The sequence below is a fragment of the Schistocerca piceifrons genome, chromosome 4 (genome assembly GCF_021461385.2).
Source record: "Schistocerca piceifrons isolate TAMUIC-IGC-003096 chromosome 4, iqSchPice1.1, whole genome shotgun sequence".
NCBI classification, from domain to species: domain Eukaryota; kingdom Metazoa; phylum Arthropoda; class Insecta; order Orthoptera; family Acrididae; genus Schistocerca; species Schistocerca piceifrons.
This window is the reverse complement of record NC_060141.1, coordinates 598,772,212-599,060,569: the sequence shown is the minus strand read 5'-3', so window position 1 is coordinate 599,060,569 and position 288,358 is coordinate 598,772,212. Positions and strand designations below refer to the sequence as shown.

The window sequence follows — 288,358 nt, the reverse complement described above, 5'->3', positions numbered from 1 at the left end:
AGGGAAACCTTTCAACTTGGACTAAATACTTGGGGCCTATCACTCAACTTTTTCTTTTCTTTTGTCTGCTTGAAACTTGTTGAAAATGACACCTGCTTAATAGTTCACACCCTTCTGCGCAATGCTTAAGAAAGCATTAGCCAAGTGTGTATCATTTCCCCATCTACTGTGCAATGAACTAATGCTGTAGTTTCTTCTGAATAAGTTGGTATTGTCAATGACAGATTCAGTGATGGAATGTATGTACTGGGATGGCAGAATTAAATTTCCGAAACAACTTAACGTCCTACATGAAGTTTGCAGTTAGTATGACCACTCTTCTCTGGGCTAAGAATATTCTTGGTGAATACACAGAGGCATCCCAAAATATAAAACCATGCCCGATAATAGAGCAAAAATAAGTCAATGAACTAGGTTTCCCGTTTAACCGTCTGACAAAGGACATCATTCTTATAGTGAAGACACCGAGATTCATTTTCTCCACAGCATCTTGTACGTGATACATAAGGCCGTCCATCAACCCTCAGTTCTAAGAATTTAGGATGGTCGATTTCAGTGACTGTCTGACTAGCTTAGGGTATCAAAAATGCGCTTTTACACTAGGCAGATGTCAGAACCTATGCATTTCGTTTTGCTGAAGTTACGCCTTAACTTGTTCTCTGAAAGCCACCTCCTGATTTAACTAACCACACTATTAGCAGATCATTTGTATTATTCTATTGTTTAAATGATTATATAGTGCCTGCATCTGTGTTGTACGACGGTCGTTCAATAAGTAATGCTGTACATTTTTTCCTGAAAGCAAGCTGGTTATATTCAGGATTCCAATTCGCCATATTAATCCCCACTCCTTTGGCTACCAAACCCTATTTTTCAACATAATACCTGTTCAATGCGACGGCCTTACGCCATCTTACCGGGAGGGCTTACGTGCCTCATGCTGCCACTCTAGAGGACGACGTCGGAGCCAGCGTCATGCTTTATCAATAATCTCCCTATCAACATCCACTTGATGATTGAAGGTAAGTGCTTCCTTCATTTGACAAAATAGATGGAAAACGAAAGGTGCGTGATCTGGGCTGTAGGGTGGTTGAGGAAGATCAGTCTAATGAAGTAGTGCGAGCTCCTCTTGGGTGCCCAGACTTGCGTGAGGCATTTTGCTGTCATGGAAAAGGAGACGTTTTTAGCATTTCTGTGGCGACAATTACGTTCAAGTCCTTTCTTCGATTTCCTGAGGGTAGGAAATCTGTGTGCGGCCGGCCGGCACCCGGAAGATAGGACAGGTTTGTGTGATCTTGTTTCGATAATGACAGACACCTCACCCAACGACTCACTGTCCTTTTGTTCACTGCCAGGTCTCCGTAGACATTCTGCAAGCACCTATGAACATCGACAATGCAATGGTTTTCCGCAACAAGAAACTCTGTGACAGCTCTGTGCTTGGAACGCACCTATCTTAAAAACGTCAGTTTGAAGGCTACGTGTAGGGTCGCCACCTCACGGAACTTCAGAACACTTTTGTGACTGAAGCGGGAATATCCCACGATGTCCCACAACAAATTCCGCGTTTTTTCAACCGAAAGTGGCCGAGAAAAAAAGGTGCTGCACCACTTACTCAACGTCCCTTGTAGTGTCGTGCAATATCATTTGACCATTTTCGAGTACTCTGATAAATGGAAACAACAGTAATTCGGTGTATTAATAATCAATTAATAATACACACACTAACAAATGAAATCATAAGCAGTGCTAGAATTAATTAAAACTTACTGCACAAATATTCCTACCGATGGTGCGTTACGTCACACTAGTCTCTGCTCATCTTGCATTTTGAAGTCGTCCACTGTCATTGTACTTGTGACTGTAAATGCCGCAGTCGTCATAAAACCATCAACACTAGTGTTATAACTTCATTTGTACACTGTGTGGTTCTTTTGCGGATACAAGAGTGAGGAACAGATGCCGTTCATTTAGAATTCAGATATTAATTTATTCTACATCTAATATCAAATAATAAAAATAATACATAACATTGTTCCCGTAGCTGTAGCGTCAGTTGCTAGCAGTAGATTTGAATGTAGAAATATATACTGATACGAAAGATTTGTAAATATGTTACCTTTCAATACAATGTCTATTCAAAAGATGTCAAGCCCTTGCTCGTACGAAAGTCTGTAAAAGTTTTTGAAGTGGCAAATACAAAAAAAAGGGCACTGAGCATGAATTTTCGAACTTAAGTGTACCCGCCACTGTAGCTCCGGAGAGCAGATGCTTGCATCTCATTGGCAGCGGAGTAATCGTTCTTGGCAGGGCCCTCGTGCCGCTGTAGCGTCTGTACGAAACGCAGAGGCGTAACTGGCGGCGAGCGTACTTGGAACTGCGGCTGACCGGATAGCGGACAATGCACCCAGAATCCTTAATAGGAGTGCACGTCATGAATTTAAAATTCTACGTATTTTCGTGTACTGTCACACTAGACTCACACGTTGTGATTGCACAGAGGTCATTGTTGGCATGCCTCTATGGAAAATGTTGCTACAAAGAGCTTCTCCCAAACGACACAGCAAATACACAGAGATAATGTAGGCCTACTAGACTTACAGAGATGAAGTGCAAAGATGTCATGAACAGTTTTTATTGTTACTTGACAATTTTTTCAAAACTTTCCCGTAAACAGAATACAAAAACCCTTTAAAACAAAATAATTAATCAACACTGAGATGTGAAATGCGTTTTAGTACCAGTCACTAGTTAACTATCTTCATTTACTTTTTCATCTGAATTTGCGTGGTATATACAGGATGTAAATTTTCAGTTGACAAACCAGAATAACTCTAAAAATAAGCTTCACACGAAAAAATGTGTAGAATCCGAAGTTGATTATTTACGACTGGGACCCAAATATTAATTTTTTCCGCAGATTCGGATAAGTTTTGTTTGTTTCGGGGTCAACATTTGTAAGACTCTAATTCCTCTCCCCCAAGCGTCACCATATGGGGAGAGGGGGAGAGTTTTAGTTCTAGCGAATCAAAATTTACGAAGTAAATAAGTATTTTTTGTTTATCCGTAACCATTTTCCATGGGACTTTACATCTACGGTCATCAGTCCCCTAGAACTTAACAACTACTTAAACCTAACTAACTTAAGGACATCACACAACACCCAGTCATCGCGAGGCAGAGAAAATCCCTGACCCCGCCGGGAATCGAACCCGGGAACCCGGGCGCGATTTCTTAGTCCGCCAAACCTCTCCTTATGCGCATCCTGAACAGCACCGTCGGCTTCATATTTATCCAGAATACGATAAATTGTTGAACTGTTGGTGGCTGAATTCCGTACACCTTACGCAATTGGCGTTCTAGCTGCATGAATGTTTCGTACTTCCAATTCCACTTCAATACGGCCTTGCGTTCCTCAGACGACATCTTACTTCATTCGTTGCTGCACTGTCATCTGGGAAAAACACGCGCCAAGATCTGTTGTGGAAACAACTGACTACCCTACAGCGCAAAACTACAATGATATGCCATTTTGCTCCGAAGGCATTAACTATAAAAGAGTGACTACATTTTTTTTATCCCTCTGACAGTATGAAGAAATTTGAGCGCACTCGGACGAGCTGCCAGTCCTCAAGCGTGCAAAGAACCTCTGTAGCCGACAGAGTGACAGATTGGCCTCAGGTCAGTGCCACTCAGTTGACCAGACTTTCATTTAGGGGCCGGCCGGAGTGGCCGAGCGGTTCTAGGCGCTACAGTCTGGAACCGCGCGACCGCTACGGTCGCAGGTTCGAGTCCTGCCTCGGGCATGGATGTGTGTGACGTCTTTAGGTTGTTAGGTTTAAGTAGTTCTAAGTTCTAGGGGACTGATGACCTCAACAGTTAAGTCCCATAAAGCTCAGAGTCATTTGAATCTTTTTTTTTTCATTTAGAGCTGCCGCAACTGGACTCTAGCCACCTCAACAAGCAGCATGCACAAGACCTCCTGTGGCACGAGTTCTCCCCGACTCGAAGGTGGAAAGAGGTGAAATGCTGTTTTTAGGAAAGTCCAGGAAACGCACTGTTGCGCTCAAAACGTAGGAGGCCATGAGTCGTTCAACTTTTGGCTTTCGATTCTTCGAAAGATGAAACCGTACGCCTTAGAGCAGCTCGCCCGTCTCCGCACGCATGAAAAGTGATTAAGAATAATAGTACACAGCAAACCGGCATCGAACCGGTGACTTCTACGAGAAGTACATGTCGTTACAGAACAGAAACACCTGTAACACGGTCGCCAGCACCCCAAAGCCACCAGGTTGCAACACGTGCTAGTGGAATAATGTGTTCTTGTTACGTAATAAAGTAACTTATTTGTTTCGGATCAACACCAGAAAGGATAGTCAAAGAAGAAATGAGGATAGAACCGGACCAAAAAAAAAAAAAAAATTGCTCTGAGCACTATGGGAGTTAACATTTGTGGTCATCAGTCCCCTAGAACTTAGAACTACTTAAACCTAACTAACCTAATGACAACACACACATTCATGCCATAGGCACGATTCGAACCTGCGACCGTAGCAGTCGCGCGGTTCCGGACTGAGCGCCTAGAACCGCTAGACCACCGCGGCCGGCGATAGAACCGGACAGTGAATGCCTGAAGAAACAGGCTAGAAGATTGGCAACCGACGGTGTAGAAATAGGATACGCCAATCGCAGTTTGTGTTTCAAAAGGACCACTCTACTGAGTCAGCTATTTAGACATTGCACAACACAATTAAAGGATTTTTTTTTCGAAACCCCGTAATCCCCACCCACTGCTACGCCTAAGTTTGAAATTTTGCTCAGAAGTACGCACAAACTTCCTCTGCAATGGTGTAAGAGCGTGACACCCTGCTACTTCACGCTCTTGCTCGACGAAGCTTCAAACAGCAAGGTGTCGACACAGCTCAAAATTTCATCCCAATCCTGCCCAATACCACCATGGACGTGTCACACGTTGGCACACGTTGGGAAGGTCGTCACATTTCCTCTTACCCACATATCATCCCTTATTTTGACACCTCTGCGATGCAGGTTAGATCCGCGACGCCCAACTTTGAAATCACGCGGTTTCTTATGAATGGCCGAAGAAAAGATTCCAGGCACTCCGCCGCTATGAATCAGCACGAAAAAGCTGCAGGGGATGGCCTAAAGTGCTTAATTAAAACCACCTTTCCTCTGCTGCCTTGATACCCACATACTTCGTGGTCGAAAACGAGCAATAGAGAAACATTGTTCGCAACCTTTGACACTGTTGACACCTTCGAACGTTTCGACCCTTCTCCAAGGACTTGGTGGGGCTGCATCCCCATCGGAAGTGATCACACCAGCCTGGAGCGCAGCTGCGTCAGTCATAAGGAAAACACTTGATTTCAAAACTGAACGTCTGATCTACATTGCAGACGCGTCAAAAGAAGGGGTGTAATGTGAGCCGTAGGGGGCGTGACATGAGAATAATGTGACACATCCACCGTGATTTGATTGGGTTGATAATAATATTGTATTGGAATTCTTGAGTTTTTATGAATAATGTAGTTCAATTATAAGAAAGGACACCACATCATTTCCATGGGAAAAATTACAATGGTATTCCAATTCTATTTGAATCAGGGGGCAGAATTATACCTGTTTCAAATGATACAGTGTTGCGAAGGTGAGCAAAGTATCTACAACAGAGAGAATAGTAAAAGGTTTTATTGTGAACGTTAGTGACTGGTTTTGTACATATGCACTAGTTTTAAACTTTGAAAAAACTGCCTTCCAGTTTTGTACTGTCAAAAATCTCACTTCCTATTAATCTAACACACCAACAAGAAATAATAAATGGTAGTAAGTTCAGAGTCCTTAAGTGTGCATTTTGATGAAAAATTAAACTGGAAGAATCGTAAAGCGGACCCACTAATACGTATAGGCTCGTCTGTTTCTTTCTAAGAATCATACGCATACACAATTCGTTATCATATTTTGCATACTTTCATTAACTGATGTGCGGTAAAATCTATTCTGGTAGCCGGCCGGAGTGGCCGAGCGGTTCTAGGCGCTTCAGTCTGGAACCGCGCGACCGCTACTGGCGCAGGTTCGAATCCTGCCTCGGGCATGGATGTGTGTGATGTCCTTATGTTAGTTAGCTTTTAGTAGTTCTAAGTTCTAGGGGACTGATGACCTTAGAAGTTAAGTCCCATAGTGCTCAGAGCCAATTGAACCATCTGGTGTGGTAACTTGTCTCTTGGTTAGATAGCATTCATTGCACAAAAGAAAGTAATCAGGATTACTTGAGGGGTTCACAGACGAAGATTATGCGGGTATCTCTCTAAGTGCCTGGTAAGATTAACCACAGCCTCACAGTACGTTTATACGCGTATTAAATTTGTGATCAGCAATCCATCCGAGTTTCAGAGTAGAGGACATATCTCCAACACTAGACTAATCTGCGTTACCCATTATAGACTCTAGCTTTGGCACAGCAAGAAGTGAAATATGCAGCTATAAAACTCTTTGACAACCTAGACATGAAAATAATATGCCTGAGAGGCAGCATAAGTGTTTTAAAATGTAAATTAAAGATATCTCTCTCCACCAACCATTTTTGTAGCATAGAGGAATCCTTTAACTGAAATAGAGATTTAGAGATTAAACAAGACAATGTCAATGCTCGGCTCTCAGAAATATAAGTACTTCTTTTATCTTTCTCGTAGGTATCTGTATGTATATGTTCTACGTTTACGTATTCCACAACGTAACATTTACCGTGAATATGACATAGGTTACAAGTAGTTAACTAACTAATTAGCCTCCACCGAAGATGGGGAGAATAGAAATTAGCGCTCAGATCAGCACGAAATACGATGACGTTCTGCTGCCAAAATATTGCGTACGTCTGCCACGGTACTCCGGATGTTAGGTCCGAGAACTGTTTATCCAACTAAAAGTTGGTCAGGTGGGATAACAGCTGATCCTTTCGAATGTCAAATGGCTGTAGAACTAGCTAAATTAGTAAATCAACAAACTGATTGAAAGCCTCGGTTGTAGGGATGGCGGTTACCGCACTTAGAACTTGTTTTCGATTACATCGTATTCTTTTTTTCGCGCCAGTTTAACCTCAGTATTAAAACCGCTCAAAATAACCTGTTTCTGAAATAACCAATTTTCGATTTTTTCATTTCTGTAATTTCTTGTAATAAACGAAGATGTCGAGGAAGGATTGAAAAATCTTTACTCCATGAGTTTCAAGGTACATAGAATCAAAATATTAAGGTAAATTGGCGAATGATGGATAACTTAATCAGTCCACCGATTGCTTCTTTTCTCGAAAAGTGATACGTATGCAATACTAGAAAATAATCATCACGATTCTCCTACTGACTTATTTTTTGCTCAAAAATCTTATTGTAATTGGAGATCTTACCAGTATTTGGGCATTACGAAAAGTCAGTGCTAAGAGGAGAAAACCGAGGTTGAAAAACTCAGTCTTTCGTGTTCATTTTTCCGTTTTCAAGTGCTACAATCAGACAGGGCGTATTACGTAGACAAAGTCAGCTAATCCGCTACTTGCTATTTTAATTTTATTCTATGAACGAATTATACAACGGGAGATCCCCACTTCGTCCACACCAGCAACGCGGTAAAGTTCCCGCTCCTTCCGCCTCAAGTGATCAATCGGAACAACGACCTTTTAAAGTTGTGACGTAACGTCTTGCTCAGTGAACAGCAATAACAAAACACAAGCGCCTCCACACAGGTACGTCAAGCGTAACAGTAGACACGGAAGGATGCCACTGCAACCGTGGCAGAAACGTTGGTTTGTTAACTACTGTTCTTTTTTACATTAAGACGCGGTACGATACTCAAAAAACTTTTGTGCCAATTGACTCTGACAGCGGAAACCTACGCAATCATATGAATGAATTGTTTTTTTTTATTTTCTTAATGTTACCATAATTTTCTTTCTCTTTTATTATCCCATAGAAATGGAAGACAAATCTTTAATCTTTGAAGCAAATGAAGCTTTGCGCTCCAAGTCACTTCGCAAAAACATTTCCAGCCAACGGTTGGTGCCATTCTGCAATACTACGGATGTTCAGCTACGACAGCGGAAACTACTGTATATAGCAGCTGGGAGGGAAAGTGCCGGCCACGGTGGCCGTGCAGTTCTGGCGCTGCAGTCCGGAACCGCGAGGCTGCTACGGTCGCAGGTTCGAATCCTGCCTCGGGCATGGGTGTGTGTGATGTCCTTAGGTTAGTTAGGTTTAAGTAGTTCTAAGTTCTAGGGGACTTAATGACCTAAGATGTATAGTCCCATAGTGCTCAGAGTCATTTGAACCATTTTTTGGAGGGAAAGTCTTGAATAGCGTACGTACGCGTGTACCTCAAACCACGACACACGACAACAAGAATGCTACTGTCTGAGCAATGTGGTCCCAACTAGCACTGATAGCTTATCCCATTTTCAATAATAATGCAATATTTAAAAAATGGCTCTGAGCACTATGGGACTCAACTGCTGTGGTTATCAGTCCCCTAGAACTTAGAACTACTTAAACCTAACTAACCTAAGGACATCACACACATCCATGCCCGAGGCAGGATTCGAACCTGCGACCGTAGCAGTCCCACGGTTCCGGACTGCGCGCCTAGAACCGCGAGACCACCGCGGCCGGCAATGCAATATTTAAAACCAATGCAAATTTTACTTATAAAAATTTCCCTTTTGTTAAATATGTTTACTTCAAAACGAAAAATTTTCGCACTACTGCTATGGCTAATTGATATTTCGGATTTTTTTACTCGGTTATTAGCAAAAAATAGAAAACACCCCTTATAACCGAGAAAAAAGAAATACCGAAAAATACCAGTTACTTGGAAATATTTTCCCATCCGTATTGTGTGGAGACGTCATTTGGCTCCCCACCATCAGGGCGACGATGAGACCAGTAGTCTCTGGTCTGTCTACCAGGTGTTCGGACAGAAGTCGAGAGGCGGCTTCTGCTGGCTACCAGACTCCCCCCCCCGAACCGCGCCTCCCTGACCAGTTGACGCAGGCAGCTCACGTCGTGTCGGCTAATCAGGGGGACCTTCGATCCACTGTCAGATCCAATTACCTCACACTCCATCATCCACAGGCGGACCGCTGGTTTGCCGATAAACCGTAATGAAAGATGGATAGGGGGAGAGAGGCGCTGTCCTTTCAATTCTGCAGTAACCCCGGAAAAGGATCACTGGACTGAATGTGTGTGTGTGTGTGTGTGTGTTTGTGAGTGTGTCGGAGGATGTGGGAGGAGGCGCTTAGGGGAAAGGAACCCGTGGGACTGTCGTGGTGAAGCACACGTCTCCTGCCCCTCCCCCTCTCCCCCCCTCTACTTGTTCGGTCGGTCCTCAAAGGCTGCTTTCTCACGTACTGTTTCCTGCACTCTTCCATTTTTTAAATGTTGTAGCACTTGAGCAGTAAGTCATCAGTTTATTTAGCTCACGTTCCAAGACCGAATTTATTAGAAACCCTAACAAAGGCCATCTGCACCTGTACTCGATAATTCTACTCAGATCTCAATCAATTACAGTCAGTTACATGTGGGAGTTATAACGTAGTATAAAGAGCATTACAGAATATAGGAAAGTAGTGAGCTGCCATGAGAAAAATCACCCGGAGAACGACGTTGCGCTCAATTTTGAATTCTTTTTTCGAAATTGCATGCCTGTGGAGCATAAGAAGAAGGAGCGATATTAGTGAGAAGGGAAGGCAAGCCGATGGATTTATGCACAATGTAAGATGCTAGGTATGGAACAAGAATATAGCACCAAAGAGCAAGCAGATGTACCGAGTGTGTAATGCTCCAGTACTGACGTATGCCCCAGAAGCGTGGGCAGCGTAGAAAAGGCCGCATACAAGCTAGCGAGAAGAAATTTCAGGGAAGCACAATAGGACTTACTGGAACAGAGGGAGTAAAGAATGAGACGCTGAAAGAAACTCATACAAGAGAACAGACAATATTAAGGTGGTTTGCGCATGTTAAAAGAATGAGAGTTATCAGGATGTCGAGAGAGATTCAAGTGAGAAAAGGAGGCAAGAGACCTAGAGGAAGACTGAGAGACTGATGGGTCGCCTGAGTGAAGGGATGTGTAAAGCAGAGGGGAGAAAATTTGCACAGAGTGGAGGGGGGAGGCGTAGTGGGAGGACAGGAAAAGATGGAGGGGTTTATGTTCTAAGCAGACCCAGGTAAAAACTGACAACAGTGAAACATGGTGATGAGGTTGACGGTGATGATGATAACGACGTATACATGAATGAGATAGGAAAAATAAAACAAGCATAATGTTAGTAGATCAACTTTAAATCAAGCATTCTCGAGCCATAAATAGTGTTTCTTTCGGACTGCCATGTAAGTAATATACTAGAATAATGTTTTTACCCTTTTCCCTTGCTATCTATCAATGGGAATGCCTCTTGTTCTGAGCGCAGGAAGTTCATATTCCTCATGTCGCATGACGACGCTATCTTAAGAAACTTTTATCTCTTTTGTGATACCGAGCAAGGCGGCGCCGTGGTTAGCACACTTGACTCGCTATCGGGGGAGGGGGGAGACGATGGTTCAAATCCCCGTTGTGCAATCCATATTTAAATTTTCCTAGCCTGCCCCATCCTTTCGTAATCCAAGTTTGTGCTCCTCCAATGACAGTGCTGTCGACGAGACGATAAACTCTAATCTTCTTTTTCTTCCTTCTTTCCTGACATGTATACACCATTAATACAGCCACAGATGACTGCCGAACATTATCGCTATTTTGTTTGTTCTCTCAGTATGTAGTACAGAAAATATTTCTCAGTATTATTTGATCTAATGAGACGCGTATATCGCTTTATAGGATGTTTAGAGTAAGCAATGTAGCGTGATTACGGCCTTATTTGCGTAGTTCACAGGTGTCATTGGTGCCTTTCATTACTACCATGGGCCCCATGGCAGCAGCGGTGCACGTTTCCCACAGTATAAAACTACGCCCAGCAGTTTTGCGTCTTAGCCGTGGTGGAAGTTGCAACAACCGTTTGCGTGGATGACGGGTTATTCGGACACACTGAAAATACCTCTCTAATTATTTTTATTAAACACTGACCCACCGAAATTTCCCTTCAAAGACAACTCAGACTTAACGTATTCGTTTATTACCTACAATATACAAGCCCAAAGCAATCTGATTGCTATACATTGACAATATGACTTTCAATAATTATCACAAAAGAAAGCAAAAAATACTAACAACAATAAAAATCCAAAAAATATGAAATTAAAGAAATATGAAACTACCTCCAACTCTTGTTAATTGCCTAAACTCATATCAATCACGAATCTCAACAGTGCTAATCCCATTCTTTTTAATAAGTCACTTACAGAAAATCTTCATAACACGAAGTAAGACAATTACAGCAAGTGGCAACTACAGCCAGCCAAATAAAAATATACTATCTACTACAGACTCTAACTACTAGGAGCCACATGGTTAGAGAAAGAATAATTTTGTTGAAGAGCGAACAATGTATTTAGAAAATTTTACCTTATTCATTTGACATTCAGTTCCAAAAATTATATAGTTGCCGATAATTCCACTGCCCAAACATTATCAACCAAAGATCCATCATCATTCATTTCCTTGCGTATTTTCTTATAAAAGTATCATTTCATCTCACTTTAAAATGCATGTCCTACCAACGCAGAGTCTCCACTAAGGATATCATGTCCATACACTTCCCTATCGACTCGCTAACTGCCTGTCGGTCCAACCACAGAATCTTTTGCCGAGGGCGTAGAGTGCTGTCAGCGATAGTAAGACAGTCTATAGCGCTGCGCCATTAAAGTTGCTACAGCACGAATATGACGTGCTACAAACGCGAAATTTAACCGACAGGAAGAAGATGCTGTGATACGCAAATGATCAGCTTTCCAGAGCATTCACACAAGGTTGGCGCCGGTGGCGACACCTACAACGTGCTGACATGAGGAAAGTTTCCAGTCGATTTCTCATACACACACAGAACAGTTGACTGGCGATGCCTGGTGAAACGTTGTTGTGATGCCTCGTGTAAGGAGGACAAATGCGTACCATCACGTTTCCGACTTTGATAAAGGTCGGATTGTAGCCTTTCGCGACTGCGGTTTATAGTATCGTGACATTGCTGCTCGCGTTGGTCGAGATCCAATGACTGTTTGCAGAATATGGAATCTGTGGGTTCAGGAGGGTAATACGGAATGCCGTGCTAGATCCCAACGGCCTCATATCACTAACAGTCGAGATGACAGGCATCTTATCCGCATGGCTGTAACGGATCGTGCAGCCACGTCTCGGTCGCTGAGTCAACAGATGGGGACGTTTGCAAGACAACAACCATCTGCACGAACAGTTCGACGACGTCTGCAGCAGCATGGACTATCAGCTCGGATACCATGGCAGCGGTTACCCTAGACGCTGCATCACAGACAGGAGCGCCTGCGATGGTGTACTCAACAACGAACCTGGTTGCACGAATGGCAGAACGTCATTTTTTTTCGGATGAATCCAGGTTCTGTTTACAGCATTATGATGGTGGCATCCGTGTTTGGCGACATCGCGGTGAGTGCACATTGGAAGCGTGTATTCGTCATCGCCATACTGGCGTATCACCCGGCCTGATGGTATGCGTGCCATTGGTTACACGTCTCGGTCAACTCTTGTTCACATTGACGGCACTTTGAAAAGTGGACGTTACATTTCAGATGTTTTACGACCCGTGGCTATACCCTTCATTCGATCCCTGCGAAACCCTGCATTTCACCGGATAATGCACGACCGCATGTTGCAGGTCCTGTACGGCCTTTCTGGATACAGAAAATGTTCGACTGCTGCCCTGGCCAGCACATTCTCCCGATCTCTCAGCAATTGAAAACGTCTGGTTAATGGTGGCCGATCAACTGGATCGTCAAAATACACCAGTCATTACTCTTGCTGAATTGTGGTATCGTGTTGAAGCTGCATGGGCTGCTGTACCTGTACACGCCATCCAAGCTCTGTTTCACTCAATGCCCAGGCGTATCAAGGCCGTTATTACCGCCAGAGGTGGTTGTTCTGGGTCTATGCAACCAAATTGCGTGAAAATGTAATCACATGTCAGTTCTAGTACAATATCTTTGTCCAATAAATACCCGTTTATCATCAGCATTTATTCTTGGTGTAGCAATTTTAACGGCCAGTAGTGTACAAACAGGCTACTTACAACGCGAAGGACCATTGACCTGGTGTTAGGAGAAACGTGATTGATCCGACCAGGCCACATGGTTCCATTGACCCACTGTCCAGCCTCGATCATCCAATGCTCACTGCAGCCGTTATGGACGATGTCACTGTGTCAACACGGGAACTGTTAGCGGGAACCGGTAGCGGTCATCGGCTACGGAGGTCCATGTTCAGCAGTGTAAGCTGGACGCTGGTTTCCTAAAGGCTTTTGCCTGCTCTAGCACCGTCCTTGGATTTGCTACATATCGTTCGCTCTGCTGCTTCACACACCTTGTTTCTTCCGTGAAGCTACACCCTTAGGGGCAGCAGGAGGTGTACCCACATTTGAGGCCTTTGTGGGGATCCGTCTCTGCTTCTCTTATAAGCTTTCCTTGCTACGTCAGCTGCCTACAACGTCAACAGACAACCTTCTATCTCACCATGGACACGCGCAACAGTTTTTTAGTGCGTTAATGAACTTGCCAACTTCTGTACATGCAGGTGTCACTGTACGATTTCGTTTCAGAATTATACTAGGTGAATAGTCCGTCCTACCAGCAGAGTAATGCTTATGTGGAGCGAAATGTCTTACTTGGTTTCTGCGGCACCTTACAGTTGCAATGTGTGGACAAACTTATTGAAACTGATTTGAACGAGTTTGATTTCCCAGATTACCCTCCAGAAAAACTGTACATTCAACGAGACAACATGTCTCATTTTGGCTCCGAATCGTTTTAAAGTAGCTCGATTAATACAGCATGAACGTAAAGGTGTTTGTGATACTCACTTAAAACCCAGTGAGCTCATTTGGTAATTTGAAGGTAGAGAAATTTAGCATTTTGAGCCTTCTTTCGTGGCCCTCCGTCAATTGTGAACCTTTGACAAGCATAATATACAAAAATCTTTTGTGCTTTAGAGCCAACGGATAGATGTCACTGGGATATACTACCAGGCTGCTATATACAGGATGATCCGAAAAGATGTTACTATTTTCATGGGATTACCTTGTTTTTATTGTTATTTTTTCATTTTATTCTTGTTTTATTATTTTATTCTTCCTTTAGTTATCTTAATATAAAAACACACACTATGTACGTATGTCCAAATGAAGCTAGTGCACTTCTTCGACCTGTACATCTTGGTTCTCAACACACGTGCAAAGTCCTTCGCCACAAAGTCGACAGCTCGTTCTCATATTTCTGCAGGTGTATTGGAGACAACTTGTGTTATGATTTCCTTGAAGTCATTGGTATCAGCTGGTCTTGTATCATATAAGCGTTATTTCATCATTTGCCATAGTCTGAACTGAAATTCAGTCTAATCGGGTGACCGAGGTGGCCGAGCCGAAGGCCCACCTCTTGCAGTTCAGTATCTACCAAATGTTTCATCCAGGTAACGTGGAGCCTTTAAGGAGCACCTTGCTGCAAGTAGCCTGATGTTACGATACGAAGTACAATATTTTCAACCACAAAACTCTGCAACATATCTGGGTAAGAATTTTCCTTTATAGTCTGATAATTAACAAATTGTGGATAAACTACTCCACACTTTTAATTACCGCACCATATGCTAATTTTCTGAGAACATTGAGAGTGCTATCTCAGTCTGCGGGGGTTGTCTGTTCTCCTAACGATACAGTTGTGCTTATTCACGTTGCCACTGATATGAAATGTGGCTTCATCCAATATAACGAACACAACACTACGTTCTGTGCGAGTCGTTTCTAATAACACTTCTGCAGCTCGTACACCAGTAGTTTTATAAGCGTCAGACTGGATCAGTGCCATTGCTTGTGATATGGCTTTATTCCCAGATCGAGGTGGAGAATTCTTAAGACACTCGTCCGAGCGATTCCGGTTTCCAATGCTAGTCTAGTATCTGAATTTCCTGGCCTCCTGATCATTGTGCTTTGAACATTTACGGTGTTATCTTCCGTTCGAGTACATCTTAGACGTTCATCGTTTCCTTTACAGTCATTGGTCACAGACCTGGTGCGTACAGATGCAGTCGACATGTATTTAAACATATATTTATCCCAGGTTCGAATCCCGGTCGGGGCACACATATTCACCTGTCCTCGTTATATATCAACGCACGTCAGCATCTGAAGGTATTAATATATAATTCTAATTTCGCTCTAGACGGCTGCAGGTCATCAGTGGTGTATATTCCATTGGACATGTCCGAAACAACAGACACCATATCCATATAAGTATATAGTTCTGGCAATACCGCCCGTGACCTTCCTCTTCTGTGCGGATGCACACATATTACCCGAACTCTTACGGGACTTGGTAAGAATGTTTTCCATGAGCAATGTGTGTGTTGGATAGGGACACTACCAATGTAGTGTGTGGACATATAATGTGGGTGTTGCGGGAGGCGTGCGCGAGATAGTCCCTGCAGTCACACTGTCCTCTGTGCCCTCTGTGTCTCAGATGGACGCCGGGCACGGTAGCTCAGCGTGTTCGGTCAGAGGGTTTAGTTACGCTATGTAATTAAAAAAAACTGAGGGAACATCTTGAACGGGTGTCAACGGAGGTCTGCCACAAACAAATTCAACGAACAATATAGAACAAAAGGAAATCAACAACAAACATGATGGATAGAGCGTTGCCATGTAATCAGGAGATCCCGGGTTCGAGTCCTGATCGGAGCACACATTTTCAACTTTCCCGTTGATATACATATATCAACGCCCGTCATCAGCTGAAGTTATTGATATATAATTCTATATTTAAACACCTTGGAGGATCCTTATGAACCAGTGTTGAAATTCTTTTCTTACTATTGAAGGTGATCCAAACACTTCCGCCCAAGCTGGTAACTTCATCTGTTTCAAAATAAGTTAGTTGAAAATATCAATTCTGGAACAAAAGAAAATTTAAAATTACTTAGTACCATATGAGTCTTAACTTTTTTGAGCAGCCCTGTATAAATCAGACTCAGGCAGAAGTAGATCTTTCGGGATGACAAAAAGATTTTTTGTAATGTGTTTTCTGATTTCATGAAAAGAAGATCATCATGATGCCGTCAGCTAAACAATTTTTTTCATTTGTTGCATATTATCCACAGATCTCTTCTGCATAGTGAACGGAGATTTATTTTCATTAACATGTACACATCTTCTCAACATGCAAGCATTCTTTCATTTTCCAGTTTTGTTGTGTAAAATATTCTGTATGTGGTTAACGCATGGCTTACGATAAACTATAGATCCGTATTTTGTTTTTCACATTTGTAAACTATTGTCTAGGTCAGAGGTCGTCAAACAGCGACGATTTGCTCGCTTTCAGCCGAATCAGATATTCGTGCGGCCCGCTATCCTCAGTCTAACAAGAAACAGCCAAACCCGAAAACGTTAACAAACATTAAGAGGTTCTTAAAGAGTGTTGTTTTCTCGGTAACATACAAAAATAGTTACAGAGGCGTTAATATTTTAAGATGTGCTTAAAGTTAATTGACGTTTCTGAATTATGCCTTGAGCTAAGAATAGTTGGCCGCTTACTTCACGGGCAGATGAACAAATAGCGCACACTGTGAAGGGTTAGAGGATATGAGGAGTAGGAAGGGGGTGGAATGTTTTATTATTTGTCTCCCGGTATTGACAACTCCTGCGCGAATCGTCCGATTACCTGCTATGATATCACTTTGACACAGAAGGTACACGAATTCATGAATGCACATTACAGAGACGGTCATCTTCAAATGGGGTGCATATGAGGTCCGTTAAAAAATACCGGAACATTCGTAATTGGTTCAAATGGCTCTGAGCACTATGGGACTTAGCATTTGAGGTCATCAGTCCCCTAGAACTTAGAACTACTTAAACCGAAATAACATAAGAACATCACACAGATCCATGCCCGAGGCAGGATTCGAACCTGCGACCGCAACGGTCGCGCGGTTCCAAACTGTAGCGCCTAGAACCGCTTGGCCACACCGACCGGCCATTCGTAATAGCGTGCCATTAATGTGTTGCAGCGAAATGCGGTTGGCACCCCTGCACACGCCTGTGTCTAATGTGTAACTGCCGGAAGTTTCATTGTTGTATGTCTGTTCGTTAATGTTCAGTGCTGTATTGAGTAGAACTTTGTGTAGCACAGTTTGCGAATTTCTAGACAGCAGAGATAGAGAAGCAACGAGTATGCATTAAATTTTGCGTGAAACTCAAGAGAACCTAACAGACACACCAAACGATGCAGGAAGCCTACGGTGATGAGCGCTTAAGCCGTACCCGGTGTTAAATATGGTTCACACGGTTTAAAAATGGCTGGACAAAAGTTAAAGATGAAGTTAAAGATGACTATCGATCAGGGTACACTTCGATGTCAACCCACAACGCTCATATCGGAACGTCAACACAATTGTGCATACCAGTCGAAGACTGACTGTCCGAGAGAGCAGAACAATGTACCATTAAATCCTGACACAGCATCTCGGAATGCATCGTGTTGCCGCCAAGTTAGTCTCCCGATTCATGAGTTAAGACCAGAAAGACCATTGCTTCGTAATCTGTGAAGAGCTTTTGGATAGCGTAAATGAGGACGAGATGTTCCTTAAGAGAATCTTACCTGGTGGTCAGACGTGGGCCTACCGTTGTGATGGTGAGACCAAGGTTCAATCTTCACAATGGGTCAGAAGAGGTCCTCCAAGGCCAAAAAACGCTCGTCAGGTCGGGTCAAATGTTAAAGCCATGCTGACAATTTTCTCTGACTCCGATGAATTAGTTCATCATGAATTCATGCCACAGGGACAAACGGTTAATCGATGGTACTATCGGGGCGTGTTGTAACGCCAGCGAGAAAATGTGAGAAGGAAATGGCCAGGAATGTCACGATACAATTCATGGTTGTTGCTCCACGATTACGCACAAGCACATTCATCCCCGTTGGTGTGTGATTGTTGCACAAAAAAACGAAACTACTGTGCTGCTTCATTCTCCATACTCTTCAGTTTTGGCCCCATGCGGACATTTTTTTTTTTTAATTTCCAAACGTGAAAACGCCGTTGAAGGGACGAAGATTTGCAACGATAGACGAGATTAAAGGAAATTAACAGACGGCGATCTAGCACGAGTCTTACCAAGACTGCTTTCGGAAGTGGAATCGGTGTGGGGAGCTGTGTATCAGTTGTGGGGGAGAGTTCGAAGAAGACCATGTAGAATAAGTAAAAGATAACCGTAGAAAAATTTTTGGACAAAGTTCCGGAATTTTTTGAACAGACCACGTGTTTGTAGCAAGGACCATTCAATTAATTAAGGTTGTTCTTATATAACGCAGTAGATAGAAGAAAACTGTCATTCAAGACGTTTAGTAAACATATGTAGTCGAGACTCATATTGCATAATCCATTTAAATATAAATAAAATTACCGTCATTAATTCAATGTTACCAAGACTGCTTTCGGAAGTGAAATCGGCGTGGGGAGCTGTGTATCAATTGTGGAGGAGAGTTCGAAGTAGACAATGTAGAACAAGTAAAAGGTAAGCACAGAAACACTTGTTCAGGCAACAACACAGTCACTGTTTTGGGGCCGCTGAGGATGACAGCGGTCTAACACTGAAAACAGTCGACACGAGGTGTTCTGAGTGGTGCAGACTTTCAACGATCAGTACTGGAGAGGGCCGGCTTCCAACTTATGACGCCTAGTCAATTGAGGGCGCACTTATTTAAATTGCGAAATAACACTAAGATCGGTGCTTATGTGGCTCCAGGTGCCATCCCGGATCCGTGTTAACTCGTGAACAAATACGTTTCATGCCCAATGGTGTAGATGGTAACATTAATATCTTCTAAAATTATTATGCTGCATGTAAGGTAATGCGATGGCACAGTTAGAGGTATATTTTAATATGTGAAAATGCTCTCAAGATTGAAGAGATTTCGTTGTTGTTGAAACAAGAAATGTGAGTGGTTTTGAGAAATGGACGGATGCGAATGTTGGAGACGCGCTGTGTGTACATTTTGAGTTGATTGCGTGACAGTTTGATGATTTCAGCTTTGACAGTGACTACACTACTGGCCATTAAAATTGCTACACCAATAATAAATGCAGATGATAAACGGATATTCTTTGGACAAATATATTACTAGAACTGACATGTGATTACCTTTTCACGCAATTTGGGTGCATAGATCCTGAGAAATCAGTACCCAGAACAACCGCCTCTGGCCGTAATAACGGCTTTGATACGCCTGGACATTGAGTCAAACAGAGCTTGGATGGTGTGTACAGGTACAGCTGCCCATGCAGCTTCAACACGATACCACAGTTCATCAAGAGTAGTGACTGGCGTATTGTGACGAGCCAGTTGCTCGGCCACCATTGACCAGACGTTTTCAGTTGGTGAGAGATCTGGAGAATGTGCTGACCAGGGCAGCAGTCGAACATTTTCTGTATCCAGAAAGGCCGTACAGGACCTGCAACATGCGGTCGTGCATTACCCTGTGAAATATAGGGTTTCGCAGGGATCGAATGAAGGGTAGAGCCACGGGTCGTAATTCATCTGAAATGTAACGTCCACTGTTAAAAGTGCCGTCAATGCGAACAAGAGGTGGAAGAGTCGTGTAACCAATGGCACCCCATACCATCAGGCCGGGTGATACGCCATTATGGCGATGACGAACACACGCTTCCAATGTGCGTACACCGCGATGTCGCCAAACACGGATGCCACCATCATAATGCTGTAAACAGAACCTGGATTCATCCGAAAAAATGACATTTTGCCATTCGTGCACCCAGGTTCGTCGTTGAGTGCAGCATCGCAGGCGCTCCTGTCTGTGATGCAGCGTCAAGGATAACCGCAGCCGTGGTCTCCGAGCTGATAGTGCATGCTACTGCAAACGTCGTCGAACTGTTCCTGCAGATGGTTGTTCTCTTGCAAACGTCCCCATCTGTTGACTCGGGGATCGAGACGTGGCTGCACGATCCGTTACAGCCATTCGGATAAGATGCCTGTCATCTCGACTGCTAGTGATACGAGGCCGTTGGGATCCAGCACGGCGTTCCGTATTATCCTCCTGAACAAACCCATTCCATATTCTGCTAACAGTCAATGGATCTCGAGCAACGCGAGCAGCAATGTCACGATACGATAAACCGCAATCTCGAAAGGCTACAATCCGACCTTTATCAAAGTCGTAAACGTGATAATACGCATTTCTCCTCCTTACACGAGGCATCACAACAACGTTTCACCAGGCAACGCCGGTCAACTGCTGTTTGTGTATGGGAAATCGGTTTTTCCACATGTCAGTACGTTGTAGGTGTCACCATCGGCGCCAACCTTGTGTGAATGCTCTGAAAAGTTAATCATTTGCGTATCACAGCATCTTCTTCCTGTCGGCTAAATTTCGCGTTTGTAGCACGCCATCTTCGTGGTGTAGCAATTTTAATGTGCAGTAGTGTAGTTTAGGAAGCGGTTCCCCAGAGTTTGTTTAAATGATCGCACAGCGCCTCTCCCAGACTTACGATTGTCCTCCTCCCGACACCGCCACTCACATTCTGTGCTTTCAGCAACAAAATCTCAATCCTGACATTTTACGCAGATAAAATATATCCGTTTTACCTATATTCACTTCCAGTCCAACTTCGAAGTTGCACTTTCGAGTGCTGTATAATTATCCCTCAAAGCTCTCATGTTCCTTGCAATTAATACTACATCATCAGCGTATGACATCATATAGACCTGCGTTAGTTGACATTTGCCGAATTACCTTCTACAGAGCAGGCCATGCTGACCGAGCGGTTCTAGGCGTTTCAGTCCGCAACAGCGCGACAGCTACGTCGCAGCTTCGAATCCTCCTCGGGCATGGATGTGTGTGATGTCCTTAGGTTAGTTAGGTTTAAGTAGTTCTAAGTTCTAGGGAACTGATGACCTCAGATGTTAAGTCCCATAGTGCTCAGAGCCATTTGAACCTTCTCCAATGCTAAGTTAAAGGGTAGTACGGAGATCACAGGTCCCTGCCGCAGCTCCCTCCACACATGGAACTCTCCTGACAACTCTTTCTCTATTATGACGGTGCAAAATGCTGTTTTATTGTCTTCCGATCAGCCTCGCTAATTTTAGCCGGAGTATAAAGTCCTTCACAATATGGAGAGTCTTATCCCTGTCTAGCTTCATGTATGCGTGTTTAAAATCAACGTACAACTTATACAGTTTCTCCTAATATTCAAAAAATTTTTGAAGTACTTGTGTGATTGGAAAAAATCTGGTTCATTTTTGGTGTATTTCTCCTAAATCAATCCTGATAACGTGAACCTTTTCCAACCGACATTCTAGCTGAGAGGGGGAAGTCTTACTAAATACCTCATACAATTTATCTAAGTCAGTAATCACGAGGTATTTGCTCCATTCTGCCTTTCTGCCTTTCATCTCTAGTTGGCAGATTATTTCTGTGGTGTCATCGCCAGACACTACACTTGCTAGGTGGTAGCCTTTAAATCGGCCGCGGTCCGTTAGTATACGTCGGACCCGCGTGTCGCCACTATCAGTGATTACAGACCGAGCGCCGCCACACGGCAGGTCTAGAGACACTTCCTAGCACTCGCCCCAGTTGTACAGCCGACTTTGCTAGCGATGGTTCACTGACAACGTACGCTCCCATTCGCCGAGACGATAGTTAGCATAGCCTCCAGCTACGTCATTTGCTGCGACCTAGCAAGGCGCCATTACCAGTTACTATTGATATTATGAATAATGTACCGCCAAGAGCGACGTTCACCATTTATGGATTAAAGCTAAGTATTCCACCAGCTACGTCCGTTTTTTCTAAATTCTAATTTCCTGGTCCTGTTCCAGACCTCACGCCAGCCTGCGTGAGCTAAAACGCGTGCCTTTCGGCTTCCTCTTGTAACCCGGTGTTGGCTCTCCTGCCAACCCACAACAATTTCCATGCTCAAAATCTTATGTATTTTTCCCTTTAACCGTATTTCCTTTATTAATTCATTAACAGCCGTCGCTACACTTGCATCGATACCCCACAGTCCACATCATGGCGCGGCGTGGAAAGTAACCTTTAGCACTGCTTGCCATTTCCCGACCTGTTCCACTCACAAATAGAAAGAGGGAAACCGAATGTCTATATGCCTCCTCGTGAGGCCTATCTTATCTTCGTGGTCCTCACGCGCAATGTATGTTGCAGGCAACGGAACCATTCTACAGTCAGCTTCAAATGCCGGTTCTCTAAATTTTCTCAGTGTTGTTCATCGTAAAGAATGTCATCTTCCCTCGAGGAATTCCCATTTGAGTTCCAGAAGTACCCACACAACACTTTCGAATTGTTTGAACCTACCCGTAACGAATCTAGCAACCCGCTTCTGAACTGCTTCGATGTCTTCCTTTAATCCAACCTGGTATGGCCCCCAAAGACTCCAGAAATGTTCAAGAATACGTCACACTAGCGTCCTATATGAGGTCTCCTTTGAGGATGAATCACACCTTCCTACTATTTTCCCGATAAACCGGAGTTGAAAATTCGCCTTTCCTACAACAGTCCTCATATACTCGTTCCACTTCATATCGCTCTGCAATGTTACGCCGAGATATTTAAAAGACGTGACTGTGTCATGCGGGACACTACTAATGCTGTATCCGAATATTATGGATTTTTTTCCCACTCACCAGCATTAACTTTTATTTTTCTATATTTAGCACTAGATGCCATTCGTCACACCAACTATAAACCTTGTCTGCGTTATCTTGTATCCTTCTACAGTCACTCAACTTCGACCCTTACTGTACACGACATCGTCATCAGCAGACAACCGCAAACAGCTGCTATCCCTGCCATCCAAATTATTTATCTATACTGAGAGTAACAGCGGTCGTATCACACTTCCCTGGGGAGCTCCTCACGATACCATTATCTCTGACGAACACTCGTCGCAGACAACACACCACGTTCTATAACTGAATAAGTCTTCGGGCTACTTACATACCTGTGAATCTATTCCATATAGTCGTGTCTTCTCTAACAGCCAGGAATGGGACACCGTGTCAAACGCTCTCCGGAGATACAGGACCATGGAATCTGCCTATCACGCTTCATCCACAGTTCACAGTACATTATGTGACAAAAAGACAAGCTGAGTTCACAGGAACGCTGCTTTCTAAAACCATGCTCACGCGTGGACATAGCTTTCTCGGTCTTAAGAAAACTTATCACTTTCTAGCTTAAAATATGTTCAACGATTCTGCAGCAGACAGACTTAGGAATATTGGTCTGTAATTATGCGGGTACGCTCTTTTTGCCGTTATTATACACAGGAGATGACTCCTTTATTGAGTGTGTTCGATGGTCAAACGGTGGTATATTTGTACGATTCTCCTTCGTGAACCATTTCTTGAACGTGAACTGTAAGACTTCCGCTTTCGTTTTGCTATATTCAGCTGCCACACCAGACTAGTCAACAAGTGACTGGGTGGAAGCGTCAGACCCATTCAGTGATTTTATACAGGACAAAAATTTTCTCGTATTCTCTGACAGATCTTTTGTTAAGGTATGGCGATGGCAGTAGTTGTATACTTCGCGCATAAAACTTTTCACAGACGGCCGAATCTCTACTAAATTTTGCTCGTTGTCGTTTGTACTTTCTCTTTGGCACCGAGAGTGCAACAGCCTCTACTTCCTTAGTATTTTCAGAATCTCGTTATTAAACCGTGGTGGATCTGTTCCGTATTTAATCCAGTTACTAAGCACAAAATTCTCCAGATCGCGATTTACAATCTGTTTAAGCTTAGTCCATAATTCCTCTTTCTCCATCTGGAACTAAGTATGTCATTTCTTTGTCTAACTGAGATTCGAACAACTGCTTATCTGCTCTCCTAGCTTTCTTGACTGATTTATTAACTTTCGTAACAATAGTTGCTGTAATGACATCATGATCGCATATCCCCATTTCTGTACTGACATTGTCGATTAAATCCAGTCTGTTTGTAGCTACAAGGTCTACGAGTATTTCACTGCATCTGGGGTGCCGAACTAGCTTCTCAAGACGGTCTTCAGAAAAAGTGTTCAAAAATACTTCGCATGACTGTATGTCTGCACTCCCTGCAATGTATCCGTAGACATCCCTATTTATACTTAGTAGGTTGAAGTCTCCTTAAATTTCTAATGAACGATTTGGGTATTTACGCATTACTGACGACAGACATTCTTTGAATTACTCTAGAATTATCACAGCAGAATCGGCTGGCCGGTAAAACCACCAAACAATTACCTTGGTTTCGCCTAAACCTATTACATGCGACCAGATAGCTTCACTGTCACACTCAACTTCGACCACAACAGAGACGGTAATTTGTCAGATTCAATGAACAGTCACGGCCTTTAATCTCTCTTTCCGATATGCGTTCCATGACTCACTGAATATCACAGCCAGCTCTCGGTGCCGATGATAATTTGAGTACGAGAACTTCCATGGAGGGCTGTAAATTCGGAAGCTTTGTTGCGAATACTTCGACAGTTTACTGATAAAATGTTGACAGTAGAGTTGTCTTCACTCCGAACGCGGTCTACCTTACCTTGCTAAGTATCGACAGGCGAGTGTTCATCTGAGTCCTAAAAACCTCCCATGAGCACTCCACAAGTTGCTACCCAAGCAGCTGCTTCCCTTGTGTAGTGTATCCCAGCCGTATCAAGGAGAGTCAATCCCCAACCGATAACGCACATCTAGAAATCTGCAACCAAGACCGTCACAGGGTTAAGAAAGCCTTCGATTAAGACTCTCCACTTGGCACCAAATCAAAGGACGGTGTTCAACTCTAGGAACAATGCTGTAAATTGTGGACTGTACTTGCGGCCCGTGCGCGAGGCCAGCAGCCTTCACCACTTCCACCAGTCACCTGTATGAACTGATCATGGTCTGAGAACCCATGCGACAGGCGTTGTTGGGGCCGATGTGAGCCACAACTCGCCGACGACTGCACCCTGCACGCCAAGACCGCCGGATGACGTCCCCCGGCATACATACCGAGTCTACATTGGATTTCTTCCCTGCCCTAAACGCTGTCTGCTAAAAAGGTTCCATCAGCGCCTAATGTTGGAGCTCTTGATAACTAGAGAACCCTTTCCTTCGTGTGCTTGCTCGGACCCTGCTGAAGGAGCGGCTACAGCGTGAATTGGTGAGACCAGACGACCAGTCTCCACATCGACCCTCCACCTCGGGCAACTCGAACGCGTTATCACCCGCCACTCTCTTTGCAGTGAGGGCTCATCCACAACATCGGGTACACGTGGAGGTACCTCGCCAGCAAAGCCAGTGAGTGAAAAAAACGACACCTGGAGTGTCCTATGTGTTAAGCCAGATTCTCCGCCACCGCTACACTCGGAGGCAGCAGCCTGAAGTTGACTGACCATAGCCAAAAGCGCATTCAGCTGTTCGCTAACTGCGCCAAACTCCTCCTGTATACGCACACAGCATGCACATATCATACTCATTCTAGAAAGACTAAAAAAGTAACTAAACTATAAAAGCAGCGACTTGCTACCCCTATGATGTGTCAGCAATGGACGCTGGTACCTCGGTGAGCTATGTAGCTGGCTGTTCAGAAGAGATGAGAACTATCATACAGACTGCACGAATCCACATTTACAAAAATACGAGATTAGACTTCTTAAACAGGAAAACACGAACGAAATTTAATAAAAACACAATGACGAAAGGTCAGGAAAGGATAAACAATTAATTTGCCTCTCCGTAGCTCTGTATAGGGCGAGAGCGTCTTCCAAGAATAAACGTGGTGGTTGCATAGGCTTGCAGCTAGCATAAATCGCAAGGATATCAGGGCTTTGAAGGATAATTATGCTGCGTAGGAAAGAGTAGCACGGAAGGTAGGACTGGAACTGAATATAGGTAAAACAAAATATATGATTGTGAGAGATGCTGGGGGGCAGAGGAGAGACGTCATCAAAAATAAATGGGATAGAGTATCAAAGAGCAGAAAAGTTTAAATACCTGGCCTCAATAATACAGATGTTAATAGCACGGCTGTGGCAACTCAGGGAAGGACATCAAGTGGAAAACGATGTTACTGTTCTGTGCAGAAAGTTATCAAGTCCAGATATGTAAGAATAAACTTAAAGATCCAAATATGTTTGACTGTATTAAGCCTTATAGTAATGAATGGATCAGAAGGATGGGTTGTGACCACAAAGGAGGAAGGCTGCTTATTGTAACGGGAAGTGAAGGGTGTGACAAATATATTTGGGGCAGTGAGAGAGAAAGGAAGCTGGAGAAAGAGAACAAACGCAGAACTACTGACACTTTTGGGAGAGATGAATATTAATGTTTTGAACATGGCTGTGATCAACAACCGCCGGCCGCGGTGGCCGTGCTGTTCTAGGCGCTCCAGTCCGGAGCCGCGCTGCTGCTACGGTCGCAGGTTCGAATCCTGCCTCGGGCATGGGTGTGTGTGATGTCCTTAGGTTAGTTAGGTTTAAGTAGGTCTAAGTTCTAGGGGACTGATGCCCACAGCAGTTGAGTCCCATAGTGCTCAGAGCCATTTGAACCATCAGCAACCGTAATTAATAACAATATCACAAAATTCCAGCCAACTTGAGGCAAATAGAATATTAAATTCTTTAACTAGTTTCCAACGCCAAATAGGGGCGCCTTCTTCAGAAGAAACTGCCAAAAAGAATTTTGAGCGACAACGCTCTAGTCAAAAGTTTAAAACCACAAATGAAACATTTTCCATCTGACTAGAGCGAGGTCGCTCAAATTTCCTTTTAAGCACGTGTAAGGTAACAGTTTCTTCTGAAGAAGGCGCCCCTAGTTGGCGCTGAAAACTAGTTAAAGAATTTTATATTCTATTTGCTACTGGTTGGCTAGAATTTTGTGACATTGTGACAGATGAATATTTTAGTGAGAATCAAGCAAGGAAGAATTAGGTGAGTTGAACATGTACACAGAATGCCAGAAACTCGAAATAATAAGAAAGTGTTTGTAGGAAAGTCCGAAGGGAGAAGAAGAGGAAGACGAAGGTAAAGGCGGCACAAAGATATGGAGAAGCACCTCAAAGCAATGGCAATCGGGAATTGGAGAAGGAAAGTGATAGACATAGAGCAACGGAGCCAGGCGACAAAGGAAACCAATATTCCAGAAGGACTGTAGCGTCGACTACTAAGTAAGTACGTGAAAATCAAGCAAGGCTAAGTGGAGGCGACGAGAAGCTGTGGAACAGCAATTTTTACGCCGCATTGCTACGCTAATCCATTCGTTACTGTACGGCTTAATATAATAATACATATTTGTACTTTTGCGTTTTTAATTACTTTTCTGGACTCGTTAAAATCAAACATTATTAAAATATTGCACCCGAGGTTTTGAACTGCATGGGACGTGGATGTTTAATAAGTAAAATTCGTGATAAGATTTGTGGAACGTGATAAGCAGGTACAGAAACGTACTGAACTGCTGAACTGCCGTTTGTTCTTCAGGGCTAGAGAGAATTGAAGCAGCCGATTTAGACTGCCCAGCAAAGTGGACTTTAAACAGACGGAAGCAGCCGTTTGTGCATGCTATTTGTGTGTTTACCTGTTGTGGGTGTCGCCTAAATGGTCGTGTACTTTTGACTATATAAACCGTGGTTTGTACTTATTGGATAACATACACGTACCCTAACATCCATCCGTGGTTGTTGAAGCTCCGCATGTCGCAAACCGTCGAACAGTGGTCTCCCAGCGCAAAATTCCATCACGCTGTATTTTAGTCTGCTATTTGCGGATATTAAACGTTTCAGGTACGCCATTATCAAGTTCTTCCATTTTGTCTTGGTGCAGCGGCGGTCGCAGAATTTCTTGCACCATCAGCGAGGCCGTCGTTCTAAGTTATGTCTTCTCTGACATCTCTCTCGTCTTTATTGAAACACAGTGGTAACAAGAACAGAAGATGCAGCCACTGAGAACCTTGTACGTCAAACTTTATTTACGGTAATGAACTTTACAGGTATTAAAGTATAAGTAGTATTACAGTTAGTAAAACTGTAAAGAGATTATCACTTTCGAGAAAGAATTTATATCTGTTTATAATAATTCAAGACGACACAATCGTTTAATAACTGCAACGCTGTCATGACAGTTTCAGCAGTTTATTGCAATCTTCGGAAGTGAACAATCGACTTATACCTTCGTTACGATAAAAATTTAAGTTAATGTACCTTGAAATTTTACCGCGGTGAGGCTGGTAGTTCTTTAATCACATCTGAAGATGAAAATAAACTGCACAATGGCAAAACTTCCTATTTTCACCAACTCAGTATTGCATATATCTTCACAAAAAGCTATTACAGACCACTTCCGCGTAGAGCAACTTACCTTTAAACGTGGCAGCACAGTACACTGCTAGCCCCAGTGCAAAACTTGTCCTGGTGTGGGATAGGCTGGAACAGAGGTACAATACTTTTTACGTACTTCAGTCATAACAGTTCACCACGTTGATATCTGTCCCACATTTCAGGCGCAACATAATGATTTTCGCAGTCGCATCTCTTTACTTTTCTTTTGTAAGACACTGTGCCAAAGCGCAGATAAGTTTCACTTTGAAAACTGCTTTACAACTTCCCTAAACTCGTGGATGGAAAGATGGTATTTGTAAAATAGTTGTTTAACTGTCATTGAATATACTCCGCAGCATCTGCAGTTCCGACTTAATTTTTTGGTATACTGAGACCTAAATTAGAGAAGGACATAGCTCTCAAGTACACAGTCTAGCAAAGAATGTAACTGATTGTGATTGAGAGCAACAACACTATGTAATTCTCCGAACGCGTCCCCGAATGTAATTCGAGGTAGGAATCTTAAACCAAATACGTATTTTAGAAACTTTCACATTTCTGACTGAGGACTGGTACACTAAGAGCGAAGTCCAAATTCGAAAATGTTTCGATACCATTCCTGACTTAAGTGAAAACTACAGCCCTTATTGTTAGCGCTTGAAAGCACTTTCTTTGGAACCACACTAGCAGCATCTTCAAACTCCAATGTTTCTGGGTGAAAAATTTTAGAGCACATAATAAGAATACCGTCCAACACGCATTGGTATGCTGATACAGCTATTGATAACGGAAAATGTTTCGATACCATTCCTGACTTAAGTGAAAACTACAGCCCTTATTGTTAGCGCTTGAAAACACTTTCTTTGGCACCACACTAGCAGCATCTTCAAAATCCAATGTTTCTGGGTGAAAAATTTTAGAGCACATACTAAGAATACCGTCCAACACGCATTGGTATGCAGATACAGCTTTTGATAACGTTAAACAAAAAGCAACCCGGATATACTCCAAGGCAGTGCATGTATGTAACTAGTAAAGTTGATGAAAGTGTTCTGGTGAAACGGAAAATTTCCCTTCCGCTAATTCAGTAAGCACACTATTATACATAAATGTCAGACTTTGTCACAAGTGAAAAATACTGTACTATATTCTGGGTCTATGAGGCGGAACCTTTCATCTCGATTTGTTAAAATATGTAAATTGTCGAAATACTCTAGTACTTCCTTCGCAGAACGAGAATGAATGGGCATCTATCTGTTTCCTTAGCGCACAGTGCAATGAAAAACAAAAATCAGTTGTCTCTTTTTCCTGTATTTCACAGCTAGTTAGCCTAGATAATTCTCCACGTATAATTTTCTTTGGCTGTGAAGTTAGTTGTTCAGAAGCTGGTATAACTGGTAATTCTATCACCCTAGAGCTTTGTTTCCATGATCATGGGATTCTTTTAACTCTAGATTACTAGACCCTCGTAAAATTTACGATTGCAATCGGTATCAGTTCACAGTTCCCGCCAGTCTAGTATTGTCATTATAGGACGTAAAACAGAACATGTTGCAATTATTTTGTATTTGGCATGCCACTGGAGAGCATGTAATTACAATTAACTACTGCATGAACCCTAAATTATGACTTCCTTCATACAAAATTTGGAGTAGTAAAATTTGGGGAATGTAATATTCCCCCCCTCCCCTTTAATGTCCTAGGATTACATACACTATTTCATTCATTTCTGAATATGGTTGTAAAGCTGCGACAAAATTCATCTCCGTGCACCTTAACGAAATCTCACACATCCTGAACTTTATGAAGCTTTCCATATTAAATAATAAATAATATATTGAATAATAATCCACATCACGATTTGTATCAGTTTTTATGAAGTCCAATAGTTAAACCCTTAAAGTGACAGGAATCAGATAAATGCACTTCTGTGTCTCTGTCGAGCCTTCGTTCTCAGTAACTACGCAAAAGAGTAGCTTCCGATTGTGTAAAAGAAGATACCCAACACACCATCGAGCACAACATACAGCGGTCAATAAAATTCTTCTGGGCTGCTGACCGCATTGTCAATATATAAAACTGTCCGACGTTTCGGCCACTTTTGCAAATGCCCTTCCTCAGGGCTTTACGCTGAGCTGACGGTGACATGGGCCGTGGAAGCCTACGCTTACACACAACTTAAGCCTTCTGCTTTGTGGAGCCCTATCTACTGTAAAATTTGCCAGTGGCCATAGAGTCAGCAGAGAACCCTCGATCTAGCGCCAGTATGGTATAGAATATGCACGGCGTTGCAGGACTGACGTAGTATGTAATTACGAACAGAATTTCTGTATAAATTATTATTTCACACGGACAGCTAAACAAAACAGAAAAGAGTTCATGTTTGTGGAGTAGTTTCGAAGTGCCATTTATTGAATGTCATACAGAATTACTTCCCACACTCGTGTATTATCACGAGTCATTATACAAGCAAGAGCCTCAGTTACATTTTAGTTGATCAATAGCTTACATCGCTGATCTTTATTTGTGTCTTACTGTGAGATGTTGTTTCAATACTTTATCGTATACTATGACTAAGCGAAATTATGTGTTCTCTCTCTCTATCTCTCTCTGTCTGTCTCTGTCTCTGTGTGCGTGTGTGTGTAATGTACCCTTATTTGTAACAGAGAGGAAATTAAGCCATCATTTTGGTAGAAACTCGATTGTTGGTAGCAACAGGGTTTCTGCCAAATATACTGCTCAGGACGATTCAATTTTTAAAAGAACAGGTTAGTTTGCATAGGCTTATTTTAACTGGATAGTATAGCAGGTATATTTGCAGCAGGAACAAAAAGCAGAGCTGTAGTACTCTTTAATGCGCTCAGGCTATAAAACCAGTAGCCTCGATTCAGATTAATTGCCTGACCCATCTCCTCTGAGAATATCAAGACTTCTCACAAAGTAAGATGATGCTAATTTCCTTTCATATTTTATTTACCTGACTGCTAGTTTTATCTCATATTTCTTTCACTCAACTAACTCCAACCTACATGTCATTCCAGAAAGAGCGAGTATACTACATTCTCGCAGCACACTTCAATGAAAGGTAATTCATTTACGTCAATGCAAAAAAAGGGACAAAAGCTGTTTAAGGGCGTTGCACTGATTAAGAGCGTTTATACTTCACAGGAAAACCGTGTACACGGGTTTGTTTCTGCTTGGTTCCTGCGTTAATTGCTAGAACGTAAACATTTGTTCCATTCGGATACAAAACGGCACGGAAGCTGGCCTTTAAGGATGTCTCTCAATATTTACAACGTCAGTCGCTTCTCTAATTATTTTTTTTTCCTAGCAACCCGACGTGAGATAAAAGAGCTACGTTAGAACTTTGCTCACGCTGTTTCATCACCTATATCCATCGCAACAGGCAGCAGTAAACGTGCGTCAGCTAACTTCATTGTAGCCTCTTACACCCTGTGATCATCTAGACGGGTGACAAAACACTGCGTTTAAGTGCTATTTTACTTTCACAAAAGCTTACGTTCAGTCAGTTCCTTAACGAAGGTCACTCACTGCCCGGTGGAAATGGCCAGTACTAAAAGTACTGGTAGCTAGTTAGGCTTTTGCCTCTGATTGACGAAAGCAAGGTTGTGTGCACGTTCTGTTTACACTATTTTTGAAGGTCTCTGTAGATTACAGCCTGAAGTTCAGGGTATTATTGGAAGTGTTCCAGCGGATACTGCTGTTCCTTGCACAATACTTTAAGTATTTGGAAATGATATTTCTATCTGCTTTTTCCTACAGCATAACTGAAATAATATTATAGTTAATTAATATGAATTCTAAATGAAAATTACTGTAATTTAGGCCAATAAGTCAATGAAACCATTAATTTACACTTATCACAGCAAAACCTTACAAATAAGTTTTTTTGTTGTTTTGTTTTTGTGTGGATCCACAGCCTATTAATAACTAGACCAATAAGATATACATGATCCCTGTACGTAACCTAACTTTATTTCAATCGTGTTCAACAACTGTAAAAATGAACGTGGAGGAGTTACATATTGTCGGCGTATTTCTCCTTACATCGCCATGTTAAATAACACATTACATAACTCTCAATTTCATACTCCTTTACCAAGCAATACATTTACTTACACGTGTGAGATTATGTATTACGTGTTTCAATTATCAAATTATTTTTCTTTGCATACAAAGTAGACCTCATATTCTATCATTACACCGGGAATGGATCCACATCACAAACGTTACAACCTCAAATGTGTAAGTAGGCTGTTTAGGTTTTCTTATTGGTAACGCCACGTAGCGCTCTGTATGAAAATCACTGGCTGTGCTGTGTGCAGTCTGTGGCTAGTTTGCATTGTTGTCTGCCATTGTAGCGTTGGGCAGCGGCAGCTGGATGTGAACAGCGCGTAGCGTTGCGCAGTTGGAGGTGAGCCGCCAGCAGTGGTGGATGTGGGGAGAGAGATGGCGGAGTTCTGAAATTTGTCATGAACTGTTATATATATATATATATAATGACTATTAAGGTAAATACATTGTTTGTTCTCTATTAAAATCTTTCATTTGCTAACTATGCCTATCAGTAGTTAGTGCCTTCCGTAGTTTGAATCTTTCATTTAGCTGGCAGTAGTGGCGCTCGCTGTATTGCAGTAGCTTGAGTAACGAAGATTTTTGTGAGGTACGTGATTTGTGAAAGATACAGGTTAATGTTAGTAAGGGCCATTCTTTTGTAGGGATTTCTGAAAGTCAGATTGCGTTGCGCTAAAAAAAATAAAATATTGTGTGTCAGTTTAAGCACAGTCATGTATAACTGTTCAAAGGGGACGTTTCAAATGTCATATTGGTAATTGTGATCTAAGTACTACAGCTTGACACCTATCTGAAGCTATTATAATGTTGTCAAAGATACACATATATCCAAACGCTGCAGATTTATAGTTAGCAAATGTAAGAAGACTTAGCTGATCAACTGTATATCGGGCGATCAAAGATGTATGCGTCCAGTAAGGTGTACCCGCAAATGAATGTCGATTACATTTACAGAATTTTTCGTTTTGTTACCTAGTATCACTACTTACCCATTTTGGCGAAATACGAGGCGAACATATTGATGTACATCTGCATGACGATCCTTGAAGTAAGTGATACAGAGACTTGTGCAGTTCAGTATGAAACGAAAATTGAAACACTGGCAGCTGTCTCATTTGCATTTAATTTATTTATTCAACCAATGTAGGTGTTCCATTACACCATTGTCAGGACCAATGACCAACATAAATTGGGAGGATGCAATCTCGGTTGCAAACATACCAGGAGACAGTATTAATTAACCATTGTTCGTAGATCTCTGGTTTGCACGGAATTATCTCTTCATTTGTCGTCCAGCTCGACAGCATCATGTAAACCTGAGATCTACGAATCTGTGCATCTTACATTTGCTATCGATAGTTCTGCAGTGTTTACGTGCATATGAATCTTTGGCAACATTGTAAGAGCTGTTGTTTGTTGTTAAGCTGTAGTACTTATAGCATAGTTACCAATATGTAATAGTGTGGCTGTAACGCTTGTGATGTGGATCAGTTCCCTATGTAGTTATGGAATATGACGTCTATTTTTTGTATGTAAAGAAAAATAATTTGATAATTACAATACTTAAGATGTAATATCAAACATGTAAGTAGAAAGACTGCATGGTAAGGGGGTATTCTATTGGACGTTGTCAGATGCGTTATTTACTCTCAGCGATGTACAGAGATGTACGCAGACAATGTCATCATCTTCCACGTTTGTTTTACAGGTGCTTGAAAATCACAAACTATCGAAATCAGCTAATTGCACGAGTTACGTAAAGACTGTCTACATTATAGCTGCTATGGGCCGTGTTTTCGTTCATTAATTTTTATTTTATTTTATTTTATTATCTGCTTAAAGAGACTATTTTAGATTTTTTCTGGTCTTTGCTTCCCTTGGGAGGGACATCATCTACATTATTTCAGACACATTTTGGTTTCTTGCAATTATATCATTATTCTGCGCTATATTTAATGAGGTAATAGGGAGGCAGAAACGTATTTGGAACAGAAAGTTATTTTGACATTTCGTGACACCATAATCCACATAGCATGGAGATGAACGACTGCACCGTTAGTGACAGCAAGCTATTGTAACATAACATAGCGTCAATACATTGTCGTCACGAGTTGATTGCTCAGTGTGGAGAGTGAAACCCCACACATAAAGCCACAACGATTAATTAACTAAAATAATGCGTTTTCCTACCGACTATATGATGCGTTTCACTGTTAACGACAGTGACTCAGGAGAACTTTTGTTTTATGTGATACCACAGTAACAACTTTGCCACACAAGCAAGTTATCCAGCAGTTTAGGCGGTTGTTAAATAATTTTTTGTACTTACGAGCTGCGAGAACCACCCACACAAAATATAGTTCAGAGCTAGCTTCTAGTGCAGCAAAGCTCTGCCCTTATGTAACATACGTCCAGTTTTATTTGTAAATATTTCTAATTGCTGTATCGGTGGCTTGGACGTGGCATGTGGTTTCGATTTTTTTTTTCCAGCAACTTGCGGTATCTCAAGAGGTTTCTTGAGACCACCAATGTAAAAAGCACAACTAAACATTTTATTAACACAAAGTGAAGTACGCAGTCAAGCACTATTTCCTAGAGAACAGCCATCAAGTGCAAATCCAACCACAGTTTCAGACCTCGTCCATTTCAAGCCCAAATTCATGATGATTTTTGTCATTTCCGTGCACTATCACAATTATGATAATATCCGAGTGACAAAGAAACAAGATCAATTTATCCAATTCAGAGACTAAATAAGACACCACATGACCTATCGAGCTAGTAGAAAGTAATTAGCAACATATCTAACTGGTTGTACGGTCTCTGCAGCTTCCTTTTCAGCTTAACTGCTAATCACGTGGCCTCCAGATTGCTGGGGAGTATGACATACTGCCACATTCTTTGCACTGGAGACATTAGAAGATGACAACTGGCAAATTCGATGTATACCCCTTATTCCGTCAATAGTATACTATAGTTATTATTTCTTAATACAGTGAAATATAGTATCACCTACCTGATCTAAATGATAACGAACATTTTTTAAAATAAGAAATAGATGTAGTAATCCATCTATCTGGTATATTATATCTGATATATTATATACTAGTGTAAATAACTAATTCTGTAATTTAAAATAAACAGAATGTTACACATTCCCACAGTATTTTTCGTTAACTGTTCCTCTACTATCATTTACTTATTTCTACCCATAACAATGTGGGTTGAATTTTTTTAAATTATCTCTCTAGCAATCTGTAGTGTATAGGAGACCAGAGGTAGCTGCAACAATTTTTTGGAATAATTTTTGTGCAAGAAAGTTTTGAGCTATGTTCCTTGTAACCAATCACTGTTATAGATTCAGCACATGTTTGTTCGTTATGCTCAGCTAGCAGGAATATCACTGATTTGACACTATTCAGTTGTGCACATTTCAAGAATTTACCTGCAGTGAGGAATGGTGTTACAGTAGGAGTGGGAGGTTGTTATGCATGGTGTATCCCACTAAACATTAAAAAAATATTACAGTTTTACATTATTAGTTGTTTTTCTCTTACATGTAATTTGTTATGAATATGATAGAAAAATCTATTTAACTTTTACTAATAGCTGATAATTTAACATTACTTCCTTTCCCACTTCGTTATATGTTACTTCTGGCTTGTGCCTCTGTTTGTCTCGTTTTTGTAATTTCTTACTTCGCCTTCACAAGTTAAATACACAATAAGAAAACACATGTGACCCAACGTAATTGCAACAGATTGCCCCATGCGTCACCATTTCATGTTCGGTTAGCGGTAAGAATCAATTATCAGCTGAAGTGAAAGTTTAAAGTATTTATCACTCATCTGTAGCTAGGATTTCCACATGATTCAGTATTTGCTTTCATATAAAGACGCTACGTTGCTAGGTATGCTGCTAAGTTTGTTACTGGTTAGTAACTACACGCGAGTATTACATGGATGTTTTGTGAACTCAAATTTGATGCCCTAGAGGGAAGACGACGTTTTCTTAGGGAAACACTGTTGAAAGTATTGGAAGTGTGGTGTTAGGTCGAAGTGTATTCCTAAAACACCGAAAATCGGAGTTCCTGCGTACACAAGCCAACCAAGTGAAGTAGTAGTGGTACAGGATACGCTCCGCCGTGCACCTTAGGGTGGCTTGAGGTGTATGGACGGTCAGGATCACAGATCATAAGTAGAACCTAATAGTAATTTAACCTTACAAAACTCGCGTTACAAAATTTCTTTCCCACCTGACAACAAGAGAATAACAAAAAACTGTAATGTAGTAACAAATCCGTAATTCTTATATAACACAATTATTACATTCATAAAGAAATATTTATTATAGATCACTGAAAATGCTTCAGAAATAAAAAAAAGCGAAACGCGTTGCACAATACCACAGCCATTCATTTAATTGTCTTAAACGGATCATATACCCAAGAAACATTTACAGAACCGGAATTTGTGACTGACTGCAGATCAGTTCTGCTGTCGCCAACGTACATTTCACTCCATTTGCAAGTGGAACAGAAAATGGAGTGGCTAGCAGTAATACAAGGTACCCTCCGCCATGCACCGTACGATGGCTTAATGTGTATACATGTAGAAGTAGGTATGTAGATGTAGATACTTGTTCCAAAGTTTTATACTGTCTTGTAGTGACGGTATAAATTCATCCCTCGTTTGAATATGTTCGTAACATAGTACTTAACACAGTGAAAAACTATTCCTATTCGCTATCAGTCTTTTTGCGAAGCTTTGAAAGAAGCTTTAAGTGCACAATGAATTTTTATCTAAAGATCTCTTAACTATTCAGTTGCCACAGTTGAAGCGCGACGCTGGATGCGATTTCCACAGCCTGTCTCACCAAAGAGTCGTCAAACGCATTTTCTCTGGTGTTTCAGCAGGTTTTTGAGATTTCATTTTTGCATTGTGTAACTGGAATGAGCCCAAGCAAATAGTGCTCGTCCCGTCTTTCACACGACTCCCAGTGCCGACGAAAAGCGACAGTTTGTTTCCCTTTACAAATAAAATGATTTTTGAAGCGGAATTTTACACGAACATTCCTTAGAGCGGTCGCAGATTAGTCTAGCGCGGTGTATGCTTTATCAACATATATTAAGAGAGACGGTAAAGCACGAAGAATAACCAGTACTCCCGCCCTGAACGCTACTGCTGATTTGCTGCTGGATTAGCTGTTTACTCTTTGTATTTTACCGTCCCTGTTAACATACATTGATAAAACGGATATCGCACTAGACTAATTTGGGAACGCTCTATCAAATGGGCTTGTAAAATTCGGATTTAAAAATAATTTTGTTTGTAATGGCGAACACACCGATGCTTTCTGTTGACACTGGGCGCCGCATGAATCGTTTGGACTCCGCTACACAATGCGAAGTCAGAAATACAAACACAGGGTGATCCAAAAGCATGATAGAAAGCATGTTAGGTCCCTAACTTCGCATGTATTGACATATATTGACATATATTGAAATTTCAGGTGAATACCTGATTACCGGAAATAAAGAAGAGGATAAATGGAATCCCTGACCTCGGAAGAACGATTACTTACCGGACGAAAATTTATGCGAATAACCGTAGTAATCTCACTGTTGGACGGGCAGGTCTGTCAGAGTTCGGAAAGAAAAGGACACCTCGTGAAGTGCTTCTTACGCGGTAAGTTACGGCTCGAAAGTCGCAGTGATTTTGAAGCCATCAGACAGTCGACTTACTGGTCCTCATCTCACATTGATGTTCGTTGGTGACACATTGAGGGCCAGATTTGAATTTATCGGGAGTGTTTGGGTTGCAAGAAGCAAGGCGTCGGGACGAAAATCCACAGTTTTTACCGATTGCAACAGTGAGTGTGTCCGCACATTCTTTGAGGCTCAGGCAACTTCATCCACTGGATAGGCTGGTTCTGGTTCAACTGGCTCTGAGCACTATGCGACTTAACTTCTGAGGTCATCAGTCGCCTAGAACTGAGAACTAATTAAACCTAACTAACCTAAGGACATCACACACACCCATGCGCGAGGCAGGATTCGAACCTGCGACCGTAGCGGTCACTCGGTTCCAGACTGTAGCGCCTAGAACCGCACGGCCACTCTGGCCGGCAAACTGGATAGGCGTCCCAACAATCAAGCATATCAAAACATCATTACAAAGACTCACGGAAGCGGAGGAATTGGGTCCCTACCAGGTCCAAAGACGCCAGCTACTCAGTGAGGGGCTGTGCCCTCCTGTGATGTTTTGTGGCTCTTGACTGGATGAGGAGAGGGTGGTATGATAGATGGGTGGCCGGTTTCCTCTCATTACAACACAAAATGTACGTGTAGTTAAAATACGCTTTATTACCGGAACCAATTGAATACTTAACTTCAATGAACTAATTCTTGAATCTTGTCCATGTTCATCTCACAACTATATACAAAGAGTAACGTTCCTACACAGCTAGCTAAGGTAACAGGTGACGAGAATCAGTGTGGAAGACTAGAACACAGTGCGACGTATTGAGCTGCAATGAGAACTGAGTCCCGAGGCGACGGACTGAGGTACTGGGAGAGACTGAGACAGTTCGGTCGACGCTGGCGCTCTAAATGCACGCTGCTTAGTGGGCGTTATCGACGCGTAGCCTGCGGCTGTATCTTGGTCTTCTCTCCCATTGTAGCGTTTAGTTCAGCGACTGCTATGCAATGCTTCCTAGTGCCGACCGGTATTCCGGCGAAGGCATATGCCTGCACAGGGGACAATGTGTGGCGGAAATATTTCGCAAACTACATGATCCATGATCTTGAAAATGGCGCCATCAGTGAACACAAGATCTGGTTCAATGATGAGGCCCATTTTCAGTTGAATGGTTAGGCGAACAAACAAAACTGGCGGCTTTCGGGTACGGAAAATCCTCATCTCAGTGTCGTGTCACCACTGCATCCAAAAATGGTGACGGTGGGGTCTACCATATCGACGAAGTGGATGATTGATGCGATATTCATTAACGATATGGTCACAGGAATGAAGTATCTGGGCACTTTGGCCCAGAAGAGGGCCGTCTCAACATGACTAGCCGGTACTCTTTCATGCAGGAAGCACCTCATCCTCATAGAACTTCTGATGTCTTCGCGCGGCTTGAAATGACGCTCGGTGAGTTTTTAATTGCTTTGGATGCAGAGAAATTCAAGGGGCATGGATAGAGTGGCCCTCATACTGTCCGGACCTCAGTCAATGTGACTTCTTCACGTGGGGTTACATCAAGGATAGAATCTGTAGATATCCCCTAAGTCAATGGAGGACCTGAAATCGGCCATCAGGAGTAAGACTGATACACTTGTCCATCACTCTCCAGCTAATTATGACAGAGTTTCGGAACCGGCTGTGTACCACTGTAGTCGGGGACGGTAGACATTTCGAGCATCTTCTAGATTAAAAGTCATTCATGGTTCAAATGGCTCTGAGCACTATGGAACTTAAATTCTGAGGTCATCAGCCCCCTAGAACTTAGAACTACTTAAACCTAACTAACCTAAGGACATCACACACATCCATGCCAGAGGCAGGATTCGAAACTGCGACCTAGTGGTCGCGCCGTTCGCGACTGTAGCGCCTAGTACCGCTCGCCCACCCCGGCCGGCAAATGCCATTCATATGTGTATTCAATAAAATAGGGTTCATGTTCTTGAAGGTTGTCTTTTTTCGACAACATCCGCTTACTTTCCATCATGTTTTTCGACCATCCCGTATCTGCTGAAAGACGGGGGAAAACGCGCCTGGCTACTTTTAAGAGAGACACATGGTCTAAGCGCATATACGCGAAGTAAGTCTCAAAATGTCTTTAAGCTGAGCTGTTTAAAAAATAAATTGTAAATCTGCATCGTAAAAGCGATTTTGTTGTGTTACGTGACAAATGAATGCCTAAGCATCCTGAGAGGATGCAGCTAGCTAAGATGCAAATTGAATAAGTTGTTGTATACGTGACACCTCCAGATTTCGCGGGAAACCTGCGAGGGAGCGTAATACCTTGTAACGAATTACTGTAGGCGGCCAGCAAGGTGAAATCAGATACGAGATTTAATATCGGAAAGCGGCGGTATTTGCGGTCGCATTCAAATGTCGACTGCAGCTAATTCGAAAGCGCGTGCTAATTAACAGTTACAGAGCCAAAGCCGCGGGCAGTGAAAGAGAAAAATAATAACGAAAGGAAAAGGGCGAACCGGCGACCGCGCGTGGACCGCCAGGGTAGCTGGCTGGCTGCAGCCCCACTCACACACACACACACACGTGCTGTCTGGAGCAGCCGGCGCGGCTCGCTGCAGCCACATTTAATTACGGGCTCCGCTGGCCGCCCGGCTCTGTACACGTGTGGCCCGCCCCTGAATTAGTAACCGTGACTAGCCCACCTTCCCCTGCACTCCCTTACCGCGGAGCTGTGTGGTCGCAGCGGCCGCGGAGGGTAGTGGCGGTGGTGGTCACTCGCTTCCCCTACTGTGGCGTTTCGTTAAACTGATCCATTCGTAAAGTGTACGCAAGGTAATTGAGAATCGCTTCGATGACGATCAGTCTGCCTTTCGGAAAGGTACGGACACCAGGGAGACAGTTCTCAAGCTCTTGACAACGGAAGAAAAACACGATAAATCAACACACGTTTGTCGACTTAAAAAAAAAAGTGGGACGTACAATGGTGCAAGATGTTCGAAAACCAAGAAAAATAGGAGTAAGCTATAGAAAAAGACGGGTAATATACGCACACCCTTTTATTCCTAAACTGATGGCACCCAAAGAATAAAAATTACAATGCAGCCAAAAGTCACACACATAACTTTTCTTTGCCGGCCGGGGTCGCCGAGCGGTTCTAGGCGCTACAGTCTGGAACCGCGTGACCACTACGGTAGCAGGTTCGAATCCTGCCTCGGGCATGGATGTGTGTGATGTCCTTAGGTTGGTTAGGTTTAAGTAGTTGTAAGTTCTAGGAGACTGATGACCTCAGATGTTAAGTCCCGTAGTGCTCAGAGCCATTTGAACCATAAGTTTTGTTTGCTTTGACGACACGATCATCTTCAGTAATTAGGTAGCTGAGAAGCAAACCCTGGAAGTATCAGGCTGTCATACTGTGGTGTGCGTACGGTAAGACCTTCGGTACACACACCATCAGATTATTTGACTTGTCGCTCTAACGAAGTAGAGAAGTGGTCTTATCGTGGCGTGTTTATCTTCTGCCGTTAGGTCAGACGATAGAAATGCAACTTGCACTCTTAGAGTAGTAGATTGACGGTGACCAACTTTAAACAGAACTTGATTAATTTTCACACACATTTATTAAAGTAATAAAAATCATAGAAATTACTGAACTTGATTCTGGATGCTTATTACAATTGACAATCTGAAGTTCCTTTGGTCTTGGTACGTTAATCTTATTCTCACTATCTCTGATACTTGACAAAGTGGCTATACATTTCTCTTCATGGCTATGTACAGGAATATGATAATCTTATTAGGGCAGACTGAAACTTGACTACAGACTAATGCAGACTAATGCAGACTGACTAATCGGAGGTCTGTACAGTCGTTATAATACTTCGCGCGTTCAGGTATCACTGCGCGAGTGCGATCCGCGAGGAGAAAAGTATCTACGTTAGCAGCAATCTCATTGGCTGCATTACATATTAATACGCGGATCGGCGGAAGCAGAATTTGGTCCGTCTTTATGGCAGAGCCATCTCGTAGTGCGGAGACGGACGAGCGCTGCGCCTGCGTTGTTGTGCTTAGTGGGGCGCGCTGTAGTGGGAAAGTTGTGTACGTGCTGACTACGCGGAACTATCTACACAACACATACATAAAGTGATATTCACAATCTGGAACATGTCTGTTAGCGGCAACAGTGTGTAACACATCCAATCAGTTGCCCGTTTTTATTTACTTTTAGTCTTGATCCAGATTTCGAGACCACTAAGGGTAACTTCTTCAGAGGAAGAAGTAGTAAAAATACTGTTTTAACTACAAAAATTGCTCCCAGTTGTGAGGAGTAAACTACAATTCCTAAACGTACAATAAAATCTGTTATCTCCTTGGATTACATTAGGTAAAAAAACGTTACCTCCATCGTGAGCTGAAGCGCTCGAGTCACGTATGGACAATTAAATTCAAATCCATTAAAAATGCAGAGACTTGTACTGTAGGAAGCAAGGAAGAGGACGCTGCTATGAGTAGCCAATATCCTCTTTCTACAACACAAATGCACACGTAGATTGATATGGTTCTTTACTTACATGAATCTGCTACTTAACTTGCATAGAGTCCATATCCGTCGTACAAGCTCATCAGTACTGGTCCTCTTACAGACCATATCGATAATCTTGCTATGACAAACTTTAGTCTCAGTGCTGGTCCTGCTGTGGTCACTAATCTGGACCCTATGCACTGTTATGGGCTAAGCCCGCTCTGCAACTGAACTGACAGACGCCAAACGGGAAGTGTCTGTCAGTCAGTCATTCAGTGAGGCCTTCCGGTCAGTAGCGGTGGCCTAAATACTTGCTGTCGAGAGGGCGTTGGTGGCCTGTTTCTTGTGGTGTGTATCTGGCCTCTCCGGTGATTTACGCACTTGATCCAGCGCTTACTAATCGAACTTCGCATCATCTTTGCCAGGAGGTGTGCTGGCGACAGCTTACGCCAGCACAAAAACACAACAATTAAAGACATATTTGGCTGTTGAACACACAAACGCATGCTGTAACTAGCTGCAGCACTTACGTAGACTGGCAAGGAGCGCACCACAAGTTGCTGGCTTATGTCGTAATATCACTCAGTTATATGATATTTAGCTTTTCTTGCAGCGACGTATCATCGTAAGATACTATATGGTGATCTAAGCTGCTACCAAAATGAAACAGTGTAAAAGCAATGGAGTAAAATCAGATAAAAGTGAAAGGAGTGGTAAGTATTACATAATCTCAAATTGGGCAACCTCACACATTTTATAGCATACAGGAATCAGGGAGAAAACAGTATTAACATATTAACATGAAGGTATTAGTAGCCTGCTTCCTACAGTAAAATGTTGATAAAAATATTTGTAAGCTTTCGTTACAGGAAGTAATTAGTAGTCACTCTCTTGATGAACTAGGTTGTTGTTGTTGTGGTCTTCAGTCCTGAGACTGGTTTGATGCAGCTCTCCATGCTACTCTATCCTGTGCAAGCTTCCATATCCACTGCAACCTACATCCTTCTGAATCTGTTTAGTGTATTCATCTCTTGGTCTCCCTCTACGATTTTTACCCTCCACGCTGCCCTCCAATACTAAATTGGTGATCCCTTGATGCCTCAGAACATGTCCTACCAACCGATCCCTTCTTCTAGTCAAGTTGTGCCACAAACTTCTCTTCTCCCCAATCCTATTCAATACTTCCTCATTAGTTATGTGTTCTACCCATCTAATCCTCAGCATTCTACTGTAGCACCACATTTCGAAAGCTTCTAATCTCTTCTTGTCCAAACTCGTTATCGTCCATGTTTCACTTCCATACATGGCTACACTCCATACAAATACTTCCACAAACGACTTCCTGACACTTAAATCTACGCTCGATGTTAACAAATTTCTCTTCTTGAGAAACGCTTTCCTTGCCATTGCCAGTCTACATTTTATATCCTCTCTACTTCGACCATCATCAGTTATTTTGCTCCCCAAATAGAAAAATTCCTTTACTACTTTAAGTGTCTCATTTCTTAATCTAATACCCTTAGCATTACCCGACTTAATTCGACTACATTACATTATCCTCGTTTTGCTTTTGTTGATGTTCATCTTATATCCTCCTTTCAAGACACTATCCATTCCGTTCAACTGCTCTTCTAAGTCCTTTGCTGTCTCTGACAGAATTACAATGTCATCGGCGAACCTCAAAGTTTTTATTTCTTCTCCGTGGATTTTAATACCTACTCCGAATTTTCCTTTTGTTTCCTTCACTGCTTGCTCACTCCCTTCCCAACCACTGCTTCCCTTTCATGCCCCTCAACCCTTATAACTGCCATCTGGTTTCTGTACAAATTGTAAATAGCCTTCGCTCCATGTATTTTACCCCTGCCACCTTCAGAATTTGAAAGAGAGTATTCCAGTCAACATTGTCAAAAGCTTTCTCTAAGTCTACAAATGTTAGAAACATGTTCCAATATTTCTACATAATCCAAACTGATCTTCCCCGAGGTGGGCTTCTACCCCTTTTTCCATTCGTCTGCAAAGAATTCGCGTTAGTAGTTTGCATCCGTGACTTATTAAACTGATAGTTCGGTAATTTTAACATCTTCTTGAAGTCTGAGAGTATTTCGTCTGTCTCATACATCTTGCTCTCCAGATGGTAGAGTTGTGTCATTACTGGCTGTCCCAAGGCCGTCAGTAGTTCTAATGGAATGTTGTCTACTCCCGGGACCTTGTTTCGACTCAGGTCTTTCAGTGCTCTGTCAAACTCTTCACGCAGTATCGTGTCTCCCATTTCATCTTCATCTACATCCTCTTCCATTTCCATAATATTGTCCTCAAGTACATCGCCCTTGTATAGACCCTCTATATACTCCTTCCCCCTTTCTGCTTTCCCTTCTTTGCTTATAACTGGGCTTCCATCTGAGCTCTTGATATTCGTACAAGTGGTTCTCTTTTCTCCAAAGGTCTCTTTAATTTTCCTGTAGGCAGAATCTATCTTACCCCTACTGAGATAAGCCTCTACATCCTTACATTTGTCCTCTAGCCATGCCTGCTTAGCCATTTTGCACTTCCTGTCGATCTCATTTTTGTGACGTTTGTATTCCTTTTTGCCTGCTTCATTTACTGCATTTTTGTATTTTCTCCTTTCATCAGTTAAATTCAATATTTCTTCTGTTACCCAAGGATTTCCACTCGCCCTCGTTTTTTTACCTACTACATCCTCTGCTGCCTTCACTACTTCATCTCTCAAAGCTACCCATTCTTCTTGTACTGTATTTCTTTCCCCCATTCCTGTAATTGTTCCCTTATGCTCTTCCTGAAACTCTGTACAACCTCTGGTTTAGTCTGTTTATCCAGTTCCCATCTCCCTAAATTCTCACCTTTTTGCAGTTTCTTCAGTTTTAATCTACAGTTCATAATCAATAGACTGTGTTCAGGGTCCACATCTGGAAATGTCTTACAATTTAAAACCTGGTTTTTGTGGACCGGCAAGACAGCCAATCCACGAGGACGGGAGGCCGAAGGGCACGCGCTTAAGCTCACGCAGGATGGCGTGAGGTCTGGAAAATGACAAGGTCTTGTACGTAGCTTCTGGAATACTTAACTTTAATCCATAATTGGTGAACATCGGTCTGACGGTACATGCATCACAAGATAAACAGCAGTTGATAATGACGCCTTGCTAGGTCGTAGCAAATGTCGTAGCTGAAGGCTATGCTAACTATCGTCTCGGCAAATGAGAGCGTAATTTGTCAGTGAACCATCGCTAGCAAAGTCGGCTGTACAACTGGGGAGAGTGCTAGGAAGTCTCTCTAGACCTGCCGTGTGGCGGCGCTCGGTCTGCAATCACTGATAGTGGCGACACGCGGGTCCGACGTATACTAACGGACCGCGGCCGATTTAAAGGCTACCACCTAGCAAGTGTGGTGACTGGCGGTGACACCACACTGGTTCCTAAATCTCTGTCTTACTATTATATAATCTATCTGAAACCTGTCAGTACTCAAGGCTTCTTCCATGTATACAACTTTCTTTTATGATTCTTGAACCAAGTGTTAGCTATGATGAAGTTGTACTCTGTGCAAAATTCTATCAGGCGGCTTCCTCTTTCATTTCTTAGCCCCAATCCATATTCACCTACTACGTTTCCATATCTCCCTTTTCCTACTACCGAATTCCAGTCACCCATGACTATTAAATTTTCGTCCCCTTTCACTATCTGAATAATTTTTTTTTTTTTATTTCATCATACATTTCTTCAATTTCTTCGTCTTCTGCAGAGCTAGTTGGCATATAAACTTGTACTACTGTAGTGGGCGTGGGCTTCGTGTCTATCTTGGCCACAATTATGCGTTCACTATGCTGTTTGTAGTAGCTTAACCGCACTCCTATTTATTTATTCATTATTTAACCGACTCGTGCATTACCCCTATTTGATTTTGTATTTATAGCCCTGTATTCGCCTGACCAAAAGTCTTGTTCCTCCTGCCACCGAACTTCACTAATTCCTACTATATCTAACTTTAACCTATCCATTTCCATCTTTAAATTTTCTAACCTACCTGCTCGATTAAGGGATCTGACATTCCACGCTCCGATCTGTAGAACGCCAGTTTTCTTTCTCCTGATAACGACGTCCTCCTGAGTAGTCCCCGCCCGGAGATCCGAATGGGGGACTATTTTACCTCCGGAATATTTTACCCAAGAGGACGCCATAATCATTTTACCATACAGTGAAGCTGCATGCCCACAGGAAAAATTACGGCTGTAGTTTCCCCTTGCTTTCAGCCGTTCGCAGTACCAGCACAGCAAGGCCGTTTTGGTTAGTGTTACAAGGCCAGATTAGTCAATCATCAAGACTGTTGCCCCTGCAACTACTGAAAAGGCTGCTGCCCCTCTTCATGAACCACACGTTTGTCTGGCCTCTCAACAGATACCCCTCCGTTGTGGTTGCACCTACGGTACGGCTATCTGTATCGTTGAGGCACGCAAGCCCCCCACCAACGGCAAGGTCCATGGTTCTTGGTTGGGGGTGGGGGGGGGGGGGGGGAGATGGACTAGGTATCTAAGGAAAAGGTCCATGGCTTGAATATAAAAGAAAGGTTACGAATGGCGCCTGAGGGAAACAAACTTTTCGAAAACGAAGTTATGCTGATAAACAAAATACCGAGCAGTGAGCAACTCGACAGTAAATGGTCGTTCATGAGAAGTTTATTTTTCATAAAAATCCCTAGATCCTCCAGTATATCCAACCTCCACCCTTTCTTGTTTTTAAGCAACATTTCGAATACCTCTATTCGTTTCGGGTTATGATATGTTGCTAACGAGCGTTCTGCGACCGTAGAATTATGGATGTTGGTACTTTTTTATTCAGCAGGTGATCTTTGTGTTTAAGACAGGAAGCCCTCCCCGTTTATCCGATATGAAATTCTAGAAATGCATCGCATGCAATTTTGCAGACACCTGAACTGCATTAGGTGTCGTTAGTGGTTTTAATATTATGGACTAAATTTTTAAGTTTATCTGTAGGTTGTTGTCAGTAGAGTATGCTACTTCGCAGCTATATTTATTAACCAGCAAACATCTTATCCTGAGGTATTACGTGTGAAGATATTGAAATATACTTTTTCACTTTCATTTTCTGCGTTTTAACAGTCTCAAACGGTAGTTGCTCTCTCGAAATACTGTCCTTACTGTAAATGAATCTTATTCGTTATTACAAGCTACAGTTCTTCCTCTATTGTTTTCGAGAGATATTGCACGATGTATGGCTGAATGAAAAAAGGCCATCTTGTGGGAGTATGTGGGGGGAGGGGGGGGCGGGGGGCGGTTGCGTCGTTGAGTCATATGATATAATTTGATCCGTTAGTAGAAAATATCGAGACCCATCATTTGTAATCGCGAGTTTTGACATCTAAAAAAACTACTTTGCAATTTTCATTTTTCAACACACAGTTTTCATGAGGACTGCTGAGCGTCACAAAGAGTTAATCTAGTTAGCATTCCGACCCATTACGTACAATTAAAATATCATCCTAGTTTTATAGGTGAGTGACTTTAAAAAAACTTGGTTTCTACCGTGTTTATGAAAATGGTTCAAATAACCATTGCATCGCCATCCGACTGCTCATGCAGCTTTCCATTAAATTCAAAATAATTTTACCTTACGAAAACTTTTGACAACCGCGTTAGTTCTGTAATCTGTTGATCAGTTACTTCTTTTTTATTAGCTCCCAGGTTGTTCTCTACTACTTCTAAAGTAGTTGGAACTGGCACATTGGCGCAAAGGTTAGTAATATCAAAATAATGTACGAATAGTTTAGTCTCATGGCTATGTTTCAGTTATTTTAAATTGCTTACCAAGTTCTAGCTGTTAGATACTGAAAAATTATTCTGAAAAAGGTTAGAGATTTTAATCTCCTCGTGCAAAAAACTAATAAGTTCATGGTATCAACTGCTTATACTGTTAACCACAAGACATATTGAGGTCTCTTTCATGTGCTTTAAAGTGGAATCGTGGCTTAGGAGCTTGTGGTTTCCTATAAATCAGGGTTAGTTGAATGCAAAATTTCAAAGTGTTTCAAGACATTCCTGGTAGCGGTTTACTGAAATATGCAACGTAGTTATTAGTTCGGCCACGAGGTAGCAGCACTTGGCAGGCTCTGGCACACTCCAGGTAATTCCACGAATTTCTGCTAGTCTGATGGAGAGTAATGGTATGGCTGGTGTATTGTTTATCTCATGTTACAACTTCTTTGTCCAATGTGCAAAGAATCAGTCAGACAGCAGTAGCCGACCGAAACAGACCCAGCAACAGGCAAGTAACCGCATTTGTCATTTACGAATTCCTAACAAGGAGTTAATTTCATTATATCATCTGTGTGCTTTAATAGTTCAGTTTCTTGAGTTTCTGCTTGTAAATTTAATATCTAATAGCCACGGTTGTCGCGTATTTCGTTTGCGTCGGATAGTAAACCGATTTTGCGAGATATTACAAGTTCCCAATCAGGGTCAAATTAGTTTCACTTGAGTGCTTCGGTAGTTAGGGTTCTGAATATCTGCGTATTACTAGACACAGTTCGTGCGTTTTCATCAGGTTCTACAGTGGAGTTACGCAGCAAGTTCCGATAGGCCGTTAATCTGCATATTTTAGTTTTCCACGGTCTTTAGTATGGACAGGGACTGCGACTGTTGTGTGCGGATGCGAGCCGAGTTGGTGACACTTCGCTCTCAGCTTCAGGCTGTGGTGGCTTCGGTTACACAGCTTGGGCACCACTGTTGTCGGCCGGCCTTGGGGATCCAACGGACGTGCCGCGCGGGATTAGCTGAGCGGTCTCAGGCGCTGCCGTCATGGACTGTGCGGCTGGTCCCGACGGAGGTTCGAGTCCTCCCTCGGACGTGCCGCGCGGGATTAGCTGAGCGGTCTCAGGCGCTGCCGTCATGGACTGTGCGGCTGGTCCCGACGGAGGTTCGAGTCCTCCCTCGGACGTGCCGCGCGGGATTAGCTGAGCGGTCTCAGGCGCTGCCGTCATGGACTGTGCGGCTGGTCCCGACGGAGGTTCGAGTCCTCCCTCGGACATGGGTGTGTGTGTTTGTCCTTAGGATAATTTAGGTTAAGTAGTGTGTAAGCTTAAGTACTGATGACCTTAGCAGTTCAGTCCCATAAGATTTCACACACATTTGAAATTTTTTTTCCAAAAGACGTCCAGCACGTCAGAGTCCTCCGATCGGTCCTCACCGGTGGCCAACACAGTTACTGCTCGCACTGAGGCTGACCCCTCACCTGTGGTCGAGTGGGAGGTCGCCCCTGGGCAAAGCAGCAGCGAAAACTTCCCAGGCGGCCGCACGTAAGGCCTCCCCGGTTTGTCTGACAAACAGGTTTCAGGTGCTGTCTGTGGATGACACTGTCACTGAGCCAGATGCTGTCACCTGTCCTGTTTCAGAGGAAACACGCGGCCTGCAAGATCCAGGCAATCGCAGAGGGTGGGATTATTGGTAGTTGGGAGCTCCAACGTTAGGCGCGTTATGGAGCCCCTTAGGGACTTGGCTGACAAGAAGAGTAAGAAATAGAATGTACACTCCGTGAGCATGCCGGGTGGAGTGATTTCATATGTGGAAAGGGTCCTCCCGGATGCCATGAAGAGCACAGGGTGCAGCCTACTGCAGGTGGTGGCCCAAGTCGGTACCCATGATGTGTGTCACTTTGGATCAGAAGAGATTCTCTCTGGTTTCGAGCGGCTAACAGAAGTGGTAAAGGCTGCCAGTCTTGCTTGCAAGATGAAAGCAGAGCTGACCATTGGCAGCATAGTTTGACAGGACCGATTCCGGACCTCTGGTATAGAGCCGAGTGGAGGGTCTGAATCAGAGGCTCAGACGGTTCTGCGACCGTGTAGGCTGCAGATTCCTCGACTTGCGCCAAAGGGTGGTTGGGTTTCGGGTTCCGCTGAATAGGTCAGGTGTCCACTATAAGCAGGAGGCGGCTACACGGGTAGCAGGGGCTGTGTGGCGTGGACTGGGCGGTTTTTTAGGTTAGAGGGTCTCGGGAAAACACAAGATGGGCTTCAGTCACAAAGGGTGCAGGCTGAACACAGGAAGAACATAGACACAGGAACCATTGGTATAAAATTTGTAAATTGTCGTAGCTGTGTTGGGAAAGTACCAGAGCTAGAAGCGCAAATAGAAAGGACTGAAGCTCAAATAGTTATAGGCACTGAAAGTTGGCTAAAGCCGGATATAAGCTCAGCCGAAATTTTTGCGAAGAACCTAACGGTGTTCCGAAAGGATAGGTTAAACACGGTTGGCGGTGGCGTGTTTGTTTCTGTCAGAAGTAGTTTAACTTGTCACGAAATTGAAGTAGATACGTCCTGTGAGTTAGTATGGACAGAGGTCATTGATGGCAACCGGAATAAAATAATAATTGGATCCTTTTACCGACCTCTCAATTCAGATGATACAGTTGCTGAAAGGTCCAAAGAAAACTTGAGTTTGAATTGAAACACGTACCTGATTCATGCGGTAATAGTTGATGGTGACTTTAATTTACCCTCGATATGTTGGCGAAAATACATGTTTAATTCCGGAGGTACGCATAAAATATCATCCGAAATTGTGCTAAACGCATTCTCTGAAAATTATTTCGAGCAGTTAGTTCAAGAACCCACGCGAATAGTAAACGGTTGTGAAAACATACTTGACCTCTTAGCAACAATTAATCCTGAGTTAATAACAAGCATCACAACCGATTCAGGGATTAGTGATCACAGGGCTGTCGTAGCAAGATTGAATATTGTAATCCCCAAATTCTCGAAAAATAAGCGAAAAATATACCTATTAAAAACAGATAAAAATTCGCTTGACGCCATCCTGAGGGACAATCTCCACTCATTCCAAATTAATAATATAAGTGCAGACCAGATGCGGCTTAAATTCAAAGAATTAGTATCGGCAGCAATGGAGGGATTTATACCAAATAAATTAACAAACGACGGAGCTGATCCTCCTTGGTACACAAAAGGGGTTAGAACACTGTTGCCGAAACAACGAAACAAACATGCCAAATTTAAACAGACCCAAAATCCCCAGGATTGGCAATCTTTTGGAGAAGCTCGAAATTTAGCGCGACCTTCAATGCGAGATGCTTATAACAGTTTCCACAACGGAACTTTGTCTCGAAACTTGGCAGAAAATCCAAGGAGATTCTGGTCGTATGTGAAGTATGTTAGCGGCATGAAACAATCAATGCCTTCTCTGCACGATAGCAAAGGAGATACTTTCGAGGACAGCGCTGCCAAAGCAGTGTTACTAAACACAGCCTTCCGAAATGCCTTCAAAAAAGAAGACGAAGTAAGTATTCCAGGGTTCAAGTCGAGAACAGCTGCCAACATGAGTAACGTAGAAGGAAATATAATCGGAGTAGTGAAGCAACTTAAATCACTTAATAAAAGCAAGTCTTCTGGTCCAGGCTGTATACCAATTAGGTTCCTTTCGGAGTATGCTGATGCATTAGCTCCATACTTAACTATCATATACAACTGTTCGCTCGACGGAAGATCCTTACCCAAATACTGGGAAGTTGCACAGGTCACACCAATATTCTAGAAAGGTAGTAGGAGTAATCCACTAAATTACAGGCCCATACCGTTAACGTCGATATGCAGCAGGATTTTAGAACATATATTGTGTTCGAGCATAATGAATTACCTCGAAGAAAACGGTCTATTGATACACAATCCACATGAGTTAAGAAAACATCGTTCATGTGAAACACAACTAACTTTTTATTCACATGAAGTGCTGAGTGCTATTGACAAGGGATTTCAGATCGATTCCGTATTTCTGGACTTCCGGAAGGCTATTGACACTGTACCACACAAGCGACTCTTAGTGAAATTGCGTGCTTATGGCATATCGTCTCAGTTATGTGGCTGGATCTGTGATTTCCTGTCAGAGAGGTCTCAGTTCGTAGTAATTGACGGAAAGTCGTCGAGTAAAACATAAGTGATTTCAGGCGTTCCTCAAGGTAGTGTTATAGGCCTTTGCTGTTCCTTACATATATAAATGAGTTGGGAGACAATCTGAGCAGCCGTCTTCAGCTGTTTGCAAATGCCGCTGTCGTTTATCGACTAATAAAGTCATCAGAAGATCAAAACAAACTGCAAAACGATTTATAAGAAATATTGGAACGGTGCAAAAAGTGGCAGTTGAACTTAAATAACGAAAAGTGTGAGGTCAGCCACATGAGTGCTAAAAGGAACTCGTAAAGTTCGGTTACACGATAAATCAGTCTAATCTAAAAGCCGTAAATTCAACTAAATACATAGGTATTACAATTACGAACAACTTAAATTGGAAGGAACACACAGAATATGTTGTGGGGAAGGCTAACCAAAGACTGCCTTTTATTGGAAAATGTAACAGACCTACTAATGAGACTGCCTACACTACGCTTGTCCGTCCTCTTTTAGAATACTGCTGCACGGTGTGTTATCCTTACCAGATAGGATTGACGGAGTACATCGAAAAAGTTCAAAGAAAGGCATAATGTTTTGTATTGTTATTTCATTGCTACGGAATCTTCCAATCATCAACTTTCTCCTCCGTATGGAAAATATTTTGTTGATACCGACTTACATAGGGAGGAACGATCAAATAAGGGAAATCAGAGCTTGTACGGAAATATATAGGCGTTCATTCTTTCGGCGCGCGATACGAGATTGGAATAATAAAGAACTGTGAAGGTGGTTTGATGAACCCTCTTCCAGGCACTTAAATGTGATTTGCAGAGTATCCATGTAGCTGTAGATGTAGAATCGACATTTTGAAAACCGGAAGTGTGTAGTTTTATGCAGAGTTTTATTCCTTGAGCAGCACTTCATGTAATTTCTGTGTATATGTTTAACTATAAATGACGTTTAAAATGTTAAACATCAAAGTGTATGCTAGTATACTGATAACCAAAAACAAGGGCTACTTGGACCCACTACACGCTTGAGTTGATGTACGACTTAGGTGCGTATATTCTTCATTTAGATCAAAATAAAATACCGTTGCAGATTGTAGCAAGTTATTGTCCATTTTTACCTAACCAAAAAAGGTTTTAAACTATTTAGGATTTTTCTCTACAGGTTTAAGTCTCATTATGCCGTCTGAATACAGAAGATTGGCTGGGAGTCGTACGTACAATGACTTTGCTGAAGAAAAACGGCAAATGCTTGAAAGCTATTAGGTGAGGTGCAGTACATCGCATGTACTGCCGATAATTAAGAAACAAGAAGATTCAAAAGTCATTATCGGGAACAACTTCAACTCTCATGTTCTGAAATTTTGTGAAGTTAACCTCAAATATCTTGTGCTTGCTTCCAAATTCCAGCCACGTGACACATCTTCTAGAGGTCGGCTATTTTAGAGCCCATAAGCCCAAATGATGTTCTTACTAGATGGAAGGAATCTGATGCTGCTCAAACAGAACCACCAATCCCGAAAGTCCTGTTTCAATTTTTGCTGAAAACAGCACTGCTAAAGCAGATTCATTCACCTCACATCTAGAATACAAGCGATAAGGCCTTTTCAAAACTCGGCCAACTAAAAATAGAAAACTGCGAATTTCAGATGAAAAAGAATTTGTGCTGATGATATTGGTGAAGTAGAGTAGGCTAAAACGTTAAAAATGTCAAAACATCCGCAGACAAAAGAAAGAAGGGAACGAACAAACCATAAAAACAAGTCGATACTGAGTCCACATCAGAAGATGCTGATGATTTCATCCTCTAATCATCAGGAGAAAGTTATTATATTTTGTATAGTAGTGAGGATGTAGCGCGTGACCTGAGGGACCCATGTTAGCCTTCTCCCAGTAGACCTATAGAAGAACGAGCTAAGATGAGCTGAGTAAAAACGGGAAGAAAAATGAAGACACTGGTTCAAAACAGTGTAGTCTTAAACAGACATTGGAAGAAAGCAAATTTTGAATCGTTCTATGGGAGAAGATTGAATTTCCTGGCATTATGTCAAGTGTAGACGACAATGGAGCTGTCGTCGAGTATATGCTGCAAACAAAAGAATTCAGAATGTTGCCTGGACAAAAAGACATTCTACATTACATATGGTGTGATATTAACGAGAAGATTAATCGTCCAGAACTAATCAAAATGTCTTATTTTCTATTCCATCAATCAAACAAAATGTTTAGAGTCGGTTAAGGTACTGTAATTCGTTTCATAACTCTACGTTTTCCATTATTTTATCGTGTTGCTAAAAGAATTTTCATAACAAAATTATTTTCTAAATGCACATACTACCTACTTGAGGCCAGCACATTTTCCAACGAATCCGCTTAGGAAAACGGAATATGGGTTCAAGTAATCCAACCTAACGGCTACAAGAACTCGAATTCGTTTTATTTTTTTCAAATCGTAAAATGCAAACATAGGTAACAACTGTTACAAATAGTAAGCATATAAGCTGTAGATCAACAACAATACAATTACCTGTACAAGTCTTCTACAACTATGGTCTTACAGAAACATATATCAGGAATACGTACAAACTTCGTCCAATTAACCTTGGGTTTTGGTATTTTCTTGAAAGGACTTAACCAAATGCCTTGGCTACCCTATTTCGTTTTCCAATGGACTGGTCGGATCCTCCTCCTATTCGGAGGAGACAGCTGTAAAATGCGAAGTTCGTCGCCGTCGTCGTCTTACATACATGGATTAGGCATATGCCTGTTACATCATCAGAAACTTTGTCCATCGTTTCCTTGGTCAAGCTAAGTTGCTCCTGCCTTTCGAGTTGTAGTTCAGGATTTTCCCGGCTAGTATTTCATCTTATATTCTATTCACATGTATCCACCTGTCTCTGTATTCAGTTTCCTCATTTATAATATGTTCATTCAACTTATTTCAAACAACTTTATTAAATCAACTTATGTGCAGCCCCTTATTCTCCCCAGAATCTCATCTCCGCTGCTTGTGTTTTATAATTACTTTTCTTTTTATTTATCCTGCTCTTCCTTCCAGTCAACAGTAGTGGTATCGCCACACTTTTATAAAATTTCTTATTTTTCTTCTTCTGCTGACCATAGCGCCTGGTCCCCAGCACGAATTCGCCCGGCGGATTTGTGTAGAGGTCCGGTGAACCGGCCAGTCTGTGGATGGTTTTCAGGCGGTTTTCCATCTGCCTCGGCGAATGCGGGCTGGTTCCCCTTATTCCGCCTCAGTTACACTATGTCGGCGATTGCTGCGCAAACAAGTTCTACACGTACGCGTACACCACCATTACTCTACCTCGCAAACATAGGGGCTACACTCGTCTGGTGTGAGACGTTTCCTGGGTGGTCCACCGGGGGCCGAACCGCACAATAACCCTGGGTTTGGTGTGGGGCGGTGGAGGGGTGAAGTGGACTGCGGTAGTCGTCGTGGGGTTGTGGACCACTGCGGCTGCGGCGGGGACGAAGCCTCTCCGTCGTTTCTAGGTCCCCGGTTAACATACAATACAATGGTTGCCCCTGTTTGTCTGCCTCGTTCTGGGGACCAACTGTTTGTTGTCACATCTCTTGGGTGGTCGTCCGTAGAGTCATTATCCTTGCGGTCATACACATTTATAAACTTAGTCTAGCCCTAAAGGGTCCATCCTTTCTACATCACCTTTCGAATTTTTTTTTCTTCTTCTATTTAGTTACATCTTGTATTCCACACCGTTCTCTTATCGACATTTCTTCTTTTGTCCCACTACGTTACTTCTTACAGTCTTAGTTTCTTCATTTCCATTGCTATTAACTTTTGTTTTATATTTTCGTTTCTGCTCTGGTTTCTGCTGCATATGTCGAATCAAGACGCACCATCGTCATATATACTTTGTTTTCCCCTCAGTTGTCGTAAGTTTGTTTCTCCACGCAGAGTTTTGCAGGCAACTACCGTGATTGGCTTTTTGACTCGATTTCTCTTCATAGCTGGTGACAATAGTCCCTAGATAACCTAACCTTCTCACTTGTTCAACTGACAGGCCATCTACTTCTAATATACATCGAGTAAGTGCTTTTGATATTACCATACTCTTAGGTTTCTTTGGATGGTATTTCCATGTTACATTAATTAGTTGTTGTGTTAAATTGGTGAAGTAACATTTTTAAATTATCCGAGTTACTTGATATCCGTACAGCATCATCAGAATAACGTACAATATTTATCACTTTATTTCCTATTTTATAGCTTAGTTTCTTTCTTACGTCATCAGTTACGTGGTCCACTATCAAGTCGAACAGGATTGGGCTTAATGAGCCTCCTCCTCTTAATTTCTTCACCTAGTATACTTTCTTCAGCAAATCGTTCGTGTGTTTTAATTCTTGTCTATTTATCTGTTTACATTTCTTCTACGATTTTCACTGAGCCCATTGGTACTCTTTTGTCGATTTAGATTATATCCTTTTTCTAATCCTATCAAAGGTTTTTGACAAGTCAATGAAGCATAGGTAGGCTGGGTTATTAAATTCTATGGATTTGTCCATAATCTGGCTTAAAGCGAAAACAGTATCTATTGTACTCCTGTTTTCCTAAATCCTTGCTGTACTTCTGCTATTTATATATAATTCTACATTCTGTCTCTAATTACTGATTTAAACAATAATTCCCCCGTAATTATCGAATACTTGCTTGTCTCCTTTTTTTTATAAGCTGGAACTGTAACACTTTCGTTCCATTCTCTTTATACCCTGCCTTCCGTAACGACACCAAAATACATAGTATGAAGCTGTACATATAATGCATGTGTCCCCCCCCCCACCTATCTTTATTTTAACCCATTATACAGGCCATCTGACCCAGGAGATTTTCTAAGTCTTTTTATTGCAGTGTGTATTTCTTCCAATGTGACATCTATTTGGTTATCATTTCTGTGCTTTGGCGACTACTTACAGTTCCCAACTTTGCTGCGTCCTTATACTATAATTTACTTATTTACATTATGTATTTGCATGTGTTCAGTAATATACTTTTGCTTTTGGAGCATCCACCGTACGTTCTTTTGGGATCCATAAAGGTCTCGTTGCGTACTTTTTGTGTACCGCTCCCAATAATCCTCTTTTTCCGAATATACGAATTCATCGTATTACGAATGATCTTATTCTCCGTATAATCGCGTTGACTTTGACTGATTTTATCCTTTAGGAATGCATTCTTCTCTTGAGTAGCTAATTCTTTAACATCTTGGTAAAAACTAGGTGTTCTGTATGTATTTCTACCTCCTATCACATTTACCTTTTGCACACCTAAACTTTCTCACGCTGCCTCTTGTATATTCGATCTGAGAGTAATCCCTACAGATTCTACAAAATTAAGTTTTTATATATTTTCTGGTGTTCTAGTTAAACCTCTCTATTGTTCTACACAGTGTTTGAAATTTATGCACCTTTTCTTCGGTATCACTATCGTAATCACATATAATGTAACAGGCTACCTACACTGATCAGCCAGAACATTACGATCACCGACCTACTATCGAAATGATAGGCGACAGCAACGTCACCTGGCGAGTATTGGCTGCTAGTTACACACACGCACGGTGCATGTAGTATCAGTGGGCGTGCTGTCGGTGTGCAGAATGGGGAAAGCGTGCGATATATTTGAGTTTGTCTGAGGGTAAATTGTGATGACATTTCGGAAACTACGTGAGTTGTCGAGTGTTCAAGGAGTGCAGTGGTGAGTGTTTCCAACACGTAGCGAAACCACGTCCAGACGTGGTGGGGTTGGACCGCCAGCTCTCATGTCGGATGTCGTAGGCTGGGCACTCTGGTAAAACATGAAGGCGGCGAACTGTGGCGGAAGTAACAACAGACTTTAATGCTGGGCAGAGTGCAAGTGTGTATGAAACACAGTACACCGTGCATGCCGGCCGCTGTAGCCAAGCGCTTCTAAGCGCTTCAGTCCGGAACCGCGCTGCTGCTACGGTCGCAGGTTCGAATCCTGTCTCGGGCATGGATGTGTGCATGTCCTTGCGTTAGTTATGTTTAGGTAGTTCTAAGTCTAGGAGACTGATGATCTCAGATGTTAAATCCCATAGTGCTTAGAGCCATTTTTTTTACGCTGTACATTCCCAACGAGGGATCTCCCCAGCCGGCGATTCATCCATGTAACAATGTTAACGCGAAGACATCGGCAACTACGACTGAAATTGGCACGTGGACATCGGCACTGGATGTGAGCGCTGATGAATCCCTGTATCTTGTATTGCCGGACGGAGACAAGTTGGCGGTGGCTCCATTATGCTCTGGGGAACATTTATGTGGTCATTCAGGGGTTCAGTGAAGCTCGACCAAGCCGCCACCACCACGACCACGATCTAGGAGTATCGTACATTGGTTGCAGAGCAGCTGCACCCACTGCGTGACCATCATGTTTTCCGACAGCAGTGGTATTTTCAACGGGATAAGTGCGGCTGGCCCTGGCGGAGGTTCGAGTCCTCCCTCGGACATGGGTGTGTGTTTGTCCTTACGATAATTTAGGTTAAGTAGTGTGTAAGCTTAGGGAGTGATGACCTTAGCAGATAAGTCCCATAAGATTTCACACGCATTTGAACAAGATAATGCCCCATGTCACAAGACCGAGAGTGTGACGGAGTGGTTCGAGGAATATCCAATTGTTATGCTGACCTCCCAACTTTCCAGATCTGTACCCCAGATGTGACTGGACATAGCGTAAGAGCTCATCGCACCCCTCCCTGGAATTTGTGGAAGTTACGTGTGTGCAGATATGGTGCGAACTCCCTCCAGCAACCTACCAAAGCCTCACTGCTTCCATACCACGACACGTCGCTGCTGTTATGCGTGCCAAAGGTGGACATACGTGTTATTAGGTAGGTGGTCACAATGTTCCGACTAATCAGTGCATATGGAAAGTGACAAGTGTTCATTTATTTTCATCTTAACTACTGTGTCGACAGTACAGGGTACTTACCTTGAAAAGTTATTACTTTCTGTTTATGCAGCGATGTTTTTAGTTTGCTTGCTGCACATACACAGTATAGTACTGACCGGAGGTCATCTTTACTTCATTGCATTATTTTTTTGTCATATGACTAGTGTGTTTTAGTTCTTTGATAATTATCTGCTTTGCAGTTTTTGAGGACATTGACGTGATAAATCCTAAACAGAGTGGACGAAAGGGAGCACTACTGTCTCACTTCTTGATTGATTTCTATCTCGTTTGTCCTTTTCTGTCCCGTATTTATTACAAACTTGGTTCTTTGATATATGCTTCTGGATGCCTTATGTGTTTAGTGGGTAGCCACTGTTATCCGTAATTGCCTATAATTTATTTCAGTCAACTCCATCTAAAGCTTTTCAGAATCTATGAATCTTTTTATTTCAAAAATATTGTCGCAATACGAACGTCATTATTCTAAATTCACTTTGATCTTCTTCGAGAAGAGGTCTGCTAGAACTGTTACCCTAATGTTGAAGAATTTTTAATACATCTTGTGCGGTGCAGTTAAAAGACTGATACCTCCGATGTTTCCACAATCGCTTCATTTGCCCTTTTTGAACTGCGTGGTAACTTCAACCGTGTTCCATGAACTTGAGATTTAGCACCTTTGCCACTCGAGGCGTCAATTCCGAGAATATCTCAAGCCGCTAACGATAGCCTCGATAGCAGAGTCAGGCTCTAAGATTGACCTAACTCCTGAGTACGAGGCAAAGGACTGCCGTCAACAGCGTGGGATGTTATCTGAATCTGATAGGGCAGATTAACTGACAACCATATTTATTCAGCGTTATTTTAATTTACTGCAAAGTACAGGATAAATATCACGTCCACGCCTCTGGATTTTCATTTTCTTTTTCGATAGGTAAAATTTTAGATTCTGAGTTGAGAAATCCCTTTTTTCCTTCATGAGAAGGTTCTTCATCTTGTGAAAGTGAACTGCGGTGCGCAATTTCAGTGATGGGCATACTTTTTTTTCCTTACAGGAATAACACTGTGCTACACCTAAAGAGATACTACGTTAAACGCATTCTCCTGTCAAAAAAGGCAAAGCGAGAAGTCTTCATTGGCTCCTGCAGCAGAACCTTCTCGGAAGATTTCTCGCAAAACCCAAACTTAGCGTCCAGATACACATTCTCAAGACAGAAACTGAATGCAGTGAGCCAAAAGCAGAATGCTGAACTCTGCATCCCTAATGCTCCATTACACAGGAAGATACAGGAATCCTGCCCCAGTTCAATTCCTGAACAACTGCACAATGGCAAAGATAATGGATGAAGATGTTACTGTGACTTTCATTGAGAAACAGCTTAATACGCCGAAACTGGAGAAGACGTAGGACCGGATGGAACTTTACCAGATTCCAAACAGTTTTTGGCTGTGTTAGATCCTCTTTTAACCATAATTTAAACAATATCTCTCTGATACCAGAATCTTAAACATGGCTGCGAAACAGCAACTTTGTTAATCTGAAGAGGTTGAAAAAACTGCTAACCAGTTGCAAAACAAAGGTTTATTAACCCTTGACCTAGGTTTCGATATTTCTAAAAATATCTTCTTCAGAAGGATTGGGCCGTGTTACATGACATGATGGTGCATTAGATTCGATGAAGCCGGGCGGTTCTTGTCATATATAAAATTGCCAAAACCAGAACTATCCCAAGCCATGGATTCAGATAGCAGTCAGATTACGTATGTCGTACTTCAGAATGGATGCTCACTAGTAAATGCCCAGAGATAGAGGCTCTTGTAAACATAAAATTGTAGCCGTAGTCACAGCATAAAACACTTGCATCAGGCTAGAGACTAAGGCCACCTGTCTGGGCAATGAGACCTCCAGAAAGATGGAAAGGAAGTAGGAATTCCTGGAAGCAGAAATTGCTGAAGCCACTCTGAAAAGACAGTTGACACGAAATGCTTTTAAGATAAATAGATATGGAATTTTGGGCACAGTAGACAGGCGGCGACGCCGAAAGACAACTAATGCAATAACAACGAAATCTGTCCGGTTGCAAGGCCACGAAACGCTCACATAGAGAAAAAAAAAGTATTATTTCAATCAGCCACAGTCCAACTTGTGGCGATTGACTACTTTAGGTACCAGATTTAAACACTCGCTAAAATCCGTGATTAGAAAAGCAGGTAAATCATTGTTACACAATAGGAAATTAGTTGAAATAAATCAACAACATTCATAATGCACAGTCCTGGATCAGCAAGATTAATAGGCTGAAAGAAGGAAGAAACCAAATATTTCTTTTATTCGTTTTAATAGTTCTAATTTATATAATATGTACAATTTTTTACACATACGAGGCCTGGTAACAATTATTATTTCTAATACATTTAGATTTCTCGTATACTCATTCACATTCATTCCATACAGTACTTTCTCACACCAGTAGGAACTTACCATCAATACAGTAAATGCTGCATGATTTCAGTCTTTTTAATATATGAAACATCAAGTGATTCACCTATTGTGTTTACATTTCTATCCCTAGCTACATGTGAAACAGGACCATCATTGAACAGAAGAGCTACCCTAGAACTCTTGCCTGAAGCTCCCTAAATGCTATTTTTCAGATGTTTCTATAGCCTAAGACGGTGCCAACATGAAAATACCCTGTATTATTTTGGTAGTTTTATTTTTTCAGGTGATCAGCTTAAATTACGGTTTTTGTGCAGTACAAATGTTCGTGAAGCACTTTAGCGAATTTAGTACAGTAATTATGAGCGAAATTTGGTAATCGCCAAGCATTCGATACAGTGCACTGTTGTTTCAGTCGTCCATACAACAGCAGAAAATCTTCAAAAGTAAAACAGAGCGGAGTACTTTTGGACGCTGTACATTGCACATTTCCAGTTTTCCGCAAGAGTAGTAATGTTCACAGGGAAATATTACTTATTTTCTTACTGAAAGGTCTTGTATTGAAAGGAGGAAAGTTTTCTCCATTGTAAACTTATTGTATAACTGAGAGCAGCAGGCATAAATTTGTTTATTCATATAATATTTTAACATACACAAATACTCCATACGTCTCTGTGCAAGCAGCGAAGCGTTTTCTGTATTGGAGTACACCACTCCAATTTTTTCGAAAGAGAATTCTACGGTAACGAATATTTTTATGGTCCTCAGGCAGACGAAAATGTTTTTGTTCAGCCTATACAAATTTAGAAATGTTTGTCTTTCATAACTGTTTCTGAGTCTACGTTATGAACTTTCATTAATTTCTTAGCGGAAAGGCACCTTGTAATTCGAAATCTGTCCAGTTTACTTGGCTTCTTGGCGATCTGTTTTTAATCAAACTTGCACGAAGAAGTGACCTTACAAAAGAACTTCCTGCGATGAATAGTTCGTTTCTGCATGTGGAAACTGAGACTGCCAGACTGTGCCGAGGTAGGTTCATATGACGGGAACATTGTAGACTTGTGCGGCAGTTCTTATCGACATGGAGATAGGAGAGCCGTATAATTCAGTTCCTGAAAGCTGCTACACCCAACTAATGCCTTGTTCAGTTTTTATTCGAATGGAAGTTGTATTATTCTGAAATAAGAGGTACGCCAAGATCGCTTGTAAATCTTTCTATAGATTACCGGTTTCGACAGATCTGTCCTGTCGTCGTCGGATCTTTTAACACATTAACAGAAATTCATGATCTTTACAAACGTGCAAGTCACATAGTAATGTTGCTTCATTTTACAAGACAAGGAAGCACGGAACATAAGCACAATACGATGTATGTTTTACAATTGTGGTATTTTATGTAAGCTACGATGATGTTCCTAGCTACCCATTATTCTAAAACGACCCCAACATGACTATGTGACTCGCAAGTTTGTAAAGATCATGAACTTTTGTTAATGTGCCAGATGATGGCAGCAAAGATCTGTGGAAAATGATAATGAAAAGATTTACATGCGATCTTGACGTGCCTGATATTTCACAATAATATAATATTTCAGATCGCCCCCAGCAGTTGACACAATATCTAACATATATCACGAAATTCACCCACAGATGTTAGGTTGTGGAACTAGTTATGAAGTACAAGGAAAATATATTTTCCTCCGTCTCGTTTTCAGGCATTAATATTAAAAAAAGTTGCTCTTTTCCGACTGAGTCAATGGAGTCTGAAGTCGAGCTGCTGTATCCTGACTAGTTTCCACACAATGGTAAATCGATTTTTTTCTTTGACGAACTAGTAGCGTTAATGAAGGGACAAGGTATTACAAATAATTTTATTAGGAATAAGCAGACAAAGACAATGTTGTCCAAGCTAGATAAACACTTCGGTCGAATTATGATCGAACATCCACTATGCAAGTTTGTTGAATATGCTATCTTAATTTTCAGTATACAACATATTTGACGTGAACGGAAATTTATACAAGAATTACAAGTTTTGAGTTATTAGGCATCCGTCCCCAAAGTACTAAAACCTCCTTATTGGATTAACTCGTCTAGTGTAACATAAGGACAGAACGGGACATTTGCTTCTGATACATTTGACGAGTTACTCAGTATAACGAGATTTAAGTGATTTGACGGTGATTGCCTGATCAGTCGAAATTGATCATTCTTCTATAAATACGCGATCAAGACAAATTTTACATCGGTTTGGAATCTTTTATTTTTGCTTACGGTGAATGTCCATACTTATTTATGTAAATACGAATTCAGTTTTGTAGTTTATGTAGTTTATCTCACTGAAAGGGGAGAAGCAGAGAGGGAGATAGAGAAGCAATAAACGCTCTAGGATTCGATTTTGAGGGATTCGTGGTCCGTCCACAAGGCGAGTCACTATGGTACAAGATCTTTGGTGTGTAGAGATAACTGGTCCCACCGGGCCAGAGACTGCTTCGCCGCACTTCCAGCGAAAGGGCCGCTCTAGGACGGCAGAGTGGAGCCTTCACCAGGAGGGCGGTAGGTCTCTGTTCCGCTGCCGCCGGCCCGCAGTGGCTAGGTGCGCCGCGTGCGGCGGCTGTCGGCGGCGGTCGGAGGGCCTCCTGTGGGTGGCGAAGGCGGCGGGCTGCGGGGGCGGTGGGGACAGCGGCGGGCCCAGAGGCGGGCTGCGCGGCGCGGAGGCGGCGGCCGCCGCGTAGCTGGGCAGCGGCACGCACGCGTAGGCGGCGGGGGCGGCGGGCGGCCAGCCGGCGTCTCGCTGCGGCGGCGGCAGCGGCCTCCGCGGCAGCGTCCGGTACGGCGGAGGCGGCTCCCCCGGGGGCGGCGACCATGGGCGCGGGGGCGGCGGGGGAGGAACGCCGCCAGGCCAGTGGCGGCACAGGTCAGGCGTGGGTGGCCTCGGCTCGCCACTAAGACCTGCCACCCTCTCGTCGGCCAAGCAGGGCGGCTCTCCGTAGCTGGGCCCCCCACTCAGGCCTGCACAACAACATAGTGTATGTTACCTCCTGACAGAACACAATTCATGTGCAGTTTACACATTGCGCAACAGAACTATGGGATTACTCTTTCGTAACCCCATAAGTGTCTTCCGCTGTTACGAAAGTTTGGCTCTAAGGCGCCTCTGTAATAGAGCAAAAGCATGACGCCCTGAAACATCGCCCATGGGCTTGACAATCCTTCAAAAAGGTCAACACATGCGGAAAAAAAACCAGCCATGTGCGAGTAGGATTAGCGCAATGAGGGTCCCTACAAACTGGATTACGTACAGGGTGTATCAAAAAGACTCGTCCGGTTTTAAAAAAAAAAACATAACTATTATGTTATTTGAGACATGTACGTGAACAATATACTGTTGGAAAGAGAAAACTCTCGAGTTTTACTTGGTTCCAGCTAGGTAGCAGCAGTGTGCGCCCGCTTTGTTCTAGTAAAAATGGGGTCGGGGCAACAGAAAGCGTTTTGTGATCTACGTTTTGCGCAGTGCAGGTCCGTAATATCTCTTCAGCGCACTTTCGCACTAGGTATAGAGCGGATCCTTCTACAGCACAGTGCATTAGGCGATGACATGAGCAATTCCGAAAAAACATTGTCAGTGTAAGGCAACTCGCCGGGGTGCCCCCGAATGTTGACACAGACATTGCACGTATTCGCCATAGTTTCACAAGGAGTCCGCAGAAATCCGTCCTCCGTGCGGCTCGACAGCTCAACATCACCCCCATGTTCGCCTGGCGTGTGTTGCGTCGACGTTTGCACATGAAGTCATACAAAATCCAACTACTGCAAGCTCTTCTTAAAGGTGGTAGATAACAACGTGTGCCCTTCTGTAATTGGCATAGTGGAAGATTACAGTTTTCTTCCACGCTTAAGTGTTTAGTGACGATGTAACATTCCATTTAAATGGAAGGGCGAACGATCATAATGTGAGTATGTGGGTACTGAACAACCACATGAAGTTGTTCAACATGAGAGGGACTCTTCAAATTTAATGTTTTTTGTTGAGATTCGCGAGTAAAGGTGTATGAATCATTTTTTTATAAAATTTGAAGACATCGCCTTGGAGATGGCTCCAGTTAAGCCAAGTTGCTTTTATCGTTACGTCGGTGACACTTATCATCTGGCCCCATGGTCGCGATAAACTGGAAGAATTTTTAGAACACCTGAACAGCATTCACGGCCACATCAAGTCTACGATGGAAGTCGAGACAGATGGTGCATTGCCCTTCCTTGACATCCTCGTTCGACCGAAAACCAATGGGTACCTCAGCAACAGTGACTACAGGAAACCGACACACACAGATCGGTATCCGCACGCTCTCAGCCACCACCATCCGGCACAAAAACGTGGCATTCTGAATAACTTCGTCCATAGTGCTAAAGTCGTCTCAGACGCTGAAAGTCTGCCACTAGAACTGAGCCACCTCCGAAAAGTCTTCCAGGAAAACGCGTACAGCCACGGACAGGTGTCACAGGCTATATCTGGTGTGACACGCAAGAAACACACCAACAGACAAGAGAACACCACCAAAGAAGAAAGCAAGAAACTTGTGTTTTTGCCTTTCTGTGGTACAGTGTCTGGAAAGATTAGCCGGCTCCTGAAGAGATAACATTTCATCGGTGTTCAGGCCCCCAGTAAAAATTTATCAACTCGTGAGGCCTGTGAAGGACGATCTACGGCTTAGATCGCCTGGAGTGTACAAGATACCATGTCAGTGTGGCTGTTACTACGTCAGCCAAACAGTAAGCGCGGTGGAGCAACGCCGGACGCAACACGAGAGGTGCTTACGCCTACGCTATCCAGAAAAATCAGCCGTGGCAGAACGCGCCTTAGAACATGGACACCGAATTCTATGAATTCTATTCGACGAAACATCTGTCGTTATGAAGACGAACGAATTTTGGGACAGCGTCATAAAAGCAGCTATTGAAATAAAAACCTCTGAAAACACCATCAACAAGGACGGAGGTTTACAGCTCAGCCCAGCCTGGGACCCGTCTATCGCGATGTTAAAACGGGCGCGATGGACACGGAATGAAAACATTACCATATATGGCGAAGAAAAGAGCACCAGTGACGTCACAGCCAGCAGTGCGGCTATATAACGACGCAGCCACGGTGACACAGCAGTCACTCTTACCACTTGACAATGACCGGGGAGAGCTCGGTCGAAAGCTCGTGGGATTTTAACCACCTGACGCGGCTGGAAGCCAGAGAAAATTTTATTAATCGCCGCGAAACCATGCATTCATACATGAATCATTTTTCTTTTCGAAGAGCACTGTTACAGGAAGCACATATCGCGATATACTTGAGAACTTTTTTTTCCCACAGTAGGAGACTGATTCGAACGATTTTATTTACAAGTAGGGTGGGGCACCGACACACCGCCATCTGGAAGTGCGGAAATTTTTAAGTCAACGGAATTACTGAACAATGGATCGGTTGCACTGGATCAAATGAGTCCGCTTTACATTACTGGCCTCCAAGGTAACCGGACTTGACTGTATGTGATTATTTATTGTGGGGGTTCATAAAAGACTGCTTATGTGCCTCTGTTACCGAAAACAATGAATGAACTGAGACGTAGCATAACAGCACCTGTGGAAGCTGTAACTCAAGACATGATCGCTGCGGTATTTTAACACCGCATTTACATATGCCGTCCATCTCTTGGAGGGCATACTGAACACCTATGAAACGGTATGAAAAGGAAACTTTTTGAGTTTCCCGTTTATCGGAAAACAAAATCCATTGCCTATATTTATTAGTTTCAGAAATATAGACGTGCCAAATCGGATGATTCTTTTTGATACACACTCTACACAGACCGTATAACAACTCAGGGAATCGGGGACTCTGACGATGTTTGCCTGTTATCGACATGTATAATGGCAAGATACCAGTCCCAGAAATTCGGAGGACTTAAGAGATGATTTTAATTCCAAGTCTGAATTCGGACAACAAATGACAAAATAATTCGAAATTTTCCCTTTACTTGTACTGTAATACCTACCTTCTCGCCAAATTTCATGATTCTCGGTCAACGGCAAGTACCCTGTAGATGTCGGTAAGTGAATCTCCGAATATCGAAGTACGTGACATGAGTGACTATATCTTTTGATTGAATTGCTTAAAATTTTTACATCGCCAAGGGAACATAGACCTTAATATGTAACATAAATTTTACTTCTTCCTGAGGAAAAGGGTCCTCAATACTTGGACTGACAGGCAGACAGAAGGACAACAAAGCGATCCTGTAATGGATTCTTGTTTTACAGACTGAGGCACGCAACCCAAAAGGTTCAAATGGCTCTGAGCACTATGGGACTCAACTGCAGAGGTCGTTAGTCCCCTAGAACTTAGAACTAGTTAAACCTAACTAACCCAAGGACATCAGACACATCCATGCCCGAGGCAGGATTCTAACCTGCGACGTAGCGGTCCCGCGGTTCCAGACTGCAGCGCCTAGAACCGCACGGCCACTTCGGCCGGCCCCCAACCCAAAAAGGCTGGAGTTAATGTTGCCGCAATTCTGCCCAACGTCAGCGTGATAGTGACACATAATTTCATCCATTCTTTTGACGCCTCTGTGATGGAGGTCGGAATCGCGACGGCCAGCGCTGAAATCATGCTGTTTTCTTATGAGTGGCTGAGGAAAACATTTCGTACACCCCACCGCACAGAACTGACGCGGTGAAGCCTCGGGGCTGGCATAAAGGGCGTCAACGAAACCACACTTTCCTTTAGGCGTTGACTGCCACACATTTCGCTTTAGAAAACGACAGTGTGCATTGCAGTGAGCAACACGACGGCATTCTTGACAACCTATGACATTGTTGACATCCTGCACACACGCAACCCCGTGACATTCAACAGGTACAAGTCGCCTGCCTGCAGGCGACTGAACTACCTGACAGTTTGTCTCTGTATAAGTTATTTTTAAAATGGTTAACTAACTTGGGTTGATGCCACCGAGGGTTTTGCCGAGGGGGGCATAGCAAACGGACCCTTTTGCGTTTTCCGGTTTATTCACCCACCCAAGCTTCAGTGTCGGCTCGACTCCCCCATGTGATAACGCACAGGCAAAGGAGGGCTAAAAAAGGCATAAGCGCCCTTTCCACCTCAGATCACTTTCAAACTTCGTCGTATCGTTTTGGAGGGAGAAAAAATAGCGGTCGCACGCCACTCCAAAGTGGTCCCATCACTTTCAGGGAGGATGCAGCACCAGAAGAGAAGGGGTGAAATGTCCGAGGGTGTGAGAATGTTAAAGGTTGTCAACAACGTTGTCTTCATCAAACTGTGAATTTCCGTTTTCGAGTCGAAAACATGTGAGAATCAACAGCCCAAGGAAAGGCATGATTTCACTGGCACCCTCGATGCCACCGCCGAGGATTTTCGTGTCGATTCTGTGCGGCAGTGTGTCTGAAATATATTCCTATCCCACACATACGGATCACCACGCTGTTTTAACAGCTATCATACAGGCGTCAAAAGAAAGAGTGAAATGTGGCTGAGAGGGGCTGCGGCTGGTCCAGATGGCGCAGTGCAGAATTGCGGTGAAATTTGGTGCCAACGCACACTATTAACCCATCTTATTAAGTCACGTCAACCTCTCAGCTCTGGCCTTTGTTTCGCATGTGTGGACACATTACTGTTTGAGCCTGAGAGTGACGTCTTAGGGCGCCAGGCATTTGCACCGTTATAGAGGAAGGTTGCAGGCATTTTGACCGAAATCACAGGTATCTGCTTCTCAATGGAAAACAGTTAAGGGGTTTCGAAAGTGTGATCCTTCAATTCAATGCACAGAAATTCATTATATTACAACGTGATCGCCGCCGCAGTTGAGAAGTTCCGGAGTGACATTAGACATTTAATCACAAGAATTGCTTTCGAATATTCCAGATGAAAAAATACAATTGTTAGTTGGTGGCTACGCCGAATCTAATATGAACACTAACTGTGTCAGTTATGGTTTCTAGATTAGTTACACTTCGCGGATGCTTGTGCTCCGTCTGATTCTTTTAAGTGTCGTAGTTTTCACTGTAGCATTTGCTTTGACTATTACGATTCTCATCCATAATTCGTGTAACCTCTTTTTTCTTTACTTCGTGAAAGGCTCACCATCGGTTAACCAAGAGCAGAGAGACAGTAGGATACTTACCCAATAGAACGAAAGTGATTATGGGCGGCCATTTTTGTTACTCTGGTATTCTAAAAGACTGTTCCTGGTCTACTGTTTAGCCTGGAAAGTTATTACAGAAGGCACGTAACTGGACATTTAATAGGGAATTTTGAATGGATGTGTTGGTTCCCCTACAGTAGTTAGCACAGTTCTACAGATACTGTTTCCTATAAATCCATACATATTATAAAAGTGGATATAGGTGTGTTCCACATCTCCTCCTCAACTTCTGAATCGTTTACAACCTGACTTAGTACACATGTCAAGAACCACTGTAGCTGTAAGAACCATCTCGATATAAAAGGGATGGGAGTAATTATCGTAGTTGACGTCGCACAAATAGCCAGACTGCGAATGTGTTCATCCAGTGTTTGAGAATGATGGCACTTAGTTATTTATAACAAATTTTACAGATAATTTCAAACTTTGTCTCCCCCACAAAATGATGAAAGGGAAAAGTTCATTGCTTACTACATTTCAGTTTTCATTCAGTAAAACAGGTATGATGCTCTACTTTATTGTTTTTTCATCACTATTCGCAAGACAGTTTGTAGACAACATTGACATTTACTACTGAATGTACATGCAAAAATATATGATTGCACGACACATTTTTTGAGCAGATGTGACGTGATAAACACAGAGAAGTGTGAAGAAGTGCCGCGTCACGCATGACGTTTCATTTTACTCGTATTACTTCTTCACTGCTAACGCTCTTCGTAACACATTTACTAGTAGATGTACATTTCAAACCATACCATTTTGCGACGCAAAACTCAGGAGTTACGATGTCATAAACGGTGAGCTGGATGCAAACGGAAGGGCTGGGCGAGATTCGCTAGAGACACAAGTGAAGTATGTGGAGATAAATGAGTGAAACATGTTAAATATATATGGCAAGTACATAGGGAGGGAAAGCTGCAAGTAAAAAGCTTCTCCTAAACCCATGGATCTATTTCAGACAAATATGGTACGAATATTACTACCTGGAATGGGGTACTGTAAGGATAGGAATCAGCCGACTCCTACTGCTGTGGGGGTAATGATTTTGAGTTAGATGGGCGAGGAGGAGTTAGGTAGGTAGAGAGTGTGAGGAAGGACAAGGAAAGGGAGAATAGGTTATGGGAAGAGGAGGAGATAGAAAGAAGGGGAGGAGCAGAGGGATGGAGAGGCGAAAGGTGACATACTGAGTAAGGATGGAGAAGGAGATGGACGGAGAGGGAGGAGGACACAGAGACGGGGAGCAGGGGATGGACTAAGAGGGGGTGAGAAGGAGATGGTCAGAGGGGGAAGAACCAGATTCACAGAGGTGGAGTAAGAGATCAAAAGTATCACCCTTATTCAATACGAAATTGGCTACTAGATGTCACAAGGGGGCGGCCTGCCAGCCTAGAAGGATCTGTGTTATCAGTAGAAAAACAGTAATAGCGCAATGGTCATGGTCATGGCTCTGAGCACTATGGGACTTCACATCTATGGTCATCAGTCCCCTAGAACTTAGAACTACTTAAACCTAACTAACTTAAGGACAGCACACACATCCATGCCCGAGGCAGGATTCGAACCTGCGACCGTAGCGGTCACGCGGTTCCAGACCGACGCGCCAGAACCGCACGGCCACACCGGCCGGCAACAGCGCAATAGTGCGTTGGTCAGGAGAGCCCTGTGCTCATACGTGGACTAGTCACTGGATGTCTCCTGAGGAACAAATCCAGCAGATATATTTCAAATCCTCCAGAGCTGCGCGAGTCGAGTGTTCGCAATGAGATTTTGAAGCGGAAGCTCAAAGGAGCAACCATAGCTAAACCAAGAACAGGCATACGTCATGTCTTTGACGGGCAGGGCCTAACGAGCACTGCGGAGTGTGGTTGTAAAAGATCGTATGAAATCATCGGAAGGAATCACTGATCAGTTCCGAAGTGCTACTACCAGCAGCCCAGCTAACATAAAAACTGTGTGTTTGTGGGAATGAAGGACACACCTTCGCACACCGCGATCGCATTGCAGAGACTTTATTGTTCCAAGACGAATACTGCCATCATCTGATCTCTTCATAAAATTACTATGTTATAACAAGTTCCACAAGATTAGATGTTGGCAGCATTAGACTATGGAGACCGATCATCTTGGGAAAATTGTCTACACTACTGTCAATGTGTATAAAGTGTGTTCTTCATTTCCAACCATACAGATCGCCCCTCAGCGCAGCTTGTACACTTTACAAAATAGTTTGCGGAGAGTAACATTCCCTGCCCCGACCTGAAAGCTGTGGAACACCTTTAGGGTAAGTCAAGAAGTGGAGTTCGCTCCGCGTCTCAACGTCTAACACCAACTGTCCTGCTTTTGGAGCTTTAAGAGCCAAGCGTCCAAAACATCAGCTTCTCTGCTTTTGGATCTTGATGAAGAAACTTCCTGGCAGATTAAAACTGTGTGCCGGACCGAGATTCGAACTCGGGATCTTTGCCTTTCGCGGGCTAGTGCTCTACCCAAGCACGATTCACGCCCCCCTCCTCACAGCTTTACTTCTGCCAGTACCTCGGCTCCTACCTTTCAAACTTTACAGAAGCTCTCCTGCGAACCTTGCAGAAGTAGCACTTCTGAAGGAAAGGATATTTCGGAGACATGGCTTAGCCACAGCCTGAGGGATGTTTCCAAAATTACATTTTCACTCTGCAGCGGAGTGTGCGCTGTATGAAACTTCCTGGCAGATTAAAACTGTGTGCCGGATCGATAATCCAACTCGGGACCTGTGAGGACGGGGCGTGAGTCGTGCTTGGGTAGCTCAGATGGTAGAGCACTTGCCCGCGAAAGGTAAAGGTCGCGATTTCGAGTCTCGGCCCGGCACAAAGTTTTAATCTGCCAGGAAGTTTCGTATCAGCACACACTCCGCTGCAGAGTGAAAATTTCATTCTTGATGAAGAATTTGCTCCATTTCCTCCAGAGACATTAAGAAACCTCACTGAATGTGTCCTCAGCAGACAACAAGCCACAGGGTGGGCTCGCCCTATATTATTATTCACCAACAGGTGTTCGGTTACTTTCCGTCAGCTGGTGCATGACTCGTCGTTTCATTCTGTCCCATACATTCGTTGAGATACAGAGGATCATGGAGTCAAAACACCGCTTTCCCACCCGTTGTCGACTTTTCAGATCTTATAGCTTCTACTTGCATTCAAGTAGGAGCTCAACTGGCCCCACGAGGCCAAGTGCGCCCTCTCAAAACGGAAAAATCAGTAGCAGTCTCGGGAACCTTACCCCGTTCCTCCGTATGACGGTCAGACGCGCTGAGCACGCAGCTACGGAAGCGTACGCTTACGTTTTGTACTGAACCTAATCTCAGAATTATTGGAAAGCTTGTGATTACTTACCGTGACCAATTTCTTGGTAAACGTGACCGTAGCCATCGCGGGACAAGGAGCAGACGAACGAGTGTGGCTCTTCCTCGTCTCTTCTCAGTTTCGTCCTGCTTCCGGTTGCCTTTACCTGGAAAAGAACAAAGAATGATAAAATAAATGAAGCTAGTGGAACTGGAAAAACGTTTCTGCTGTATGAAGCTACTGTTGTGATTAGTTCAGCAGATAAAATTCATCACATCCCTCTGAGTGAAGCCAGTGGTAATTAATTAGCGGAATATGAACTGGTTAAGGGAACAATGAATACAATGTTGATCGATTTTTACACTATATCGGAGGTGCTTATAAATCATATTTAGGGTGTATTACTTCGCCCACCCATTATGGGAGCTACATTAAATTACACCGCTTATTATGCATCGTCCCCCCCCATGAACCATGGACCTTGCCGTTGGTGGGGAGGCTTGCGTGCCTCAGCGATACAGATAGCCGTACCGTAGGTGCAACCACAACGGAGGGGTATCTGTTGAGAGGCCAGACAAACGTGTGGTTCCTGAAGAGGGGCAGCAGCCTTTTCAGTAGTTGCAAGGGCAACAGTCTGGTTGATTGACTGATCTGGCCTTGTAACAATAACCAAAACGGCCTTGCCGTGCCGGTACTGCGAATGGCTGAAAGCAAGGGGAAACTACAGCCGTAATTTTTCCCGAGGGCATGCAGCTTTACTGTATGGCATGGAGAGCTGCATCAAACCAGTCTCAGGACTGAAGACCACAACAACAACATTATGCATCGTCAGTTTCCTTTCTACCACTGTGACACTGACTGATCCTCATCTAAAAACAGCTACTGAAACACAAGAATAGTTCCAGCGCTCCTATTAACTTGAAGCCTGACACTATCAGCGTGGGGACGGTGGTCTTAATGTGGTTTACCACATAACAAAAAGTTAAGTAAAACTTACGCCTAGACCGTAATTACCATCATCCTGAGAAGTAACAGGTAATGTTTTTAAACTACTTTCTGTCACTGTCTTGGTATTTACAAATGCGTCATTGCATGACTACAGCTATTGATTCCTTTCGGTGTATATTCACCGCTTTTTTGCACATTTTGAAAGACATAAGGATCTTTGGAGATATTATCAGAAACTAGTTATCGTACTTCAGTTGTAATAAGGAAATAACGGGCTAGGCATTACCTTTAAATTTTTTTTATTTATTGTGTTCTATTAACATTTGCTATAAGATAAGTATATGGCGAACAGGAATTCAAATCTACCTTTCTGCCTTTGCTGGACAGCGTCAGTATTGAGAGAAAAGAACAATAAATCCATGGCATCGGTTTGTTGCAGAATTCTACAGCATATTCTGAGATTAAATGCAATTAATTTCCAAGTGAACGAAAAGTTCTTGTCCACGAATCAGTACGGCCTTAGGAAGCATCGCTCGCGTGAAACTCAGCTTTCTCTTTTCTCACATGATACACGGCGGACTGTGGATAAAGGCCAACAAGCAGATCCCATATCTCTGGATTTCCGAAAAGTATTCGAGACGGTACCCCAAAGCAGACTTAACGAAGGTACCTGCATACGGAATACGCCCCCAGATACGTGACTTGCTCGAATACTTCTTAAGTAACAAAATCGAGTATGTTGTCCCCGACGGCGAGTCTACATCAGAGACTGGGGTAACACCAAGACTGCCCCAGGGAGGTGTGATAGTACCGTTGCTATTTTATGTATACGTAAATGATCTGGCAGACAGGGTGGGCAGCAATCTGCACTTGTTCGCTGATGATGCTAATGGTGTACAGGAACGTGTGTAAGTTAAGTGATTGCAGGTTGATACAAGATGATGTAGACACAATTTCTAGTTGGTTTGATTAATGGCAGCTGCCTCTTAATGTAGAAAAGTATAACTTAATTTGGGTGAATAGGAAAAACGAACCCGAAATGTTCGGTTAGGCATTAGCAGCGTCGTGCTTCACAAAGTCACGACGTTGTAACATCTGCGCGTAACGTTGCGAAGTGATATGAAATGGAACGAGCTTATGAGGATTGTGGTAGGGAAGGCAGATGGTCAACTTCGGTTTACTGGAGATTTTTAGGAAAGTGTAGCCTGTAAAAATGACGCTAGTGCGACCTTGTCTCTAGCACTGCTCGAGTGTTGGGATCCGCCCCATCTCGGATTGGAAGAAGACATCGAAGCATTTCAGAGGCGAGCTGCTAGTTTTGTTACCGGTAGGTTCGATCAGCACGCAAGTGTTAGGGATATACTTCGGGAGCTCAAGTGGTAATCTCTGGAGGGAAGAAGACATTCATTTCGAAAACACAATACTGTTTAGAGAGCCAGCAGTTGAAGCTAGCTGCAGAAAGTATCCTACTGCCGCCAACATAAATCTCGCATAAGGGCCTTGAAGATACGAGAAATTATCGTTGATTCGGGATTATATAAATAGTCGAGTAGAACAGACAAGGAAACAACTAGTTGTGGTAAAGGGTACCCGCGCCACGCACCGTACGGTGGCTTGTCGAGTATGTATATAGACTACTGGCCATTAAAATTGCTACACCACGAAGATGACGTGCTACAGATGCGAAATTTAACCGACAGGAAGAAGATGCTGTGCTATGCAAATGATTAGCTTTTCAGAGCATTCACACTGGGTTGGCGCCGGTGGTGACACCTAGAACGTGCTGACATGAGAAAAGTTTCCAACCGATTTCTCATACACAAACAGCAGTTGACCGTCGTTGCCTGGTGAAACGTTGTTGTGATGCCTCGTGTTAGGAAGAGAAATGCGTACCATCACGTTTTCGACTTTGATAAAGGTCGGATTGTAGCCTATGGCGATTACGGTTTATCGTATTGCGACATTGCTGCTCCCGTTGGTCGAGATCCAATGACTGTTAGCAGAATATGGAATCGGTGGGTTCAGGAGGGTAATACGGAACGCCGTGCTGGATCCCAACGGCCTCTTATCACTACCAGTCGAGATGACAGGCATCTTATCCGCATGGCTGTAACGGATCGTGCAGCCACGTCTCGATCCCAGAGTCAACAGATGGGGACGTTTGCAAGACAACAACCATCTGCACGAACAGTTCGACGACGTCTGCTGCAGCATGGACTATCAGCTCGGATACCATGGCTGCGGTTACCCTAGACGCTGCATCACAGACAGGAGCGCCTGCGATGGTGTACTCAACGACGAACCTCGGTGCACGAATGGTGAAACATTTTTTCGGATGAATCCAGGTTCTGCTTACAGCACCATGATGGTTGCATCCATGTTTGGGGACATCGCGGTGAACGCACATTGGAAGCGTGTATTCGTCATTGCCATACTGGCGTATCACCCGGCGTCATGGTATGGAGTGGCATTGTTATATGTCTTGGTCACCTCGTGTTCGCACTGACGGCACTTTGAACCGTGAACGTTACATTTTAGATGTGTTACGACCCGTGCTACCCTTCATTCGATCCCTGCGAAACCCTACATTTCAAGAGGATAATCACGATCGCATGTTGCAGGTCCTGTACGGGCCTTTCTGGATACAGAAAATGTTCGACTGCTGCCCTGGCCAGCACATTCTCCAGATCTCTCACCAACTGAAAACGTCTGGTCAATGGTGGCCGAGCAACTGGCCCGTCACAATACGCCAGTCACTAATCTTAATGAACTGTGGTATCGTGTTGAAGCTGCATGGGCAGCTATACCTGTACACACCATCCAGGCTCTGTTTGACTCAATGCCCAGGCGTATCAAGGCCGTTATTACGGCCAGAGGTGGTTGTTCTCTGATATCTCAGGATCTATGCACCCAAATTGCGGGAAAATGTGATCACATGTCAGTTCTAGTATAGTATATTTGTCCAATGAATACACATTTATCATCTGCATTTCTTCTTGGTGTAGCAATTTTAATGGCCAGTAGTGTAAGAGGGCTGATCGGAAAGTAAGGTCCGATCGGTCACAAAGTTGAAGTCACTGTGAAAATCAAAAATGATTTTTTTGCAACAGTTAGCTACACCTTCCAGCCAATTCTCTACACTGTCGCCAATCCGACTTAATTGTCGCAGTGTTGTACCAACTTCCCAATACCTTCGTCATAGAAGGCAGCCGCCTTTGCTTTCAGCCAATTGTCTATGCTGGTCTTCAGCTCGTTCTGTGTGCCAGATATTGTGTTCATAGCCAGCGGATCAGAGGTAGCAGTGCCAGGTCTGTATAGTGTACGATCAACCACTTCCGACTGAAAGCGTTGCAGGAGCGTCTCCGTCGCACGTGCAGTTGCTGCCGAGAATTGTCACGAAGAAGGAACTGCGTGACATGTGGGCTGCATAAAATCAGGCGAAGTCTCTCGGCAGGCACGAATACTTGACGGGAGACACAATTTTCTAGGGCGTCTTTACGTGCGCGCTCTGGGCTCAGAACTGTTTTGAGCGACGTGACACGATCGGTGGACATACTAGAACAAATGCCGATACATCTGTGCAAAGCTTCACCGGGATTCTTACAATGGTTTCCATTTCGCGCCCGATCGGGACTTTCTGTGAAGTGCGAGAGTCTAAACAGAATATGGAAAAAAGGGAAAGAAACTTAACAAAATCTCAATGTAGCATCGTATTGACAGCTGTTAGAGACTATTTTTTTCCTTCACATTACAAACAGTGTCGGTCTTTCGGACCATCTTTCGTTCCATAATGTTTTCCAAGAGTCAAATTTCCTTGAAATATCATATGGACAAGAACCCTACACTTAAGGAATGTACTGAGCTTTTGGCACAGACTGACTTGTTCCCACATCATCCTGACGACTTCGTAACACTTTAGTGACGTTTCTGCACCTGAAGACTAGTCTAAAGATCGGTTGCAAAATCGCCAATGAGAGCCAGTGTGTCTACTCATTATAGCGATTTGAAACTTTATTTATCACATGACGAACTCCACGCAGCTAAAGTTAAGGAGAAATGGAACGATTTCCCTGTGTCGAACAGGTTCTAGAAACCGGAACACTTTCCCATCCAAAGGTTTAACTTGTCACAAATGTTATTAACATACAGTATGACTTTTTGGAAGCCTCAAAGGACAAGCCACCTAAAATCCACATAGATGCTGTAGAGGCCCGGTTCACTTCCGTGTCTCGCTAGCTGACGTTTACCGCGTGGCGCTGTACGAGATATGCGGTGCAACACTTGGTTATTAATCACCAGACGTAAGCCGGACGCAAAATGAAGCCGTACAACCGGAGGCGTGCCTTTCCTTTATGACTTGGTACAGAACACGTAGCATATTGAATCCTCAGGACTGCATCCCGGCATCAAATAACTATCAGTTTGCCGCTTAGTACTTTTTCCGCTTCCGCCATACGATGCGCTGTCCCTAAAACGGACGACTGCGTGCATTATCAGTTTAAATCACGGCAGCGCCATCGACACAGGCCACTAAAAAATCCAGCGGCATCGTTCGGTCGTCAGTCGCGAAAAACACACACACACACACACACACACACACACACACACACAGGTATTCCTACAAAAAAAAAGTTAATCCAGAAAGTGGCGGAATACATCAAAAGCCTCGTAAACTGCCGCTCTGCGCACTCGGTGCGAGGAGAACCTGTTCGGCATTCGCATGGTTAAACTTATGGTACGTGTAATTCATGGGTTATTAATTCCACTATTAAATCTGGCAACCAAATAACACGGCGTCCAACGGGCAGTCGAAAACCCCGGCCGCTTTCATGCGAGCGCTTACGCCGTTTTTTTTGTTTTTTTTTTTGTTTTGGCGGGGCTTGGCGATCCGCGCTTGGTGATGGAAGGAGCGTTCGGCGTGCGTCATTTAAGCGATGATACCGGATGCTGCTTTCCCATGGTTTATGGAACACAATCAAATTAACAGTTATTTATGGACTAAATATGCTAATGTAATATTCGCTAAGAGCAAATTTACAGCGCGGAAATTATTCGCGAAACTAATTCGGTGGGCGCGTTCCGCAGCGCCATTCAGGCAAGGCAGCTTTATTTTAACGATGGCCGTGCAAACGACAACACGTGAAATATGATTAACGTAATACCGTAAACAAACAGGAGCGTACGTGAAAGTGGCGGTAAATGGTGCCAAAACTGAGTGCACGTTACCTATTTTTAATTTTTTTTTCTCCGCCCTTGCCTATAAACATCCACAGAATTTACTAAACGTTTTAGTAACAGCACCGAAATATTGCACAGCTAGGGAACGTAACACCAAAGACATTACCTGCAGTCAGTGGTTACCGTAAATTTAGAAAAATTATGTGGTCGGAAAAATAGAGCCGACAGTAAAACGACTGAAATGAGGCGCAGAGGTTAATCAACTGTTCGTTTCAGTGGGGTAACTCGAAGCGAGATATTGATCGCTATGTTGATCCGTGATAAATCCTTGGCCCTCCACGATTTCGACCTTGGTTATAAATTACCAATACAGCAGAACATTTGTGTTAACCAGTAACGTGACGAATGATCTACGTCCACAATGTGACGGCGTCAAAGAAGCTTTGAATGTTAAAGCCTGATACATAATTTGAAAAGACACCGTGCACGCACAAGAGTAATGAAAAAAAGGTTCAAATGGCTCTGAGCACTATGGGACTTAACATCTATGGTCATCAGTCCCCTAGAACTTAGAACTACTTAAACCTAACTAACCTAAGGACATCACACAACACCCAGTCATCACGAGGCAGAGAAAATCCTTGACCCCGCCGGGAATCGAATCCGGGAAACCGGGCCCGGGAAGCGAGAACGCTACCGCACGACCACGAGCTGCGGACCAAGAGTAATGAATGAAATTCGTATCGATCATGTGTGGTAGAAATATTCTAACACTGGGTATACAAGGTGAGTCACATTCCGATTGTATTATAGGAGCTGGGAAGTCTGTGGGACAAAAGTTGTATGGGACAACAGGGGCCATAATATGACGAAGGTTTTCTGTTGCTAGGTGGGGTCGCTTCAGAGATATGAAGGTCACCTTTGTTTTTTTTTTTTAAATGGGGTTTTATAGTTTGGAACTCATTTTGAAATAGCGGCTATCGAAACGAATCCAATGATGTGTAACAGTAAGGTCTTAGGTCAACAAAGGTCACAAAGGCGTCATGAGCATGCATTTACGGAAGGCGTTCGAAGTGATGACCATTGGTATCAATGCTGAGCTGCAATCTTCTTATCATGGAATGAGTAGTATTCGTTGTCACATCGGCTCTTATTGAAGCACATGTTCTGACAATTCTCTCTCGCACATCTTCAGGTGTAGTTGGAACGTCTTTATAAACAATGTCTTTTACGAATCGTCACAATAAAAAATCCAGAGGCGTAAAGTCTGGCGAACGAGCCAGCCACGGCACATCTCCTCCGCGTCCATTCCAACGATTTGGGAACTGTCTCTGCAACTCATTTCTAGCCATCAGCGAAAAATTTGTCGGACACCCATCCTGTTGATAGCACATTCTGCTCCTTGTTCCTAAAGGTATTTTTTTCATAACAGACCTAATCTGTCTTGCAGGAATGTGTACTTCCTACCATTAAGATTTCCTTCTATGAATTTTTTTTGTCATCAGTCTACTGACTGGTTTGATGCGGCCCGCCACGAATTCCATTCCTGTGCTAACCTCTTCATCTCAGAGTAGCACTTGCAACCTACGTCCTCAATTACTTGCTTGACGTATTCCAATCTCTGTCTTCCTCTACAGTTTTTGCCCTCTACAGCTCCCTCTAGTACCATGGAAGTCATTCCCTCATGTCTTAGCAGATTTCCTATCATCCTGTCCCTTCACCTTATTAGTGTTTTCCACATATTCCTTTCCTCTCTGATTCTGCGTAGAACCTCCTCATTCCTTACCTTATCAGTCCACCTAATTTTCAACATTTGTCTATAGCACCACATCTCAAATGCTTCGATTCTCTTCTGTTCCGGTTTTCCCACAGTCCATATTTCACTACCATAAAATGCTGTACTCCAGACGTACATCCTCAGAAATTTCTTCCTCAAATTAAGGCCGGTATTTGATATTAGCAGACTTCTCTTGGCCAGAAATGCCTTTTTTTGCCATAGCGAGTCTGCTTTTGATGTCCTCCTTGCTCCGTCCGTCATTGGTTACTTTACTGCCTAGGTAGCAGAATTCCTTAACTTCATTGACTTCGTGACCGTCAATTCTGATGTTAAGTTTCTCGCTGTTCTCATTTCTACTACTTCTCATTACCTTCGTCTTTCTCCGATTTACTCTCAAACCATACTGTGTACTCATTAGACTGTTCATTCCGTTCAGCAGATCATTTAATTCTTCTTCACTTTCACTCAGGATAGCAATGTCATCAGCGAATCGTATCATTGAGATCCTTTTACCTTGTATTTTAATTCCACTCCTGAACCTTTCTTTTATTTCCATCATTGCTTCCTCGATGTACAGATTGAAGAGTAGGGGCGAAAGGATATAGCCTTGTCTTACACCCTTCTTAATACGAGTACTTCGTTCGTGATCGTCCACTCTTTATTCCCTCTTGGTTGTTGTACATATTGTATATGACCCGTCTCTCCCTACAGCTTACCCCTACCTTTTTCAGAATCTCGAACAGCTTGCACCATTTTATATTGTCGAACGCTTTTTCCAGGTCGACAAATCCTATGAAAGTGTCTTGATTTTTCTTTAGCCTTGCTTCCATTATTAGCCATAACGTCAGAATTGCCTCTCTCGTCCATTTACTTTTCCTAAAGCCATAGTGATCGTCACCTAGCGCATTCTCGATTTTCCTTGCCATTCTTCTAAATATTATTCTTGTAAGCAGCTTCGATGCATGAGCTGTTAAGCTGATTTTGCGATAATTCTCGCACTTGTCAGCTCTTGCCGTTTTCGTAACTGTGTGGATGATGCTTTTCCGAAAGTCAGATGGTATATCGCCAGACTCATATTCTGCACACCAACGTGAATAGTCGTTTTGTTGCCACTTCCCCCAATGATTTTAGAAATTCTGATGGAACGTTATCAATCCCTTCTGCCTTATTTGACGGTAAGTCCTCCAAAGCTCTTTCAAATTCCGATTCTAATACTGTATCCCCTATCTCTTCTAAATCGACTCCTGTTTCTTCTTCCATCACATCAGACAAATCTTCACCATCATAGAGGCTTTCAATGTATTCTTTCCGCCTATCTGCTCTCTCCTCCGCATTTAACAGTGGAATTCCCGTTGCACTCTTAATGTTACCACCGTTGCTTTTAATGTCACCAAAGGTTGTTTTGACTTTCCTGTATGCTGAGTCTGTCCTTCCGACAATCGTATCTTTTTCGATGTCTTCACATTTTTCCTGCAGCCATTTCGTCTTAGCTTCCCTGCACTTCTTATTTATTCGATGAGATATGGACCTATAATTCTGTCCTCCAGAATCTCACACCATGCATTCACCGACCACGGTTTTTGGTGTGCAACTTCCCGCTACCAACTTGGATTTTCAGTTGCTCAGTAACGCATGTTTTGCAAATTAACATTTCCATGGTTCGTGAATGTGGCCTCGTCAGTAAACAAAATCAAATTAATAAATGGTCATCCCTCTGAGTCTGAAGTTGAGCCCATCGGCAGAATTCAATGCGGTGCATACAACCCGTATCAATTAATTCTTGGTGGAGACTGATATGGTAAGGACGTTATATACGACGACGCAGGACACGAACAACAATACTCTGGCTCATGCCAGATTCTCTTGCGATTTGACATGAATTAATACAAGTATCTCGAACCACAGTGGCAAGAGTGCCAATTTCCGTTTCCTCGTTAGTAACTTTGCTTTGCCGGATATGTTTCCGATGCGATAAAGATCCAATTGTTCTCCGTTTATCATACAATTATTTAAATTTACGACGTGTAGGGTGAGTACGTTGAGGATATCTTTCAGCTTATAAGTCTCTAGCTCTCACTGAATTTCGTTGGCATTCTCTGTAAATAAGAATCATATCGACTTGTTCTTCGAAACAATACATCATTCACATTCGCTTGATTCGGCGATACTAGTCCTACCGTTCCTATTAGTGTTGTATTGCGAAATCGTCGAAAGGTGTTCACGTGTCAATTGCACGTTAGATGGATACGCCGTATTGGGCGAATATTTACCGTTTGCCAGATATACGAGAGGGAATTATCAGAGCAAGTTCTTCGATAAGTGCCGAAGTAATCAGGACTACCACTCAATCCACAAGAAGAACGTAGAATCACCGCATTGATACCAATGGTCATCACTTCGAACACCTTCTGCAAATGAATACTGATGCCACCTTTGTGACCTTCGTTGACCTTCAAATACCTTACTGTTACAAATCATTGGATTCATCTCGATAGCCGCTAATAGAAAATGAGTACCAAACTATAGCATCCCATTTAAAAAAAGAAAGCTGACCTTCATCCTTCATATCTTTGAAGTGACCATATCTAGCAACAAAAACCAATGTCATATTAAGGCCCCCGTTGTCCCATGCAACCATGCAAAATTTGTCCCACAAACTTTTCAGCTACTATCATACTTTCGGAGCTATTCTTGGTGGCAACAGTTAGTGACTCATCGTGTATAAGATGGGTGCTCATTAAGTAACGCAATGTTTTTCTAAAAGTAGGTTGGTTTTATTCAGGTTTCCAATACACCATATTACTTCTGACTCTGTTGCCTACAAAACTCTATTTTCTACATCAATTTCATTCATTGCAACAGCTTTATACCAACTTACTAGGAGGACCTGTGTGTCCATATGGCCCCACACTATTGACGTACGTCGTATCCAACGTACAGATGTGTCAATAACCTCACCATTATCGACTTACTGCTTCTGAGTGTTGGATCCTTCATTGGGCCAAACAGGTGGACTTCGGAAGGTGCGAAGTCTGGGCTGCAGAGTGGATGAGGAAAAGCAGTCCCCAAGATTCGTGAGGTCCTCTCGTATGTGTCAGCATCACCAATAAGGACGTCCAGTTGAGCAACAAGGTATCTGATTGTGATCCGGCGACCACCTCGAATGGGAGTACCCTCAGGTTCCAGGTTCCAACACCGCGGGAGTCAAAGCTGGGGGGGGGGGGGGGGGGGGGGGCGCCGGCTGGAGGCTGGAACACGGGAGATCGGACAGGTTTGCGCGAACTTGTTGCAATGATGAGAGACGCCTCGCCCAACGATTTACTGTGCTTTTGTTCACTGTCAGGTCTCTGCATACATTCAGCAAACACCTATGAATATTAAAGATGCTCCGCTTTTCCGCCTAAAGAAACTCTCTGACAGCTCTCTGCTTGGAACACTCCTCTATTACAGACACCATTTTGAGGGCTACGTGCAGCACCGTCACCTATCTGAACTTCACTATAGGAGCTGGAGCAGAATTACCCCACGATAACCCACAACAGACTCCGCCTTTCTTTTTCAATCAAAACTGGCCGAGAAAAAAATGTGTTGCATTACTTATTGAACGTCCGTCGAACAAAAACTATTACCAGGCAGCTTAATCGACTAATTAGTGGTGACTGATGATTCTGTTGTTTAATCTGTCCTCCTCAGAGTACTGCAATAAAAAAGAGCGATAATCTCCTTTCTGCAGTGAGCCGCAATTCACCGTGCGTCGATATAACATCTTTACAATTCAATTACATTATTGAGGGTGGAACATAAGTAGTATGAATTAAATGCTTTACGGAGAAAGACTGCCTCCTTAGATCAGTGGTCAGCGTCTCTGGATGCCCTGTGTGGAAGACGCGGGTTCGCTTCCCGGTATTGCCAGGGATTTTTCCTCGCAGGGGGACTGGAATTGTGTGCACGCTTCCTCGTAATAGCAAAGGAGGAACTCTTTGAGTGAGAAGTAGCGGTTCCAAAGACTAGAAAGCTGACAAGGGCTTGGGAAACGCTGTGCCGACTCCACATATCTCTATATTGTATCCACATCCAAATGATATCACTGTCCATCCAAATGACAGCACTATTTAGGATGACATGGCGGTGGGTCGGTCCCGATTGGCCCGTCTTCTGTCCTCTCATTTTAGATTCACACAACACTACATTCTACGTCTACGATACGTCTACATGTCACAGACAGGATGAAAAAGTGCTGCAAACCATCTTGCTAAAAGTGGCGTGGTGCATTTAGTTCTACACCCAGAGATCTCCAGATGATTTATCGGTTACTGTATGGGGTCAGGAATTTTCAGATACACTTGTGCGGAGAATGGAACCGGTTGGAGGAGAACTGGCATTACTTTGTACTCTTAGCGCGAGCGCAGGATTCCAGTGCGAATCACATAATCCTTATTTAAAGGTAGTGGGAATAGCGCGAAGTACTGTTGTCGAAAATAGGTCTGAGTCATTCAACACTGTCGTGGACGAGTACCTCGGTCAGCCTGAACGATAAAGACATTTTGGTATAACGTTATTGCAACCTGGAGTACTTTTACCTGAACAGATCTCAAATTGAACAGAAAACGGAAGTGAATGGGAAAAACACTTTCTTTCGATGGGGAGTTTCAGCATTTTGAAAAAAAAATTCAAATGTGTGTGAAATCTTATGGGACATAACTAAGGTCTTCAGTCCCTAAGTTTACACACTACTTAACCTAAATGAGGACAAACACACCCATGCCTGAGGGAGGACTCGAACCTCCGCCGGGACCAGCCACACAGTCCATGACTGCAGCGCCTGAGACCGCTCGGCTAATCCCGCGCGGCTCAGCATTTTGAGTTCAGAGTATCTTTGGTAGGAAGGAAATTCAGGGTTGTGGACCATTCATGTCACGTACTGTCAAGTCGACGAAAAATTGTTCGACACGGATCACGAGTGATCTGTGGGTATCAAGCGACACATAGTTCTGAATGGCCGCACACGGATTTGAATCGTCGTCCTGAAAGTGAAACGAAATTTACTGCTCCATATTGCGCAGACCTAATAAGCACAGTTAAATTTATTATACTTTTCTCACTTCTCTTGACTTTATCTAATTCATATATGCGTGGGGAGTAGTAGGGTGAGAGGATGAAAATCGATACGACTTATGACGCAATGTCATTCCCTTTTCTCATTTGAACGACTTTCTAACACTGTCTATTCGACGCAATTGATTGTCACCGTGAGGAGTAAGAAAATATGACGCTGTAGAGCGAAAAAGATTTCTGGAAACAAAAAGCAAAGCGATTCGTCGATTTGTATCACCAGAGCTCTGTTTTTTATTACTAGGGCGTGCTGAAGAGTGATGCCTCCGTATATTTTTTTTGAAAATTCTTAACTCTTTCTAACTGAACAAAAGTTTTTAACAATCTACATCTTTATCCTTTATGTCTACATGTTTGCAGCCTTCTGCTGGTAGAGGACTCATGCAGCGTGTAACATTTCGGTGTGTAACTCAACTATATCGATGCGTGAGGAACAGCGTCTTGCAATCGAGTTTCTAAGTCGAAGAGTTCTTTCACACATGGGACACACACTCTTTCAACGTGACAACACCAGACCCCACACGGGCGCTGTGATATCTGCAACATGTAACGCCTTGGGTTCTCTGTCATCGATCATCCCCCATACAGTTCCGACTTGACTCCATCCGATTTTCATCAGTTTCCAGAACATCAAGAATCCCTTCGACGACTTCACTTTGAGGCTGATGAAGCGGTAGAAGCAAAGGTGAGATTGTGGTTCCGCCAACATATACAAACAGTCTACATTGACGGAATCAGAAAACTGGTATCTCTTTGAGCGAAATGTGTTCGTGGCCAGGATACGTTGAGAAATAAATATGTAGACGTGAAGAATAAGACGGATAATGTTAATAAGGTTTGTTTTATTTTAGAAGAAACTTCAGGAATTTTCACTCATAAAATTCGGAGGCATTCCTTTTCAGCACGGCCTCGTAGAACAGATATTGAAAAAAAATATCTGCTTTGAAAACTTGCCCTGCTTTCCAAAAAACGATGTAAACTGATCAACCACTGAGATATGAGCTCCCAGCGACAATTCAGGCTAGACGTTCCCTTTTATACATCGGGGTCGGTCTTGTAGTATGATATTCTGGGCACTGAGAGCTTTCTATTACACCCACGTCTCATCTACATCTACATGGATACTCTGCAAATCACATTTAAGTGCCTGGCAGAAGGTTCATCGAACCACCTCCACAATTCTCTATTATTCCAATCTCGTATAGCAAGCGGAAAGAATGAACATCAAAATCTTTCCGTACGAGCTCTGATTTTCCTTATTAAATCGTGGTGATCGTTCCTCCCTATGTACGTCGCTGTCAACAAAATATTTTCGTATTCGGAGGAGAAAGTTGGTGACTGGAATTTCGTGAGAAGATTCCGTCGCAACGAAAAATGCCTTTCTTTTAGTGATTTACAGCCCAAATCCTGTATTATTTCTGTGACACTTTCGCGATAATACAGAACGTGCTGCCTTTCTTTGAAACTTTTTCGATGTACTCCGTTAGTCCTTTCTGGTAAGGATCCCACACCGCGCAGCAGTATTCTAAAAGAGGACGGACAAGAGCTGGATTTACAGTTTCTAGATTAGACTGATTTATCGTGTAAACGAAGTTTAACGAGTTCCTTTTAGCACTCATGTGGATTACCTCACACTTTTCGTTATTTAGGGTTAACTGCCACTTTGCGCACCAGTCTGATATTTTTTCTAAATCGTTTTGCTGTTTGTTTTGATCTTCTGATGACTTTATTAGTCGATAAACCGGAGCGTCATCTACAAACAACTTAAGACGGCAAAGGGCCTATAACATTACCCTGGGGAACGCCTGAAATCACTTCTGTTTTACGCGACGAATTTCCGTCAATTACTACGAACTGTGACCTTTCTCACAGGAAATCGCAAATCCAGTCACATAACTGAGACGATATTCCACTACGAGCCGCTTTTGTGGTACAGTATCCTGCAAATCCAGGAACACGGAATCGGTCTGAAATCCCTTGTCAATAGCACTCAGCACTTCATTTGAATAACGAGCTATTTGTGTTTCACAGGAACGATGTTTTCTAAACCCACATTGACTGTGTGTCAATAGACCGTTTCCTTCGAGATAATTCATAATATTCGAACACAATATATGTTCTAAAATCCGGCTACATATCGACGTTAACGATATGGGCCAGTAATTTAGTGTATTACTCCTACTACCTTTCTTGAATATTGGTGTGAACTGTGCAACTTTCCAGTCTTTAGGTACGGATCTGCCTTTGGTACACGTGACACTGAAAAAAACTGCGCAAAAAGCTGCGGATTGCCACCTAAACTACTGCGTTCTAAAATAATGTTATATATTCTTCCGTCCCTCCTTACTGTATGGAAAAATTTAGGCGATTAAGTTTTTTGCACCACTGAGTTCACCAAACTAAGGGCCAGCAGGCTAGAGTAGGTAGCTTCACAGCGAGTCTGCGAAGACGACCAAGACAGGTGGGTTGTCAACACTTGGAGGAAACAAAATAAACACTTCCACGAATAAAAAGGTCGTGCAGCGGAAAGACGTCCTTCAGACACGAGAGACGGAAAAAGCTGGGCGGTGACGTGTTGATGAGAACCGAAGAGCAGAGAGGCAGGGAGGAAGTAGCTGTATCAACGGCGTGGGTGGCGGACGTTTATCTGCTGTCACCGCTTCCTTCCGCCAGTACGACCTGGCCGCGAAGACAACACTTCGAACAAATTTGAGGTAGTGATTCTCTCTCTCTCTCTCTCTCTCTCTCTCTCTCTCACACACACACACACACACACACACACACACACACACACACACACACACGAACACAGAAGTAAAGACGAGGTACCGCTAACAGAATGGTATGTTCCTCTTGACGGGACATCCACAACTATTGATAATCACCGTCAATGAATCAATGATAAGATCGGCTACAGTTGTAATTTGTTTTTTATTTCCTAAAAGGACAGCAAACGCACTTTCGGGACCTTTGTCCTGTCCTGTCTTCAGGTTCATATAAAGTGTGAGACCCCCCCCCCCCCCCCCCCACCACCCCGTTATTCGACTTTTATGAATTCACACTTTTTATACACCTGAAGCTTACACACAGGTCCCGCAACTGGGCCGTGCTTTCCTTTTAGGAAGCAAAAAGCTTTAGAACTGTAGGTGATCTGATCAGTGTTGACAGAGGTGCGTACCCATTCATCATAAAAAACAATGATGTCCGAAAACAACCAAACTACTACTTACTCTCTCTCGCACCATTTTATGGTAATCTCCACATATAACAGTAAATGTCTTGACTGGTTCACTTATTCTTCAACGCCCAGCCCAATCCACTAAGGACAGAAACTTGAAATTGGCCGAGGCAATTGATCTTATACCCGCAGGCATCAGTTAAGAAAGGATTTTTCTAAATTCCACTTATGAGGGGGTAAAATACGGGAAGATACGTTTTTCCGAAAATGTGCCGCTATTAAGGGAATTTTAAGCTAGAATGACGAAAACTGTTATGTTTCAGCATTTTTATGGAACTTCAACTCCTAAGGGAGTGAAGTAGCGGCTGAAATTTATTTTTTAAAATAACTGATTATAGAAGAACTACTCAAATATTTTTAAATCTGCATCTATGAAATTTACCATTTTATTTCTCTGTTAGAAACACAAAAAGTGTTTCAGTTTTTTTTTTTTAATTCGACACCTAATGGGCTGAAATAGAGAATAAAAAGTTCTATGAAACTGTTTCATTATGAAAGCATTTTTAAAGCGAAGTATATAAAATATTGTTTATGTCTTCCCAGCTGCAAATAACAAAATATTTGGTTCAGTGTTTTTGGAAATTGAGCCCCTAAGGAGGTAAAATAAGGGATGAAAAGTCTTACATTTCACTATGAAAGCAGAATATCATTGTAATCAAGATTAGTTTCGGAAAAGAATACGCTTCTAGGAGACATTTATTACCTTGATAAGTTTAGAAGGTGCTGTAATTTTTGAACAAGTCAAAGAAATATATTTAACAGTCACCACGACAAATTAGCTTTGTCAGAACTGCATTTTTTCAAGAGCCTTAATATATGTTTATACATTTACTTTTACTGTAATTACTATGCAAGATAATAATTAATGATGACAACATAGATTCCACATTTAAATGCAATTCGATGTACAGGTATACCCTTTTGACGTGAGAGAATGCAGTACCAGTTGTAAGACTGGTGGCAGTAACTACAGAACCACTTACCTGATCTGTCTTTTTCTTTTCTTAACTCTATATATGGAATGAAATTAAACCCTTTGGAACACTGTAATAGTGCAGGGACTTACAGCCATGTAATGAGTGGCAAATTCATGTATAGTGCTTAGATTTACACACAGCAATGGGCACAACAATATATGAATTAGATTGAAGGAAAACAAAATAGTCTTTGCAGGCCACATAGTATACGTGAGTGAGGAACCAAGTGCTGAATTAGGTTTAGTATATACACAATCAGCCAAAGAGGCAAAGGCGGCGTAGCTTCCATTTCTTTCGACCAAGATGCGGAATTTTCCAACATGCCTCATCCACTTCCACATCCCCTGTCTGCACGTAATTCTATCCCTAGTACATACAGTCTGCACAGGTTACTGTGGTCAATGCGCAGTGACCAGTTTTCGTCCAAGGCGCTGGGCGAATTCGTTCGTTTATTTGGAAGGGAAGGCCGACAGTGGCATTTTGGCCAGTCGTCGATGACATAACCGAGCGAAACGCCCTGCAGTCTTTCTCAAACTATTTTACAGAAATTACTGAGTAAAAAAACATTTTTTGTTTAACTTGTAGCTATATATGTCAAGTCCATTATGATGGGCCCATTATTTCCTTAATGGTAATAGTTATTGTGATATTTATGTGGAAGTAAGGCACTGCGACAAATTCGAAACAGTTTGCAATGAAATTAGGGGTCGCTATGATTTTGGGGTTGATGGATATTACATAACATGTTTCTGCGTATGAAATTTACCTAACATATTGAATGTTTCTTTAAACTTGGGTGGAGGTCTCTATCTGTCATAAATGTTGATAAAACTCATCTGACGTAACACACTCTTTTGCGATCGCGTCGCGCCAGCGATAAGGCCAGAATGAAATATCCACAACATTTCTCATATTTTATAAACGATTTGATACATCGAAATGAGATTTTGGCAAATGATAGCACACAAAGAGGACTATGGTTTCCATGCAAAACTTAATTATCAACCGTATTAGTCAATTAACTACAGACTACTTCGATGAAAGAGTGCAATTTTTAGCGGTCATGGATAGCTGGTGAAACAAGGAATGCTGTTGGTCTCCGAACAACGTAATTGAAGATATTAAACGTTTACTTTGTACTGAGGATGTGCTTTTTCATAAGATAGTGACTTAACTTTTCTTTTGTTCTTCGATTAATAAGCTTAACTAACCACTGATTCAGAATTCTCTCGCAACTGTGTCTGTTCAATATGTTAGCGAGATGACATTGTGTAAACTTCGCTGCGTTTTGGCAAAAGAAGCAAATTTTAACAGGGCAACAAGTGAAATGTGTAGATTTTGCTCAAATTTCGCAATTTCGGACACTTCTCTGAAACTAACAAATGATTAACAAGCGAGCTGAAAATAATTCCCTACATTTTCGGCAGAATTCCTTTTAGAAGCTAACCAAAACAGAGGTGACATCTTTTACAACAGTCATAATGCAACTGTGGGCACGGAGGCGCCCGCTTAATATTTACTAAAAATGTGTGTGTTGGCTTCAGTTTAGAATGGCACTTCCCCTCCAGCGCTCGGCATTTCCCCAACAGCGCCTGCGACAGCCCCCACCACTACCTGTTGCCCCAAGTGTATCCTGCCGTTTGTGTATCTAACGTGAACATTATTCCGCATGGACCGTACCTCAGTGCACCCTGCTGGGCATCTGCATCAGGTGATGCAGAGTGTTCCTCAATAAACACTTAATGTCTAAGATATCAAATGCGTATTTAGTGTTGTGACCGCATATACGAGTGACCAAATTAACTTGAGTATCAGGACGTGTGCCACCCATATGCTTCTCAGAAAATTATATAATTTCTCTGTACCGATTGTGGGGCGTGAAGGAGAAGATGGAGAAGGAAGAGGAAGAGCGAGTCATTAGTGAGCGCACTCACATAATTGGGTATGGGTTTGGGAGTCTTATAATGAAACACACAGCAGCACTCATTTGACGACAGAGGTGATAGACGAAATTGTGCTGATGACAACGGCTTCTGAGATGCACTTAGGCTATCATTTCGTTGTCGTTACTTTGAACATGTTACGTTATTCTTGTTTTCATGGTTTTTGTTACTATAAACGCATATATTGCGCTGGAGCCACTTCTTTTGCCTATGTCGTACAACACGATAATATCGACGTTATCAGAATGGTTAGTCAGTACACGAGTTGAATATTAAATGAAATCCATTTTATTGTTACATTACAAGCGAATTTTAAACCATTTCGTAATTGCAAGAATTTAAAATTACATACCAGGTGAGTAGTCGACAGAGGTATAATAGTTATTTTATTTTATTTGTTCATTTAACCTGATCTGTTTAGGGATATGAGGCTCTTTCTTGCAATGGACCATTGTTTCAAACACGCAGTACAGTTTTTACGTGCTAGTGACCTAAGAAATAACAATTTAATATAATAAATTGAATTAAGATGGTTTGTAGAGTGCCTTCAGAGACAATATGAGTAAATAACAGTGACTATGAACTAATAAAGTGAATACTGGCAGCACTTCTAAATTCTGCTGCTACCACTAGGAATAATAATAATTATTATTATTATGAAAGTGACAGATATAAAGAGAGTTTATGTACATAATAGATGTTTTCTGGTATACGGAGTTCTGGAATGAAATTTAAGGAGACTGCACCAGCTAAGAATATCGACAAATGAAGATCTGTTTGGAAAGAAGACTTCACAGGGGTAAAGAGTGTGTACACTGACAATGGTAGTCTATATTGTTGCTTCAGTAAATATGTCATAGATAACATTCTGAAGCTGGAGTTGTTTTTAGTTCCCTAATTTAATGCGGAAAGCTATTCCAGACTCGGGTTACTGATGCTGATAAGGGCTTCGAGAAAGTGGCTGAACGACGGAATGGGACAGAAGCGATTTTGCCATGTTGTTCAGATAAGAGCATTAAGGTCGCGGAAAGAGATGGAGGCCAGCGCTCGTTGATAAGACAGTAGAGAAGACCAGAGGGTGTGGAAATCTATGTGCCTGTCATCACGCAGCCAGGATAGCTGTGCGTATGATGGTGAAATAGGATCTAAGAGTCGAGCATCATACATAATTACACAAGCAGTTCCAAGCGCCATGAGCTTTCCTAAGAAATAATAAACAGGATAATACTGCTATAATCAACAGCTGGAAAAAAAGTGCTTTATAAGTTTCTTTATCAGGCCAAGAGGGAAGAGCTTTTTATAATTTTGTAAGGCATGGAGAGATGCTGACGCCTTCTTGCACACTGCACTTACGTACTCAGTCCAATTTGGACTTTTATCTATTATTGCAACTCTCTGTTTAAGTAGAGAAGTTCATATTTGTACCGCTTAGGATTAAGGATGGTATTCGGTCTAAGGAGCCTAGAATGACCACTCAGTACCGCTTTGGTTTTGGGTGGTTCGAGCTATAATTCTCAACCCTGCGCCCATTATGACAATGTATACAGGTTGGTGTTGAAATCATCGATAGCAGTCTTCAGGTTGGTTGGTTTTGCAGTTAGATGCAATTGGAGGTCACCAGCGTACATGTGGTATTTGGAGCAGGACAAATTGATGACGCTTCATTGACATGAGTGTAGGACCTAATACCGCACGCTGGGGAACGCCTGATACATCGGTATCAGTGTAATTTGGAGGGACAAGGCCTCCAAGTCGTCAGACTGCTTGAACAGGTACTGTAACTGTAGAGGACAATAGGTACTGTACCTGTAGAGGTTCGGCGTACTGGTGCAGGCGGGACGCCCGGTGGTCCCTGGTATAGTGGTTGGAGGGAGCGCGGCGCAGGCGCATCTGGATGACGTCCTCGTAGGCTGCGCCGTCGGCGTCGAGCGCCTCGTCATCCAGGCCGACGCTGTCCTTGGGCCGAGGTCGCGTCTGCTCCGGGACGCCCTCACGCGCTGCGCGTGCCTTCTTCCTCTTGTACCTGCAGGTCGAGACACGGGACTCAGCATCCACTGCACACTGCACAGTACTTCTGTCGTTTGGAGTGATCGTGCCTTTTCATCCCACCACTTCTTATACGCTACGGGTCAAGTTACATCGATTCTGTGACTAGTAGAAAATAAAAGGGCAACATCCTTATTGATAAAAAAGAAATAAATAGCTATTACACATCATTTGATTTCAAGAAGTTTACTCTCAACAACCCGAAATTAAATACATCATAAGTACTTCATGAGTTTACCGCTGTATTTTGTCTATGAGTGTATTAAGTGCTCGCTGTGCGTGCAGTCTCACAGCATGACATTTACCGCTGAGATAGACACTGTTGTGTAAATAAATGATTGCGACTATCGGACTGACATCATCACACTACTGCAGGGTTGTGTCATTATCGCTAGTCTCTTTAACATGTAGTCATACAATAAACGATACAGACTCCACCATACCATGTCAGATATCTAAAGGTATTGAGAGGCGTGTGATGGCTTTATAGACGACGTCAACACATTAGTTTGACAAACTGTGAACAAAGCATTTTGGCCGGCCGGCCGGGGTGGCCGAGCGGTTCTAGGTGCTACAGTCTGGAACCGCGCGACCGCTACGTCGCAGGTTCGAATCCTACCTCAGGCATGGATGTGTGTGATGTCCTTAGGTTAGTTAGGTTTAAGTAGTTCTAAGTTCTAGGGGACTGATGACCTCAGAAGTTAAGTCCCATAGTGCTTAGAGCTATTGGAACATTTTTGAACAAAGCATTTTTACTATTATTACTTGCATCTGGACTTCACTGTACTACGCCGTGTACAACAAAAGACATTTTCACAGGTTCCTTTCAGCTTTCCTTTGTGAATGGATTACTTTTACTTTCTTAGAATGACCTCTTTTCCGCTCGTTGAATTAACTTTCCGGTGTTGTTGATTTTTTCCGCATAGCCTACTGTCCAGTCACGAATTTACTATCTGCAATTATCTCCGTCAACCACATAGAGTTCCGTTATTGCTGCTTCCTTTGGGCCTTCTTTTATTCCTCCACTTTTTATTTCAGTTTTAGCTGTAATGAAAATCTCCAAATATTTCACAACCTGTCAATAGTTAACTTGGTTGCTTGCAACCCTTAACGTGCCCACAAAATTTTAGCCCCTTTTTTCATATTTCAATAAATGTTATCATACGTTTAAATTTCTTTGTTTTCCCTCAGTCTCTATATTCCTTCTTTAACAAAGTTGATACATAAAATTTTCCTGATTACATTTCGGTTGAATTTTCTCATGCTGAGAAATAAGAAGGAGCTATCTATTTTACTTGTTAAAAACCTCTCTATAGCCAAGATCGCACAAATACTTCATACTTCTTTATTTTCGACAGACTATGCTGTCATCTTTTAGAACAGTGATAATGCAACTGTGGGCATGGAGGGGCCCGCTTAATATTTACTAAAAATGTGTGTGTTGGCTTCAGTTTAGAATGGCACTTCCTTAGAATGGCACTTCCCCTCCAGCACTCGGCATTTCCCCAACAGCGCCTGCCACAGCCCCCACTACTACCTGTTGCCCCAAGTGTATCCTGCTGTTTGTGCATCTAACGTGAACATTATTCCACATGGACTGTACCTCAATGCACCCTGCTGGGCATCTGCATCAAATGATGCAGAGTGTTCCTCAATAAACACTTAATGTCTAAGATATCAAAGAAGATGACCGCAAAGTCTGTCGACACCGGTTGTCGAAAAGTCGAAAATAAGTAAGTATTTATGCGATCTTAGCTAGAGAAGGTTTCTTTTACCATGATTACTTTTCGTTTTTCAATATCTCTTAGTGTATTAACAGAGTGCTTCAGACTCTTAAAGACAACCTTATGGTGTGGCAAACCGGTAGTTCCAAGTGCAAAGGGAAACTCTTTTACAAACAGTATAATTTGGTTGGTAGGTGATTTAGTTATGCCAGTTGTTCTCCACGGCGAGTGTTGGTTAGAGATTGCAAGTGTGACACGACCGATATTATTCAGATGGACAGGGTGAGTAGCAATCTGCGACTGTTTGTTGATGTGGTGGTGTACGGAAGATGGCGTCGTTGAGTGACTGTAGGAGGATACAATGCGATTTTGACCAAACTTCTAGTTTGTATGATAAATAACAGAATGTCGTAAATGCAGAAAAAATTTAATGCGTAGAAAAACAATCCCGTAATGTTCGAATACGGCATGAAGGTGAATTATTGTCGACTCGTTGTTTTTCATACATAAAGGATACCACATAGACAACCAGTGCGACCCATTATTGAGTGACCGATCGAGGTGGCGCAGTGGTTAGCACACTGGAGTCGCATTCGCGAGGACGACGGTTCAATCCCACGTCCAGGCATCCTGATTTAGGTTTTCCGTGATTTTCCTAAACCGCTTCAGGCAAATGCCGGGATGGTTCCTTTCAAAGCGCACGGCCAACTTCCTTCCCCGTCCTTCCTTAATCCGATGAGACCGATGATCTCGCTGTCTAGTCTCCTCCCCCAAACAACCCAACCCACTATTGAGTGTTAGAGATCCTCATCACGTCGGATTGAAGGAAGACTTCGAAATAAATTCAGAAGCGTGCTACTAGATTTTTTACCGGTAGATTCGATCAGCACCCGACTGTCGCAGAGAAGTTTCGAGGACTCTAATGGGAATCCCTGGAGGAAAGGCAACGTTCTTTCCGCGGAAAGTTATTCAGAAAATTTAGAGAACAGACATCTGAAGCTGACTGCCGAACGATTTTAATGCCACCAACGTCCATTTCGCCTGAGGAGACGAAGATAGCTTAAGGGGCATTAGGGCTCGTACTGAGCCATATAGGCAGCAATTTATTCGTCAGTGGTACAGAAAAGGAAATGAGTAGTTTTATACGAGGTACTCTCTGCTTGTGGATTAGGTAAGTAGATGTAACAGTTCTTGAAGGCCCAACTATAGCGAACTACCGCCGTATCATCCTCAGCCCATATGAGGCAGTGGATGCGGATATGGAGTGGCCTGGTCAACATAGCGCTTTCCGCGTAGTTGTCGGTTTTCATGAGCGGAGCCGCAACTTGCCAGCTAAATAGCTTCTCAATTAGCCTCACAAGGGCTGAATGCACCCCGCTGGCAAACAGCGCTCGGCTGACTCAGACAGTCACCCATCCAAGTGTTAGCCAAGCCCGATAGCACTTACCTTCGGTGACCTGACGGGAACCGGGTTAGCAATGCGCGAAGGCCGTTGGCCATGTAAGTGGTGTAGGTGTAGTTTATTAATAAATACCTGACATTGTCGGCTGGAGGGCGATCAGTGAAGTCAATGTAAGAAAGCTTCAGACATGAAGTTACTCGTTTCCTGCCATCTTCACATCCATAGTGTACAGGTTATGAAATCATGCTGTGGCATAAACCGTACCTTTGTTGTCGTTCCGTTACTATGGTAAGAAAACAGACGTGCGATTTATTGCGCGCCTTTATTTCATAACCTGTACAATGTGAATCCGAAGATGAGAGCTTAGTCCGGTCGAAAATAGCAATCCAATGTACCTATAAGCCTTCAAGGCTATAAAAAATTAATATCTAAGCTGTCTTTACATAGTAATTAAATAACGCAGAATTGCAATTTGAAGTTCAAATGGCTCTGAGCACTACGGGTCTTAACATCGGAGGTCATCAGTCCGCTAGAACTTAGAACTACTTAAACCTAACCAACATAAGGACATCACACACATCCATGCCCGAGGCAGGATTCGAACCTGCGACGTAGCGGCCGTGCGTTTCAAGACTGAAGCGCCTACAACCGCTAGTCCGCAGCAATTTTATGTGTATGATGAACTCCGTATGCTATGGCTTTTCCTTTGAAGCACATAATTCTTTATTTTTTTCCTTCAGAAAATGTATGCGTGTGCAAAAAAAAAATGCCAATCTTTCTATTACCTACTCCAAAGTGCTACTTCATTCGAAGCACAATACTGTTGAAGTAGCCATTGTACTGGTAGTCGTTGTTAAGCGTTACGCCACAGAAGTCTTGTTGTTTACAAAAATAGGGACACCTTTCGCTTCAATGGGGCTCTGTCGTGACTCAGCTGCAGGTTCCAGTGAAGCAACAAAGCCAAAGCCGCCGACGGTGGGCATCTTGCGGCGTTCGGCGGTGCCCCTCTGTCCTCGCAGAGCCCATTCTGGCGCAGAGGCCGCGGAATGCACTGCCCATTGTGCGTGGCACAGTCAAGCAAACACAATAGCGCGCCGACGGCCATCCAGAATCTCAACGCCCGCTACCGCTCCCGATTCGGGCTGGGAACTTCCCTGCCGCTGCTGCATTCCTGTAATCTGCTGTGGCTGAGTAGGTTAGGTCCCAGCCGGAACTCTAGGACCTTCATCAGGCGGTACAGTTAACAGCGGACAGAGATAGGGACAGAGGCGTGACGCAGAGGCACGAACGCGGGTCATCAGATTGCCAGAGTACCACTGCATCCGGCGTAAGTCGTTGTAGCGGTTTTTGGGAGCACTTCCTCCGATAATAGAAGAGGGTCAGTAAGACCACATAGGGAAAGAACTGCTTTCCAGATCACTACAATGAAGATTCGGCTGAGAATGATGTTTATGTAGATAACACAATGTCTTTGGAAACAGTGCGAAGGAAATAGGAAAACATGGGGGTGATGCTATCGAAAAACCTCTTGTGCACCAGATGAATGCCGTAAAGTAAGGCAAGAAGGGCATAAGCTGCACTACGAGCCAATAGTAACAGGCGATGTGCAACGAATCCACTGTACGTAATTCATCACCAAAGGCCGTATATACGTGGAGAGAACGGCAGGAGAAGTGTACTGTGTAAATAGTTTTCTTCAAAGAATCAAGTGCGGCACTAATTCTGTAATAATTTGGTCGGTTTCTGCGAACCCTAATCGTCAGAGTGCAAGACAAGGTAGCAAGTAAGATGAATGAAATAGTTTAAGGGCGATAATTTTAGTTCTGTGGAGGAAGTGTTGCTCTCAACAGAGGCTCTGCATACTCGAATATGATAACACCCGCGGACATGTAGAGGGACGGTGTCACAAGCATCTTAAATGATCATTCCCAAAGACCATAAAAAGCTGCATTTTTGTTAACACCGATTTACTGTTGTTTGAATTATGCAGTTCACTTCTGGTCCATTCTTCCCTCACCACATGTGAACGAATTATCTCGCTGAACATCATTCACTCATTCGTTTCAGACCATAAATTCCAAGGCGGGTGCAAGCTATATAAGACATCACAGGTTATGCAACCACTGTATCTACCACTGGTTTCGTACATAGCCACCTCCTTTCCTAAGATATCCTTCATTGTAGGCTTGTAATCAGAACCGGCTGGTGGCGATTTTATGCTAAATTATTTGTGAAATTCCAATATGTTACTATGCAGGTCATCACGAAATGTTTCCGAACGAACGTTTCAGTCATTTCGACTGATTCCTTAGTATCTTTCTGGCACTCTTCCCTTCGAGTTCAGTAGTAAAAGTTCCCATGATATAAACAGAAAATACGCATCCTCCCACCAAGCATTGATCGACCACCATCACTCTGATGGTCAGTATCTACTTACTACCTGGAAGAAAATTACTGTGCTCTAGAGGAAGCGAATATGGGAAGGTGGTGACGACAAACATGATTAACGAAATTCTAATGACATTGGTCTCCACATTTAGACAGAACAAGTAGAGCTCTGAAACATCTTCTCGATGTTTTAGAAACGAAAAGTATTTTCGATAGCCTACTGTAAGTAACAAAATGCGCTAAACTTCATTGTCGCATGCCTTTATCTCACGAGGAATCACTCACCGTTTAAGACTCACGTTCCACATCTGGAACAATTATAGACTAGGGAAGAATCGAGGGAGTGTGTGTGGGACAGATATGCTGAGCTCGTATATTACGATGTATGTTTGAAGACAATAAAACGCAGACATTCCGATGAGTATTCACTGTAACTATAATGAACTGCTATCATGGTCAGCAAGTCTCAAGAGCTGCCTATTTGTTCCGCCAAACTGATTTCAAATTTCTGCTTATCTCCCAAACACCTCATGGTGCTTGCTCAATAGTGGGTTCCATTTAGTCTTGCGCTTGAGGGAAAACGAATAATATTGTTTGTAAATGAATTTTGTTTCAGGGCGAATGTATAAAAACAGAATAATATTAAATACGAAACACTTTCCGTACAATTTGGCAGAAAATCAGTAAGATATTTTCTGTTTAATATTCTTGTCAGGTTCTATCAAGTATCGACGGATAATTCGGATAAAAATTATCCTGAAAAATTTGTATACTGTACTTAAATTTTTACAACTCGTAAATACAATTACTTTCACAATGTAGAGAGATTTTATTCTTTTTCCATTTAATAGAATACAGGAATTAACAGGTAACTGGACGATGCCTTGTAATAAGTTATTTGAATACAGGGAGAAGTACGCGTCGATTTGCATACTAAAGTCCACCAGTGATCGAAGTACTTACACAGTTTGTGAAATATTCCATGAGATTTCGAGATTGTGTGGCACGACGTCTACATCTTGATACGATATTTCGACTGGCAACCATGCAGTCATCTTGAGACGAGTTTAACGTTGGTGTAATAAACGAGACTACTCACAAGACGGAGATGCTCCAGGTGTAGGGCATTCCTAACATACGTGGATAATATTTCGTCTAGAACAGCCAGAATCCTAACCAAACGTAATGTCAAACAGATCTTCCTGCCACCTAGGAAGACCTGTGGCCTTCACAGCTCGGTAAACAACGACCTAGGTTTGTGGAAGGCTGAAGTCACAAAATATCAGGTCAATGTGGAAAATCCTACATCAGTCGGACCACATGAACAATACAGGGAAGGTGCGTTGAATGTCGTCGCCACACTTGTCTTTCGCAGCTCAGTAAGTCAGCCATAGCCGCACATTTTCAACTCCATGGAACACTATTTGGACTGCTATTCCACAAAAACGTTGGCCATAATGAGATTCTTTTGGGATTCAGTTATCGAGGATTCCATGGAAATGTTGGGAGAAGATAGTACTAATACTGACCGCGGTTGTCAACTTCATAAGACAATGGGTCTCATGATAACTACAGAAAGACATCACTTTAAGCCTAATGACACATAACGACCGTTTCTTATACTATACTTTTAACCTAAGAAATGTAACTCCGCGTGCAAGCAATTCGGTGAAGGGCGTACATGCAGTATTACCGTTATGTATGCACCTGCTCTTGTCAGAAAGACCAATATTCGAGATGAATAATGCTGAACTCAACGGAGCTCTGTCATACGTTGTTAATCTCAGCGGCAAACCACACATCTCCAGTGCAAAATCCACCTGAAGAAGACTGAATGGTTGACAATCGAAATAATGGGATAGGATATCGATATCATGCGACTGCAGTCCTGAACTTTCTGGAATACACATTACGTCGGGAAAACTGCAAGAGCCCCAGTTATCTAAATATTACAACTAATTACGTAGGGTACCTTGAAGATACCACGTAGGGTCTATGTGAGCTGCTTGCAACAGAAGAGACGCTATGCACTCGATTTTTCACTGTAGCAAAGATATTCGTCTAGTGAGAAACAGCAACAATGTTGATATTTAATTCTCATTTACGCGTTTTTAACTAGGTTACATGTTTCGATCACTCAGGATCATTTTCAGGTACAAATAGTAGCGTCAGCAACCAGTCTTTACTACTGGAAACCAGACATCAGAGTACTCTGATATGTGGTTCTGAGTAGACAGAACGGGTAGCTGACGAAACAGTTTAGCTATGTATATGATCGTGAGTGATCGAAACATGTAATCTAATTAAAAATGTGCAACTCAGACGGAACAATCGACTTTATTACTAACTAGACAGTTGACGTAATACCATCGTTGAAGTAACTTCGTCTACAAAACACATAGGAATTCGGATGGAGACGTGTTTGAACATCATAAACATGACTAGAGGTACTAGCGTGGGAGACGGCAAAGGAAGCCAAAGAAGACAGTCGTCTAGAAGGGGTTCTACGAAGGTCAGGAGCAGCAGCAAAAAACTTTACAGCTTCGCAGTTTGAGAAGATGTGTTTGAGTTCTTGCCTCAACTATAGGACGTCTTTCCGAATCTCGAATGAGAGGGCAGCAGAGACGCATACAAGCATTATAATAAAATTTTGTTTGATTATACGAAATACGTCGACAGGTCGTTACGCTTCTTGCTCCCCTACATGGCTTGGCAGTTAACAACGGGCTATTGTTTGAGCTCCACAGAAGCGTTCGCGTTGGCGCAATGCGCTCTCACCGCACCACTCTCTAAATAACGGAGTTTATCGCCGAGCACCCGTAAGCAAATAAATTAAGGCCGCGCGACAAACAACGCCATAGTCCCGCGGAGGAGGGGAGCTTTGTATTCTTCACACGGACATAAAACGCCTGCCAGAGTAAACGCTAGACCGTAAGTGTATCTAGCCGGCAGCGCCGCGCAGTAAATTACACGCCAGGCGGCGCCGGGGTCTGGGCGGTAGGCTGTCGTCTAGACGACTCCAGCTGTCGCCAAGGTACTGGCGGCGCAGGCGCTGGAATCCGTGGCGCCAGTGGCCGCTGATTCCCATGGATACTCCGACGCAGGGTGCACTGATTGCAATGAAGCTCTGAGGACGCTACCGATGTCGACAAATACACTACCTGACAACTGCTGATCAGCTGTTCATGCAGAGCATTGGTAAGTAGCGGTACATCAGGAGTGGCCAAGAATGATATCTCCATCTGTCCCAACCAGATACAGCGTTATCAAAATAGACATTGTCTGTATCTGCACCAGTACTCCGGAAGCGACTTTACCGTACTCCTCCGGTATCACTACCATTTTTTACCTTGTGGTGCTCGATGTTTTCGCGACGGACTCGTTGTAAATATGGTTCTCTATTCCACACCTGAAATGAGTTTTTGATGAACGACTATCGCTAAACTTCCGCATAACACGTTTGTGGGACGAGGTAGTAAGTTGCCCAGCCGGCCGAAGTGGCCGTGTGGTTCTAGGCGCTGCAGTCTGGAACCGCGAGGCCGCTACGGTCGCAGGTTCGAATCCTGCCTCGGGTATGGATGTGTGTGGTGTCCTTAGGTTAGTTAGGTTTAACTAGTTCTAAGTTCTAGGGGACTAATGACCTCAGAAGTTGAGTCCCATAGTGCTCAGAACCATATGAACCATTTGAACCATTAGTAAGTTGCCCAAATATTTTTTGGAAGTACACTCGTGGAATTTCAACAGTAATACAAGATCATGTCACAATGTGACCACCGCCTGTGTTCGACGTCCACAAGCAGTAATCACTTCTAGACTGCAGTTGTCAGCGCTAGCATTGGAGGGTACATAAAGAGCGTCGCGGGATGTGGAAAACAGTGCAATCGTTGTCGTAATGCGAACATGTAGATATTTATCTGACATCCAAAGGGGCATCATCACTGGCTTTCGGGTCAAGGTTGGAATCATTCCCGAAACTGCTAAGTTTGTAAACTGATAGCGTTCCGCTGCGGTTAAAGTACATCGTGCATCCAAAATGGTGGTATCCTAAACTGGCTCCGTGGCAACTGCGTCGCTACAAGGCCCATAGACTACAGGTATGGACGACGAATGCGGAGATGTGAACGGGCGAATACACGTGCAACTATTGATCGCCCAGATGAACCAAGTGGTTACCAACAGTGTCTTTAACAACCGTTCAGCGAACGTTGTGGCGTAAGGGCCTCTGCAGCAGGCACCTGGTTTATGCGACCATGCTAACTGCTGTTCATCGGCGTCGAAGGCTGGAATTTACACGCCAGTACCGCAAATGCACGTTCGCTGAATGGCAACAAGTAGCCTTTTCAGATGGACAGATGGCCGTTCACGCATACGGCGTGGTAAGTCTGAAAGCGAACACCATGGAACTACGTGGCTGTTTTGTTCTGAGGAATGTTTTCGTGGCTTCCCCTAGGTGATCTCGTCATTCTGGAATGCAAGATGTATCAACGAAAGCACGAATATTAATCTGTATATCCACTCCTAAATGCTGTTAGTTTGCCATGAAATGGCATTTTCTAGGAGGACAATGCAACGTCTCACACAGTTTGCAGTGTACGTGCGTGGTCCGAGGAGCATCAGGAGCAGTTTACTCCCAAGGTTTAAACCCAATCAGAAACTGTGGGGCCACATCGATCTGACGGTTCGTGGCATTCCTCAATCGAAGAAACTACCGTGCGCGGCCCTGGTGTCGGCTTGGCTCCGTGTCTCAATCGGTACCTTCCAGAGCCTCCCTGACTCTCATTCAGCACGCGTCGTAGCGGTCCACGCTCCAAAATGTGGATATTCAGCCTTTTCGAAACGTGACCACATTAATGTGATTCAACATTGTGTGTTCCGAGATACATACCACCTCTCGTGAAGCGACTGCTACCGAAGTTTTAGCACTTTCAACAATAATACATGAAGTCGTGATGGTAAGAGCCTCTCTTTGTCGTATCTTCTCGCACTCTTCTGCTAATTCTAGCTGATAAGGGCCGCAGTATATCGAACAATATTGTTTTACGTTACCATTCCACTATAGGTCGCGCAGTAAGGTTACTTCTAGGCATTTTACGGTTGTTGATGTTTCCAGCGATTTGTCGGAAATAACGTGATCGGGCGGTAACGAATCTCTTCACATATTTACAAGCAATACGTTCTATTTATTTGTGTCCAGCTTCAACTGCCAGTCTCTAACACTATCATGGTTCCTCTGCAGGTCACTCTGCATTTCGCTACAGTTGTCTCGCATTGCACTATTCCTATAGACAACAGCATCGTCTGCAAAAATCTCGAGAACAACCGACTTTATCCGTTAGAGCGTTTATGTACAGCGTAAGCAGTAATTTCCTTATGATGGTACTCCAGAAATTACATCTTTAGATTTCATCCCGCTGACAATAGGTATGGAGTTGCGTCTTTTATAAAGTTCCTAATCCTGACTCGAATCTGGTTCAGTACTCTTCAAGTTCGTATCCTGTCTAGTGCGGAACTGTATACTGTAGAAAGCGCTCCGTGAGTCAAGGAACACGGCATCCACGTGGGTGCCTTTACAGTGACCTGGATTTCAAGGACTGACAGAGCAAGCTGCGTTTCGCAGATCCCTATTTACGGAATCTATGTTCGTTTCGATAAGTACGAGAGCGAAAGGTGTCCATGCCGACGTAGCTGCCGCAATTGTAAAGTCTTACACCTCTCATCGTCTGGTCACAGAATCACTACTTGTAGCAAGACCAGGGAATATTTATTTCCTCTGTGATGCGGAAGTTATTTGGACGGTGCAAAATGCCGATGTTGCTGATGTATCAGTGTTCCTTGGCGGGACAAATCGATTGGAACCTGCTATGCGTGAAGTAGCGGGAACGGTCGTTCCACGAATTTCTTTCACTCTACCACGGTCAAGGTTAAGACATAAAAGATATATTACCTGTGGGCTACGGCTGTCTAAAGGCGTATTATCTTTATACAATTGTTCCTTTTTTGTTATCAAATACCTTGTATGTATATTAACGTGTGCCTCATGACGTAGTCATTGAGATCATGTATAGTTGAACGGCTTGAGTAAATTGATCTTGTAAGTAAATGCCCGGGTTTCTTGGACATTTCCTTTAGATTGCATCCACCTCCAAGCTTCCCCCCTAGCCCCTCCCCATTACCTCGCGCCCCTTCCCCCCCCCCCCCCCATCCTGCTCGTTGTGACGTTAAAAGTTTTGTTCAAGGCAAAGACTGAGTAACATCGGACGACTTGTGACATTAAATTTTAATAGGTCCATGTATTACAATTTTTATTAGACAATTATTTGACAACTTTTTAATTTTTAAATAAATGATAAATTATATGGAGAGAGAAAGCAAAGTTTCTAACGTGACCATTAGTTACTGTGGTATTTCTGTATTGGATTTCAGACAGATAACCATTATTGAACAGTACTTCCATGAATGTGGCTGCCGGACGTTACAAAAGCTATTTCATTTGAAACATCCATGTTGTCTGCTTACTGCGCTCTGAAGGATTACTAAAAACCGTTCCGGCGTGTGAAACGGTACAAGGAAAGACCAAACCAAGTGTGCCGTCCTAGTCGGTTTATTGACTTCCTCAGGCAGAAAATTGAAGACACAGTCTGAGAAGACTGGCAACGACACATAACGCTCAAATAGCCCGATTTTGTGAGTCTTTATGAATACAACGAAGTGCGGTTTAAATTAGTTGGCTGGACTGCTCCCTCTAGCAACACTACAGTGGAAGAACTGCTGCTAGCGGCCTGTCTTTCGGTCGCTGCATCACTTCTGCGATGCGAGCGCCGCCTGGGAGTGGTTGCGTAGTGCTGGGCCCGGAGCGGGCGAGGCCAGTTGGCGTGAGCTCGCGAACAAGTACTGACTCGGGGACGCCGTTACCATCACCGGTTTCTTACCTCCTCCGACGGATATGTCTAGTAGTGTACCCCGAGATGAACATTGCTGGGAGCCCATGGCGGCATTCGAATTCTGATTAACGGTCAGCTTGAAGGGACGGCATTTGTTGGAGGAAAACAAAGTTGAATGCTGAACTGCCAAGAGGACATACGATTGTTCTTACTTAAACAGTATACCTAAAATTAAGCTTAACAGTATGTCGCTTCTCACTGAAGCGATATGAATAAAATCAGGCTGGTTGGGGCGTGCAGTACCTTACAGGTCTGATGTTTCATACTAACTCTTGATGTTACGTCCGAAGTGGTGCGGCTCGTAAAACTAGAATTTAGTCCTCAGCTCATGGACACCGACTTAAATTAGCCGTTCTAGTGTTAAGTTTACCAGAGAGTTGGTTCTGCAGCAAGCAAATGGCACTGTGGCGGCATTTGGTACTAATGGTGTCTCCCATATGTGTATGTATGGCACCGTTACATTAGTAAGCTTACTGCATATTGCTGTTGCTACTTGAGTATTCTGTCCTGTACTTGTGGTCAGTGACAGTACCGTAAGTGGTTATATGTTACCCTTACGCTACAGGTTCTAGTATAGTTTTAATTATATAGGTTTTGATCCTGACAACGTTTTAATGTTTGCCCGGTTCACTGGAAGCCTTGTATATATCTCAGTTATCTTGTGAGAACAGTTTTCACAGTTATTGTTTTAGTTATTGTTTAGTCAAAATATTTTACATTGAGCACTGGGTTCTAATCAGAGTTTTGTTATAAGGAGTGCGCGCCACGCTGTAAAGAGGACCTTGTACATTTAGGTTTTCATTTTATCGAAGGTTGTTGGGGAACTTACTTCAATCTTAACGTTAAAGTTCCGTGACCATAGAGTAAAGAAGTGGAGGGCACTTAAACGAAAGTGTTAACGGTGCATGATTTTGTGCACGAACTGACCCCTCGATTATGTCCCATAAATGTTTGATGGGATTTATGTCAGGCGATCTGGGTGGCTAAATCATTGTCTCGGATTGTTTGGGAACGTGAAGTCCGTGAATTGCTGCAAATGGTGTCCAAGAAGCCGAACCTAATGGGTTTCAGTCAGTGATCGCTTCAGCTGAGCCAGATAACTCATTCCATTCCATGTAAACGCAGCCCACACCATTATGGAGCCACCAACAGCTTGCACAGTGCCTTATTGACAACTTAGACCAATGACTTCGTGGGCTGTGCGCCACACTCGAACCCTACCATCAACACTCGCGTCGGTCGCCTGCGTCACAGCCCGTTTACGCCAAATTTCGCCGCACTGTCCAAACGGATACGTTCGTCGTACGTGCCACATTGATATCTGCAGTTACTTCGCACGGTGTTTCTTGACTGACAGCGATGCTATCGATCGTTAGGTGAAAGCAGTCGACCACTAGTTTGTCCGTGGTGAGAGGTAATACCTGAAGTTTGGTATTCTCGGAACTCTTGACACTGTGGATCTCTTAGTATTGAATTCCCATTTCTGAAATGGAATTTCCCACGCGTCTAGCTCGAACTACACCTCCGCGTTCAAAGTCTGTTAATTCCTATTGTGCGGCCATAATCACTTCGGAAACCTTTTCACATGAATCATCTGACTACAAATAACAGCTCCGCCAGTTCTCTGCCCTTTTGTACCTTGTGTACGCGATACTACCACCATCTGTAAATGTGCATATCGTTATCCCACGACTTCTGTCAGTTCAGTGTATACTGGATGGCCTAGTAGAACTTTCGGTGGCGTCTTATCAGCAGACTACACGCTCATTTAGTGAAAATAAATTTTATTTAAATGTATGACTGTTTAATGTAATTTATTTATTGGTTTCTAGCATAGAAGTATTATTTTACTGTTTTACTTTTCAACTGTTGTATGAAGCTAATTAATAAGTACTTAAAAGTGTCACCCTGCACTCATTTGTCCCAGTACTCGCTCAATATCGTCCTATGGTAACAACTATACCCGCACTGTCTGCTCCCAGTGTTTCGGCACTTCCACTGAGCAAAGCCAACGCCTTTCACTTCACTGCCAGTCGCTGTGGGAGATTCTCGTAATACTTGGTTCGACGTGTCTTACGATTGCCGGCCGGTGTGACCGAGCGGTTCTAAGCGCTTCAGTTTGGAACCGCCCGACTGCTACGGTTGCTGGTTCGTATCCTGCCTCGGGCATGGATGTGTGTTATGTCCTTAGGTTAGTTAGGTTTAAGTAGATCTAAGTTCTAGGGGACTGATGACTTCAGATGTTAAGTCCCATAGTGCTCAGAGCCATTTGAACCTTTTGTCTTACGATCTGCATTGAAAGTAGGCCCTTCTCGAAAGAGGAGTATACGAAAGAATCTATAGGCATCTATACCACATGTGAATTTTATGATTATTACGTTTCTTGCAGTATTGACACTGCCCAGTTGCCGGTGTTGTCTTCCGACACATTTCAGTGCTCCGCTCGTCGTCTCAGTGAATGATACATGATTATCTAGAAATGATCGAAACCGATTAACATTGACACATGGTTCTTAATTTGTAATAAACATTTCGGTCAGGACCGTTACTATTACAGACTGTAAGTTGTTGATTGGCGAATCCATGTTGTCTTGTGCACTACAACCAGATAACAGGTATACTTGAAAAAAGAGACAGCATTGGTCGTATATTTTTTACTATTGCAAGATCGATTTTCTGTCACTGAGTGACCATCTTCAGTGCTATATTCAATAACTTAAATTGGGATGCACTGTTGTCACTAAGCTTACGGCAATCACATAGACTGAGCCAGTCTATGTGATTGCCGTAAGCTTAGTGACAACAGTGCATCCCAATTTAAGTTATAGAATATAGCACTGAAGATGGTCACTCAGTGACAGAAAATCGATTTTGCAATAGTAAAAAATTTACGACCAATGCTGTCTCATTTTTCAAGTATAGACTAAGTTATTGTGCGAACAATAAACTGCAGTGACATTAGCAGATCTAATCGATCCAGAGACAGTCGCCGTCTCGGTGTGTTTCTTAATTTGCGAGTATTGTCCTTCGCCGAAACCGCGTGCTGCCCCTTTGTGGGAGAGGTTTGAGGACGGGGGCGTGGCGGCGACGGCTGGCTGGGCGGCAACTTTACACGGTGAGCAAGTCGCCGGCAGCTCATCGAGTTACCGACCGCGGCCCGCCAAGCCTTTGATCCCTGCAATGTGATCAGCCGGCGGAGACGTCTTCCAGTAGGACCGCCCCACCAGCTCCGGGGTTAGGTGGCCGGCCTTTCAAAGGTGGTGCGGGGAGGGCGGCGGTGGGGGGAGCGGAAGGGGCGGCCGCAGCCCCAACAGCCAGCCAGTCCCGATATTGGATACTAGCTCCCCTTTCCGCCCCTTACGCAGAACGACTGTGTCGAGAGCTCCTCGCCGGGGCTGCTTATTAAATTCTGCTTGCCTGGTGCCGTTGCCGAGCCGCTGTTAGTGTTTAGACCACAAAGATGAACAGCTCAAATGCAGTACTCTCGCAGTTGGTTGATGAAGACGGCATTAACAGCAGTATATCTGCTAGAGACTGCTGGAAAAAAAAATCCTAAAATAATCAAATCTGGCTAAGACATATGGTTGGCTCTGAGCACTATGGGACTTAACTGCTGAGGTCATCAGCCCCCTAGAACTTAAAACTACTTAAACCTAAATAACCTAAGGACATCACACACATTCATGCCCGAGGCAGGATTCGAACCTGCGACTGTAGCGGTCGCGCAGTTCCGGACTGAAGCGCCTAGAACCGCTCGGCCACCACGGCCGGCATAAGACATATAGGCTGAGGTCTAAAAACACGTCGTACCCATAACGAGAAAACCTATGTGGATGCAGATCAACATATTATGTAGAACTTCACATCACCACTACTATCAACAACTTCACCATCAACATCAAAACCATAAGTTTCACATCATCATTATTATTATCAGCTTAGTCTTCATCGTCCGCTGCTCGTGGTCTCGCTTCCCGAGCACGGGGTCCCGGGTTCGATTCCCTGCGGGGCCAGGGATTTTTCCTGCCTCGAGATGACTGGGTGTTGTTGTGTAGTCTTCATCATTACACTCATCCCCATCCCGGTCGGAAGAAGGCAATGGCAAACCACCTCCACTAGGACCTCGCCTAGTAAAGCGGTGCGGGTCTCCCGCATCGTTCCCCTACGCACTGCAAAGAAGGAAGAGGCTTCATTCCCATTTTTTTTTTTTGTCTTCATCAACACTATCACCAACATTAGCATAGCAGCAGTCATTTACAATTCGCAGTTATATTGAGACATCATTTAAATGGCTGCACACTTCCTTGTTCCCAACAATTCTCCATTCATTTCTGTTTTGTGTCCTTCGAGAGGTCTCCCGATACATTGTTGTCTTTTTATGAAAGGAATTTTACTCGTAATGACGCATATTGTTTGTGGGTTTCTGGGTGCAGAGACCGAACGACCATTCCATTGATCTGCACAGGTGGTAGACAGCTAACATTTTTTCAGGTGTAGCGAAAACTTTACACTGAGGTGACAAAAGTCGTGGGATACCTCCCAATATCGTGCGCATCTCTTTTTGCCCGGCGTAGTGCAGCAACTCGACGTGGTATGGACTCAACAAGTCTCTGTGTAACTCCCATGCTCAAATATTGAGCCAAGCAACCTCTATACCAGTCCATAATTGCGTATGTACTGCCGGTGCCGGATTTTGTGCAAGAACTTACCTCTCGACCATGTCCCACAAATGTTCCATGGGATTCATTTCGGGTGATCTGGGTTGGCAAATTATTCTCCTGAATTACTCAGAATATTCCTAAAACGAATTGCGAACAACTGTGGCCCAGCGACGTGGCGCACTGTGATCGATAAAAATTCCATCGCTGCAAATGGTCTCCAAGTAGCCGAACATACCGTTTCCAGTCAATGATCGCTTCAATTGAACCGGAGGGCCCAGTCTATTCCATGAAAACACAGTCCATACCATTATGAAGCCACCACCAGCTTGCACAGTGCCTTGTTGACAACTTGCGTCCAAGGCTTCGTGCGGACTGCGCAACGCTTGAACGCTACTATCATCTCTTATCAACTGAAATCGGATATCAGCTAAGCAGGCCACAGTTTTCCATTCGTCTAAGGACCAACCAACATGGTCATGAGCGCAGGAGAGGCGCTGCAGGCGATCTCGTACTGTCAGCAAAGGCACTTTCGCTGATCGTCTGTAGCTATAGCCCATCAATACTACATCACACCGCACTATCCTAACGGATATGTTGGTCGTACGTCCCACATTGATTTTTAAGGTTATTTCGCGCAGTGTTGCTTGTGTGCTAGCACTGACAAATCTACGCATACGCCGCCGCTCTCAGTCTTTAAGTGAAGACAGTCGACCACTTCCATCGTGAGAGTAATGCGTGAAATCTGGCACTTGTAGCACAATTGTAGATGTCGCAACAGGTCGCACCAACAACACGTGACACTAGCGCTACCGGCCAGTTACAGCGGCCCAGCGGCCAGCGTCCAACAGAACGAAAACGGGAGCCCGCGCCTCATGATCACCAGTCATGGCACAGAATACTAAAAGCAATGGACCACATTAGGTCCCCACTCCCTCCACCGAAGTAAACTATTACAGTAACCCTTTCAGACCTGAATTTCTTCTGAATTATAATTATATATTAAAACCTTCAGCTGCTGACAGGCGTTGATATATATCAACGGGGACAGGTCAAAATGTGTGCCCCGACCGGGACTCGACCCGGGATCTCCTACTTACACAGCAGACGCTCTATCCATCTGAGCCACCGAGGGCACAGAGGATAGTGCGACTGCAGGGATTATCTAGCGCGCGCCTCCGGCGAGACCCACATTCTCACCTTCTATGTCCACACTACATTCGTAGTGTCCCTACCCAACAGACTCATTACTCGTGGAAGACATTCTTACCAAGTCCCGTAAGAGTTGGGGTAATGTGTGTGCATACGCACATAAGAAGAAAAGAAGAAGAAGAAGAAGAAGAAGGTACTGCGAGAACTACCGGGTGATTAAAAAGTCAGTATAAATTTGAAAACTGAATAAATCACGGAATAATGTAGATAGAGAGGTACAAATTGATACACATGCTTGGAAGGACGTGGGGTTTTATTAGAACCAAAAAAATACAGATGGCGCTTCATCTGATCAGAATAGCAATAATTAGCATAAGTAAGACAAAGCAAAGATTATGTTCTTTACAGGAAATGCTCAATATGTCCACCATCATTCCTCAACAATAGATGTAGTCGAGGAATAATGTTGTGAAGAGCACTGTAAAGCATGTCCGGAGTTATGGAGAGGCATTGGCGCCGGATGTTGTCTTTCAGCATCCCTAGAGATGACTGTCGATCACGATACACTTGCGACTTCAGGTAACCCCAAAGAGAGTAATCGCACGGACTGAGGTCTGGGGACATGGGAGGCCAAGCATGACGAAAGTGGCGGCTGAGCACACGATCACCACCAAACGACGAGCGCAAGAGATCTTTCACCTGTCTAGCAATATGAGGTGGTTCTAATAAAACCCCATGTCATTTCAAGCATGTGTGTCAATTTTTACCCCTCCATCTACATTATTTCGTGGTTTATTCAGTTTTCAAATTTATACTGACTTTTTGATCACCTGGTATATAAGTCTATAGATATGGTGCCTGTTCTTCCGGACACGTCCGAAGGAACAGACACCTTATCCATAGATGATTTTTTTTTTGGGGGGGGGGGGGGGTAGAACAATTTTTATTTATATGCCAATGCGCTTAGCTGATTTTTTTAACGATTTTAGATGTACAATTTATTCAAAAATATTTACCCATTTTCAAAACATATTTCGTAGACTCAGCTTCAATTTATCAACATCTACATGGATACTCTGCGAATCACATTTAACTGCCTGGCAGAGGTTTCATCGAACCACCTTCACAATTCTAGAGTATTCCAATCTCGTATAGCGCGCGGGAAGAACGACCACCTATACCTTTCCGTACGAGCTCTGATTTCCCTTCTCTCATTATGGCGATAGTTTCTCCCTATGTAGGTCGGTGTCAACAAAATATTTTCGCATTTGGAGAAGGTTGATGACTGGAATTTCGTGACAAGATTGCGTCGCAATGAAAGACGCCTTTCTTTTAGTGATGTCCAGCCCAAATCCTACATCCTTTCAGTGACACACTCTCCCATATTTCGCGGTAATACAAAACGTGCTGCCCTTCTTTGAACTTTTTCGATGTACTCCGTCAGTTCTACCTGGTAAGGATCCCGCACCATGCAGCAGTATTCTAAAAGAGGATGGACAATTGTAGTGAAGGCAGTGTCCTTAGTACATGGGTTAAATTTCCTGTGTCCTACTAATAAAACGCAGTCGTTGGTTTGCCTTCCCCACAACATTTTCTATGTGTTCCTTCTAATGTAACTTGTTCGTCATTATAATTCCTAGGTATTAGTTGAATTTACGGCCTTTAGAGTTGAGTGATTTATCGTGTAACCGAAGTTTAACGAATTCCTTTTAGCACCCATGTGGATGACATCACACTTTTCGTTATTTTTGGACTAACACAACATGTAAGTAGGCTGTTTAGGTTTTTATGTTGGTAACGCACGTAGCCCTCTGTACGAAAATCACTGGCTGTGCTGTGTGAAGTCTGTGGCTGGTCTGCATTGTTGCAATATTGCTATTGTAGTGCTGGGCAGTGGATGTGAACAGCGCGTAGCATTGCGCAGTTGGAGGTGAGCCGCCAGCAGTGGTGGATGTGGGGAGAGAGATGGCAGAATTTTAAGAGCAGACGATCTGGACGTGTGTCCGCCAGAAAGAGTAAATTTGTAATACTGGATATCGTGAACTGATATATATATATATTATGGGTTTTGAACACATTGTTTATTCTCTATCAAAATCTTTCATTTGCTTAGTATGCCTATCAGTAGCTAGTGCCTTCAGTAGTTAGAATCTTTTATTTAGCTGGCAGTATTGGCGCTCGCTGTTTTGCAGTAGTTCGAGTAATGAAGATTTTTGTGAGGTAAGTGATTCATGAAAGGTATAGGTTATTGTTGGTCAGAGCCATTCTTTTGTAGGCATTATTGAATGTCAGGTTGCGTTGCGCTAAAAATATTGTGTGTTAGTTTAGTGTTGATCTGAATAAGTAAAGAGAGTAATGTCTGAGTACGTTCAGTTTTGCTCAGCTGTTTGAAAATCAAATAGCGTAGAGGTTTATCAGTACAGTAATTCATTAATTTTTCTAAGGAGACGTTCCAAACTAGCTAGGAAATATTCTCGTTTGTAATAAATAGCAAAATGATCATTCAAGAATTACAATGCAAAGACCAATAAAAATGTTCAATTATACAGTGGAACCAACCACATCCGTGTATTCTGATGGTCACGACTTGCTGAGCACTGTTACTTTGTCTTGCTCATATTTTCATAGTGATGCCCAACAGTTGGCATCTCTTGCACATGATGAAAAGATTGAGCATTCATTCACAAATGTGTACCTCAGGTTCCCATTGGAAAAAAAAAACTGCTGTTGCCGTTATGACACAGTAAAATTTAATGTACACAATTGTAACCAGATGGTCTGAAAGGGATGAAGTTCTCGCTCCTTCTGCCAAGATACCAATCACTGTAATGGACTTATAAAACTGTGACGTAATGCCATGCTCAGTGAGCTGTAATAACAAAATTTAAGTGACTTTGCTCAGCTAAAACATACCAGCATAACCAGAAGAAGGCCACTGCAACCGTGACCTAAACGTATCCAGTATACTTTTTTACAATATGACGCGGTACCACACTCAGAATGCTTTTATGTCAACTGACTCTGGCCGTGAAAGCCTTCCCTAAAATAATAAAACAGCGTTACAGTGTGGTCCCAGTCCTGCTAGGAACGACTGATTGTTACACAGATTATTTTCGCCGGATTCGTTAACAATTCTCGCGGCGTAGGAATCGTAACGTCATCCAATGACAACATCGGACCCGACAGAGACAGTACCATGTCATGATTTCTACACTCATACCCGGAACCTGGTAGGAGCTTCTATCTGTGCGTGCGACCTCGCAGGATATTAGCAGCTAAACAGCGGCTGAGTCGCTCTCAGCGGCAGGATTCGGTACAGTAATTGCGCGCCGTGGGGAGGTTCTGTCAGGCGCATGCGCAGTCGCGGCTGAGAGGCGAGGCGAGGCCACCTACTTCCAGAGGAGGATGGAGGCAGCGGTTGCCAAGGCGACCAGCAGCAGCGAGCAGGCAGCCACCGCCACGGCAGACAGCAGCGCTTCGTCGTCGTGCCAGCGCGCCTCCAGCACCTGCAACACCGACCTACTCTGCAACACTGCACCATCGCTCTGCGCTAGGTGTTAACACTACATAAACAAGCTACAAAACCACAGAAACGTAATAACGAATGTAAAACATTCGACATATGTGAGATAATACAAGATCTGACAAAACAGGAGATTTTACAATGCAGAACTTCATGTCCAGTTTCTGTAATTTTTATTACATTAGTTTCGTGAGTCTTAGACATGTTCCTTAATCTAACGTTTCATTTCCTACCACGGGAGACATTCTCGTAGTGGTGGCCGAGCGGTTCTAGGCGCTTCAGTTCGTAACCGCGCGACTGCTACGGTCGCAGGTTCGAATCCTGCCTCGGGCATGAATGTGTGTGATGTCCTTAGGTTAGTTAGGTTTAAGTCGTTCTAAGTTCTAGGGGACTGATGACCTCAGCTGTTAAGTCCCATAGTGCTCAGAGCCATTTGAACCATTTTTTGAACATTCTCAGAAACTATGACGATACAGTAACTTGTCTCCATTACCCATCATAGCTGATGTTGATAACACAGCTAAGTACAGCATAAATAATAAATCAAACACCCTCAAGTTGCAGTTACGGTTTCAAAATTTTTATTGCACGATCGATTTAGAGACTTCGTGTCGTATCTTCCTGTGCACATAATAAAAACTTTTTTCAAGATCATGTAGGTCAATATATATAAACTTAACATTATTTCTTGTAAAGTATACGTCTACACCTGTTCTAAGATTGTACAGAGGTCATGTGTTGAAATCATAATATATAGGAATAGTAATTAGTTATAGAAAATACTAAGTAAGTAGTATTCTCTGTCTTCAAATATATATATTACTACACATTGTTAAAACTCAGTTTATTGATATCAACATTTACACTAACCAGAATAAATATTAATTCGAGAAGAATACTAAGGTGTAATGAAAACTATTTATGCCCGTAGGCTACACATTCGAATAGTGAATATTAGTATGCACCACTGGAAACGGCATGAAATAAAGAAGGGGTTCATAAATTAACAGCCACTATCTTGTTTGATTCACACTGCCATTATTCATAGTCGTGCTTCCTTTACAACGTATACTTAACAAGTTATAATGTTACGTTGTATATGTATGGACCCATGTAATCTTGAAAACGTTTTTACTGTGAGTACAGATATATCTGAACACCATACGTGTGGTCTCCAAATCGATCATTCAATAAAAGCGTATACATGGAGGAGTAAGCTATTGTACTCACCACCGATGTTCAGTGTCAACGTACAATAACCACTCACAGATGGTAGTGGGGTGAGGTTGGGTGGTTTGTGGTTGGGGGGCGTGGTGCAGGGGGGGGGGGGGGGGGCAGGGGGAGGCGCAGAAAACAGTGCGGTCGTTGGTCGTTGTCGTACTGAGGAAACCGAACTATTTATCTGACGTCCAATAGGGTATGATCATTGGCTTTCAGGCTAAGGGTCGAAGCATTTCCGGAATGGCTAAGCTTGTAAACTGTTCATGTGCCGCCGTCGTTACAGAATACCGTGCAAGCCGGCCGCAGTGGCCGAGCGGTTCTAGGCGCTACAGTCTGGAGCCGCGCGACCGCTACGGTCGCAGGTTCGAATACTGCCTCGGGCATTTGAACCACCATTCCCCGTATTAGAAAACGAAATGCTGGGAGATTTCTTTTTTCGTTATGCTTCTTCTCATTACGACACTAATTAAAACAACAGTACGTTAGTTTCTTCTACTCCGAAAAAAACGCTATTGAAAGGTTTAACACGGAAAGAAATAATAATTAAAATTTATTTACTATCGTACTCGACTTAGGTGGAAGAAACTTAAGTGTCATTCGGTAAGCAGTGACATGCTGAACGGCGAAACCAATGGCAGTTCCGAATGGCTAATGACGACTAAGTTCATTTAGTGAACGTCTGCGTACAAACAGAGACCCAAAACAACAAGATCATCTGAAGCGTACAAAATAATTCCAGAATAAAATTCGAAAGAAGAAACGGAAAACAAGCAATCTTCAGTCATTATGTCATATCGAGCGGTTTGAAGGATTCAGCTGAAAACAGGCAAGGGGTAGGACGTAACCATACTTGCGTATCCCAGCACAGAATTCTGCCAGAGAGCGTACCCAGTGAAATCGTAAGCTGGTTCTGTCTGCGGACCCGTGAGGAACTATTAGTATGGTTGCTTCCTAGCCACAGCATTTAAGACGTTACATCAATATTACGACAGTAAGTCGCTGTCAAATAGAAAATATCAGTGTTGTAGAATCTAGTTTGGTGGTATCCCAGTGTCAATGCATAATCTACTACTGCTGATTACACACAGGGTTCTCCGGTACTAAACATTTTATTAAAGATCCCTTATTACCGTATTAGCGTAAACGTGAGACATTTCCACAGTCTTTCACACACACATGGAGAGGCCTCTGTGACTGTTGTCCAGACCTTACAAAGAAAGTGTACATAATTGTTGTTGATGTGGACTTCAGTCCAGAGACTGGTTTGATGCAGCTCCATGCTACTCTATCCTGTGCAAGCTTCTTCATCTCCCAGTACCTACTGCAACCTACATCCTTCTGAATCTGTTTAGTGTATTCATCTCTTGGTCTCCCTCTACGATTTTTACCCTCCACGCTGCCCTCCAATACTAAATTGGTGATCCCTCAATGTCTCAGAACATGTCCTACCAACCGATCCCTTCTCCTAGTCAAGTTGTGCCACAAACACCTCTTCTCCCCAATTCTATTCAGCACCTCCTCATTACCTATGTGATCAACTCATCTAATCTTCAGCATTCTTCTGTAGCACCACATCTCGAAAGCGTCTATTCTCTTCTTGTCCAACCGATTTATCGTCCATGTATCACTTCCATACATGGCTACACTCCATACAAATACTTTCAGAAACGACTTCCTGACACTTAAATCAATACTCGACGTTACAAATTTCTCTTCTTCAGAAACGTTTTCCTTGCCATTGCCAGTCCACATTTTATATCCTCTCTACTTCGACCATCATCAGTTATTTTGCTCCCCAAATAGCAAAACTTCTTTATTACTTTAAGCGTCTCATTTCCTAATCTAATTCCTCAGCGTCACCCGACTTAATTCGACTACATTCCATTATCCTCGTTTTGCTTTTGTTGATGTTCATCTTATATCATCCTTTCAAGACACTGTCCATTCCGTTCAACTGCTCTTCCAAGTCCTTTGCTGTCTCTGATAGAATTACAATGTCATCGGCGGACCTGGAAGTGTTTATTTCTTCTCCATGGATTTTAATGCCTACTCCGAACTTTTATTTTGTTTCCTTTACTGCTTGCTCAATATACAGATTGAATAATGTCGGGGACAGGCTACAACCCTGTCTCACTCCCTTCCCAACCACAGCTTCTCTTTCATGCCCCTCGACTCTTATAACTGCCATCTGGTTTATGTACAAATTGTAAATAGCCTTTCGCTCCCTGTATTTTACCCCTGCCACCTTTAGAATTTGAAAGAGTATTCCAGTCAACATTGTCAAAAACTTTCTCTAAGTCTACAATTGCTAGAAACGTAGGTTTGCCTTTCCTTAATCTTTCTTCTAAGGTAAGTCGTAATTTCAGTATTGCCTCACGTGTTCCTACATTTCTACGGAATCCAAACTGATCTTCCCCGAGGTCGGCTTCTTCCAGTTTTTTCATTCGTCTGTAAAGAATTCGCGGTAGTATTTTGCAGCTGTGACTTATTAAACTGATAGTTCGGTAATTTTCGCATCTGTCAACACCTGCTTTCTTTGGGATTGGAATTATTATATTCTTCTTGAAGTCTGAGGGTATTTCGCCTGTCTCATACATCTTGCTCACCAGATGGTAGAGTTTTGTCAGGATTGGCTCTCCCAAGGCCATCATTAGTTCCAATGGAATGTTGTCTACTCCGGGGGCCTTGTTTCGACCCAGGTCTTTCAGTGCTCTGTCAAACTCTTCACGCAGTATAGTATCTCCCATTTCATCTTCATCTACATCCTCTTCCATTTCCATAATATTGTCCTCAAGTACATCGCCCTTGTATAGACCCTCTATATACTCCTTCCACCTTTCTGCTTTCCCTTCTTTGCTTAGAACTGGGTTTCCATCTCAGCTCTTGATATTCATACAAGTCCCATAGTATTCAGAGCCATTTGAAACATTTTTTTTTTGTTAGAAACTTGAGCGACTTTTCCAGACCGATCCTTGGAGCACTGTCTAAGGCCTAGTTCTCCCTTGGTCTGATCAGACTGCAATGATTAAACCTACTCCTGCATTACCCCTATTTGATTTTGTATTTATAACCCTGTATTCACCTGACCAGAAGTCTTGTTCCTCCTGCCTTCACTAATCCCACTGCATCTAATTTTAACCTATCCATTTCCCTTTTTAAATTTTCTAACCTACCTGAACGATTAAGGGATCTGACATTCCACGCTCCGATCCGTAGAATGCCAGTTTTCTTTCTCCTGGTAACGACGTCCTCTTGAGTAGTTCCCGCCCGTAGATCCGAATGGGGGACTATTTTACCTCCGAAATATTTTACCCAAGAGGACGCCATCACCATTTAACCATACAGTAAAGCTACATGCCCTCGGGAACAATTACGGCTGTAGTTTCCCCTTGCTTTCAGCCGTTCGCAGTACCAGCACAGCAAGGCCGTTTTGGTTAGTGTTACAAGGCCAGATCAGTCAATCATCCAGACTGTTGCCCCTGCAACTACTGAAAAGGCTGCTGCCCCTCTTCAGGAACCACACGTTTGTCTGGCGTCTCAACAGATATCGCTCCGTTGTGGTTGCACCTACGGTACGGCCAAATGTGTCGCTGAGGCACGCAAGCCTCCCCACCAACGCCAAGGTCCATGGTTCATATGGGGGGAAGGTACATAATTACTCAATAATTCCAATCACGAACAATCAAGCACTGGATAAAATTACAGACCTGACGACACCAATCAAAGGCCGATTTCGTAGATTTTAAATAAGTCGGGAAACTAGATACGCAAATTTCCTATATAATTTCAATTTTCGGTGTATTCTGGATCCACGGATATGTCGTTGAGATACAGGCCATCAGGTGGTGAGGTTAACGTAGTTTTAACATCTGTCAATCACAGTGTCAAATAAGAACTTCGCAAGACGCCGTATGTCACTGAAGAAAAGAGCCGTTTCTTTCACACTGACGTTTGGCGTTGTAGAGACGCTACAGCGGAGGGTGAGTTCCCTTTGTGGAGGAGAACGACTGGCGCTGCCACAGAGCAGCCAACGTATCTGCCGGTCAGCTTTACCTCACAACTCCGCGTCAAGTGTCGCAGTAGTGGTTAGCGCTAACTCTCCACTGAAGTTGGCTGTGGGTGCTACTTTTTACCTGTGGAGACCACTGTGTCTCCACAGAGGCAATAAAACCACAACGTCACTCTACGAGCCTCATTCTGATCCGTATTCTCAACGTTGCCGTTTGGTTGTTCAATCGCTAGAAAGAATTGCTGCACAAAATGTCGCTAACTTTGCTCAACACGTACTGGCTCTCATTACTTTGGAATCAGTTTTGGATAGAATCATATCGGTAAGAAACCAGTCACGCTGCGAGGGTATGCAAAAGCTTCAAGAGATGGCAATAATTGCACATCTACGCCATTTCATCTGTGAGCTGACTGCACTCTAAACACCACTGCTGGTGGTAAGAGTAGCCAAGCTTGCCGTCTTCTGCTTTTATATCTTGTATCTATCACGGCCAACAGTATCTTAGCCGTCCGCTGTGGCCGAGAACCAAGCTGCTGTTACAGTCGCAGGTTCGAATCCTACCTCAGGCATGGATGTGTATGATGTCCTTATGTTAGTTAGGTTTAAATAGTTCTAAGTCTAGGGGACTGATGGCCTCAGATGTGAAGTCCCATAGTGCTTAGAGCAATTTGAACAATCTCTCAAATGTGATTCTCATTGTACAATTTAGGACTTTCTAGGGGCTAGACGAAGATTTATTCCTCGTAAAAAAATTCTGCTCTTGTCTTATTGTTGGCTTTTTGTACTTCCGTGGAGGGGCAATACAGTCAGTAATTCGAAACTGTGGGCTGAGTTCCTCCCATTCTGTGCAGGTCACCCCGCATTTTCTTGTATTTAATCGATCACTGTATTAATGTATAATTACATTTACGCCTTTTTGTTACGTGTTTGCGGCCCTCTCCCTGTCCCTTATTCTATAAATTCATGTGACAAACACCCGCTGTAGGTTGGATCTCCGATGCAACCACAGTCCAGTTGCCAGAAGATCTTCAGGAGAGACCGTGTTTAGCTGGAGATAGGAAGGCGATGACAGACGTTTCGGTAGGTTCAATTACTTTGTTATTCAATGAAATTATCTCTCTGAAGGCGTATGATTCTCACCATACATCATTTAATTTTCATTTATATTTTACGTAACATGATTACGTCGTCGCACTTGGATGTGCATAAATGCTATAGAAATACAAAAACACAACAATCAATTTAACAAGGGAAAGAAGGAGGACCGAATTTAGTCTCTCAGTGCTAAATGAGGCGAGCAGAGCAATCTTTCTACTGTAAAAGTTCCTTATCGCAAGCTGTTGCCACTTTGTGTCCCATTACAGCGATCGTATTTCGTCACAAATCGACCATTGTGTGGCTGCAAACTAACAGTCCTGCAGTTCCGGCTGGATAAAAAGGTTTTCCTTAGAAAATTAACTAACTGTGTCTCTATATCTCCTTAGGATGTCTCCCAGAGCAGGCACAACGTGAATGTCCTAACTCATCCCAAAGGTGTGTCTTTGGGTTCATGTCGGGACTCTAGGAACGCCAGTCGATTCCAGGAATATTGTTGCCCACAAACCGCTGCAACATAGATGCTGCTGTATAATCGTAACACAATCTTCACTGTTGGCACTACACGTGATTGCAGTTAAGGTTCTCCATACATATGCCAAACTCAGATCCTTTCATCGGGTTGCGACAAGGTGCAGCCTGATTCACCTCGTCACTCCAAATCTTTCCAATCATCCATTCTCCAGTGTCGTCGCTCTTTATTCCACCTCAGGTATCGCTCAGTGATGGCCAGAGACATGTTTGGATTATAAGGAACTGCTCTACCATCATCCCATATTTTTTAACGTCCTATGCACAGTCACGACAGCTGAACTACTGGTAGCACTTTTAAACTCACGGGCGATTCCTTCCGCTGATTCCATGCGATGTTTTACAACTATACTCTGCAGTGCTCGACAGTTACTCACCGTCAGCGCATGAGTTCTGCCTTAAAATGGTTCAAATGGCTCTAAGCACTATGGGACTCAACATCTGAGGTCATCAGTCCCCTATACTTAGAACTAATTAAACCTAACGAACCTAAGGACATCACAGACATCCATACCCGAGGCAGGATTCGAACGTGCGACCGTTCCGGATTGAAGCGCCTAGAACCGCTCGGCCGCGGCCGGCAGGTCTGCCCTACCTTGGGTTAGCTGTTGTTCCTTCGCGTCCCATGTTCACAATCACATCATCAGCATTCATCGACTTTGGCAGCTTTAGACGGGTTGAAATGTTCCTGATAAATATGTTACTTGAGTAACATCCAATCACAGTCGACGCTCATATTCACTGACATGGCTTGATTGACGCAATCTGCTGTTACTACTTCTCTACCGACAACAGTATACTCCCTGCCTTCTCTTATACTGTCCAACTGGACAACTACGCATTAAATAGGGCTGTCCGGATAGTTTTCAGCAAACAGCATGCGTTGGAATGTAGCAGTTTATTGCTCGCAGTTCCCTGCTCTCCACTGTCAGGGTTGCCCGTGTCCTCAGCACCATTAAATTTTTTTGTAACAAGTCATTTTAAGCATCTATCTCTATACCTCGAAAGCCACCTTATGGTGAGTGGTGGATGGTACTTTGTATACCACAGTAACTTACACCCTTCAATACTCTGGTAGCGAAGACGTGGAAAGAGTAGGAATCAACTGAATTTCACTCTCAATGCTTTCAGTCTGGATTTTCGTAGGAGAAAGCAAAACACTATATGACTATTCTAGCAATATATTCTCCCGGAATTTTAACAGTAAACCACATTGTGATGCACAATTCCTAACTCTGCCACTGGACTTCGATAAACATCTGCGATCTGTGTATTCCTTGCGGTTATTATTATTCCGGCTGTGCAACTTGGTATCGCAGAATTTGAGTGCTGTCACCACTTGATGGTATACTAAGGTGCTGTTAGGTGTTACACATTTCTGTGCTGGTAATGACGTGCTTTCGATAAAGGTACCCTTATGCCATATTTTTGTATGTCAGAAAATGCCCAATGGGGCGAAATGAGTTACTTATTTCTCGGATAAATATATTTCAACAACAAATACTGCTTTGTACTATAATAATGATTTAGCAAAGAACAGTGGAGTTTGTCAGCGTCCTCGCGAAAAATTAGATACAGTAATATTTAAAGCGGTTATAAGGAACGGATTCATACGTGTGAGAGGTCAAATGTGTCAGTACTAATATAACGTATTTATATGGTACACATAATTTCACCGCTCCTTATAGTCTTCTTGTGCATGACGTTTCCGGCGAAACGCAAAATCACAGTTGTAGTAAACAGATTGTCTACTTCTCTATAAACAGTTCACACTAATAGTTCGTTACTAACGGGAGTACCCACTGCTTTTTTTCTTTTTATACAAACTTTGTATATTTATCAACATTTCACAAAATATTTTCCTTTTGTGATATTGGAAATATAAGTAATGCTTAGAAAAATTTTCATGTACTGTTAGCAGCGAATGTACGGACATATGTCTTGAAATTGAGACCACTGTCTCCACAGAGGCAATAAAACCACAAAGTCACTCTACGAGCCTCATTCTTATCCGTTTTCTCAACGTTGCCGTTTGGTTGTTCAATCGCTAGAAAGAATTGCTGCACAAAAATGACGCTAACTTTGCTCAACACGTACTGGCTCTCATTACTTTGGAATCAGTTTTGGATAGAATCATATCGGTAAGAAACCAGTCACGCTGCGAGGGTATGCAAAAGCCTAAAGAGATGGCAATAATTGCACGTCTACGCCATTTCATCTGTGAGCTGAGCTGTAGCTGAGTAGTTAGCGTGCCTACCTGCCACGTGGAGGGCCCTGACCTTGATTCCCGGAACTGCCACGGATCTTTCCTTGGTGGGAAGGCTGGTACGGGGTGCACTGCTTTCGAATGCATATAGTATAGCACAGAAAGTAAATTTTATATGGTCTTAAATACAAAGGATACATGGCTGGCTGCTATTACGGACGACAGCACCGGTTTCCGGGGGATGGGCGCTGAGATAATGGGCCAGCCTTGCCCTAATTCTATAAATGGGTGGTGGTCCACACCGTTTGTGTTATTTTCAGAGACGAATGATTTCCACAGGGTGGCCGATATTTCCTAACTCCTACACGAAAACCACCTGGGCAGGAAGCTGCACCTCATAGCCAGCATGAGCGTGAAACAGAAAATGGCCAACTTAACTGCCCATATTCTGCCCTGATGGCCGATTGGTCGAAATGTCTGCTTCTTGATTTCGAGGAGCTTGTTTTCGAGCTCGCGAAATCTGGAGTGAGACGGCAGCATTGTTTTGGAGGGCTCAGTAGTTTTCCGGTCTTTGTGAGAATGTGTATGACTTAATGAACGAGCACTTGCTAGGTGAAGAGACGTTTGATATCAAAACATGGAGATGTCAGCTACACGGAGACAGTGTCTGACAATAATTATGTGGACTAGCTGAATTCTTAGAGAAAATAATAAATTCAATTTTTTCCTGTGGAAACTTATGGTGGCTTCCCAAGAGTGTAACATGACGGGGGTTGGGTGATGACATGTCCAGCCATACTGTTGTATTCCATGGGCCCCACGGTTACTCTGAAAGGTTGGATTACTGCCAAGGATTCTTTTCGCGTGGTAAGGTCCATCCTAAGGTACAATGTTTGTTATGCAATGGCTGTGTTTTGTTACAAGACTACAGGGGTCCTTTTCACAAAGCTCGCATTCTCTAGGACTCGTTTTGTCAGCACGAGGATTAATTATTGCATCTGCCCTCGCCACCACAGTCACCATGCCTGAATATAATTGAGTCCTTGTGGTCTACTTTGAAGAGAAGGATTCGTGACCGCTAGCTGCGTCCATCGTGTTTACCAGAAGTTGCCACAATTTTGGGGCGAAGAATCTTGCAAGGTTCCCTTAAAAGACACACGAAACCTGTAATTACCCATTCCGAGATAAGCTTGTTGGAATGCCAAAGATTGTCTACTCCATATTACACATGGTAGAGTTTTAGGTGTTTCCGTATTTATGTCCACCCCTTGCACAAGATGGATATTGAAACGCTTACCTGCATAACCCTTGCAGAAGATAACCTGAGTGCTGAACCTTTTTGTGAGTCATTTTCGGATCAGGTCGCCATGTGCACTGACCTCGTTCTGCGCTATTTATTCCGATTTGTTCGCTGTCATCAACAGGATTGGTGTATCTACCAAAAATCAGTGTTGAAATCAGCAATAGTAAATCAGTGACTATTTGGAAGTTGCTTCATCAGTTGCTCCAGGAAGTAGTCGCTTTGCAGTTTTTCTCATTGACATTTTGACAATATCTCCAGAATTGCCTCTTCCAACAATCAACATATTATCTGTTCATAAGTTCGGCCCATATACTACCGATCATCGAGTGTCACCACGTTCTAATCTAAAACAATAGCCAGTACTCAGCTTCGCATCTAGTCGTGGGGAGTATGACAGCGACAGTTCTTTCACTATAATGGCAATACTGTAAGAGTTCGGGAAGTGCCGAATGTCGCATTAGATAGCCATATCCTGGATCTTGGACACATGTGCGCTCGCCTTTCGCAGTACATGGCCTGCCGTCTTTTGGAAGCGTGAGAAAGTTTCGTTCTGGGAAGCACCTCAATATGGAGGCAGAGGGAAGGGGAACTAGTGACTCAGAGGAACAGTGGAACAGATGGGACTGTAATTCTGGGAAGGGAAATATGAAACTGTTATATGTTACAGTATAAAAGTTTCATGCACACTAATCTGTCGACCACGACCTTCCTTTGTAAAAGACAGATGAGTTGAGCGGAAGAGGGGTGTAGATAATAACAAGATGTAGAAAAAGTCCACCAGTATTTATGGAATACTGGCTGAAACTGAAGGCACGCAGAACAGAGATTAGCTGTATTCCACAAATGACTCACTAATTTATGGGTAGTCTCGCATGTAACATGTAAATAATACATTTGAAACAATAATTAATTATTATGCATAGTCTTTCCCGAAGTAAGTAATTTTAAACAAAAATTTTCACAATGTATAGGCGTATCTACGTCAATACCATAGCAAATGTCATTTATAAGTATGACAATGTACACACGCTATTCAGTTTCTTTAGGTAGCCTTAAATAAGTTAGAGCTTCCGTAAACGCTGTTACGTGTGGCTGTCCATAAGCTGTTGAAAGCTACAGTATCTCAGGAATGAAGAAATTTCAAAAATTGCCATGCAAATGTTAACTTAGTGCCAAGACGGTAGTTAGTTACACACTCTATAAACGACAGGTTCCATTTTCCCGGTAGTAAAATTGTTCCTTAAAGAGGAAAATCTTTTTTCACTCACATATCTGAACTGGCACATTGTCGACAACAAAGTATCAATGACGTTGATATATAAAAAAAGTATTTAGTTCTGCTGCTGCAAGTTGTCCAACAACTTAGTCACGTTTCAACTTGATCTGCGGACTATGTTTCATTTTTCATCTTTTAAAAGTAGTCTTATTGTGTATATTTCTTTCGAATGAATACACTGGAATACAGACCATGAAGTTCTTTAGTACAGTCCTATCAGAATCACAAATTTATCCAAAATTAGAGACCGTTTGTGAAGAATCTAATCTCTAAATATCAACTACAAGAAACGGGCTCCGGCTGATGATAATCCCAAAACTGTAAACACGGATAAAAACATCGAGAATGTGCACAGCGAGGCATTGTATGGTCGGCGATTACTTTAGTTTAAAATTGACAACGCCGTAGACATATCAGGAAAAAACATACGTAACACAAGGAAGTGAGTATCCGAATGTTTTTTGCGAGACAGAAAACGCATATGGTGAATGCAGGTCAACGTGAAAAGGAGAAAAAAGGGAGGTATCGACTGTTTTATAAAGAATCTTGCTCCTGATTTGGCCCGGCGATTTTTGGAGGAGAAATGTGTTCATGACTTCATGCAAGGAACAGCAATAAAAACAGTTAGTGGGAGCCGATAGTCTTGCAACGAGATATTCAACGTCTTGTTTATTTTCTGGAAATATTCAAATTGATTCTAGGATACATATATGGATTCTTGTTTTCAATACCTTCCAAAGAGTAAAACATAAATTGGTAATTTTAATCAAGTTTTACAGGCCAGTTCGATGAGAAGACATGTGCGCAGAAAGAATTCAAACGCCATCAGAACAATTCACCGACCCACAAATGTGCTACGGCAAGTAGGAAACTTTAAGGCTTGAAGTATCTGTATGATTTCTTGGAAGATATTGCGCGGGTACAACCAGATCCGTCATCCGAAGATAGAGACTTATAATATTTAAAGAAATTCGTGTACAGGAAAGTATTGGAGACGAATGAAATGCTTATACCAGCAATTGAAAAGTATTTCGCGGGACTTACAAAACGAGCTTCAGGAATGGAATCCACGAACTCAATGTAAAACTGCTAGACGATGCACATTAACCTAAAGTGGCTTATCTCGAAAAATACATGTATATTTGACCCAGCAGAAAGTAACAGAGCTCTCCCCTGATATTCGTAATGCTTTTATAAAAGCGACCATGAATCGTTTCCTCTTATAAACCATATCTCTCCAATGCTAATTACGATTCGTTCGGTGGCTCCCTAGCCCTTCTCTATTTATTTATTTATGCATCTGTTTCACGTGCCAGGATTACGGTCTCTAGACCCTACCTTACGTCTAACCAGACATCCTAAGTTAGTCAGTCTTAAGATTTGTACTACGTAATAAGCGAACAGTAAGTAACATGTGTAGTAATGCGTACAAAGAGTTTAAGAAATGACAGTCTTATTACCACTGTCTTAAGCAAACGTCCTCATTACACTCTTTTAAAATGTGAGGAACGACGTCTAACGAATGTGTGGCAGCAGTACAGAATGCATCAATGTGGACGAGTCTGACTGCTCAGAGAAAACGTGAGAAATAACAGGGTTAGATTAGCAGATGAGATGGACGGGGGAAAAAGTTTACAACGTGGCAAGAGATATTAGCATCCTGTTAGACAGAAGAGAAGTGCCACGAGGAGAGCTACATCGATCGATAATGAATAAAGTTTTAATCTCCTCTTGAAAGCAGAGTGGCCTTGGGTAAGACGAACGCGGCTTGGTAATTTGGTCAAAGTCGTATGGTTGGGTCAGAAAGAGTGAGATTTAGTGTTACGGAAAGTGCAGATAAGATGCTAGACCTATCCGATCTGGTACTGCAGTCGTGAAATGTAATTATGTTGGAATCCGACGAAGTAGATCGAGTGTAAGAAAATCACATATCTGTCCATTTGCATTCGGGTTCACTGAGTGCAGGGAGGACTGACGTGATTTGAAAGTTCGCACTAAGCAGGCAGCTGGGCAGAACTCGTCACTTATGATGAAGATACATTCTGAGAAAAGTACTGCTTTTCACTGCAGCTCGTGGACAGCTGCCACTGCATCCTAGCCTGCAAAACTCAGCGGGTCAATACACGCTCCCCCTATTACAAAGCTCACCGTATTGGAAGACGGGCGGGAACTCTCAGGCAGTCGTGAAGGGGCCAACAATTTAGTTATTGTGGGAGCCATGAAGTGGGCCACCGAAGGAAACTTCCAGCCTTTCCGCGGAATAGCCACTTACGGTAAGTGCTCCGAGCACTTAAGCCAATCAGCTCCGGGGAATAAGCCGAATCATAAGCCAGGAAGTCTACTCTCGTTTCCTCTTTTTATTTTTTACATTTTGTTTTCGGTCTTTAAACTGGATGGCACGATATTGTTTACGCTCTATGGCGGGAGGAGGTGCGCCGCAAAAGGGGCGCGGGGTGTAAAAAGCGTGGGAGGCCGCTCCCCGGCCGGTGCGAGGTGAGCAGGATGGCGAGCGGCTATTTTACATTTTTTACCGCCCTGTTGGCTGCTCAGAGCTGCTGCTCCGATGGTTAAAAAAGTGGCCGGCGCCGAGCCTATGACGGCGTCAGAGGCTAGGCGCGCTCTCAATAAAGACTTCCTCTTTATCTCTCGCAATTAACTCCGATCCTGACGGCGTCTTCTCCCAGCGCGCGCCACATACTGCCGCCTCGGGCCCACGTTCTCTCAGGGATATATAAACTTGTGCAATAAATTCCTTGTGGTCACGTACGTTGTTCCTACGGGAAAAAGCCTATTCGTTTGTCAGTATAGGTACGCTCGTTTGAGAATAAACTTCAGGTGGAGCTATGCATCCAAGTTGCTGAACAACATATGTAATCAATCTAACATATATTATGAAATCTACGATACCAGCAGGTATCGAACTCCTCACAGCAATTTAAACGGAAAATTTGTACAAAACTCGCCCATGTTTTTGTGAATTATCATTTCATAGGATACATATTCAGTATTCCTATAGTCAAATTAACTAAAACGTAAGTATACTAGTTTTGTACAGTTATTTGTATAAATATTTACACAGTGTTCTACAATATTCGCATGTCAGTTTCCGTAAAACTTATTTTAAGTACACTCTAAAACCAAAAAGGACGCACCACGAAGAAATTATCCGACTGGAATGGAAATGTACACACAAACAAATCATTATAATTTCAGAAAAATTGGATGATTTATTCAAGAGAAAGAGCTTCACAAAATGAGTAAGTCACTAACAAGTTGGTCCACCTCTGGTCCTTATGTAAGCAGTTATTCGGCTTTGCATTGACTGACATAGTTGCTGGACGTTCTCCTGAAGGACTTCGTGCAAAATTATGCCCAACTGGCGTGTTAGATCGTCAAAATCTCGAGATGGTTGGACGACACTGCCCGTGATGCCGTAATGCTCCAAACGTTCTCGATTGGGGAGAGAGCCGTCGACCTTGTTGCACAAGGTAGGGTTTGGCAAAGCACGAAGGCGCGCAGCTGAAACTCTCGTCGTGTGCAGGGGGGAACAATCTTGCTGAAATGTAAGACCAGGATGCCTTGCCGCGACGGGCAACATAAGGGAACGCAGGATAATGTCTGTGTACCGCTGTGCTGCAAGAGTGCTGCGGATGACAACCAAAGCTGTTCTGCTATAATATGAAACGGCATCCCAGACCATCACTCCTGGTTGTCGGAGAGTATGGCGGACGAGAGTCAGGTTGGCACTACTGTCCTGGGAGTCTCCACAGGCGTCTTTGGCCTGGGATCCCATTGACTGGAGTAGAATTAAAGTTGAACTAAATAAGCCCTCGGTCACAGTTTCTAGTCTTTTTAACCAGGTTTCAACACTTCTAAGAGTGCTTTCGTCAGAAATTAAATATTTTAAGTGGCCTATAACATAAGTACAAATTTATGGGAAAAAAATTTCTTATATAAAAGTTTAAGTACAGAATAACAGTACTTACATGTCACGTATAAAATAAATATCAAACAAGAAAGGCTTCAGCCACAAAAATTTTAAAAAGAATACATGAAAGGCGAGCCACTGTGGGCTTCTCATACCTATAAAGACGCAGGTAGCAACAGACTGAGGCGCCCGCGTTAGCAAGTGTTCATCTGCCGCCACTTGATAGTGCGGGCGCCTCAGTCTGTTGCTATCTGCGTCTTTATAGGTATGAGAAGCCCACAGTGGCTCGCCTTTCATGTATTCTTTTTAAAATTTTTGTGGCTGAAGCCTTTCTTTCTTGATATTTATTTTATACGTGACATGTAAGTACTGCATCTTTCTTGTACTGTTAGTCAGTACTTACATTTTTATATAAAAAAAATCTTCCCATGAATTTGTACTTATGTTGTAGGCCACTTTAAATATTTAATTTCTGGTGAAGGAACTCCGAGAAGAGTTGAAACTTGGTCAAAAAGGCTACGAATGTGACCTATGGCTTATTTACTTCAACTTTAATTTATAAACGGTCACTGAACCAAGCAGCCATGTTTAAAACTCTGGAGTAGAATTGTCGTCCGTGATGAGTCCAGCTTCGATTTGAGCCCCGATGACCAGCGAATACATGCCTGCAGACGCCCCGGACAGCAATGGGACACCAACCTGACTGTCGGTTGTTAGTAAACTAGCAACTTGACAGACGTGGAAATACTATAATATTACTTTGACAATCATATCCTTGAAAAGAAGACAACGAGGCCAACTTCAAGACAATAAGCTTAGTGAAAGAATTATCTTTCTGTAGTGTACGTGACTTTCAATAAAATGGAACCCCGTTCAGTGGACTCGTCATTGTACAGACGCTATTGAACAGGAGTGTTTACAATATACAGAAGATTTCAGAATGTAAGTTATACAGTTTTATATCACGTCAAACGGCTTTTACTGAATGCTGCACTACTCAGGTAAGTGATACAGATACATGACTATTTTTCACCACAGTCACCAAGTGCGTCTACAACGGTCGGAATGATTTACAAGTTGTTCAGTTCCTTGACGATAGATATGCGCTCTTTGGTCATGGAGCCATTCGAGAAAAGCAGTGTAAACATCCTCACATTGGAAAAAAATGTTCGTCGTAGTGCATTAAAATATATCAGTAACATATTTTTATATTGGTGTTGTCACTAAAATGTAATTACTTACAACTTCCGAAAAGTTGCCCTATCCAGAGGTCATGTATACCATGTATCGAGTGAAGCTTAGGAAGTACGTCCAGGAACATTTCGAACAGATGGTGCCTACCATGTAGGTCACCTATGCCAGGTGATGATACACTTCCGCGATAGGGAATAAACGAGATATAGTTTGTATTCTCTTCTTTAAATTATGCTCCACATCTCCGATAAGCTGAATGAAATCTTTCTAAGCAACAAATGCTTCTACTAAATACTACTTTATTCTTTTGCGTCCAGTTTTGATTTGGCGTAATGAACACGTGGATTATACCGCTTCCCGTAGGAAAGTGTACCAGATAATGACAGCATCCGAAACCAGGGGAAACAATCTATTACAACTTTTAGCGTTATAAAAAAAATTCTTCGTACAAAAGCTCATATTCTTCACTTACATAATATAGCATAAACGAAGAAGTGCATTCGTTGGTTTTGTGCCTTTTACTGGACGCGTTTGAAAAAAAATGTCGACCAAGGCACAGGTTAATTTCTAGTTAAGAAGCTTCATCAGCTCCACATTTTCTCTTTACCGTTAGCGTCCTTTAATAACTGCGATAATAGGAATTTATCTTGAGAAAGGTAAACATAAAATCAGTTTCTGGACTAGAATTCTAAAGAAAATCTTCGGTCTAGTAAACGGTAGGTCCACTGAAGAATGACAGTTCCAGTAAATTACAAGCTAGACTAAATGTATCACGGTAAGCATACCAAAAGCTAATGTCTCGTGAGAATAGGCTACACCATTAGATCGACTGTAAAACTTTTCAGTTTCGTTCATGGTGGAAAGAGAAAGTAGGCAAAGAAAAATATGGAGCGAGGAGAACGGCAAACGGGCATGAGGACGTTCAGTGGAAGCGAAAAGAAAAAAGAAAATCAGCACAGTGGAGGAGGCGGCTTCAAACTGCAATCGCTTTCTTGGTCCTGCAACCGTTGCCTTGGGTTTCTGTTTTATTTTATGTCACATACCCAGTAGCGAGACTATTTGGCTGAGTATCACATAGCAGAGATTACACAGATTTTTGAATTCAGTTCTCGATGAGAAGTTTAAACTCGCTAATTAGCCGGGACTTTAAAGTGGACGTCTTCTGGACATCTTTCGGTATAAATTGGATTTCGTTTCAGCATCAACACATTTGTCAGGGACTGATTAAAACTGTCGAAATTTCAATGCGTGTTCTCCTATTGCTTTCAACCTCTCTGCACGAAACTCTTGCACTGCGCTGTGCAAGCTGTAAGCCAGGCAAATGGAACAGCAGCGACAGCCATCACAGCACGTACGGCTGCTAAAAGCAGATTATGTGTCTGAGGGGGAAGTTCTGTACAAAAGTAAAACATTCAAAACTTCACTCAGTTTCTACCATTCCTCAATTTTCATTAAAATGCTACGAGACGAAGCGGCCTTTTGGATGCACTTTAATAACTTTCGGATCTTGACTACACTTTTTCTTATTTCGGAAATAGCTTTGCGCGTTTGGATATCTAGTCATTTTCGAAGGCTATAAAATGCAACACAATACTGGTATCAAGAGACAAGAAAACATCTTACATTTCACCACTGATAAGATACCTAGGATATTGAGTAGAACATGGTTTTGTAACCCACTAATGTTATGTCAGTCATACAAGACTGTTCAGTAGATAGGTCTAGGGCGCTGCGGCCATGGACTGTGCGGCTGGTCCCGGCGGAGGTTCGAGTCCTCCCTCGGGAATGGGTGTGTGTATTTGTCCTTAGGATAATTTAGGTTAAGTAGTGTGTAAGCTTAGGGACCTATGACCTTAGCAGTTAAGTCCCATAAGTATTCACACACATTTCAATTTGTTCAGGAGAGACATTGTATCTCAAATGGTTCAAACAGCTCTGAGCACTATGGGACTTAACATCTGAGGTCATCAGTCCCCTAGAACTTAGAACTACTTAAACATAACTAACCTAAGGACATCACACACATCCATGCCCGAGGCAGGATTCGAACCTGCAACCGTAGTAGTCCCGCGGTTCCGGATTGAAACGCCTAGAACCGCTCGGCCACCGCGGCCAGCTCATTGTATCTCGTCAAAATTCGCAGTCGCGAGAGAAGTGCAAACTGCTGCCACGGAACAAATTGGAAACCAAGGGGAATAAACTATTACTGGCTCCGGATGCGTGGTACAAGCAAATTTCTTTTGTTTGCAACTACATTTCCATCGTGGCATCGAATACAAGAATTTCATCAATAAACAATTCATGATAAGCACTTTGCAATGTTGCATTAAAGGGCACTTTTTTTTAGAAAACAGTACATAGTAGATCTTTTCAGTGGCCAAAAATAATACACCAGAAGAGGACGCTGAGTGGCGCTAGGGTAAATGAGGCAATTTGTCTGGTAACAGAATTATTGAGCACTCACAGCCCATAAATTACAAACATCAATGAAATTTATAAATGCCATTTTATCAGAATTTACAAGGTATAGAAATACCAGTTGAGGCATGTAGCACTCACTTGTGAAGAACAGGTGGTGCCAGTGCATTGCCATTTCCGCCACTAGGAACATCTGCTCTAGAGCCATACAGGAAGTCCGTAATCTCTGAACACCATACATCATTTTCATTAATAGTATATGGCAATCATTCCAGATTGCCTGATGTAATTAAAAAATTCCTTAACATCCAATTACTAGTGTTACTGAAGCACCATCCAAAATACAGCCATGTAAAAACCACTGAATTATTACTGCTACTGGTAGACTGGCAATTGCTCTACCTTAAATAACGTGTTCCCTTTAATTTATACTACATGTCACAATTTTCCTTAGGAATCAAAGACAATTGAACCGTTTACTGATGAAATTGTTTTATACTATGTAAAGATGAAAACATAGATGCGAACAAACAAAAGCAGCGAGAACCAGCTATGGAGTGCCGCCTAGTGGTTTGGCCCACTTGATTTCCAATTTGTTCCTTGGTAGCAGTTCGCACCTATATCGTGATAGAGAGTGTTGGCGAAATACGATGCAGCTTTTCAACGATTTTATATGACTGACATAACATTGGTAAGCTTGAAAACCGTATTCTACTGACCATACTATGCTTCTAATGAATAGTAAAATGTAAGATATTTTTACAGCTTTTGATAGCAGTTTTGTGCTGTAATTTATAACCTTTGGAAATGACGGAATATCGAAACACGTGTTTAAAAGTGTGGTCAAGGTATCTGAAAGTTATTAAAGTGACACTACTTTTTTCTTAAATTTATACTTTGACGCTGTCACTCGACTCACTAAACTTACAATTCATAGCATGCACAAAGTGGTTTAAATGCTTTCGTGCTGGTTCTTCAGTCAGTCAGTCGTGTACGCAGAAAGAGAGAGACACGAGAAATAGTTGTTCGCGTGACCGTGGAAACACGGCAGATGTCTTAGGAGCGACAGCATATGATGCGCCTCAAGGAAAGTTTGGGTCGATGGAGTGCAGAGGAGAAGAGTGGAGTGTCGGTTACTCACGGCGACGACGTCACAGGTGTCGGGGTGCTGCGACTGCGCGCACGATGACTCGGTGAGGTCCCTGAGGAAGGGCGGCCGCGGGGGCGGCGGCAGCAGGAACTGCGGGGGCGGCGGGCCGGCGCACGCGCACTCCGCCTCCATCGCCACCTGCCACACACGCGTCCAGCGTCATCACAATACTCTGCACCGGGGCCAGTAGCGTCAGCGCAGCGCAGCAGAGCGGGCGGATTGCGACCAGGAATCTGGAGGCGTTCAGGAAGAGATTGGATCTGGGGCGACATCAGAACACGACGATGTTGCTGTGATCCTCAGTCTGAGTACTGGTTTCAGGCTGTTCTCCATGCTAGCCTATACTGAGAAACTGCATAAATCATAAATGCTGTTTAGTATATTCAAATATTAATTTCTCTGGACTATGTTTATCCCTCCCCTCTAACCAACCATCCACCACCTCCCCCCCCCCCCCCCCCCCCGAACGCACACAATGTTGCCAACAATCCAAAATGAAATAAGCCAGATGGAAACTGAAATAAAACAAGCCGTATTATTTGCTTGGTTTTATTTTTGCTATAATTATACAGTGGAAGGTATTTACATGAGGGGAGGGACGAAAACGAAAATCCTGTAAGGTAGGTATTGCTGGTTACCTTCAACTACATGAACAACAATTAGATGAAATTTTATACACAGGCAAGCTGAAATGTAATCACTGCTGATATTCCTTTGATTAATTTTTTTTTAGATTAGATTCAAGTTCTTGAAAAATAATTTAATCAGGTTTACTCATATCGGGTATGTAATTCAGTTTAAAGCCAACGGCCCTGCCACAGTGATAACAGGTTCGAGTCAGATCATCGTAGTTAAGCGCTGTCACTTTAATGGGTGACCATCCGGTCTTCCGATCACTGTTGGCAAGCGGGGTGCACTCAGCCCTCGTGAGGCAAATTGAGGAGATACTTGACTGAGAAGTAGAGGCACATGTCATGAAAACTGACAACGGCCGGAATAGCCGGTGTGTTGAGCACACGCCCCTCCAGATCCGCAACCAGTGACGCCTATAGGCTCGGGATGACACGGCGGTCGGTCAGTACCGTCGGGTCTCCGAGACCTGTTCGGACGCAGTTGCAGTTACTTAATTCAGTTTAAAACAACTTCAGGAAATAATTGATCCATAGGATTTTTCATCATCTCGTAAATATTACGTGTACGACGTATCGTTTTAATGCTTTTAACAGCCGGAAACAAACGCGCAAAAGAAAACAAATTTAAAGGCGTGCTTTATACATCTCATTAGGGAAACGAGTTCTGGATGCACTAGCACTTCGAATGCAGAAATAAAAATTCGGCATTTTATTTCTACGTTATGTATCAAAAATATAAGCCCATTTTTAATACCTCGAGATTTTGACGTAGAAATTAATTTACATTAACATCATCGAGTCAGTTTCTTTCGCATATCTTTCTTCTTCTCACAATAAAATTGTAAATAGCATTTCAGTTAGATACTTGCAGAACAAACTTCCGATTATCTGCATTGTAATATTACATTACTTGATACACTTCGGCTAACTAGTGCACTGAAAAGATGTTTGCTGTTCCTCTCCTCAGTTCAGTCGCTGGCAAATTCATTATTACAGCTATGAAGCGTATGACTTCTGATTCATCCTGCATACGTCAAAGTGCGCTTTTCTTAAGCAGTTCCTTCATCACAGTAAAATTGCGATACTTCGCGGATGTGTGTGCGCGCGTGTGCGTGTGCGCGTACGCTGATGAGCCAAGAATACATTCCCACACAGCTTTAGTTTGTTTTGTTCTGCTTTTTAATTCAATCTAATAGTAAATTTTCATCCATACTGAAGCTACTTTTGTAATTTTAGGTCAATGCAAATAATTTTCCTTTAGTAAAAATTGATATTTAAACTTTCCTTCAGCCAAGGAAAAATCTAGAAAAGTAGGCTAATGTTGGTCAAAAGAATACCAACACTGTACACACACACACACACACACACACACACACACACACACACACACACCGCTCTACTGCCAAACTGATAAATCCTTTATGCATCGGCACTTTCTATTAATCAATCAGCTCTCTTAATCAAGTTGTGCCAGAAATATTTCTTTTCTCCTGAGTTCCAATGAATAGCTGCTCGTTAGTTACTCGCTCTAGCCATCGCGTTTGCAGCACTTTTCTGAAACGTCACATTTATAAAGATTCTATTCTCTTCTTGTCTTAACTGTTTTTATTCCATCTTTCTCATACGTGAACGGCTACACAGCCAGCAATCACGTTTATGTTCGATGTTAACAAATTCCTATTTTTCTGCAGAAGTCTTCTTGCTATTGTCTCTCTGCATATTGTAGCAACACTAGTTCAGCCATCATCAGTTATTTTGTGGCCTAAATAGAAAAACTCATACACAACGTTTAGTGTATCATTTCCTGTTCTCGTTCCCTCAGTATCGTCCGACTTAATTCGATCACATTTCATAACCCCTGTTTTACTTCTGTTGATGTTCCTCTTACAACCCTATTTTAAGGCACTATCCATTCTGTCCTAGTACTCGTCCGACTCCTTTGCCGTCTCTGACAAAATTACAAACTCATCACCCAACCTTAAGTTTTTCTTTCTTCTCCCTGAACTTTAATTTCCTATCAAAATCTCTCCTTGGATTCCGTCGCTGCTTCCTCTATGAACAAGGCACAACCCCATCCCGCTTCCTTCTAAATCAATGCTTCTTTTTCAAATAATTTGATTCATATTACTACAGTGTGCTACAAGTACAGTAACAAAAGAAAATGACGCAGTTTCCTAAAGTATAGTCTGTAAACTGAAGTGCCAGTAGCGATGGGGGGGGAGGCTTTTTCTGGAAGAATTTCAAACAAGGTAAATAAATGAAACAATCAATTTGTAGCTGTGGAACTTCCACTTCCAAAACAAATATTTTATCAGGTAAGGACAACAAGAAAATTTATCCAACAAAAGTAATGGAGAAGGTAATAAAAAAGACGTTAAAACAGGCCTATCAAGAATAAGTTTCCCATCTAATACCGTAGGATAGTGTGATGCGATTTACGTAGATACACTTCTTGCGTTCGTTATTGATACTGATTTTTGTACAGTGTTGTCGATTTTCGTGACGAATACTCACTAGGCGTGTCACGGACTGATTAACATAAGATGCGGTGAGTACGAGTCGATCTCGAATTTGCACGTGTCTCTTTTAACCGAGCTGTGTAGATAGAAGGCCCAATGGTACCGACCATCCGCCGTGTCTTCCTCACCCAAAGGCGTCATTGGATGCTGATATGGAAGGGATGCGGTCAGCACACTGCTCTCCCGGCCGTATGTCGGTTTCCGAGACCGGAGCCGCTACTTCTCAATCAAGTAGCTCCTCAGTTAGACTCACAAGGGCTGAGAGCACCATACTTGCCAACAGTGCTCGACACACCGTATGGTCACCCATCCAAATGCTAGCCAAGCCCGACAGCGCGTAACTTCGGTGATCTGACGAGAACCGGTCTGCCACTGCGGCAAGGCCGTTGGCAAACTTAACGACAGTTCATCTAAATGTATATCTCGATAAAGCTCAGTGGTTCCTATGTTGATCTCGATAAAGAGTAGAAAATGTATTAGCTGGCCGTTGTGGCTGAGCGGTTCTGTGCTTTTCAGTTCGGAACCACGTTGCTGCTACGGTCGCAGGTTCTAATCTTTCCCCGGGCATGGATGTGTGTGCTGTCCTTAGGTTAGTTAGGTTTAAGTAGTTCTAAGTCTATGAGGCTGATGACCTCACATGTTAAGTCCCACAGTGCTCAGACCCATTTGAACCACTTTTAGAAAATGTATTGATCTATAGTTATTGTTTGGAGCCACCACATTGCGTATCTCACTAAGGCGTGAAATACACACTACCCGGTAAGACGTAACCGGATACACTTACGTAATGCCGAACTGATCATTAGACGTCACGAGAGGCAGACCTGTCAGTATCAAAGGAGGTGGGAGGCATTCTGTTATCAGCAGAGAAGCAGTAATAGTGGAACAGGTCGGTGATGAACGCTCAGTGACGTAAAAAGTGAACTAGTCATTGGATGTAGCTTGATTGAGAATTACATTTCAACCCCTCTACAGCTGCCCAGGCCGACTGTTGAAGATTGTGAAGTGGAAACGCGAAGGAATAACAACAGGTAAACGAAGAGCAGGAACACCTCATGTAATGTCGAACAGGGACTGTACAGCACTGCGGAGGGTTTTTGTTAAGAATAGCATGTAAACAACGGATGGAATCAACCCTGAGTTCCAAGGTCACACCAGTAATCCACTTAGCACAATGGCTGTGCTTAAGGAGTTAAAAAGAATGGAAATGGCTCCTCATAAGCCACACATTTCTGAAGTCATTACTAAGGCTGATAGAAGTGGTGTTAAGAGCGAAGTCACTGGACGATTGATGACTGCAAGCGAGTGATTCGACATGATGAATCACGGTATATCCACTGGATTGGCAATCAGGTTTTGCGGATGCCTGAAGATCATTATCTTCAGTCATGCGTAGTTCCAACAGTGGAGTACAGAGGAGGTGGTGTTACGGTGTAAGGGTACTTTTCGTGGTTGGGATGTGGTCCCCTTATCGTGCTTAAGAAAACGCTAAATACAAAAGCATGTGAACATATTTTACAGCGGTGTGTTGCATATGTCAGAGGAGCAGCTCGGAGATGACGATTGTATCAGCATGACAATGCACCCTGTCACAAAGCACCATTTATGAGGCATTTGTTGTGGACAGTAATGTTCTGTGTCACGTTCTGAACTCAATGGAACACCTTTGAGATGAGTCAGACCGTCGACTTCGCTCGAGAATCCGGTGGCCAACATCACTACGTTCTCTGGCTTCGGTTCTTGAGAAAAAAATGGGCTGCCGTTACTCCACCGACTTTCACTGAGAGAGTTCTCAGCAGAGGTCAAGCCGTCGTGAAGGCAAGGAGTCGACCCTCACCATGTCCTTTAATAGGCGTCGGATACCTTCCACTAGCCAGTGAGTACCATATTATATTGTTTTTCGAAGCCACCACCAAATCTAATAACGAAGAAAGTAGGTGCGATAACACGATTCCCCAGAAACTCTGCTCAGTGGAAGAAGGGTCAAAACAAACGAACACATGTTTTGGCTTACCTGTACATACTCGACCGTCTGTGAGAAAACGACCGTCAAAGTTTTCGACTTAATTCAGATGTCTTAGCAGTCGATAAACTCATCTTCACTGACGACACAGTGGCTAGGGTACTGGGCTCTAACTTTTGCGTCCTGTGTTCGAAATCCGACAGTGGTTTTTGTTTTACAAGAGCTATTCGGAAAGTTAGGTCCGATTGGTCGTGAAATGGAAACCATGGTGAAACTCAAAAATATTTTATTTGTGGCAGTTACCTACGCCTTCAAGCTACTTCTCTACGTAGTCGCCGCTCCAACTTAGACATTTATCGTAGCGTTATACCAACTTTCCAATACCCTCGTCACGGAAGGCAGCCTTCTGTGCTTTCCGCCAATCCTCTGCGCTGGTCTACAACTCGTCTGTGCGAAAACATTGTCTTCATAGAGAGCGGTTAGTGAGAGTAGATATGAATCTCAGGGGGAGCCAATTATGGGCTGTTCTGTGGGTGATCAAACATTTCCCATTGAAAACGCAGCAGGAGCATCTTTATTGCCCCTGCAGCGTGCAGTCGAGAGTTGTCATGAATAAGGAAATGCGTGACAGTTGTGTTATGTGGACTGCAAGACTTCAGGCGAAATCTCTTACTGGGCCCTCACACTTGGTGAGAGAAACTATTTTCGAGGCACCTTTACATGCTCACTGTGCGCTCGGCACTGAAAAGAACGAGGTGATGCGATCGACAGGTATACTAGAGACACTTCTCAACAGATCTCTGCAAAGCTTTATCGGATTTTCACTGTTGTTTCTATTTCGCACCCAATCGGTCCTTAATTTACGAATGACCCTCGTATTTTCTTATTTATCTACTCATGTCCCTAAAAGATTATTACACGAATGTTTCTTATCAAATTAGGGGATACAAGGGAGTTAACTGTAAAATTACAACTAGGTTTCACAAGTGCCGTACATTTATTATAGAATATAATATGTGTGTATGATGTTTTCAGGAGCTACAATATTTTTAAATTCTAATTTTATTGCATTTCATTTTTAATTCGACTCTTAATTCTTGCTTTATGTTCTTATGTTTATTCTTCAGGAAGATACTGTGCATTCCCTTAGGTTAAACCGATCGTAGAAACATTCGAAACCTAGAGATTCGGAACATGAAGAGCATCACGTGAAGACGGCCTTGGCACAGCGATATTTCTTCGTACAAATCTCTCTTCGGAAAGAAAGGTCGTTAATATTGCTGCAAAGTTCACGCGTTAGCAATTATTTGACGGCAAACTAGACATAACGGATAACCCTTCTGAAAACGAGCACTTGAAGTTGATTACGAAACAAGATACACAACAGGAATCTCTTGGAAAACGATTTTAAGTAATTTTTTGCGTTCATTCTTTTTTAATTCATTCACCAGTCATAGGATTAGTAGACAAATAAGGGCAACGTTATTCCAGTAAACACTGGAAAACATTAGTGTAGCAATCTTCTACGGACATTGGTAGATAAACGAAAAGCAAAATTAAAAATAGTAATAGGGGGCTTCGAACACGGGCGCAAAATTGCGAAGCCGCTTAGGTTGAACCATTACTCCCTCAAAGACACGTATAGCACCAGGAAAACATTGACCGTCGATTTTTCGGAAACGGTCGAGTATCTACAGATCAGCCGAGACATGTTCGCTTATTTTGGCTCCCCTTCCACTGAGCGAAGATTCTGGGAAATCGGATTATAGCACCTGTCGTGTTCTGCTCGTCAGCAACATGCCATCGGCTTCATTGGGAAACGATGCGCTGACACGTCTTCCGGCTTTGTTCGAGCGGCACAAGCTGAGATGGTCGTCGCAGAGCTAGGCGGGACGAGCAGTGTTTCCCGAGCTCAAATAGCGACCCTCACTCGGCACCGCCTTAATTACGAGACGAGCTTTTAAGTGTTCGGCGCCGACAGCTCCAGCGCTCTTAGGCACCGCGCCTCTTCAGTCACGGACGTCTGTGTTTCCCCAGTTTTAAGACGGCTGGAGACTTTAATGTGTACGGTGACAACCAGCTAACAACGGAGGACGGCCGCCGGAAAGACGGAGAGCGGAGGGCGAGCAACGGCTGGGAAATGGGACCGGGAACGGAAGAAGTTGGGTTTGCGTGTTGGCCCAACACTAGACTAACGCATTAAGCGGCAGGAGTCTACTTTACAGCTGTTTGTGTATACTTAGCAACCACCGCCAGTTCTGTGGGGGGACGAGGAGGGTGAGTGGAAGGGGGGAGGGTTATTTACGTCTTTGCCGACTGTTCCCCGGACTCCCGCTGGCCTGGAGCGCTGCTGTTGACTGAGGGACGCCATTACATTCCGGCCGAGCTTTGGCGCGCAATCTACGGCGCGCTGTTTGCTTAGGACAGCGTACCGCGCCTTCACTAAAAACTAAACTTTACGACTGGCCCTCCTCTTCCACGCCCTGCCTGAGCGGTCGAGTTCCTTCCTTCCATCCTTCCCCGCGGCTCCGCTGCTGGCCCCACCTCGGCTCTTGCTTTCACACCTACTCCGCCCTCCCTCAGCGCCGTGAAACTTGTCGGACCCTTCACTAGCCAAGGAAACAGACTCCATTTCCCAGTCTGCACTATAAAAATGGCTCTGATCACTATGGGACTTAAATTCTAAGGTCATCGGTCCCCTAGAACTTCCAATTAAACCTAACTAACTTGCCCGAGGCAGGATTTGAACCTGCGACCGAAGCGGTCGCGCGGTTCCAGACTGTAGCGCCTAGAACCGCTCGGCCACCCCGGCCGGCAGTCTGCACTATAATATCTGTAACAGTCACCGAGCAAATATTCGCTGCAATTCGTTTTCATCTGCATGATCAAGCACCTTTGTGCGATATTCAGCTTGTGAGAATACTGAATCCTAACAAAGGACTAGATTTATACATATTTACTTTCTAAACATTCTCGCTATTGCCTATAAATTCCTCAGCAGAAACTTCAGCAACTGTGCTGATCTTAAAAAAATGACTAGTTTCGATCCAATAAGAGGGGCTGGGGGGTGGGGGGAGGGAACAGCGATGTTGGGCTCATGGATTTACTACAAGTTTTGTACACTTTCAATAGCCCATAAGGACAACACAGTCAGGAACTGGTAAGGTCTACTACTAGTGTGATTTTGATAAAATCGCAAGAGAAGTTTTAAGCGTCAGTAATGTGTCAGTCCTTGCGACCCTAACGGCTTTGCACCTGGACGCTTCGATCTGCAGACAAGGTTTCGACGGCGAGGCACGAGCTTGGAAAGGGCATACCAAACATCGGTAAGTAGTGGTGTACAAAACTTTGTTAATAATACAATGAGTTTCAATATACCAGAATATGAGGGTAATGTACGGTCAGTCGTCGAAAGTGCTTTCGACATTTCAGGTTGCAGGATGATATTTTTCTTACAGATACGGAAAACATAAATTGTAAACGGTATCTACTACGTCGAATTTTTCTCGCACTCACAAGGAACATTCGCAGTTTTATGGGAAAAAAGGTTCGTAAACATTTTGAAAGATTTCTCTTTCTTCCGACAATTTTGGGGCAAACTATGCGTAACATCAAAATTTTGGTAAACATTTATGCCAAAATTTGGCAAAGAACGATTGAATGTATTTTAATATCATATTCACGATAATCACTTTCTTGTTCGTTGTCAATCGAATATGAGTAAGTCTGAAGGCGCTTGAGAAAGTTTCTAACTTGGCAATAGAAATAACGTGTGTTGTCGATCTTTCGTCTCGTGAGGGAGCAGAGCAAAAGCTGAAGGTGCTACGAGCGCACAAGAACGAAGTAGCCGAGTTCGTCATTTCTATAGTATAACAAGTCACGTCTGATTCACACGCTGGTCCCTACTTCGATCCCGTGTGGGAACACTGTTTCCTATCCTACTGAAATACTTCAGTGAGTCAGGTCATTTGTGCGTCCGCTGAGGTTTCTGTTTGTTGAGAACGAAAGCGATTCCTTTAATCGAAGTTAATCATGCAGTACAATAATGTGTACGTGAGGCGTCAGAACGAAAGCTACAAAAAAAAGAACTGTACATTTGTTTACGTATTCTTTCACGTTTGCCTAGTCAATACCGACATACAAGCCAACAAAAAAGAATGGGTAAACCTCTTTGTTGTACAACTATAAATACGTTGTTGCAGGATTTAGTGCGCTACCCGCAATCTGACGCCACGGCAGGTCTTCAGGCAGTGCTACCGTCTGCCGTGCGACATGCCAGCAGATATGCCAGAGAAATTTTTCAGTCTGCGCTCACTATCGAAATTAACGTAGATGAGCTAGTGTGGTCTATGTGCGAAGTCAAAATAAAAAACAAAGGAGAATACTGAATAGGAGTGCTCTGGGTACATTCCTTCATTGCTGAATGTAACATTAATTGGTTATCAGAAATGGTTTAAGAAATTACGGTGATAATTTTTTTTCAATCACGTGAGAGTGTTTGTTTAGTACGTGATTCAACGAGTTACAAATGAAGTTAAGAAGGAAAGCTTCCTGAACGGAAGAAAAAAGAGTGTATTGAGAGTGATGTCCAATCGATCGCTAATTACTTGTTGTTTGGAATGACTTTAGCAATTTTGGTTAAAACTGAAACGTATTCGTAGGATTAATTTTTCCGATCTTTTTTCAAAACCACTCTGTAATAAATTCTACAGTAAAAAATATTTGAGGGGAAAAGTATCAGATTTGACTCATTTGTTTACACATGTTATTTCTTATAATAACTGACTCGCTTCTGATGTAACCGCCCATTGGCGACACTCGCCGCAAGAGCCGTAACTGCGCGATTCCGGCCTGGGAGTAGGTTTTGAGGAAAACTTCCATATCCCGGATAATGTACCTTGTCTGTCTTGTGAAATTCTTGTGAATGGAGTGGAACATCAGGAATAAGTTGTGAGGACAATGAGAGACGATAACAGAGGCGTTCAGTAAGTAACGCTACACTTATTAATCTGAAAGCAGGTTGGTTCTAGTCAGGTTTCCAAGAATCCGTATTATTCACCACTCTTTTGGCTACAAAATCCCATTTTTCAACATAATCTTCGTGGCACCATACTGGCACGTCCTGCATGCCCGCGTGGTACTCTACTGGCCGTAGCAGGAGCCAACGTCTTGCTGCATCAGCAACCTCCCCATCATCCACGTGTTGCTTCCTGTGGAGTGCAACCTTCACACGGCCAAACAACTGGAAGACAGATAGTGCAAGATGGGGCTGTAGGGTGGATGAGGGAAACACTCAAAGTTTTGCGAGCTCCTCTCGGTCACGCACACTTCCATGAGATCTTGTCATAGACAACGAGAAGTTTGTTTGCTTTTCAGTGGCGACGAGCACACTGAAGTCGTTTCTTCAATTTTCTGGTGACAACACAATACACTTCAGAGATTATAGTTGCACCGTGGGAGAGGACATAGAATAGCCCACTCAGAATCCCAGAAGACCGTCACCATTACTTTAACGCCTGAGGGAGAGGCTTTCAACTTTTTCTTCGGGAAGAGAGATGGTGTGGCTCTGCTCCACCGATTGCTGTTTTGCTTCAGATTCGAAGGGATTGAACCACCCTTCATTGCCTGTGACCATGTTCGACGAAAAACTGTCACGATCAGCCTTGTAACCCACAAGGAATTCTGCAATTCGTTGCTATTTATGGTCTTCCGTTAGGTGGCGTGGAACCGGAGGGCACACCTTAGAATAGCCGACTGGTGGACGAGTCTGTCAACATTACCAACATAGATGTACAGTTGTGCAGCCAGCTGTTTTTACTGTGATTCGTCAATCACCTCGAATGATAGTGTCCGCACGTTCCAACATTGCATGTATCCCAGTAGTAGGCGGCAGCCCGGTATGCGGGAGATCGGACAGGTACGTGCGGCCTTGATGTGGTGACGACCGGCCACTTCAGCCAACGACTCACCATGCCTTTGTTCACTGCTAGGTTTCCGTAGACATTCTGCAAGCGCCTATGAACATCCGTGTGTCTCTGGCTTTCCGCCAGAAGAAACTTAATGACGGGTCTTTGCTTGGAACGCACTTCCATTACAGACGCCATTTGGAAGGCTAAGCGCCGCAACCTATTGAAACTTTATGGACCTAAAGGAGCTGAAGCGTGAATTATCTCCCATAAAAAAATTCCGCATTTTTTCGACTGAAATTGGCCGAGAAAAAAAGGTGTTGCATTACTTACTGTGCGCCAGTCGTAATTTCCATGTTCTCCATCAGGCTATTATCTTGAAATGATGCGCTCCGCGTGCATACGTGGTGAGAGGCTCCTAGGGAAAATAGATCGATGCGTGAGCACTTGCCCGCTATGGAACTGGTACGCAGAACACTCGGACGCCGAGACCCGTGGAGGGTTCGCGAGACGTTTGCGCCCTGCGGAGAGCTCTCGACTGAACAGTGGCCACTCAACGCGCTGCAGTAATACCCAACAGCGGAGTTCCACCTCCCCACTTACCAACAGCTTCACCTATGGGAGGCAGCAGCTTGTGCCCACGGACGACTGCAAGCAATTGTTTTATGACGCTGTATAGTTGTATTAACACGGTTCGATTCATCGTTTTTGCGTAAGTAACGCGGTAGAGTGGGTTGCAATAATTCGGTCTATCAACACGTAATACTGAGCCTTTGAGATGAAAATTTCCGAATCTGAATGTGATATTAACGAATTATGATCTCGACTGACATAGAAACTGGTTGTGGATCTATGTTATTTTCCACATCGATTTACATGGTTAGACGACACCTATTTCAACAACTAAAGGAAGATCAACAATATTACCAGGGCATTATAAAAATTAAGTTACTCGTTATTATGGCAGGCCAAGTAACTTATATTGAATACTGCAGTACCGCATCAAAGTGACAACATATTCACCGAGTTCCTGTAAAAAAAACGCTCAGAACATTTTACCAATTGTTCAGTTCTTAGGTTACGGAGCAAGTCGAAAAAAGCTATGTGAACGTCCTCATAGTTGGAAAATGTCTTCTCTCCACACGTTCTTTCACCTTTCTAAGAGGATCAGGACTACCAGGTCAGCATCACACACGTCTGTGCAGCTTTGGTCAAAATCTGAAAGCAATACAGCATTTGATCCATATACAGCCAGAATTCCACGTTGAGGATAGGAATATATTGGAAACACTAGCAAGAAGAAGCGACAGGTTGATACGACATTTGTTAAGACTTCAGGGAATAACTTCAGTGGTAGCAGAAGGAGCTGTAGAGGATAAAAACTGTAGTGAAAGATAGAGATTGGAGTACGTCCTGCAAATAATTTAGGACGTAGACCGTAACTGCTATGAGATGGAAAGGTTGACACAGGAGAGAAAATCGTGGCGGGCCGCATCAAACCAGTCTGAAGACTCATGCCGAAAAAAAAAAAAAACTCCACTTTAGATGTTTCGCCCTCAAGAATCGTACTGTCACACATTCTTTAACTTTGGAGAACGTTTCCAGTTGCCGTGCCATTTCAATCGAACGTCGTAATGCTCCTTTAATCCTTAATGCAGCAGCACTGTATGTCCAGGAAACCCAGAACTTGTATTCTAACAATGTGAGATTTTGTACACAATGCTTTTAGCGTGGGACGACATGCTTAACTTACTTTCCAGGCCCTACATAAACAAAATAGGTGCGTGTCGGAGTCAAGTAGCCTATGCGTATATGATGTGTCTTGTATAGCTGTGTACTGTAACAGGATGAAACAAAATTTCTCCAGTAACTACCGTACCACTTTATCGTTTGCTGATGCACACTTTGCGGTACAATAATGATGCACATAGCCTCACACACAATAAAACTCTGCGTGGCATTATTTAGGAGTGTTAGGAGGGTGCCAGCGACAATTTCTTTCATAATGTTTGGATGCTGAGACTTGGTAGCGTATTTTGTAACTAGGATTACACAAAATGAAGATGAATGAATCAAGTCGAATTCGGATTTTCAGGCGCCGTCCTAGAATTTCCGTGGTACAAGGTTGTCGTCTCGGAGCTGAAGGGCCGCGCCCAAGCAAAGGAAAATTTACAAGGGACTGAATTCGCCAGAGAGATGTGTGTTCTCCTGTTTTCCTTGAACATAGAAATATACCCTACCGACCAAGGTTTCCTGTCGTGTTCTTAGAGATTTTTTCATATTCGCGGCAATCTTCCTGGGGGGTAACTCGGATCAGGAGCTTAAAAAAGGCACGTGGAGGCGTATACTTGATTGTGGAGGCAGGTATCTCGTGACGCGTTTGGTGAAGATTATGTAGATACTTCATGTAATTGCCAGTTCCTGAGTGGACCTGGACAAGAAGTGTTGACACATCACGAGATCCTTGTAACTTGGAAAATATGGAAGTATAGGGGTTGTTGTGACGACAGTCGTGAAAGAGGCTGGTCTTAAAATAGTCTAATTACGCTGTTCGGCAAGGATTACTCGTATTTAATGAGCACTAGCGGTAAGTAAACTTAAACGACAATTTTCGAGCACCCTAAACATTTAAAATTCGGTCCTTTTCTATTAAAAGGTCGTGCAGTATTTAAGATGTTTAATAGTTATCAAACAGCAACAATGAACAAATAAAGTTCCGGACATTCTCAATATGCCTGTACTTCTACGATTGTTCCTCACTCCTTTTCAACTAAGCTAGTGCTCAGTTATTGACTGGTACCGGTACTGACAAAGAAACTATATTTTGCATACTCTCTACCCTACGTGATAGGTGAACCGAAAATGTATTCGGTGTTACCAACGGACGAAAGTTTAATTTGTAATACAAAAGTCCGATCTGATGTATGCATTTATACAATTTGAAGAAATAAAAATAGCAAATGATGCTGAGCAAATAACGTTGTTCTATAGGTAACGCCGATGGTTGCAACCGTAAGTTCTTTTAACTCAAGACTTAGGGGAAGGATACATTCATGCGTCTGATGCCCACGTGTACTATCCCATCGCTGTCGCTTCATTGCATAGGCACTGCACGAAGATACTGCCAGCGCGGTTTCATTAATCATGGAGAGAGGCTGCCTCTCTTTGTCGAACCTACAACGTAAGAAGTGAAAGTTTATCCTACTTTTAGGAAACACACACACACACACACACACACACACACACACACACACACACACGCACAAACAAACCGTCTGTTGTACTAGAGCACTTTCCAGGAAGAGTAGGGCAACATAGCCGGCCGGAGTGACCGAGCGGTTCTAGGCGCTACACTGGAACCGCGAGACCGCTACGGTCGCAGGTTCGAATCTTGCCTCGGGCATGGATGTGTGTGCTGTCCTTAGGTTAGTTAGGTTTAAGTAGTTCTAAGTTCTAGGGGACTGATGACCTCATAAGTTAAGTCCCATAGTGCTCAGAGCCATTTGAACCACTTTTAGAAAATGTATTGATCTACAGTTATTGTTTGGAGCCACCACATTGCATTTTCTTAGGGCAACATATTGCTTCCTCCCTCATACATCTCGCGTAATGACTACGAAGAGAAAATTCCAGAAATTAGAGCCAACATAGAGGTTTACCGACAATCATTCTTCCCATGCGCCATTCGCGAATGGAACAGGGTAGGGGGGGAACAGTTAGTGCTAGCAGAAGTACCCTCCGCCACACACCATTAGCTGGCTTGCGGAGTATGATGTAGATGCAGATGTAAGTGGGAGATGTACAATCTGCACGTTCTGCAGAACTTGAAAACATTTACAATAGGCTAGAGTGAGCGGATAGCTGGCAAACATTGTTGTTGTTGTTGTTGTGGTAATCTGTCTGAATAAATGAATACAGTTCTCCACGCTAGTCTATCCTAAACAAGGCTCTCCATCTCCGAGTAACAACTAGAACATAGTGCACTGGAACCTGGTTACTGTACTTGTACCTAGGTCTCGTTCCGTAGTTTTTACCCCCAACACTACACACCACTGGTAGACTATCCATTCCGTAATGCCTCAGGATGGGTCCTATCGACCGATCGCTTCTTTTAGTCAAGTTGTGCAATAAATTTCTATTATAATCAGTGAGTCATTAGCTATTCGCTGTACGGATCTAAACTTTAGCATTCTTCTGTAGAACCACAGCTCAAAAGCTCTTCTTGTCTGCGTTGTTCATCTAATTTTCATACTTCTGACAAAGGCCTTCAGAAAAAACTTATTATTACAGAGATTTATAGAAGATACAAATTCCTCAATTACAGTAATGTATGCATTTCATATCATCTCTGGCTATTGTCAGTTACTTTAGCGCCCACTTAAAAAAAAAAAAAAAACTCATGGCCCGTTTTTATTGTCCCATTTTTTAACCTAGCTCCCGTAGTATCACCTGGTTAAATTCGAGTACTGTTTTTTACTTTTATTTACGTCTTATAAACGCTCTTTAAGACACTATCCACTTCGTTCAACTGCTCTTCCAAGTCTTTTGCTAATTGATAAAATTGCAGCGTCACTGGCAATCCTCTAAGTTGTGGTTGCTTCTGCATTAGCTTTAATCATCTCTCCTAATTTCTCCTTGGTTTCCTTTACTGATTGCTCAATGCACATTTATGGTAGGCTACAACCCTATCTCCATCCCTTGTCAACCACTGCTTTCTTTTTACGTCCTTTGACCCGTACAGAAGCACTAATTTCTGTGCTAGATGTGAACAGCCTTTCGTTCCCTGTACTGTATTTTAGCCCCGCTACCTTCAGAATTTCGAAGAGTGTAATCCAGTTAACTTTGTCAAAATCCTTCTCCAAATCTTCAATTGCTACAAAAGTAGGCTAACCATTTTCTTCTTATCTCCTAAGAAAAGTCTTAGGGCCAATATTGTATGTTCCTACAACTAAACTGATCTTCCTTGTGGCCGGCTTCTACTAGTTTTCCCACTCATCTGTAAATAATTAGTGGCAGTATTAAAGTGATGGTTCTGTAGTATTTACACCTGCTAGTACCTGCCTCCCCATAATGGTACCATACATTAAATCAACCGTGAATTAACTTCTTACCTAATTCTTGTCAGCTGTCTTTGATTCTTGGATTCCTCAGCACGGCCTTCAGTACTCATAAAATATATTATATACATTATAAGGCCCTTCTTTCCGGTACACTGATCAAGAAACAATAAGAGCTGATCATCTTGAGGTTGAAACTCTTCTGTCATTGGTTGCTTACGAAAAACATTTGTTTCCGGAACGTATCTACCTCGAACAAAATAGTTTCTTCTGTTACCTAGACATGTTTCACTCACGTTTCACCATCATCAGTGGGTTGTTATTTTCCTCCCACTGCATGTGGTAAAAAGAAAGAAAATAAAGGCATACTGATGAAACTGAAACTTTAGCGAAACATGTCTGGATAGTGGAAAGAAACGAAAAATTTTTTTCCTCAAGGTGGACCCACTCAAAAAGAAATAAGTTCTGAATTCGGAGGAGTAAACTACAAGAATGGTGCGTCAATAAGTAGACAGCGTGTTGCTTACAAAGAACAGAAAAACTTAAAGTACAATGTAAGGAGAACTCTCTTGTCCTCAACCATCGCCCTCGTTTGTGGTTTAGGCCAGTTTTGCTCAGGAAATGTCAAACAACCGGAACTGCAAAGCAGCCATCAGAACGTTGTCGCTGCAAGGAAACTACCTCTTAACTTGCGTAGGAGACCTTTGTCAAGGTGCCGGGTACTCTAGAACTCCGTAGTCGAGGCTGTTTTCCCTATTGATTCCAAGAGCTTTCCCCGCTAAAACTGAGGTAATTATAGCTCCAGGGGGTTTTACGTCTAAAGTTCCCCAGCATAGCTCCCCCGCAGTGTCACCTTGAAATTCGCTTACTTTGCTGGTAATTTTGTCAGCCGCGTTGAAGTACACGTGTTGACAAACACCTCTCAGTAGCTGCTTGTCCTCAAACGGTACATCAGTAGCCTTTTGTAAGGCAAACTAATTAGTAACAGTCGGTAACAGAGCTTGTCAAATACGCTTTTTACTCCACAAAATGGACTGTCTAATCGTGATTTGGCTGATTGGTCCACAAACGAAGCCATGTTTTATATGCATCCCTTCTATATTTCTTATAAAAATTTGTGAAGGTGTTTGGTTTTCAAATACAGACGAATAAACACATCTTTTTCGAATCATTTATGATACATAACACCATTATTTTCCTTCTTCTGTCCATATTATCCTTACTCTCTCCTGAAAAATTAAGCAATCTTTAATATTTTACCATACACCACTTTCTTTAAGTTCTCCACAGATTAACATCCGTGATCTATCTACATAGCTCTTCTATGTTTATCCTATGTTAATTAGGCAGTACTAAAAAGATTTTTCCTAATAAGATGTTCGGAGATTTTTGTGTATGTATTATGTTAACGAACTACCCCAGAAAGCAACAAAAGCTCCTCCATTGTGTTGTAAGATCAGATGCGTCTTCTCTAACAGAAAGTTTACAGTAAGTTATATAAAGTTTACTGCGAAAGATTGCGTGACCTTAAATCTAAATATGTACGCTGTGTACGGTGCTATTAAACGTGAGCAATAATGAGCTTATAACAACGTTCTGGCAGTGTCTACTTTGCTTTTAGTGGTATCAATGGACGGTAATGCCTTTGTAGCGAGCGTGTCTAGGTAATGGAGCGCATCGCTGTGTCCCTAATGCGCCCACGAGTCGAGCGCACTTTCCGACAAACTTTGACATTTCCCACCCGCCGTGCGAGCTGTTGCAAGTAATTAGTCCTTGTCTGCGGTCGCACTGGCATTCTGTGAAGACACTGCTCGTTGACACCGGAATTCCGACGAAACACTGACATTTAACTCAGTGAAATTCAGCGCCTACGAGGTTTCAGTAGAATGGCTTATCAGCCACGAAAGGCAGTGAATTAAGGCTGGTCTCGTTTTTTATTCCAAACAAGTTCACGTCTTAGTTCAGAGTCCATAACGAAGCTTTGATCAGTAACGTATGACAGACAGTATGGTGTTTGCGATACGAACGACTGGTACAGCTGGTGAGTCACTTTCTGTTTAATCGTTCCACCTCTGTCCTCTCCTCCCTTTCTCACCACCGTTGTCGTCACCGAAAGACCGATGACACTACTACGCTAGGTACTGACTTATCAGGCATACGATACACTGACCAAAATGGGAAATATTTCACGAGCACACCTAGATGGTAAGCTACCAAACATATGCACCATGTGATCAAAAGTATCCGGACACCTGCCTCAAAATGACTCACAAGATCGTGATGCCCTCCGTCGGTAATGCTGGATTTCAATATGGTGTAGACCTAACCTTAACCATGACAGCTTCCACTCTTGCAGACATACGTTCAATCAGGTGCTGGAAGGTTTCTTGGGGAATGGAAGCCCATTCTTCCCGGAATGCTGCACTGAGGAGAGGTATCCACGTCGGTCGGTGAGGCCTGGCACCAAGTCGGAGTTCCAAAACATCCCAAAGATGCTCTACAGGATTCAGGTCAGGACTCTGCGCAGGCCAGTCCATTACAGGGATGTTACTGTCGTGTAACCACTCCGCCAAAGGCCGTGCATTATGAACAGATACTCGATCGTGTTGAAAGAAAATGTAGAAATGTGTGTGAATTCCTACAGGACCAAACTGCTGAGGTCATCGGTCCCTAAATTTACACACTACTTAAACTAACATATGCTAAGAACAACACACGCACCTAGGCCTGATGGAGGACTCGAACCTCCTGTGGGAGAGGACGCGCAATCCGTGACATTGCGCCTCTTACCGCGCGGCCACTCCGCGCGGCGTGTTCAAAGATGCAATCGCCATCCCCGAATTGCTCTTCAATAGTGTGAAGCAAGAAGGTGCTTAAAACATCAATGTAGGCCTTTTCTGTGATGGTGCCACGGAACACTGCAATGGGCGCAAGCCCCTCCATGAAAAACACACCTTAAAACCACCGCCTTCGAGTTTTACTGTTTGCACTACACAGGCTGGCAGATGATGTTCACCGGACATTCGCCATACCCACACCCTGCCATCGGATTGCCACACTGTGTAGCGTCATTCGTCATTCCACTGTTCAATCGTCCAATGTTTAAGCTTGTTACACCAAGCGAGGCGTCGTTTGGCATTTACCGATGCGATATGTGGCTGATGAGCAGCCGCTCGACCATGAAATCCAAGTTTTCCCATCTCCCACCTAACTGTCGTAATACTCTAAGTGGACACTGACGTAGTTTGCAATTCCTGCGTGATGGTCTGGACAGATATCTGCCTATTACACATAACGACCCTCTTCAACTGTCAACGGTGTCTGTCTGTCAACAGACGAGGTCGACCTGTACGCTTTTGTGCTGTACATGTACCTTCACGTTTCCACTTCACTATCACATCGGAAACAGTGGACCTACGGTCGTTTAGGAGTGTGGATATCTCGCGTACAGACGTGTGACAAGTGACACCCGATCACCTGACAACGTTCGAAGTCGTTGAGTTCCACGGAGCGCCCCATTCCACTCTTTAACGATGTCTAATGACTACTGAGGTCGCTCATATGGATTATCTGGTAGTAGGTTGCAGTAGAATGCACGTAATATGAAAAACTTATGTTTTTGGGGGTGTCCGGATACTTTCGATCACATAGTGTATTACACTCCAGTACATCCCATCTCTGTATGATACACTGCTTAAAATTTCATAATTATGCATGCTTACTTTCAGTACAGTTAAAAGCCATTCCTATAGATAAACTCTGTGAGTTAGCCTACTTAATAGCTACTGGTTATGTCTGAGCTTACTGCAACCTACCACGTGGAAATCTAAACTCAGTATTGCCAGCGGGGCACAAAGGGATTGTGCTGTTTTCCACACCGGAAAATGCTGCAACTTTTTGCAGTGACACATAACTATGTCTCAGAATGGACGAAAGGTGCAACGGTTATTCTCACTTGGGTTGGAGAACGACATGTAGGTGAACAATTGATCTTCACATCCCCAATTGCGTTTTTATAACTTTTGCCGGATTTCAGTGCAAGGTAAACCTTTAATTGTACGCACAAACGACATTTAATCTCAAATCGGATGCCGTTCGCTACATGTTAGTAGTATCAACCGTTAAAATGAGTTATTGTGATCCATTATTTTTGTTTAACCTGACATGCGCTATTGGGGCGGAACGGAATGAGGCAGAATGGATTAGTGTCCCCTCGGCCCAGTAATTTTTTGATGCAAGTAGATTTCTACCTGTTTATTCCTTTTTTCCCTTCCTTTAACAGAACACTGCAGAACACGAAGACGAGATAGTGGCACACTTGTAGTCAAGAAAGAGTAGCTTCTTTAGTTCAACAATGTGACATCTCGTTGTCAGAATCATTAGACAGTCAGCGATCAGAAAGAAATAGGTTAGATACATATGACAAAGAAACTTGTCTTGTTGGGCAGGCCTGGGTTATTGGATTTATTAATAGGCATCCCACGTTGTTTATTCGCAAGACAAACGTTGGGACTGAATAAAGTAAGGCAACAGTAATTTGTTATTAAGCAAAAAAAAATTGTTGTACATTTGTCAAAATGACGTTAAAATTTTCTTGTGTTGACCGTCTATTTGGGAAGGGTCCATATTCTTTAGCCTAAATTGTTCGTTAAACAACTTTATGTCGTAGTTGTAATAATTTAAACGTTTACGCAATAATTTTACAAAATATGCCTTATCCCATTCTGTCCCTTCGATGGGATAGAAAGGGAATTATGCAAGTATTCCTTTGGAAAAACGTAAAAAAACACATGACATACAATTTTAAGTGCTTTTTCAAGTGAAGGCGATTTTCTATACCTTTAGAAAGTGTTTTCTTCAGTTCCTTTATTTTACGAAAATTGTTAAACATTGGGTATTCCGTTCCGCCCCGAGTCCCCCTACATATAATTTTCGCCATCTGTCAGACTCTGAGAAATCAGTTCAAAGCGAGACTCACCGCTGAAGACAATTCTACTCCGGTCAATGGGATTCCAGGCCGAAGACATGTCTTGAGATGCCCCGGACAGCGGTGGATACTTGCCTCACTGTCGTTACCACGTGGCCTGACAACCAGGACTGATGGTCTGAGATGCCATTTCGATCCATAGAAGAGCTCTTTGGTGTCGTCCGCGGCGCCCTAACGGCACAGATTTACGTCGGTGATATTTTACGCACCGTTTTGTTGTCCTGTATGGCAAGCCCTCCTGGACTTACATTTCAGCAAAATAATGCCGGCCAGTACACGACGAAGGATTCTACTGCTTATCTTCGACTTTGCAAACCCTACCTTGATCAGCAAGGTCGCTGGATCTCTGCCCAGTTTGGATCGTTATGGGTAGAGCCCTCCGTCCATATTGGGATTCTGACGATCTAACACGCCAATCGGACAGAATTCGGTACGATACCCCCAGGAGGTCATCCTACGACTCTGGCAACCAATAACTGCTTGCGTAAGGGACAGAAGCAGACCAACACATCAATCACTTGCTCATTTGGCCGAGCTCTTCCTCTTGAATAATTTTCCTGATATTGTAATCATTTGTTTGTATATGTACATAGCATTTACTAATGTACGACTCGTTCGGGTAATTTCTTCGCGATACGTCGTTGTTCTGCCTTGGGCCAAATCCAGACACAGTGAGCACTAGATTCTGCCGACCACCTGGCGGAAATATGTCCAACAGAAGGAGTATGCTGCTCAAAGCAGACTGAATATGTTCTATGAACGAAACTGGTGCCAACACAAGTGAGCCATGGTGCAGAAGTCTTTGCCTCATTGCCTGTAGTTATCTTTGTTCTACATCGCTCGCTAGTTTCGCGGCTCTGATTACTGGAGGAACTCTGGTGCTGTTAGTCAAAAGGCCGAGCACGGTGGCGCTAAGGGAGAAAATGGACCAGCGCCTTTGAGGGATACAATGAGTGCAGGGGCTTCGAGTGTACGTGGCGCAGCCGTAGAGTGAACGCTCTTCGCTGCTGAGAGTACAATTGGAGCCGCTGAGCGGCTAGCAGTGAGCTATGCAGCGGTGTGCTGTGCCCTATGTGCACTACCGGTTGTATATGAGGGCTGTTCAGAAAATTCCGGAACATTCTTTATTTCGCATCAGTGGTGTTTTGGAGCGAAATACGGTTGGTATCCCTGCACACGCCTGGGTTTAATGTGTCACTGCCGGAAGTTTCATTGTTGTTCAGTGAGATATTGAATAGAACACTGTGTCGTACAGTTTGCGAATTCCGAGATGGCGTCTGCATTAAATTTTGCGTGAAACATATCGATGTTGGGCTCTGCCACGCGGACCAAAGTTCACAGTGTCTTCCTATCTGCACTCAGGGTGTGTTATCTCGGCTTAGTTCGAAGAGATGATCGTAGTTCTCGGCAAATGTAATTCCTGTTTGATATAATTTTTATTTTGGCTGAAGCTACAGTTATAGTAAATTTTTTAAATTATGCTGCCGCCATATGTCTGTAGTAACTTTTATTTTAGTGTTGTACAATTCGGATTTCGGCATTACGCCGTTTTCAAGCACAAAAACTGATTTATATGTCAAAGGACAACAGACTGGAATGAAATACAGCTCCCTGTCTGAAAAGCATATCTGGTAATATAGTATAATGACATATGATTATAAGACCACATGTACTTTTTTGACAAAGACTAATATTTCATACCAGTCTGATATATCTTGACATATAAACAAGTTTTTGAACTTGTAAAGGGCCTAAGGCCGAAATTTGGATTGCACAACAATGAAACGAAAATTATTACAGTCAAATGGCTGAAACGCCATTCAAAAAATAATTGCTGTTTGATATTTTAAACATAGCTGCACAACAGCAACGGTTTCACGTAATAAAATTATAAACAGCCGACCAGTTGCAATGGATAAAGAAATTCTTTACCTAGGTTTCGACAAATATAAATTTGTCTTCTTCAGAACGTAACAATTTTACATTAGTAAGGACTAATGTACCATCGCCATTTTTACAATTGTCGGCATAGATCCATGTGTCAAAAATAAAATATAGCCCTATAATTAGGGTTTGTCGCGTAAATACAAATTAGCTCATGGATCTTGCAGTTTGCTTCCTACTGAAGGTCATCGCTTCAGATGCAGCTTGTGGAACAAGTTTTTGCCGATAATGGGTAGAATGTGGCTTCTAAGTGTGCTGATGATATAATTACTGTACTAACGGTGAATGATGCAGTGAGAATTTATTATCATCATCGTAAACCTATTGACAATCGGCATCGTGGTTACTAGATAGTTTTTCAATTCAATTCAATTCATTTCTGCGAATTTTAGACCTGTTATCTGGATGCTCTTAATAGGACGTGAATATTTCTTCATCGTGGCGACATAAAACGTTTCATATTATGGATGTATTGTAAATCATGTTAACGGCAACCCTTGGTAATGTTAATGTAGAAATAGAACACAACGTTTGAAAAATAAGAATCATTTAAAAAATAAAGGGAATTAGCTCAAGTGCCAAGTGAATAAAAAATGGTTCAAATGGCTCTGAGCACTATGGAACTTTACTTCTAAGGTCATCAGTCCTCTAGAACTTAGAACTAATTAAACTCAACTGACCTAAGGACATCGCACACATCCATGCCCGAGGCAGGATTCGTGCGGTTCCATACTAGCGCCTAGAGCCGCTCGGCCACCCCGGCCGGCCCCAAGTGAATAACTTAAATCTTTCTAGGCATACATTTTTTTTCAGTTAAGTGATTCTTCGGGTTTTCGCGAAGTAAACCGGCGGGAAGGCTATTGGTTTTAACGAGGGTAGTATAGTACGCGAAGTGATATAGGTGTCTCTTAACAATATTTAAATTTGGTAGTTGTTAGTGTTGTTCAGTGTGGTTAATCAACCCGGTTTACTGTGAGTAGTAAATTTTTTGTCATCTGTCAGTTATTGTTGGTTTATTTACAATTTGTAGTGCAAATGTTTATTAAAGTACTGGCAAAGCACAAAACTGGTCGTTATACTGAATTCTAGCTTCATTTTCTTATTAATTAATGAACATTATAGGTGAATGAATTTCTTTGTTTGAAATGAAGTAAGCAACATTTAATTATACAAAGTTCTGATGGTTTTAAGTATTAGAAGAGTATATTCTCATTCTAGTTTCCTGTTACTCTAAGCGCTCAACAGCTTTTATGTCGCGGGAGCTAATGCTATGTGCTGAAAGTTGTGCTATTAAATTGATGGAAGGCCCAATTAGCTGGTATGGAGCTGGCATGTAGGAGGGTCGTTCAACAATTTAGGTTGAAAAAATGCAGAATTTGTTGTGGCTCATCGTGGAATATTCCCTCTACAGCCACTATTGCTTCATGAAATTCCGGTAATTGACGGCACTGCACGTAGGCTTAAAAATTGAGTCTGTAAGCACACAGTTGTCATTGAGTTTCTTCTGGCGGAAAACTAGAGTACCGCAAATATTTAGAGACGCAAGATTGTATACGGAGACCTAGCAGTGAACAAAAGCACAGTGAGTCCTGAGTAAGGTGTCTGTTATCATAGCAACAAGGTCACGCAAACCTGTCCTCTTTTCCGTGTGCCGACCAGCTGCAGACAGCTGCGACTCCTGCAATGTCCGGATGCGCGGACAGTGATCCGAGGTGATCGACGGATCACAATCAAACACCTCGCTGTTCAGCTAGACGCCTCTGCTGTCTGACACACTAGTCCATCAGTTGGGGTACTCAAAGGTCTGTAGTCTCACGATTCCACGCCACTTAACGGAAGACCATAAAAAGCACAATTGCTTGTTCGTTAGGAGGCTCGTCGTATCAACTTTTTGTCGAACATCGTCACAGGCACTTAAATATGGGTTCATCACTCCGAACAGAAACATAACGGCAATCCACAGAGTGGGTCACACCACCCCTCCACTGTAGAGAAAGTTCAAAGTCGCACCCTCAGCCATTGAAGTCATGGCGGTGGTCTTCTAAGGATCTAAAGGGGATATCCTGTTTGATGTTCTTCCTCGTGGTGTCACTATGAAGTGTACTGTGCTATCCTTAGGAAACTGAAGAAACGACTTCAGCGTGTTCGTCGCCAATATATGCGAACGAACTTCTTCTCCATGATAAACCAAGGCTTCACACAAGTCTGCGCACCCGAGTGGAGCCATAAAACCTCATTGGACTGTTCTGCCTTATCCACCCTACAGCGCAGATCGCGCACCTTCAGATTTCCATCTGTTTGGCCCAATGAAAGATCCACTCTGCAGTAAGCCGTACGTTGATGATGGGAAGCTTACTGATACAGGAGAACGTCTACTCCGACGTCAACCAGTAGAGTGGTACCACGCTGGCATACAGATCCACCCAGAAAGGTGGCATAAGGCCGTCGCATTCAGCTGAGATTATATTGAAAAATAGGGTTCTATCGCCAAAAAAGTGAGAAATAATATGGTGTACTGGAATCTTGAATGAAACTAACCTACTTTTAGGAAGAAGTGTGTTGCCTTACTTATTGAATGCCCCTCCTATAAGTGAGGTGAGGTGAGCGGGGGGCCCCATCAAGCGTTAATGCTGCCTTGTAAATCACCTCATTTTGGATACGAGCCACTTTACTTCCATCAAATAAATTGTCCTAATTTTGAGGTTTCACTGCTTATCTTGATTTTATTGTTTTAAATTTTGTAGTGTCTTGATGTCTTTTTTCCTTTTTGTAAAGTTTTACGTACAGAATATTGAAGTTACGATAGCTTACAGTGTTTCGATTCATTGCAAGGTTTTAGTTAAAATTAAAAAGCCTAATTAAATTGTCATACTTTCGTAATGAAAGTGAATGATTGCACTGCCTACATTACAAGAGACTTCAGGAAGTTTTAGTGCTGAAACTCATGGTGTTCAGTGTTTAGTACAATCAATAAGTTCTGTTTTTTGAAATAGTGAAGATTTTTGTCCCAGCTCCTCTCCTATCCCACAACCCTGTATGGTCAAAACTGATTGAAACGTGTGTTGAAGAGTTTGTTAAAAAATATGTTGAAGATACGGGACCAACAACACACATGTAATAATAGAACATTAGTAGTTCCTGTCAACCCTTAATATTATTCTAGACAGCCGTACCTCTCCATTCGGCGTTATTGTTTCAGGAACTACTGGTTATGACACCCGGTCTGGTTTGGTAGTTAAATACAAGCTGAAAGCTCGCCTGTATGTTGCAGGACCGTTAAACTCGTGAAGACAAAAGCACCAAATGGCATATTTAAGCAGGACAAAGCAAGACGCTACACTACAGTTCACACCACAAATGTCTTGCGGGAAGTACGGATTTCTGACTGGCCTGCCCAGTTTCTTGATTTGTCACACATAGAACATTTCTGGATTGTGATTGGAAGACGAATACTTCCAAAACAGCCACCAGCCAGCATCCCCATGAACTGACACAGGATGTGTTCGGAGTATCTAAGTAAATGGATTAAATTAGATTAGATTCAGTTTTCGTTCCATACATCCAGGAAATGAGATGATTCTCGTAGATGTGGAACATGTTAGAAAGTATAACACAGAAAACACAAAACACTTGAATATAATACCTGCTACCCTGATGATTTGTCAGGACACTGTGAAAATTGGTGAAAAATTACAGTAAAGTGGAACTGCTAATATTTACATAATTAATACACTGTTAAAATGAAATACTGTTATGCACTTTTAATAAATTTATCCTACACAAAATACCGTATCTTGACTGTTGTGACCAAGTGCTGTCAAAACTGAACCTAACTGACATTTTTACTTAATCTCGTCTAACAGTCCCTGTTAAGATATTCGTCTACAAAGTAGAAGGAGTTGCCCATCAAAAAGTCTCCCACCGTCTGCTTAAACGGTGCTATATGTGAAACCAAGTTTATAGTCGTTGCTGGCAATTTATTAAAAATGTGTGTTCCTGAATATTGCACTCCTTTTAAGACCAAGGTAAGTGATTTTAGGTATTTATGTGGACTGTTGTTGCAACAAAAAAAAAAAAAAAAAAAAAAAAAAAAATGTTCAAATGGCTCTGAGCACTATGGGACTTAACTACTGAGGCCATCAGTCTCCTAGAACTTAGAACTAGTTAAACCTAACTAACCTAAGGACATCACACACATCCATGCGCCAGGAAGGATTCGAACCTGCGACTGTAGCGGTCGCGCGGTTCCAGACTGTAGCGCCTAGAACCGCTTGGACACTCCGGCCGGCCTGTTGTTATTCCTAATATTGATAGTAGTATGTATTGAGCTATTGGTTGGAAACAGAGGTATACTGTATTCCTCACAACAAATTTCATTAAGGAATAAATATACTGAAAGGGAGTGGTTAGAATACCGAGTTCCTTAAACAAATTTCTACACGATGTTGCTGAATTTACACCACAAATTATTCTTATTACACGCTTTTGCTCGCAAAAAACCTTGGCTCGTTTTGATGGATTATCCCAGGACATGATCCCGTATTACATAATAGACTGAAAATACGCCAAGTTCAAATGTGTGTGAATTCCTAAGGGACCAAACTGCTGATGACATCGGTCCCTAGACTTACCCACTACTTGAAATAACTTATGCTAAGAACAACATACACACCCATGCCCGGTAAACAAAGTGAGCAAGGTTTTTTTTAATATTTATATCTCCTACATCTGAGATCATTCTCACTACAAATACAGACTTGTTTAGGCGCTTCACCAATTCTATGGTATGCCCTTTCGAACTGAATTTATTATCGAATTGTAATCCCAGAAATTAACACTGTGAACGTCTTCAATCTGCATGTCTTCATGTGTTATGCACACACTGGAAGGAAGTCTCTTACAGGTTCTGAACTGCATATAGTGGGCCTTTTCAAAGTTTAATGGCAGTAAATTAGCTTTAAACCCACTTATTACTGTCAGAGGAAATTTGATTATCAGCTATTTCTATAACTGTACTTGACTTGCTGCCTCTTGCAATGATTGTACCATCTGCAAACAAAACACGTAGCATCTGGCAATGTAACGTACGAGAGGCCAATAATGTACACAAAATGGAACCAACATGACGCTCAGAATTTGTTCTCCGACGCCACAACGAACAGAAAAATGTATTCGTGTTAGTCGCACCTCATTCTGGTACTGATGACGGATATGAAAGTTTAATCATTTAACATCCATTATGTGATGAATTATCCTATAAAGTGTGATGAATGTGGGACTGGTACTTCGTGGTGTAACACTTGGTATTTCCGTCAGTGTTTTATGGATTAAGACATGCATTTATAATATCAACCCCGGAAAACATCACGATGCTGAAGAATCACATGCTGACAGGAAGGAACCGCACACGCAATGGGCGTTTCCAATCCAAGGACAATGACTCACCTGCTGCCGCCCACATGTGTGATTCACTCTGACACGTCAAGAGCAGGAAGCCCTCTTGCAAACACTAAAGCCTACCTGTGCGGTACGCTGACGAAAACTTATGGAAACCGGAGCGCTGATTCTCAACGGTCGACAATGGGAACGTGCAGAGCCTATTGCATAAACTGGATATTTGTGGTACGGTCTTACGAGACCAAACTGCTGAGGTCATCGGCCCCTAAGCCTGCACACTACTTAATCTAATTTAAACTAATTACTTTTGAATACATTATGGGAGTGACAGTTATCAATGTGTTACAAATATTTACTATCAAAAACAGTCTTGATCACAATTTATTTATTATGGTGACCTGTTCCCACTATTTGGTCTGAAGATGACCGCAGTAGTGGTCGAAACCGGTCGCCATAATAAATAAATTGTGGTCATGACTGTTTTTGTATAGTAAATAATTTAAACTAATTTACGCTATAGACAACACACACACCCATGCCCGAGGGAGGGCTCGAACCTAGGACGGTGCGCCGGCCGAAGTGGCCGTGCGGTTCTAGGCGCTACAGTCTGGAGCCGAGCGACCGCTACGGTCGCAGGTTCGAATCCTGCCTCGGGCATGGATGTGTGTGATGTCCTTAGGTTAGTTAGGTTTAAGTAGTTCTAAGTTCTAGGGGACTGTTGACCTCAGCAGTTAAGTCCCAAAGTGCTCAGAGCCATTTGAACCATTTTTTTAGGACGGGGTGCGCCGCACGGACCGTGACAAGGCGCCCTAGACCGCGCGGCTTGTTTTTACTTCCTATCTCGACCGTGTTATTTTGACTTAATGTCTGCTGTATCACAGAAGCGACGACCTGGCCAGCTCGAAACATTGTACCTGGGGAGGATTATATTTGCAATCCACTCGAGGAAGTGTATGCTTAGCATTATGTCATACCATCTGTATACCTACCGTACAGCTCTTCGCACCGCAGAGCATGATGTATGTTTGCATTATTCTAGAATACCTTTTCCATTTCCCCGTAATTATTTTCCGTTCAAGGGTACACATCGTAAGTAAGGATAAGTTACCACATGTGGCGTGATTTATTGATTTGTTTTCGCTTAACTCATGTGCGTGATATGTTGAGATGGGGTGACACTTTCCTCCACTCACCTTTGCCAATTAAGTAGGAATTTCAAGAGATCAGGCTTCCCATTAATTTCTGCAGGGCAAGAAACCTGTCACGAGTTACTTCGCTCTGCTTTTGAGGACACAGATATTCCAGAAGTGGTGTCATCATCATAACCTTAGAAGCTAACCTCTTCGAAGGTAAGTTAGGCACCCTACGTAAGAGTCGCTGTCTGGTATTTGACTTCCGCACAACAATAATCACACAATCGCTTGTAATAAATATCTCGACAAAAAAGCAACGGGACTGCTCGCATCAGTAAAGACGTAATTTTTGTGTCGTTGTGACGCACCATTGTTTTCCTGTTTGAACTGCGTACTCTCACTGCAACTAGTTTAATCTCAATCGATCGACTAAGTCGTAATGGACGAACGATTTAAAGATGTGATTTTTTTCCGCACAATATCTTACCCTAAGGGGCACAATGACTGTTAGCCATTTAGGTCAAGTATCGTGGTACTTACGTCCTAATGCGATATTTAGTCCACGGAGCGAAGTGGATGTCAGCTCACATCGATTTCGTGACTACTTTTGCAAGACATCTCAGGTGAATGATTCGCCAAGCACATCAATATTTTTTTAAAAACATAACCGCCATTTTACTGTACAACAGGTCTTATTCCATAATCGATATTTCGGCCTTGGCCATTTTCATGTGCTATAATTACAAATAGACGACAAAATCACACGTTTAAATTTCGCTTCACAGTGTAGCGAAAGTTAAACCTGTGATTTGGTCATGTCCTTTATTCCACAATCACATCAAGCCAATACGTCATGTTAATTGCCAGTAAATTATCCTATTACACAAATGTTCTAGCATTTACTGTTGAAAATATTTTGTTATATAACAGAACATACTTACTCTGAGGGATATTTGTGTTCTACTAAAGTCTAGTGATGTTTAATACGTAACTGTAACACTTCAACATGGCCTAAGGCCGAAATGTAGACTAAGGAATAAAAAGTGATGTACAATCAAATGGCAGTTATACCCTTCAAAATGTTTTGGATGACAATGGATCCATACTAAAGTAAATTCACGTCGATATTCATCAGTCAGCGTTGGCTGTAGTATGCAGAACCCAGCGCAGTTGGCCCTGGTACGTTTTGAGTGTGTGTGTCATTATTGATCACAACTACAAAGATCAGTCTTTTGGAGAGTCCTGATATTCTATTCCTGTTTCGCCGAAGTATAAATGAGGAGGACAGCGGCGCACTATTTAGAGTGAACGCTCTTAATCTGCCAGAAAATATTATTGATGAACATGTTCAGTTGGAAGGGAGCAGGATGGAATCTAAAAAAGTTCCATCAAATTGCTGAGTGAATAGCAAGTCGAGGTACAGTCAATATGTTTAAACTTACCAAAGTAAGGCTGCAAGTAATTTCAAGTACAGAAATGTTGTCGAAATACATGGAAATCTCCCGACACGCCAATTAAAGTTCTCTATTTAGAGTGTGTGAACTAGGCCTACCGTGCCTAGCACCAAACCCTGCGGAAACACGGGCACAGGACTTCGGCTCGTGCTACTTTTTTCACATTAAACAATTTTTCCTATCGGTTTGCCTGGAACAAAAATAAACGGTGTCTAAGGATTTCTGTATTTCGAGAAATACTGCTCCAGTTCTATGGCAAGGGGTTGGTACGTTGGGTGAGAAACTGTTGATTGGCATTAAACTCAATCTTCCTTTCTTTTTATACGTATGGCTGTCAGGATGTGTAGCTGCCTGCAGGGAACTTATCAAATAAGTTCCATTTCCTTACAGCCAGTCCACATCTGGAATAATGATTCAGTTGTGAGTAGATGGTTCTGCGCTTAAGGACAAGTCCCACAGAATATACACGACTCGTGTTGGAGCAACTTGGATATAAACCGGTCAATCAGAACAATATGACCACCGACCTAACAGCCGGTAAGTCCACCTTTGGCACGGCTAACAGCGGCGACGAGTCATCAAATGGAAGCAATGAAGCCTTGGCAGATATCTGGAGGAACAGGTACCGCATCTGCACACACACACACACACACACACACACACACACACACACAAGTCACGAAATTCCAGTACATTCCGGGTAGTTGGGGAAGATCTTTGACGCCAAGTTCAACCACATCCCAGATTTGTTCGATCGTATTCAGATTTGGCGAGTTGGGGGACCAGCACGTCAATAGTAACTCGCCAATGTGTTCATCGAACCATTCCATCCAATTCTTGGCCTTGTGACATGGTGCATTATCTTGCTGAAAAGTGCCACTGCCGTGGGAAAACACGATCGTCATGAAGGACTGTACGTGGTCTGCAAACAGCGTACGATACCCTCTGGCCGTCATGGTGCCTTGTACGAGCTCCACATGACTCATAGATGCCCACATGAATGTTCCCCAGAGCGTAATGGAGCCGCCGCCAGCTTCTCTACGTCCTGCAGTACAGGTGTCAAGGAGCTGTTTCCCTAAAAAACGACGATTCGAGCCCTTCCATCGGCATGATGAAGTAGGTATCAACACCCTGCCACTCCGCCAACGTCCGGTGCCGATGGTGCGAACACATTTCAGTAGTTGTTATCGATGTCCCTGTGTTAACATTGGCACATGCATGGGTCGTCGGCTGCGGAGGCCCTTCGTTAGAATTGTTCGGTGCTCTGTGTGTTCAGACAGACTTGTACTCTCACCAGCATTGATGTCTGATGTTAGTTCCGCCACAGTTCCCACCTGCACTGTTTTACCAGTCTGCCCAGTCTACGACGTCCGACATCTGTAATGAGGAGTGGCCATCCCACGAAGTCTGGACGTTGTTTTACCTTGGGTTCGCCACGTGTTGAAGAGACTGGTCACAGCACTCCTTGAACGCCCGAAATGCTCATGCCAAGCCTCTGGGCCATCACAACCCGCCCTCGGTCAAACTGAAAAAGATAGCGCGCCTTCCCTATTCCACAATTGGGCAGCACGCTTATTGGTACTACATGCACCGTGCGTGTGTCTGACCAGCAGTCATTCCTCGTCAAGAGACGCTGCTATCACCTGGAGGGGTTACAACAATCGTAGGTCGGTGGTCATAATTTTCTGATTGATCAGTGTGTATTATGTATAATTGGGGTGAAAAGACTGGGAAGGGAAATGGATGGGGAAAATAGACAGCGACAAACTGATCAATCACTTCCAGCCGTGCAGGGAAAGAAATGGATTGGAAATGTGATCTCTTTAGAAGATGCAGATTATGATTCTAATCGAGAAGAAGAGAAACACATGGCATATCTTGACGAAAACATGGGACTGTTTGACAGGAGAATTACTGAGACATCAAGATATAGTTAATTTGGTAATAGAAACAAGTTTTGGGAAATGTTGGCAAAGGCTGACAGTTGACACCGTGTATTGATACTGACTATTAACTATATTTTAGGAGTTTTAAGTTTTGGTCTAATAATAGCATTAGCTGAATCGATGTTTTAAATAATGAAATATATTTATAACAAACTAGAAGCCTTCATTCTCAAAATATCCAAAATGATCGCAACCTCTTTTAGGAAATGTTAATCTGAAAAGTGCTGAGCTGCACCGTGGATCAGAGACCACATTAAACGGTAGGCCCTGTCTACAACCAGCCGGGTAAGTCGCTTCAGAGGACGAAGGAAGGTAACAGCACAGGACAATGCCTAGCTGGGCACTGAGGTGTTCAAAGAAACCTTCGAGTTGATGACAGCTTTTCTTCTGTGTTCTTTCTTTTACATTGACGGAATTGTTCACAAATTGTTCGTTCCTCCTGGTCAGAGGGTCGATGGTTTTCTATCCCGATGTTGAGGAAGGACATGGGGAGAAAAGATCTAGGAAAGTGGGGTATGAACGATTGGGTACGTTACCATGTCAGTGCACATGGCATATCTCCCACATTATTCAGCTGGTTTTTGAATAGAAGCGAGATGGTAGTTGTTCCACACCTGCTGTACTTACTAGTCTAAGCGACTTTTAACTCCGCCTTCCCCCAAGGTAAAAATCAAGTTAAAGGGGCGAAATATTGATACAGTTGGGGAAATTCTAGAGGACTCGCGAGGGGTGCTAAACATTCTATCAAAGAAAGTCTTTCAGGACGCATGTCAGAAGTGGCGGGAACGGTTTATTACCGTCTGAGGGGATTATTTTGAAGGTGACGCTGCTGAATAAGATCTAAAGATTGACTAATATATTTTGGAAACTTTTAGATACAACACCATGCACTGTGCAGTATGGGATGTACGGCATGTGCTAACGCTCAAGCCGCCGCATCAACGATTTTTGTCTTCGCCGTAGATGGGCGTAGACGAAGCGTCGAAAGTCCATGGACATCGTATGTTTAGCAGCTCGACCGAAAGCAGCGGTAACTACGCCACGTGAGTGCTGTCTACGCAAATCGGCCGCCTGGAGGGCTGCAGGTATGGCCATATAACAGGTCGCCGGGCAGTTGGGCGTCAGTTCTCTATGGACATCTACAGCAAGCAGCTCGTCACCCGCTGCCGAACGCCGCCATCTGACGGCCACTGCTGCTGCATTCTGATTACGTCGCTCCGCTCCGCTGGAATTGCTGAATCCGTTGTCTCGCCCAGCACTGGGATTACGTCGCCAGCGCACCACTACTGGTGACAGACTCGGGAACATTTCCTCTGGATATGCAATGAATTACGGAGCTTTGAATTCTCGCCCGATACGGTCGGCGTGTCCAGCGGTTGCTTGTCGCTGGTCGCCCACAGGTCGCCCACAGGTCGCACGAATGGCAGCGGTCTATCCACACTCGAGCTGCAGGAGGCCTCGGTCACAGACACGCCAATCAGCGGAGAGTAACCGAGGAAGGAGAGAACACGGGAGCAACCGGGCTGGGTGCGAGCATGGCGGACAGAGCTGGAAGTTTGCGCGGCCAGCAGTGGGTCAGCTTGGTCGAGGTTGGGCCTGAGCTGGCAGCAGACGGAACTGTGGGAGGACTGTGACTCTTTCTTGGTTCCAGAGAGGGCTCTGCTGAAGGCGAAAGAGTGAATAAGACCTGTGGGTTGCGTTCCCAAGAGGCAGTGCACAAGAAGAGTGCCGTGTCTCTGGTACTCGACGAAAACAGCCGCGCGGGGTAGCCACGCGGTCTGATGCATCTTGTCACGGTCTGCGCGGCTCTCCCCGTCGGAGGTTCGAGTCCTCCCTCGGGCATGGGTGAGTATGTTGTCCACAGCTTTAGTTAGTTTAAGTTAGATTAAGTAGTGTGTAAGCTTAGGGACCGATGACCTAACAAGGGAACCTCCCCATCGCACCCCCCTCAGATTTAGTTATAAGTTGGCACAGTGGATAGGCCTTGAAAAACTGAACACAGATCAATTGAGAAAACAGAAAGAAGTTGTGAGGAACTGTGAAAAGCAAAATATACAAACTGAGTAGTTCAAAGGAAGATAAGCAACATTAAGGACGATGGGAACGCAGGAGCGCCGTGGTCTCGTGGTAGCGTGAGCAGCTGCGGAACGAATGGTCCTTGGTTCAAATCTTCCATCGAGTGAAAAGTTTAATTTTTTATTTTCAGTTTATGTGACAAACTCTTATGTTTTCATCACTTTTTTGGGAGTGATTATCACATCCACAAGAAAACCTAAATCGGGCAAGGTAGAAGAATCTTTTTACCCATTCGCCAAGTGTACAAGTTAGGTGGGTCGACAACATATTCCTGTCACGTGACGCACATGCCGTCACCAGTGTCGTATAGAATGTATCAGACGTGTTTTCCTGTGGAGGAATCGGTTGACCTATGACCTTGCGATCAAATGTTTTCTGTTCCCATTGGAGAGGCACGTCCTTTCGTCTACTAATCGCACGGTTTTGCGATGTGGTCGCAAAACACAGACACTAAACTTATTACAGTGAACAGAGATGTCAATGAACGAACGGACAGATAATAACAATGCAAAAATAAAGAAAGTACAATTTTCAGTCGAGGGAAGACTTGAACCAAAGACCTCTCGTTCAGCAGCCGCTCACGCTACCACGGGACCACGGCGCTCCTAAATTCACATAGTCCATTATGTTGCTTATGTGGCCCATGGACTACTCAGTTTTATATTTTGCTTATTTTTTCATAGTTCCACACAACTTCTTCCTGTTTTCTCAATTGATCTGTGTTCAGTATATCAAGGCCTATCCACTGTACCAACTTATAACTAAATCTGAGGGGGGTGCGATGGGGAGGTTCCCTTGTAAGTAGTTTGGTCTCATAAGATCTTACCACAAATTTACAAAATTTTCAGGTTAACAGCGCATACACCCAAGCTGCTGACAAAAATAATATACAGAAGAATGGAAACGATATGATCATCAGTTTCGCTATAGCAAAAGGTACAGGCACCAGAGAGACAGAGTTCTGACTTCGCGCTTAATTACAGAAGCGAGACTGAAGGAAAGTCAAGATAGGAAGAACTTACAGGGAAAGACAGATGATATACAATAGGCCCAAGAACCAAAAAGGAAGAATAAGACTGAAGTGATCAGATTATAAAGGGTGAAAGACAGGCATGTAGTTTCTCACCCTACTATAAGTACTATACATGGAAAAAACACTGACGAAAATGAAGGAAATGTTCAACAGTGGGATTAAAATTCATGGTAGAATCAGTAAGATTCGCTGATGACATTGATGTCCTCAGTGAAAGTGAAGAAGTATAACACGGTTTGTTAAATGGAATTAAGAGAAATGACTGGAGATTATGGATTGCGAGCAAAGCGGAAAAAGACGAAGGAAATAAGAAGTAGCAGAAATGAAATCAGCGAGAAACTTATCATCAAAATTGGTGGTAACCAAGGCGACGAAGACCGTGGAAGCAAAATAACCCATGACGGAGGAAGCAAGAACGACATGACATGCAGTCTAGCTCAGGCAAGTAGGGTACTCGTGTGACAAGAGAAGTCTGCTGGTGTCAAATACAGGCTTTAATTTGTGGAAGAAATTTCAGAGAATGTACGTTTATAGGACAGAACTGTATGATGCTAAGAATAATGAAAATGAGATGCACTGATAGGGTAAAGAATGAGAAGTTTGTGCGCCGAATCGGCAAAGAGAGGAAAGTGTTTAAACTCAGAAGATTGTCCCTGGCGCCACTCTGTAGCAATTTTGATCCTGTGGTGTGTGGCATTGTCCTGCTGGAACTACCCAAGTCCGTCGGAACGCACAATGGACATGAATGAATGCAGGCGATCACCCAGGACGTTTACGTACGTGTTACGTGTCAGATTCGTACCTCGACGTATCAGAGGTCCCATGTGACTCAAACTGCATACGCTCCACACAGTTACAGAGCCTCCACCAGCTTGAACAGTTCCCTGCTGACATGCAGGGTCCATGGATTTATGAGGTTGTCTCCATACCCGTACACGTTCGTCTGCTCGATACAATTTGAAACGAGACACGTCCGACCAGGCAACATGTTTCCAGTCATCAACAGTCCAATGTCAGTGTTGACGAGCCTACGCGAGACGTAAAGCTTTGTGTCGTGCAGTCATGAAGGGTACACGAGTGGGTGTTTGGCTCCGATGGCCTATGTCGATGACGTTTCGTTGAATGGTTCGCACGCTGACACTTGTTGATGGTCCAGCATTTTAATCTGCAGAAATCTGCGGAAGGGTTGCACTTCTGACACGTTGAACAATTCTCTTCAGCCGTCGTTGGTCCCGTTCTTGCAGGATCTTTTTCCGTCCGCAGCGATGTCGGAGATTTGAGGTTTTGCCGGAGTCCTGATATTCATGGTACACTCTTGAAATGGTCGTACGAGAAAATAGCCACTTGATCGCTACCTCGGAGATGTGTCCTATCGCTCGTGCGTCGACAACAACACCACGTTCAAGTCCAAGTAAATCTTGATAACCTCCCATTGTAGCAGCAGTACCCCATTTAACAACTACGCCGGGCACTTGTTATCTTATACAGGCGTTGTCCACCGCAGTGCCCTATTCAGCAGGTTTAAATCTCTGTATTTGGATACACATGCCTATTACAGTTTCCTTGGCGGTTCAGTGTTATTTTATTTAATCGTATGACTAGGGCCCCCCGTCGGGCAGACCGTTTCCCGGATGCCGATCTTTCAATTTGACGCCACTTCGGCGACCTGCAGTCAATGAGGATGATAGGATGATGATGATGAGGATAGCACAACAACTAGTACCTGGGCGGAGAAAATTCCCCGACCCAGCCAGGATCGAACGCGGGACCAGACGACTGACAGTCCGGCACGCTGACCATTCAGCTACCGGGGGCGGACATAGAGTGTACATGCAGCAAATCACTGAGGTCCTGGGATACAAATGAGAGAGACAACAGACAGAGAGAGAGAGAGAGAGAGAGAGAGAGAGAGAGAGAGATGCGTGTATGTGACAGCGGCGGCCGCCGTTTTATGCCTTTAGCTCCACCGGAAATCTAGGATCGCTGCATACATTCGGCACATCTGGATGCCGCGGCTCGCGGAAGTCTGCCATTCGCGTCATCCAAGGCCCGGCGCAGACAGTAATCCGCAGCTCGCCAGTAACTGCTGCCCAGCATCCACAGCATCGCCAGCGGCAGTGCATCCGCGGCAGGCCGGTTCCCCTCCGCCCCAGTAGCAGTAACCAGTACCCCACGCGTTATTTACGGCCGGTTGGGAAGTCCACAATTTTTGCGACCCACTATATCACACAGATCTCTCTCCCCTACCCCTTCCTACAACGCTTTTTAACCCGAGATCCCTCTGGTTTCCAGTTTTGGGCAACGGCCTCCTGTGCGGTAGACCCCGCCTGACCTTCAAGCTCGGACGGAGCAATTTATGAGAGGAAGTGGGAGATAAATATTTTACCATCTAACCCGATGTATCATTATTTTTAGTCGGGGCACACGGCGTATACGGGGAGGAGCTGCACTTTTTTCTTTTTTTTGCGGCCGAGTTGGCCGGTGGTGGACTGGCGCTACGACGCGGACCTCGCTCTCTCGCGGCGTCCTCGTTTTATGAGCGCTGCGCCGCGCTGTGCTGTGCTGCCCTGCCCTGCGTGCTCTGCATTAAGAGCCGCGCGGCGCCAGTCGCCACGTCGCGGGATAAAACACGGCGCACAGTGGCAGCCATCCGAACACCGAGTCATAGATCTACTGATACAGAAACCCAGTAAAAGGCCGGCACCTCCCCACTCTTGTGACGTCCAGAAGGTTGTCCGGTATCATTTTCTTAAGTCAGTACTGCACTGCTGTAGCCAGTCCTCTGCCTTGCCGTTTGTATAAATGGCCTAGCTGACAGAATGAAGTATGATAGTAATTTTTTGTACTAAGGCTGTCAAAAACCATTTCCTCATTTAAGAGCTTTAGGAGTCTGTTGAGATGAAATAAATACACTACTCGCCATTAAAATTGCTACACCTAGAAGAAATGCAGATGATAAACGGATATTCTTCGGCCAAATATATTATACTAGAACTGACATGTGATTCCATTTTCACGCATTTTGGGTAAATAGATCCTGAGAAATCAGTACCGAGAACAAACGCCTCTGGCCGTAATAACGGCCTTGATACGCCTGGGCATTGAGTCAAACAGAGCTTGGATGGCGTGTACAGGTACAGCTGCCCATGCAGCTTCAGCACGATACCACAGTTAATCAAAAGTAGTAACTGGCGTATCGTGACGAGCCAGTAGCTCGGCCACCATTGACCACACGTTTTCAATTGGTGAGACATCTGGAGAATGTGCTGGCCAGGGAAGCAGTCTACCATTTTCTGTATCCAGAAACGCCCGTACAGGGCCTGCAACATGCGGTCGTGCATTATCCTGCTGAAATGTAGGGTTTCACAGGGATCGAATGAAGGGTAAAGCCACGGGCCGTAACACATCGTGACCGAGACGTGTAACCAATGGGACCCCATACCATCACTCCGGGTGATACGCCAGTGTGGCGATGACGAATACACGCTTCCAATGTGCGTTCACTGCGATGTCGCTACAGGGATGCGACCATCATGATGCTGTAAACAGAATCTGGATTCATCCGAAAAAATGACGTTTTGCCATTCGTGCACCCAGGTTCGTCGTTGAGTAAACCATCACAGGCGCTCCTGCTTGCGATGCAGCGTCAATGGTAACCGCAGCCATGGTCTCCGAGCTGATAGTCCATGCTGCTGCAAACTTTGTCGAACTGTTCGTGCAGATGGTTGTTGTTTTGCATACGTCTCCGTCTGTTGACTCAGTAATCGAGACGGGCTGCACGATCCGTTACAACCGTGCGGATAAGATGCCTGTCATCTCGACTGCTAGTGATACGAGGCCTTTGGGATCGAGCACGGCGTTCCGTATTACCGTCCTGAACCCACCGATTCCATATTCTGCTAATAGTCACTGGATCTCGACCAAGGCGAGCAGCAATGTCGCGATACGATAAACCGCAATCGCGATAGGCTACAAACCGATCTTTATCGAAGTCGAAAATGTGATGGCACGCATTTCTCCTTACACGAGGCATCATAACAATGTTTCACCATGCAACGCCGGTCAACTGCTGTTTGTGTATGAGAAATCGGTTGGAAACTTTCCTCATGTCAGCTCGTTGTAGGTGTCGCCACCGGCGTCAACCTTGTGTGAATGCTCTGAAAAGCTAATTATTTGCATATCACAGCATCATCTTCCTGTCGGTTAAATTTCGCGTCTGCAGCACGTCATCTTCGTGGTGTAGCAATTTTAATGGCCAGTAGTGTAATAGACATACATAACATAGAAGAGCAGTAAAAAGTAAAAGCTGTCATTCTACATTTACTGAACATCAATAGAATCAACGTGAACTTGAAAATTCCCTAGAGCAGCCGCACAGCCCCCCCACAAACTCTAATAATCCTCGTACATGTTAACTACTAAGTACCGAAAGTCATACCAAAGAAAAACAAAAAACAGAGCTCTCTGCAACAGAGCCTTGTTTTCTGCCGTCAAAAAACTATCAGACAACACCAATCCATAAACACCCCCTCTCCTCCCAAACACATACACACACAAAATTTGAAAAAAGTAAATAAATAAATAAATAAATAAATAAATAAATAAATAAATAAAAGGCACGCACATACAAATTCTCCCACATAGTGTTAATAAATGTTGGGCCTAACCACAGCACTCCCAGTCGTAAAATTTCTAAATGGCTCTGAGCACTATGGGACTCAACACCTATGGTCATCAGTCCCCTAGAACTTAGACCTACTTAAACCTAACTTACCTAAGGACATCACACAACACCCAGTCATCACGAGGCAGAGAAAACGTAAAATTTCAATATGAATAACTTTCGTACAGTAAGTTCCATATGACTCCAAATGACAGACTTTGAAAGGAAAGCAAAAAAAAAAAAACAACAAAAAAAGCACTAAGTGTGGTAACAAGGTATATATAATACAAAACTTCGTCTGCTTTACGAATTAGTAAATATTTCTTAAAATCTCGAGTTTATGTTGAAGATCTTCACGGACAAGCAGCGGATTTTATTGTCCTACCGACACGATATGTCGACAGCCCAATTGGCCGCCATCTTCTTGTGAAATTTCAGGTGCACAATCAAGCTGGAACTGAGGTAACATCAGATACGGCGTCTCTTTTATTCCCCGGGAACAGGCCACTGAGCGAGCGCGAGAAGTCGAAAGGGCTGCCATCTGCGCAGCAAAGAATTGCAGCGCCGCCGGCAATAGAAACTAACAAAAGCTATGAACCGCAAATCAAGATGCAGCCGCTCGGAAACCAAACCGTTGCTATTTCATATTTAATAAAAAGATTCCAAATCTTGCACAAAGGAAAAACCTTTATCTCTATTATAAATGTCGTCGAATAATTGTGTTTCGATGGATTCCTTACGTACACAATACCAGTAGCGGAAAGCCGGAGCAATAATTTGCGTCTCCTGAAATGACATCATGCCCTTCAATGGAGAAAATGTTCAGCGACGGCAGATTTTTCAGGCTGGAGCAAACGAGTGTGACGTCGACGTTCCACATATCGATAATGAACGATATGAACAGTCTGTCCAATATAAGCCTCTCCACAATGACAGGCAATTATATATACTCCAAGCTTCCTTAATCCCAGATCATTTTTAACAGGTCCTAGAAGGGCTCTAATTTTGGCCAGAGGAAAAAGGACACTCCTAATTTCGTATTTTGTGAGGATTTTTTTCTATTTTCGAAGAAATTTTCCTCACGAGGGTAAAAATACAATTGATCTACAAGGGTCCAATGTTGGTTCACATGGTGGTCCAAACTGGAAAGCACGAACAATTTGATCAGTATAGAGGGTGTTACAAAAAGGTACGGAATTGTAAGTAGGAGCGCTCAGACTGCTGACGATAAGTAACTGTTCTTAATAATTGAAATGGTCTTCTGTTTTATCCGGTCGGTAGTATCGCATCGTAGTTTACGATATGCAGATTCCTCCAAGAAACATGCCTTTTTTGCCAAATACTCTTCACGATAGCGAAGGACAGTGGCACTGCCTTTATCGTTCCGCCAGGATGGTGAAATCCACCTGCACATCCATGAAGAATGTCAACGTTACGCCAGAAAAATCTTCGTAACTACAACTCGAATTTATACATATAGAAGTAGTGAAGTGCATCTTTTTCCGTTTCACAGAAAGAAAATGCAGCACATTGAAAGCTGAAACTTCTGCGAAACATGTCTGTGTATAGGAAGGAAAGGAAAAAATGTTTTTCGCTCAAGGTGCATACCCTTCAAATACAAATTTAAACACAAACTACTGTCTGGCTGTCGTTAAGCCTCGTTCCAGCAGTCGCAATCATACAAGTAAAGTAGGCAACATACCGTCTGTTGCGACCGTAATGAATGTCTTACACCATTCGCGTTCCGCTTTATTTTGAAGCATCTTCTGTGGCCAATGTAGCAATGAGGTTTTTTATGTATCTTTCTGCCAATATCGTGAACACGTGTCATCTTTTTTAAATTAGTATTAAACAGCATTCAATTGCTATTATTTCTCACAATTTTTTGTTTCATTCTTCGTTCATAATGTTATTCTACACGCAGGCGTTAAGATTTTAGTGCCCTGCATTTCACTGACACTGAATATACACTCCTGGAAATGGAAAAAAGAACACATTGACACCGGTGTGTCAGACCCACCATACTTGCTGCGGACACTGCGAGAGGGTTGTACAAGCAATGATCACACGCACGGCACAGCGTACACACCAGGAACCGCGGTGTTGGCCGTCGAATGGCGCTAGCTGCGCAGCATTTGTGCACCGCCGCCGTCAGTGTCAGCCAGTTTGCCGTGGCATACGGAGCTCCATCGCAGTCTTTAACACTGGTAGCATGCCGCGACAGCGTGGACGTGAACCGTATGTGCAGTTGACGGACTTTGAGCGAGGGCGTATAGTGGGCATGCGGGAGGCCGGGTGGACGTACCGCCGAATTGCTCAACACGTGGGGCGTGAGGTCTCCACAGTACATCGATGTTGTCGCCAGTGGTCGGCGGAAGGTGCACGTGCCCGTCGACCTGGGACCGGACCGCAGCGACGCACGGATGCACGCCAAGACCGTAGGATCCTACGCAGTGCCGTAGGGGACCGCACCGCCACTTCCCAGCAAATTAGGGACACTGTTGCTCCTGGGGTATCTGCGAGGACCATTCGCAACCGTCTCCATGAAGCTGGGCTACGGTCCCGCACACCGTTAGGCCGTCTTCCGCTCACGCCCCAACATCGTGCAGCCCGCCTCCAGTGGTATCGCGACAGGCGTGAATGGAGGGACGAATGGAGACGTGTCGTCTTCAGCGATGAGAGTCGCTTCTGCCTTGGTGCCAATGATGGTCTTATGTGTGTTTGGCGCCGTGCAGGTGAGCGCCACAATCAGGACTGCATACGACCGAGGCACACATGGCCAACATCCGGCATCATGGTGTGGGGAGCGATCTCCTACACTGGCCGTACACCACTGGTGATCGTCGAGGGGACACTGAATAGTGCACGGTACATCCAAACCGTCATCGAACCCATCGCTCTATCATTCCTAGACCGGCAAGGGAACTTGCTGTTCCAACAGGACAATGCACGTCCGCATGTATCCCGTGCCACCCAACGTGCTCTAGAAGGTGTAAGTCAACTACCCTGGCCAGCAAGATCTCCGGATCTGTCCCCCATTGAGCGTGTTTGGGACTGGATGAAGCGTCGTCTCACGCGGTCGGCACGTCCAGCACGAACGCTGGTCCAACTGAGGCGCCAGGTGGAAATGGCATGGCAAGCCGTTCCACAGGACCACATCCAGCATCTCTACGATCGTCTCCATGGGAGAATAGCAGCCTGCATTGCTGCGAAAGGTGGATATACACTGTACTAGTGCCGACATTGTGCATGCTCTGTTGCCTGTGTCTATGTGCCTGTGGTTCTGTCAGTGTGATCATGTGATGTATCTGACCCCAGGAATGTGTCAATAAAGTTTCCCCTTCCTGGGACAATGAATTCACGGTGTTCTTATTTCAATTTCCAGGAGTGTATATTAGTTCTCATGTTGTGAAATCCAAACGACACCTCGTGTACTTTATTTCGGTCGCGAGATGCCATGGTCTTTTGTTTCAAGTTACGTTGTGCAAGACGCGACAGTTGGCTGCGACGCTGCCCCCTCCTCTTTTCCCACCCTGGCAGACGGCGACACGGCCGCAACACGACTGGAGTCGTCGCTGTTTCCCAAGCTCCGGTCGGCGGCGGCGGATTCAAATACGTAAGAAAAATAAGAATTCCGATTTTCTTGCTGTAAAAAATACTGTATGTTAATGCAACAAAGTTACATCGGATCCCAGAGTTAGTTTTTCGATACAGATTCTCCATTTACTCTAAAAAATTCAAAAGTATCTCTTCCGGTTTTGTGTGTTTTTTTCGATGCATATTACTTCTCTATCAATTGTGAGGAAAGTAAAAGGCACAAAAAATTGATGTTTGCGTATCTTACAGTTTCACATCACAGCTTGATAATGAGGTGTCTATTTTTCCGATATTCGTCACAGTTATTCCGATACTTAATTTACAAGTAACCTACTGCATAAAATTTGAATTGTGTACAGTGAAAAATGTGGTCGCTGGCTACTTTACGTATGGTTCACGTTAGGTCATACATCGTTGCCGATGAAAAGAAGCTAACATATCGAAATTATTTTTAAAGTTGAGATCAGAATGATATCGATCTCCGTTTCCGAGATTTGGGCTCATATCTCCGGGAGCGTCGCGACTAGCCGCCAGTTCTGTCGACGCGCAACGAGAATCGTGTGGTCATCACGCGATAGAGAATGCATTTGTTTTGTTTCACTGACACATTTGGCCCTAATGAAACCATTTTATGTCATATTTCTCCGGTATGAGTTACTAATATTTCTCCATATGCTCTTGACAATTTCATTTAAAATGCCACGAAATGTAGGTTTCTTAAAGCCAAGTGATCAAGTAGAACCCATTTTCTTGGTTTTGCTGAGGCATCTGAACCTGTTCCAAGCTTTCTTTTTCGTTTATTTCTCCGATACGAGTCCCGAATATTCCTCGATCTGTTTTTGCACATTTCACCTAAAATTCCAATGAAAGATAAGTTTATTAACAATAAGTACACGCTAGCGTCATTGCATTGTTTCAAGTTCTTGACAACAAGATAGGGTTACACCTTAAACATCTCTAGAATTTTCATTCTGAACGTCTACAGTATACGCTGGCAGAAATGTGGAAGAAATAATGTCCGTGCTTGTTCACAAAATTTCCCCAAATTATACTTGTCAGTTTCTCCCACGCAGAAACTTTTGGAACAAGCTAAGGCAACTTTCATAGCCGACTGAATCTTTATTCCCACCAAAATGAACTTCCATATTCTTATATTCTGACAGCATACATCGTTATGGATGACATGAACATTTAATCTTGCCAAGCTGCACTCAAAAGATGACTCCAGGGTTTACAAAAGACGAATTTCAATTGTGAACTGTGTCAGACCAGAAGGGCCTTGTCAAACAGTAGTGCACTTTCGGCACAAGTTTTATGAGCACCATCTTCTACAAATGAATTGAAGTGAATGTGACAAATTACTTATTGCAGCATACTGTTTGCGCAATCTGTTGAGAAACGCCTTCCTCAAAAACGAACATCTATCGATTACAGAAAGCTGTACAACAATCTGGTGGTGGTTTTTCACAACTAGAAGGTATCATCAAGACACCAATCTACCGTTTACTTTCAAAGTGAAGGTATTGTAAAATGTAACTTTCTCGTTGTACTTTAGATTGTTCATTTTATAATGTACTTGCCGTTTTCAATTTTTATCGTCACAAAAAAGAGTAATGCGAAAATTGACCTTCAAGTTCATTTTCATCATTCTAATTCTACATCTGCATGGATTATAATGATTTTCATAACAGGCCTTAAAAATTTGCATTAATGGGAAAATATATATTTCACTCACCTGCCAGTTTCAACTGTGCACCAATTTCTTCCCAATTTCTGTCTCTGAACATAGTGTCTCTATATTTAGGGTTCTCCAAATCGTAAAGGCAAGGATGTTGCGAGACCAGCTCACAGAGCATCACATCCTGTGAGTGGCTCATTTCAGTTTTCCTTGACTGGCTCGACATCTTTCTAGCAGCCGTACTTCTTCGTGTCGTCCGACTTCCGTCGCAACACTGCTCACTGGTGCAGTGCTGCGGCAGCTGCCGCAACAGTCGCGCGTCGCATCCCAAACTCGAACTGCGCATGCGCCAGCAGGCAACTTCTGACGTCACGTAGCGACCCGTCGCAGTCGCTAGTGTGCGTCGCGTCTTGGACAACGTACCTTTAGTGGTTGTGTAAGCATCCGTTATTCCCCTGCCTGTGTGAATGTGTGTATGTGTGTATATGTATCCGCAGATAAGTAGTCTAAAACATTTGATTAACAGTAATTATTTGGGCGTACGCTTCTATCGATTTATGGAACTTCAACTCCTGGGCTGCCAATGACAAGGTTTCTTTCTGTTAAGTAACTTCATCCCTCCCACGGAGAAGAAGCCAAGGATAGTTCAACGAAATACTTATTTCAGAGCAGTACCGAACAAAGGTTAAAAGTAGTGGCATAAAAATACGAAGCCCACAAGAGCAGATAAGCTTGCAATTGGACCTATGCTCCCTAAGAAACACAAATTGTTACTGGCCTTTTTTCGGAGCATGTTTGTGCATACCATCGCTGGAAAGCAATATAGAACTGATTTCGCAGTTAAGTTCACCAGACTAGATATTGGTGGCTCCTTTAGCAGCCTATGCACTTTGGACCGTGGCAAATGTGTTCCTGCATCGTGGAATTAAGTCCTGGCAGTCGTTTGAATGCACCAATCGGTTGTATGGAATCAGCAGAGTAAGAAAATGGCAGAACAGAGCTATGGTGTTTGGACGTTCCTATCAGCGCTCCATGAATGCCGATGCTCCATTCGTTCGCTTATCAATGTGGATTATTGAAAGTGTCTACAAGGAAAGATGGACCACTTACATTCATTTAACGTGGCATAAGAACAGTGCTCCTGAGAAAAACTTAACCAATAGGGACTGAAGACCAGTGTCACGCCTCGTCAATAAAAATAAGTTTGAAATGCAATAGGAGCAGCTACTGACAATGAGTTCTGGTCCGCCTCAACGAATTTCTGAGCAAATATTCCGAAAGAAACTTCAGTGGAGGCTCATACGCTGCTTGTGTGAATGGGGCCGACAACACAGACAGGACGATATGTTAATGAAGGAGTGTAATGTGTTCCGACGAATCCCAGTTTCACATATTTTCAAATGGTGTAAGTCTTCTGTACACCGACGGTCCAATGAGGTGTTTAACCCGCAATATGTGTAAAGCGTATTTCAGCACAGAAGTGTTTCTCTGGTGTTTTGGGGTATTCTTGATACCATGACTTGGGCCTACCCACTTTTGTCGTCACCTAGCACATGAATCAGGATTAATATCTGAATGTTCTCGATGATCAAGTGTAGCTCTTTCTTGTACGTCTTCATCATGAGTGTATCGTCTTCCAAGACAACAGCCGTATTCACATTGCTGCAGGCATACGTTCCTGGTTTGACAGACACTCGGGGATCCTACAGCACGTTGCCAGGTCCGATGAATCATCAACGTAAATGTCTGGCACAATTTGGAACACCCAGTAGAACACAGCAGTCAACACCCCCGCAAGTAGCCTCAGCTGGATATAGCAGTCCCCAAGATGCGTTTGAAGTCTCTTTCTCACCGAATTTGGGTCATTACCAGCTCTAAGACTGTGTTGCACGCTATCTACATATACCCTGCAAACCACTGTGAAGAGCACGGTAGAGAGTAGATCCCACAATACCAGTTATTAGGGCTTTTTTCTGTTGCATTATAGTATGGAGCGTGGGATAAATAATGGCCTAAATGTCTCTGTGTGTGTTTTAATTAATGCTGTCCTCATGATCCTTGTGAGAGCGATACGTAGGGAGTAGTGACACATCTCTAGAGTCATCATTTAAAGCCGGTTCTTGAAACTTTGTTAGTAGACTTTCTGGGTATAGTTCGCGTCTATTTTCTAGTCTTCCAGTTTTCTTTCAACGTCACGGTGACTACCGCAGGTGAAACAAGCCTATGATCATGCGAGCTGTCCTCTTCAAAAAATGGTTCAAATGGCTCTGAGCACTATGGGACTTAACATCTGAGGTCATCAGTCCCCTAGAACTTAGAACTACTTAAACCTAACTAACCTAAGGACATCACACACATCCATGCCCGAGGCAGGATTCGAACCTGCGACCGTAGAGGTCACGCGGTTCCTAACTGAAGCGCCTAGAACCGCACGGCCACACCGGGCGGCCTGCTGTCCTCTCTATACACTCAATATCCCCTCTAATCCTATTTGGTAAAGGTCCCACCCACTTGGACTGTATTATAGGATGGACCGCACGAGTGATCAATCTCGTTTGTAGGCCGATAGCATTTCCCTAGTACTCTACTAACAAACCGAAGTCTGCTACGTGTTTACCCACGGCTGAGCGTAAGTGATCATTAAAGTCCCTACAAACTGTATGAGTTTACAGATTCCAACGTGACTCACTACATTAAGAGAGTGTTCAATAAGTAATACAACGCATTTTCTTCTGAAAGCAGGTCCAGTACACCATATTATTCCACCCTCTTTTCGCGGTTAAACCCTATTTTCCAATTCAGTCTTGGTTCAATGCGACGCCCTTACGCCGTCTTATTCGGATGGTATCTATGTCCGCGTGGTACCACTCTTTCTGCATCAATAACCTCCCCATCTTCCACGTCCTGCTTCCCACAGAGTACATCCCTCATTGGGCCAAAGAAATGGAAGCCGGGATGTAGATCCGGGCTGTAGGATGGATGAGGAAAAATTCCAATCAAAGTCTGTGACGATGGTCCAAAAAAGATGTCACGATCAGCCTCTTAACACTCAAGCTGTTTCGCACAGGTGGTCCTTCGCTCCGTTTCTGTTACGCTACGAGGAACCCAGCGATCTCTGAGTACCGCGACTGGTGGACGGGTGTGTCAGCACTATTAATGGAGACGTCCAGCTGTGCACCAAGTAGTTTGATTGTGATCCGTCGATCACCTTGAACCAGCGTGACCGCGTATTCCAACAATGCATTAGTCACAGCCGCGTGCGGCAGGCCGACACACGGCAGATACGAAAGGTTTGTGCGACCTTGTTGCAGTGACAACAGACACTACGCCCAACGACTTACCCTGCTTTTGCTCACTGTCAGGTCTCCGCAGACATTCCGCAAGCGCCTATGAATATATGCGATAATCTGATTTTCAGCCAAAAGAAACTGAATGACAGCTCTCCGCTTGAGATGCACCTCCGTTACAGACGCCATTTTGAAAGCTATGTATAGCACTCCCATCTATCGGAAGTTCATGGAACTATAGGGGCTCAAGAAGGAATATTCCACGATGTCCCATGTCAAATTCACCATTTTTTCAACTGAAATTGTTCGAGAAAAAAAATGTTGCATTATTTATTGAATGCGATTTTTCATGGGTGTGACTAATTCTTCGTCTGGTGTGCTAATCTACCTCAAGTCTTTGCTACGTGCCCTTAGCGCGAGGATTTCACCCGGAACAAGTCCCTCCCATTCACCCCCCTCCATGCCTATCCATAGTGTAAGGCCCTACCCTAAACAGCCGCCAGTTCCGCAAACTGGAAGCTACATCAAAGTTGTTATCGTCACCGTCCACACATGTTACACTGTGACGAAATTCAGTACTGATAAGAAATTTAAGTTTTTCTGGATAGTAATATGATATGAATTTGCATTATTAAAGAAATAAAAATATTTATAGAGAATTTAAAGCATCGCCAGCAATAAAAAACAAAAAATAACGTCATGTTATTTAAGGGCAATAAGGACAAATTTTCATTAACTAATACACTTACTATAATACGTTTCTTTGAGGGACGGTCGCAGCTTCGAATCCTGCCTCGGGCATGGATGTGTGATGTCCTTAGGTTAGTTAGGTTTAAGTAGTTCTAAGTTCTACGGGACTGATGACCTCAGCAGTTAAGTCCCATAGTGCTCAGAGCCATTTGAACCATTTGAGGGAAACATAAGAGCAAACACACAATGCGAAAACAATGGTCTTGAATCTGTCATGTCGGTAGTAAAGCCATGGATGCAGTCGACTAACTCTGTTGTCTAAAATCATCGTTATATAGAAATAAGTGAAAGTCGTTTTGCTTATGTAGGCCCTCATAGTAGCTCACGAATATTGAAGAATATAAGAATGCCATGAAGTAGAAATGCCTAATGGAAGCCGTATGATGTTTGCTTGTATGACATATTTCGTTAGTATTTGCATGGGTAATGGGTGAATGTTTACTTGTAAATTCTTCCAATGCCATACAAGGGAATTATAAACGAGGCTATAAAGAAATGTGGCTGTTTCTGTGTGATTAGTGTCCTATATGCTGTTGCAAATGTCTCAGGAAAATAATTTGTCGTTATTTTTTGTCCTGTATTTTTAGCCGAAAGATTTATTAACTTAATAAATGTCATTCAAACTATTTTTTTAAAAATAGTAATGATGATGTGTATGTTTGTCACAGAGCAGTTGTGGAGGAATTAAATGCTGCATTGTTTCACGGCTGTAAAACGTCCTCCATACTGCGCTAGCTCTTCCTCCACCCCTAAAACATTTCAGCAAAACTGTTCAGTGAATAACACGCAAAAACAGCCTGGATTGATCTAGGAAGAACAAAGTAATTTTAATGCCCTCTGGCATTATAGTGAACACTGGTGCCTGTTTCGCGTATACTGTCTGAGTTCTGAAACTCACGTCTCGAGTATACCGAGGTTCCTCTTTCTCTAAGCAAATAATTCTTTGAGGGTAGGTTTTTCCTGTTTTAGTTTTGGGTGCTTTTTCTCACATAGAAGTATGTTTCTTCATAGGCTATTCATATGAATACTGAGTTCTCACATTTAAAGAATTCAGCGCAAAATTGTTTTCTCTTGTGTTTGCTGTGGAAGTACCTGGCACAGCTGAGGCCAATTGTGCACGTTTTTCGTAACGTGTCTTAACTATCTGGCAAAATTTAAGACCTGTTGATGATGTTGTGGTCTTCAGTCCTGAGACTGGTTTGATGCAGCTCTCCATGCTACTCTATCCTGTGCAAGCCTCTTCATCTCCCAGTACCTACTGCAGCCTACATCCTTCTGTATCAACTTAGTGTATTCATCTCTTTGTCTCCCTCTACTATTTTTACCCTCCATGGTGCCCTCCAGTACTAAATTGGTGATCCCTTGATGCCTCAAAACATGTCCTACCAACCGATCCCTTCTTCTAGTCAAGTTGTGCCACAAACTCCTCTTCTCCCCAATTCTATTCAACACCTCCTCATTAGTTACGTGGTCTACCCATCTAATCTTCAACATTCTTCTGTAGCACCACATTTCGAAAGCTTCTATTCCCTTCTTGTCCAAACTATTTATCGTCCACGTTTCACTTCCATACATGGCTACACTCCATACAAACACTTTCAGAAACGACTTCCTGACACTTAAATCAATACTCGATATTAACAAATTTCTCTTCTTCAGAAACGCTTTCCTTGCCATTGCCAGTCTACATTTTATATCCTCTCTACTTCGACCATCATCAGTTATTTTGCTCCCCAAATAGCAAAACTCCTTTACTACTTTAAGCGTCTCATTTTCTAATCTAATTCCCTCAGCATCATCAGCATCACTCGACTTAGACTACGTTCCATTATCCTCGTTTTGCTTTTGTTGATGTTTATCTTAAACCCTCCTTTCAAGACACTGTCCATTCCGTTCAACTGCTCTTCCAAGTCCTTTGCTGTCTCTGACAGAATTACAATGTCATCGGCGAACCTCAAAGTTTTTATTTCTTCTCCATGGACTTTAATACCTACTCCGAGCTTTTCTTTTGTTTCCTTTACTGCTTGCTCAAAATATAGATTGAATAACATCGGGGAGAGACTACAACCCTGTCTCACTCCCTTCCCAACCACTGCTTCCCTTGCATGTCCCTCGACTCTTATAACTGCCATCTGGTCTCTGTACAAATTGCTAACAGCCTTTCGCTCCCTGTATTTTACCCCTGCCACCTTCAGAATTTGAAAGACCTAGCAAGATATTAATTTAACATTCGCTCCAACTGCAGCCGAACGCGGTAAACCACGTGGGTCAACTGAAACGATGCCCAGGCGCCGAACAAAGACCGGGAAAGCCGGGTGTGAATGGGCGGGACTTGTTCCGGGTGAAATCCTGGCGCTAAGGATTCCTGTCTTTGATGTGACCTAGTTCCGTAATGTTTCTCTCTCTCTTCCGTAAGTCTACAATCAGAGAACAGAGGGGTGCAGTCTCGTCGCCCACGATCATTTCCACCTAGAGGTCTACGAATGCAGCGCACCGCACCTCGCTGGATGTGGAACACGTGTCGGGCCAGTTAACACGTGGTGCAGCGCACACAACCCACGCCCAGGTGCCCCCTCTCTCCAGCAGGCCCGGCGGAATGTGGGCCGTCTCTCTTCGTGTCCCCCCAGCAGCCGCGGAGGGACATGTTTTCTTAAGCGGGGAATCTGTTTGTGGCGGTAATTGATGGCGATGGCCGCGGCGCGGCGTGGCGCTCACAGCTGTCGCACTCAATTAGCAGGTCCGGGCACCGGATGTCGGCTCTTTGATCCGCCCGCCGGCTGACTGACGGCCGGCCCCCGCGCCACCCCCTCCATCCGCCCCCCAATGGCCTGTTCCGGCCCTTCAACACTGCTCACCGCCCCGCCGCGGACGCCAGTCTTCACGTGGGCCAGACAACCAACACCGGATGTTCAGGTGCCGCTCTTAGCGCTCCAAGCATCTTAGACGGTATGTCAACAACAGGTTGCAGGCACTGCTGCGTCGACCGACATAAAGATGTAAACAGAACATAATCAAGTGAACGTGAGTTTCTGCTACTCATAAGGGATACATCCGTTGTTCAATGGTTAGCGTTTCCGGGAACTGATGCTGAGGTTTGGGATGGAATCCCGTAACCGCATCAGATGTTTTTAGCATGGAGAGATCTGGAACGGGGTCCATTACGTCTATCACTTTGAGAAGGTAAGAGGGCCTTTATTTATAAACACGACCGTTTTCGCAGCAGTTTAGTTGCAATATCTGGTGCAATACAATCACGTTCCGATCGAAAAAAGAGAATGGGGCGACCCAGTGTTCATAGTCTGCACTTTTTCCTGAAGTAGTTGATCACGTAAAATAAAGCAGATCACGGTCGCTTAGTTACCCACAAGAAGCGCGTGCAACGGATTGTATACAAACAGGCGGCGTGTCAAAACGCAACATATCACAGTTGATCCATTGATCTAACGGTATTTAGGTAGATGGGGATTCTGTTACCTCACCAGGTAGTGTTTACTCACGTTACCAGGGGAGAGTACCATGGGAGCATTGACTGCTTTGTCTTTGACGTCTGCTACTTAGCAAAAAATTGCTGTTAACGCTGGGTCATCACATTCTTTTTCCTCGATAGAACCTTGATTTCATTGCACCGATGATCCAGCTAAAATATTGTGAAACGGTCGTTTGTGTAAATAAAGGACGCACTTTTTCAAAATTGTATATCCAGGCTGTGACTGTCCCGACTACAAAGTCCTCTACCCACTGCATCTACAGCTACGTACACACTCCGCAAATCACCTTATTGTGTGCGGCGGAGGGTACTTCGTGTACCAGTGTCTTTCTCGTTCCACTCACGAATGTTTCGCGGGAAGGGCACAATTCATCAAGCATCTAGGCAACTTTATGTACCTCGATCAACACTGCATCGTCTAGTTCACCAGCATCTTCAAATGGCTCTAAGCACTATGGGACTTAACATCTGAGGTCATCAGCCCACTAGAACTTAAAACTACTTAAACTTAACTAACCTAATGACACCACACGCAACCATGCCCAAGGCAGGATTCGAACCTGCGATGATAGCGGTCGCGCGGTTCCAGACTTAAGCGCCTACAACTGCTCGGCCACACCAGCCGGCACAACCACAGACGGACGTCAAGCATACAGGTCTATAGGTCTAGTTTGTGCGTCTGTTCAACGCTCCGGTTTGAAAACGGCAATGACCTGTGCTTTTAATCCAATCATCAACAACGCTTCGTTTGTCCAGAGCACTGTGGTACAGTGCTGCTACTAGAGGAGCAATCCTTTCCATACAGTCTGTGTAAAACCGAATTCGTATGGAGCGAGGTCCAGTGGCCTTTCGCTGTTGAACGATTTCAGGTGCTTTTCTATCCTTGGTCCCTCAGCCACGCGTGGCCAGACGACAGAAAGCTTGAATAAATAAACAAGAAAACTGAACCGCAAGCCGCCGAAGTGTGTCAAATGCAGATTTATTTATCGGAGGATCCATGTTTTTGTATAGCGTGCTGTGTGGGCATTTCACAGAGGAAAGAAGCATTTTTATTTGGATGCTTTTCCTTGCTTGGAGACCACAGCTTAAATTTATTTTTGAAATGAAATCATGGCACCATTTGAACGTGAGTTTTAACATGTATTTATTTCAATAACGCGATTTCAGATGTGGAGCCATTTTAAGTGCAAGATGAGAAATGTATCAGACATGTTTGAGTCATATGGCGTCGTCGAAATATTACACAACATTTGTGTGTGTTTACATATAGCAGTCGTCTGAAGAGAAACGCCAAAGAATCCAGAAGTGCTGTTAGGATCATAATAATTTAAAACACATCTCAAGTGGCATAAATGGTATCGTCGTATAAAAAGAGATATTCACTAAAAACTCTGCAGAGTAAATGTAAAGAATCAGAATCAGAGTTCGACTGAGCAACAGTTCCACTGCGTCAATGGTACATCCAAGGTCCGTAAAAAAAAATCTACCGCAGGATCAATGAAGCTAACATTTTAGAGTAATCATTTTTTCCATACTTCGTGCGTGATTGGGTAAAGGACGGAGTGAACAATATTCGTAAAAAGTACCCTCATTCATGCAATGCACAGTGACATGTCAAAAAACTGTGCAGAGGCAATTGTGATGATTTACGCTCTCAAGACTACAGAGCTGTTCGCATAAGTGATGTAAATCTGTGACGAATTTAGAGGTGCTGATTCAAGTTGAAATATGCTGAATGACGTAATTAGGCACTCATATATTCTAGTAGTTAGGCAGGTAATTAAAAAAGACGCATTCAGTATTTACGGAAGAGGTAAAGTCAATGGAAAGAAAAAAGTAAGTAGTTGTCTTGATTTTGAAGACGAAATTAGTTTACATATACATTAAACATACATAATATGTAAAGTAGAAACGGCTTTAACATTATATAACATGTACAATTAAAAGAATTACAAATATAAAAAAATCGTTCTTCGGAATATTAAGATGGATTACGGGTAGCGTCCAAGTATACGAGGTAAATAGTTCTAGAACTTAAATATTTCTATTATGCACTATTCTACACTGTTATAATAGTACACACATCAAAAAAAGTTTTGCATCATCTTGGCTCCGAGACTTCCGGAACCTGTACAAAAATGGTTCAAATGGCTCTGAGCACTATGGGACTTGACAACTGAGGTCATCAGTTCCCTAGAACTTAGAACTACTTAAACCTAACTAACCTAAGGACATCACACACATCCATGCCTGAGGCACGATTCGAACCTGCAACCGAAGCGGTCGAGCGGTTTCAGACTGAAGAGACTAGAACCGCTCAGACAAAGCGGCCGGCAGACCTGTACAGATAATTAGAATAGAGATCAACATAAACATCATTTCCGCCCTTTTTATTGCTCATGAAAACCACAAATTGCATGTTTTACCACCATACAGCGAGACCTTCAGAGTTGGTGGTCCAGACTGCTGTACACACCGATACTTACGTTCTCTTGCATTGATGCATGCCTGTATTCGTCGTGGCATACTATACACAAGTTCAACAAGGCGCTGTTGGTACAGATTGTCCCACTCCTCAACTGGGATTCGACGTAGATCCGTCAGAGTGGTAGGTGGCCCATGTCGTCCATAAACGGCCCTTTTCAATCTATCCTAGGCATGTTCGATAGGGTTCATGTCTGGAGAACATGCTTGCCATTGTAGTCGCGCGATGTCGTTATCCTGAAGGAAGTCAATCACAAGATGTGCACGATGGGGGCGCGAATTGTCGTGCATGTAGACGAATACCTCGCCAATATGCTGCCGATATGGTTGCACTATCGGTTGGAGGATGGCATTCACGTATCGTAGAGCCTTACGGCGCTTTCCATGACCACCAGCGGCGTACGTCGGCCCCGTATAAAGCCACCCCAAAACAGCAGTGAACCTCCATCTTGCTAAACTCGCTGGACAGTGTGTCTAAGGCGTTCAGCATGACCGGGTTGCCTCTAAACATGTTTCCAATGACTTTCTGGTTGAAGGCATATGAGACACTCACTCATCGGTGAAGAGAACATGGTGTCAATCCTGAGCGGTCAGTTCGGGATGTTGTTGGGCCCATTTGTACCGGCTGCATGGTGTCGTGGCTGCAAAGATGAACCACGCCACGGACGTCGGGAGTGAAGTTGCTCATCATGCAACCTATTGCGCACAGTTTGAGTCGTAACACGACGTCCTGTGACTGTACGAAAAGCAATATTCAACATTGTGGCGTTGCTGTCAGGGTTCCTCCAAGCCATAATCCGTAGGTAGCGGTCATCTACTGCAGTAGTAGCCTTTGGGCGGTCTGAGAAAGGCATGTCATTGACAGTTCCTGTCTCTCTGTATCTCCTCCATGACCGAAAAACACCGCTTTGGTTCACTCCAAGACGTCTGGACACTTCCCTTGTTGAGGGCCCGTCCTAGCATAAAGTAACAATGCGGACGCGATCGAACTGCGGTATTGACCGTCTAGGCATGGTTGAACTAAGGACAACACGAGCCGTGTACCTCCTTCCTGGTGGAGTGACTGGAACTGATAGGTTGTCGGACCCCCTCAGTCTAATAGGCGATGCTCATGCTTTATTGTTTACGTCTTTGGGCGGGTTTAGTGAACAGTCAAAGAGACTGTTCAAAATGGTTCAAATGGCTCTGAGCACTATGGGACTCAACTGCCGAAGTCATTAGTCCCCTAGAACTTAGAACTAGTTAAACCTAACTAACCTAAGGACATCACAAACATCCATGCCCGAGGCAGGATTCGAACCTGCGACCGTAGCGGTCTTGCGGTTCCAGACTGCAGCGCCTTTAACCGCACGGCCACTTCGGCCGGCTCAAAGAGACTGTGTCTGTGATACCTTATCCACAGGAACGTCAATCTTCAAGAGTTCTGGGAACAGGGGGATGCAAAACCTTTTTTGATGTATGTATATCGGCTTCGGTAGAATATTCTGAAATTGTCAACACTATCTGTCTCTCCGTTGGTAACGTAAATATTTCGAAGAGTACGACTTATTCGTTCCTAGCCATATTTTAATACTACGTCCACCGATCGGTTCACATCTATATCCTGGTCCCTGTAAAAAGTCTGCCTTCCTGAGTATTTTTTAACAGTAGCCTACTAGAGGAAGAAAAACAACGGACTATCAGTAAATGTATTCCTTTACGCCCTGCGACGCCCTAGCAGATTTCTGTTCAACCACTGTCTGATTAAGAACGGCAGTTGTAAGCAATCTGTTGTCACTGTCGCGCCATCATTACATTTTCTGTTTCCTTGATCACAACGTTTTTTTTTTTTTTTTTTTTTTTTTTTTTTTTTAATTCTCAAATAGCACTAGTTGTCGAACAGGACTATGTCTCTTCGAACATGCGTAGAGTATGAGCTAAATTAGAAATTTGTTGTTGTATCGCAACGTTCTGAATAAATGACTGCAATTTGAATAAGCAGGGTTTTGAATTACCTTGCCGGTTTATTCAGTTTCTTTTTTTTTTTTACTGAAGGTGTTACGTACACGAATATGCTTCCTGCTTTATAGACGACGCAGGTTTTGTATTACGCAATACGTTGACATGCTTGTTACCAGGAGTGAACCGGAGAAGCTTGCTTAGTTATCTGAAATTAGTCATCATTTTTTGATGTTTTATAAAGCGCGAGACCTAGACTACCATATTTTTTAATTTTTATGAAATCTATTTATCACTATTTTTTCCTTTTCCAACAATTTCAGATATAAGTAGTTCTCAATTACATCCATAAACCTTATAATATAGTGTAGGTTCCACAACGATCGAACATTAGTTCAAACTAAGCTGAACTATTATCAGTTGGCTACTGAAGATTTAGTTAGTATTTTCTGACTTATAATCCTACCCGAAATAAACGGCTCTAAGGACTGTATGCGTCATTATTACAATCAAATTACAGCTATGAAAAATAAATTTTTTAGGAACAGTAAAGCTTAAGAAAATTTATAGAAAAGTAAAGTGTCGCACTCACGACATACGTATTCCTACGATTTTCTGACGTATACGAAACATGTATCATCTCTGGACACATACAGTGTTCTTCTTTAGCAATATAAAATAGCGAAAGACTCCTAATTCAGAATTTCCCGGCAGACAAACTGTGTGTCGGACAGGGACTCGAAAGTAGGACCTTTGCCTTTCGTGGTTAAGTGTTCTGCCAACTCACGAACCGTCCTCACAGCTTTACTTCAGCCAGTACCTCATCTCCTGTTTTCCAAATTTCCAGAAGTACTAGTCCCAAAAAATATCCAGAAAAATACGAAATTTGGAAGGCAGGAGATGAGGTACTGCCAACAGTAAAGGTGTGAGGACAGGTCGTGACTCGGGACTGAGTAGCTCAGTCAGTAGAACACTTCCTTGCACAAGGCAAAGATCCCACGTTCGAGTTTCGACATGGCGCATCGTTTTAATCTGTCGGAAGTTTCACACCAGCACACGCTCCGTTGTAGAGCGATAGTTAATTTTGGACAATTAACTGGATAAAGACAGTTTGAACAGAATTCGGTTTTGATTGTGAATATGATGCACTTTCAAAACTAAGTGACTGAAGTTGCCTGAGCCATCCACAAAATTAAAAAGCACATTAAACTGATTTCCATTGGCGCTATCAGAAATTGTACTTGTCGACTACGTGAATCAATTATTCCGAGATAAATATCTGTGGATAATTGTCAGGGATTAATAAAGGAGATAGATAATATGATCACTGGTTTGTATGGTAAGTGTAAGAGAGTTACAAACATGCTCGTCGTATTTCAGAAGTAGAAGGTAGAATAGAGCCACTGTGTATCATGGAGTGATTTGTTGTCAAATTACTAGATTAGAGAGGCAAAATATTACCTTCCCTAAAACACAACTTGCGAAACAAATAAGACGTGGTACATCAAAGAAGTTTGAGCCAATAAGGAAGCTTAACGATGGTTTTTCTTCGCATGAAACATTCGCGGCTGGATCAGAAACGGGACGATACGGGCGAGGTGTCAGAGGAGCTGTACACCGTACGCCGTGAGGTCGCTTGTGGAGAAAAGATGTAGAAGTAGTCGTACGGCTGCAGCGGGTACAGGACCGAACGACGTGGCGCAGTCGTAAAATTTCGAAGTCCATCTTTGAGAGAAGCGTCATAAATTTTCAGTTTTACGCATTCCGAATGATTTACTCTCAGGCAGTGTCAGAGAGGTTCCCTGTAAAATAAATCAGTGAGTAAATTCTGCCTAACATTAGGAATGGTAGTAATTGGAAAGAAAAAAAACAGTAGAAAGAAGTGTTTTTATCCCTGTAACAGTTATGATGAAGTGAAACAAATTACCGCAAGAACGTTCTTAAGTCGAACGAAATGCTTGGTAATGAGCTATGCAGTTTTAAGTACTGGGGTTTACTTGCAAAAGTCATTTATACAGGGTGTTACAAAAATGTACGGCCAAACTTTCTGGAAACATTCCTCACTCACAAATAAAGAAAGGATGTTGTGTGGACATGTGTCCGGAAACGCTTAATTTCCATGTTAGAGCTCATTTTAGTTTCGTCAGTATGTACTGTACTTCCTCGATTCACCACCAGTAGGCCCAATTGAAAACATTCCTCACACACAAATAAAGAAAAGATGTTATGTGGACATGTGTCCGGAAACGCTTAATTTCCATGTTAGAGCTCATTTTAGTTTCGTCAGTATGTACGGTACTTCCTCGATTCACCACCAGTAGGCCCAATTGAAGGAAGTTAATGTTGACTTCGGTGCTTGTGTTGACATGCGACTCATTGCTCTACAGTAGGCATTGTTGGTGATGTCTTGATTGGGCCCCATGTTCTTCCTCCTACGCTCAATGGAACACGTTATCATGATTTCATACGGGATACTCTACCTGTGCTGCTAGAACATGTGCTTTTACAAGTACGACACAACATGCGGTTCATGCACGATGGAGCTCCTGCACATTTCAGTCGAAGTGTTCGTACGCTTCTCAACAACAGATTCGGTGACCGACGGATTGGTGGAGGCGGACCAATTCCATGGCCTCCACGCTCTCCTGACCTCAACCCTCTTGACTTCCATTTATGGGGGAATTTGAAAGCTCTTGTCTACGCAACCCCGGTACCAAATGTAGAGACTCTTCGTGCTCGTATTGTGGACGGCTGTGATACAATACGCCATTCTGCAGGGCTGCATCAGCGCATCAGGGATTCCATGTGACGGAGGGTGGATGCATGTATCCTCGCTAACAGAGGACATTTTGAACGATTCCTGTAACAAAGTGTTTGAAGTCACGCTGGTACGTTCTGTTGCTGTGTGTTTCCATTCCATGATTAATGTGATTTGAAGAGAAGTAATAAAATGAGCTCTAACATGGAAAGTAAGCGTTTCCGGACACATGTCCACATAACATATTTTCTTTATTTGTGTGTGAGGAATGTTTCCTGAAAGTTTGGCCGTACCTTTTTGTAACATCCTGTATTACTGTGAATTATCCGAAACTATACTGCTGTACACTATTTTGGTGATGATTACGACTCAGGAAGTAATAAAGAACACGAGACGAAAGCTAGTATAAAGAATCACGTACATGTTGTTAGAGACAGAACGCTAGCTCAATTGCGCAAATGTAGGGAAGAAGGAAGGGAGGAAATTTGAAGTACAACATTATTATTTTCCTCTCCCCTATCGCTTCTTTGGATTCTGACAATGTCTTATTAGAATTTAGTGTAGTAACTGCTTATCAGTAACCGGGTTTGGAGTCCACGTTAAACGGACCGTTTGCGTAAAACTGGCAATGGCAATCAGTGCAGGAACCGCAGAAATGCAACGTACGTCACCTCAAATGGAGCCGTGTGTGGCAGAGCACTTGAGTGTTCATTACAAACTTCTTACTGACGACAGCTGTACCCTCTACAGCAAGCCTAATTTTCTGTAATACGGCAGGTAAGGATTTGTACAGAAGATAATTTAAATTGTGCGCCTAGAAAAATTAAAAAAGAATGATTCTGATTCATAGGACACAGACGATGTATAGGATGGGCAAAATAAAACTGAACCGGAAAATATTTCACGCGCCTTAAGACAGGCAACCCAACATACAGCCTCTACCCTGGATGAGTACAGTCTTAAGTTTGGTTTCTTATGTTATTGGTGCGTGAAATATTTTACGGGTCTGCTATATTTTGTCGATTCTGTATTACTTTAACTGGTGACATCTTTTACGTGCTGCTAGGGTCCGTGAAACTTTCAAGTTCGTTTTGGTTATAAAGACAAAGTATCTACGACTTACGATGGATTTCTGATAATTGTGCACTTCTGACAATGACAGTACTTCTGAGCGACATTTTACTTTAAAATGGAAAAGACTCACTGATTGTCTATCTTAGTACGTAGTGTTACAAAATAAATGAACAAAACTGTAAACATGGTGCTGAGTACTTTTAATAAAGAAATAAAACTGAACTCCGCCCGAACAGGCCATGGAGGATCAACGGTACCGATCGGCCACCGTGTCATCCGCAGCCAACAGGCGTCACTGGCTGCGGATATGGAGCGGCACGTGGTCAGCACACCGCTCTCCCGGCTGTGTTTCAGTTTACTAGACCGGAACCGCTACTTCTCACGCAAGTAGCGACTGAGTTTGTCTCACAAGGGCTGAGTGCACCCCGCTTGCCGATAGCGCTTCGCAGACTGGATGGTCACCCATCCAAGTGGTAGCCCACCCCGACAGACAGTAACTACGATGATCTGACGGGAACCGGTGTTACCACTGAGGCCAGGCCGTTGGCTTACTAATGTAAATGGTGTTTCTAAAACGAAGATTCCACTGTGTCAGAAGGAATGTTCACATTACTTGTTTCGACTTGGGGCAGTGACAAATGCAAGTTGAAAGCGAAAGCCATTCAAGTAATTTGTTGACGGTTCTTGAAAAATGAATGGAATTCTATGTGTAGAGTAGAAAACAAAGAAATGGATAAGGGAGCGCACTACAACGACTAGCGTTATTATGACTGGAATGAAGGTGGGTGATCAAGTTACGTGGCAGACGAATGAATGGATCAAAGAAGTTCTTTATTTGACTTCATGAGATAAAAGATCGAAATGGCGATTTGAAGCAAACGGGTAAGATGTGTCTATATTGCACACACATGTTCATTTATTCAGAAAAGGATGATAATGGCTGATGACGAGAATGACTGTTGTCTGTGGCTGGTATATGTCGGCGACTCACTAGGTTACAGTGTTGTGTTTGTGATAATGCTGGAAGGAGCATGGTGGTTCCCCTTGACACATAATTACTCCTTACGAATGGCAGCAGGAGGGTTTCTGAGCTATACGTCCCTGTCCTAAGAACTGATTAGTACCAAAAGAGAAAATACTCTCACCAGAAGAAAGTACGGGGAGATTTCCAAACTTAACACAGCCTAATGGCACAAGTTCTGAAGATTAAGGATTTTATATGTCTGCCTTTGATACGTTAGTGGCTTCGACGCTATATAATTGTGCTATATAATTTCTAACAACAAAAACTCATTGAACTTAGTATTCTCGTGGCTGAAGGACGATAAACTGCAGTACATGTTACTCTGGAAATTCACGTAAAGGCGCTGTACTCGCGAAAATTCTCTTGGCAATTCTCTTGGTTTGTACCGGTTCAAATATGAAGAACGTCATTGTGAGTCAAGAAAAGCCTCAGAAAAAGTTTATGTACGAGAGTACAAAAATTAGCCTGATAGGTGCCCAGGTGGAAACCCATCTTCGGTTTTTGTGCAGTTTCTATCGATTTCTGAACAATAATGACGTTTCTGAAATCGTCTCCGACTTCCAATGGGTGTTGTTGCAAACTGGATTGCAAAATGAATGTGAACGAATCGGTAAGAGTAGTAGTGTTTGTAAATAATTCACAACTATACAAATAAAAGAAAGATCGTTCTCACAGCTGTTTGCGAGTTCTATGCGTAATACGGACATTGCCACGAGAACAAAAGAAAGTAGTACACAACCAGAGAGAGGTTCTGCTACTATTTTAATTGTTTTCGTAACAGAAATGTAGCTTTATGGCCAGAGACATTTTTCAATGCTAACTTATCTCATTCACTCCTCGTTTAAAAGTTAATAATTTACTTTTGCTCTCCAGGTGACTCACGTATTCTCAGTCGTAGCTCTTCATCAATCTGCATTTCACACGAGAAATATAGGAACTTGACATTTCTATAACTGGTACTGTGACACCAATAATGCGTGATTTCTCTTCAACAGTCACTCATTACATTCAGTATTATTGTGGTAATGGATATGCCTCTCTGTGAGAATACATTCGCCGTGAGCGGCCCCGAAACCAAAAGCAGGTATTCAATTTTGTACATGAATGTAGAGAAAACGAAGCACTGCGATAACAAGTGCGTTCCTTAGTGAATGCTAAAGTATCATAAGATGAACTATGATTTACCTTTACAGCATAACAATGAGGAGTTCGAATGACAGCAGCTACGTGCGGAAGAGAACGATTTTTGTGGACGTGGTTTATTCAACAGGGCCTCAGAAAACTGGTCAATGCTCGGTTTAGCAGCGAGCTCGGAAGACAAAACAAAGGACGAGTGATTCCGAGTGTGCATCAAATACGAGAACACCCAACAAGAAACACTAGCTCTGTACAGCACCAAGTTCCCACGGCTGTCGTCGGTGTCAAGTCCGGCACGTCGCTGCCCTTGTGTAACAATCGTAAGCAACACCAGCTATAGTAATGACGTATTAGCAGAAGAAACACTGATACAAGGCCACGATAGTAAAAGGCGCCGTGATGGAGTTTATTTTAGTTCCGTTGGACATCAGCTGCAATTCACACCAAAGAAGGCATCGCTAAGCCTGTTAATTCCTTTCAGCATAACGTCACAGTCTAACACGTGCAGTCACGACACTCCTGCTAATTTGTGTCATATTCTGCGAAAGCTGCACTTTCGAATACGATATTGAATGAGTGCGAATAATATGGTTTATCTTGATTTGCAACATAGATTTTACAATGGGCAGCGTATGTAGTACCATAAAATCGACAATAAATAAAAAATAACATCACATTCGTCATCCTTCAGTTTCCTAAAGACCCTCGGAGATATGAAATGGTGCATGTCATTTTGTTTACGATTCTCTTGCTACCTACACATATTTATTGAGGAATATCGTTTCCTTTTAACAAGAAAAAAGGCTAGTAAACAACCAAAGACGTGGCCTTTAGCTGGAAGACGTATTATACCCGTTCAACAACGTGTTGTTTTATTAACTACTCCTCCGTCAAATCAATGAATGTGGGACGTAGGAAACTTCTGCGGAATGCAATACTTATATTATTTAACTTGTCAAATAAGCCATCACAATTTTAGCTGAAGAGAAAACCACACAGATATGATAATTAAGCAATAAAATTGTTTCCCAACACAGAAGAAACAATTTCTATTATTATTGCTATATCCAAGCCCACAAACACCAAGAATCTTCCACACATTCGATTTTGAATAAAAAAATAGTCACATTTACAAAAATATTCCTGCACTGGAAAGTCGAGTGAAGTGTAAGAAAGTGCGAATCATTCCAGTCCTCATGAAAACATTAAGTGTCAAGGAAAGTGCCTATCATAAGAACAGCAAACAACAGAAGTGTATGCTTCTCGTGGATGAAATAAGTGTTCGTATTATATTAATTTCAGTGGTATAAGATACAGTTATACACATATTCAGAAGTACTTCTTTATGATTAAGATGTAGCTTACGGCACTGAATCTGTGAGTTTCGGCTGTTTTTACTTGCCTCACGATCATTCATGTCTCTCAGCTTGTAACGCAAGTGAGTGAAATAGAAAATTTTAAACGAACATTAATCTTAGGGCTGCTTTCTCGCCGATAGGGGTACTAGTGTCGTTCCAGATGTCTGTAACAATTTTTACGGCAGTGAGTGTCGCGACTGTATTTGTTAGACTGTGTTATTGCTGTCCGAAATCCATGACAAACAGAACAAATAAAAAGTGCAGTGATATTCAGAAATAAAGTCATGTCACAGTTGTTACTAAGGCGTTCAAGAGCATCATCAGTATTATTTTTAGTGAAGAGTGAGGTGTCCCTTAGACGTAAGCGGAAAACATTTTCGGCGACATCAAACCCTATAGTTAGCATACATCACAGTGGACGTGGAATCAACATATATGTGCTCAGGCACTGAATCCACTCCGTTATTTTTACATAAAATGTCAGGGATGTGGATCAGATATTTAGAAGCGATTCAAGATAAGAGGACTGTGTTTGGTAAAGTACGCTGTTGTCTTAACACACAGTTACGTGAAAAGCGTATCTCTTCGTAACTAGATATTGACGTGTTTCACTACAGCACTCACAGTTCTACTGAGACATATTCGTTTATACGCGTAAAACTACAGAAACCGTCGCGTTAAGCGCAATGTTTTGGTGTTTGCAACAATTAGAAGCTCATTGTTTCCAACTGTTCACATTCGCAGCAGGAGGAAACAGGCTAAGAGTAGCCAACATATTTCGGTAACCTGCCTTGTGGAGACAGACAATCAACCTGGCAACGGACACCGCGAATTTATTTTCGCCACTCACGCTCCGCTGAGAAGTGCATCCGGAGGCAACGACCATCAGCGCAGCGGTCACCGTGGTGACACAGGAAGCGGAAGGCGGGCTCTGCATAGTCTATAGAGTGTATTCAATCCTGGCTCTGCCACTCTAATTCCATTCTTCTCTCGTCGTGAACTGTGGTGTGTGGGGGGGGGGGGGGGGGGGGGGCGGAAGGCAGGATGGCCGCATGAAGTGGCGAGGACATTTTCTACGCGTCCTCTGCCGCCAGCGGAAAATGTGGTTTTTGTCTGTATAGGATGTAACATATGGACCGCTGTTCTTGTTCTAGTTTCCGCCTCATCAGTCCTTGCAGCCTATAATTACTGTTTTTACAAGGAGAGTGGCGGCGGTTGGTTCTTTTGCACCCTTGACGGCGTGCTAACGTTACAGAATGCTCTTCATCTGCAGCAACAGACATTTAAGTTATGGCATCCATAAACCGCTACTGCAGAAAAAAAAGCTCTCCAGCAACGTAAAGCAGCTACGCCGCAAAACTCAATAATTACCGTAATACGGCGTATGTGTATCAAGTATCACATCTACTTGTTACTAGTTGGGGAACTGTCAACACACTAAAGAACGCTGTTGTCAGCAAACGATTTGCGTTGATATATCTTACTGCCATTAACGCGATTGTCGGTACCGATATTTCGCTTACAGTGAAAAATAACGAATGAAAGTGATTTTAGAACGGAATACCCTCTTGAAGACCCAGATTACGCAAAATTACGGAAACTCTAACCCAGCGCATAACACATAAAAAAAAGATATATAACGTGCAAAGGAAGCTGACTTCATTCAGGCTTCCCCGTGCAATCTTGTTTAGTGTCACTTTCTCTCGACCATATCACCATTGCCATAGAAACAAGGACGCCGGAACCTTTAGCTTTGTACAAAATGTAGTGTGTCCACTTGTCCTGTTTTTCTCGGGACGGTCCCGCTGTCCCAAAAGTTTTTCTCGGAATTGTCAAATGTCACGATTTTTTGTGATTCCGCGTGGCTGAAGTATTTTAAGCTACCACATGTTTGATTTGCCATTTAATACGCACTGTGCTAAGCTACCGCATGTTTAATTTGCCATTTAATGCGCACTGTGCAAGTATATACGCTACGAAACGTCACTTGTGCAGTTTGCTACATAATCTTTATTTACTGTTAATCTTTTGCCCTGCTGGCACTACCGATTCATGTTCACTCATAATACCGAAGCAAAAGTGTAATTTTAACAACAATGTAAAAATTGAGTTTGCCTTTACAGCCGGGCGCGGTGACCGAGCGTTTCTAGGCGCTTCAGTCCGAAACCGCGCAACTGCTACGGTCGCAGTTTCGAATCCTGCCTTGGGCATGGATGTGTGTGATGTCCTTAGGTTAGTTAGGTTTAAGTAGTTCTAAGTTCTAGGGGACTGATGACCTCAGAAGTTAAGTCCCATAGTGTTCAGAGGCAATTGAACCATTTTGCCTTTACCACTGGCTGTGGAGAAACTGTAAAATGCACGTTTTGGAAATAAAATTTTGCTACTGCACAGGTTAGAAGGTACGACATTGTGAATCATGCTAAGACCAAGAGACCTCGCATGCGGGTTGCAACGAAAATGTCATTTTTGATAAAATGCATCATCTGAATGCACTGCCGCATAGGTTAATTAAATTTTGCCATTACAATTGTTTGTGTCCCTAACTGTATCAGGTCTTTTTATAGACTTTCTAAAATGTCTCTTGTTAATAAAAATGACATGGACACCCTAACCAAATGACAAATTGCTCTGAGTCGGTCCATAAATCCTAAGTTTCACCCGCGAAGCTTTGTCCCGCGAAGATTCTTATTACAAGACTAACAACAGACAACGAAATTTTAATGGAACCTGTGTTCTGTAAAGAAAATATAGTCTGCTAGCTCGTTGGACAACTACTGTACACAAACACTTATGACGTTTCATTTTAGCGAAAGGGCAGGGCATATTTGTGTGTATTAGCACTTGCAACTGTCAGTTTGCTCACAATCATCACGCACAAATGTATTTTCTAGTATTCAGGTCATAGGCTGAATCATCATGCACTGCGCTGAAACATGTAAAATAATCCTCAGTTGCGAGTAACATACACATCTGTTGTAAACATCTGTACATTGGTTTACCATAAAAAATACAACGCCGATCCATCTCTGTCAGAGAACAAGTATCATGGCACATTATGTGTTTTACTTAAAATTTCGAGGTATTCTTACTCAGTTGTACGTACTTTAACCGATTACGAGACCAAGCCTATAACCAGGGGAGTAGAATTAATGTGTGTTTGTAACTGAAGTGGCAGACGACAGGCTATTCCTTAAAAGCCTGAATTGTTTGTTTACCGCGCCTCTTGTTCTAATGCATGCCAAACATGTTATTTGCGAGTATTTTGTCCTGCATACATTGAAAATTTTGTATAGAAACAACCTAATTGAACAATCGCGCGACGAGCTAAAAACAAAACCCAAAAATACCACTTTCGCGGGTTTTTTTACCATGACTTGTTACGTTGCAGGAATCGCAAAATGTTCAATGTCTAATTCAGGTATTTCAGAATGAATGAGCTCCCACTGACAAAGCTTGCACACGACTTACCTGCCAGGCGCATTCCCTGTGCGAGAGCGGGGGCGCGGCGCGCTGCTCGTCGCACGCGATCTCTCGGACGCCGCTCGGCGAGGCACTGCGCGTTGACCCGACTCTAACCCACTTCCCAGGCAAGACTCCGGAGGAGCACTGAGCCGTATTCGCATAGCGCGCACGACTCGCCGAGCTCGGCGGAGCGCGCATGCGCAGAACGTCCGGTGTCGCGTGGTGGCCATGTGCTCGCGAGAGCGGCCAGTGGCTGCCGCCTGGCTTAGCGGCGCGGTCGACCTTGGTGGGGGGTGGCGTTGCGGAGGCATCGCTGCCAGCACATTCAAACTGCAGTCGCCGAAACGCCGGCAAACAAGTGCCGGCGCTTAGACGCGAGTCGAATGCGATTGTCGTGTACCGTATAACCGCCAAGCATTCACGTTTCATTACGCCACAGTACTCATAACCGAAACGGTGAGAACACAGATCACAGGCAAGACAAAATGAAAAAGAAAACTAATTACCTGTCCTGTCATACGATTCATCCTTTGCGCATAGCAGGTGCCTACAACACATTATTAGTTCAAACATAATGACCTGTTTGGAGCAAAACGGTCGCTCCATGGCAACCGATGCAGATTTCGAAAATGCAAACTCTGCGAAATAACACCCATCTTCCTCAAGTATCATATCGTTCAGAGCAATGGATGGAGGTATAAGCTGCATTTGGTATGTCTACACCCTTGTTTACATCTAATATCCATTGAAATGTGCGAAAGTATTTTCTGAAATTATCTGTCTGTTCTAGGATTTGCCAAGGGCAATAGAATACAATCGAATCAAATCAGTCGACACTGAGGGAAAGGAAATTTGACAATGATAGCAGTAAATGAGTTTCGCCATTTGGGCAAGAAAATAAATGACGATGGCCGAAGTAGAGAGGAAATAAACTGCCGACGGGGAATAGTAAAACAAGAATTTATGAAAGAGAGGATATATTAATACCGAATATAAAGTATTAGGAAGACCATCTTCAGGGTAGTTGGAGTGCCACTACGAAAGTGAAACATGGACGATAAACAGTGCATAAGTGATGGGAATAGAAGCTTTTGGAATGTGGTGCTACAGATGAATGTTGAAGACGAGTAGATCGAAAAGGTACTGAAGAAACTAGAAGAAAATGCAAATTTTTTGGCGCAGATCGATGTAAAAAAACAGATCGGTTGATTGGCCAGAACCTGAAGCATCGAGGAAGCGTGGCGATGGAACAAAATATGTGTAAGGGGTGGGTGGTTAAACAGCAGAGGGAGTCGAAGGCGTGATTTCAAATGGATGTAGCTGAGGTGAAGATACTTGCACGGAACAGATCTCCTTGAAGAGCTGTATCGAACCAGTCTTCGGATAACATAGATTGTTACCATGGGCGTCATCAAAGCAGATGACTCCTCTTGGCCGGCCGTGGTGGCCGAGCAGTTCTAGGCCCTTCAGTCCGGAACCGCGAGACTGCTACGGTCGCAGGTTCGAGTCCTGCCTCGGGCATGGATGTGTGTGATGTCCTTAGGTTAGTTAGATTTAAGTAGTTCTAAGTTCTAGGGGACTGATGACCTCAGACGTTAAGTCTCATACTGCTCAGAGCCATTTGAACCATTTGACTCCTCTTGTTTTCTACAGTTTTTAAATCGTATTACATTTCTCACTTGTTTCTGAAAAAGACTCTCTGTTTTCACCACAGAGAAGAGTTAGCACCACAGAGTGTAACGGGAAACATCTTGGCTTTCCCGAACACTGCAGCACGTAGGCATGAATTGGTTGTCGTGCTATTCACGGTTAATTATTCGGTTTACTTAGCGCGGCGGCAGTTGTTTGTTCGTGTAGCGAGCGTGACCCTTTATGGAACATTGCCAAAATAAATTTCGAAATAGTTTCTTTGTCGCTTCCTCACAAAAGGACTTACCGATGTGCAGAAAGGGAAATTTTCAACTTCCTGGCGAGCGGATTCTGCAGCTGTTCCCAGCACATACTCCAACTAGTTGGAAACGCTGGATTTGATGATACGAGAAATTAATTACAGCTCGTAAGATGAATGCATGTTCTTCTTGCACTTCTTTCATTATGGTGCAGGATAAGTAACCAGCCATCTTTCTCTTGGGCTTCGTTCTGATCTTGTATCAAAGGGTCTTAAATTTAAGGTCTGCTTTGATAGTTTCAGATCTGGCATTCCTTGTAAATGTGCTGGCCAGCATCGTCGATTAGATTTGATCTTCTCATTTATAGTATGTATCTCGTTCTCTGTTCTTATGTTTCGTTTCTACCTACTGTTGTACAGCTTTTCACTTCTCTCAGAAAATTCTTTTTTGCCGCTAGGAATCTACTTTCTTGCTTTTTAGTTGTTGTTCAATTTTCAATTCCAAACAGCAATATGGGTCGGCCATTTTCTTCTTTTCTAATGTTATTTCTCAACATTCTATTGATTGTTCAACATATCATTTGATATTTCTTCAATGTTGTCAATGTCTAGTACATTCCCAGGCAACTGACATTACTAATTTATTGTTATTTGTTTTCCATTATGATGTTGGTACTCAGCGGTTTTGTTCCTCTGGTAGTCATCACTTTTATTTTTGGAATGGATATTACATATAAGTCTGTATTCTTTAGAAATCTGGGTTAATCTATAGGCGGATTTTCTAGCGAAGTTTCGCTACCCTGTACCACTGCAAGTCTGTCGAAAGCATTGACTTGAAAAATATGACAAGTCTAGATCAATTTTTTGTTTCCGTGTCTCAGTCAACTCCTCACTATGTAACTACGCATTGAAAAGCCTGAGTGATAAGCTACACACTTTGTTTATAGACATGTCCTCTGATATAGCTTGGTTACCACCTATAATTATTTATGTGCACCTATGTGGGCTTTTTATCACCTTTATTGGTTGCTAGGGATACGTTATCTTGTCTACCATACGATTTTACTATCTACATGGTCGAATGCTTTCTCTACACCTATGAATGCAATATGTGTTTCCCTATTGACCTCGCCTTGTTTTCTTATAACTTGTTTCAGTGTGAAAATATTAGCAGTACAAGATCTCACTTTTGTGAAATCGTTTCGTTTTTCAGACAATACATTTTAGCAACAATTTGTACACGTTGATTCATCATCATCTTGGCGTAAATCTATGCGCTGTACCTGCTAAGATTGTTTGCATTAATTTCGTTTACTTTTTTTTAAAGGCTGATACATCAGCAGGTGTCAAAGGTTGTGGGATCTGACGTCTTTTCCGACACATATTATACAAATGAAGAAACCAAAGCTTTAAAAATAGTCGCCCCCGCCCCCCCCCCCATTTGAAATAACTCTGCATTGATGCCATCAGGACCTGCTGATTTACGGTGTTTCGTTTTATTCAGGTCCTCGTTTAGAACTTGGATCGCTATGAGATCGCCGTCGTATGGTTTATCCATTTCAGTGGGAGAGTCCCCTTCTGCTGCTTGGTTTTCATTCCGCCAAAGATGGTACTGCATTTAGGTTTGTTGTCTCATTTTTCAACTTCATTTGAATTCTTTATCGTCTTGTAAGCAATAGACAGTTTCCCTCAGATATGATGATGTGTGGTTTGTGGGGCGCTCAACTGCGCGGTTATCAGAGCCGTACAGCTAAAAATAAACAATAAAACTTGTTTTAGATATCGCTACATTTACAACAGATGTATGTAAAGCTTAATTTACAATTGCGACCTAATATTTGTATAACAAACTTATTTTAACATGGACGAAAGAAGAAAACTGTGTTTGATAGAGTTTCAAACAACCAAATGCAATTTGCGAGCAATTAAATAATATTTTGCAAAGAATCAATAACCTGTTTCCTATTTAAGACTGTTAAATGAGTATTTAAAGGAATTTTGTCAGTTCGAAGTGAGTTACATTTCATGGCATGCCGATGTCTCCATTAACTGAATTTTACCAAACTTGGCCCCAAAAATTTATTCTGTGGTTGCTACATATTGATACTTGAACTCTCCAAACTGGGGAGAAAACAGTTTCAGGTAACTGTATTCGTTGACGGAATATTGTGGAGAACTTATAAAAAAGACGTCATAGCAAATCATATCAGCGCACACTCCGCTGCAGAGTGAAAAATCCCAATCGGAAGACGTCATAGCGTCTGACAGAGCGCTTACTCACTCGTGATGTCATTGCAGGGTCATCGACCACCATGATAGCTTTAGCAGGAAATTCAGAAATGAAGTAAATAAGTGGATTTTTTTCACAGACATGAATCTCAAAATTTTCATTTCCTTAAAAAATATAGTTTTTCAAAGAAACACTAATAAACTGTTAAATAAAATTTTCTGGATTCATTACCACATTGTAAATATATTAAACTTTCGACGTTTCGGTTCCTGTTACAAGTGATCTTCTTCAGGTAGTTTTGCAAATTCACAATGTGATCACAAATCCAGAAAAAAAGACATCGTCACATTCAATGGCCGTGGAAGAATACATTTAAATTAATAAATTGTGTTGAATACCCTAATGATTCCAACTCCTTTCATTTTTATAACCCATTAAATCATAAAACCGTACAGAAAAATAACAAACATAAATGCTGTATTAAAGTCTCTCGGTTCGAAATCAGATCTAAAATGAATTTTTTTGTGTTTAATTATCACAAACTCCCGTGCTAGAGCCCACACCACAGGTTCAGCCTAGAAATCTATAGATTGGTAATACGGCCCTATGGATAATTATGAATGGCTAGAGATTCAGTAAGTTCCGTGTAACTTCTGTCAGATGTGGTTTCGGGGCTCGACGTGTTTTTAGACTCACCGAATCTGTTGTGTTATAAATGGCCGTTTTAGAATATTTGACCATCCCTTGATACAATTTTACAGAACCTATACAGTGTGTTCCATCTACAACACATGCATCATGTTTGACGTTAAGAATTAACCAGTACCGCGGAGGCAGGCTCCGATCACTGCATGCGCACCAGCCCGTTGCCCATTGGTGGAATATCGGCTTCAGCTGAAGCAGACGTGTTAGGAGCGGCCTTGGACAAACTATGCGTAAACTGAGACTGAAACCGTATACAGTAACGGTAGCACAACTACTGACCAACTCGGATACCGTTGCTGAACATCGATACTGCAACTGGCTATTTGTGATGGACAGGTCCGTTTTGAAATTATCCTTATACTGGTCTTGTATGGCTGCGTTTCCCGGAATAACCCACCTCAGTTCGCATAACAATCTACAATGTACACTCCTGGAAATTGAAATAAGAACACCGTGAATTCATTGTCCCAGGAAGGGGAAACTTTATTGACACATTCCTGGGGTCAGATACATCACATGATCACACTGACAGAACCACAGGCACATAGACACAGGCAACAGAGCATGCACAATGTCGGCACTAGTACAGTGTATATCCACCTTTCGCAGCAATGCAGGCAGCTATTCTCCCATGGAGACGATCGTAGAGATGCTGGATGTAGTCCTGTGGAACGGCTTGCCATGCCATTTCCACCTGGCGCCTCAGTTGGACCAGCGTTCGTGCTGGACGTGCAGACCGCGTGAGACGACGCTTCATCCAGTCCAAAACATGCTCAATGGGGGACAGATCCGGAGATCTTGCTGGCCAGGGTAGTTGACTTACACCTTCTAGAGCACGTTGGGTGGCACGGGGTACATGCGGACGTGCATTGTCCTGTTGGAACAGCAAGTTCCCTTGCCGGTCTAGGAATGGTAGAACGATGGGTTCGATGACGGTTTGGATGTACCGTGCACTATTCAGTGTCCCCTCGACGATCACCAGTGGTGTATGGCCAGTGTAGGAGATCGCTCCCCACACCATGATGCCGGGTGTTGGCCCTGTGTGCCTCGGTCGTATGCAGTCCTGATTGTAGCGCTCACCTGCACGGCGCCAAACACGCATACGACCATCATTGGCACCAAGGCAGAAGCGACTCTCATCGCTGAAGACGACACGTCTCCATTCGTTCCTCCATTCACGCCTGTCGCGACACCACTGGAGGCGGCCTGCACGATGTTGGGGCGTGAGCGGAAGACGGCCTAACGGTGTGCGGGACCGTAGCCCAGCTTCATGGAGACGGTTGCGAATGGTCCTCGCCGATACCCCTGGAGCAACAGAGTCCCTAATTTGCTGGGAAGTGGCGGTGCGGTCCCCTACGGCACTGCGTAGGATCCTACGGTCTTGGCGTGCATCCGTGCGTCGCTGCGGTCCGGTCCCAGGTCGACGGGCACGTGCACCTTCCGCCGACCACTGGCGACAACATCGATGTACTGTGGAGACCTCACGCCCCACGTGTTGAGCAATTCGGCGGTACGTCCACCCGGCCTCCCGCATGCCCACTATACGCCCTCGCTCAAAGTCCGTCAACTGCACATACGGTTCACGTCCACGCTGTCGCGGCATGCTACCGGTGTTAAAGACTGCGATGGAGCTCCGTATGCCACGGCAAACTGGCTGACACTGACGGCGGCGGTGCACAAATGCTGCGCAGCTAGCGCCATTCGACGGCCAACACCGCGGTTCCTGGTGTGTCCGCTGTGCCGTGCGTGTGATCATTGCTTGTACAGCCCTCTCGCAGTGTCCGGAGCAAGTATGGTGGGTCTGACACACCGGTGTCAATGTGTTCTTTTTTCCATTTCCAGGAGTGTAGTTCCTATCATCGGATACGGTCAGCTATGTTATCGTCACCGACCAAATAACATTGTACTGCATGAAATAACCTTACGTCTCTTATTTACCTGTTTTTTCTCTGATACAAAGGCTTGGAGGGAAAAAGTTGGTCCAGTAAATCGTATTGTGTCATTTGAATATCGCACTTTTCTTTTCACATCCGTGCAGAGGCTCTTGTTTCGACGTATCAAGATTTTCTAGAATTCAAATATCGATTGCGTTGAGAATATACGTAACCAGTAAATGCTTTAAACAGAAAAAAAAGAGATGCACGCCATTTACGTCCAGTTAAGTGAATCGTTCCTAGTCATTTTGATACAAGAAGCCGGCCACGGTTGCTGAGCGGTTCTAGGCGCTTCAGACCGGAGCCGCGCGACTGCTACGGTTGCAGGTTCGAATCCTGCCTCGGGCATGGATGTGTGTGACGTCCTTAGATTAGTTACGTTTAAGTAGTTCTAAGTCTAGGGGCTGATGACCTTAGAAGTTAAGTCCCATAGTGCTCAGAGCCATTTGAGCCATTTGATACAAGAATCTTTCAGAAGAGCTGTGGAACATATAACTAACTCTAAAATAGCTACTTGTAGAATCTAAATTAACCAGTCGTTTCATTACCATACACGTCGATAAGTGCGAAGCAGTTCTGTTCACACGCAGACCGAAGCTTCTGCGCAAACATTAGCATCGTAGACAGGTAACACTGTAAGTAGGCTGTTAAGGTTTTTATGTTGGTAACGCCACGTAGCGCTCTGCATGAAAATCACTGACTGTGCTGTGTGCAATCTGTGGCTGGTTTGCATTGTTGGAATATTGTAGTGTTGGGCAGTTGGATGTTAACAGCGCGTAGCGTTGCGCAGTTGGAGGTGAGCCGCCAGCAGTAGTGAATGTGGGGTGAGAGACGGCGGAGTTTTGAGTGCGGATGATCTGGACGTGTGTCCATCAGAGACAATAAATTCGTAAGACTGGATATCATGAACTGATATATATATATTATGACTTTTGAACACTATTAAGGTAAATACATTGTTTGTTCTTTATCAAAATCTTTCATTTGTTTACTATGCCTATCAGTAGTTAGTGACTTCGGTAGTTAGAATCTTCTATTTAGCTGGCAGTATTGGCGCTCGCTGTACTGCAGTAGTTTGAGTAACGAAGATTTTTGTGAGGTAAGTGATTCATGAATGGTATAGGTTATTGTTAGTCAGGGCCATTCTTTTGTAGGGATTATTAAAAGTCAGACTGCGTTGTGCTAAAAATATTGTGTGTCAGTTTAGTGTTGATCGGAATAAGAAAAGAGAGTAATGTCTGAGTACGTTCAGTTTTGCTCAGCTGTTTGAAAGCAAATAATGTAAGACGTTTATCAGCACAGTCATTCATAAATTTTTCTAAGTGGACGTTTCACGTGTCCGAGAGAAAGGCAGACAACTCTGTGTGTTGCTGGACCGGAAACTTAGTTGGTGGAATCACATAGAATACGTGAGGCTGAAACAACTCTACTCATTGCTCAACAGAGAAAGTGCAGTGAATAGGAGGGTGTCGAGGTCCATATACATGACAAAGATTAGACGCAGCTCCCGTCTGGGGATACGCAGCTCCTACACGCCTGCGCCGCCTGCAGATCACACAGAACAAAATTGGTAGGCATCATTAGCAAACGATCCAAGCTACACCCCCACCGTGGACCTTCACAATGAACACCGCTCTGAAACCCTCAAGGAACTATTCAAAATACTTGCAACACGACTACACAGGAACTAAAGACCCTCGAACAATCCTTTCATCCTTACTCTTGGAAACAACGATCACAACAATACCGGGACGCATAAGCGGCCAAAGACACTACTAGCTTACGCATAACCACCTATGGCGAGCTAAAATACACTCGCAAGCGGCAACACCAGTAAGCCCCAGCGAGTCAGCAACACTGACTGTATATGCCATCTGCCATTAAAGCTGACCAACCGGCTATAGCAGGGAAGCCGACAAGCTCGCACACTAATTCACAGACAAACCGCCAGCACTACCCTACATTGTTAATGCGATATATGACCTATCACACACTAAACGATATTAAGCCAACTGTTAAGGCATGTTGATACTGCCCGAGAAGCCAACACCAGGATCCAGCTGCAGCCCCCACGTAACACAGCTCCACAACGTCAAAGGTATCCGCGTGCATGATACCCACTTCTGACAAAGCCTACCCTTGCGTGACCTGTCGCAGGCAGCAATGAAACCGCTACTGCTCTTACAACCAGACCCAACTATCGCAGAGGATATTTTTTTCCTTGGCTCTTGCCTTGACACTTTTTTCTTTACTCTGCCCTTCAAACCGCTACCCTTCGTTCAACTTTCGACCCAGTCTATCTCCATATGAATGCGTATTAATAGTTAATCACAACCAGAGTACGCAAACATCGCAGTACCCAGGCCTCACTTAGTGAAAACTAACCAATATGTAGAGATGGCACTAGACCTTTTGTGTTGACAATCATGCCGGTGTGGGCGTGGAGGGCCTCCATCCTATGTATAAGAAAATTATTTTTTGAGCTTCCAGTTTGAGTCCTTGCACCACTCTGAAGTTGTATACGATGCACAGATTTTCTCAAAGGTTTTACCAAGGCTCTTCCTGTATCAGATACTTCTATTAAAGCCGACTCATCATCTGCCAAAGTCCCGACAAAAGGCCTGAGCGTATGCTGTGGTTGGAGATTGGCTCCCTGCTGTCAGTTCCCATGGAAGATTGAGCACAGTGCTTGCGTCGCTTGTGAAACACCCTGTATTTTGGCATGGTGGATTAACATATTCCTTCCCACTCTCGATTTTCTCAGTATCAATCTCAGTCGCCGTCTTTCTGCCGTTCAAGGTCAACGTCTGCAGTTTCACTTGTTGGGGATCGATCCGAACATGGCACATGACCAGCAGTTGTCTTTCAATCCAGAAAGCATGTGGATTCTTCTTATGTCCATGGATTCTGTTTCTACCACCTGTACACTCGTTGCTTTTTTTCTTTTATCTATGAATCAAGATGTGATGTTGATGTATTATCCAATAGCACCACCACCCGATTCATACCACTTAATAAGTTCGACAAGCCACAACAGACGTCCTCGGGCGCAGCTTTTTATATACGACGCCTAGTGGCACATGCGATATTCTGTGACTGTAATACCTACGTTTCGTATTAGACTTCAAGTTCTGGAAATTTTCTACACTCACTTGGAACATTTTTTCCGAGTACCTAGTTAGAATTATTGTTGGACTGATATATGTCAGCCTGAAAGCAACACGGAACCCTAGAAAGTGTGTAATCTACAAAAACATAAGTAATTTCGGGTTAGTCAAGGAAAGCGGATTTACTTACATTCCTAGCTGTTTCGTGGAATACTATAGTGTCTACGAACGATTAAAATTATAATAATATCCAGCTACATCTTCACAAAGATGAGCCTGAAAGAAAGACTGCCGGCTTCCTCTTAATGTAGACAAATGTAAAACTATAGTCTTGACAAAGATACATACGTAATACGAATACGTTTGTGAAAGTCAGTATTCATAAGACGACTCCGTGGTTGGAACATAAGTATATGAAATGATATTATATTAAATACTTAGAGTAAGTAACGTTGTCAATCCCAAACTTTGATTTCTGAACGATGCTGTTTGCTGTGCAGGCTCATTGATATTCACCGAACGTCATGGTTTACATCCAGTATAATCCATTGTTGAGAATAATTCGCGTTATTATCTCCATACTAGGAAATAGGGATCTGATCGGTTACCGTAATCTAGTGATGACAAACATGTCACCTCCTCTTAAAATTAATTTATTGACAAAGCCACGACCGGTTTCAGCCTCCTCGAGGGACATTATGTAGTGCAGTCATGTTGTTGATTTACTAGATCGAACAACGTGCAGCTGACATAGTTCGCTATTGAATCGAGAGCAGTGCAAGCAGGATAATGCCGTATCATGACGCCGAAACATGGTGGCGAACTGCCAATAAATTAACTGTGGCCGGAGCTGTTGTATTCACTCCAATTAGTGTTGTAACGCCTATCCTTGCATTGGAGTGATTCTATATCCAAGAAAAGATAAGAGTTTTACATTGTCTATCGACGTCGATGTCCTTAACAAACTGTATTACCCCACATGCACACTGTTGGAAAAGAAAATTGTACAGATACTGTTTCATGGCGTGTGACCTAACTTTTTAAAGTAATATGTCAAATATTTAAATTACCAAGTCGGGTGTGGAAAAGAAATCTACTTCTCCAGGACATCGAGTTCGCTGTATTAAGTGAAGCACCACCTCTATCCGGTTTTCTTGTAAAATTCCAGCATAAAACCACCTCTAATATAAATTCTTTGGGTTTCCATTTTCGCCGCCATAGCTTATTCATGGACAGCAGTCCATGCAGAAAATTATTCGTTCCATACACTACGCCATTCAGGGAGATGACCACGGGATGATCTGAGAGACAATCTCGTAATGTTTACTTGTAGTCCAGATTTTCAGTAATGAATTAATGATAGCACCACAGCTACCATGTTAGTGTATCAAGTAATATTTTGTACATATTAAAGCAGGATAAGAATATCAGTCATGCGCACAGAAGGAAGTATTTATTTCAAGTTATCAAAAGTCTTTTGGATTCCAGCATACACTGTCATTGGAAAAATGAGACACTACGATATAACAATAGTCACTACGACGTAACAATAGTATGAACCAGTTTACTTCACTCTTGGTAACTGTAGCAAACGAGTATTGTTCAACACATAGAAAAGTGTATATTTCATCTAACCCTTGCATAAATATATTCTCCAGATTTCAAGTTGTAACTAAGGATATATTTTTCTGTATCGAAATATTTTTCTGTATCAAGAAATGCACACGTTCTTCGTGTTTAACCGTTCTTGGCTTTTGTTCTCTTTTTACTTAGCTTCATGTAAATTATTTAATAAGATCCATTTATTATTCAACGTGTCAGCCATCTTCATCTTCATCGTCATGTTCCGCTAGTTATCATGTGCCCCCAAAACCACTCCTTATCTAGAAAAGTTGCTTCCCATTCCTATGTAGTGCATCCTAATATCATGGAACACCTAGATGGGTTCGGTCTGTTGCAAGTCCACCCCACTAGCTAGACCCTGGATTTTAAGCTTCCCCCTTCATCACAGCTTTGGAAATTCTTGTTGTCATTGAACATGTAAACATGCGTTACAGTTTTTATATTTCCCTACTCTCTTGTTGTCCAAAAGTTTTATTAAGAACTAAAATAGTCTATATTTCAATCTGACTTCTCTTTATGCATAATTATCTAAACTAACATCACTTGAGAAGATGCAGACTGTGTCCGTGTTACAGTTACATCCTCACCGCTTCATACCGGAAATGTTGTGGCCAGTCTAGCCTTTCAAAATTATAAGGTAAGTTCATGCAAGGTGAGGCACCTAAGGTCGCTCTCTTTGCCATTCGAAAAGAGCAGGCAATATGCCAATTCCGAGTTTCATCTTCATAATCGTCGTCGTCATTATCATCATCGTCATCATCATCAACAACAACTACGGCAGTAGCAGCAACAATACAAACACGATACTACACCATAAACAAACACACGTCACCAACCTACACGAGACAGTTGCACTGAAGACACATGACAAGCAGTTCGTTCCAGTGGTGTCAACCACAATGTGTTACAACTTACCGTGAGCCAGTCGATTTTATCTCATTTAACATGTACTTGCCAACTGGTATCCAAGTAGTTCCTCAATATGTTTAATAATACTGATTTAAACGCCACTCTTTGGTTGTGCAAACCACAGTCACCCTTTTGTTTCTTTGTTATCTGTACGATGTCTATGCTAAGACATCAGCGCGGTGGCGTATTATACGTGAAAGTACTCAACGGTAGTTTTCTCCATTATACGTGTCTGTACTTAGCCACGACGATTAGCAATAACCAGTTATGCGTCGTTCGTGAGGTACGGTTTGATATTGAATCCATGCATTGCACGCGAGTTTCTGAAATGAAATAAAGAGCAATGTATTGGCGCAAAGTGCTTTCTTCGTGATAGAAAAACTCAAGCAAATTTAATAACTCATAGGCGCGCGTAACTCGCTGCCTGTGTGTTCGACTGTAACAGAGATCATGTGACAGGTAGAACTGACTTCAAAGTGTGCGTTGCCGCATAGCTAAAGAAAGAATTGCAACCATTCTATCTCTTGAGGAACTGTTTAAGTAGGTACGCGTAATTCAGGACCGATGTACGCAGATTCTGCTGCCTATCCTACGATTCGCTGGGAAAGTTACATGGCTTTGATGCTATGAATGTGAAGTTCCGGGCATTCATCATTCTTTCCCCGTCCAGTGATGCGTAGAGAAACAAACTCTTTCACCTGTTGCTTTAGCCTGCCGCTCCTCCATATTTCAAGCGCTCTGGCATATCAAACATAATCTCGCTGTTTGATCTTAGCATTCAGAGCTGCATCGAATACCCTTTACATAAGTTCTCATGCATGTGTCAGAGAGTTTATGGACCAGATGCTTAACTTTTAGCGTGCTACTGTTACAGCGAAAAAATGTTAATAACCTGACGCATATCGTGTTGCTACGGAATTAAAATTAGTCTGAGATAATTAAACCATTCAGAAAAATATTTAGCGTATTTAATTAATTATTAAAGTTTTAATTTGTTTTTTCAAATGATACAGTATGCTGCTTAAACGCATTTCGTATAAAACAGTTTTACCAACGTGTAATTCTGGTACACGTGTCATGCAAGTCAGTTGTTAAATGTGGCGAAAAAATATTTTTTATAGAATGTGGCATTGTTTTACCAATTTTGTATTTATATATTACACCCGCAGTTTTCTGTTCCTACGCAAAGCCTTCGGTAGTAAAATCCGTTGAGATGTCATCCGTTGAATTTCTCCGGTGAAGAATTGTTTTCAGGCTTGTGGTCTGATATGAAGGCTGCCCTCGATTTCCCATCGTGAGAGAATTTGTAAGAATTTACTCGTCTTTGGAGCTTTAAATTAAGTTTTGGCTATTTTTCTCTTTTTTATCATCTTGGATTTTGTCCAGTCATCCTCTTGAGAAAACAGTGTTCAGCACAACAGAAGAAGCTCGGCGCATCTTCAGCTCTTCAATCCATTACTAGCAGAGAGAAAATTGTCATTCAGCAACTACCTGCGCAATCATCTGAACGTGGGCTGTTATATCAGCGTAATAAAATCGACATATTCACTATATAGTTTTCCACGGAGCTACTAGTCAAATAATTTTAGGAGCGAAGCATCTAAGGAGTTTATGGAAAAGACAGAAACATAATGGCACATTGAATTTTAGCGTATGTACTTAATGGAAACCCAGGTATTGTATTTGCTACACTGATGTGTTACGGTTCAGGACAGCATTTGCATTGTCAAGACGGATCGTCAACAAAGTCTAAAGACGTTTTGTAGGTATAAATTGTCACCCGTACTAATAATAAGAGTGTAAAACTCTCCTGTCTTTCTGTTTGTCTTTCTGACCACGCCATTCTCCAAAACCACTAGGTGAATTTTTATGTGCTTTTCACTGGTACCTTGAGCGTAACTTGGGTAACATATAGGCAAAATCAGCTTCGACAAAATCAGCTCACGTAAAAAGAAATATTTGTAATTTAAAACTCTATCTACAACCGTGTTGTATGTCTGTTTCTCTGTTTAAACACACTAATCTCCAAAACTACTATATGAATTTCATGTGCTGTTTACAGGTAATTCGAACGTTGCTTGGAGCAATGCACAGATTTTATTTTATCAAAATCTGAACACAAAAAATATTGTAATTTAAAGTTTTATCTAAAACAACCTGCTCATCTCAGTAGGTTGAATGTTTACAGCAGTGACTCAATTATCACTGTGTATTGCGCCCAAAAAGCGAATACATGCGCTGACTGATTCGTAGTGCGCCAAAGAAACAATAGATACCGCTCCGAGTTTCGAAAGCTTTTTTAACTAAGTGACATGTATTTTTGAGAGCTTACGCCAGTTACAGAACTAAGCACTACAATCTTATTTTTAGGCATACAAAGTATCATAGAATTAACTTGGCTGGGATGTATGAATTTACAGGTTTCGCCATCTGTATTAACAACTTAGCGACAGTGCATTGCTCTTTTCTGCTTCAGAACGCGAAAATGTTCAATTTTCATTGAGATTTGGTTGCTTATTCATTATACGTCTGCGTTTTATTTACAAATAAAAGTGGCTAGAAAACAGTAGAATTTTTCTCAATACACCAGAACGGCTAAAAAAAATGTGGACTATGCAATCTCAAGTACACAATGAAGATCGTGAGAAAATCCTTCTGGAGCTCGGGAACATCTGGCTTTTACTCGCTGTTTGGAATCTCTTTCCGAAAGTGGGGCGTGGCGTACCATTGATCGAGAGCCTCCTATATCATCTCGCTCATCGGTACCCTACACTCACACGGAAAGTCACCAAAGTTCTCAGCCTGTTTGTACAGCCGCTTCACGGTCTCTCGCGTGTTGGTGAAGCAAACAACTTCTTCGTTCATGTCCCCAATCGTGCTACAAGGAGCTACCAAAACAATTCCATTCGATAGCCGTATAGCCCAGAATCGGTATGGTAACCAGACATAATCGCCGACAGCATTGACGCAAGTGTCCGACCGACGTAGCAGCTAGAAGATACCTGTTGCTAAGACACCGTGTCCAGCTGCGTGAAAAAGGTCGCAATTGCTTGCTATACACATTCGTTCGACGGGAAACGTCCACCCTTCATGGTCCTTTTTCAGGGACGGGAGGCGGATAATCACATGAGGAGAGCCGGCCAGTGTGACCGAGTGGTTCTAGGCGCTTCAGTCTGGAACCGCGCGAACGCTACGGTCGAAGGTTCGAATCCTGCCTCGGGCATGGATGTATGTGATGTCCTTAGGTTAGTTAGGTTTAAGTAGTTCTAAGTTCTAGGGGATTGATGACCTCAGATGTTGAGTCCCATAGTGCTCAGAGCCATTTGAATCACATGAGGAGAGGACAGGACTACAGGGCGGTTGCTCGAGTGTCTCCCACTTTATTTGGTGTAACATCTGCGTTACGGCATTTGTGATAGGGCGACGTGCGCTGTCATTAAGCAGCGGCACTCCTTGCCGCAGATTTCCAGGACTTCTCGCTTTTATTGCACGGTGTGATTCTCTAGCATTGCGCAGTGTCGTTCCCCAGTGACAGATACACCAGGATTCTTTAAATCAATAATCAGTGAGCTATGAACAGGGTGAGCATCACCTTCCTTGCAGATGGCTGTCTGTTGAATCTTATTACGGGACATCCACCTCTAACACCGCGGGGACCGAGCGCTTCTAGGCGCTTCAGTCCGGAACCGCGCGACTGCTACGGTCGCAGCTTCGAATCCTGCCTCGGGCATGGGTGTGTGTGATGTCCTTAGGTTAGTTAGGTTTAAGTAGTTCTAAGTTCTAGGGGATTGATGACCTCAGATGTTAAGTCCCATAGAGCTCAGAGCCATTTGAACCATTTGAACAGTACCGCAGAGTGGCCTAGTTGTAAACATGCCTCTGATGTAATCGAACATATTTTTGTATTTTGGGCGAACAGTTTAATTTAGGATTTGTTAATGTGAAAATTCAAAGGAATGTGACAAAATATGTTAACGTAACAACAAAAATTGTGCAACAACAATCTTCAAATTTATTTACCTCAATTTAACCATGAGGACCTAAAGTGTGAGATGTTTAGCTTCAAGAATCAGACCCTAGACAAGAACAACTGGAGCCAACTCTATAAGAAATGGTAAGTAAACTTATTTGTAACTTTATTGTAACCTTCAGTCCTCTCAAATTTTTCATAAAAGACTTTGCTTACTGTGGACAACAGCAGGAATTAGGAAGGAGGAGGGAGATTACAAGCTCTTGGGACGAGCGAACAAGAGAGCATCCGCTCTATAGTCTCGGTCTCTCCCTTGCGATTATCGTTCCTTCGGTCCCTTAAAAAAAGCTTTAAAAGGTCAATGATTCCTGTCGGACGAGGATGTGCAGGGGGCAGTTTTATGGAATTCTTCAAGCAGGAGAACGCCGTGTTTTACCACGCAAGTGTCTTCAATCTGGTGCGTTGGCGTGATGATTGACCTAGTGCTCAGAGCGATTTTCCCGAGTGGCGTACCGATTCTGGACTGTACGGCCTTCTAACGGAAGTATTTTGATAGACCCTTATACTTCAAACATTGTATACGAAAAAGCTTATATATATATATATATATATATATATATATATATATATATATATAGGGATAGCGTTCTCGCTTCCCGCGCACGGAGTGCCGGGTTCGATTCCCGGCGGGGTCTGGGATTTATCCTGCCTCCAGATGACTGGGTGTTGTTGTGTCGTCTTCATCATCATCATTCATCCCCATTAAGGTCGGAGGAAGGAAAAACAACGGCAAACCAGTTCCACTAGGACCTTGCCTATTACAGCGGTGCGGGTCTCCCGCATCGTCCCCTAAGCTCCTCGGAGTATGGGACTTCATCATACATATATGAAGTCTCGGGCACAGCTATCAGTAAATACTCAGGCTACATGTACAATACATTTACAATATATAACGAATATAAAATACTTGAAGACTCGTGGGCTATGAGATTGTGCTGGGAACTGCAACCTGATCTACCGTTACCAGCTGGGAGGCAATAGTCAATCTGCGTGACCTTACGAAATTCTTTACGCTGCAGAACGTGGTGTTTTCCCGAACTGTTAACTGCAGCCTGGTGCTTCGGTATGATGATTGCCTCAGTGCTTAGGCAATTTTGCCTGATTGGCGTACCGATAGTGGACTGATGGTATATGGACGAAGACTCAATCTCCGCAACCTATAAAAATATATGTGTGTTGTCACTTTTATAATATTGCGGGTTCGAATTATTAATTTCGCAATATAGTTGTGTAGGCTGGAATTATTGCCTTTCAAACGTCCGAATCAGCTATTTTCGGATGGCCAACACATCATATTAACACTCTCATTATCAGTTTCCCATTTGTGCGACAAGGTTCAAATGGTTCAAATGGCTCTGAGCACTATGGGACTCAACTGCTGAGGTCATTAGTCCCCTAGAACTTAGAACTAGTTAAACCTAACTAACCTAAGGACATCACAAACATCCATGCCCGAGGCAGGATTCGAACCTGCGACCGTAGCGGTCGTGTGGTTCCAGAATGCAGCGCCTTTAACCGCACGGCCACTTTTCGGCCGGCCTGTGCGACAAGGAATAAACTGTGGTGTTACTGTGCTGCTTGTGTAAAATCAATCCGTTTTTAAATAAAGATTGCCGTTTTACACGGAAAACTAACAGCGAAAATGAAAAAGTTTCGACAAGAAATACATGTTTGTGACGTTAATGGCGTAGTTACTTCTGAACCAGATTTTAACCCAATGTTGTAAGACATTCTCCTCTGTCTCTGGAACTTTCATTATTCGATAAACTTCTGATAATTTACATGGCAGGATGGTATCAGTACCGACACAGCCTTCGGACCGAGCCGCCCACTACTCAGTTACCGATAGGCGTAATAGGATTAGTTTTATTTGACCGGCGTTTGCACGTTTTGTGTCCACGTTGTTCCCATTTTGTCGAAACTACAGTGTCATTTTTAAGAACAAGACGCTCCAAGCAAGTGTGCGCGTTCTCTATGGTACTGTTAGGAGATCTCAATGTGTACATTTCCTTTTTTATGTCGAGCATGGCAAAAATCATCCCCTGTTTCAGACATACTGAACACTAGTCTTGCTGATTGAGCTATCCCGTAATTCTGTCACTACATACAACCACATACCGACAAATACTGTAGTTCATCTGTTAAGACTGCAGAAACCTGAGTGGGTTCTATAGAGAAAGCAAAGAAAAGGTCTAATGCGTGTTGGTTAGGCTGTCAGAAATGTATGGTGTCCTCACAGCTCTGAACAGAGGATAAGACCCGATAGCTTGCTGTAAGAAACTGAACTTAACACCTCCCAGTGACTTATGCTTCTGTCATCATGACAAACTTCAGTATACACACATCAAAATAAGTTTTGCCTCACCTCGGTTCCGAGACTTCCGGAACCAGTACAGAAAGATGGAATAGAGATCAACATAATCATCATTATCGCCTTTTTTATTTCTCATGAAAACCACACACTGCATGTTGTACCACCACACAGCCAGACCTTAGGAAGTGATGGTCCAGATTGCTGTACACACCGGTACCTCTAATACTTAGTAGCACATCGTCTTGCATTGATGCATACCTGTATTCGTCGTGGCATACTATCCACAAGTTCATCAAGACACTGTTGGTCCAGTTTGTCCCACTCCTCAACGGCGATTCGGCGTGGATCCCTCAACGTGGTTGGTGGGTCACGTCGTCCGTAATCAGCCCTTTTCAATCTATCCCACGCACGTTCGATAGATTTCTTGTCAGGAGAACATGCTAGCCACTCTGTTTGAGCGATGTCGTTATCCTGAAGGAAGTCATTCACTCGATGTGCACCATGTGGGCGCGAATTGTCGTCCATGAAGATGACTATCGGTCGGACGATAGCATTCACGTATCGTACAGCCGTTAAGGCGCCTTCCATGACCACCAGCGGCGTACGTCGGCCCCACATAATGCCACCCCAAAACAGCAGGGAACCTCGACTCTGCCGTACTCGCTGGACAGTGTGTTTAATGCGTTCAGCCTGACCGGGTTGCCTACAAACACGTCTCCGGCGACTGTCTGGTTGAAGACATATGCGACACTCATCGGTGAAGAGAACGTGATGCCAATCCTGAAAGGTCCATTTGGCATGTTACTGGACGCATCTGTATCGCGCTCCCTGGTGTCGTGGTTGCAAAGATGAACTTCGCCATGGACGTCGGGATTGAAGTTGCGCATCATGCAGCCTCTTGCGCACAGTTTGAGTCGTAACACGACGTCCTGTGGCTGCACGAAAAGCATTATTCAACATGGTGGCGTTGAAGTCAGGGTTCCTCCGAGCCCTTGGGCGGCCTGAGCGACGCATGTCATCGACAGTTCCTTTCTCTCTGTATCACCTCCATGTCCAAACAATATCGCTTTGGTTCACTCCGAGACGTCTGGACACTTCCCTTGTTAAGAGCCCTTCCTGGCATAAAGTAACAATGCGGACGCGATCGAACTTCGGTATTGACCTTCTAGCCATGGAACATCGGTATTGACCGTCTAGGTATGGTTGCACTACAGACAACACGAGCCATGTACCTCCTTCCTGGTGGAATGACTGGAACTGATCGGCTGTCGGACTCCCTCCGTCTAACAGGCGCTGCTCCTGCATGGTTGTTTACATCTTTGGGCGGGTTTAGTGACATCTCTGAACAGTAGAAGGGACTGCGTCTGTGATACAATATCCACAGTCAATGTCTATCTTCAGGAGTCCTGGGAACTGGGGTGTTGCAATAATGCGAGCGCCTTACAGAAAACATTAATGACCTAAGACTATCACAACAGTATCACAGATTTTTTTTCATAACACTTGAATTAAAATATGTGCTGTTTTCCACCTTCGAAGGTACCATTAAATCAACATTGTCTGTACCTGCTAAATTTTCTACTTAGGGACTTCAGAAAGCATGTTAAACATGCTGCTCCCAGTAACCCCACAGCGCAATGAGAGTGGCGCATTATCAAAAGAGAGCACCGGTAAGTATTCTGGATTTCCCGCAGACGCAGTTTTACACAGTACAGACAGTATAAGGCGCATCACAAGTGCGAGTGAAATGAAGCGGATACCAGAAACGTACTGCAAAGCTGAAGTACGTGGAATCGTACGATTCTTGTGAGCAAATCACCTAAATTGCACACAGGTTCGCCGCGGAGTTCTGGCGGTATATGGACCAAATGCGATGTCACGTGCGGCAGAAGTGAAATGATGCCAAAAATTTGCCCGAGGTCGCACAGGCGTCGGCGTTGCGACGTTGCTGAGTAGAAGCTCATCGACATCAACCACAGATGACAATGTCCAGGCAGTCTTTTGTGCAAGCTGAAAGAACATCCAGGGAAAGATATTTTCTAGGGAAGAGGCTGTTCACAAAGCGGATCTGGATTGGATTTCTATCTTCTGTTCATTGAACTGTTGGTAGAGAGTAGTAGTCGTTGTTTACTGAGACTTGGTGACCATGGTTAAAAATAGTACCATGTGTCTGTGTCATTTTGATGTGTACTACAGATTTCATGAAAAGTTACCTGATATACCGTAATAACTCGTAACTCACTTTTTGATGTTTCCTAGTAATGATGAAGCATGCCATTAGTGCAACATTCAGCAGAATGCATGTTGTTTTGACCAATAACATAAGTAGTATAAAACCCAAAATAAATAAATAGGATAGTGATAAGAAAACTGACATAGAACTTGACTGTTCAATGCTCTAATCTACAATTTAAATATGATAACTAAATTTACAGAAAAATGTCGAATATAAACAATGAGACAATCATAACATATAAGGAATATCCAATACGTGGAGGCGAGGCTTGAATTTTGTAGTTCCGAGCCTCCCCACCCGCCTATGGCATTGGCTAAGTGAAACAGCACGCGCTCAAACTTACGACATAACAGCACTAACACATGTAGAACTAAGTGTAGATATAGCAACACAAATAGTGCAATGAGTGTGCCCTGTATAAGCACTTAAGACATGTAATAGGTAGTACCACTTCTTAGACAGTAGAAACAAATACACGCACAGCCACCCATGATGTATTTAATTTAGTGACATAAAAAGACATAATTTTGTATCCTACGTGAGGTGGGAGTCTCGTTTCTGACGAGGCCACTTTGTAAGTGTCTTTTAAAATTTTTGTTCTCTAAGATGCTTAAGTGAATGCCTGTGCACTTAACACATAAATGAAATTGTCTTCCAACAATCTATAGATAATTTGCTTTGAGATACTTAAGTGAGTGCCTGCGGACACAACAAATAAATGGAATTATATTACTTGATCTTCTTTGTGATACACTGAATGAATGACTGAGAATTCATACATAACTGAAGTTAATATGTGGCGTGTTGTAAGTGTAAGTGGTGTACTTACTATATGTTGTTGTTAGCAAAAACTTTATACGAATTGATTGGGCAATGCTACTCCCAGTACCAATATAGAAACACAATCACTCCAAAATACAATCAGCCCCTTGGGAACTGAATTCTCTGGCCCCTGGTAACTTTGGTCCCTGTGTACATAACAAATAAATTAAATCGTCTAACCTTGAAAGCAGCAAATGAGCATCGCAATATATTCCGGTCTCTCGGGAAAAACATATAAATATATAGCTACAGGCTCAGCGGTGTGCAATGGTGGCCGTAATACTCTGAAATGTGCATGATATTCTTTTGGTTGATAAATTAAAACATTTAAGAAAAATCCAACCTCTCTGAAAAAAATAACAGTACTGATTGGGATTAATTACTAACATTGATTTTTAGTGAAATTGTTTTCCAAGTTAAGTTTGGCTTTCCAGAACATCTGACAATTCAAATTACATTACTCGGTAAAATTACATCCTTTTTACTAATTGACACACAAACAATGAGATTTATGTAGCAAATATTATCTGAGCTTACTGAAAAAGCATAAATAAAAAAAAAATCAAATTACATAGGCCTATAGGTCTGTTAACAAATTTTAGAAACATTACAAAAGGGAAATATCTAACTAGCCTTTACATCAAATCAGTTTACGTACATTCTGGGGTGACTCAACAATTACAAATTATCTGCCAACTCGAATAAAAATCTCTCGGTGTACATGCCGCGTCAATTCAGGATAAAACTCCAAGCTTTCGACCACTACCTCCATGGTCGTCGTCAGGGCTAAAACTGACTGTCGTGAACTATCGAGGTTCCCACTTTTATATGTAAAGGACGGCTTCTGATTGGCTGGAATACGTCATAGCAACGGCGATATGGCGCGTAGTGAAGTGGTGCCCTCTACTTCCATAGATGTAGTTTCTATCCCGCGTTGCTTGCAGCACCATACCTTGAATCAGGAGGTAAAGTATTATTATCATATTGTGGTGCCACATACAAGTGTATCCCAGTAGGCTCCTTTCAGCCTGAGCAGTAACAATACGAACCATAAATTATGTGTTGTATATCGTTTTAACAGTAAAAAAAAATCTACAGATACTCCCTATCACATATCTCTACAATTTTCTTCTAAATTGTTAATATTTTAATTTTAATGATCTGTTTCCTACAAGTAATTTAATATGCTTCGTAACTTACTGCTATTCTCTTGCTCAAAACAAACTTTGCTTGTAATGTGGAACTATAATATTACACGTAAAACAATATAATGTACGACCTGATTTTCAAAAGGTCAGGGAGAAGGTCTTTAAATACGTAATAAATGAAGTCAAATACAACGAAGTGTTGTTTTGCAACGACATGATAGAATAAAACTGAAATGGATGAGCGGCAGAACCTGGAAACCATCTCTTCAAGGGCAGTACACTTACCGACTGGTTTAGCCACGCACGAATCACAACCTACCCACAAAATTTCAAAATTGCGAGCACTTCTCCCATTCTCTCCTACCTTCACAGAATATCTTCTGTATTGTGTGATGGAGAAACGATACTGTGGATATATGGTGTTGTGGACTGGCAAGACAGCCAATCCACAATGATGGGTAGCCGAAAGGCACGCGTTAAGCTCACGCAGGCTGGCGTGAGGTCTGGAACAGGTCAGAGATATGAGACTAGCAAAAATAGTACGTATCTGTTGGAATACTTAACTTTAATCGATAATTGGTGAACATCGGTCGACGGTACATGCATCACAAGATAAATAGCAAATGATAATGGCGCCTTGCTAGGTCGTAGCAAACGACGTAGCTGAAGGCTATGCTAACTATCGTTTCGGCAAATGAGAGCGTAATTTGTCAGTGAACCATCGCTAGCAAAGTCGGCTGTACAACTGGGGCCGAGTGCTAGGAAGTCTCTCTAGACCTGCCGTGTGGCGGCGCTCGGTCTGCAATCACTGATAGTGGCGACACGCGGGTCCGACGTATACTACCGGACCGCGGCCGATTTAAAGGCTACCACCTAGCAAGTGTGGTGTCTGGCGGTGACACCACACATCGCATAGCCGCAACTTGGGGATGGTATCCAAAACGTTTCTCGAGACTTCGCTTTCAATAGGCCACACAGTTATAATCTATTAAGAACTTACAAAACATGTAAAATTGTTCCATTTTCAACACTTTCCGTTGAAAGCTCTTAGTATCTGTTATAGTTTAATCTAAGAAGGCTTAGCAGACACTACTCCGGTATAAATGCCCCGAAAAAATTCCCATTTACACTGGTTGTCCCAGGAGAAATGGTCAGTATTCAGTTACATGACAGGAACGATCATTCGAAGCAAAACAACATACTACACATGGGTTCTAAAATGAATGCCTTAAGGGCAGTGAGCAATCCATCACTTTCGATGCTGTGGAACAAACATCTTCTACTGCAAGCTCTTTGCTTTACATATTTGGAGAGGTGAAAATATTGACGAAAAGAAGAACGTTCAGTAAGCGTGGGCTCTAAAGTGCAAGTGCAGTTAGTATTAAAATCACACACCAGTCAGCCAGAATAGTATGACCATCGAGCTATTATCTATCGTTATACAACCCCCTTCAGGTGATAGCAGCGTCACATGGCGAGGAATGACTACCATTCAGACAGATTGTGGTGGCCTAGAGGCTCGGCACGAGCATTCGGAAACTGCACGGCTTGTCGGGTGTTCGAGGAGTGCTGTGGTGGGTGTCTTCAACATGTGACGAAACCAGGGTGAAATCATATCCACAGGATATCGGGTTGGGGAGCCATCCCTCATTACAGGTGTTGGACGTCGTAGGTTGAGCAGGCTAGTAAAACAGACAGGCGCCGAACTGTGGCGGAACTAACATCATACTTTCAAATGACTCTAACCTCTATGGGACTTAACATCTGAGATCATCAGTACCCTAGACTTAGAACTACTTAAACCTAAGGACATCACACACATCCATGCCCGAGGCAGGATTGAAACCTGCGACCGTAGTAGCAGCGCGGCCCCGGACTGAAGCGCCTAGAACCACTCGGACACACCGTGTACAAGTGTGTGTGGACACACAGTGCACCAAAAAATCCTAACGACGGGCCTCAGCAGTAGACGACCCATGCACGTGACAATTTAACACCACGACATCGACAACTACGACTGAAATGGGCATTTGACCATCGGCATTGGACGCTGGAGCAAAGGCAGAGCGTTGCATGGTCCGATGGATCCCTATACCCTCTTGATCATGTCGATGGAAGGTACGAATACGACGTCTCCCACGGGAACAACTCCTTGACACATGTACTTCGGGACGGGGGCAAGTTGGCGGCGGCTCCGTTACGCTCTGGGGAACGTTCACGTGGGCATCCAAGGCTCCAGCGGAGCTCGTACAAAGCACCATGACGGCCAAGGAGTATCGTGCACTGGTTGCAGACAACGTACACCCATACATGACGATTGTGTTTCCCGACAGCAGTGGCATTTTCCAACAAGATGATGCGCCATTTCACAAGGTGAGGAGTGTGATGGGATGGTTCAAGGAACACAGTGGCGAGTTCCTATTGATGTGCTGTCCCCCCCCCCCCCTCCCAACTTGCTATATCTGACCTTGCCATATCGATCGAACACATTGTAACCTCCCCCACACGAAAATTATTTAAATGATGAACCACGCGTAACCTGCCCACAGAAATATAATAATTAAAATAAATTAAGTGTAATCTCCCTACATGAAATTAAAAAATTGAAATAAAAACAATTATTATGGAGCCAAGTGTAAACTCCGCACAAAAATATAATAATTAAAATTATGAACCAAGCGTAAACTCCTCACAAAAATAATGAAATGAACCATGTGTAAACTCCCACAAAAATAATAATTAAATGAATTTATAAAGTATTGTAACCTCTGAACAAAATTAATTTTAATGTAACCTCTGAACAAAATTGATTTTAATGTAACCTCTGTGCAAAATTGCTTCCCATTTATAGTCTCCGTGCAGAAATGCATTCACATTTAATGTACCCACAAAATTCAGTTGCTAAACCCGGATATAATAAAAAAATTCAGTAACCTGATAAATTTTATGACAGCAGCGCTGCGCCTCGGCCCTGTATTCTGAATAAAAAAAGAAAAAATTCTTACCTCAATAAAAACTGCGAATATATATCTGCTCTTATGTAGAAATTTTTTGGCGCAGCTATATATATATATATATATATATATATATATATATATATATATATTGGACTTGCCATGAGCAACAAATTTTTTCTACTTAACTAAGTTTACAATCACAGTATATATACACGTATAAAAGTGCAGAACATGAAATAAAACATAGTGCACTTGCACTGAGTACAGAACATATCATATATACGTCTTACATAACCCTCCACTGGGGGGCAAAAATTTGGCAGCGATGGTGAGTCAATTGGATTTGCCATGAGCAACAAATTTTTTCTACTTAACTAAGTTTACAATCACAGTATATATACACGTATAAAAGTGCAGAACATGAAATAAAACATAGTGCACTTGCACTGAGTACAGAACATATCATATATATATATATATATATATATATATATATATATATATATATATAGCTGCGCCAAAAAATTTCTACATAAGAGCAGATATATATTCGCAGTTTTTATTGAGGTAAGAATTTTTTCTTTTTTTATTCAGAATACAGGGCCGAGGCGCAGCGCTGCTGTCATAAAATTTATCAGGTTACTGAATTTTTTTATTATATCCGGGTTTAGCAACTGCATTTTGTGGGTACATTAAATGTGAATGCATTTCTGCACGGAGACTATAAATGGGAAGCAATTTTGCACAGAGGTTACATTAAAATCAATATATATATATATATATATATATATATATATATATATATATATATATATGATATGTTCTGTACTCAGTGCAAGTGCACTATGTTTTATTTCATGTTCTGCACTTTTATACGTGTATATATACTGTGATTGTAAACTTAGTGAAGTAGAAAAAATTTGTTGCTCATGGCAAGTCCAATTGACTCACCATCGCTGCCAAATTTTTGCCCCCCAGTGGAGGGTTATGTAAGACGTATGTGTTGCCGGCGATGGGCGAGGCATGGCAGAATCTCTGACCAGAGAGTAGTATGTAGTTAGTTATTGCTTGTCGCGAGTAGTAGTCAGTCGGTAGTAGTAGTCAGTCTGCGCTAGTCTTCAGTAGTATGCAGTAGTCGGCAAGTACCCGCGCGTGTCGGCAGTCTGCTCTGGTCGGGACTCTGGAGGATGAGTATTATTGTAGAAGGTAAAGAAGCAGCCTTGCGCATATCTAGTAAATTGGAAATGTCGTGTGGCTAGGGCCTCCCGCCAGGTAGACCGTTCGCCTGGTGCAGGTCTTTCGATTTGTCGCCACTTCGGCGACCTACGTGTCGATGGGGATGAAATGATGATGATTAGGACAACACAACACCCAGTCCCTGAGCGGAGAAAATTTCCGACCCAGCCGGGAATCGAACCCGGGCCCTTAGGATTGACAGTCTGTCACGCTGACCACTCAGCTACCGGGGCGGACTATCTAGTAATGTATATTAACTGTCATTAACTTCTTTTAAAAATGCCCCCAATAATAAATTTCATAATATAAAGTAATTTTTTAAAAGAAAAGCATTCATTTCAATTTAAAGAATAGTTCCAATGTATGACCATTCCTTCCAAGAATAATATATATATACATATATAACTATTCTTTAAATTGAAATGAATGCTTTTCTTTTAAAAAAATTACTTTATATTATGAAAATTATTATTGGGGGCATTTTTAAAAGGAGTTAATGACAGTTAATATTCATTACTAGATATGCGCAAGGCTGCTTCTTTACCTTCTACAATAATACTCATCCTCCAGAGTCCCGACCAGAGCAGACTGCCGACACGCGCGGGTACTTGCCGACTACTGCATACTACTGAAGACTAGCGCAGACTGACTACTAACACGGACTGACTACTACTCGCGACAAGCAATAACTAACTACATACTACTCTCTGGTCAGAGATTCTGCCATGCCTCGCCCATCGCCGGCAACACATACGTCTTACATAACCCTCCACTGGGGGGCAAAAATTTGGCAGCGATGGTGAGTCAATTGGACTTGCCATGAGCAACAAATTTTTTCTACTTAACTAAGTTTACAATCACTGAATATATACACATATAAAAGTGCAGAACATGAAATAAAATATAGTGCACTTGCACTGAGTACAGAACATATCAAGCAAAGACAAAACGTATACACAATGAGTACAAATCATATTAACAAATGACAAAAGTGCACACGCACTGTAGTTCAGAATATATCAGGAATTCACAAAATGTATAGGGAATGAGTACAAATCATACTAACAAATGACATAAAGTGCGCACGCACTGTAGAAGTCTTAAACATTTTTACAACAAATATACATATCGAGGAGTGAAATAAAGTGCACATGCACTGTAGAAGTCTTTAGCATTTTTACATAACATATCATAGAGTGAAATAAAGTGCACACGCACTGTAAAAGTCTTCAGCATTTTTACATAACATATCATGGAGTGAAATAAAGTGCACACGCACTGTAAAAGTCTTTAGTCTATTTAGGACCACTGATCTCGTTAACAAATGAAATGAAGTGCACACGCACTGTATATATCTTTATCATTTTACAAGAACTAAGAAAGGAATGGGAAGGATTGCATCATGGTTGTAGCACATTAGGTTGCACGCAGCTGCACTGAAAGTCCATATCTTTCTACAGAAGCACAACACCAAGTGGGACAATCTGAAGTTCTTTTCCTTGAAGTATTAATCATTGTAGCCAAGACACTGAAATGTCGTAGTAATATTCCATGTTATCAATTTTGGTAGTACATTAGGTACCCCAAACAGTGGGACCATAATAACATCTCCATCGCTCAAGGTGGTGGACACCATGTCGTGTCAACACCACGTTCTTGTAAGGTACACCAACGTAGAATCAGTGCAAAAACCAAATATAGTACTCCATGAGCATGAGGATAGACAGGACAAACGGATATTGCAGTAATTTCTGGTAATTAGGTCAGAAGGTGGAGGACATTAAGTCACATACTAGTCTTCATTGAGAATAACACTAGTCTAACAACTGATTTGAGTAATTGGTGGCACTCATCGCCCAGTTACTGAACATTTCTGTACCATGTATGAAGTATTACAGAATAATGTTTATAAGTTATCTGTTTCCAGAGAACATTGGCACTCATTGGCCAGATACAAATCATCAGAAGTCATCATTCAAAATAGGAGCTAATTCATATATATAGCATGAAAGTGACATAATATAAATTTAAAGTATAAGAAACAGTGACATTCGTTGGTCAGCAAGTATTAATTATTACAAAACATTTTTCATCCTTCAAGTGACATATGACATATTTAAAAATAATTATTGGCCCTCTTTGGCCAGTTACAAAGTATTCTTATATTTTTATAAAACCTTATTCAGTATTATTCAGAAGTTATAATTCAAAATGAGAGTCAATTATTGGCATAGCATTTATAGAGTATAACAAAATATTATTTACAGAAATTATTGGCGTAGTATTCATGCATTATTACAAAGCATCGTTCAGTATTACTCAGAACTGATCATTCCAGTGACATAGGACGTAATGAAAATGTAACATACTGTAACTATTATTCAAGGTCTGTGACTGGAAAACATTATTCAGTATTACTCAGAATTCTCTTAAACTGGTAGCGTTATTTGGGACTGGTAATACATTTTTTTTTTTGTACTAACAATGCATTTCGTTGGGATCGATAATTAATTACTGGGGCATAACAATATTTGCTTTTGAGTTATTGCTGCAAATGAAGATGTGTAACGTCATTCGTCATGAGTCAGCTGTAGTAAGGTTATGAAACAAGTGGAGTATATGTGATCACATTTATGAATGACACACACAAATGGGTAAGAAAAAATGCAAGTACTAGAACAGGTTTAATGATTAACTGCTTATAGCGTATTAATTTCGTGAATAATTTCTCCTGCAATCTCCATTATTATCGTCATCTGTCATCATTATTTTCATCTGCAAAGAAAAACTTCATTATCATTACTATCATCACCTTCAAAGAAAAACTTCATTATCCATATCATCATAACTCCATTATCATCATCTGTAAAGAAAAACTTCATTATCCATATTAGCATATTCTTCATCATTATTCATCACCATTCATTATCACCTCCAAAAAAGTCACTTCATTACTCATTATACAACTGTTCATAGTATAGAGTTCCTTATTTCTAGCATATTTCATCACTAAAACTAAGATGTGTAGTTCTGTCTTACAGCCTGCATCAATCGCCTCGTATTCCGAAAGAAAAAATTAGATAAGACCGCTATCATACGATGTGTATAGTATGTTCTTGCTAATGCTTGTTAATTCTAATCCATTTACTCTTCGTGACGAGGTATTTCATCTTCTTTCGTTCATTTCGAATGTGAAATTCCCATTTCTGTTTAATTTATTTCTTTTACACGTTATTTCTTTCTGAAAACGATGAACAAGGATTAATGTCTTGCATTTAAATCATATACCCATTAAATAAAAACTGGTTTATAGTAACATAATTGAGCATACAGCATAGCATGACAGAAAACGTAATACGTCAAAAACATAGACAGTGTTCAGGTGCAAAAAAATGTACACAGAGTATCACAATGTAGCAGCAAAAAAAAAAAAAAAAATGTAAAATAGTCACGATGTTGAGATATCATAAGGCAAAATGTCAAAGTCAACTGGTGTTTGTTATTTCTTAAATATTTCATAGTACATACAAATAAAACAGGAAAACAATCAAACATACATAAAAAATGGAAAATGTGCACAGTCTGATGCGTAACGACAAGAAAAGCGACCTGCTAACCTTACCTTGCCGGGCACTTGCCAAGAAAAAATACGATAATCATCAGTAAGTAATCACATAAATATAATTGCATAAGTGGTCATAAAAAAATTAGGAAATGGCATTACAGTGTGATAAATCATAAAGTATGTTCATTCAATTAAAGGTTTGACGTTGGAGATATGGTGATTCCCTTTAGTTTTTCTGGTTCTCAAAGTTTCGACGTGTACTACATTGGGGTGAGGAATGCTGCGAATTCGATATGCACCTGCATATAGAAGCTCAAATTTACTACACCTATTCTTTCCTCTGTTGGATAAATAATGTGTGCGTACTAATATCTTCTGTCCAATGTGAAAATCACGGCGTGTACAAACCTGTTTTTGCTGTCTTCTCCGGCGCTCTGCGGCACGTTTGATGTTGTTCAGCGCAATGTCAATTATTTCATGGTGTCGTAGTCGACGAGATGTAGGAAAGGTTCTTTAATTTTGTTAGGTGGTTCAACATTTTTCAGTATAACAGACGGAGATAGCATAGTAGATTCGTTTGGTATGGAATTGATCACATCCTGGAATGAGAGTATGTGTGTGTCCCAATCAATATGTTTTTTATGGCAGTATATTCTGCACAGTTTACCAATTTCTTTCATTAATCGTTCACAAGGGTTCGAAAAAGCATGGTACCTGGATATACAGATCGGAGAAATATTTCTAGCTCGTAACATACGTGTCCATATAGCAGATTGAAACTGTGATCCATTGACGGAAATTACTTTCAACACATGCCCTACATGAAATAGCAAATGTTTTACAAATGCTTTCGAAACAGCTTTAGCAGTAGCTTTGCGTAATGGAGTGAAGGTAACAAATTTTGAAGTGAGTTCAACAGCGACAAAGATGTAGCAGAAACCTCTATTAGTTCTGGGAATCGGACCAAGAATGTCTACAGCGGCCATGTGTCTCAATTTAACAGGTACAATAGGATGTAATGGAGGAATATGTGAAGTCGTATCTGACCTAGCTTTCTGGCAGATTTTACATGACGCTAAAACTCGTCGAATACGTTTCTCCATGTTGGCAAAATAACAGTTCTGTCTCAGTATAAGAAAACATTTTCTGGCTCCGTAATGTGCGTAACTTAAATGAGTATACCAGATTAATTTGTTAACAAGTTCGTCAAGAATGCATAATAACCAATTGTTGCTGTCAGGGTGAGAGCGGCGAAACAGAATGTTATTGCGTACAGTATAATGGTTTCTAATGGTAACATTGTTCCTATCTTGCCAAAGGTGTTTAATTTCTTTCCACACGTTGTCTTTACTCTGCTCTTGTGCTATGTCTTGTAATGACGGCGAAATGAAATTCTCAAATGCAACTTGTTGAATGTACATGACGCTGAAATTTGCTTTGCAGAAGTTGGTTGCGATGTCTTGCTGATTGTTGCTGAGAGAACGGGATAGTGCGTCTGCTACAATATTTTGTGTACCGGGAATGTGAACAATTGTAAAATTAAATTCCTGCAAATAAAGTTTCCATCTGCTTAATCTGTCGTGTGTAAATTTAGCGGAAAGTAAAAATTGTATCGCTCTATGGTCTGTGTAAACGGTCGTATGTCTTCCATAAAGAAAATGCCGAAATATCGTAAATACCCATACAACACATGATGTTTCAAGTTCTGTAACAGAATAATTGCGTTCAGCAGGTGACAGAATGCGACTAGCAAACGCGATGTTTTAAATTACTGTGGTGCCATCTCCTTCAATTTCCTGAAAAATGTGTACGCCTAAAGCGGTGTTAGAACTGTCGGTGGCAATGGAAAAATTTCTAGTAAGATCTGGGTGCGATAAAAGTGGTGCATTCAACGAGGCATGTTTCAAACAACATTTTCGTGAACAAGATTCTGTGTATCTGAAGTATTGCTTACGTTGCTGGAAGATGCAACCTGTACTGTATCTAGTCAAATTCTATCTGACGTGCTATTATTTGCGGGAGGATGCTGTGGCATTTCCACTATTTGGACTGTCCTGTTATTTCTTCCTGACGTATTACGTTCGGGATGATATCTACTGTCTGGCTCATTCATGATAATATGTTGTTGCGGATGATTTTGCTGCTGATAACACTGACTGTTATTAAATGTACGCTGAAAATTGTGCTCATTATTTTTACGTCTCTCATGATTGTCATTTATATACGGTGCATTGCGATAGGAATTAAAATAGTGTGTTTTCTGTACGTAGCTATTTCCTTGTTGCTGTGCGTTACTATTTGTTGGAGCTGATGCTATACATGCAGGCGGCGAAACATTAAAGCTTGGTTGACCTTGTACATTACATTGTTGGTTAGGTATGCTAACCGGTTGGCTTTCATGCTGTTGCGGTGAAAAACGTCTATTGTTACCAAAATGCGTTCGCTGTTGCTGATAGTTTTACACATACTGATGATTATTATGATGGTATTAAAGTTATACTGGTAGTTCCTACCATTTCGGGAACATATAATGATAATGTCGCTTTCGGTAAAATTTGTCGTATCAGGTTTTCTTTACTCATTCTTAATTATAGATAGATCGATAGTTGAAGAGCTGTTTTAATAGATATAAAGGATAGTAGAAGAGAAGGCAGCAGTGCAGAAAACTAAAGATGAAATAGCACTACTACGGCTCGGGGCCCTGTGCACGCTACAGCACATATTCATTAAAGCATAATGAATCCCCTGAGGTCTATTACGCGCTGCAAATAAATTTTAGCTTTTGCGTTACAGGCAGTGCCGGTGAAAATTCAAAAGCAAATTGCTGTATCGATGCTAATTGTAGTTTCTGCATTACAGGCAATGGCGGTAAAAGTACAAAAATAAATCGACGTATCCAGTTCAAAGCGTGTACCTGTGCTCCGTCATTTTCAAATACCTTAGATTTTCTTACGGATAAAAATTGCTCGTAATCAACATTATCGTCTCTGAATGTGTGAACAGGTTCACGATTACATAAGAATCTGTTTGTCTGTGTCTTTTCGGATTTTAAGTCTCGTGTTCTCTGTAAATTACCTAAATTATTCAAGCAGTGTGAGTGTGACAAATGTTCGGAATGTGCCGTATGCTGTGACGTGTTATTGACTGAAACATTTTTCATCTGTGTCACTTCTTGCTGTAAAGTTGACAATTTTCTACGTAATGTATTATTAGACGAATCTATCTCACTGATCGTCTGCTGTAAATTTTGGAATTCGGGTGTTTGATTAAACGAAATCGGTCAAGTATCGTCTGATTTGGTGTCATTATTACTTTCAATAACGTCAATACGACTGGCCAATTCATCGTATTTTTCAGTCAGCATTTTTACCTGATCATCGGTTTTAGTGTCACAAGCATTAATCTGTTTTTGTATCTTACGTGTGGTTTCGTTCAATTTTTTAACGTCTGCTTTGATGGCATCGGGATCCTGTATTAATTCTAATTGTTCAAGTCTGTCGGTCACTGACTGAAAGTCTACTGTGTGTGTATCTGTTTTGGATTTAAGGTCGGAAATTTCATCACGCAATTCGGTTTTCAACTGTTTGATAGTATTAATTTCGTCTGATTCTGTAGCAATATTGTTGTCTACGTATGTTTTTGCTTTCGTAAACAATTTACGTTTATCTTCCTGTCTCTGTGCGGTAATTGTTTCCATGACTTGTCGTTTTACTTTATTTTGTTCCTGTATGAATTTACGGTAACGCGTTTCACTGTTGTCTAGGTGGTGATTAAAACGTTCGTCTATTTGACTGTTCTGTTGGTCGAATTTCGCGTCTACTTTTGCATCCAGTGTGCGCGAAAGTTCTGCTGACATTAATTTAAACTCCTCGCGTAACTGTGTTGTGTTTTCAGAGCATTGTTTACCGACTGCACTAATTTCGTGTCTAAGTGATTCTGTTGTGGCTGCTTGTATATTACGTAATTCTTGTGCAACAGATCTAATTTCTTCACTACTTTTCGTAGCACATGCCTTAATTTCCTCACGTACTTTTTCCTTATTATCATGACATTGCGCGGCAACGGCTGTAATCTGTTCACTAAGCTGTTTGATCTGTTCACTAAGTTGTTTGAAATTTTCATTAAGGTTGTCTTGTTTTTCATTAAGTGGTTTGTTCTGTTCACTAAGTTGTTTGTAATTGTTGTCTTGTCTTTCATTCTGTTGTTTGGAATTTTCATTAAGTAGTTGTTTAACATTTTCACTAAATTGTTGTTTGAAATTCTCGTTAAGTTCTATCATTAATGCTATGACTCGATCCATGCCAAAATTAGCTACTGTATTCTCTGTGCTGCGTGATGGCATACCTGCAATTGTCACGTTTTCTGTAACCATTTGGTCATTCTGTAATTCTTGAAAAGGTTTGCCAATCGAATGTTCACTGTTGGTCACTAAATCTGAATTAAATAAATCTGACGTATTCTGATTACACTGTTCATTTTCATTAGAAAAATTTGTCTGTTCGTCACGTAAACTTTGCAAACCGGGTGTGTCAAACTGGGCAGCGTTCATTGTAACAGAGCCTGCCGCATCATCAATTGTCGTTAAATTAACAGAGGACACAATTGAATTTGTTTGCTGATCATTAGGATCAAAATCATTACTAGTGGTCGGTACGCACTGATTGTCTGTAAATGGAGGTTTGTCATCATTACACTGAGTGTCGGAAATATTATCGGTCAAATTATTAGAGTCGTCTATTTCGCTCATTGCACATCGCGATGTACTGTTAACAGTTTTTCGCGGCATTTTTCACAAAACAAAATGAAGCACAAATGAAACAAGGACAATGCGAAAATGCAACAAACACAATTACAATAGAGAGCAACAAATTGCCGATGATCCGTGAAAGCAAGAGTGACAAATTAGTAAATGCGTTGCGCCAGATGCAAACTACATATAAGTAAATAAGAGCAGATATATGACTACTTATCAGAAGATTCACAAAGAAATACTATCCTGGCCGGATGTCGCCTAGTGTAACCTCCCCCACACGAAAATTATTTAAAAGATGAACCACGCGTAAACTCCCCACAGAAATATTATAATTAAAATAAATTAAGTGTAATCTCCCTACACGAAATTAAAAAATTGAAATAAAAATAATTATTATGGAGCCTAGTGTAACCTCCGCACAAAAATATAATAATTAAAATTATGAACCAAGCGTAAACTACCCACAAAAATAATGAATTGAACCATGTGTAAACTCCCACAAAAATAATAATTAAATGAATTTTTAAAGTATTGTAACCTCTGAACAAAATTAATTTTAATGTAACCTCAGAACAAAATTGATTTTAATGTAACCTCTGTGCAAAATTGCTTCCCATTTATAGTCTCCGTGCAGAAATGCATTCATATTTAATGTACCCACAAAATTCAATTGCTAAACCCGGAAATAATAAAAACATTCAGTAACCTGGTAAATTTTATGACGACAGCAGCTCTGCGCCTCGGCCCTGTATTCTAAATAAAAAAAGGAAAAATTCTTACCTCAATAAAAACTGCGAATATATATCTGCTCTTATGTAGAAATTTTTTGGCACAGCTTCTTGCAATGCTGGCGTATATATATATATATATATATATATATATTCTTGGAAGGAATGATCATGCATTGGAAATATTCTTTAAATTGAAATGAATGCTTTTCTTCTAAAAAATTATTTTATATTCTGAAAATTATTATTGGGGGCATTTTTAAAAGGAGTTAATGACAGTTAATATTCATTACTAGATATGCGCAAGGCTGCTTCTTTACCTTCTACAATAATACTCATCCTCCAGAGTCCCGACTAGAGCGGACTGCCGACACGCGCGGGTACGCGCCGACTACTGCACACTACTGAAGACTAGCGCAGACTGACTACTAACACGGACTGACTACTACTGCCGACTGACTACTACTCGCGACAAGCAACAACTAACTACATACTACTCTCTGGTCAGAGGTTCTGCCATGCCTCGCCCATCGCCGGCAACACATACGTCTTACAACGTCTGTGATGAGATTGAACGTGGCGCCGGAGTTCACCGCTGTCTTGTGTGTACAGCTGTGGTGCCGACTACCTTCAGCGACCTACCAAGGCCTCACTCCTTCCACGCCACGACTTGTCGCAGGTGGTATCTGTGTCCAAAGTAGACATATAGGCTATTACATAGGGGTCATAATGTGCTGGTTGATCAGTGTATATTTGCAACGGGAACTCTGTTTTCTTGTGTGTGATACGTGGTTAGAAATAAGATTTTTTCTTATAAATCACAGAAATGTATCAATTAGTGATATTAGATGAATTTTATATTTAAAGCGGAATGAACGAAAAATGAAACGAAAAGCATAATGACAGAAGCGAGACTCAGCGATTGCCAGTCTCGAACACTACCGATTCTTTACATTTTTATGCATTTTACACTTCGCGGAAGTGCACCTTTCTCTAAAATGGACCTTGTTTAATAAATTGCATTGGGTACAAGTGGAACCCAGACTGCCCACTTGCACGCAAGCGCTCTGCCACATCGATTTCACTTTAGGGTGCTAAAGGCACTCGGAAAAATCCAAAACTTCAAAGTCGATATTCTCGAGAATTTTTGAGAGTTGCATAGACCTGCTTCGTGTGACTGATATTGTCTTCTGAACGTCAGGTACAACAAATATAAAAAATTACAAAAATCTAATTGCCATGTGGTTGCCTTGTTAGTAATACACAAGAGAACGTCTGAAGTTTAGAAATCGTCAGCAGACAGAACGATGTTAACAGCCTCAGGCGGCGACCACGGTGAGGGTTTCTCCACATCTCTTTACACGAACTTGCAGCTCTGTGCCAAGCAGCTTCATTGGCTGACTACTCAAAGTACAGATAGGAAACTTGTTTTTTCATTACTGAAGCAAAAATACGACCTCTAGCTGACGACTACGCGAGAGACTAGGAACCCATGTACCCATACATAATATGAAATACGTTTCTAGCAGATGGCTTTCACCGATTGACGCTGTGCGTTGAACTCTGAAGTCTTCACACAATTGTGTGACGATAATCCATATGGACCGAGGGGAAACAGAAAGACCACGAAGGATGTGCTCCGATTAAAATAGATATAAGACAAGGATGTAGCCTTTCGCTCCTACTGTTCAGTCTGTACATCGAAGAAGCAATGATGGAAATAAGAATAAGATTCAGAAGCGGAATTAAAATTCAGCGTGAAAGGATATCAATAATAAGATTATCTGATGAAATTGCTATCGTCAGGGGAAGCGAACAGAAATTACAAAATTACAGGATCTTTTGAATGGGATGAACAGTCTGATGGGTACAGAATATAGATCGTGAGTAACTGGAAGAAAGTCTAAAGAGAAGTAGCAGAAATGATAAGAACAATAAACTCTACATCAGGATTGGAGATCATGAAACAAATGAAGTCAAGGAATTCTGCTACCTAGGCAGCAAAATAACCCATGACATACGGAGCAAGTAGGAGATGAAAAGCAGCCTAGTACTGACAAAAAGGCCAATCCTGGGCGAGAGAAATATGCTAGCATCAAACATAGGTCTTAATTTGAGGAAGAAATTTGGGTGCACAGCATTGTATGGTAGTGAAACATGGACTACGGGAAAGCCGGAACAGAAGAGAATGGAAGCTTTCGATGTGTGGTGCAACAACAGAATGTTGAATATTAGGTGGACTGATAAGTAAGAAATGAGGAGGTTCTCCGCAGACTCGGCGAGGAAAGAAATACGTGGAAAGCACTGACAAGATGAAGGGGAAAGATGGTAAGACATCTGTTAAGAAACAGCATTAACTGACATGGTACCAGAGGGAACTGTAGAGGGTAAAATCTGTAGAAGAAAACAGCGATTGGTATACATCTAGCGAATAACTGAGAATGTAGATTGCAAATGTTACTGTGAGATGAAGAGGTTGGCACAGGAGAGGAATTCGTGACGGGCCGGATAAGAAAAGGATTCACATGGTACGGAAATAAATGTCTGAAAATCTACGGAGGTAAAATTTGTTTCTCAGCGCTCTTGATTTGGTAGATACTGAGCCTGTGACTAGCATACCGGGTTGTCGGAAACATACGGCCCAGCAAGTCCGAGTGAGCATCGACACTTCCGCCTGCCTCTGTTTCTCCGGACAGTGTACGCGTATTTGCTCAGTGCGTAAGCGATTCGGTGCGTGTCGGTAGACAGTATCGGCGTGGTGCGTCACTTCCTGGCCGCTCCCTGCCCCCTCTCCTAGCCGTACGCAGATCGCACGCACAGCCAGCGCCGGCGACCCCCTGCGACGCCGACGCTCCGTGGCAGCCAGCGCCGTCCGAGCCCTGTGCGCCCCAGGATTAACTTGTCGCCAGGTTTTGTGAAGTATGGCCGTCATTACGGCGCGTAATCGCCTCGGCCCCGCGGGGTGGAAAGAACGGAGGGTGGGCGGAAGGATGGCCGCCACTGTCCCGGGGCTGTAAAGCTACACGCCGTCCTGCCCATCCCCGCGACCATTCCACATTAAAAGGCCGGCTCAGGAACAAAGTGCCGCTGCGAGACGGCAGGGGAGGCTGCGCGCCCACGGCTTCTCCTATTGTATTCAGATTTTCCTTTTCCCGCGGACAAGCTGCAGCCGTAATGCCGGTGAATACCGGCCCCTAAAGAGATGTTTCTCCAAGGTACGCGAATGCTTTATGGGAAGCAATTTGACTTAATACTCGTATTTAATAGTGCCGAGGCACTGTAATTCTGACAAAGAAGGCACTACTAACTGGGGGACCTGATTTCCTTTTGTGTCGCTGAGGTTTCAACAGCTTGCAGTGTCTGAGTGAAGAAACCTAAAGTCATTTAGTAGTTGCTGAAACTGTATCAAGTCGTTACAAATGCGATGCTCTGTTGAGGGATCCTTTAAATACATTTACAAGAGGAAAGCGATCTATATAGTGAGACGTTGCAGGCACTCTTACATGATCAAAGGCACCTGGACACGGCTTTGTAAGACAGATTTGACCACTAGATTTCACGAGAAGCGGACGCGCCAGTATGAAAAGGGGCGGCGAGTTGGGGGGGGGGGGGCGGGGGGGGGGGGGGGAAGCAGTATCAGCAGAATGAGTCGGCAAGGAAAGTTCATTGACTTCTAACGTGGAGTAGTAACTGTATGTCACCTGAGTAACAAATCCAAAACGGAACATAAGACCACTTTTTAAGTTGCACAGGTCGACTGTTGATGATGTAACTGTGAAATGGAAACACGAAGGTTCGCTCATAGTTAAACCAGGCCACGCCACTGCAGGGCAGTGACCGTTCAGCATTGCGGAAGGTGTTTGTAGGAAATACACTACTGGCCATTAAAACTGCTACACCACGAAGATGTGCTACAGACGCGAAATTTAACCGACAGGAAGAAGATGCTGTGATATGCAAATGATTATCTTTTCAGAGCATTCACACAAGGTTGGCGCCGGTGGCAACACCTACAACGTGCTGACATGAGGAAAGTTTCCAACCGATTTCTCAAACACAAACAGCAGTTGACCGGCGTTGCCTGGTGAAACGTTGTTGTGATGCCTCGTGTAAGGAGGAGAAATGCGTTCCATCACGTTTCCGACTTTGATAAAGGGATTGTAGCCCATCGCGATTGCGATTTATCGTATCGCGACATTGCTGCTCGCGTTGGTCGAGATCCTGTGACTGTTAGCAGAATATGGAATCGGTGGGTTCAGGAGGCTAATACGGAACGCCGTGCTTATCCCAACGGCCTCGTATCACTAGCAGTCGAGATGAAAGGCATCTTATCCGCATGGCTGTAGCGGATCGTGCAGCCACGTCTCGATCTCTGAGTCAACAGATGGGGACATTTGCAAGACATCAATTATTTGCACGAACTGTTCGACGACGTTTGCAACAGCATGGACTATCAGCTCGGAGACCATGGCTGCGGTTACCCTTGACGCTGCATCACAAACAGGAGCGCCTACGATGGTGTACTCAACGACGAACCTGGGTGCACGAATGGCAAAACGTCATGTTTTCGAATAAATCCATGTTCTGTTTACAGCATCATGATGGTCTCATCCGTGTTTGGCGACATCGCGGTGAATGCACATTGTAAGCGTGTATTCGTCATCGCCATTCTGGCGTATCACCCGGCGTGATTGTATGGGGTGCCATTGGTTACACGTCTCGCTCACCTCTTGCTCGCATTGTCGGCACTTTGAACAGTGGACGTTACATTTGTGATGTGTTACGACCCGTGGCTCTATTCTTCATTCGATCCCTGCGAAACCCTACAATGCAGCAGGATAATGCACGACCGCATGTTGCAGGTCCTGTGTGGGCCTTTCTGGATACAGAAAATGTTCGACTGCTGCCCTGGCCAGCACATTCTCCAGATCTCTCACCAACTGAAAACGTCTGATCAATGGTGGCCGAGCAACTGGCTCGTCACAATACGCCAGTCGCTACTCTTGATGAAATGTGGTATCGTGTTGAAGCTGCATGGGCAGCTGTACCTGTACACGCCATCCAGGCTCTGTTTGACTCAATGCCCAGGCGTATCAAGGTCGTTATTACGGCCAGAGGTGGTTGTTCTGGGTACTAATTTCTCAGGATCTATGCACCCAAATTGCGTGAAAATGTAATCACATATCAGTTCTAGTATAATATATTTGCCCAATGAATACCCGTTTGCTTGTAAGATCAGAGCTGTAATAATAAATGAACTATCACAATGAAACTAGTACTGTCGTAATGTGAAGGCAAAGCTGCATTGTAGTAAGAATTAACTGTCGAAAAATAAAGAGAAATTTATCATACTGCAATATTTAGCTATCTGACTGCAAGAATTTTGTTCAGTATAAACTGCCTGAATAATGAACTTTTACATAGAATCTACGATAATTACTTTTACAAAACTGACCCCAGATCCCAGAACTAAAGGTGATACTCAACACAAAAAATCTAACTACCTCTGAATGACGTAATTTGGCCCTGATTGAATAATAAAAATCCAACGAACTATTTAGTCCTTAACTCTATTCTGCGCTAATCTGGATAACATGTTGCAGTACTGCTCTGTCTTGCGAACCGCTATGCTAAAGCTGCAAATTACTGTATCTACACATAGACACTTGCGAGGTGCAATGAGTTCTCTGTTATCTGCAAATCGAAGTATTTCCCGAATACACTTTTTGAAAAAAAAAAAAAAACCATGATCAATTGAAAATTGTAAGAGAAAGGTAGGTGAAAAATGAAATATGGGCATAAATAACAACACAAACTTTTTTTGTATACTGCGAAAAAATGATCAAAGCTAATGTTAAATTTGATGAACGTCTTAACATCCAAACGATACACTTTTCTATCTTTCAAAACTAGCAATAACCAAGTTATCCCGAAGGCGCAGCACAAATGAAAAAAAAAACACTAATATAATATTTATCTCTGACATTCCACTTCTGGTATACACTAAGTTCCACTAAACCTCCTCCATCACAAAACAGTTTCTGTTACAATCTTGATATAATCGTGTTTATTAAACACACTGATAAATTGAGACTTTACTTTTGAAACATAACATTACCGTTGCTTCCTCACTCCAACACAGATTAACACTATCTGCCTCTGCGCCTCCGCGCACGTCAAGGATAGTAAAGTAACTTCTGCGATACAGCTGTACAACATCGCTGCTCACTCACCATCGAGTCGGGTACGAAAATTATACCTGACACCTATCAAGAAAAGTAAAGTTTTGGGAAATAAGAAAAAACTTAAGAAATCTTTCCAGCTCTTAGTGAGCCCAACTTTAGATTCATTAATTTATTCGTCCACATATGTAGGATGGTTTGAAGGAAAGATTTCATTCATGAACAACGCAGTGAAATTACAAAAATAGAAAATAAAGTTTTGAAAAATTTATTCTTGGCGTCTGTTTAAGACAGTGTCACTACTCAGGGAACATACACGTTGAAAGCACCAATGATGGCTGTTAATCAGTTGAAATCGATTTGCAAAAGTAAATAAAGAAAACATTATCTTGCGACTGGTTGCTGCTTATTTGGTAATTTTAAGTTTTGAAAATGTTCTTGACATACGAATTTGCATAAATGAATGCACGTAGTTCAGAAAAAGTACTGAATAATGCAAGACACCCAGTAATAATGCTTTATTTTCTTCTTTTAGAACAAACAATTGGCAGAAGGTATACGTAAAGGCATTTAACGAATTCAAGTAAGTTATAAGACACGCTTACCGAGAAGAATTGTTTGTATAGCAGTGTAAGAAAGGTCTATAACGGTCTTGATGTTAGTCTTGTATATACAGCATGGTTTTAGGTAGGTCCTTAGTTTTATCTTGATTCATACGCAAATTTTCGTTACCATATTCTCTTCCAGTTGATATTACACATGAGGCATTTATACGAAACTTGTGCCTTAATACGGAAGTGTGCTTTGTTAAGGAACCTATGTGTCTTAAAGCTGCCCTTACAGGCTTACATGCAAACTTATGCAAGGGATACACTTCGATTTTGATCGGGTTTCAATCTCTTCTTGTGTAGATCAAAATAAAGAAACACATTTTTTTGTACGTGCCCATACAGCCGTTAAGAGGGGGAAACACCCCTTGGAAAAAATTGAATTTAATATTTCTAAATGAATACCGGTGAATAGGTAGGAGACATAAAAAAACTTAGAATAAACGTCCTATGCTTTATTTGTCGAAAATATCATTTTCTTTGAAATGGCCGGAAAGAGTGGCCGAGCGGTTCTAGGCGCTACAGTCTGGAACCGCGCGACCGCTACGGTCACAGGTTCGATTCCTGCCTCGGGCATGGATGTGTGTGATGTCCTTAGGTTAGTTAGGTTTAAGCAGCTCTCAGTTCTAGGGGACTGATGACTTCAGATGTTAAGTCCCATAGTGCTCAGAGCCATTTGAACCATTTTGCACAGTGTCACGTTGACAAACTTTAGGGTCTGCTCCACACTTCAGCCCTACCATCAGCTCTTACCAACTGAAATCGAGACTCATCTGTTCAGACCACCGATTTCTAGTCGTCTAGTGCGCAACCTAAATGGTCACGAGTCCAGGAAAGGTGCTGCAGCTGATGTCGTGCTGTTAGCAAAGGCACTCGCGTGTCGGTCGGCTACTGCTGCTGCTTAACATCTGTGGTCATGTCCCCTAGAACTTAAAACTACTTAAACCTGCCCGAGGCAGGATTCGAACCTGCGACCGTGGCGGTCACGCGGTTCCAGACTGAAGCGCCTAGAACCGCATGGCCACACCGGCCGGCGGCTGCTGCCACAGCCCATTAATGCCAAATTTCGCGTCGCTGTCCTAGCTGATAAGTTCGTCGAAAGTCCCACATTGATTTCTGTTGTTATTATTCACATTATTGCTTGCATTTTGACACTGACAACTCTTCGCAAATGCCCCTGCTCTCGATCGCTATGTGAAGGCCGTCGGCCCCTTGTTCTGTCCCTGATGGGTGGTGATGCCTAAAGTATTGGATTCCCTGATGATTTCCAATATGGAATGACCTATGCGTCTGGCCCCATCTACCTTTAGCATTCAAAGTCCGTCGATTCCCGTCGTGCGGCTGTAATCAAGTCGGAAACCTCTTCACATGAACCACCATGACTTTATCATCTCAGGAAAGGCCGGCCGGAGTGGCCGAGCGGTTCTAAGCACTACAGTGTGGAACCGCGCGACCGCTACGGTCGCAGGTTCGAATCCTGCCTCGGGCATGGATGTCTGTGGTGTCTGAGTTCTAGGGGGCTGATGACCTAAGCAGTTAAGTCCCATAGTGCTCAGAGTCATTTGAACCATTTTTTATTAGGAAAGCTGAAAGAGAACAGACAACAAAGTGCTATGGTGACAGGTACTGATTTAACAAGAAATTACCGCCCATCCCGGAGTTTTTCTTTGATGCTTTGCCGTTGTGTCCCTACATCACCAAATGTAAGGCGCTGCAGCACCTCCTACGCTAACACCTTAGTGGAACTCTACATTAAGAGGCACCTTCCATTCATCCGAATCCCGGGAAAGAGAAAATTGTACTTGACAGTTTAGCAGCATGGACGGCCAAACGGCAGATTTGCGCAGATGGATTTAAGTAGAATGATGGAGCAGGAAGTGTATTCACAGACGGCAAGACTAATAGAGGCGGGAAATGCAAGCTTCCTAATGTTGCGTCTACGTTCACTGTGGAACTTACAACGATTTTAGAGGGACCTGAATACGCCAAAGAAGAAGAAACAATCATTATTTTATTAGATTCACGCTTAGCATTGGTGCTGTTAAAATGTTACGATGGCAAAAACACTAAAAATTATTTTAGTATACCACATAAGAGAAGCAGTTCACAACCTTTCCAGCCTAAATAAGACGACTATCATGGTTTTGAAGGAGACGCACAGAAGAGTAATAAACAGATAGTCTGGCGGAGGAAGCTGTGTGCACTGGTTCAATAAAACACGATACAGTCATTTGACGATCGCCTACGTACCATAAGGTCTAGAAACTGGGCCCAGTGAAACGAAAACCTCCATCAGTCTTACGAAATTAAATGGAGACCGTACGGTGCAGTGGTAGCTGAACTCCCATTACGCCATTGATACCAAAATTGCCGATATAGCAGAAACGTCATAGTGGCGAAGGCACGATTTCAATTCAATACTGCCTAAACATGATGACATCTTCATATGAATACGGCAGTGAGGAAATTATTAACGACATTTACTTCGCCTCTAACAGAAGATATCAAGATACTACGAAAGCAATGCCGCGTCTGAAGTCCTTGGGCAATGCGTAACCAAAAAACAATCAAACTGTTTTAGTGACAGACGACAAAAAAGTATATAAACCACTGCATGATTTTGTAAGAAAGGGACAAATGAGAAAATAGAGAAAGGTAATTTTTACATTATAGTGCAATAAATGAATGTAACTTAGTTTTCTTACATCAACGACTTAATTTCAGAGTTAATGGGGAATGGATAGTTTTTGATTTTTAATTGGTCAGGCTAATACACTAATAAAGGTTAAAAAATAATTAATAGGAGTAGGCTCAGTTTGAGATGTCAGTAAGGAAAAAACTAAAGCTTCATCTGAAGATTGTAATTACAATTTAATTTTAGTACAAATATCATGAACTTACACGCAAAAGTTCTTAAATCATTCTAGTTCACGTTTTGTTATGAAATAATTCTACAGTTTTTTCGACCCAAACATACAACAATCCCAGCCCAGCTATAAGATTAAGATCACTGCAGTAACTAGCGAAGCACCTGAGTAAACTCCATTAAAAATTTACCCCGGGGGATGTAGTCTTTTATCAAGCTTTCACCGAACAAAAAAGTAACGGCCAAAATTTTTTTGACTTCACGTCGCAGTCATGATTGTCGTGATTGATGAATATTTACGGAAGGGTATCAAGAATTCTACTCTTTCGTGATAACTCCCATGTGCTTTTGCCTCGCTAAATTATGAAGCAAGTTTAACTCGCGTCTCTGGACAAACAACAGAAAGGTTACTACGAGCGGCAGAGTGGTTTGTCTGTTATGCAGCGACTGTATCACAAGGGCTCACGCCATCAGATGGTCAATATTTTAGTTTTAGCGAGAGCGAGGGAGAATTTAAAACAGAAAAGGGAGAGAAGAGGGAGGAATGAGCAGAGAGGGAGAGAGAAGATAGAGAGAGAGAGTGTGTTAGTGGGGTGGGGGGAGGGGAGAACGGAGAGAAAAATTATGAAGTTGTGCATTATGAGTGGCACGCAACACCGCCCTTGCGTGTGCAATACACATATAATTAGCAACGGTTAAACTGCCCGCAGAAGGATGTAGATCGCGATACTGCATTTAGACTCTTTAGTCCTGAGTCGTTGTCGAAGTTGCGATAGCAGAAAATTGCGTGAGGTAAACAGGTCGAACTGGCATCGGAAAGAGATATGTTATCATTTCCACTGCATGAGGGAAATACCACTCTTGTAGTACAATCCAGTTTCTTTGAAATGCTAACGTCTGTAAAGGCCAAAACGTTTGTAACATGAATCACAATATCGAATCACTACAGTTCATGGTAAGGCTAACACCTTAAAAACTAAAACAGTCTTTAGTCTTACGATTATAATTGTGAAATGCATTAGATCTATATAGAACCTCGAGTCCTTATTTATGGTAATACGTTCCCTCCTTTCAATCATCGTAAGAACTTTGCGGATACCGAGGTAGATGACAGTGGAATACAAATAAGAACACAGTTGCTTTGTAGTGGAAAAGCATCAGGACCAGATGAGATATTTGTAATATTGCCCCTATCGACTGAAGAAAAAGCGCAGGTCATTCTTGTATCAGGAACAATCGTAGGACAGATGATCACAGTTGTAGGCCTTTATCGTTGATGTCAATCTGTTACACAATAATGCAACATATTTTACGTTCATATATTAGAGAACGAAAATCTCGGCAACAATCAACATTGATTCCGCAAACAGAGATTTTGAGAAACTCTGCCTCCTCTGTTCCTCCATGAGATCCACAGCACTATAGACGTCGGCGCCGTGTTCCTCGACTTCAGGAACGCCTTTGACACTGTCCCTCACTGTCATGTATTGAAAAAATAAGTGCGAGCTTACAGAGTATCTTACCAGATATGCAACTGGATTCAAGACTTCCTCGCAAACAGAATTCAACAAGGACAAACCCAACAGATGTTCACGTAATTTCGGGAGTACCCAAAGGGAAAATTATTGGACCGTTGCCGTTTGCAATGCATATAGGTGATGTAGCAGAAAGTGTCAAACGCTCTTTAAGAATGTTCGCAGACGATGAGGTTGTCTATAGGAAAGTGAGCGCCAGAAGACAGTGTACCCATTTGACCTGCATAGGATTGATGAATGGTGCCGACTCTGGCAATTGACCCTGAACGTAAATAAATGTAACACATAGAGCATACATATGAAAAGAATTCCACCACTGTACGGCTACACTATTGGTGACAGATTGCTGGAAACTGTATTTACCGTAAAAACCTTGTAGCATCTATTCGGAGCGATCTCATACAATAGATAGTAGAAAAAGCAGATGTTCAGACAGATTTGTAGGATGAATCTTAAGGAAATGTGATTCATCCACCAAAGAGGAGGCTTAAATGCGCTCATTCGACCGAATTTTTTTCTTTAAGTATTATTTATCAGTCTGGGTCCGTTACCAAGTAGGATTGACTGAAGAGATAGAGACGAACCAACGAAAAGCGGTGCAGCTCTTATTACATTCGACGCCACATTGGGCGACCTGCGCGCCGGATGGGGATGAAATGATGATGAAGACAACGCAACACAGAGTCCCTGAGCGGAGAAATCTCCGACCTATCCGGGAATCGAGCCCGGGTCCGTAGGACGGCAATCCGTCACGTTGACCACTTTTTTTGTGTAATCTCAGTTTGTTCGTTTTCTTTCGTTGCATCTGCTCGGGATCGTATGTCGCAAGACATTGGTTTCAGTTCGTCGTTGATCCATTAACTCAGTTGTTTATTACAGAGAGCAGCTAACCCTCTGACCGAACACGCTGAGCTACCATGCCGGCATCCACTCAGCTATCGGGGCGGACGTTCCGTGTAATACAAATACTGTAATGAAACTGTCGCGGAACGGCATAACGATATGAAATGGGTGTCTCTAGTAGCGGAACTGCGTGCTGATTCTTTCAAAAGAAGTTAAGAAATTGAAAATAAAGGATCGTCTACTCACTGGAATGAAATATCAATCCAAACTGACCCAATTTAGTACAGCTTTCTCTATACGTGCATGGATGAACATAAACCAAAGACGAAACGTTCTCGTGATCGTTAAGACACAGAGAACGCAAAAATATAAAACAGTTAAGTGACTTCACAAAGTCTGAGAGGTGTAGATGAAGTGGGAGTGTTTATGATGTCACAAGCCGTTCATGAGGAAAAAGTAATTGCACCGATGTTGCGAGAGGGGCATATTGAAAAGTCCCCTTGGAAATATTTAAAAATCACAGTGCTGGAAAACCTCTTACGTTATTTGATTATCAAACAGCAGAGAAAAACTGAACGTACTCAGACGTTTCTCTCTTTACTTATTCTGATCATTACTAAACTGACACACAATATTTTTAGCGCAACGCAAACTGACTTTCAGTAATCCCCACAAAAGAATGGCCCTGACTAACGATAACCTATACCTTTCGTGAATCACTTACCTCATAAAATCTTAGTTATTCGAACTACTGCAATACAGCGAGCGCCAGTACTGCCAGCTAAATAAAAGATTCTAACTACTAAAGGCACTAACTACTGATAGGCATAGTTAGCAAATGAAAGATTTTGATAGAGAACAAACAATGTATTTACCTTAGTAATGTTCAAAAGTCATCATATATATCTATCAATTCATGACATCCATCTTTACAAATTTCATTTTTCTGGCGGACACACGTCCAGGTCATCCGCTTATAGCAACCTCTCGAAACCCTGGTATCTATCTCTCTCCTCATCCACTACTGCTGGCAGCTCACCAACTGCCCAACGCTACCCGCTGTTCACATCCGACTGCCCAACACTACAATAGCGAACATTCCAGCACTGCCGATCAGTCACAGACTGCACACAGCACAGTCACTGATTTTTATACAGTGCACTACGTGGCGTTACCAACATAAAAACCTAAACAGGCTCCCCACAAAAAATTTTACAAATTGTTTTGGGCAGTGCCCAACACGGATTTGAAAATTTTTTCCGTAATTACAGTAACAAAGATATCAAATGCACACACTTATTGATACACTGTTGGCCAAAAGCAAAATTTGTTCAGGCTACTTACAATATGATAACTACATGCAAATAATGCAAGAAATGGGGTAGTCACTGGTGAGCCCAGAATCACCTAAACTGCACGTAGAAACCACAGACCCTACTCCTGTCCACACAACGCCCCTACCGTCTACTAACAATTCTCATTTCCCGATTGCCGATACTGTGAGCCCTCACCATAATTCATATGCTGGGGAATGAGGCGCATGAGAGGCGTGGTCGGTTTCGCACAGCTGTACATCAGCTGCAGCATGCTGCGTAAGCCTTCTCATCCGCGGTCGAACGCTGAATATTCTCTCCCGCAGAAGCTGTAGAAGCCTAAGTCTTTTCCCGAACAAACTATTTTCTCTGTACTCTCCACAAGTTCGCGAAAAATTAACTTAACAAAAACACGGCAACGTCAAAAGTAGCCCAATGATATTGTTTTTAACAAGCTGCCAGGAACCTCTCCTAGTGAATTTTTTATATTATAGCCAGTTCCGTCTCCTTTTACATAAACAGTTTCTCAAGACATGCAGTGCTACGTCCCACTCCCTGAGACTGTTGTCCCTTCGGCCAATCTGCTGTAATCTGAAATTCTCAGAATCTGGCCCGCTAACTTCCACTTCGAGATATTTCTTTTTAAAATCAGGTGTAAACCTGCTTCTCACTTCTTACGGGAAGAGAAGCTGTTTACTTCGCGTGCTGCAGCCCTCAGACATCTCCATGTCGTCCAATAGCAGAGAGAGGAAAAATTTCGTAAAGAGCACCACTACGTGTCTCCACGCTAAAAATTACAGAGATCGTAGTGGCAACGAAAGTCCTAGTTGTGAAACGTGAAAGCCTTTTTCTTTACCTACTTTCACTCTATTATTTCGAGCGCTGTCTTATTTTGGGGCTGTCCTGCTTTCACAAAGCACATTTTTAGCCTAAAGAAGGACAGTCAGAATGATTTGTAGTGTCAATTCAGGTATTTCGTTCAGTTTCTTCATGGGGCTCAGGATTCTATCTCAGCCATCGCTGTACGTATACTTCAGCATGGGATTTGTGGATAATAATATACACTGTAGTTTCACCGGCATTCACTCAGTATAACCTCGAAAGCGAATCTAATTTCCTTTTGGGAATACTTTCTTTGCAGTTGTACAGAAAGGTTGCCACTATATGGCAGCTTCCAGCGGAACTGACAAGGTCGATCTATAAACTTAAAATTTTCGTATCTAAATTACAGTATTTCCTTCTGGCACACAAATGCATGGAAAGACACAACTTATTTCCTTAGCGATCCTTCTCAAAATAAGAGATAGTACTTCGCCCCTGACGAAGTCATCGTTAGCGGGTCGTTAAACCCTGAACGTCCCTCCTTTGTAATACAATACTTACGTTCTGCAGTAGAAATCGAAACTGATCTTAAAGTTTCCCGCCGTTATGATTCGCTTGGTTATCAAGCTACTCCAAATCTTTTGCGTTTTGAATGTGAAGAAACCGTTGTTCGCTATATTCTCATATACATTTATGAGTTATAGGTTCCCCGAAATCCACAAACTACGTCGAGATGCGGCGAAGGCGTGCTAACCAAAAGCAGTCTCGCAACAGTGTGCCAACTGACAGTGATACGATTGCAGGGTGTACCAGAATACCTGTCATGAGCCGAGAGTGTCTTTCATTGTCGATCGTCGGATTCAAACTCTACGTCAGTCCTGGTTGAGGCGCACTGGCGTAACAACAGAACTGCTCTGAATGCAGTGGATCAGACTGTCCTGCGTGACTGGTGCCTACCCATCATGTCGCTGAACATATAGATACAAATGATTCACGGTGGCACCGTAGCGGTCGCGCGCTTCCAGACTGAAGCGCCTAGAACCGCTTGGTCACACCGGCCGGCTCGTATTTGAATCTCGGCAGCAATTTTGTCTCTCTATGGCGGTAATTTCATGTTTCAATCTGCCAATGATGTGTTGTAGAGCGTTACTATACCACAGACTGAGGCCAAATTCATATGCATCACTAGAAAGCACGTGGATGTCATCTTATTGAACTACACCCTCCGGAGTACGGATATGCAACAAGCGCAGTGGCGTTTCATAAGAGACGCTGGTGCTAATCCTGTCCCACATTACCGTACGGTAAGCTTATGTTCCACGTGTGCGCCGAGTGAACAGACGCGACAGGAATCCTCAAAGCTACACCACAAATCATCTCTGAACAGACGTCAGTTACCCCACTGTTCTTGGGTCCACTATGGCGACCAAGACACCGCATTCGCCAAGCCACGCAGTGTCGTTGTAGTGAAGTGTATGCATCTGATGAGTCACTGAGAATACAGGACTGCTCTTTAAAATTTACTGTACACAATCTGAAGTGAAATGTATTTTCCTGGCCTGCCGCATTATCTTCCGCCAATGAGGGTGCTGTACTTGGACATCTTCGGGCACTTAAGAAATGAACAATCCTGGTACTTAGGTTTAGCATGTACTGTACGTATCGCAATCCATCTCCCCGTTCCCACTCTTACTGGCTCTGCAGTGCTGAGCGACCGCCGTGGCATCCTCTGCACATGCTCTTTCTGGGGTCATATACAGACACGGCTTCGTTTATAGTCACAGTATACTCTGCAGTTACAGGCGTCCACATGTTGTTGCGGAGGACAGGAACAATATTTACTACATTAAGACTGAAAAAAACTAATTTCCTTATGTTTGCTTAGTCACTAAAGCTCCCATATGTCATGGTGTGACAGGTACGTAGTAGTCCTATCCCACATTTCGTATTAGTTTAGTTGGTCGAGGTAGAAGGAACACCGTGAATGACCATATGTTACAAATTACATTACAAATAATGGCTCCACTTTATATACGAAGTGAACGAGAACTTCACCGACACATTTAGGTATGGACCAAAACAAAAAAATCGGTAAACATGGGTTCTAAAGTGCCGACCTTGAGAGCTGTAAGCACTTGTTCATCTCCGCCCCTATAAAACACATCATTTCAACTAAACAAGTGCTCATAAGTCTTAAGTAGTGCATTTTGGTGTCCATGTTTACTAGACAGTTTTTTTATTGTTTTGGTACATCCAGCTCCACCTAAGGGGGATATAGCCTAGTAGGTCTTCGACCGAAATGAATAACTCCTGTACTTCCTTTCGCTTTTAAATATGGAATGCTCCCATTCAGCAACACGACTACATCATGAGCTGATGATTTTATTGCAGTAATTAAAAATATGATACAGTGCAGAAACTAACTATAGCCCTCGTCCTTTAATAAGGCCTTAATTTACGCGTGTTTAACTGGAACTGGTTCATTGTAATGTAAATAGACACACATACGAGAGTTCCGGAACGTGTACAGAAAATTGGAATAGGTATCAACATAAACATCATTTCCGTCCTTTTTATTTCTCATGAAAACCACACATTGCATGTTATACCACCATACAGTTAGACCTTCAGAGGTGGTGGTCCAGAATGCTGTACACATCGGCGCCTCTGATACCCAGTAGAACATCCTCTTGCACTGATGCATGCCTGTATTCGTCGTGGAATACTATTCCCAAGTTCACCTAGGCACTGTTGGTCCAGATTGTTCCACTCCCCAACGGCGATTCGGCGCTGATGCCTCAGAGTGGTTCGTGGGTCACGTCTTCCTTAAACAGCCCTTTTCAATCTATACTAGACATGTTCGATAGCGTTCATATCTGGAGAAAATGCTGGCCACTTTAGTCTAGCGATGTCGTTATCCTGAGGGAAGTCATTCACAAAAGGTGCACGATGGGGGTACGAATTGTTGTCAATGAAGAAGAATGCCTCTCCAATATGCTGCCATCGGTGGAAGGATGGCATCCACGTATTGTAGAGCCTTACGGGGTCATCCATGACTACCAGCGGCGTAAATCGGCCCACATAAAGCCACCCCAAAACCTCAGGAAACCTCCACCTTGCTTCACTCGCTGGACAGTGTTTCTAAGGCGTTCAGCCTGACCGGCTTAACTACAAACACATCTCCGATGATTGTCTGGTTGCAATTTGCGACACTCAACGGTGAAGAGAACGTAATGCCAATCCTGAGCGGTCCATTCGGCATGTTCTGTACCGCGCTGCATGTTGTCATGGTTTCAAAGATGGGCCTCGTCTTTGACGTTGGGGGTGAAGTTGCGTGACGTTGCTGTCAGGGTTCCTCCGAGCCATAATCTGTATGTAGCGGTCATCTACTGCAGTAGTAGTCTTGGGCGGCCTGAGCGAGGAATGTCTCGCTGTATCTCTTCCATGTCCGAACAACTTTGCTTTGGTTCACTCCGAGACGCCTGGACATTTCCCTTGTTGAGAACCCTTCCTGCACAAAATAACAACGCGGACGCGATCGAACCGCGGTATTGACTGTCTAGGCTTGGTTGTACGACAGACAACACGAGCCGTGTACCTCCTCCCTCGTGGAATGACTGGAACTGATGGGCTGCCTGACCCCCTCCGTCTAATAGCCGCTGCTCATGCATGGTTGTTTACATCTTTGGGCTGGCTTAGTGACATCTCTTAACAGTAGAAGGGACTGTGCCTGTGATATAATATCCACAGTCAGCGTCTACCTTCAGGAGTTCGGGGAACCAGCGTGATGCAAAACTTTTTGTGATGTGTGTATAATAAAACTGCTATCGGCCTTGCAACAGTGGTGACGCCGATGTTGATCGCTCTTGGGCTTGGCTAATACTTGGATAGTAGACTGTGTGGGTCTGCCGAGCGCTATTGGAAGGCGGGGTGCACTTCAGCCCTAATGAGACCAATCGAGGAACTACTTGATTCAAAAGTGACGGCTCTGGCCACCAAAACTGACAACAGCTTGTTGAGCGGTGTGACACACATTCCCTAGCAAACCAGCATCCAAAGACCCTTATCAATTGAGGATGACATGGTTGTCTCTTAGTACCTTCGGGCCTTCAAGACCTTTTCGGACGAGTTTTAAAAAAACAGCTACAGATGTTCTGACATAATTGCACTGCATGAGAAATGAAATATCAGCTGTACCCGAGGACTTGAAGATGATGTGCTGCAATAGCGAAAATGACTGTTTATGAAGAAAAATGAAAAAAAATTAAACGAAGCTGACGGTGTTATCCTTACTATGCAACAAACTACAGTAACAGCCGTTATTCCAGTAACTACCAGAAGATGGGAATACGGAAAGTGTGTCATTTCGATGCACCTAGAGGAACCTACTCTTCAACCACCAGAAGATGGATTTACGGAAATAGAGTCATTTCGATGCAGTTGCTTTTATTTGCATTTCTTTTTAATTGTCTTCCATCCAGAAGTTATACAATTTTATCCTTTTCATGGGCAATTCGCATGTTTTCAATTGTGCACGATTCACTGGGTATGGTCTGTCTTTAACAGAACCACTGTAATGATAAACAGCGGCGCATTTTAGGTGAAGGTAACTTTGAGCTGTGCTCTGGTTGTGACTCATACCTTTTACAGATAGATGTTAATCCATGAAGTGGCAATTCTGGCAGGACACAGTCGTTTTCCCCCCTCGCTTGGCTGTTGGCACCAGTATCGTTGTTGCCTTCTGCCACGGTAGAGTACGCTTGGTATGACACCAGCTCACAGCGTCACAGCGAAGTATAGAGTGGCGTGGTGTCACAGCAAGGAGGAAAATGGTGTATAGGAGTGAACCAGCAACATCAACTTCGAGCCAGCACCGGGGTGCCGTGGGTAGCAGTGGCGGACGGTTCTTTGATGTGTTGCTGAGACATGCAGGGCGTGCAGCCGGTTCTTGTTTACGTCTGCAGTGGTCGGTTCCAGATGTTGTCCAGTGAGCAACAATACTTTGGAGAACGTGACAGCCTCAGTCGTATTGAGGACCAGACGCTGAGCTGCAAATGAGTGGATGAATGAGCATCACTGGGAGCCAGCGCCGGATGACCATGAAACACAGCAGACAAGTCTAAGCATCCGGCTCTTGGTCACTGATAATGCGCTGGCAGGGCTTTTTGAGGTCCCAGTGAGGCTGGCCCACAGAGTTGCCCACAATAGTGGCCCCATGTGTGGAAGAGGAGTGTGGCCGATGGCTTTATCAGAGAAGAGCCACAGCGCAGACAGCTAGAAGGCAACACGGCTAGTAACTTCCAGAGAGTAACCACCTAGGTGTGATGAAGCAATAAATCGTGGAGCAGCGAGACAGCGAACAGTGCTGTGACAATGGTGATTAGGCTCATGTACAGGAAAATGGAAATTGATCGTATGGCGTCGTTCCCGTGAGTTCCCAGACGAGAAGATCAGCCGCCAAGTGCAAGTTTTATTGAGCGCTACGCCACACTGGGCGACCTTCGCGTCGACAATGGGTATATAATGATGATGAGGACAGCACGGCACCCAGTCCCTGAGAGGAGAAAATCTCCCTCCCCAGCCGGGAATCGAACTTGGGCCCCAGTGCGTGGCAATCCAACGTGCTGACCATTCAGCTAATTGAGCGGACTCATGTACAGGAGTGAACTGGTAACATCAAGCAGCCGCCTCTGTGTGGTGAAGTAGGAAGCTGTGAAGGTAAACAACAAGACTAACTGGTGGATCCGTTGTCGGGGTTGAAGGTGGCCTGGTGTCAACATGATGCATCGTTCCATTCTGGAGCAGTGGATCGTTCTCGGCTTCATCTACTCAGAGCAAGTAGTGCAGACAGGAATCAAGTGTTGTTACCTGTGATTTATTCCCAGCTATGACAGCCAAAGGAAATTATGCCAGTTGCCATTAGTACTAGTGCGTAAGTGTCGACTAAATTAAGTTACCAAACGATCAAAATTTTTAGTTACAGTGAGGCACTGTAGTACCTAGTACATTAAAGTGCAAATATTTTACTTTATTGTTGTTACATTCGGCAAAACTTTAAATTCTCCTTGTTGAAGGCATTCACTGTTTTGGTTTTTTTTTTTTTTTTTTTTGGTTCTCATTGATGTGTTAAGCACTCTGTTGCTGAGTTTCTCTTGCTTGTTAATTGCTTGTTTAGTGTTTGTTAGTGTGGTGGTTTGGTTTTTGGTTGGGAGTATTTCCTGCTTTACTGTTCTGGGCGAAGATTGACTATTGCATGTTTTCTTGTCTGTCTTTTGATGTTTTGTATTAGTATTGGTATAATATGCCTTGCCCCCTTTATTGTAAAGGTGATAAAATTCAAAGTGTCAGATCAGTTTTAATAAGTAAACGAACACCTCGTTGATGATAAAATCTTCTCGGGTTGACACTCGAGCCAATGCGTCGTTCTCCGGCAACGTTTCGGCAAGTTTCTTACTAGCCATCCTCAGGCGAAGTGTCAGATGCAAGTCTCGCCTGAAGATGGCAAGTAACATCAGGATTCGCCGAGAAAGCCCGCATTCTCATAAAACACCGTCTTGATCACAACTTTTCATTTACCAGCTACCAGTTTTTGTGTTGCCGATCATCTAGCAGCACAAAGTGCAGTTCGTAAAACTAACGCTAAAAGCAAGCATATGGTGGGGCAAAAATTTTAGTTTACGAAAATTTTTCCCCACAGCATTCTTGTTTTCAACGTTAGTTTTACATAAATTTTGACAAACTGCACTTTGCAGTACGAGATCTGAAGATCATCTGCAACGCAGATTGAAACCATTAGTCGGTAAATGAACAGTTGTGATGCAGTCGGTGTTACTTCATGTAATATAACAAAAGGGGTTGTAGTTTCTAAGACATACATTACTTATGCAGATTAATATATCACGCGTTCAGTTGTGTTAGTTACTAGGTTATGGATTTTGGTAAACTGAGCGCTAAATACCTTGGTCGTTGTCATACCTCTTTTTCTAACTTAACTTGACACGTGACCTTTATACAAGTGAAACGACGCAACGCAGTAAAACATTTATGTAAATATTATATGCGATTTTTCAAATGTGAATTAATCCCTGTTGAAACAAATGATTCTAAGGAAAAATTTGTCTCCCTCACTCTTTCTCTTTTGCATAGCTTCCGATGCAGACAGACGATGTGATAGAAGGTGCGAAATTTTTATGCGTGCATGTTTTGTGAGAATGTATCTGTTAAGCTGTCTAATGTTCTTGTTTAAAATAAATCATTGTAGCTATCTTGTCCCAGTCTGTATTTATCTCTCTCTGTTCCAGTATGAGGCAAGGTAACGTGAAAGTGTTAATAGGATGATGCAATTGATCGGCCGGCATTGTAGCAGCCTATATGCAAATTTGCTTGCTCAGTCACAGAAACTGCCTTCTTCATTTTTCATGATTTGCGAAGGCCGATTATGATTTGTTGTACGCATTTTTATGCACACCAACAATGGCGATTCAAACATTCGTTACCGATACATTGCCCAGCATCACCCTCTCAATGACTGACCACGAAAATTTTTAAACACAGTCTCATATTCATTTCATTTTCTTTATCAGGTAATATTGCTGCTCTCATCAGTTCCATTAGTAAACATCTTTTAATGATTAACTCGGACCCTGAGCAGAAATATTATATGGTGTGATCTTGTATGTGAGCTAGGGGTCTTCCGTAGTTGCTTAATAAATATACCTAAAAATTGTTAGGGATTTGCACTCACACATCGCCCAATTACTTTCCACTCTCACCGTTTCGTGCGCCACAAAGGGGAAGATTTTAAAGCATAAATGTTGAGGTCATACCAGTTACGTGTCCAGTTTAAATTTAAACTGGAAGCAGGAGACTTTAACCTGAAAGTGCCGAATGTATGCTCGCATAATGATGAGATTTTTATCAACATATTCTGTCTAGGTATACCACTTTTCATTTCCGTCACTGTGTTGGCCGCCAGACCGAGGTAGCTCCCTCTAGCCGGTGACAAGGAATCTATCATGCACCTTGCGTGGGTGCAGCTGTCGCCACCCGGCGCCGGGTGCAAAGGATTACGGGCTCTTGAGTCGCGTTTAGCCGCCGCTCGCTGAGGAGCTGCTGACGGCTCCCTCTCGAGAGGGCAGCGAGGCCTAACCCCTCTTGAAGGTGGCTGTTGTCCCGGCGGAGAGGTCAGCTCTGCCGCCGCGGCCGGCGACAATGGGCCCGCTAATGCCGCCAGCCGACAAAGCGGCGGACAATTTGTCCGGCCGCTCCAGGTGGCGTCGAGGCCGCCCATACAAGTGTCCGCGGCATTCCGCCAGCTCTCATTGTGCGGCCCGGGGTGCCAATTTGTTGGAGCGCTTCCAGTAGATTAAACCACTCGCGGTGGTCACCGCTTTACAAGTATGATGGCCGCGCCGCCATTCAGAGCCTCTTCTGTCCCCGCATTTTGAAAAGGCCGTCCTTCAACAATACGTCGCTCCTGAAGGGTCCTCGAGATCAAACATAAAGATGATATTAGTTTACCTGTGTTCCACATAACCAGTTCTATGACCCCGCTTCCTCGGCATTAAATAAATTCTCGTACTACGCTATTCTCATCACGCTACAGCCCTGCATTTCAGCACACTCAAGGTCTTAACTACTGGTCACCGTGACCTACACAGTGGCGGATACAGAAAAACCTCAAGGAGAGGGCGCTAAAGATATCTTGAGCTACGTTTAGCCGGCCGCTGTGGTCGAGCGGTTCTAGGCGCTTCAGTCCGAAACCACGCTGCGGCGGCGGTTGCGGGTTCGAATCCTGCCTCGGGCATGGATGTGTTACATGTCCTTAGGTTAGTTAGGTTTCAGTATTTCTAAGTCTAGATGACTGATGACCACAGATGTTAAGTCCCATAGTGCATAGAGCCATTTGAACCGTTTTTGAGCTACCTTTACTTTAACTGTAATAAAAAATAGTAAAGTCACATGCAAAGTCTAAGACAGTTTCATTTAAACTGAATGTACATACATAAAAGACAATGCCATCTAATGATATAAAAAAGTTACAACTGTGGTTCTCTTCCTTAAATGGTGAATTCTGTGCGCCTGTACTTCCTGGCAAATTGGTTAATTACATCGTAAATAGGACAATCAATGTCTGGGTGAGTGTTCAACAGAGCTAAGCCATTAAGTCGATCCTCCTTCGTTGTCGGCGTCAGCCATGTCTTTGTTGGCCGCAGTGTTGAAATTCTTCTTTCTACTGTAGCAATAAACGCAGGTAGACAAGCAAATATTTTGTACAGCTGTGCAAAGTAGGATAGTCAGATCTAGGGCAAACAGAGAACGATTACCGAACAGAATCACGATCATTAAGGGCGTTTATGGTCGTTTGCTTTTATTGAAGAATCTCTCCCATTAGTCTCTTTTTCATCACAAAAAGTGATCCTTCTACAAAGAACGGTAGTTCAGTTAAGCACTGATCCAGTTTATGTGCCAGATCAGGAAGGTACAACTATTCGATAACTCGATTCAGTATTGTCGACTGACGAAAGAAACGAAAGAAAGGCGCTCGGGCTGACTGGTGCGGGCGGCACGGGTGGCAATAAGGGTGGTCCCGCAAAGGGCGGGAGGGGAGGGGGGGGGGCGCCCCCCACATGTATCTGCCACTGGGCTTACACAATACTGAATGGTAACGCATTTTATTTACTTTGATTTCTCCAAGCTATATTGCTGTAAATCTGTCAGATACAGCAAAGGCCCTGAAAGAGCTGTTGGATGGAATGGACAACGTCTTGAAAAGAACGTATAAGATTAACGCTACGAAAAGTAAACCAAGGGTTATGGAATGAAGTCGAATTAAATCAGGCGATGGTGAGGAAATGAGGTTAGGAAGTGCTACGCTAAAAGTAGTAGATAAGTTTTGCTATTTGGGCAGCGAAGTAAGTAGAGAGCAGTATGCCTTTAGCAAGTAAAGTATTCCAGAATGTATAAATTTAAGCACTGTGAAGACTTTTCTGAGGATCTTGGAGAGTAACGTGGACGATAAGCAGTTCAGACCAGAAGAGAACAGAAAACTTTGAAATCTGGTGACAGCAGAATTACAGATGTTAGTTAGGTAGTACTAACAGTTAATGAAGAGGTAGTGACTCAAACAGTCAAAAACCAAATTTATGACATAAATTGACTAAAAATGGGATCAGTTGATAATAAACATTGAGAAATAAACAGTTCTATATCTACAGTATGGAGGGTAAAAGTTGCAAATTAAGAATGCAGTAAACAAGTTCAGGCTTGAAGAGCATCATGCTCTAATTTCTACTAATCTATATATTTATACAAGCCACACAGTAGTATAATGTCTGTCGTAGTATTCGATGCTAATATCGTTCCTGTAAATGACATATCGGGTAAAAAATCAATTTACATTACCAAAAAGTGTTAGTTCTATGGATACAAAGAGAAATTGAAAGAACTGAGGCTATATAACACCTTCAACCAGTTAAAAAAAGATACAAAATGGATGGGAAATGAGAAGCGTAGTACCCCACTTATCACTTGGGCAAGAGGACTCCGTGACACAGAAATCACGCTAAAGAGGTAATTAAGGAGTGTTCGCCAGTTTCAGTTTGTGGGCGAATACTTAGATAAATCGTCGTCGAATTTCTATCATATTTTGCTCGATGATAATCAGATTGTTGGTATAGCTGTGTAAACGACTGTCTGGTATTGTTGGGGTGATATATACGACCGTAACCAGGATCTTGGTTTTGCAAGGAGGGGGAGGGGACAAGAGACGCTAGAGGAGGCGTCTCATATTAATCTTGTGGAAGGGGGTGAAGTTGAGGATATGCAGCACAATTTCGTACAAAACAAGAGCCGAAACTGTTGAAAAACGAGTGTTTCTTAATCACCCAACCTACTACAGCTATCAGTTTGTAGTAGATGCAGACTATATACAAATTTGTTAATTGAGAGATATAGTTTGTGAGAGATCTGTACATACTATCTTCCTGTCAGGAGAGTAACTTCCAATTGCGTGCGAATATATTGTGCATTTACATTTGAGTAGCTACTGACACTGACGTGTAACACCGAAAACAACTTCTGAGATTTCAGTTTCAATGCAAACGGCTCAGGGTGAGTTACTGCTAGGTAATAACCTTAATACCTTCAAGCTTTTATAAAACTGATACTGAATTCACACACCTGCCTCTAATGGGTGGGTGGGGGGGGGGGAGGAGGTTTAGGGGGGATCGTCAACCGCCCATTACTGTGTACGCACTTGTTGGTAGTGTCTTGCAGCGTATGCGGTGATGGTGCGACAAATTTACTACTGCAGCTCTTAAAAAGATTTGCATGGTGCTAAAGGGACAGACATCTTTAACCTGGAAAACAACGATCAACTATAAGATACATTCACATGTATCCTCATGCATAAAATTGTGTGTTGAGACGTAAAGAATACCATTATGGGCGGTACGAGTGTTTCATAAATGTGATTTTGAATCCGATTACCCTATCAGTCAGCATAGACTACTGCGGTACAGTAAGAATAGTTGTTTGTAGAATTTCAGTCCCAAGTAGAAAGAAGAAATAATTCCTTAAATGTAAATTTTTATCATTATAGACTTTAAAGTATCGTACTTGTTTGTGTCATAAGAGTACTCTCACACTACGACCAGACCACCAATCACACCTTTATTACGGATTCTGGACTCGTATTCCGGAGGATGGCCGTCCATTCAGGTAAATCACTTAAGGCAAGTACCAGAACGATTACTTCGAGAATGCATGACCGACTTGTTCTCCCTTTCTTCACCAATCGAAAATTGTGCTGCGCCTCTAATGACGATGTCGTAGCCGAGAGCTTCAACCTTAATCTTCTATCTTTCACGAGGATACTACTTACTGTCTTTCTAAAAGATGCTGATCTTTCGTCCTAACAATACGAACGTTAGAATTGTTTGCCTCAGTTACAAAGGAAAAGCTGTTGCTGGAGTGATAAATTGTGATTTTCACACAGAGCGCTACGTGGCGTTACCAATAAGAAAACCTAAACAGCCTACTTACATAGCCCTCATGCTCCCCACAAAAAATTTTACAAATTGTTTTGGGCAGTGGCCACTAATGATTTGAAAAAATTTTTCATAATTACAATAACAAAGAAATCAAATGCACACACTTATTGATACAATGTTGGTCAAAAGCTAAAATTTACTCACAGTCCATAAAGACAGTCCTGATCATCCATCACAGTAACATTGCAGTGTTTTTCTCAAAGTCTGAGCAGTAAAAGAAAATGCACACGGAAGTAGTGGATTTCCATGCAATCTTGAAGAAGTAGTGTTGTCCTTCCAACGGAAAGACAGTGCTGACTCTTGACATGCTGACAGATAATGGGCCACAACAGAGCAAACCCACAGCAGAGTCATTCGACGTTTTGAAGAACATTGGTAGGTAGGTCATCGCAGAGTAGACCCACTGTAGTCCTGGTTGAGATTACGGTATTGATGGGCCACCAGAGGTGCAGACCCACTGCAGTCCTTGTAGAAATAATGGTACTGGTGAGTCAGCAAAGGTGTAGACCCACTGTAGTCCTCGTAGAGACGGCCAGCAGCCATCTGTTGCAACTGTGCAGGTGCACAATCACCATCGAAGAGTCTTGCGGATAATATAGCAAGTCCATAAACCACCACTAGTGCACTCACAAAGTTAGTTTCTAATTGTCCTTAGAACCAGCAATGCTGTTATCCAGTCCCTTGCTGAATGATTAACACACGTGCAAACACTAACAGTCCCTACTTCTCACATATTGTCCATATACTATGACCAACAGAAACGTGTGCAGTGAAATGATACTTAATTTGAAGAACTGGTGTCAATTACAATATTATAACATGAGAATACAATAACAAAGGTACAAAATACATCATTAAAGAACATAATAGTACAGATAACATTTGTTGTGATATGGGCTTTACAAAAGAATCGAAATAACATATACATCAGTGTTACAGGAATTATGACATAAGTACATACATAAAAGGTCTGAATGACTATCGAAACATCAACTTCACACATGAGCATTAAAACAAAACAGAATTAATAATGTCTAAACATCTTTACAAAGAAAATAACATATTATAAATGCAAATTATATTTGAGGATAACAATATTCCTCATCATAGTGAAAGTAGCTTAGTACTAGAACAGAAAAAAGATTCTGTGAAACAGTACACAGAGACAGGAAGAAAAGAAATACACAAGGGTACACAAACACATAGCATAATAATACAAAAGGAAAGGACAGGGTTTGTTTTACTGCAGTATTTTGCAAACAAAACTTTCTTTACTTCTTGGAGATCTCCCTTCATTCATCATTATTCCCAAAAAGTCCTATCTATACCTGCTTTCTGTATTCTATTCATATTCCTTTCAAAATAATAATTTCTCAGTGCACAATACTCATTTTTGCCAAATCTGTTTCTTATATCATCTCAATGCGTTTCTTCCAATTCATCGCAACTCATTCTCTTATATAGTCTACCCCCTCTTAAGCTAACTTAAATCTATTGAGCTCAGGTGCTAAACTAAGGGACGAGGCAATGCAGCAGCACAAAACAATTAACACAAACATCAATGACAAAAAATTCAAATAGGCAAAGCAATTGCAATATTACAACTAATATAAGGCACTGTGCAGCAAACAAGAAAAATAAATCAGTAGTAAACTGGCTTAGCAGAGTAACACAAAGTCAAATTCAGTAACACTATGCATGGCAAACAGCAGCAGAAAATGAAATAACTTATACCTAAACATGACAAAGCTCAAGCAGAAAAAATATTACACTAAAGACAACAATGCAGATAAGGGAAATGTATAATCACATCTTAATGTCTATGTAATTAAAGTGGTGCACCTCAAAAACTAATTCTACAAAAAATTACTAAGTACTAGAAAAGAAAATTACATATGCAGTTACTGTTATTAGTCCCTTCTTATTGTTCTTTCCATTCCAAGAGCTCCTTTTTCGAAGAATGTATATCATAAAATAATTATTTAATAGATCTGTTGACAGAAAATATTCGCATTAGCAAATGCATTTAATTTTATTTTATGAAACCAGTGCTGCAAGACAACTGGAAACCAGATATCAAATGAAATAAACAACTATGTACAAAGCAAAGCATAAGAACATCATTCAGTAGTCATGAGGCATTTCAAAAGTTAGTAGAAAAATCTCTCAACTAGAAAGACAGTAGTCATAATCTGGTGTATAGACATAAATATATTTCTCGTCATTTCATTAGGCATTTCAGTTAATATCATAAATTAAGAGCTCCACAGTGTTATCATATGTTTCCAAGTTTGAGCATGTCGTATTTGCGATGCTTTCTACAATGGAATGTCAATAGCGAGGATAATGGCCTCCCTTTTTTTTCACCTGTGCCTCTGAAAGGTTTTTTTCCAGGCGTCTGTCGCACAGCTGCCTACGTGATGCGTCGTGCCCACGATGCATTACGTGAAGGTCACTTTCTTGCCGAAATATTTACGACACCGGTTTCCGCTACAGTGACAGTCTCATATCAAAATATTTCACAGGTCGAGAATTTGTGTTGCAAATGTGTAGAAACAAAATCCCATGAATATAACAGTGTTCAAAAAGTTTTCGTCGGCATTGTGATACATTCACGCATTTACACACATTTCATAACTCTTAAAGTATGATTCTCGGTTTCCAACAACCTTTTTCACAAACCAGAGTCCCTAACCACTACTCATTATTCCTTACCTTATTCGTCGACACTTCTTCAATATTTCATGATAACAGATACATAGCATACTCAAATAACTCATATAGCATCAGCTTATTGATCATAAACATACCTCAACAGCATAACACACATCGTCGTCATAATGATAACATCATAACAGACCAATCACATCTCAAAATCGTCGTAGCTTTCTGAATATTTTAAACCTACAAAATATTCTCTGCTCGTTTCAAAAGTGTCATCTACCTCAAATGTACTTTAAAAATCATAATCCCATACCAAATACATCCTTCAAAGCTCTCATAGTATCACAATGGTTCTGAAAAATATGAGCGTTTCACAAAGTACAGACAAAATACAATTTCATAAGTGTGAAGTTATCCAACTGTGTAATTACGTAAACATCTGTCACTGATGTAGTAAAAAAAAAAGTTTCTTTCTCTGTTAAATGATCAGATAGCTGTGTAATTCTGTGTTAGAGAAATATGGTACCGATGTGTAAAGTTGTATAAGCAAATACCATATTAGCTAGGGCTCTTTGTGCTTGCCAAACACATGGTACCCAAAGTAAGCGTGTACCCCCGTGAGGATTTATGTAATTATACCCTCAGGTGTTATAGATTACAGCAATGGAATGAAATATATCACGGAAAACTTTCTTTGTAATTCAAAAATCTTTAAAAATAAATGTTTTAAGTATAAAATTAATCACTCAAATACGTGTACTGTAGTGCTAAACTGTGCGTCTTGTTGAAGCATAATCTCTGTGGAAGTGTCGTAGTTATTGTCCTCTGAAAGCTAAGTTCTGCAGAAGTCAATGTACTTACCTCATGATAAACAAAAGCGAAATGCTTTGCGTATAGATATCTTAGTTATTACGCTTATTACCGTGATGAAGAAAGTACTGTGCTGTAACGTATTGTTGTGCTACAGAAAAGGCTGTCTCCTTGTAGCTATACCACAAAAGTTACTACTAAAACATGTTTTACTTTCCAGAAGACTTCAGAAAAATTGTGCAGATATAAAACAGATACACCGCAAAAGCAACAATGTAAATTGTGTCACACATTAGTAGCGTCGTGATATAGTCATGTAGCTGTCAAATAAACTAACCACTGTGTCATCTGGTATCTCTCAGAAAGCACTTTGAATCCATAATGTATTTTCAAGTAAACCAAAATGTTGCATTACAATCTCATTAGCAGTACCAGTACATGTTCGAAGTATGTAAGCCTGATAGTCGTTATGTAATAGTGTAACTAAAAAGCAAGAATGTACAAATAACAACACTATGTTGTCTGTTCACTATAACAATGCATTCGTAATATCTGTTTAAATAAGTTCTCTTGGTTCTTGACTGGATATTTAACTTCAAATATTGTTGCATGTTAACAGTTTCTTAAGTCTGACAAAGCATACTAGAAATGTGAAGTAAAAAGTTTTATACCAAAGACAAAGTTAAAAAACAGATTATCTTTCAATAAACGATTTTACATGTGAAACGTGGTGCAAACCTTTACTCTTCCGAGTGCACAGAGTTTCAACTCCAAAGCAATTATCATGTTGTATACATCGGTAAAGAATGCTAAAATTTTTCTCAAGGCTAGCGTCTTATGTTATTTTTCTCGGAGCCAGCCGGCGCACATGGGTGCCTGTGGCGCGAGTCATTGTCTCTCTCTTTGTTGGCGCGCGTTGTTATTGGGATCAGGAGACCTAACTTCTACAAATTCGCCTTGCCGAGAGGGCCCAGCTCTGTTAGAATCCCGCCAGTTCTGATGAAATTCACGTCTGTCGTTTTGTCGGTAGTTTACATAGTTTCTTGTTTGTCGGTCATGTGGTGGAGAATTTCTCCCTGAATCGTAACTGCGCACTGGACCATTGCATCTTAAGTTATTCTGTCTCCCGTGATAATAATAGTTGTGATTACCAAATTGTCTGTTTCTATGATTGTCTCTGTCATATTCATTACTGCGGAGAGGTGATCTTTCCCTGTAATTATTACTCTGCCAGTGGTTGCCATACGGGTGGCGTCTGTTTTGGTCACGATTTACGCTGTAAGAATAGGCTTGTCGTGTCCAGTTATTGCTTTTGTCGTCACGGAATTGTGACGGATGTGACCTGTAGTGATTGTTTTCCTGTTTTCGCATCCCGGGACTGTCAGTGTCAATTTCTAATTCTTGTAAGAGTCCCTGAAAAGCTTCAATGTCGTCTTTGCAACCTCCTGCCAAAATAATATGTCGTAAATGTTCAGGCAATTTGATTAAGCAAATGCGGATGAGTTCTGAGGGGCGGTATGGGTTTGAAAGATACTGATTCTTATGCAACATGTCTTCAAAATATTTGACAAGACTGGAAAATTCAGATAGTTCAAAGTGTTTCATCATCATGATGCTATGTTTTACTCGGTCTTGTGTAGCTTGAGACCAATATGCTGAGAGGAAGGCATGATAAAATTCTCCTTCACTGTGACAATCGTGAATGACTGATCACATTCTTACAGCTGGTTCATTCTCTAAATAGCCACACATAAATTCTAATCTGTGTTCTAACGACCAGTTGGGAGGAAAACAATGAGAGAATTGATGGAGCCACGCTTGTGGATGAATGTCGTTGCCAGAATTCTTAGATGTTTTGAATTTACGTGTAGTAATGAACAGCTTACAGTCAAAGTCATCATGTCGCCGAGTCGCATATCGGTCATTGTTACATCGTTTCGCCGGTTCCATTTCAAAATTCGGTGCACCTTGCCAATTTCTTTCATAATTTCCGAAATGCGCTGTGTTAATATTTTGTGGCTGTTCCGTATTTCTATGTCCCTCTTCCTGTATTGGGGCGCGAGTGTCCTCTGAAATACGTAATTCTTGTATTACCTGTGTCAGCTGATCTTGTACTTCGCGGATTTCTCTTTGGTGTTGCGTATTAATTTGATTCTGATTTTGTTTGAATTTCCTAATTTGTTCGCACTCTTCAGTGTCATTAAAGACTACCGGTTTTGTGTCATTCAGATTATCATCTACCTTCGTAGATAAATTATTTAGCTGATCAGAAAGTTCAACTCCTTTCTCTGATAATGTACTAATTTCCTCCATGTGTCTTTCTACTGTGTCCTTTAAGTTTTCCTGAGTTTTTGCAAGTTGCGTAACCGAATCGGTAGACGCAACTGAGTCAATTTTAGCTTGCAAGGTCTCATGATTTTCATGAACAATAGTTTGCAGTTCTTTTATGGCTGCTTCGTGATTCTGTAATGCATTTTCATGCCGCGAAAAAGTAGGTTGAAAATGCTCACAAATTTGAGTTTTTACGTCATTACAGACTTTTAGACATTTCGATTCAGTGTTATGTAACTCAGTAGTTAAATCTTCACGTGTTTGTTCAAGCGTGGTGTGAAGATTTTGTTCCATTGCGTCTAACTGTTGCTGTGTTTGTCTCTGGTGTTGTTCCATTGTGTCTAACTTTTGAAGATTTTGTTCCATCTGTCTAACTTTTGTAGCTTTTGCTGTGTTTGACTCTGATTTTGTTCCATTGTGTCTAACTGTTGCTGTGTTTGTCTCTGATTTTGTTCCATTGTGTCTAACTTTTCAAGCTTTTGTCCCATTTGTTGCATTAATTGTAATAACAATGTACTGGTGTCTGAAACATGTTCCTCAGTGCTTTTCGGCAGTGAATTTGCACCGGCAACATTCACATTTTGAAAAGCGGAAAATGTGTCTTGACTCATTTGAGAAAACGGTGAGGACGCAAAACCTGAATCTACAGTATTGGCAAAATTGTGTCCTGTCATTTCGGATTCCTGAGGCGAGCTGTTGCCGAGCGATCGATCGATAATGCTTCCCTTTTCACTACCGGTTTCACTGTCTACGCCATTGTTTGCAGCCCGCTCCATTTCCCTATGCACAGTTACCAAATTACTACGTCTGTTACTTCATTGCACAGTGGTGCTGATAAGCTACGCTCGTCGTCACTATTATTTCTCAGTTTACTTTGGAGCCTAGTGTTACGTTTTTCACACGCCATTATTGTCACAATATTTCACACGATAACACAGAAAAGCACAATTTGAAGAGCAAAAATAAGAGAACACATTAACACAACACTGAAAATAATATCTAGTTAATTGCAGCTGCGAAATACTTGGTGCAAATATACATGCATGCCACAAATGTTTTACTGTACAACAATGAAAGACTGCAACTACAAAGAAGATTTTCTCTACAATTACGCACTAGCAACAAACAAAAGCTACACTAATTACACAAACTACAAGGAAAAAAATCAGAAGATTCCAGTGAGGTATTCTCGGCTAAGGGTCGCCATATGAAACGTCCCCTTTTTAAAACAATTATACAGGACTGTGCTTAAACTGACACACAATATTTTTATCGCAACGCAATCTGACTTTCAAAAATCCCTACAAAAGACTGGCCCTGACTAACATTAACCTATACCTTTCACAAATCACTTACCTCACCAAAAATCTTCGTTACTCGAACTACTGCAATACAGCGAGCGCCACTACTGCCAGCTAAATAAAAGATTCAAACTACTGAAGGCACTAACTACTGATAGGCATAGTTAGCAAATGAAAGATTTTAATAGAGAACAAACAATGTATTTACCATAATAATCATAATATATATAGCAGTTCAAGCCATCTAGTCTTACAAATTCCAAATCTCCGCCATTTCTCTCCCCACATCCACCACTGCTGGCGGCTCACCTCCAACTGCGCAACGCTACGCGCTGTTCACATCCAGCTGCCGCTGCCCAACACTACAATGGCAGACAACAATGCAAACTAGCCACAGACTGCACACAGCACAGCCAGTGATTTTCACACAGAGCGCTACGTGGCGTTACCAATAAGAAAACCTAAACAGCCTACTTACAAAATGAAGCGATATTTGACCTGTTGCTTCCTAGCAGACGCCACCCAGAAAAGGCACCTGAGCTTCTTGTGGGCGCTACTGGAAACATAGAGTGCTTACACATTTTACAAGCCCAGAACAGCCAATATCTCTACCAGTCTTCCGATCCCGCGTCCGGCCATCCTGATTTAGGTTTCCAGTGATTTCCCTAAATCGCCCCAGGCAAATGCTGGGACGGTTCCTGTGAAGGGGCACGGCCGACTTCCTTCTCCGTCCTTCCCTAATCCGATGAGACCAAACAACCCATCCCAACCGAATCTAGCAGTCTTCCAATTTTCCTGTAGCCGGCATTCTGTGTACACTAACGGGTTTTTGAGAAACGTGCATTGATTACTGTCACACAGTGATGCTAGTGGTTAAAAGTGGGACGATTTGCCCATAACACAACTGCGAAACGCTTGGGTACCACACTTGAACACTCATCTCGTCGACCGAACTCAGCAGCCATCCACATTCTTCAAGTCTGATGCGCTGTATTTCCGCTACTCCGCGTTTTTATGGTGGAACATTTAACCTTCTACTCGTCTGTCGTAAAACGAATCTGTAATGTGGAAGATAACTAGAAAAGAAGACTACTCCTACCCGAGCTGTTAAACGGAATTGGCGAAGAACAGAACTTTTAATGGTTGTGGACTGTGTCCTATCGAAAATACCACAATCCGTTTCGCCAGGTGCAATATCCTCTTGGAGATATTTGCTATCGCACGTGGAATCCACGTACGGGGAACTGATTTCTGCTCAGGATTTGGCTTTGTACTAGCATAAGAGAACTTCCTTTAGGTAAGTAAGAAATTCTTTTGGCATCAGCGCTCCCTTAACATGAATCATTACTAGCATCATCAGCATTTAGCAGTTCATCACTTACACACTAAGACAACCGTGGAATATCTACAAACAAGGGTTCGCTGCACGACTCTTCCTTTTTTTTTTTTTTTGTAGGATTGTGGACCGGAGGACGGACCGAAGTCGTATATTCAGGAAGGCAGACGCAGGGAGTCGAAGGTCAAAGCCATATTTCCTTCGGGATGGTCAGGTTTCCGTGGCGGTCTCCAGCACACGAGTATCGTGTAATTAACTGGATGGATGGTTTTCACCTACACCCTGAGCAAGTTGTTTACTTTACCGTGTTATCTTATCGCGCATTTCCTCTATTTGTAACGAAATGGACTGTCTCTCAACTTAGCCCATTAATCTAGAAACTAGATAAGAATAGATTTCATTCATAGGAATTAGCTTCTGTTGTCAGTGTTCGTAAGACACTACCATTTCACAAGCAGAATACTCTTGGCCAAGTCTACGTGTCAGCAAAATGATCCTGCACTACTGAACTCAGAAATGGCGTTTTAAATACCGTATTTTACGTACAATAATACGCACTTCTTTCTTCGAAAAACTGCCTCCAAAATCCAGGTGCGTCTTATACTCGAATGTAATATAAAAATTTCCTGTGTTTGACTTAAAATTGTCACCAGTCTTAAAAATGTCCATACGTTCAATGCCGCGAAAAACCTATCTCTATCTGGCAACATTGTAACAGAGCTATAAAATGACCTAATCAAGAAACTGTGTCAGTGGATGAAACAGTGGTGGACTAGAGTGAGAGATGACATAATTGTAAAATCTTTCAAGAAGTGTGGCATAAGTAACGCTCTCGATGGCAGTGAAGATCATCTGATATATGAAGAAAACAACGATGACGACAATGATGAAGAAAGTTCAGACAACGATTTTGAAGATCTGTTAGGTTTTACAAACTAGATTTTTTTTAGTCTGGCTTTGCAATCTTATATTGAAAATGGTAAAAATGTAATTTTTTTAGGGAATTGCTTGAGAATTAAGATGTGTCTTATAGTTTTTAGTGCCTTATAATCAATAAAATACGGCCTAACTATTTGTATTAATTTTATTAAAACCAATTATATTGTCTATTCTCCTCACTGAAGTTACTTTCACAATGATGCACTAGGCTCCTTACAGTCGTAAAAGACCTAGAACCAGCTTCTTGTGGGCCTAGTCTTGGTAAACAGACGCGGCAGTGTGACAAGGCGTAGGAGGCAACGTGTTCGCAGCTGTCGCTTTTAGCAGCTCTCGCCCAGTGAAAAGAGTCTGTCTCAGCCACAACAAAAGCCACTTTCTGCTTTCAGTGTGTTCGATATAGGTTACTTCGACCTACACCCTTACAACGGAGAACACCAAGTTCCTTTCTGATCTCCCATTTTAATGCTATGGGAAGCGGTAGAGACTTCCAATAAATTTGCGTAACTACTAAATACAGCCATAAAGGAAGGACGTCTGGTCATTGTGCTGTACGGTATGTGCGGAATAATAAAATCAAATTCGCGCTTTCTTAGGTACATTCAAAATATTTGCATAAAGAAAAGTAACTTCAGATATTGTAAGTAGGCTGATTAGGATTTTATGTTGGTGACGCCACGTAGCGCTCTGTATGAAAATCACTAACTGTGCTGTGTGCAGTTTGTGTCTGGTTGGCATTGTTGGAATATTCACTATTGTAGTGTTGGGCAGTTGTATGTGAACAGCGCGTAGTGTTGTGCAGTTGGAGGTTAGCCCCCAGCAGTGGTGGATGTGGCGAGAGAGATGGCAGAGTTTTGAGAGTGGACGATCTGCACATGTGTCCGTCAGAAAAAGGAAATTTGTAACACTGGATGTCATGAACCGATATACACTCCTGGAAATTGAAATAAGAACACCGTGAATTCATTGTCCCAGGAAGGGGAAACTTTATTGACACATTCCTGGGGTCAGATACATCACATGATCACACTGACAGAAACACAGGCACATAGACACAGGCAAAAGAGCATGCACAATGTCGGCACTAGTACAGTTTATATCCACCTTTCGCAGCAATGCAGGCTGCTATTCTCCCATGGAGACGATCGTAGAGATGCTGGATGTAGTCCTGTGGAACGGCTTGCCATGCCATTTCCACCTGGCGCCTCAGTTGGACCAGCGTTCGTGCTGGACGTGCAGACCGCGTGAGACGACGCTTCATCCAGTCCCAAACATGCTCAATGGGGGACAGATCCGGAGATCTTGCTGGCCAGGGTAGTTGACTTACACCTTCTAGAGCACGTTGGGTGGCACGGGATACATGCGGACGTGCATTGTCCTGTTGGAACAGCAAGTTCCCTTGCCCGTCTAGGAATGGTAGAACGATGGGTTCGATGACGGTTTGGATGTACCGTGCACTATTCAGTGTCCCCTCGACGATCACCAGTGGTGTACGGCCAGTGTAGGAGATCGCTCCCCACACCATGATGCCGGGTGTTGGCCCTGTGTGCCTCGGTCGTAGCAGTCCTGATTGTGGCGCTCACCTGCACGGCGCCAAACACGCATACGACCATCATTGGCACCAAGGCAGAAGCGACTCTCATCGCTGAAGACGACACGTCTCCATTCGTCCCTCCATTCACGCCTGTCGCGACACCACTGGAGGCGGGCTGCACGATGTTGGGGCGTGAGCGGAAGACGGCCTAACGGTGTGCGGGACCGTACCCCAGCTTCATGGAGACGGTTGCGAATGATCCTCGCCGATACCCCAGGAGCAACACTGTCCCTAATTTGCTGGGAAGTGGCGGTGCGGTCCCCTACGGCACTGCGTAGGATCCTACGGTCTTGGCGTGCATCCGTGCGTCGCTCCGGTCCGGTCCCAGGTCGGCGGGCACGTGCACCTTCCGCCGACCACTGGCGACAACATCGATGTACTGTGGAGACCTCACGCCCCACGTGTTGAGCAATTCGGCGGTACGACCACCCGGCCTCCCGCATGCCCACTATACGCCCTCGCTCAAAGTCCGTCAACTGCACATACGGTTCACGTCCACGCTGTCGCGGCATGCTACCAGTGTTAAAGACTGCGATGGAGCTCCGTATGCCACGGCAAACTGGCTGACACTGACGGCGGCGGTGCACAAATGCTGCGCAGCTAGCGCCATTCGACGGCCAACACCGCGGTTCCTGGTGTGTCCGCTGTGCCGTGCGTGTGATCATTGCTTGTACAGCCCTCTCGCAGTGTCCGGAGCAAGTATGGTGGGTCTGACACACCGGTGTCAATGTGTTCTTTTTTCCATTTCCAGGAGTGTATATAATTATGACTTTTGAACACTATTAAGGTAAATATATTGTTTGTTCACTATGAAAATCTTTCATTTGCTAACTATGCCTATCAGCAGTTAGTGCCTTCAGTAGTTCAAATCTTTCATTTAGCTGGCAGTATTGGCGCTCGCTGTATTGCAGTAGTTCGAGTAACGAAGATTTTTGTGAGGTAAGTGATTCATGAAAGGTAAAAGTTATTGTTAGTCAGGGCCATTCTTTTGTAGGGATTATTGAAAGTCAGATTGCGTTGAGCTAAAAAAATGTTGTGTGTCAGTTTAGTAATGATCAGAATAAGTAGAGAGAAATGTCTGAGCACGTTCAGTTTTGCTCAGCTGTTTGAAAATCAAATAACGTAAGAGATTTATCAGCACATCCATTTATAATTTCTCTAAGGGGACATTACAATATGTCCCAGGGAAGAATACTGGGATCCTTGTGGCCCATGATATACATTAACGGCGCGGCAGACAATATTAGTTCTAAACTTAGACTTTTCCATACAATACTGTTATCGTATAAAAATGTTCAGGGAAATTAAGGAATACAGATATAGAAGTCACTTAGGACTGAAATAAATATGAAGTGCAGGGAAGCTAAGGCGAAATCGTTACATGAAAAAGTGAAGAAATCCAAAAAAAAATCATTGTCGGAAAGACTAGTTCCACGCATAGAACAGCCTTCAATGAAGTTAAAATGGCTCAAATGGCTCTGAGCACTATGCGACTTAACTTCCGAGGTCATCAGTCGCTGAAATTAAAAGCAAGGGTGGCACGTTATGGGTACAATGGGAATTCCACTGTTAAATACAGAGGAGTGAGCGAATAGGTGGCGAGAGTACACTGGGGGTTTATGAGGGGGAGCTGAAGACGTCACAGAAGAAGAAACAGGAGTCAGTATTGTAGCGATAGGGGACTCAGTATTAGGATCAGAATTCAGAAGAGCTTTGGAAGACTTAAATTCAAATAAGGCAGAAGGATGAGAAAGAACAGTCCAGTGAAATGTTTTTAGCTTCTCTCGGGTGCATTGATTTGTGTGAGGCTTTGCGTTGTCACCGACGAGAAGAAAATCGTTTGCACTTTTGTAGCAATGAACACCCTGAAGTCGTTTCTTCAATTTCCTGAGGGTTGAACAATACACTTCCGAGATGCTTAGATGCTTGCAGCACCACGAAGGAGCACATCAGACAGAATAACCCCTTGAGAGCCCAAGAAGATCATCGTCATGACTTTACAGGCTGAAGGTGACGCTTTGAGTTTTTTCTTCATGTGAAGTGTTGTGGCGCCATTCAGCAGCTTGCTGTTGTACACTACTGGCCATTAAAATTGCTAGACGACCAAGATGACGTGTTACAGACGCAAAATTCAACCGACAGGAAGGAGATGCTGTGATATGCAAATGATTAGCTTTTCAGAGCATTGACACAAGGTTGGCGCTGGTGCCGACACCTACAACGTGCTGGCATGAGGAAAGTTTCGAACCGATTTCTCATACACAAACTGCAGTTGACCGGCGTTGCCCGGTGAAACGTTGTTGTGATGCCTCGTGTAAGGAGGAGAAATACGTACCATCACGTTTCCGACTTTGATAAAGGTCGGATTGTAGCCTATCGCGATTGCTGCTCTCGTTGATCGAGATCCAATGACTGTTAGCAGAATAAGGAATCGGTGGGTTCAGTAGGGTAATTCGGAACGCCGTGCTGGATCCCAACGGCCTCGTATCACTAGCAGTCGAGATGACAGGCATCTTATCCGCATGTCTGCAACGGATCGTGCAGCCACGTCTATGCGAGGTGCCGGGGCTAGCAGTGTATTTAACACTAAATTCTTCTAGAATCTACATATGTAAATGTTGCTCTAAGCCCCCCCCCCCCCCTATTCCAACTCCGACTTTTGCTGCTGCACATGGATTAAAAAGATACGCGAACTGACTGTAATCCACCCTGCAAGTGGAGTAGTAAAGATTTTGGCGCCTGCAATATTTTAATTTGATAAATAAGTTAAATAAAGGAAGGTTTCATTAACGTAGTGAGAAATGATAGGGTTGCTCTACCGATTAACAGATTGAAAGTTCTGTCCAAAATAACAATATGATTTATTGAGACTAAACACAAAATAATAAACAAAAACACATGAAACATTTACAATACGTCAAATTGGCTCAAATTGGATACTCAAACAAACGCTGTGAAGGCGAAGTTGTCCCTAAACTAGATTGTGACGTTTATGACGAAGTGGTATGTGGAGCCAATTCCTTGCCACTCAAATCTTAAGAGAGACACACCGCTAACCCAACATTAATTGCTGCTACATTAGCGAGAACTCAGACAATGAACATCCAAGATAGAACAAAGTTAGAGAAGACGAACAAGCGCGCTCTGCTGAGCTCTGATTATCGCCTAGCAAAAATGCCTGCTTTGCCGGTGCTGCGGACGTACATTACCAAGCTGTCTTCTTAGCTGCAAGGACACGATCTGGCGTACTGGAAGCGATGGCTGGTTGCTTCGACGTCCTGTCGTGGTGATAATAATGTCGCGAGTATAGCCCAAAACAAATTATCCTGGCCTGGTTGTTCCAGACTAAAGACTTCCTAGCAATACAAATGCGCCTCTGAGGGAGACGAAGAAGGCTCGCCACACAATCACTGACTATACAGTGATTGATTTTAACAAGCGAAGTCACCCAGTAACTCCGATACTGTCAACATTAGCCAAAACTGCTCAAGACAGACAACATAGGCCTCTTGTACACAGAACGCTCAATTGCCAACTGTGCTCGGAAAGTTACGTTGAAGTCGAAACCTCAGCAACTTCGTCAAACAGTTACAATTAAATAAGAGTATATTAGACAGCCAACGGAAGGCAGGCTGACCCGCGCAGCGAGAGCTCAGTCTTGTAACCTACTTCGACCGAAAGGCGAGAGCTGACTACCCACAAGAGCACCCTTACAAACCGAACACAGAACATTCCCGCCCTCACGACAGTGGCCGTGGTTAACCGTTCCAATCAGCAACTCGAAAACCGGCGGAAAATTCCCCTCTATTGCCGGAGCACTACCATTCCACCAATGGAGATTCTCGGCGCCAATTTCTGCGCCGATTTTGCTACGTCATGGAGCTATGCCCTGAGCAAGCCAATCACAGTTACGATTTTGCAGAAAGCGCGGGAATTTGCCATCCACAACTGCCTGGGTACACAAGTCATTCCCACGCCTTGCTGGTAGCCCACCAGAAAGTGTTTTCGCTAAGTATCTGCGAAGTAACGGAACCTCTAGCCCAGCCGCAACTTTTGGCCCCTGCGAGCATGTCTGCCGCTATTCTACAATGTAGGTGTCTGGAAAGCATTCACTCGACTCCCTCACACCCGTCGGCTTACCCTTTCTAGATCATAAGTGCCCGCCTGTCACCGGACCACCCGGGTGACGAGAGACGCTGCGTGGGAAGTCCGCGTGTGAAGGAATAGCAACTTTCCACCGCATGCAATTAGAGAGGAAAATCGTAAGATAGAAATATGAGAGGGAGCTCATGCCACCTCTCACACAAACAGCAGTTGACCGGCGTTGCCCGGTGAAACGTTGTTGTGATGCCTCGTGTAAGGAGGAGAAATACGTACCATTACGTTTCCGACTTTGATAAAGGTCGGATTGCAGCCTATCGCGATTGCAGTTTATAGTATCACGACATTGCTGCTCTCGTTGATCGAGATCCAATGACTGTTAGCAGAATAAGGAATCGGTGGGTTCAGGAGGGTAATACGGAACGCCGTGCTGGATCCCAACGGCCTCGTATCACTAGCAGTCGAGATGACAGGCATCTTATCCGCATGTCTGTAACGGATTGTGCAGCCACGTCTCGATCCTTGAGTCAACAGATGGGGACGTTTGCAAGACAACAACCATCTGCACGAACAGTTCGATGACGTTTGCAGCAGCATGGACTATCAGCTCGGTGACCATGGCTGCGGTTACCCTTGACGCTGCACCACAGACAGGAGCACTTGTGATGGTGTACTCAACGACGAACCTGAGTGCACGAATGGCAAAACGTCTTTCTTGGGAAGAATCCAGGTTTTGTTTACAGCATCATGATGGTCGCATCCGTGTTTGGTGACATCGCGGTGAACGCACATTGGAAGCGGGTATTCGTCATCTCCATACTGGCGTATCACCTGGCGTGATGGTATGGGGTGCCATTGGTTACACGTCTCGGTCACCTCTTGTTCTCATTGACGGCACTCTGAACAGTGGACGTTACATTTCAGATGTGTTACGACCCGTGGCTCTACCCTTCATTCGATCCCTGAGAAACCCTACATTTCAGGAGGATAATGCACGACCGCATGTCGCAGGTCCTGCACGGGCCTTTCTGGATACAGAAAATGTTCGACTGCTGCCCTGGCCAGCACATTCTCCAGATCTCTCACCAATTGAAAACGTGTGGTCAATGGTGGCCGAGCAACCGGCTGTTCACAATACGCCAGCCACTACTCTTGATGAACTGTGGTATCGTGTCGAAGCTGCATGGGCAGCTGTACCTGCACACGCCATCCAGGCTCTGTTTGACTCAATGTCCAGGCGTATCAAGGCCGTTATTATGGCCAGAGGTGGTGGTTCTGGGTACTGATTTCTCAGGATCTATGCACCCAAATTGCGTGAAAATGTAATCACATGTCAGTTCTATTATAATATATTTGTCCAATCAATACCCGTTTATCATCTGCATTTCTTCTTGGGGTAGCAATTTTAATGGCCAGTAGTGTATTTCCGGTTGGAAATAATGAACGTATGTTTAATCGCATGTGACGGTGTTCGACAAAAACGTTGTCACTATCAGTGTCGTAACGTGCAAGCAGTTGCACGCAGATGGCCCTTCATTGCTCTTTGTAGTCACCTGTTAGGCGGCGACGAACCCTGCAGTCATACACGTTTGAGCACCTCAGCTGGTGGACGAGCGCGTCGGAGCGACCTACAGAGAAGGCCCGTTAAGCAGTGACGTGTTTGTTATCCGTCGATCACGTCGAATGAGTGTCCACTCGTTCTTGCATTGCAGAAGAGACAGCTTTGTACGGCCAGCAGGCGTTGATCAGACAGATTTGCACGATCTTTTTGTGATTTTGACAGACGCCTCGCCCTGCGACTCATGTTGATTTTGTTCACTGGAGGTCTTCGTAGACATTCTGCAAGCTCCTACGAATATCTGCGATGCCCTGGTTTTCCGCCCAGAGGAAGTCAATGACAGTCCTCTGCTTGGAACGCATTTACATTAGAGATGCCATTTTAAGGGCTATCTATAGAGCCGCCGCCTACCGCAACTTCACGAAAGTAAAAGGGCTGAAGCAGAAATATTGCACGAAGTCCCAAAACAAATTTCGTATTTTTTCAACCCCAAATGGCTGAGAAAAGAAGTATTGGATTACTTATCAAACACCCGTCGCACTTCGGTCCACAACGTACCGCTCGCGCAGTTACCTCGAAGACAAGACTGGACTAACTACGACGCACTCAGAAGCATTTAAGCAGTCATACGCGAACAGAACGAGAAGCAAATTTAATATGTGGAACGATACAAGTTTAGCTCCGCCAGGTGTTTTACAGTGGTTTATAGAGAAAATATACTGATGTAGATCTAGTCGACGTCAATGTCCATTTTCAGAACAATAAAATTTCTTTTGCATTTCCTGTTTTTCCCGCCATACATTATAACTTTTCCTTCTAAATAAATTGTCGATTATTTTGTTTCTTTCATTCCCCCGTCTCTCTTTAACGCATTCTGAATATGGATCAGGTAGTTACAAAACGATCTACGGGGCTCATGTAAACTTGGCATCAGCAAGTGCTGAATTCTGGTAACGGATAACACAGCGAAGTGCAAAATGAAAAACAAGGCCCTTCCAGACAGATTCCTGGAATCCCATGTGGCTCGCACAGTCACGCGTCTTCCGCCGGAACTTGAATCATGCATGCTGCCCCTCCGTCTGTTACATCACACAAGAAGCAACGCCTTTCATCAATTTTACAAGAGGCGGTTCCAAGTGGAACACGCGCCGCAACGAAGTTTCTTCCAGAGTCCCGGAAAATTCTTGTACTTTTCGTCGCCGACCACTTGTTATTTCTCCCATTGCATCGATAACAAATATATTTACACTGCAGTTGGCAACTATTATGTAGCTTCCACGTATTCCATATTATTCTTGAAAATTTTTGTATCGCTTTTGACTCTAAAAACATTATTTATAAACACTGAGAAAAGGTCAGCCAAAGCAGTGCCCGCAGTATTGGGTACAAAATACAAGTATTTGCTCCTTCTTTTTCCCTTTTCCAGTTCATATTAAGTCAGTCTTCATTCTCTCAATTAATGCTTTTACAATTTCCAGTTTCCCCATAAAATTATGACTTCTAAAGAACCAAAACAACGCTATTAAAATGCAAGACTTACCCAGCTTTCCATCGATGATTCACCTTCAGCAGTTCTTCCTCGTACTCCCTATATAAGTACACACTAAGAAAAAATAAAGGAAAAAAATATGATGCGTCACGAAGGAATTATTCGAATACGACGGAAATCGGTAGACGTGATGTACGTCTAAAGGCAAACAAATGATTACAGTTTCAGAAGAAATGGATGACATAGTCAAGGGTCACACAAACGCGGGAAGTAAATAACGCGTTGATGCAAATGTGGCTCTTATGAAAGCAGGTATCCGGTTTGGCATTGACTGATAGAGTTGTTGGATGTCCTCGTGAGAGACATCGTGCCAAATTCTGTCCATCTGACTGCTGGGGAGAGATCTGGCGACCTTGCAGGTCATGGTACGGTTAGGCAAGCACAAAGAGAAGCATAGAAACTCTCGCCTTGGGCATCATCTTGCTGAACTATAAACCCAGGACGGCTTGCCATGAAGAGAAGAAAAAATCGTCGACGTACCGCTGTGCCGTAAGGGTGCCGCTCATGATGACCAAAGGGGTCCTGCTATGAAATGAATTGGTGCACCAGACCGTCACTCCTGGTTATCGGGCCATGTGGTGACGTCCTGGTTGTAATCCCACTACATTCTGGAGCGTCTCCAGAGACGTCACGCCTGGTCAGCTCCCTCATTTCGAAGCGGGGCTTACCGCTGAAGAGAACTCTATTCCAGTCAACGCGATTCCAGGACTAAAACCATTTGGAGACGCTCCAGACAGCGGTGGGATACCAACTTGTCTGTCGGCCGCCTTATGGTTGGACAACCAGAAGTGATGGTCTCTGACACCGTTTATTTTGATGGTAGGTCCCATTTGGTAGTCAGCCGTCACACTTTAACAGCAGAGGATACATCGAGAATAATCTAAGCCTTTTGCCCTTTATGACAACACTGTCTAAGGTGGCAGCTTGAATGAATGTTAATTTCGCACCTTACATTCGATTTTACACATCGTAACAAGTAGATAAATATGTCACCTGACATACTTCAGTGATAGTGAGCAGATTTGCCTATCAGATGTATAGTACGTAATGCAAAAAGGGATGACACTCGATTCGACGGTATTAATACACCGAACTCAAATCCTGCATGTCAATGAGCAAAAGGTGAGAATAGTTACTGGAAGAAACGCTTCTGTTTGGGGACAGACTCGAGTTGTGCAGTCACGGTCCGCATTCAACGAAAGACTTCTGACAGCGTCAGTGACCTGCGGCGAGAGAGACATTCAACGCTCCGGGCGATACATCGAGGGGACCAGGTAGCAGATCCAGCGCTGCCTGCGCTGCCTGCGTTGGGGAATTTCCAGATGTTTCTTTAAAGTCAGTACCGCCATTAGACTGTTATTTACTTACGGTGTCAAATTTACACTGACACAATCATGATTTCGGCTTCAAAGTTCCATTATCAAGTGTTTTAAGTGTTATAAATTGCTTCAGATGGCGTACTATATTATTAAAATACACTATTAGACATATTGTTGAAGAGTCAATATTTCTGGCATAGCCTACTGCTTTGTTTCAGTATTGAGTACACCATCCATAGTCAAGATGGTGTGCTCAGTAATGAAACAAAGCAGTAGGGTCTGCCAGAAATATCGACTCTTAAACAATGTGTCTAATAGTTTATCTTAATACGACAGTATGCCATCTTAGGCAATTTATAAGACTTAAAACATTTGATAATGGCACTTTGAAGCAGAAATCATGTTTGTGTAAGTGTACATGTACTACTGTAAATAAACAACAGTCTAATGGCGGTACTGACTTTAAAGAAATATATTATGACTGTGGCACCGCACTATGAAAAAATTATTAAATTTCCAGATGGATACAAACAGGCCAGAGGGGCAGTTAAAAGAGAGTCGCAGTAACTGATCACGTGAAAGGTCTGTGGTGCTTTCGTAATGTACACGTGTAGCTTTTAGAAGTCAGTAGCGGTCACAAAATATCCATTTGGCTGAAGTAACCTCG

General features: G+C 42.8%; 1 protein-coding gene across 1 annotated transcript; it reads right to left on the bottom strand.

Annotated features, from left to right (window-relative positions):
• Window positions 1–60,626: 60,626 nt before the first annotated feature.
• On the bottom strand, window positions 60,627–244,902 carry LOC124796042. The gene is made up of 8 exons (XM_047260128.1): window positions 244,789–244,902; window positions 205,792–206,115; window positions 137,033–137,179; window positions 116,581–116,693; window positions 94,683–94,899; window positions 73,755–73,869; window positions 65,047–65,185; window positions 60,627–60,741 (listed from the first exon to the last, which is right to left on the bottom strand). Exons 1-8 carry the CDS (start codon window positions 244,900–244,902, stop codon window positions 60,627–60,629), a joined length of 1,284 nt encoding a protein of 427 aa, XP_047116084.1.
• Between the last annotated feature and the right edge of the window lie 43,456 nt (window positions 244,903–288,358).

Excerpts from the sequence above, each read along its gene's own strand:
- LOC124796042 (XM_047260128.1), bottom strand. The coding sequence starts at position 244,902 with ATGACGGCCATACTTCACAAAACCTGGCGACAAGTTAATCCTGGGGCG. Across the intron at positions 116,694-137,032 it reads ACACCTGTGACGTCGTCGCC|GTGCTGGAGGCGCGCTGGCA; the intron begins GTGAGTAACCGA and ends TCGGTGTTGCAG. Across the intron at positions 73,870-94,682 it reads AGTACGCCGAACCTCTACAG|GTAAAGGCAACCGGAAGCAG; the intron begins GTACAGTACCTA and ends GTTCTTTTCCAG.